At 44.5% G+C, this 287,047-nt stretch overlaps 11 protein-coding genes across 12 annotated transcripts; 6 read left to right on the top strand and 5 right to left on the bottom strand.

Moving 5' to 3' along the window:
• Positions 1-873: 873 nt before the first annotated feature.
• TMEM150A (transmembrane protein 150A) lies at positions 874-27,869 on the top strand. Its single transcript, XM_060787101.2, has 8 exons — positions 874-1,005; positions 14,341-14,587; positions 16,593-16,640; positions 16,736-16,822; positions 18,088-18,155; positions 20,124-20,251; positions 23,164-23,341; positions 25,134-27,869. The coding sequence occupies exons 2-8, from the start codon at positions 14,523-14,525 to the stop codon at positions 25,373-25,375; spliced, it is 816 nt and encodes a 271-aa protein (XP_060643084.2). The 5' UTR covers positions 874-1,005; positions 14,341-14,522; the 3' UTR covers positions 25,376-27,869.
• A 1,258-nt stretch (positions 27,870-29,127) lies between these two features.
• RNF181 (ring finger protein 181) lies at positions 29,128-42,582 on the bottom strand. The gene is made up of 5 exons (XM_060787171.2): positions 42,415-42,582; positions 39,006-39,139; positions 36,339-36,454; positions 36,159-36,233; positions 29,128-29,362 (listed from the first exon to the last, which is right to left on the bottom strand). Exons 1-5 carry the CDS (start codon positions 42,504-42,506, stop codon positions 29,303-29,305), a joined length of 477 nt encoding a protein of 158 aa, XP_060643154.1. The 5' UTR covers positions 42,507-42,582; the 3' UTR covers positions 29,128-29,302.
• Positions 42,583-45,582: 3,000 nt separating this feature from the next.
• On the bottom strand, positions 45,583-69,935 carry VAMP5 (vesicle associated membrane protein 5). The gene is made up of 3 exons (XM_060786947.2): positions 69,734-69,935; positions 54,087-54,224; positions 45,583-50,429 (listed from the first exon to the last, which is right to left on the bottom strand). Exons 1-3 carry the CDS (start codon positions 69,734-69,736, stop codon positions 50,232-50,234), a joined length of 339 nt encoding a protein of 112 aa, XP_060642930.2. The 5' UTR covers positions 69,737-69,935; the 3' UTR covers positions 45,583-50,231.
• An 18,670-nt stretch (positions 69,936-88,605) lies between these two features.
• On the bottom strand, positions 88,606-101,612 carry VAMP8 (vesicle associated membrane protein 8). Its single transcript, XM_060787445.2, has 3 exons — positions 101,363-101,612; positions 91,588-91,755; positions 88,606-89,487 (listed from the first exon to the last, which is right to left on the bottom strand). The coding sequence occupies exons 1-3, from the start codon at positions 101,363-101,365 to the stop codon at positions 89,344-89,346; spliced, it is 315 nt and encodes a 104-aa protein (XP_060643428.1). The 5' UTR covers positions 101,366-101,612; the 3' UTR covers positions 88,606-89,343.
• Positions 101,613-101,845: 233 nt separating this feature from the next.
• On the top strand, positions 101,846-131,104 carry GGCX (gamma-glutamyl carboxylase). The gene is made up of 15 exons (XM_060786968.2): positions 101,846-101,963; positions 103,091-103,306; positions 107,667-107,825; positions 109,672-109,837; positions 111,137-111,215; positions 111,980-112,086; positions 114,248-114,411; positions 116,580-116,842; positions 118,306-118,437; positions 118,732-118,883; positions 121,703-121,872; positions 122,971-123,101; positions 124,563-124,710; positions 127,890-128,085; positions 129,897-131,104. The coding sequence occupies exons 1-15, from the start codon at positions 101,936-101,938 to the stop codon at positions 130,063-130,065; spliced, it is 2,280 nt and encodes a 759-aa protein (XP_060642951.2). The 5' UTR covers positions 101,846-101,935; the 3' UTR covers positions 130,066-131,104.
• Positions 131,105-134,185: 3,081 nt separating this feature from the next.
• DKK4 (dickkopf WNT signaling pathway inhibitor 4) lies at positions 134,186-154,453 on the top strand. Its single transcript, XM_060787758.2, has 4 exons — positions 134,186-134,321; positions 137,003-137,153; positions 139,008-139,142; positions 153,923-154,453. The coding sequence occupies exons 1-4, from the start codon at positions 134,211-134,213 to the stop codon at positions 154,189-154,191; spliced, it is 666 nt and encodes a 221-aa protein (XP_060643741.2). The 5' UTR covers positions 134,186-134,210; the 3' UTR covers positions 154,192-154,453.
• A 9,785-nt stretch (positions 154,454-164,238) lies between these two features.
• Positions 164,239-189,900, bottom strand: POLB (DNA polymerase beta). Its single transcript, XM_060787027.2, has 14 exons — positions 189,743-189,900; positions 187,023-187,080; positions 180,502-180,568; positions 179,470-179,544; positions 177,622-177,680; positions 175,954-176,003; positions 175,724-175,775; positions 172,985-173,039; positions 171,707-171,779; positions 171,225-171,295; positions 169,781-169,867; positions 168,216-168,280; positions 167,548-167,687; positions 164,239-164,554 (listed from the first exon to the last, which is right to left on the bottom strand). The coding sequence occupies exons 1-14, from the start codon at positions 189,801-189,803 to the stop codon at positions 164,460-164,462; spliced, it is 1,008 nt and encodes a 335-aa protein (XP_060643010.2). The 5' UTR covers positions 189,804-189,900; the 3' UTR covers positions 164,239-164,459.
• A 56-nt stretch (positions 189,901-189,956) lies between these two features.
• UFM1 (ubiquitin fold modifier 1) lies at positions 189,957-198,268 on the top strand. The gene is made up of 6 exons (XM_060787028.2): positions 189,957-190,047; positions 190,131-190,187; positions 193,144-193,201; positions 195,057-195,096; positions 196,021-196,053; positions 197,485-198,268. Coding segments are annotated over exons 1-6 (258 nt in total). The 5' UTR covers positions 189,957-190,045; the 3' UTR covers positions 197,553-198,268.
• Positions 198,269-200,732: 2,464 nt separating this feature from the next.
• On the bottom strand, positions 200,733-239,319 carry KANSL3 (KAT8 regulatory NSL complex subunit 3). The gene is made up of 22 exons (XM_060787728.2): positions 239,179-239,319; positions 236,757-237,040; positions 234,474-234,644; positions 232,937-233,027; positions 232,414-232,599; positions 231,191-231,322; positions 228,984-229,100; positions 227,673-227,774; positions 227,481-227,552; positions 227,315-227,389; positions 226,671-226,828; positions 224,843-224,906; positions 223,791-223,994; positions 222,494-222,653; positions 216,658-216,867; positions 213,845-213,929; positions 212,480-212,637; positions 210,198-210,316; positions 206,952-207,168; positions 206,417-206,559; positions 205,556-205,712; positions 200,733-201,425 (listed from the first exon to the last, which is right to left on the bottom strand). The coding sequence occupies exons 2-22, from the start codon at positions 236,972-236,974 to the stop codon at positions 200,926-200,928; spliced, it is 3,339 nt and encodes a 1,112-aa protein (XP_060643711.2). The 5' UTR covers positions 236,975-237,040; positions 239,179-239,319; the 3' UTR covers positions 200,733-200,925.
• Positions 239,320-239,383: 64 nt separating this feature from the next.
• On the top strand, positions 239,384-256,547 carry DUSP11 (dual specificity phosphatase 11). Of its 2 annotated transcripts, XM_060787280.2 has the most exons (11): positions 239,384-239,515; positions 244,194-244,269; positions 244,540-244,671; positions 245,575-245,698; positions 245,800-245,860; positions 248,402-248,448; positions 249,724-249,799; positions 251,454-251,519; positions 251,744-251,863; positions 253,910-253,954; positions 255,968-256,547. In XM_060787280.2, exons 1-11 carry the CDS (start codon positions 239,487-239,489, stop codon positions 256,215-256,217), a joined length of 1,026 nt encoding a protein of 341 aa, XP_060643263.2. In that variant the 5' UTR covers positions 239,384-239,486; the 3' UTR covers positions 256,218-256,547. The 2 variants fall into 2 exon arrangements, with proteins under 2 accessions (XP_060643263.2, XP_067326835.1); XM_067470734.1 differs by lacking the exon at positions 253,910-253,954.
• A 2,212-nt stretch (positions 256,548-258,759) lies between these two features.
• Positions 258,760-285,983, top strand: STAMBP (STAM binding protein). Its single transcript, XM_060787452.2, has 10 exons — positions 258,760-258,976; positions 262,678-262,891; positions 271,990-272,065; positions 272,429-272,524; positions 277,591-277,945; positions 279,452-279,576; positions 280,256-280,393; positions 282,585-282,697; positions 284,169-284,268; positions 285,630-285,983. Exons 2-10 carry the CDS (start codon positions 262,689-262,691, stop codon positions 285,684-285,686), a joined length of 1,263 nt encoding a protein of 420 aa, XP_060643435.2. The 5' UTR covers positions 258,760-258,976; positions 262,678-262,688; the 3' UTR covers positions 285,687-285,983.
• The last annotated feature ends 1,064 nt before the right edge of the window (positions 285,984-287,047 follow it).

The raw sequence follows: 287,047 nt of genomic DNA, 5'->3' as shown, positions 1-287,047 counted from the left end.
CGCCTGCATCTATGGCAAGCATCCTCAGAGGTAGTGAGGTCTGTTGGAAATAGGAAAACGGGTTTATATATCTGTAGAATGACTGGGGTGGGGCAAAGAGCTCTCTGCTGAAGCTAGGTGTGAATGTTTCAGCTGACCACCTTCAATAGCATTTGAAGGCCTGGCTGAGCCTGGGAAAATGTTCTGTTGAGAGGTGTTAAGATGTGCCTGGTTGTTTCCTCTCTGCTGTTTTGTTGTTGTAATTTTAGGGTTTTTTAATACTGGTAGCCAGATTTTGTTCATCCTCAGCTGCTGCAAAAAGATCGCACAGACAAACTGCAAGCAGAGGCAGTTGCTCAGATGATCAATTGGAACTTGTACCACAAATACCATGTGCCTGCGACAAAGAACCAATGGGAGCACAAGCCAGAAAAAGTTACATAAAATGAACATGTCGAACTACTCTTGGCCTTCCAAATTCAGACAGAAGTCCTTGTCAGTTTTGCTCTCAATGTTTTCCAGGAATTCTCCATGAAGAGCCTTCTTTGGCCAGTTTTCTCTTGTCTTTTTACAACATTCCCTCTTTGTTGTTTGCTCTTTAAGTTGTTTTCTACTATTGGCTTCCATCAATGTTGGTTCTTGACTGCCTTTCCCATTATCTGCCAGGGCATGTTTCTCTTCTTCTAGCCCTCTCTCTATCTCCTAATTTCCTGGGCAGGCCAAGCCTGTCATCCAAATTTAGCTCAGGCCTGGTCCAAAGAGAGAGGCCTTGCCAAAACTGCAATTCCAGGGGAAGAAGAAGCTGTATCCGGTTGCAAGGGGCTACAGGACTACATTCCCCGTCGGCCCGTGCGCGGGCTTCCGGCGTAGGCCCCGCCTTCTTGATGCTGCTTGGTGTCGTGGCCCCGCCCCCTGGCGCCAAGGAGGAGGAAGAGCGGGCAGGGCGAGGCCGGCTTGGCCTGGCCCTTCTTCGCAGAGGACGGAAGGAAAGGGAGAAGGAAGGGAAGCAAGAAGGGAAGAGGAACGGTAAGGGCTTGGAAGGGAGGGAGGGAGGAAAGAAGGCCCGCTATGGGATCCTATTACAGGAAGGGGACCCTAAAGGCCATCCAGTTCAACCCTATTCAGCCAGGCAGCAGGACACCGCTCAAGCCCTCCAGACAGAGGGCCAGCCAGGCTCTGATTGGAAGCCTCACCTAGTCCAAACATAGGCATCATAGCCACGTTTGGATATCCATGGTATCCTGCTGGAAGGGGACCCCAAAGGCCATCCAGTTCAACCCCATTCAGCCAGGCAGCAGGACACTGCTCAAGCCCTCCAGACAGAGGGCCAGCCAGGCTCTGATTGGAAGCCTCACCTAGTCCAAACATAGGCATCATAGCCACGTTTGGATATCCATGGTATCCTGCTGGAAGGGGACCCCAAAGGCCATCCAGTTCAACCCCATTCGGCCAGGCAGCAGGACACCGCTCAAGCCCTCCAGACAGAGGGCCAGCCAGGCTCTGATTGGAAGCCTCACCTAGTCCAAACATAGGCATCATAGCCACGTTTGGATATCCATGGTATCCTGCTGGAAGGGGACCCCAAAGGCCATCCAGTTCAACCCCATTCGGCCAGGCAGCAGGACACTGCTCAAGCCCTCCAGACAGAGGGCCAGCCAGCCTCTGATTGGAAGCCTCACCTAGTCCAAACATAGGCATCATAGCCACGTTTGAATATCCATTGTATCCTGCTGGAAGGGGACCCCAAAGGCCATCCAGTTCAACCCCATTCAGCCAGGCAGCAGGACACCGCTCAAGCCCTCCAGACAGAGGGCCAGCCAGGCTCTGATTGGAAGCCTCGCCTAGTCCAAACATAGGCATCATAGCCACGTTTGGATATCCATGGTATCCTGCTGGAAGGGGACCCCAAAGGCCATCCAGTTCAACCCCATTCAGCCAGGCAGCAGGACACTGCTCAAGCCCTCCAGACAGAGGGCCAGCCAGGCTCTGATTGGAAGCCTCACCTAGTCCAAACATAGGCATCATAGCCACGTTTGGATATCCATGGTATCCTGCTGGAAGGGGACCCCAAAGGCCATCCAGTTCAACCCCATTCGGCCAGGCAGCAGGACACCGCTCAAGCCCTCCAGACAGAGGGCCAGCCAGGCTCTGATTGGAAGCCTCACCTAGTCCAAACATAGGCATCATAGCCACGTTTGGATATCCATGGTATCCTGCTGGAAGGGGACCCCAAAGGCCATCCAGTTCAACCCCATTCGGCCAGGCAGCAGGACACTGCTCAAGCCCTCCAGACAGAGGGCCAGCCAGCCTCTGATTGGAAGCCTCACCTAGTCCAAACATAGGCATCATAGCCACGTTTGAATATCCATTGTATCCTGCTGGAAGGGGACCCCAAAGGCCATCCAGTTCAACCCCATTCAGCCAGGCAGCAGGACACCGCTCAAGCCCTCCAGACAGAGGGCCAGCCAGGCTCTGATTGGAAGCCTCGCCTAGTCCAAACATAGGCATCATAGCCACGTTTGGATATCCATGGTATCCTGCTGGAAGGGGACCCCAAAGGCCATCCAGTTCAACCCTATTCAGCCAGGCAGCAGGACACTGCACAAGCCCTCCAGACAGAGGGCCAGCCAGCCTCTGATTGGAAGCCTCATAGGCATCATAGCCACGTTTGGATACCCATGATATCCTTCTGCTGGAAGGGGACCCCCAAAGGCCATCCAGTTTAGCCCCATTCAGCCAGGCAGCAGAGCACTGCTCAAGCCCTCCCGACAGAGGGCCAGCCAGCCTCTGTTGGAAAACAAAGAGGCTCCACCTGACTCCCCCCAAACAAAATATATTCCATTGGGTTGCTGTGAGTTTTTAGGGCTGTATGACCATGTTCTGGTAGCATTCTCTCCTGACGTTTTGCCTGCATCTGTGGCAGGCATCCTCAGGGCCTTTCCATACTTACATCAAGACAGGAAATTCTACAATATCTGCTTTGAACTGGATTATCTGCCATATAGCCTGGTTCAAAGCTGAAAATGTGGGATTTTATTCAGTGTTTTTAAGGCTGTAGGGCCATGTAGCATTCTCTCCTGACGTTTCGCCTGCATCTGTCGCTGGCATCCTCAGGGCCCTTCCACACTTCCATAGATAACCTAGAATATCAAGGCAGGAAATCCTACAATATCTGCTTTGAACGGGATTATCTGAGTCCACACTGCCATATATCCTGGTTCAAAGCTGAAAATGTGGACCAGCGAACACCTCCCAACAAAGGATTCCCCCAGGCAGGAAGCAGCCACGCTTTGAAGCTGCAAGGCCATTCAGTGCTCATTTCCAACAGACCTCATAACAAACCTCTTGAGAGTGCCATTAGCTGCAGATACCGGTGAAATGTCAGGAGAGAATGCTACTGGAGCATGGCCCTACAGCCTGTTTTTCAGTCTGTAGGGCCATGTTCCAGTAGCATTCTCTCCTGGCATTTCACTGGTATCTGTGGCTAATGGCATCCTCAGAGGTTTGTTATGAGGTCTGTTGGAAATGAGGCAATTGGAGTGTATCTAATAATAATAATAATAATAATAATAAAACTTTATACCTCGCCACCATCTCCCCAAGGGACTCCGAGCGGCTTACATGAGGCCAAGCCCAACAGCACATCAATAAAAATAACAAGCAATAAGCAAAATAAACAATACAATTAGTATAACTCACTTAGACAATAACACACAAGAATTTAAAAATATATACCTGTGGAATGATGCCCAGGGTGGGAGTAAGAACCCTTGTTTGTTTAAAGCAAGTGTGATTGTTGTAATTAGCAACCCTGAATAGCATTGAGTAGTCATGAAACTGCAAAGTCAATCAGTGAGGGTCTCTGCATAGAGGTAGCCTGGGCTTTGTTGCCTGGAGGCATCCTCCAGGTAACCACTGATATTTAATTCTGTTTTAATGTTATATTTTAAACTGCAGGCTGCTTTAAGACTCCTTGTGGAGAAAAAAGTGGGGTATGAATAAACATGATAATAACAATAACAACACTGGAATAACAATAGCAACAATAACATAACAATAATTTGAATGAAGGAATGAGAGGAAGTCACAGGGAGGAGGGAGCAAGCTTGTTTTCTGCTTCCCCGGAGACTAGGACACAGAATAATGGCTTCAAACTACAAGAAAGGAGATTCCATCTGAACATTAGGAAGAAGTTCCTGACTGAGAACCGTTCAGCAGTGGAACTCTCTGCCCCAGAGTGTGGTGGAGGCTCCTTCTTTGGAAGCTTTTAAACAGAGGCTGGATGGCCATCTGTCAGGAGTGATTTGAATGCAATATTCCTGCTTCTTGGTAGGTGGTTGGACTAGATGGCCCATGAGGTCTCTTCCAACTCTATGATTCTATGAACATAATAATAACAACAATAGCAACACTGAAATAACAATAACAACAATAACATAATAATATAAATGAACATAATAACAACAACAATAGCAACACTGGAATGACAACAATAACATAATATATATGAACATAATAACAACAACAGTAGCAACAATGGAACAACAATAACATAACAATAACATAATAATATAAATGAACATAATAACAACAGTAGCAGCAATGGAATAACAATAGCAACAATGACATAACAATAATATAAATGAACATAATAATAAAAACAACAATAGCAACACTGGAATAACAATAACATAGAATCATAAGAGTTGGAAAAGACCTCATGGGCCATCCAGTCCAACCCCCTGCCAAGAAGCAGGAATATTGCATTCAAAGCACCCCTGACAGATGGCCATCCAGCCTCTGTTTAAAAGCTTCCAAAGAAGGAGCCTCCACCGCACTCTGAGGCAGAGAGTTCCACTGCTGAACAGCTCTCACAGTCAGGAAGTTCTTCCTCATGTTCAGATGGAATCTCCTTTCTTGTAATTTGAAGCCATTGTTCCTTGTCCTAGTCTCCAGGGAAGCAGAAAACAAGGTTGCTCCCTCCTTCATAATAATGTAAATGAACATAATAATAATAACAACAATAGCAACACTGGAATAACAATAACAATAATAACATGATAATATAAATGAACATAACAACAACAGTAGCAACACTGGAATAACAATAACAACAATAACATAATACTTTAAATGAACATAATAACAACAACAAGAAGAACAACACTGGAATAACAATAGCAACAATGACATAATAATATAAACGAACATAATAACAACAGTAGGAACAATGTAATAACAATAGCAACACTGGAATAACAATAACAACAATAACATAATATAAATGAACATAATAACAACAACAGTAGCAACAATGGAATAACAATAGCAACAATAACATCTATATAAATAAATATGTAATGTTCGTTTGTGGGATTAACAGAACTGAAAAACCACTGGACGAATTGACACCAAATTTGGACACAAGACACCTATCAGGTCAATGTATGTCCTTCACTAAAAAAAATTGATTTTGTCATGTGGGAGTTGCATTTGCTGGGATTTATAGTTCACCTACAATCAAAGAGCATTCTGAACCCCACCAACGATGGAATTGAACTAAACTTGGCACACAGTTCTCCCATGACCAACAGAAAATACTGGAAGGGTTTGGTGGGCAGTGTCCTTTGGTTTTGGAGTTATAGTTCACCTACATCCAGAGATCACTGTGGACTCAAACAATGATGGATCTGGACCAAACTCTACAAGAATACTCAATATGCCCAAATGTGAACACTGGTGGAGTTTGGGGAAAATAGAATCTTGACATTTGGGAGTTGTAGTTGCTGGGATTTATAGTTCACCTACAATCACAGAGCATTCTGAAACCCACCAACGGTAGAATGGGGCCAAACCTCCCACACAGAACCCCCAAGTGGGCCACAGCAACGCATGGCAGGGGACGGCTAGTAATAATAATAATAGTAATAGTTTGGCAGGAAAGGATCTTGCCAAACTGTAACTCCTGGGATTTGACATCATTGAGCCATGGCAGTTAAACAGTGTCATACCGCATTCATTCAGCAGTGTGGACAAACCCAAAGTCTTGTGCATCCGCCTGAAACTGAGTTCCAAATTGCAAATTACGGACTTTTAAAAATCATAGCAGGAGGCTTGGTATTATGGAATGTTGCCTTCGAAAATTGAGCTTGAGCAGCTTTTCTTGGCTACGGTACAGCTGTAAACCGGATGGGAAATGTTTAGCAATGGGAAAAGGGGAAAACAAAAGGAATCTGTCTCACCCCATGAAAGTCTGGAAGCTTTGAGGAAGAGCTGACCTGAGATATAAATACACAGCAATGTCCTCTGGGTGTTTGTTATGCGAAATATACAGGGAAAGTATCTGCTGGAGGATGTCACATGAGTTAGGAAACAGAGAATGTGGATCTTTGTGGATCTTGGCTCTTAATTATCATAGGAGCCTGTTGAGCTCCTAAGACGTTAGAGCAGGCGTTGTTCTTTATTTACTGTCCTAATTTTAGAGTTTTTAAAAATATTGATAGCTGGATTTTGCTTATTTTCATGGTTTCCTCCTTTCTGTTGAAATTGTCCACATGCTTGTGGATTTTAGTGGCTTCTCTGTGTACTCTGACATGGTGCAACACTAAAAAAAAATAGGGAAATTCCAGACATGAAGCAATCAGGACCAGCTAATACCTCCCAACAAAGGATTCCCCAAGACAGGAAGCAGCCACGCTTTGAAGCTGCAAGGCCATTCAGTGCTAATCAAGCTGGCCAATTGCAACATTTACACCTGCTCCAAATCTATATAAATAAAAATGTAATGTTCGTTTGTGGTATTCACAGAACTCAAAAACCGCTGGGAAAATTGACATCAAATTTGGACACAAGACACCTAACAACCCAATGTATGTCCTTCACTCATAAAAACACTAAAAAAAACACAGCAGAAGGGACTTCAAAAGCCCCAAAAAGCCAAATGACAGAAAGCTAAATGACAATAGAGAAAAAAAGGGAAGAAAGAGGGAGGGAAGGGGAGAAAAAGAAAGAAAGAAAAAGAAAGGAAGGAAGGAAGGAAAAGAAAGAGGGAGCGGAAGAAAGAAGGAAAGGGAGAAGAAAGCATGGAAGCAAAGAGAAATGGAAGGAAGGAAAGAGGTAAGAGAAGGAAGGAAGGAGAGAAAGAGGGAGGGAAAGAAAAAGGGGGAAGGAAAGTTAGAGAAGGAAGGAAGGAGAGAAGGAAAGGAAAAGAAGGAAGGAAAGAGGGAGCTAAGGAAGGGGGAAGATGTAGAGAAAGGGAGGGAAGGAAAGAAGGAAAGAGAGAAAAAGGAAAGAGACAACAGAAGAGAAAGAAAAAGGGGAAGGAAAGAAAGAGATAGAAAAGGACGGGAGAAGAGAAGGAAAGACGGGAGGGAAGGAAGGAAAGAGGGAAGAAAGAAAGGGGAAGATGTAGAGAAAGAGGGAGAGAAGGAAAGAAGGAAAGATAGAAGAAAGAAAAGAGAGACAGCAGAAGAGACAGAAAAGGGGGGGAAGGAAGGAAAGAGATAGCGAAGGAAGGAAGAAGAGAAGGAAAGAGGGGAAGGAAGGAGGGAGGGAGTGAAGGATGGAAGGAAGAAGGGAAAGAAGAAGAGAAAGAGGGAAGGTTGGCCACAGCAACGCGTGGCGGGTACAGCTAGTAATAATAATAAAACTTTATTTGTACCCCGCTACCATCTCCCCAAGGGACTCGGTGCGGCTTATATGAGGCCAAGCCCACAGCACATCAATAAACAAAGGCGATAACAAATAATCAATACAAAACAGTTAAAATAAAACTCAAAAACAAAAAATACACAATAAGCAATATCAATAACAATAATGTATAGCATTTAAAAACCAACGGCCGGGCCAAATGTAATAATTAAAATTTAAAATTCTGGGCATGAACAAGGTAAGATAAGCTAGGATAGGGTTTTCAAAGAAAGATGAGGGCGCAACGACTGTCCTAAATCAATATTAAAGTGCATTTGAGGACATACAAACAGACAAGAGTCCTTCCTCCTACCCTGGACATTTCACAGATATATATTTCACTTGGGTAGTTTCCAACAGACCTCGCAGATGTGGGCAAAACATCAGGAGAGAATGATTCTGGAACATGGCCAGACAGCCTGGAAAACTCACAGCAACTTAGTGTTCTGAGCTAATAATAATAATAATAATAATAATAATAATAATAATAATACTTTTTAATATCCCGCCACCATCTCCCTAAGAGACTCGGTGCGGCTTACATGAGGCCAGGGCCAGCAACACATCAATAAAACCAATAAACAAAAACAATACAATTAATATAGATCACATATAATAATAATAATAATAATAATAATAATAATAATACTTTATTTATACCCCGCCACCATCTCCCCAAGGGACTCGGAATGGCTTACATGAGGCCAAGCCCACATCAATAAAACAAGAAAGCAATAAACAAAAACAATACAATTACTATAGATCACATATAATAATAATAATAATAATACTTTATTTATACCCCACCACCATCTCCCCAAGAGACTCGGAGCGGCTTACAAGAGGCCAAGCCCAACAACACATCAATAAAACAAGAAAGCAATAAACAAAAACAATACAATTAATATAGATCACATATAATAATAATAATAATAATAATAATAATAATAATAATAATAATTTATTTATACTCTGCCACCATCTCCCCAAGAGACTCGGAGCAGCTTACATGAGGCCAAGCCCAACAACACATCAATAAAACAAGAAAGCAATAAACAAAAACAGTACAGTTACTATAGATCACATATAGTAATAATAATAATACTTTATTTATACCCCGCCACCATCTCCCCAAGGGACTCGGAGTGGCTTACATGAGGCCAAGCCCAACAGTACATCAAAAATAACAATCAATAATAAAACAACAAGCAATAAGTAAAATAAACATTAAGGTAAAGGTAGTCCCCTGACATTAAGTCCAGTCATGTCTGACTCTGGGGTGTGGTGCTCATCTCCATTTCTAAGCCGAAGAGCCAGCGTTGTCCGTAGACACCTCCAAGGTCATGTGGCCAGCATGACTGCATGGAGCGCCCTTACCTTCCCGCCGGAGCGGTACCTATTGATCTACTCACATTTGCATGTTTTTGAACTGCTAGGTTGGCAGAAGCTAGGGCTGACAGCGGAAGCTCACGCCGCTCCCCGGGATCAAACCTGCGACCTTTCATTCAATAAGCTCAGCAGCTCAGTGCTTTAACCCACTGCGCCACCGGGGGCTCCAATAACATTACAATTAACATAACTCACAAATAGACAATAACACACAAAAAATTAAAAACCTATGGCTGGGCCAGATGTAATAGTTAAAACTTTAAAAATAAATGCTGGACATGAACAGAGGATGTATCTATTAGGAGGGTTTTAAATAAAAAGTAAAGAGCAACCCAACGGGTAATTAAAGTGCTTCTCAGAGTATTTGCAGGGGATTGTTTCCTTTATTCAGGGAAGGCACACTGGAACAGCCACGTTTTGAGGCTCCTCCTAAAGACTGCCAATGTGGGGGCTTGTCTGATATCCTTGGAGAGTGAGTTTCAGAGTCAGGGGGCCACCATGGAGAAGGCCCTCTCCCTCGTCCCTACCAATTGCGTCTGCAAGGGAGGTGGGAGCATGAGCAGGGCCTCTCCAGATGAACGAAGAGATTGTATGGGTTCGTACACAGAAATGTGATCACGCAGGTAGGCGGGTCCCAAACCGTTCAGGGCTTTGTAGGTCGGAACCTGCACCTTGAATTGGGATCGGAAAATGAACGGCAGCCAATGGAGCTCCTTAAACAGGTGGGGTAGACCGCTCTCTTGCTTTCCAAAGAGGGCAACCAATGCTTTTCTGTGCAGAAGTGGTGACCCTTTGGAGCACTTTCCTATCTGCCACTGTGCCATTACCAATCCATGCAGTAGATTAGGACACTCTCAATAGCAAGCATGGACAAACTTCCGTCCTGCAAGTGTTCTTGACTTCAACTCCTACAATTCCTAACAGCCAATAAGCCAGTAAGTCAAAATCACCTGTAGGACTGAAGGCCCCCAAAGCTCTGGTGTTTTCTCTGGCAGATTGGCTGCATTCCAGCGAAACCGGTTTTTGGAGGTGCAAAACCAGTTTCCTGGGGATGATACGCTTTGTGGTGCCTGGGAGCTATGCTCTCCTGGGAAACGCATTAGGCTCTTCTTCCGCCAGGAGCCTTCATACGGGACATGGACCAAATGGGACAATCTTTGGGGGCCTGGAGGCTGGTTTTGTTTATCGGGTGGCACCTAGCCAGTTTTTCCACTCACAAGGAAAGCTTCAGAGGGGAAGGAGGCCTTGTGATCCCGGTTGCTTGTCACCTTCGAGGGAGGCAAGAGTCCGTTGTTGGGAAGGACAACAACCTTGGAGGAGGGATATTTTGGTCATAGTAAAGTAAAGGTAAAGCTTTCTCTGATATTAATTCTAATTGTGTTGGGACTCTGGCAGGTGGTGCTCATCTCCATTTCTAAGCCGGAGAGCCAGCGTTGTCCTTAGATGCCTCCAAGGTCATGTGGCCATTGTCCTTAGACGCCTCCAAGGTCATGTGGCTGATATGACTGCATGGGGCGCTGTTACTTTCCTGCCAGAGTGGTATCTATTGATCTCACATTTGCATGTTTTTGAACTGCTAGGTTGGCAGAAGCTGGGGCTAACAGCGGGAGCTCACCTCACTACCCAGATTCGAACCACCGACCTTTCGGTCAGCAAGTTCAGCAGCTTAGCAGTTTAACCTGCTGTACCACCTACTGGCTGTTAGGAATTATGGGAGTTAAAGTCCAAAAACACCCAGAGGGCTGAAGTTTTCCCTGCCTGGTCTAATGGTTTGAGGAAGGGTCCTCTCCCTCCGCTGCCCCTTCCTGTCCTGTAAGCATTTCTGTGTACGAACCCACACAATCTCTTCAATCATCTGGAGAGGCCCTGCTCTCGCTCCCACCTCCTTCGCAGGCGCGATTGGTGGGGACGAGGGAGAAGGCCTTCTCGGTGGTGGCCCCTCGACTCTGGAATTCACTCCCTAAGGACATCAGACATGCCCCAAATGCTGGCAGTCTTTAGGAGGAGCCTGAAAATGTGGTTGTTCCAGTGTGCCTTCCCAGAATAGGAAAACTCTTAGCAATATGTCCTCAAATGCACTTTAATATTGACTTAGGATTGTCTGCGCGCCCTCATCTTTCTTTGAAAACCCTATCCTAGCTTACCTTACCGTGTTCATGCCCAGCATTTTAAATTTTAATTATTACATTTGGCCCGGCCATTGGTTTTTAAATGCTGTATGTTATTGTTATTCATATTGCTTATTGTGTATTTTTTGTTTTTGAGTTTTATTTTATTTTAACTGTTTTGCATTGATTATTTTTTATCGCCTTTGTTTATTGATGTGCTGTGGGCTTGGCCTCATGTAAGCTGCACCAAGTTCCTTGAGGAGATGGTAGCGGGGTACAAATAAAGTTTATTATTATTATTATTATTATTAGTAGTAGTAGTAGTAGTAGTAGCAGCAGCAGCATTGGGGAGCTATAGGAATTGTCCTGCTTTGCCCAAATTGGGGAGCTATAGGAATTTTCCTGCACCTTCCTAGGAAAACAAGCCAAGGGGTGGATGTTTTCCTTTCAATATTCCTTGAACCTTTGTTCATTTCCCATTGCAATCCCATCAAAGGTGAATCAAGGAGAGAAGAGGAACGGATGGTTGGAGACGCAGGAATATTTGGTCTCTATAGCAGAGCGCAGCATAGCCAGGGTTGTACATGTGTTTATGGTAGGAAACAGGAGGGAAAAGACACAGGTAAGGCTTCAGAAGAGGATAAAAACTTACTTTTATGGTTGAAGGTAATACATCTTGGATAAAAAGTCAATAGACAAAAGGAAAGTAAAAAATTATTTATACTTCCTTCTTTGCTTCCACGCTGGGCTTCTTTTTCATACAGATAAACAGCTTCTAACTTTACTCTCAGAGAGCTTCCTCTCACACTGAACTTACACAGGAGCTTCTCACAGTAGCTTTACACATGACAGACTTCACACTGAAGCTTCTCTCACCAAAGCTTCTCACAGACTAAGGCCTACCTCACACTGTAAGGCCTTCTCTCACAGATTAAAGTCTACCTCACACAGAAGCTTCTCTCACAGACTAAGGCCTACCTCACACTGTGAGGCCTTCTCACAGATTAAGGTCTACCTCACACAGAAACTTCTCTCACAGACTAAGGTCTACCTCACACTGTGAGGCCTTCTCACAGATTAAGGTCTAACTCACACAGAAACTTCTCTCACAGACTAAGGCCTACCTCACACTGTGAGGCCTTCTCACAGATTAAGGTCTACCTCACACAGAAGCTTCTCTCACAGACTAAGGTCTACCTCACACTGTGAGGCCTTCTCACAGATTAAGGTCTACCTCATACAGAAACTTCTCTCACAGACTAAGGTCTACCTCTCACTGTGAGGCCTTCTCACAGATTAAGGTCTAACTCACACAGAAACTTCTCTCACAGACTAAGGCCTACCTCACACTGTGAGGCCTTCTCACAGATTAAGGTCTACCTCACACAGAAGCTTCTCTCACAGACTAAGGCCTACCTCACACTGTGAGGCCTTCTCACAGATTAAGGTCTACCTCACACAGAAACTTCTCTCACAGACTAAGGTCTACCTCACACTGTGAGGCCTTCTCACAGATTAAGGTCTACCTCATACAGAAACTTCTCTCACAGACTAAGGTCTACCTCACACTGTGAGGCCTTCTCACAGATTAAGGTCTAACTCACACAGAAACTTCTCTCACAGACTAAGGCCTACCTCACACTGTGAGGCCTTCTCACAGATTAAGGTCTAACTCACACAGAAACTTCTCTCACAGACTAAGGTCTACCTCACACAGAAGCTTCTCTCGCAGACTAAGGCCTACCTCCCACTGTGAGGCCTTCTCGCAGATTAAGGTCTACCTCACACAGAAGCTTCTCTCAAAGGCTAAGGCCTACCTCACACTGTGAGGCCTTCTCTCACAGACTAAGGCCTACCTGACACCGTGAGCCCTTCTCTAACAGACTAAGGCCTACCTCAGAGGCGTATTTCACACACTAAGGCTTTTCTCACAGCGCCGGTGCTGCTCGCTCTGTCCTGAAGGGGGCATTTCAATTTAAAAGATTGCAATTCCCAATTCGATTGGCATTTGCAATCACCGTCAACAAAGCTCAGGGCTAAACTTTAGAATTGTGCGATTTAGATCTAGACACGGATTGCTTCGCACATGGACAACTATATTACATGTTCTGGAGTCAGCACACTAGACAATCTTTAGATCTGCACAGACAGTGGCACAACAACAAATATTGTGTACCTGCAAGCATTATGCAATTAAATATATTAGAGACCAGTAGCAACACTGGAATAACAATAACAACAATAACATGATAATATAAATTAACATAATAACAACAACAAGAACAACACTGAAATAACAATTGCAACAATGACGGGGAATGTAGTGCTGTAGCCCCTTGCAACCGGATACAGCTTGCTCTTCCCCTGGAATAGCAGTTTTGGCGAGGCCTCTCTTTGGAGCAGGCCTGGGCTAAATTTGGAGGACAGGCTTGGCCTGCCCATGAAATTAGGAGATAGAGAGAGGGCTAGAAGAAGAGAAACATTAATCATAGAATCATAGAATGAAAGAGTTGGAAGAGACCTCATGGGCCATCCAGTCCAACCCCCTGCCAAGAAGCAGGAATACTACATTCAAATCACCCCTGACAGATGGCCATCCAGCCTCTGTTTAAAAGCTTCCAAAGAAGGATCCTCCACCACACTCCAGGGCAGAGAGTTCCACTGCTGAATGGCTCTCACAGTCAGGAAGTTCTTCCTCATGTTCAGATGGAATCTCTTCTCTTGTAGTTTGAAGCCATTATTCCGTGTCCTAGTCTCCCAGGAAGCTTGCTCCCTCCTCCCTGTAGCTTCCTCTCACTTATGCATGCATATCATGTCTCCTCTCAGCCTTCTCTTTTTCAGGCTAAACATGCCCAGCTCCTCAAGCTGCTCCTCATAGGGCTTGTTCTCCAGACCCTTGATCATTTTAGTCGCCCTCCTCTGGACACATTCCAGCTTGTCAATATCTCTCTTGAATTGTGGTGCCCAAAATTGGACACAATATTCCAGGTGCGGTCCAATTCTGATTCCTCTCGCTTCCTGTTGTCTCAACCCTGTTCTTAACTGTGAGTCGGATGTTTGTAACTCGGGGACGGCCTACAAGCCAAGTGGCATAGATCTAGGAAACAGAGGCAGCAAAGGCAAGTTCTTCAGGGTTCCCTATGTCCCTAATCATTCTCTGCCTCTTCTCTTGCAGGAGCTGCCTTCGGATGGTTCCCTCGGAAGGAGGCTTTGCGTCGTAGCCGCACCCCCTTTTCTCCCCTCCCTCCCTCCCTCCTCCCCTCTCCTCCCCCTCCCTTCCCCTTCCCCTTCCTCCCCCCTCTCCCGCTCTCAGTCTCCCCTCCCCACACGGTGGACGCTGTGGACCTCCACTCACTAATGACAGCGTGGATCGTTCTCCCCATTAGCCTCTCTGCCTTCTCAATCACAGGGATATGGATCGTGTAAGAGACCCTTTGGCTTCCCAGTGGGATCTGGGAGGGAGGAAAGAAGGAAGAAAGGGAGGGGAGAAGGGAGGTGTGGGCATGGAAGTAGCAGGGGGCTGGAGCATTGATGTAGACCAGGTCTGGGCAAACTTTCTAACTTGGAGACCTGCATGCCAACACTCCCTGCTAAGTGGAGGAACGAAGGAAGGAGAGAATGGAGGAAGGGAAGGATGGAAGGAGAAAGAGGGAGAGAAGGAAGGGGGGAGGAAAGGAAAGACAAAAGGGGTGGAAGGATAATAGGGTGGAAGAATCATAGAATCAAAGAGTTGGAAGAGACCTCATGGGCCATCCAGTCCAACCCCCTGCCAAGAAGCAGGAATATTGCATTCAAATCACCCCCGACAGATGGCCATCCAGCCTCTGTTTAAAAGCTTCCAAAGAAGCTTTTTAAAAAAAGCTTCCAAAGAAGAGAAGGATGGAAGGAAGGGAAGGATAAAAAAAAGGGAAGGAAGGAAAGACAGAAGGAGAAAGAAGGAGAAAGGGAGGAAAGGAGGAAGGAAGGGAAGAATGGAAAGAGAAAGAGGAAAGGAAGGAAAGAAAAGGGTGGAAGGGAAGGATTGAAGGAAGGAAGGGGAGGAGAAAGGCAAGGCAAAAAGAAAGGATGGAAAGGAAGGAAGGAGAAAAAGGGAGAAAGGAAATGACAAAACGGAAGGAAGGAAGGAAGGATAATAGGGTGGAAGGCAAGGAAGGAGGAAGGAAAAAGAGAAAGAAGGAAGAAAGGGAAGGATGAATAAAGGAAAGACGGAAGGAAGGAAGGAGTGAGGGAGGAAAGGAGGAAGGAAGGACAAAAGGATGGAAGGAGAAAGAGGGGGTAAATAGGAAGGAAAGACAAAAGGGAGGGAAGGAAGGAAGCAGGGGAAGGAGGAAGGGAAGAAGAGAAGGAAGGAAGGATGCAAGGATGTAAGGGAATAGAGGGATGGAGAAAGAAGGAGCGGATGTAGGAAAGAGAAGGAAGGAAAGACAGGAAGGAATGAAGGAAGGAAGGAAAAGGTGGAAGGGAAGTATGGAAGAAAGGAAAGGAAGAAAAAAAAGAAAGGGAGGAAGAGAAGGATGGATGGAAGGAAGGATGAACTAAAGGAAAAAAGGAAAAAGAAAGGAGAGAAGAAGGAAAGGAAACGAGGAAGGAAGGACCATTGAAATCCACAAGCAGGTCGACCATTTCAACAGAAAGGAGGAAGCATGAACCTATACAAAATTTGGCCACCAGTATTTTAAAAAATTGCTAAAATCAGGACAGTAAATAAAGAGCAACACTCAAAAAATAGGGGAATTCCAGACAGGGATCAATCAGGACCATCTAATCACCTCCCAGCAAAGGATTCCCCCAGCTCGGCATTGAAGTTGCAAGGCCATTAAATGCTAATCAAGGTGGCCAATTACAACCTTCACCCTTGCCTCAAGCAGACAAGAGTTCTTTCTCCCATCCTGGACATTATCCCACAGATATATAAATCCTACTTGCTGAGTTTCCAACAGACTCTTCAACCTCTGAGGATGCCTGCCATAGATGTAGGCAAAATGTCAGGAGAGAATGCTTCTGGAACATGTCCATAAAACTCAGAAAACTCACAGCAACCCAGTGTTTCCGGCCATGAAAGCCTTCGACAACCCATCTCTAAATATCAGAGGGGAACATAGAGGAGGCTAGTTTTGAGGGCAGGATATAAATATTTTAAATAAATAAATAATACTGTATTGTCCCTAAATTTGGGATATCATGGTTCTGCTAATGCATGTGGACACCCTATCAATGGTTCTGCAAAGTGACATTCCTAGCAGATATTGTCCCATTTTGTGGTGTTCAAAGATATCAGGAGTAGTTGGTTTGTTTTGGGTTTGTGCAGAACACACAAGGCGGTGTGCGTCATCTTTGGAGCCACACAGAATCAGATAGCATTTGGGGATTCCTTCCTTGCTGTTTACCTAATGTGCCACTCGCTGTCTCTTTGTGTTCCATTTGCAGGTATGCCATGGCGGTGATGAACCACCACGTCTGCCCCGTTGAGAACTGGTAAGCGACTCCTTTGTGCAGAACAGAGTCCTTCTGGGCCAAGCCTGGGCATTTCTCCTGTCCCGCTCCCTACTGATATCTTGCATTCGTTGCAGGTCCTACAATGAGTCCTGTGCCGGTGACCCTGCCAAACATGGCTACCCCAAAACCTGCTGCACCCTGGAAGACGTCCCTTTGATCAGGTGAAGGACCATTGCATCTGCAATGTTAATAATAATAATAATAATAATAATAATAATAATAATAATAATTTAAACATTTACGTGATATGAGGATTTAAAGATCGAACTGCAAAGTGGCACACGCCAGGCAAGGTGGTCCCAGTGGTGATGAGCACACTGGGTGCAGTGCCTCAAGACCTTGGCCTGCACTTAAAAACAATCAGCGCTGACAAAATTACCACCTGTCAGCTGCAAAAGGCCACCCTCTGCGTGCATTATTCACCAATAAGAGTCACGTAGTTGTATTTACTTGGGAAGTATCTGACGTCAGATCCAATACCAAAGCCAGCATATTGATCTTTTTTGCTGTGTACTAATCTTTTTGTGCATCACATAATAATAATAGTAATAACAACAACAAAAGCAAGCTAGTAAGGACGGACCCAGTGGTGATCAGCACACTGGGTGCAGTGCCTCAAGACCTTGGCCTGCACTTAAAAACAATCAGTGCTGACAAAATTACCATCTGTCAGCTGCAAAAGGCCACCCTACTCGGATCTGCATGCATTATTCGCCGATAAGTGTCACTAGTTGTAGATATTTGGGAAGTATCCGACGTCGGATCCAATACAGAAGCCAGCATAGTGATCTTTTTTTTTTTTTTTGCTGTCTAATAATCTTGTTGTGTATCACATAATAATAATAGTAATAACAACAAGAACAAGCCAGTAAGAGCAGTTCCAGTGGTGATCGGCACACTGGGTGCAGTGCTTCAAGACCTTAGCCTGCACTTAAAAACAATCGGCGCTGACAAAATTACCATCTGTTAGCTGGTAATGACCATCACTCAGAAAAACACTGAAAACACAGCAGAAGAGACTTAAAAAGCCAAAACTACATGTCAAGGTCAGACGCATGCACAAAACTACATGTCAAGGTCAGACACCAGCCAATACAGGTAATTACCCTATCATTACCAGCAGACTCTATCACAACACTACATATATACACAAACACACATATATACACATATACACGAATATATATTTACATACAGACATATATACACAAACAAAACACAAATACACAGACGGCCACAGCCACACATGACACTGGACGGCTAGTCTAATAATAATAATAATTATAATAATAATAATTATTATTATTATTATTGCTGGGGTCTGGATCCACATTAGGGGGCCCCTTTTAGCTCCGCTCAAGCCTGAGTGTCAGCCATTGGACTTTGCTTGCTTGTTTACCAGGACTTCTCTCCCTTTCTCTTGCAGCAAATGTGGCACCTACCCTCCTGAAAGCTGCCTTTTCAGCCTTATTGGGAATATTGGAGCATTCATGGGTAAGTCGTGCCTCCCTGCCACCCCAAAGCATCGTCCCCTGTGACCTTCCTCCTTCCCAATCCCGTTCTGGATCCGGCTAAACCGGTTTCAAGCTTGCCCTTCCTCAGGCGTCATCCGGCTAAGACCCAAGGGAGCCATTAATTCTTCAGTGTGTTTATTTCCCTGGCCTTCAAGGGGAGGGCAGGAAACTTCATTGTGGGGAAGGGACATCCTCCCACCAATGTGCATGTCACGTCTGCCGATCAAAAGTTGAAGGAAGATTAATATGGGTTGCTGTTAGTTTTCCGGGCGTTATGGCCATGTTCCCGCAGCATTCTCTCCGGATGTTTTGCCCACATCTATGGCAGGCATCCTCAGAGTTTGTGAGGGCTGTTGGAAACACTCAAAAACAGGGGGATTCCAGACAAGAAACCATCAGGGCCAGCTAATCACCTCCCAACAAAGGATTCACCCAGGCATGAAGCAGCCAAGCCTTATTTATTCATTTATTTATTTATTTACGGCATTTATATGTCGCCCTTCTCACCCTGAAGGGGACTCAGAGCAGCTTACAAGATATATATTACATACAATATATTATTAGCATAGTACAATATCAGCATTAAACACTGCTATAGTGCACCATACCACTATATCGTAATATTATTAGTAATATTACATGTAATTGTTTTAATTACTGTTTATATGTTTTATTTTTTACCTTGTTGTTGTGCCGGCATCGAATTGTGCCTTTTTGTAAGCCGCCCTGAGTTCCCCTCGAGGGTTGAGAAGGGCGGGGTAGAAGTGCGAGAAATAATAAAATAAAATAATAATAATATAAATCTATAATTATAATATCATATTATTATTATTATTATTATTATTATATTGCATTACATTATAATATTATAAATATTATATGTATATACAATATAATTATATGTATATATATATATATATAATTATTATTATTATTATTATTGTATTGTCGAAGGCTTTCATGGCCGGAATCACTCAGTTCTTGTGGGTTTTTTCGGGCTATATGGCCATGTTCTAGAGGCATTTCTCCTGACGTTTCGCCTGCATCTATGGCAAGCATCCTCAGAGGTCGATGACCTCTGAGGATGCTTGCCATAGATGCAGGCGAAACGTCAGGAGAAATGCCTCTAGAACATGGCCATATAGCCCGAAAAAAACCCACAAGAACTGAGGGATTATTATTATTATTATTATTATTATTATTATTATTAGAATAGCACAGGAGTCAAGGTGGAACTGTCCCCTGGCCCCCTCTCTCTTCACTCTGGCCCAGAGTGACAGTTGGGTGCTGGGGAGAGGGGTCTCCAGCTGATGGCATATCCTTGAAGCTGCAAGGCTATTCAGTGCTAATCAAGGTGGCCATTTGCAACATTCACATTTGCCTCCAGCAGACAAGAGTTCTTTCTCCCTCCCTGGACATTATTCCACAGATATATAAACCCCACTTGCCTAGTTTCCAACAGACCTCACAACCTCTGGGGATGCCTGCTATAGATGTGGGTGAAATATCAGGAGAGGATGATGTGGAACATGGCCTGGAAAACTCACAGCAACCAAGAAGATCTCACTTTCTGTTCCTAGGATCATTGGGTTTTGGAAAATGTTTCTTGAGGTGGAAACAAGTATTGGAGATAAAACACCCTTTCCCTGGTAGTAATTCTTCCAGGGGTGTATTTCTCTTCCTTCCGAGGGGGAGGGAGGAATTTCTCTCACTTCCTGTGATCTCAGCCCTGTTTGTAACTATGAGATGTTTGTAAGTCAGGGGCAGCCTGTATAGAAAAACGTTGGAGGATGGGGAGAACCTGGACGATGGCTCAGAGGTAGAGCCATTCTGGACGGAATGGAAAGGCTGATAATACACCTTTCTGGAGCTGGCTGTCCTTTCTCTCCTCCTCCTCCTGACCCTCTGCCCTCCGTCTCCTCTGTGCCACTCTCCTCCTCTTCTGCAGTGGTCATGATCTGCTTCCTGCGCTATGGACAGCTGGTTGAGCAGAGCCACAGCTCCTGGGTGAACACTACAGCCCTCATCACAGGCTGCACCAACGCTGCCGGCCTGGTCATGGTGGGCAACTTCCAGGTGGGATTTATTTTTTATTTATCACTAATCATCCCCTGCCACGCATTGCTGTGGCCCAGTCTGGTGATCTGGAAAATAAAGTAATGAGAAAGTGTTGGTTTCTAATATATGTTATGTCTTTCTGCTTGTGGGTAAAAAGTGTTTCTTGCTGTTTCTTTGTCAGTGTTGATGTGGAAGAGTGTCTAGTTTGCCCACTCTGGAACATGCAACGTATAATTGTCCTTCAGGGGTCCCTTTCAAATCTATATCTGTGTGTGTGTGAATCATATCCATCTATATCTATGGCTGGATGGCTCAGGAGGGCTTTGATTATGTTTTCTTGCTCTGGTGAAGGGAGTTGGACTGGATGACCTGAAGTATTTTCTGCTGTCATGGGGGTTCTGTGTTGGAAATTTGCCCCAATTCTGTCGTTGGTGGGGCTCAGAACGCTCTTTGATTGTAGGTGAACTATAAATCCCATTAACTGCAACTCCCAAGTGTCAAGGTCTATCTTCCCCAAACTCCACCTGTGTTCATATTTGGACATATGGAATATTCGTGCCAAGTTTGGTCCAGATCCATCATTGTTTAAGTCCAAAGTGCTCTCTGGATGTAGGTGAACTACAACTCCCAAACTCAAGATCAGTGCCCACCAAACCCTTCTAGTATTTTCTGTTGGTCATGGGAGTTCTGTGTCCCAAGATTGGTTCAATTCCATCGTTGGTGGGGTTCAGAATGATCTTTGATTGTAGGTGAACTATAAATCCCATTAACTACAAATCCCAAATGACAAAATCAATTTTTTGAGTGAAGGACATACATTGGGTTGTTAGGTGTCTTGTGTCCAAATTTGGTGTCAATTAGTCAAGTGGTTTTTGAGTTCTGTTAATCCCACAAACTAACATTACATTTTTATTTATCACTAGCTGTGCCCTGCCACGCGTTGCTGTGGCCTATAGTAAAACTTATCAAAGTTGAGGTAGATATCTGGACTATTATGAAAGAGAGGTACCTACCTATTCCTTCCCCCTTTTCCTCCCCCTTTCTCTCCTTTCTTCCTTCTCTACCTCTTTCTTTCTTTCCTTCTTTCACTACTTGGTTTCATCCTTCTCTCTTTCCTTCATTCCCTCCCCCTTTCTTCCTTTGCCTTTCTTCCCTCCCTGTTTGCTTCCTTCTTTCGCTTTTTATTTCCTTTTATTTCACCACCATCATAACAATAACAATAATGCAATGCATTGCCTCTGGGACCTGACACCTCTCCCATTCCTCCAGGGTCTCATAGGAACAATAGCATAATAATAATAATAATAATAATAATAATAATAATAATAATAATAATAATAATAGAAATAACAACCTTTACCCGCCACATGTTGCTGTGGCCAATCTTCCCTCTTTCTCTCCTTCTTTCCCTCCTTCCTTCCTTCCATCCCATCTTTCCTTCTCCTCTTCCTTCTCTATTTCCTTCCTTCCCCCTTTTTCTTTCTCTTCTGGCCTCTTTCCTTCCTTCTCTCTTTCCTTCTTTCCTTCCCTCCCTCTTTCTCTACATCTTCCCCCTTCCTTCACTCCCTCTTTCCTTCCTTCATTCCCTTTTTTCTTTCCTTCTCTCCTTCCTTCCTTCCCCCTTTTTCTTTCCCTCCCTCTGTCTCTCATTTCTTCCTTCTCTACCTCTTTCCTTCCTTCCCCCTTTTTCTTTCTCTTCTACTGTCTCTCTTTTCTTTCCTTCCATCTTTCCTTTTCTTCTTCCTTCTTTCTCTAACTTTCCTTCCTTCCCCCTTTTCTTTATCTCCCTTTCTCTTTCTTCCTTCTTTCCTTCCTTCCTGTCTTTCCTGGATTTTGACAGGGTGGGAAGGGGTGCGGTGGGGTTTGGAGGTGGCGTGAAGTAAAAGGAGGTAAGATTGGGGCAGGCGAGTGATGGAGCGTGAGGTTGTGTGTGTGTGTGCGGCAGTGGGGGGAGTGATGGAGCGTGGGGTTGCGTGTGTGTGTGCGGCAGCGGGGGGGAGTGGGGTTGCGCGTGTGTGTGTGGCGGTGGGGGGAGTGATGGAGCGTGGGGTTGCGTGTGTGTGTGCAGCAGGGGGAGTGATGGAGCGTGGGGTTGTGTGTGTGCGTGCGGCGGGGGTGTGTGTGTGCGGGAAGCGGCGCAGAGGGGCTTGGAGTGGGCATGGCTTCCGCAGAGGGAACTGTGTGCGCGCGCCAGGGAACTTGCGGCTGGGCACCAATGCGCATGCTCAGTTGTTTTGCCGTTTTGTGAGTGTGTTGTTGTGTTGTTTTTCATTTTGAGTAGATATGTTTGTACCTTGTGGGTTGTGTTATGGGCATGGCAATTTTGGTTAAGTTTCGTTGGGGTTTTTTGAGTTTTGTTGTTTTGCCGTTTTGTGAGTGTGTTGTTGTGTTGTTTTTCATTTTGAGTAGATATGTTTGTACCTTGTGGGTTGTGTTATGGGCATGGCAATTTTGGTACAGTTTCGTTGGGGGGTTTTTGAGTTTTGTTTCCTCGTTGGATGCCCCTAACAAATTTATATATATAGATTGGTGGGGTTCAGAATGCTCTTTGATTGTAGGTGAACTATAAATCCCAGAAACTACAAATCCCAAATGACAAAATCAATTTTTTTGAGTGAAGGACATACATTGGGTTGTTAGGTGTCTTGTGTCCAAATTTGGTGTTAATTCGTCCAGTGGTTTTTGAGTTCTGTTAATCCCACAAACGAACATTACATTTTTATTTATATAGATGATGATGATGATTATTATTATTATTATTATTGCAAAGTATAGTTATGGAGTAGCAACAAAACTAATGTTATGGTTGGGGGTCACCACAACATGAGGAACTAGATTAAGGAGTTGCTGTATTAGGAAGGTTGGGAAACACTGGACTAGATGGTCTTTGGGGGTTCCTTCCAATGATGACTCTCTGCTTGATCTTCCAGGTGGACTATGCCAAATCTCTTCACTACATTGGGGCCGGGGTTGCCTTCCCGGCCGGGCTGCTCTTTGTCTGCCTCCAGTGCGTCCTCTCCTACCACACCGCCGCCTCCGCCCTGGACTTCTGGATGGCACACCTCCGTGTCTTCCTCACCACCGTGGCCTTAATCTCCCTTGTCCTCAGTATCCTTCTTCATACATCATCTCAAAAGGCCAATGTGATTCTAGATTGCATTGATAGTAGAATGGGAGAAACCTTGCCTGAAAGGGGTCTAAGAGTTTTAATGCAGGAAGGTGTGGGACAAGTTGGAAGGGTTCCAGAGAAGGGCTGCCAAAAGGGTCCAAGGTTTGAAAACAAACCCCTTTGAGGAACAGTTGGGTAGATTTAGCTTAAGAGAGGAGACGATTGCGAGAAGAGGCCATGAAAGCCTTGCTGAAATTTATTTTATTTATTTACAGTATTTATATTCCACCCTTCTCATCCCGCAGGGGACTTAGGGCGGATTACAATGTACACATGCATGGCAAACATTCAATGCCATAGACACACAACACATATAGACAGACAGTCAAAGGCTATTTAATATTCCAATTTTCTGGCCACTAGGGGAGCTGTCGCTTCAGTGTCCATCTGAGACACTGAGGAAGTAGTGGGTTGTTGTAGGTTTTATCGGCCATGGTCTAGAGGCATTCTCTCCTGACATTTCGCCTGCATCTATGGCAAGCATCCTCAGAGGTAGTGAGGTCTGTCGGAACTAGGTAAGTGGGTTTATATATCTGTGGAATGACCAGGGTAGGACAAAGAACTCTTCTCTGCTGGAGCTAGGTGTGAATGTATCAACTGACCACCTTGATTAGCATTTGATGGCCTGGCAGTGCCTGGGGCAATATTTTGTTGAGAGGTGATTAGATGTCAGAGAAGTCAGCCATAGCAGAGCACCTGATGAACTAACCTGGACATAGCATATTATTTGAGAACACAGAAATGCTGGACCACTCTAACAACCACCATGTCAGACTACACAGAGAAGCCATTGAAATCCACAAGCATGTGGACAATTTCAGCAGAAAGGAGGAAACCATGAAAATGAACAAAATCTGACTACCAATATTAAAAAACACTAAAATTACAACAGCAAAACAACAGAGGGGAAACAATCTGGGACATCGAATCACCTCTCAACAAAAGAAGTACTTTCCGCATGCTGGGCTTCTTTCTCATGCAGATAAACAGCTTCACTCTCACAGAGCCTCCTTTCACACCAAAGTTACACAGGAACTTCACACAGTAGCTTTTTACACACAGCAGCTTTTTACACACAGCATCCGTCATATTGGAGCTTCACACATGATGGCCTTCAACCTGGAGCTTCTCTCACTGTAGCTTCTCACACTGAGACCTTTCTCACACTGAGGCCTTTCTCACACTGAGGTGAACTAACACTGAGGCTTTCTCCCACAGAGACCACTCACAGACTGAAGGCTACTAAGCTACAGGCACGCCTCCATTCAGGGGTGGCTCAACCCATTACGCAAAGTAAGCATTTGTAGTATAGTTGACTTTGCCCAGGGGCGCTCTTGAGGCGCTCTTGGGGGAAAATAGACCTTGACATATGCAAGTTGTAGTTACTGGGATGTATAGTTCACCTACAATCAAAGAGCATTCTGAACTCCACCAATGATGGAATTGAACCAAATATGGCACACAGAACTCCCACGACGAACAGAAAATATATATCAGTGATTGGTTGGGGGGGGGGGGGGGGCAAAATACTGTTTGCTTACCATTGAAAATTACTTAGGGCCGCCTCTGCCTCCATTTAACCCTTTCAGTCATTGACTGACATTTTTGTAATTAAAAATATCTAGTTAATTTTTAATATTTCCAACAGGGTCTTCGTGCACAAGAGAAGGCTCTTGGTGTTTTTGTTAAGGGTTCTTTTCCTTGACCCGGGCCCCCTCCCCATCTTTTCAGGCGGCATCTTCTTCATCCACGAGAGCTTCGTCTTACAGCACCTGGCGGCCATCTGCGAATGGGTCTTTGTCATCGACATCCTGGTCTTCTACGGCACCTTCACCTACGAGTTTGGCTCCGTTTCCACCGAGACCCTGGTGGCTGCCCTGCAGCAGGCCCATGGCCGCGGGTGCAAATCCCCCGGCAGCAGCAGCACTTCCACGCACCTCAACTGCAACCCCGAGAGCATCGCCATGATCTGAGCAGGGAAAGGGGGGGGGGGATAAGATGGACATATGGACGGAGGGACACCCCCCATGGGGCTGCCTTTCTAGAGTTTCCCCCAATGGGGGAAGAGAGAAGCACCTTTGCCCCTCCCTCCCACCCTGTTATAATTTTGTATCAAAAGGGTTTTGCCAACAGTTGTCCGCCTTTCGAGGCCACTGGACCCTGTTGTCCATCGCTGGCTCCGAATGAGTAAACATGGTGCCACGGGATGCAGATCCGTGCTCTCCAAAGTGAGAGGGGTATGGTTTCGGCACCACAAAAGTGCAGGATCCAAGCCGTTGCCTCTTCCTCCATCACGATAATGGCAAGTCCTTCCTGAATCATGGCAGCCTTCTGCTCTGCCCCCCTTCCTTGCAGGGCCCAGTGTGTCAGTGCCAAAGGGAGACTCTCCCCTTTCCAATCCTCCCCATGGGATACAGGGTGCAGAAGGGAGGCCCGTCAAGGGGAAGGGTTGCCTCTCACTGCCAGACCCCACTTTGGCCCCTTTCTCAGAGTCAGCCAGCAGAACGTCAACAAACAAAGGGGCCTCCCAATACACACACACACACATATATACTGTATTTCTTCGATTCGGAGGCCCCACCTGCACGGCATTATAATGTGGTTTAGCTACATTGAACTGCATAATATGAATCTATACTGCCATACAATGCAGTTCAGCTGCATGATAAGAGTCGACACTGCCATACAGTGTGGTTCAATTGCATTATATGAATCTACAGTGCAGTTCACTTGCATTAATAGTCTACACTGCCACATAATGCAGTTCAAATGCATTGAGTCTACAGTGCAGTTCAGCTGCCTGATATGAGTTTACACTGCCATTCAGTGCAGTTCAAATGCATTATATGAGGCTGGACTGCCATACAATGCAGTTGAGTTGCATTATATGAGTCTGTAGTGCATTTCAAATGCATTATTTGGGACTGCACTGTCATACAATGTAGTTGAGTTGCACTATGAGTACACTGCCATACAATGTAGTTTAGCTGCATTATGAGTCTACACTGCCATACAATGCAGTTGAGTTGCATTATATGAGTGTACACTGCCATACAGTGCAGTTCAATTGGATTATATGAATCTACAATGCAGTTCACTGGCATTATATGAGGCTGCACTACAATTCAATGCAGTTCCGCTGCATTACATCTACACTGCCATACAGTGCAGTTCAGTTGCATTATATGAATTTACAATGCAGTTCACTTGCATTAGATGAGACCGCACTACCATTCAGTGCAGTTCCGCTGCATTATGTCTACACTGCCATACAGTGCAGTTCAGTGTAGTTCTATTGCATTATATGAATCTATAGTGCAGTTCAGCTCCATTATATGTCTACACTGCCATATAATGCAGTTCAGTGCAGTTAAGTTGTATTATATGAGTCTGCTGCCATATAATGCAGTTCAACGCAGTTAAGTTGTGTTATGAGTCTTCACTGCCATATAATGCAGTTCAATGCAGTTAAGTTGCATTATATGAGTCTGCACTGTCATAATGCAGTTCAACACAGTTAAGTTGCGTTATATGAGTCTGCACTGCCATCTAATGCAGTTCAACGCAGTTACGTTGCATTATATGAATCTGCACTGTCATATAATGCAGTTCAGTGCAGTTAAGTTGCATTATATGAGTCTGCGCTGCCATCTAATGCAGTTCAATGCAGTTAAGTTGCATTATATGAGTCTGCGCTGCCACATAATGCAGTTCAACACAGTTAAGTTGCATTATATGAGTCTGCACTGCCATATAATGCAGTTCAGCGCAGTTAAGTTGCATTATATGAGTACAACAGCAGTTCAAAATGTGCCATTTGCAAAGCGCAGGGAAATTGCAACTCTCAGATGAATCCCATTTTGAGATGTGGGCCTATGGGAAAGAGTACATCTTGGGATCAAGGTAATATGTTAATATATACAGGGCGTCCCAAAAAACTGTATATACACTTTAAAGGCTAATAGCTCAATTGATGAGGGTTTTTTTCCAGGAGCATTTCAAAATGAATTTCCTTTGTTCAAAGCTTAGTATGACTTCCATTAGTAATTCCAATAGGTTTAACCTGGGCTAAAAAGCAACATCAATTGACCTATCAGCTTTCAAAGGGTGTTTACATTTTTTGGGATGCCCTGTATATATTGTAACAATTGGGCCTGACTTTTAGCCAAGCAAAACCAGGGTGCTTCCAGATACAGAGATGCCCCAGAATGGACTTCCGTGGGGCTGCTGTTACGCCCCCCACCACCTCCTTGTATCTGACACATTACACCGCCACCTTCTTAATACGCCAACGTCCCACAAGCAAGGCAGGTCTCCAGTTTGGGTTGCCGAGGAGGAAGAGAGGAAGGAGCACCTCTTGTCCTCGGTCTGGATGGTTTGGGTGAGATGTTTTAGTATTTTTTAGAAACTTTTTTATATATCTCTCGCTATATATAAAATGTGTATAAAAAGAGTTGTATTGGAGAAGGAGTGCCTTGGTGTGTCTTTCTTTGCGGGAATCCATTAGTTTGGGCTGCGTTCCTTAGCTTGAAGGGATGGTGGGAGTTGTAGTCCAGCTCTAGAAGGCTGTGCTTTCCATGTCAGATTTGGTGGCTTTGGGGTTCTTCCCTGCCTTAAGATGCCTAAGGTGGAGCTTTGAGTCTCCTTGAGAGGGGGCGGGGGATACAAATCTATAATAATAAAAATGTATTGTTCGTTTGTTGGATTAACAACTCAAAAAACACTGGACGAATTGACACCAAATTTGGCAGCAAAACACATTCTAATCCAATCTATGTCTTTTAAAAAAAAACCTTTAAAAAAGGAGAAATAACTAAACTCCCTAAAAAGAAAAATGCCTTACAGAGCATGCGCAAAAGCCCCTCTCCCCATTGCACAGGAAGAATGAAGCACCAACCATTGTGAGGGAAGAGAAGCCTCGCCATGGAGTCCCTTTCCATGCAGGAAGGCAGAGTCCGTTTTCTTTTGGGGAGGGGAGGGATTGAAGAAAGGAAAGAGGGAAGGAGAAGGCCTGGCCCAATGGAGGAGTGGGGGCTTGGCAGTGCAAGCCCCGGCAGCAGCTGGAGCCACCGCAGCGGCTCCATGAGGCCCACGTGGCTACCAGGTAACTCTTTCCCCAAGACCAGAGGATTGCAAGGCAAGCCTGACAGCAGGAGTGGCTGCACCCCCCCTCCCCCCCCCCCCCCCCCCGGTTGGGAGGATGTGAACCATGGGAAGGCCAGCAACTCTCCCACTTGGGCTCCGCATCCCCCCTTTCACCACCACCACCCCAAACCCGAAAAACCCTTACTAACTGTCCCGGAGGAAGGAGAGAAGGAAGAAAAGAATTGGTGAAGAGAAGATTATGAATGGAAGGAAAGATAGAAGGAAAGGAAGGAAGGGAGGGAAAGGAGGCAGGGATGGGAGAGCAAAGGAAGGGAAGAGGCAGGGAAGGAACAAAGAAAGAAAGAAAGAAAGAAAGAAAGAAAGGGGGAAACAGGAGAGAATGCTTCTGGAACATGGCCATACAACCTGGAAAACTCAAAGCAACCCAATGATAATATCGGTTCTCAATTATTTCCATGTTAGATTTGGGGGGTTCATCCTTGCCTTAAGCTGCCTAAGGTGGAGCATTCAGTCTCCTTGAGAGAGGGAAAGCGGAATACAAATACTATAATAATAATAATAATAATAATAATAATAATAATAACAACAACAACATCTGTTCTCAATTATGGGACGTGAATGAGTTGGGGAAAGTATTTATTTGTGATGCACTGCCAGCGAATCGCGGGATGCTGGGAATGCTGTGCTTTGTGGTCATCCTGGTCCCAAGCACCATGGGAAAGGCTGGGCCGCTGGGCTAGAAAGAAACCGGATCCAGTAGCCAAAGGGAAGACGAGGAAGAGGAGAGGCCTCTGTCACGTGTACATCGCTCCATGCAGGGACTCCAGCCGGTGGGCCTGCTGCTGTCGCCGGACCTGCAAAGCACAAAGAAGGCATTGCAATAGAGTGACGTGTAAGATACTACACCGTGGCAATAACAACGAAAGGCACAGACACAGGAGGGATGATGCCTGGCTTGGAATCAGTTCACAGGAAAGTTATCTAACTGTCTTAAGATAGTAGAAAGGTTGCATATAATACATAGGAGATAAGTATCTATATCAGCCTGCCTGCAAGAACAGGAGAGGTTCAGCGTCCTGGCTGCATCTCCCCCACACTGGTGAGAAAGCAAGCCAGGAAAGGAGGCTTTAAGAACTTCTGTCTCCCAGCTACACCTTGCTATCAGCCTGCCTGCAAGAACAGGAGAGGTTCAGCGTCCTGGCTGCATCTCCCCCACACTGGTGAGAAAGCAAGCCAGGAAAGGAGGCTTTAAGAACTTCTGTCTCCCAGCTACACCTTGCTATCAGCCTGCTTGCAAGAACAGGAGAGGTTCAGCGTCCTGGCTGCATCTCCCCCACACTGGTGAGAAAGCAAGCCAGGAAAGGAGGCTGGGCCTCTCTTGAGCCGCTGGGTTGAGGTGGAGCGCGGAGCGCGTTGCAGCTGTTGCGGCCGCCATTTTTGGCATCTCGCCTTTCCATCGCCGCCGCCTCCCACAACCGGACCACCGCAGAGCCCTTGGGCCGAGCCAGGGCACGGAGAGCGCCGCGGCGGTTGCAGCCGCCTTCTTGGCGCCTCGCCTCACCATCGCTACTGCCGTCCCATCGCCACCGCTGCAGCGGCCGGGCCGCCTCGCCATTGCTGCCGCCTTCCATCGCGGCCACCACCATTTGGCTCGCCACCCTGTCACAGCTGCTGGAGTTCACCTGTGCTACCAGCTAACAGCGACTGTGTTGCCGTGTCGACTAATGTTGTGTAGAACTTTGTATTGATTTAGTATAGACCTCTTGTGCTGACCTCAATTAGTGTGTAGACCCTTGAGCTGGCCTAATACTGTGCAAACATCCTGTGCTGGCCTAATATTGTGCAGATCTCCTGTGCCGGCCAAATATTGTGTAGATCTCTATATTGTGTAGACCTCTTGTGCCGGCCTTAATATTAAGTAGACCTTGTGCTGGCTTAATACTGTGTAGACTTCTTGTGCCGGCCTTAATATTGTGCAGACCTCTTGAGCTGGCCTCCTTTGGATTGATAGTTATATATAACCATCCTTGCTGGTTAACCATTATCATCTTTCAGCACCTCATTGTTTTAAAATCTTGTATGATATTAGCACTTATACGATCAGCACTTTAACTTACTATATCATTGGACTACTATTTCATGAGTTTTAGCACCTTAGTCTTTTTAATTGTATCATCTAGCTCTGAGTGTGCTAATTATTCTGACGGTGCTAATTCACCCCCGTTTTGATTGATTATTATTGCAACCTATGTGTGACCATCTTGAATGTGCTGACCGTTCCTGATGGTTGCTAATTAATTAATCCTGATTCCATGATCAATTGGTTACTTCGTGCACTTTATTAACTGTTGTGATCTTGCACTTTATGCCATTAGCACTTTAAACTATTTCTTGTGCACTTAGCCACTATAGCACTTTAAATTCGATTGTTACAGCTAGTGCTGAATCAGGCCTCCATGACGCACTTTAATTAATATCTTGGGTCATTTAAGCCTTCGCATTTCATTGCTGCTCTACTGTGTTGTGCTAAAACATCATCTGTATTTCAACAGCATAATTCCTTGTTCCAACTGTGCTTAATAACTACGACCTATGCTATTACCTACTTCTTGGCATCTGTTAATTTGGTTGCTAATTGTATATGTAGGTAAGAAGGAATGGAATAGCACGAGGGATCTCGAATATGACCTAACGGGACTGAAGAACACGTGGAAGGCAAAGCTATGGCAAACTGAAACTGTAACATGGCATGTACACCACGATGATCCCTGGTTTATTAGTATAAGTACCAAATGCGTCATGGAGGAGGGAGAGGCTTCCGTTAACCGAGGAGCCCCCATAGAAGTCGTGGTGGGGAAGGGGAGATACGGGAAAAGGAGACCTTTAATTCGGCCTAGGGAACGGGGAACAACTTTAGTAATTCCAAACCGGTCTCCTGATACGGTAAGTAGGTGTAACCAGGATGGCGGTCCCTCGGGATTGAAAGTGGTGCTGTTGAACGCCAGATCTGTCAATGGCAAAACAACTTTCATCCAGGACTTAATCCTGGATGAACGGGCAGATCTGGCGTGCATCACAGAGACCTGGCTGGACGAAGCTGGAGGTGTAAACTTGACCCAGCTTTGTCCACCCGGGTTCTCTGTGCAGCATCAACCGAGATCCGGAGGGCGGGGAGGCGGGGTTGCAGTAGTCTATAGAGATTCCATTTCTCTGACCAGGACCCCCATCCCGCAGTCAACAAATTTTGAATGCGTCCACCTGAGGGTGGGTGACCGGGACAGTTTAGGGATTCTGTTAGTGTACCGTCCACCTCGCTGCACTACAGTCTCCCTACCTGAGCTAGCGGGGGTAGTCTCGGACCTGGCATTGGAGTCCCAACGGCTGCTTGTGCTGGGGGACTTCAATGTCCACGCCGAGGCTGCCCTAACGGGAGCGGCTCAGGACTTCATGTCTACCATGGCGACCATGGGTCTGTCCCAACAAGTATCTGGCCCCACCCACAGTGCTGGACATACATTGGACTTGGTTTTCTGTCAGGGATGGGAGGAAGGTGGCGGTGTTGAGGAGTTATCCATCTCTCCGTTGCCATGGACCGACCACCACCTGGTCAGCTTTAGACTTACTGCACCCCCTAACCTCCGCAGAGGTGGAGGACCTATTAAATTGGTCCGCCCCAGGAGGCTTATGGATCCGGAGGGATTCCTGATGGCTCTTGGGGAATTCCCCGCCACCTCGGTTGGTGATCCTGTTGATGCCCTGGTTGCTCTCTGGAATGGGGAGATGACTAGAGCAATAGACACGATCGCTCCAGAACGTCCCCTCTCAAGTAGCCGAGCTAAACCAGCCCCTTGGTTTACTGAGGAGCTGGCGGTGTTGAAGCGAAAGAAGAGGGAACTAGAGAGCGTGTGGCGTTCGGATCCGAGCGAGCCAAACCGAACACGGTTTGTGTCCTTTTTAAGGTCATATGCCGCGGCAATAAGAGCCGCTAAGAAGACCTTCTTCGCGGCCTCTATTGCGTCTGCAAAGAACCGTCCGGCTGAACTGTTCCGGGTTGTCAGAGGCCTTTTAAAACCCACCATCCAGGATGGGTGCCCTGATGACTCGGCAGCTCGCTGTGAAGCTTTTGCTCGGTTCTTCGCAGACAAAGTCGCTTTGATCTGCTCTGGACTGGATGCCACATTAACGGCAGTCTCTGAGGATGTAACACGAGCATCTGCTTGTCCGATTTTGATGGATTCATTTCAATTGGTTCAAACCGAGGATGTGGACAAGGTGCTTGGAGGAATGAGAGCTACTACATGCATCCTAGACCCCTGCCCATCCTGGCTTCTAAAGGAGGCCAGAGGGGGATTGGCCGAGTGGGCTAAGGTGGTGGTTAATGCCTCCCTTCGGGAAGGCATTTTTCCAGCCAGCTTAAAGCAAGCTGTGATAAAACCGCTGTTGAAGAAACCATCACTGGACCCCACTCAATTGGTAAACTATCGGCCTGTTTCCAATCTTCCCTTTTTGGGCAAAGTCATGGAACGTGTGGTGGCCTCACAACTCCAGGCATTCTTGGTAGACACGGATTATCTAGATCCGGCGCAGTCTGGCTTTAGGCCGGGACATGGTACCGAGACAGCCTTGGTCGCCTTAGTGGATGATCTCCGTCGGGAGCTCGACAGGGGGAGTGTGTCCCTGTTGGTGCTTCTCGACCTCTCAGCGGCCTTCGATACCGTCGACCACGGTATTCTTCTGGGACGCCTCGCAGGAATGGGCCTCGGAGGTACTGCTTTGCGGTGGCTCCGGTCATTCCTCGAGGGTCGGTCTCAGAAGGTGTTACTGGGGGACTCCTGTTCTACCCCACAACCGTTGTTTTGTGGGGTTCCTCAGGGTTCAATATTGTCCCCCATGTTGTTTAACATCTACATGAAGCCGCTGGGCGAGATCATCCGGAGTTTCGGGGTGCGGTGTCATCTGTACGCAGATGATGTCCAGCTCTGTCACTCCTTTCCACCCGCTACTAAGGAGGCTGTCGAGGTCCTGAACCGGTGCTTGGCCGCTGTGACGGTCTGGATGGGGGCGAACAAATTGAAATTAAATCCAGACAAGACAGAGGTGCTCCTGGTCAGTCGCAGGGCCGAACAGGGTATAGGGTTACAGCCTGTGTTAGACGGGGTCGCACTCCCCCTGAAGACACAGGTTCGCAGTTTGGGTGTGATCCTGGACTCATCGCTGAGCCTGGATCCCCAGGTTTCGGCGGTGACCAGGGGAGCATTTGCACAGTTAAGACTCGTGCGCCAACTGCGACCGTACCTTGGGAAGTCTGACTTGGCCACGGTAATCCACGCTCTGGTTACATCCCGCCTTGATTACTGCAACGCTCTCTACGTGGGGTTGCCTTTGAAGACGGCCCGGAAGCTTCAACTAGTCCAACGGGCGGCAGCCATGGTATTAACAGGAGCAGGGCGCAGGGAGCACACAACTCCTCTGCTGTACCAGCTCCATTGGCTACCGATCAGCTACCGAGCCCAATTCAAAGTGCTGGTTTTGACCTTTAAAGCCCTAAACGGTTCTGGCCCTACATACCTATCCGAACGTATCTCGGCCTATCAGCCCACCAGGACCCTAAGATCTTCAGGAGGAGCCCTTCTCTCCATCCCGCCTGCTTCACAGGTGCGGCTCGCGGGAACGAGAGATAGGGCCTTTTCTGTGGTGGCCCCCCGGCTTTGGAATGCCCTCCCTATTGAACTAAGATCAGCCACCTCGCTAATGGCATTTCGGAAAAATCTAAAAACTTGGATGTTCGAGCAAGTTTTTAACTAATTTCCGATGTAAGGTTATTTTGACCATGGACTTGCAACCAAGGATAACGAACTGAATTACGATTTTAACTATGAGATGTTTTCGACTTGTATTGGTGGCCCGATACTAAGTATGTTCATACTATGTATGTTTTATGTCTTGTATTTTGATATCTTATTTTATATTTTTAAGTGACTATTGTATTTTAACAAGTTGTAAACCGCAATGAGTCGCCGCACAGGCTGAGATATTAGCGGTATACAAGTGTATCAAATAAATAAATAAATAAAATAAATAAATAAAAATGTAATGTTCATTTGTGGGATTAACAGAACTCAAAAACCACTGGGGGAATTGACACCAAATTTGGACACAAGACACCTAACAACCCAATGTATGTCCTTCACTCATAAAAACACTGAAAAACAGTGAGCAGCCGGAGGAGCCAGCGAGCAGATTCCTTATGCAGGTGAAGGTGGTCTTGGGTGATTTTTTCCACGGACTCCACACTCATCTTGACATTTTGGGCTAAGTGGAGAATAGTTACACAGTGATTTTCCAAAATGACGACTTTGATTTGTTGGATGGTGTGTTCCTCAATAGCAGAGTGGGGTCGCCCTGGAATTGGAGGTGTTTGCACTGAAATCCAACCACACTGGAATGGACGGAGCCAAGTTCTTGACACCATCATCTGATGGGGAATCCTCACCAGAAACCTCTTTCATGTCATCGAACACCTCCTTTGGTGTGCGGCCTTTCAAGTCAAGGAACTTGAGGACTGCTCCGTATTCCATTGGGTCTATTCTCAAACCTCACACCACTTCAGCACCTGGATCATGAGAGCTCTTTTGTCACAGTATTTTTCCTGTTTAGTTGCTGTGGTAATTCTGAGCACCATTGAGAAGATGGGAGTCCTGTGGGTTGGGAGTACTGCACACTTGGACAGAGGTATGCAACTTGTTTTGATATAGAACTGCAGTCCCAGAAATGGTCATGTATGCAGTTTGTGGGTGCTTTTGGACTACGGAAGTCCAAGAGCACCCACCTTTCACTACACCTTTCAGGGGAGATGTAATCAAAATCCCAATGAGAAAACATGTCTAACTGCTTCGGCCCTAGATGGAAAAAGCAGACCTCTCCCAAACGGCTCATATTCTGGTTACATACCGATTGTGTTATTATAAACTTTCGCAAACACGTTTGGTGGGGACGAGAGACAGGGCCTTCTTGGCAGTGGCCCTCCGTCTGTGGAACTCCCTCCCTAAGGACATCAGGTTGGCCACCTCCCTCCTGTCCTTTAGAAGACAACTGAAGACTTGGTTTTGGGACCAGGCATTCAGCTAGAGGACAGCAGCAATTGGAAAGGAAATTTGGGACATTTGTGACATTGGATTTACCCAGCTTGATCTTGGTTTGAAATGGCACGTTAATTTATTGTTGAATGAATTTATTAATGAATTTGTATAATGTTTTTAAATGATTTTTATTGTTTTAACTGTAATTCTTGTGGTGTATGTGTTGATAGCATCATATGATGCTTATGTGAGGCCGCCCTTGAGTCCCCCTTTGTGGGAAGAAGGGCGGGGTAGAAATGCATGAAGTAAATAAATAAACAAACAAACATCAAGACCGTTCTCAGTTCTGAGTTGGAAATTGGCACCTAACCTACAGAGACTTAGATCATTACACATGTGCAGTTTCAGCGTCCTGTGGTAAATGGAAGTTGGTCAGGGGAAATTTTTAATGAATGCGCCTCGTATTTCAAATTTTGTTCCCCTCCCCCTGCTTATGTCTTTAAATATCATTTATTTGTATTTGCAAGACTGCAGGATATTTCCCATCAGTTTCCAGAGAGAAGTGGCTCACCTTGTCCTTCTTGTACTCTTCGTATTCCTGGTCGTCCGTGGGCAGCTCATGGCGGCAAAGCGGGCAGGAGTTGGTCTAATAAGAAAGGGGAAAAAGGGATGTTTAATATAGGGAACCAGCCCCACTTCCCCTTCCAAGCCCCCCTTGCAGCCCCCCCCCCCGTACGCCTGTCGCTCCCACCTTGCCAAGCCATGGGAGGAGGCATCCCGAATGGAAGAGGTGCTGGCAGGGCATCCTGCGGGCCATTTCACTCTCCTCAAATTCTAGGAGGCAGACGGGACACTTCAGGCCTTTGTCTGAGGAAGCAAAGGAAATGCAAAAGGCACAGAGTTAGATCTTTGTGACCTACAGATCCCTTGTGGAACTCTGGACCCATCACAGAATTGGAAAGGGTCCCCTTAAGGCCATCCAACCCAACCTCCTTCTGCCTTTCAGTGGGAACATCTGGAGAAGGAGAATGAAACAGACTCCAAAGCAGTCGATATTCTACTAGAGTTAGAAGGGAACCCCAGAGGCCATCCAGCCCAACCCCCCTTCTTTCTGCCATGAAGAAAGACACCACCCAAACCCTCCTGACAGATGGCCATCCAGCCTCTGCTTAAAAACCTCCAGCAAAGATACTCGAACATAGCCTGGCTGCATCCCTTATTTTCCTTGGGCAGTGGCTGGGAGCACATGAAGGGCTACAATATATATTTTTCGGCACCGAAATAAAAACACTTCTGAAGCTCTGCTGTTTTTCTGCACTGGCAAATCTCTGTTTTTCTAACAGATCAGAGGTAACAGGTTATTCAGTCTAACAACTGAAACCATTGCCTTGCATAATTACTGTATATACTCGAGTATAAGCCTAGTTTTTCAGCCCCTTTTTTAGGCTGAAAAAGTCCCCCTCAGCTTATACTCAAGTCAAGGTTATTTATTATTTTACTCTTTTATTATTATTATTATTATTATTATTTCATTTATTATTTTATTCTATTTATTATTCTATTTATCATTTCACTCTATTATTATACATTTATTATTTTACTCTTTTTTATTATTATTATTTCAATTAATATTTTATTCTATTTATTATTCTATTTGTCATTTTACTCTATTATATATATAATATTGTGTAAGTTTTCTTTTTACAAAATCCAAAACTAAGGAAAGTGAGAGAAAAACAATAATTTATAAGGTAGAAAGAGGAGAGAGAAAAGGAGAAAGGAGAGGAAGAGAGGGAAAAAAAGGGGGAAGTGGAGAAGAAGTGTGAAACCCCCAGTACCTCCCCCCAGTGTCTTGACTTCCCATAGTCTTCAAAGAGTCCGTGTAGCATTTGGTGATGAATTTGTCTTTCTATAGATACATTTCCGGCGTTTCTTCGGTGTTTGGTTTTCCTTCAAATGCTGGATATGTCTATTATCAATGTCATCTTCTTTTTTGCTTTGATAAATTCTTCGAACCCCCCCCCCCCCCAGTTCGTCTTTTTCAATGAATTATTCAAGCGTTGGGAAAAACTATCTATTTGGATGATATCCAAAGATTTTTAAATCCAATTTTCTATTGTTGGTGTGTCTTTTTGTTTCCATATTTTGGCCAGATTTATCCTGGCAGCTGTGCTTAGCAGGAAAAATATTTTATCTTGATTCGCATTGAATTTTGGGTATGAGATGCCCAGAAGATACATCTCCGGCAGTAGTGGGAAGTTAGTTTTTTTAAAAAATTGTATTGCTAGATGTATTTCCTTCCAATATTTCCTAACTTTTTTACAGGACCACCATTGGTGAAAGTAGGTTCCTATTTCTTTTTGGCACTTCCAACATTTGTTGGATATATTTTTGTTGGCTGTATTTTTGTTGAATTTTGAGTTTTTTTCTGGGGAATAATGCCATCTAAAGAACATTTTATGCCAGTTTTCTTTTAGGTCGCTGGCAACTGTATATTTTAATTTGGTGTTCCAGATTTCCTCCCATTGTTTTGTTAGGATGTTGTGCCCGAGGTCTTTTGCCCATTTAATCTGGCAATCCTTAATTTGTTCTTCAGTTGCCCAGCCTAAAAGTTGTTTGTATAGTAATGTAATTAATTTCCTTTCTTTTTGCATAATTATTTCCCAAAATCCTTGCTCCTGGCAGAAGCCTTGTTTTTCGTCTATTTTGAAGCTTTGGTGTAATTGATGGTATTGCAACCATGTGATTTTGGGATTTATTTGTTTTATTTCTTCTATTGATTTTATAGTGAATTTTTGATCATCTGAGGATTTTACTCTATTATTATACATTTATTATTTTACTGTATAATTGTTGCTACATTCATTATTTTACTATTATTATTATTATTATTATTATTATTACTACATTTATTATGTTACTCTCTTTATTATTATTGGAAGGATACGTAAGCATGTTTACATTGAAGAAGGCAAATAATCATTTAATCAGAGTTGGACAGTCTTATCTTAAATTACCATTTTTGTAAACATTCAAAAATATATAACCTACTGATCCCTCAATTAATGTAATTTAATTGGTATCTATTTTTATTTTGCAATTTACCAGTAGTCTCTGCATTTCCCACCCTCGGCTTATATTCGAGTCAATCCGTTTTCTCAGTTTTTCATGGGAAAATTAGGTGCCTTGGCTTATATTCGGGTCGGCTTATACTCAAGTATATCTGGTTGTATACCACCAGAGAAGATTCCACTCTAAAGAGTTTTTGGCTCTTCTCTGAAAGGTCACACTTTTCTAAAAGGTTATGATCTCCAAATTGTGTTTTCCAAAAAGTTATAAATGCCATTTTCCAAAAGCTGAGTCCCTTTATCTCGAGTCTAAGGCCACGGATGCAGAGACATCCCTCAGCCCAGAGTACCTGCTTGGATGGGAGTGATCCGCACCGTGGGAAGGTCGTCCACAGCCTTCTTGGCGGCTGGCGGAGGGAGCCGGTGCTCCCAGTCTCCACTGTCCAAAGAGCCCAGGTCAATCTCCAGGCCGTTGAAGAGGGACCTAGAACCAAAGAACCATAAGTAACGCATTTTGGCCATTATTATTATGATGAAGGAAGGTGGCATGCAAGCCTTCCCGGCAGAGGGCCATCCAGTTGCCAGAAAAGGGAGTCTCTCAGCCTCAATGACCAACTGAGGTCTTTCTGCCTTCACTATTTATTGTTGTTGTTGCCGATATTCCCTCTGTAGCCCTGGGTTCAAATCCCCCTTCCTTCAGCCATGGAAACCCCCTGGGCAAGAGTCAGGCTCTCTCAGCCTCAGAGAGCAACCTGGGTCTGTATGCCCTCACTGTATATTATTATTATTAATAATAATAATATTCCCTCTGTATCTCTTGGTACGAATCCCTTTCCTTCAGCCATGCAATCCCACTGGGCAAGAGTCACGCTCTCTCAGAGAGCAACCGGGGTCTGTCTGCCCTCACTCTATATTATTATTATTATTAATAATAATATTTCCTCTGTAGCCCTAGGTTCGAATCCCCCCTCCTTCAGCCATGTAAGCACATTGAACAAGTCTCACTCTCTCAGCCTCAGAGAGCAACTGAGGCCTGTCTGCCCTCACTCTATTATATTATTATTATTATTAATAATAATAATAATAATAATCCCTCTGTATCCCTGAGTTTGACTCCCCCTTCCTTCAGCCATGCAAACCCACTGGGCAATTCACACTCTCTCAGCCTCAGAGAGCAACTGGGTGTCTGCCTGCTTCACCCTATATTATCATCATCATCATCATCATCATTCCCTCTGTAGCCCTGGGTTAAAATCCCCTTCTTCAGCCATGGAAGCACATTGAACAAGTCACACTCTCTCAGCCTCAGAAAGCAACTGGGTGTCTGCCTGCTTCACTCTTTATTATTATTATTATTATTATTATTATTATTATTATTATTAATATTTCCTCTCTGTTTTCCTAACAGATCAACACTCTCTCAGCCTCAGAGTGCATCTGGGGTCTGTCTGCCCTCAATCTATATTATTATTACTACTAATAATAATAATCCCTCTCTGTTTTCTTAACAGATCAACACTCTCTCAGCCTCAGAGAGCAACTGGGGTCTGTCTGCCCTCAATCTATATTATTATTATTATTATTATTATTATTATTATTAATAATAATATTTCCTCTCTGTTTTCCTAACAGATCAACACTCTCTCAGCCTCAGAGTGCATCTGGGGTCTGTCTGCCCTCAATCTATATTATTATTACTACTACTAATAATAATCCCTCTCTGTTTTCCTAACAGATCAACACTCTCTCAGCCTCAGAGAGTAACTGGGGTCTGTCTGCCCTCAATCTATATTATTATTACTACTAATAATAATAATCCCTCTCTGTTTTCCTAACAGATCAGAGACAACAGGTTATTCAGTCTAACAACTGAAACCATTGCCTTACATAATTATTATATCTGGTTGTATAATCCCCCTTTCTGCCAACCCATTGGACAGGAGTCACACTCTCTCAGCCTCAGAGAGCAACTGAGGCCTGTCTGCCCTCACTCTATATTATTATTACTACTATTATTATTAATAATAATAATAATAATAATAATAATCCCTCTGTATCCCTGAGTTTGACTCCCCCTTCCTTCAGCCATGCAAACCCATTGGGCAATTCACACTCTCTCAGCCTCAGAGCAACTGGGGTCTGTCTGCCCTCAATCTATATTATTATTATTACTACTACTACTACTACTACTAATAATAATAATAATAATCCCTCTCTGTTTTCTTAACAGATCAACACTCTCTCAGCCTCAGAGAGCAACTGCGGTCTGTCTGCCCACAATCTATATTATTATTACTACTAATAATAATATTCCCTCTCTGTTTTCTTAACAGATCAACACTCTCTCAGCCTCAGAGAGCAACTGGGGTCTGTCTGCCCTCAATCTATATTATTATTATTATTATTATTATTATTATTAATAATAATAATATTTCCTCTCTGTTTTCCTAACAGATCAACACTCTCTCAGCCTCAGAGAGCAACTGCGGTCTGTCTGCCCACAATCTATATTATTATTACTACTAATAATAATATTCCCTCTGTCTTCCTAACAGATCAACACTCTCTCAGCCTCAGAGTGCATCTGGGGTCTGTCTGCCTGCAATCTTTATTAGTAGTAGTAGTATTAATAATAATAATAATAATAATAATATTCCCCCCGTTTTCCTAACAGATCAACAGAGCAACTGGGGTCTGTCTGCCCGCAATCTATATTATTATTACTACTAATAATAATATTCCCTTTCTGTTTTCCTAACAGATTAACACTTTCTCAGCCTCAGAGAGCAACAGGGATCTGTCTGCCCTCAATCTATATTATTAGTATTATTAATAATAATAATCCCTCTCTGTTTTCCTAACAGATCAGAGATAACAGGTTATTCAGTCTAACAACTGAAACCATTGCCTTGCATAATTATATCTGGTTGTATAATCCCCCTTTCTGCAAACCCATTGGACAGGAGTCACACTCTCTCAGCCTCAGAGAGCAACTGAGGCCTATATTATTATTACTACTACTACTACTACTACTATTATTATTATTATTAATAATAATAATAATAATAATCCCTCTGTATCCCTGAGTTTGACTCCCCCTTCCTTCAGCCATGCAAACCCATTGGGCAATTCACACTCTCTCAGCCTCAGAACAACTGGGGTCTGTCTGCCCTCAATCTATATTATTATTATTATTACTACTACTACTACTACTAATAATAACAATAATAATAATAATCCCTCTCTGTTTTCTTAACAGATCAACACTCTCTCAGCCTCAGAGAGCAACTGGGGTCTGTCTGCCCTCAATCTATATTATTATTATTATTATTATTACTACTACTACTACTACTAATAATAATAATAATCCCTCTCTGTTTTCCTAACAGATCAACATTCTCTCAGCCTCAGAGAGGCAGTGTCTGTCTACCCACAATCTATATTATTATTACTAATAATAATATTCCCTCTCTGTTTTTCCTAACAGATCAGAGATAACAGGTTATTCAGTCTAACAACTGAAACCATTGCCTTGCATAATTATTATATCTGGTTGTATAATCCCCCTTTCTGCAAACCCATTGGACAGGAGTCACACTCTCTCAGCCTCAGAGAGCAACTGGGGGTTGTCTGCCTTCACTTTATTATATTAGTAGTAGTAGTAGTAGTAGTAGTAGTAGCAATGATTATTGCAACCCCCTTCCTCCTCCTTCCAGCCCTGCAACCCCCTTGGGCAGGAGTGCCACTCTCTCAGCCCACCTGGCCAGTTCCAGCAGTGCCTGGCGGTGCATCTGCTCCGAGGGAGGCCCCGACCCGGGCTCGCAGTCGTGCTCCTCGAAGTAGGAAGCCATCCGCACAGCCCGGGTTCCAGCCCCACTTCCTCCTTGTCCTCGTGACTCAGCACCACGCTCTCAACGCGGAAGCGGCGTCCGCGGCGCTGATTGGCTCCTGCGCCAGGAAGGCCAGCCAATCCGAGCCAGGCTCATCCACAACAGGCGGGGCGGGGCTGTTTGCATCTTCAGTGCCTGCCAGCCCACCCGTTCGTGTGAACCTCCTGATACGTGTCGAAAGGGTGTTTTTTTTTTTGTTTTTTTTTTCTCGTGTCAGAGCAACCAGTCCATTATATTACATTTCTAACAGAACAAAGCAAACAAACAGACAAATACAAAACTTGTTTGATAGTTAATTAAATGTCCTTTGACCAGTATCTGGCCACTTGGAGTGCCTCTGGTGTTGCTGCAAGAAGGTCCTCCATTGTGCATGTAGCAGGGCTCAGGTTGCATTGCAGCAGATGGTCAGTGGTTTGCTCCTCTCCGCGCTCGCATGTTGTGGATTCCACTTTGTAGCCCCATTTCTTAAGGTTGGCTCTGCATCTCGTGGTGCCAGAGCGCAGTCTGTTCACCGTCTTCCAAGTCGTCCAGTCCCCTGTGTGCCCAGGGGGAGTCTCTCATTTGGTATCAGCTATTGGTTGACATTCTGGGTTTGAGCCTGCCACTTTTGGACTCTCGCTTGCTGAGGTGTTCCAGCGAGTGTCTCTGTAGATCTTAGAAAACTATTTCTAGATTTAAGTCGTTGGCGTGCTGGCTGATACCCAAACGGGATGAGCTGGAGATGTCTCTGCCTTGGTCCTTTCACTATTGGCTGCCACTTCCCGGTGGATGTCAGGTGGTGCAATACCGGCTAAGCAGTGTAATTTCTCCAGTGGTGTAGGGCGCAGACAACCCGTGATAATGCAGCATGTCTCATTAAGAGCCACATCCACTCTTTTAGTGTGGTGAGATGTGTGCCACACTGGGCATGCATACTCAGCAGCAGAGTAGCACAGCGCAAGGGCAGATGTCTTCACTGTATCTGCTTGTGATCCCCAGGTTGTGCCAGTCAGCTTTCGTATGATATTGTTTCTAGCACCCACTTTTTGCTTGATGTTCAGGCAGTGCTTCTTGTAGGTCAGAGCACGGTCCAGAGTGACTCCCAGATATTTGGGTGCGCTGCAATGCTCCAATGGGATTCCTTCCCAGGTGATCTTCAGAGCTCAGGTTGCTTGTCTGTTCTTAAGGTGAAAGGCACATGTCTGTGTTTTAGATGGGTTGGGGATCAGCTGGTTTTCCCTGTAATAGGCAGTAAGAGCATCTAGAGCTTCGGAAAGCTTCTGTTCTACCGTCTCAAAGCTCCCTGCTTGAGCGGTAATGGCACGATCATCAGCATAGATGAAACTCTCTGTCCCTTCTGGCAGTGGCTGGTCATTTGTGTAGATGTTGTGTAGAGAGGGTGTTAAAAGATTTATTAGTGTACCTCCAGATCAGACAATTTAGGCAGGGCCCTGCAATGTATTCTATTAACATTACTACTACTACCACTATTACTACTACTTTTAACAGTATTATTACTATTGTTATTATTAGCATTGTTAACATTACGGGAGCCCCCGGTGGCGCAGTGGGTTAAAGCACCGTTGAGCTTGTTGATCGAAAGGTCGCAGGTTCGATTCTGGGGAGCAGCATGAGCTTCCGCTGTCAGCCCTAGCTTCTGCCAATCTAGCAGTTCAAAAACATGCAAATGTGAGTAGATCAATAGGTACCGCTCCGGCAGGAAGGTAATGGCGCTCCATGCAGTCATGCCGGCCACATGACCTTGGAGGTGTCTACGGACAACGCCGGCTCTTCGGCTTAGAAATGGAGATGAGCACCACACCCCAGAGTCAGACATGACTGGACTTAATGTCAGGGGACTACCTTTACCTTTACCTTAACATTACTACTACTAATAGCATTACTACTGTTATTAGCATTACTACTGCTATTAACATTGCTGCTACTATTAACAGTATTATTACTATTATTAGCATTGTTAATGATGTTACTATTGTTATTATTAGCATTGTCAACATTCCTATTACTATTAACAATTATTACTGTTATTAGCATTACTACTACTAACATCGCTACTACTATTAACAGTATTACTGCTGTATTGTCGAAGGCTTTCATGGCCGTTGTTGTAGGTTTTTTCGGGCTATATGGCCATTTTCTAGAGGCATTCTCTCCTGGCGTTTCGCCTGCATGTATGGCAAGCATCCTCAGAGGTAGTGAGGTCTGTTGGAACTAGGAAAAAGGGTTTATATATCTGTGGAATGACCAGGGTGGGACAAAGGACTCTTGTCTGCTGGAGCTAGGTGTGAATGTTTCAACTGACCACTTTGATTAGCATACAATGGCCTGACTGTGCCTTATATTATTTTTTTGCTCCCAAAGATGCCAGGAGTCCTCAAACTAAGGCCAGAGGGCCGAATGTGGCCCTCCAAGGTCATTTACCCGGCCCTTGCTCAGGGTCACCCTAAGTCTGAAACGACTTGAAAAAACACAACAACAGCTTTATCTCATCAGCCAAAAGCAGGCGCACACTTCCCACTGAAATACTAAAACGTTTATATTTGTTAAAATTGTTCTTCATTTTAATTATTGTATTGTTTTTAAGTGTTTTTGCACTACAAATAAGATATGTGCAGTGTGCATAGGAATTCATTCATGCTTTTTTCAAATTATAATCTGGCCCTCCAACAGTTTGAGGGACTGTGACCTGGCCCTCTGTTTAAAAAGTTCGAGGATCCCTGCACTAGGCCTTATTTTCGGGGGATGTCTTATTTTTCCATGAAGAAGAATTGAAGGCACACTTGTACAGCAGAGGCAGTATTTCAGTTTCCAGCCACAAGGGGGAGCTCATCACAACAGTCTCGGACAGAAGGGACAGCGTACGGAACTGAACATTGGGGTTGGCGGCAGGTGACGGTCTTCCATCTCCTGCATGCAGCTCCTCTGCAACCGATGGTCAAGGTAGGGGACAATGGTGGCGGGCTAAGAAAGAATCACAGCTCCATGCTCTGGTGTTCTGTTCGGCGGGCATGCTTCCAAAGAAAAACTTTGCTAGGTCTTACTTTTGGGGGAGGGCTTATATTTAGCAATTCAGCAAAACTATATATAGGTTTTATTTTCAGGGGATGTCTTATTTTTGGGGAAAACACGATACTAACATTATGGTTAAGATTATTATTACTAACATTATTATTACTACTACTACTATTACTGACATTATTATTATCTTGCTGATTCTTCTTTAGAGGAAACACAGTGCCATTGCGAGGTATATTGTCCCTTGAAATGACCTTCTTTTGACTAAAGATTGTCACCATATTGTCTTTTCTTTGCCTTCCCAAATCGGTGCAATAAATCCAGACACAAAGCCGCCCTTTGTTACAAAAGAACTTCTCTTTCTTCCTTCCTTTCTTCTTTTCGTTCTAGAAGCCGCAATCCAAAAGGATTTTACACTCCTTTGCCGCAAAACCAAACTTTTAAGGGAGGGGTAGGCTTTAAAACAAAAGGCGCACAGAAACAGCAGACAGACATAATAAGGACAGCCTTCCTTCCAAAAATACAAGGCACTTGGAAAAACAATTATGCAAGTTAGTATTTACATAAACGGTGAAGGAGGCCGTTAATTGGAAGGAGAGCTGGAATTGCCCAGACAGAGAGGACAGTGAGGAAGAGTTTGGGCTGCGTCCAGCTCTTTCGCTGACTGCTCCGTGCCCCTTTGTCCCTTTGCTTTGTGCATCTACACTGCGAAATTAATGCAGTTTGATGCTGGTTTAACTACCACTCCAAGGATTCATCGCAATGAGCCACGGTGGTTAAGGTGGCGTCAAACTGCATTCATTTCGCCGTGCAGATGCACTTCCAGCCAGATACAGAGTCTCAAGACATAGAGGGTTGCAATATCCAAAGGAGATAATTACCTGAGATTGTCTACATAGTACTAAAAAAAGAATACAAAGTAATATTTGACCAATATAAATGCTAGGATGTCTGGCCATAATCATGGCTAGGGTGAAACAACACATCAGTGTCTTGCCTAAAGACACGGTCCTATTATGGTACATTTCACTGAGTTAAACAATGCAGGTAAATGAGAACAGGTTGAGCATCCCTTATGTGAAATCCTTGGGACCAGAAAAAACAGGATTTAGATTGTTGTTGTTGTTTTTAAATTGTCTGCATATATGTACGTAATGACATGGGACCTATGTAGGAAATCCATGCATCTTTCATAGACATTGAATTGGACATACAGTAGAGTCTTGCTTATCCGACCTTCGCTTATCCGGCCTTCTGTCTTATCCAACGCCCTCACTTTCCTCCAGAATTTCCCCTTCAATTAAAGGAGCACTCCCAAACTCTCTCAACAATAAGTAACAAAGACAAGACGAGGAGGAAGAGGGAGGAAAGGAGGAAAAGAGGCAGGTCTGGAAGCGGAAGCATCCTTCCTCCTTCCCTCTGTGATTTCCACACTCCTCTTCCGCATCCGGGCATTTCCTGCTGGGCCACTCTAGCCCCGGTGCATTGCCTTGCTTTAACTCTTTTAGTCCCTGTTGTTAGTATTTTAGGGGTCTAGTGCTGCGTTGGACGGGTAACAGGAGACTTCATATGATCCAACATTTTTGTTTATCCAATGTTCTGCTGGCCTGTTTATGTCAGATAAGCAAGACTCTTCAATACATAAGGTGACTTGGTGCACTATCTATTGTAATAATTAAATCAAATTCTGTGCACATCAAAAACAATAAATGATGTTTCTTGCAGGGCTCGAACTCTTGCATTTGCAGAAGTGACCTCAAAGTTGTTTTCCCCCATTAGAAAAAGAATTGAAAACCAAAGGACAAACAAACAAACAAAACACAACGAACAGGAAAGCAAAGTCACCCAAGTGGACAATTTTGGATATCTGAATTCCAGATAAGGGATGCTTCATCGACATGGCAGCTCACACGAGTGCTTTAAAACAACACAAAAATCAAATTAAGACACAGCTTTCACATTTCCAAAAAAAAAAAAAACCAGAAAGAGCAGGGGAACATCTCTCTCCATTGCAAACCCCACACTTTTGTGGGACATCAGTGCGAATCCTCCAGGTCTTGCTGGATGCAGGGAAAACTTGAGCAGCAAAATACGGGTTTCCATATACAGGGAAATCGCCTTCATGATAATGTCCAAAGATGTCTTTTTTAAAAAGAAGCCAATGGCACGTTGCAATGCAACCTGTCAAGAGGGAAACGTGGTAAGGTTGGGGAGAACTTCCTTTTGGGGGATCGGTAAGTGTTAATTGGAGGGCTTCATCCTCTACATTCTGCACAACAAAGCCTGGAGTTAGAAATGGGACAGACTACATGACCTTTGGCTCTACCATTCTTCCCAAATTGGACCCTAAAAGACCCTAAAATACCCTCAAAAATTAATATAAGAGCCTCATTGGATTAAGGCAGTGCTCCAAGGTATTGGTGCAAGATTATTAAAAAGGCTGATCCTGATCAATTTGAGAAAGGATACAGCAAATGCATGGAAAGACCCATTACTTGCAGGAAAAGTTGCAAAGGGAGATGGGGGGGGGGGGTTCCAAGCTATAAGGGGACCCCAATTTGGACATAAACAGAGTGCAATAGATTCAAATTACAAGCAAAGAGATTCCACCAAAACATTAGGATGAATCTCCTGGCAGTTACAGCTCTTCGACATGCTGACTTTGAGACTGGTAGAGATTCCTTCTTTTGGTTGTTTTGAAGCAGAGGCTGGATGACCATCTGTCAGGAGGGATTAAATGGGATCCTGCTTGGCAGAAAGGGCTTGAACTGGGTGATTATGGAGTCCCCTCAAATTCTAGGATTCTACAAGGATTATTCAGAAAGTAAGGTTACAAGACACAAAGCTCTCGTAGGGAATTTTTGCAGGAGAAGTTGGTATCACTGCTGTGAAGCGGGAAACCAGTGGAAGCAAATGAGCAGTGCCAGTCATCAGTAGCTCATCAACTGGCCTTGTGGTGAAAGTTAGAGATGAGCGTTCTCAGTCCGTTTCCCTCCAAGTGTGAAGTTCGTTCTGTACGAGGGATATCCGGAAAGTAAGATTACAAGCCATGAAGCTCTTGCAGGGAATTTTCGCTGGGGAAGTTGGTATCACTGCCACGTAGCAGGAAGCCAGCGGAAGTGAACGAGCAGAGCCAGTCATCAGTAGCTTATCGACTGGCATTGTGGTGAAGGTTAGAGAAGAGTGTACTCATTCCGTTTCTTTCCAAGTGTGAAGTTTGCTCTGGAATATGCTACCTAAATGCTAAGGGTGATGGTTAAATAGAAGCGTCCTCGTTCCGTTTATCTCCAAATGCGAAGCTCGTGCTGTATGAGAGATATCTGGAAAGTAAGGTTACAAGGCACGTAGCTCATGCAGGGAATTTTTGCAGGAGAAGTTGGTCTCACTGCCGTGTTGTGGTAAGCCAGTGGAAGCGAACGAGCAGTGCCAGTCGTCAGTAGCTCATTGACTGGTGTTGTGGTGAAGGTTAGAGAGGAGCACCCCCATTTCATTTCCTTCCAAGTGTGAAGTTTGTGCTGTAATATGCTAACTAAATGCTAAGGGCATGAACACCGCTGCATTTCATTGTGAAATCATTTCAGTTTATGGAGATGACATCATGTCAAGACAGCATGTGGCAAAATGGGTATGAAATGTATTATGAGACCATGAAGAAACTTTGCAGACCCATCCAAAACAAATGCCGTGGGATGCTGATGGCGGGAGTCTGTCTCCTTCATGACAATGCACATCCGCACACCGCTCATGCAACACAAGAGTTGTAAACTTTATTTGGTTGGGATGTTTTAAGCCACCCCTCTTACAGCCCCAATCTTGCACCCAGTGACTATCATCTGTTCACTAAATTGAAGGAACAGCTGGGTGAAAAACACTTTTCCGATGACAAGGAGGTGAAAATCGAAGTGATGAACTGGCTGAAAAAGGCGGACGGAAACGTCTATGACATAGGCATCCAAAACTCATCCCACGGATGACGAAATGTATTGAACTGAATAGTGATGACGTGGTAAAATCATGTAATCCCTCTGCTACAATCCATGTAAGTTTTATTAAAATATATTCATTCTTTGTATTAAAAAATCTTGTAACCTTACTTTTTGGATATCCCTTGTAATAATAATAAACATCTCCATCCTTGGAGGTTTCTAAGCAGAGGCTGGATGGACATTTGTCAGGAGGGTTTGATTGGGGTCCTGTTTGGCAGAAAGGGCTTGGGCTGGATTATTGTGGGGGACCCCTTCTATTTCTAGGATTCAGTGTGGTGAAGCTTCCTTCTCTTGGAGGTTTTTAAGCAGAGGTTGGATGGCCACCTTCCGGGGGTGCTTGGATTGTGTCTTCCCTGATTGCAAGGAAGGGGTTGGATTGGATGGCTTTTGGGGTCTCTTCCAACTCTAGGGAGCAGACTCTCTCCAAAAACAGAGGAAAGCAAGGCTGAATGTACCCTTTGGGAAAGGTGGGGATTGGCATAGAGCAGCAAAAAGATACGGTCTTGCTATAACCGAGGAAGGATGTTTTGTGGGGGACGTTTGACCAGAGCCAGAAAAGGGGGTCTCCCAATGGATGCCTTCTTCCTCAGAATGGTTTGTTTCCAACAAGCTGCAAAGTCCCCAAATAGGGCCTCAGAGGCCTAGAGCCAATGGCAATCGATAGAGAAGACCCTGGGCCGGTCCTTCAATTTCCTCCAGCCGAGGAAGAGGCGGCTGCATCTCCTGCCGCCGCTGACCCTGGGAGGAGGAAGGCAAGGACGATGGCCAGGATGATGACCAGGATTGCAGCCACCACCACTCCGGCCAGGATCAGCTTGCACTTGGTGTTCTCCCAGCGCTTCTTCTGGGCCACGGTCTTCGCTGTCTTGCTGAAGGCAGCGCTCTAAGGAGAAAGGACAGGCAAGAGCAGGGGTGAGAAAACACCCAGACATCATCAACAATAACAACAACAACAACATTCCTCCCGTGCAGAAAACTCAAACTGGCCTGCAGAATTCCATCTCTCACTCTCCATCACATGTTTTCTCTTTCTCTAGTGCATATGTGCCCTTAAAAATGAGAAGACTTATGTGTGTTGCATGTCTGCTTCAGAATGCATGGGAGGAATGCCTTCGTTCCTCAGGGGAGGTCCTCCTTTCGCCTTTACCAATCTCACAAGCTTGTCTTGTGGGCAAAAGGGAGAGAGCCTTCTCTTCTGTGGCCCCCCGACTTTGGAAGATGGCTTTGAAAGGCAGCAGATCACAGGAGCTATCTTCATAAACCTGTCAGCAGCCTATGATACTGTGAACTACCGCCTCCTCCTTAGAAAAATGTATAATATCACAAAGGACGACCACCTCATCCACCTCACAGGAAACCTGCTACAAAACAGGAGCTTTTTTGTTGAGTTCCAGGGCCAGAGAAGCAGATGGCAGAAACAGAAGAACGGCCTACCTCAAGAGAGCGTGCTTGCTCCATCCATGTTCAACATTTACACAAATGACCAGCCACTGCCAGAAGGGACAGAGAGTTTCATCTATGCTGATGATCGTGCCATCACTGCCCAAGCAGGGAGCTTTGACATGGTAGAACAGAAGCTTTCCGAAGCTCTAGGTGCTCTTACTGCCTATTACAGGGAAAACCAGCTGATCCCCAACCCATCTAAAACACAGACATGTGCCTTTCACCTTAAGAACAGACAAGCATCTCGAGCTCTGAGGATTACCTGGGAAGGAATCCCACTGGAGCATTGCAGCGCAGCCAAATACCTGGGAGTAACTCTGGACCGTTCTCTGACCTACAAGAAGCACTGCCTGAATATCAAGCAAAAAGTGTTGTGCTAGAAACAATATCATACGAAAGCTGACTGGCATAACCTGGGGATCACAGCCAGACACAATGAAGACATCTGCCCTTGCGCTGTGCTACTCTGCTACTGAGTATGCATGCCCAGTGTGGAACACATCACACCATGCTAAAACAGTGGATGTGGCTCTTAATGAGACATGCCGCATTATCACGGGGTGTCTGCGCCCTACACCACTGGAGAAATTACACTGCTTAGCCGTGTAACCCATCTGACATCCACCGGGAAGTAGCAGCCAATAGTGAAAGGACCAAGGCAGAGGCATCTCCAGCTCATCCCCTGTTTGGGTATCAGCCAGCACGTCACCGACTTAAATCAAGAAATAGTTTTCTAAGATCTACATAGACACTCGCTGGAACACCTCAGCAAGCGAGAGTCCAAAAGTGGCAGGCTCAAACCCAGAACCTCAACCAATGGCTGATACCAAATGAGAGACTCCCCCGTGGGCACACAGAAGACTGGGCGACTTGGAAGGCGCTGAACAGACTGCACTCTGGCACCACGAGATGCAGAGCCAACCTTAAGAAATGGGGCTACAAAGTGGAATCCACGGCATATGAGTGCGGAGAAGAGCAAACCACTGACCACCTGCTGCAATGCAACCTGAGCCCTGCCACATGCACAATGGAGGACCTTCTTGCAGCAACACCAGAAGCACTCCAAGTGGCCAGATACTGGTCAAAGGACATTTAATCAACCACCAAACTCACAAATTTTGTATTTTGTCTGTTTGTTTGCTTTTTTCTGTTAGAAATGTAATAGAATTGACTGGTTGCCCTGACACGACAAATAAATAAATAGCATTGAGCCCTTAGAAGGAGCTTTAGTCCTTTCAATGTAGATCAGGCATGGGCAAACTTCGGCCCTCCGGATGTTTTGGGCTTCAACTCCCACAATTCCTAACAGCCTACCGGCTGTTAGGAATTGTGGGATTTGAAGCCCAAAACATCCGGAAGGCCGAAGTTTGCCCATGCCTGGTGTAGATGGATCCCATGAAAAAAAGAGCCAAGAGGCTTCATCTTTCCCAGCCTGTTCTTTAAGCAAAGTCAAATTTTCTTGGATCTTCCCAAAGGGTTTCTTGCTTCCTGTTTGTCCCTCTGTTTACAGTGTTTTTTACAACAGCGAATTACATCACTGAGGTCACAAGATTCCCTGCAGATACAAGGGCTTGAGTTTTACAAGGATCATTGTTTATTTTTGTTTGTGGCCAGAGTTTGATAGCTGAGGGGATTTCAAGGAGAAAAGATTTCAGAAGCAATGAAAAAGAATTCCTTGGAGCGGAAAGGGATCTTCATTGTTACACTAGAAACCCATAAAAGCCCTTTGTCTGTCCTCCAAAAACTGGATTTTTCCCACTGTTGATGCCTGGACCTTAGAAAGACTGTGCCGGACGGAGGTTAAAGGGGTGGAACAATACATAATGCAGAAAGGGAAAGATGTTTCTAAGTGGAGGGTGAGAAACTGTGGTTCCATCTACAATGCCATGTAATGCAGTTTAACTAATATAATAGGGTTAAATGGCATTACATGAGACCTCGCTAACCCTATAATGCAACATCAAACTATTGTCGAAGGCTTTCATGGCTAGAATCACTGGGTTGTTGTAGGTTTCTTGGGCTGTATGGGCATGTCCTAGAAGCATTCTCTCCTGACATTTCGCCTGCATCTATGGCAGGCATCCTCAGAGGTTGTGAGAATGCTTTCCATAGATGCAGGCAAAACATCAGGAGAGAATGCTTCTAGAATATGGCCATATAGGCCAAAAAACCTGCAACAACCCAACATCAAACTGTATTATATGATTCCACATGAACCATATAACGAAGCATCAAACTGCATTATATAAGTCTACATTCACCATATAATACAGTGTTTCTCAACCTTCCTAATGCTGTGACCTTCCTAATGCTTCTAGAACATGGCCATATAGTCCAAAAAACCTACAACTCAGTGATTCCAGCCATGAAAGCCTTTGACAATACATTGCATTTATGAACTCAATCCATCCATCTATCTATCTTTCCTTCCTTCCTTCCTTCCTTCCCTCCCTCCCTCCCTCCCCCCTCCATCCATGTATCCATTAATCTATCCATCCACCCATCCACCCTTCTATCCATCCATCTATCCATCTATCCAACCATCTACCCATCCATCCATCTATCCACCCATCTACCCATCCATCCATCTATCCATCTATTTACCCATCTACCCATCCATCCATATATCCATCTATCTACCCATCCATCCATCCATCCATCCATCCATCTATCTACCCATCCACCCATCTACCCATCCATCCATCTATCCATCTATCCACCCATCTACCCATCCACCCATATATCCATCCATCCACCCATCTACCATCTATCCACCCATCTACCCATCCATCCATCTGTCAGGAGGGTTTAAGTGGTGCCTTCCTGCAAAATGCCAAAAACGGGTTGGACTGGGTGGTCACAAGGGGTCCCTTCCAACTCCAGCAATCTGCCTATCTATCAGTTTATCTATCTATTTATCTGTCTACCACCTCTTGAGTTTTTGAAGCAGAGGCTCAATGGGCACTTGCCAGGAGGGATTAGATGCTGCCTTCCTTCATAACAGCCGAATGGGGTTGGACTGGATGGTCTCAGGGGGCCCCTTCCAACTCTAGGCTTCTGTACCTCTCATGCTGTCCTCCCTCTGCCCAAATCCCACCTGGTTCCGAAGTTCGTCGGCCCGTTCATCCAGTTCGCTGAGCTTGACCTCCCGGTCCAGGACCTTGGTGTAGTTCTCCAACATGATCTCGGTCACCTCCCCGGCCTCCTTCTGGCAGGCCTCCAGCCGGTCTTCCCCCTGCAGAAAGGAAAGAAGGGGCAAAGTGAGGGTCTCTTGGGAAGGAAATGTGTCCAAAGCTAGCTCAGGGAGAGCAGTGCCTGCAGAAATGAGGGCAGGAGGAGGGCCCTTTGCAATAGACCCTCAAAGGCTGCGGACGAGGGCAGGCTCAGGCCTCTGGGCAGAGGAACAATCGGCCCTTATGCAAAGAGGACAACGCTATTCCAAGACGGAGATTACTTCTGCATGCTTGCAGACTGGAGAAAGAGCAACCGGGGTCCCGGTTGGCACCAGAGCAGCCAGGTCATGGGTGGGCGTCCTGGGTTGTTAGGTATCTTGTGTCCAAATTTGGTGTCAATTCGTCCAGTGGTTTTTGAGTTCTGTTAATCCCACAAACGAATATTACATTTATACACACACACATACTTCAATAAGGGCTCAGTGGCTGAAAAAGTTTGAGAAGTCCTGATCTAGACCAATGGACACCTCTAAGGTCACTGCTGGAAAACACTAGAGCTCCCAGGCAGTTGGGAAAGGAGCCATTGCTTGTAAGGGAAGTTCCGGAGGCGCCGGGGTCCTTCCTGGCGGGACGCTTCTGGCGTCAGGACCCATCCCAGGGATCGTCTTTCCAGGCAGGAAATGAAGGATCTGGCCCTTGACATTTGGCCATGCCGGGTTCTCAAGAGCCCTCCTCTCTGGAGCAAAACCTCAAATAGCTCCAAATTAGAATACATATGCTTTTAATTGTATGGCACCATGATCACTTTTAGCTGCCTTGAGTCCTCAAATTGGGATAAAAATCAATATAATAATAATAATCATCATCATCATCATCATCATCTATATAAATAAAAATGTAATGTTCGTTTGTGGGATTAACAGAACTCAAAAACCACTGGAGGAATTGACACCAAATTTGGACACAAGACACCTAACAACCCAATGTATGTCCTTCACTCAAAAAATGATTTTGTCATTTGGGAGTTGTAGTTGCTGAGATTTATAGTTCACCTAAAATCAAAGAGCACTCTGAACCTCACCAACGATGGAATTGAACCAAACTGCGCACACAGTTCTCCCATGACCAACAGAAAATACCGGGAGGGTTTGGTGGGCAGTGTCCTTTGGCTTTGGAGTTGTAGTTCACCTACATCCAGAGAGCACTGTGGACTCAAACAATGATGGATCTGGACCAAACTCTACACGAATACTCAATATGCCCAAATGTGAACACTGGTGGAGTTTGGTGAAAATAGAATCTTGATATTTGGGAGTTGTAGTTGCTGGGATTTATAGTTTACCTACAACCAAAGAGCATTCAGAACCCCATCATTGATAGAATTGGGCCAAACCTCCCACACAGAACCCCCATGTGAGCCACAGCAACGCGTGGACCACATTTGGCACAAATACCCGATACGCCCAAATTAGAATATTGGTGTGGTTGGGGGGGGGGGGTGATGGTAATTGATTTTGTCATTTGGAAGTTGTAGTTGCTGGGATTTATAGTTCACCTACAATCAAAGAACATTCTGAACCCCACCAATGATGGAATTGAACCAAACTGGGCACACAGTTCTTCCATGACCAACAGAAAATACTGGAATGGTTTGGTGGGCAGTGTCCTTTGGCTTTGGAGTTGTAGTTCACCTACATCCATAGAGCACTGTGGACTCAAACAATGATGGAATTGGATCAAACTCTACAAGAATACTCAATATGCCCAAATGTGAACACTGGTGGAGTTTGGGGAAAATAGAATCTTGATATTTGGGGGTTGTAGTTGCTGGGATTTATAGTTCAGCTACAACCAAAGAGCATTCAGAACCTCACCATTGATAGAATTGGGTCAAACTTCCCACACAGAACCCCATATGCCTTGAAGGGACTTTCTGCGGTTCTGGGCCACAGAGTTATTATTATTAATAATAATAATAATTAATAGTAGTAGTAGTAGTAGTAGTAGCAGCAGCAGTAGTAGTACAGTAGAGTCTCACTTATCTGGCAGAAATGGGCAGGCAGAATGTCGGATAAACAAAAATATTGGATAATACAGGTTGAGAAACACTGCTCCAAAGGGTTCTGGACTACTCAGGCAGGAAGACACATTCCAAGCCTTCCTGACAGATGGCCATCTAGCCTCTGCTCAAAAGCGAGTGTTAATAGACTTGGGAAGGGATGTGTCTGAATCAGAGGCTTCTTAGGGTACTACGCATCACCTCCTGACCAGTCTAGTTATATCCAATGGGTGCCTAAGGTAAAGGTAGTCCCCTGACATTAAGTCCAGTCATGTCTGACTCTGGGGTGTGGTGCTCATCTCCATTTCTAAGCCGAAGAGCCAGCGTTGTCCGTAGACACCTCCAAGGTCATGTGGCCGGCATGACTGCATGGAGCGCCATTACCTTCCTGCCGGAAGGTAATTGATCTACTCACATTTGCATGTTTTCGAACTGCTAGGTTGGCAGAAGCTAGGGCTGACAGCGGAAGCTCACGCCGCTCCCCGGAATCGAACCTGCGACCTTTTGATCAACAAGCTCAGCAGCTCAGTGCTTTAACCCACTGCGCCACCGAGTGCCTAAATCAATGGATTTCTTTGTCCCAGGAAGAGTGAAGAGTGGGCCTCTGATCCCCAAATCCTATTCCTCCTAGTGCAATATTTGAATTTGCTGCATGCTGCCTTCAGGGAACTTGGTGGACCAAGAGTCGCCAGGCAAAGACTTCAAGGGAAGAAATAACGTCACGGTTGGTTGCTCCCTTCAGTGTCTCAAGGACTTTCCCATCCCAAAGGCAAACCCAGCTTCACTGCTGGATGAAGAAGGCGCTCCGAGCAGGGCCTTTTCTGGGCAACTCCAGGCCAAACTAGGAAGAAAAGTAGCCCTGACTTTACTCTTCTATGGAGTTGGATAGTTTCAATTTTGTCGAAGGCTTTCATGGCCGAAATCACTGGGTTGTTGTAGGGTTTTTTTCGGGCTATATGGCCATGTTCTAGAGGCATTCTCTCCTGACGTTTCACCTGCATCTATGGCAAGCATCCTCAGAGGTAGTGAGGTCTGTTGGAACTGGGAAAGAGAGTCTATATATTTGTGGAATGACCCGGTTGGGACAAAGGACTCTTGTTTGCTGGAGCTAAGTGTGAATGTTTCAACTGACTACCTTGATTACCATTTGATGGCCTGGCAGTGCCTGGGGCAATCTTTTGTTGAGAGGTGATTAGATGTCATGCTAGAGGGGTTTCAATTTTGTCTTTGTCTATGGATTTCCATCAATATCTACAGGTAAGCTACATTGGTTTCAAGCTAACAAACACCTGTATATTTGTATTTGTATTTTATTTTAAGAGGACTAGATGTATATTGTATGTTGTGTTTGGGCTGTCTATTTTGATAAGGCCAACTGGCTAATCAATAAAATTGTTGTTGTTGTTGTCTTTGTCTTTGTAGAACGGGTCACTTTCCAACATGTCACTTCACTGAAGTTGTTCCCTTTTGCTCTTCTGCCTCTCTCTCTCCGGCTGCTTTCGCTTTCTTGTCCTGCACTTTGGGGAAAGCTGTTTATAAAGGTCAGGAACGAAACATGATATTGCAGAGATGATGGATACGAACCACTAAAATCATGGCCTGACTCCCACCGCAGGCTACTTGCTCAACTACCCATTTTCGTTTGTGGTCAGCCTTTCATTTTGGGCAACTGGTCACTTCATTTGGCAATGGCTCTAGTGGTTCCTCCGTATAAGGACCTCCCTCTAACATGTTTAGGTCCTTTTCTGTCTGGAAAACCCCAAGAAAAGTGTGTTATGTTGTGTTTGCTTCACTTCCTGGCTTCTTAAATCCTTGCATTCTTAAAATGATGCTTTGGGTCTCAATCCAGATAGAGCAGGATACAAATAAATATAAATACACATATGGTAGCCTGAGCTGTACTGGATCTTGATCAAGAAAGAAAAGTATAATAATAATAATAATAATAATAATAATAATAATAATAATAATCTATATAAATAAAAATGTAATGTTCGTTTGTGGGATTAACATAACTCAAAAACCACTAGATGAATTGCTGCCAATTTTGGCCACAAGACACCTACTAACCTAAGGAGTGACCATCACTCAAAAAATGTTTTTTTTTTCATTTGGGAGTTGTAGTTGCTGGGATTTATAGTTAACATACAATCAAAGAGCATTCTGAACTCCACCAATGATGGAATTGGGCCAAACTTAGCACACAGGACTTCCATGACCAACAGAACACACTGGAAGGGTTTGGTGGGTATTGACCTTGAGTTTGGGAGTTGTAGTTCACCTACATCCAGAGTGCACTGTGGACTCAAACAATGATAGATTTGGACTAAATTTGGCACGAATATTCCATATGCCCAGATATGAACACAGATGGAGTTTGGGGGTAATAGACCTTGACATTTGGGAGTTGTAGTTACTGGGATTTATAGTTCACCTCCAATCAAAGAGCATTCTGGATCCCGCCACGGACAGAATTGGGGCAAACTTCCCACACAGAACCTCAATGATCAACAGAAGGCCATCCAGTCCAACTCCCTTCACCAGGGCAAGAAAACGTAATCAAAGCCCTCCTGACAAAGAGCCATCCAGCCATAGATATAGGTATATATGATTCACACACACAGGTATAGTATCATAGATTTGAAAGGGACCGCTAAAGAAGGACAATAATATGTCACATGTTCAAGAGTAGGCAAACCAGACAATCTCTACATCAACACTGGTGAAGAAACAACAAGAAATACTTTAGCCACAAGCATAAAGAAATTACATATATTAGAAACCAACACTTTCTCATTACTTTATTTTCTAGATCACCAGTCTGGGTCACAGCAACGCATGGCAGGGGACGGCTAGTAATAATAACAATAATATACCCCCCTATCAGGTGTCGTCTTGTCATAGGCAGGGGTTTAACTGCTTCTATGATGTTGAAAGCTGTGCTGGTGGTGGTGTAAACTACCAGCAGGTTCAACCAAGCCAGAGTGGTCTCAACTGAGAAGTAGAACTAAGTTCATCCAATCCATTTAAACATGGTGAAACAAACTCTAAAGAAGTCTATACTGGCTCAGTCGTTGCCCAGGATAATAAGGACCACGACAAGTGCTTCTCCTAGGCACCCGTTGACAAGTGGGCTACAGGAACCAGGACCCACTGCTGAGCAACCAGAACATGGGCCTGTAGGGCAACTGGAAGCAAAACAACTACAGAAATGCCAGACATTTTCAATGCCACAGAACCGAACTGTCATGAACTACTATTATAGATCAGAACCACAAAGACATGGATACCAAAAATGGATGTACCAGCTATGGAAACTTGAATATCCAGATTCAACTGTAACTGAACAGAGGCTTGCTGACCAGAGGAGATACATCGCCAGGAAAAAGGTGCTCAGTGAAGACGAACTTGAAGAAATAAGAAGCAACTGTGGAACAGAAGAACAAACAACTGTGGAGACAGCTGCAGAGGATCTAATGACTTCTGAGCCCACTGAACATATGGAGCCAGAAGGAAACACAGGAATTTTTCAATACAATGAGTGTGAAGAGCCTGTGACCATTGCTTATACTACACCTGGCACATTGACCACAAAGCAACAGGAACTGAAAAAAAAAAATAATCCATGCTGCATTGAAGGAAGAAAGACAAAGACTGCCAACATTGAAGACAGTAACAAGAAAACATCTGGCACCTCTAATGCGCCAGCTGCGCCCGTACCTTGGGAAGTCTGATCTGGCCACGGTGGTCCACGCTCTTATTACATCCCGAATAGATTACTGCAATGTGCTCTGTGTGGGGTTGCCTTTGAAGACTGTTCGGAAACTTCAATTAGTCCAACAGGCGGTGGTTAGATTACTCACCGGAGCATCATACAGGGAGCATAGTACCCCTGTTATGTCAGTTCCACTGGCTGCCGATCCAGTTCCGAGCACAATTCAAAGTGCTGGGTTTGACCTACAAAACCCTATACGGCTCCGGCCCAGTGTACCTGACCGAACGTATCTCCTTCTACGTCCCACCTCGGAGTTTAAGATCTTCTGGGGAGGCCCTGCTCTCAGCCCCACCTTTATCACAAGTGAGACTGGTGGGGACGAAGGACAGGGCCTTCTCGGTGGTGGCCCCTCGCCTGTGGAATGCGCTCCCCGGGGAAATTAGGTCATCAACATCCCTCCTCTCTTTCAGAAGGAAGTTAAAAACCTGGATATGGGACCAGGCCTTTGGGTAAGCTGGCAGATGGATAAAAGACAATGACGACCAGAGTAGGAAAGGATAATGACAATGCTGGAAGGATTATGGATTTATGAATTGGCAAACATTGACCACAAGATGATTTTATTGCTGCTATTGTATTAATTTGATTGTTTTAACTAGTTATAACTGTTGTTATATTGTATTTTGTATATTCTATTAAGTGAACTGTTGGGCATCGAATTGTGCCTTTTGTAAGCTGCCCTGAGTCCCCCCTAGGGGGTTGAGAAAGCCGGGGTAGAAGCACTCTAAATAAATAAAATAAAATAAATAATGGATGATGTGAATGCTGCACTTGCAACTATTGAGATAGCAACAATGGAATAAACCAACCAGCCTGCATACAGTACAGCAGTGATTGTAACACAAGAACTGGGGATATAACAACTGAAACCCGCAAGAAAAATGATTGGAAAACCAAAATGGAAAATAAAGCTGGAGTTAAAAATCAAGAGCCTATGATCAGATGCAAGCAATCTAAAGAACACGAAGGAGCAAAAACTGAAGAATATCAACATAAGTAATAACCTGATTAAAAAATATTGGCTGAACACAAGAAAAATTGAAGAAGCTCTAGAAATTGTGAAACAACAAATCACGGCAACAGCCAGAAAAATTGTTATGAAGTTAGAGTCATCCAATACAAACAAAATCAACTCTTCCAATCTGATCAGAGGCAGTTCTACCAGAGTCTGAATCAGCAGGTGGCTGTGTAAAAATGAAAAACCAGGGGGGAAAAACAGCTACAAATGCATTCTGGAAAGATCTGTGTGAAATAGAAAAAGGTTACAACAAAAATCTGAGTGGATAAAAGACTTTGAAGATAAATTTTCAGAGAACAAAATGAGAACCTTGGAAATAATAGAAACGATCACTGAAAGAGGGAAGAAAGTCAAGAACTGGACATCACCTGGCAATGATCAACTGCACGGATTTTAGCTTAAACATCTGATTAGCCTGCACTCAAAAATGGCCAAACAATTCAATGAGATGCTGCAAACTGGAAACATCAGCAAATGGATAACAACTGGGAAGACATATTTGATACAGAAAGATCCAGCAAAAGGGATAATACCAGGAAACTACAGGCCAATAACATGTCTGCCTACAATGTTCAAACTGCTGACAGGAATAATAGCTGATCAAATCCAGGATTACTTGGAGGAAAATAACATCTTGCCAGTAGAACAAAAAGACAATAAAAGAAGAAGTAGGGGCACAAAAGATCAGCTTCTAATAGGCAAAATGATACTGGAGAATTGCAAAAGCATTATTATTATTATTATTATTATTATTATTAAAAGCTGCAAAACAAACCTCTATACAACTTGGATTGATTACAAAAAAGCATTTGCCTCACTGCCACATTGTTGGATTATCAAATGTCTAGATGTCATCGGGGTTTGTGAAAATATTAGAAAGTTCACCGAAAATGCAATGAAACAATGGAAAACTGAGTTGTTCATGGGCAACGAAAGCTATGGAACTGTTAACATCAAGAGAGGAATTTTCCAGGGTGACTCACTGTCACCGCTGCTGTTCATCATTGCACTAATCCCACTGTCAGTAATTCTACAGAAAACAAACCTAGGCTACCAAACAGCAAGAAATTCACAAAAAAATTCCCACTTGCTGTACATGGATGATCTAAAGCTTTACGGAAAACCAGAAATTGAAATCCAGTCACTAACCAACACAGTCAGAATCTTCAGCACTGACATCAGTATGGAGTTCGTCCTAGACAAATGTGCCACAGTAGCATTAAAGAAAGAGAAAATTACTCACAGTGAGGGCATAGAGATGCCAAATGGACAAACCATAAAAATGCAATCAGCCTGAAACCTATAAATATCTGGGCATACTACAACTGGACAATATCAGGCATCGGCATGTGAAAAATGTAGCCATCAAAGAATATATCCAAAGAGTCAGAAAGGTTTTGAAGAGCAAATCCCCATCATTAGATACACTGCTGGAATTGTGAACTGGACACAGGCAGAGCTGGATGATTTGGACAAAAAAAAACAAGAAAACTGATGATAATCCACAACTCATTACACCCGCGTAGTGATGTCGACAGACTTGACCTGCCCAGAAAATCAGGAGGCAGAGAGAGGGCTTCTGCAAGTGAAACAAACGGTAGAAGAAGAGAAACACGCACTGGCAGATTATGTGAAAGGCAGTCAAGAACCAACATTGAGGGAAGTCAATAGTAATAAATTGCTTAAAGTGCAAAAGACAAAGAGCAAATATCTTAAAAGCACAATCCAGAGCAGAAGAAAAAACTGGCAAAAGAAGGCTCTCCATGGACAGTTCCTGGGAAAAATTGAGAGTCAAATTGATACAGAAAAAACATGGCTGTGGCTCACAAATGGAACTTTGAAAAAAGAGACAAAGGAGGGCCTGATTCTGGCAGCCCAAGAACAAGCCATTACAACCAATGCCATCAAAGCCAGAATTGAAAAATCGACAACAGATCCCAAATGTAGACTCTGCAAGGAAGCAGATGAAACAATAGATCCCATCCTCAGCTGCTGCAAGAAGATCGCACAGACAGACTCCAAGCAGAGGCATAACACCGTTGCTCAGATGATTCATTGGAACTTGGGCAACAAACACCATCTGCCTGCGACAAAGAACTGTTGGGATCACAAGACTGAAAAAGTTACAGAAAATGAACACGTCACACTACTCTAGGACTTCCGAATTTGGACAGAGTTTTGGAGCACAATACTCCTGACCTCACGATCGTGTTAAAAAACAGAGTGTGGATCGTCGATGTTGCAATCCCAGCTGACAGCAGGACTGAAGAGAAACAACTGGAAAAGCTGACACGATACGAGGATTTAAAGCTCAAACTGCAAAGACTCCGGCACAAGCCAGTAAAGATGGTCCCAGTGGTGATCGGCACACTGGGTGCAGTGCCTAAAGACCTTGGCCTGCACTTAAACACAATCATTGCGGACAACATTATCATCCATTAGCTAAGGCCACCCTACTTGGATCTGCACATATTATTCGCCAATACATCACATAGTCGTAGACACTTGGGAAGTGTCTGATGTGTGATCAAATGCAACAGCCAACAGAATGAGCTTGTTTGCTGTGTACTAATCTTGTTGTGTATCTAATAATAATAATAATAATAATAATAATAATAATAATAATCTGTCAGCTGCAAACGGCCACCGTATTTGGACCTGCCTGCATTATTCACCGATGCATCACACAGTCCTAGACACTTGGGAAGTGTCCGACGTGTGCTCTAATACAAAATCCAGCATAGTGATCTTGTTTGCTGTGTACTAATCTTGTTGTGTATCTAATAATAATAATAATAATAATAATAAAAATAAAAATGTAATGTTCGTTTGACACCAAACAACCTAATGTATGTCCTTCACTCAAAAAAATGATTTTGTCATTTGGGAGTTGTAGTTGCTGGGATTTATAGTTCACCTACAATCACAGAGCATTCTGAACTCAACCAATGATGGAACTGAATCAAACTTGGCACACAGGACTCCCATGACCAACAGAAAACACTAGAAGGGTTTGGTGGGCAATGATGTTGAGTTTGGGAGTTGTAGTTCACCTACATCCAGAGAACACTGTGGACACAAACAATGATGGATCTGGACCAAACTCTACACGAATACTCAATATGCCCAAATGTGAACACTGGTGGAGTTTGGGGAAAATAGAATCTTGGCATTTGGGAGTTGCAGTTCCTGGGATTTATAGTTCACCTAGAATCACAGAACATTCTGAATCCCACCAACGATAGAATTGGCCCAAACCTCCCACACAGAACCCCCATGACCACCAAAGTGGACCGCAGCAACGCATGGCAGGGGATGGCTAGTAATAATAATAATTGTCAGCTGCAAAAGGCTACCGTATTTGGACCTGCCTGCATTATTTGCTGATACATCACACAGTCCTAGACACTTGGGAAGTGTCCGACGTGTGCTCTAATACAAAATCCAGCATAGTGATCTTGTTTGCTGTGTACTAATCTTGTGTATCAAACGATGATGATGATGATGATGATGATGATGATGATGATTCACTGAGCTGCTTGGGTCATCATTGGACACATTCCAGCTTGTCAAGAGAGATATTGATAAGCTGGAATGTGTCCAGATGAGGGCGACTACAATGATCAAGGGTCTGGAGAACAAGCCCTATGAGGAGCGGCTTAAGGAGCTGGGCATGTTTAGCCTGAAGAAGAGAATGCTGAGAGGAGATATGATAGCCATGTATAAATATGTGAGAGGAAGCCACAGGGAGGAGGGAGCAAGCTTGTTTTCTGCTTCCTTGGAGACTAGGACGTGGAAGAATGGCTTCAAACTACAGGAGAGGAGATTCCATGTGAACATGAGGAAGAACTTCCTGACTATGAGAGCCGTTCAGCAGTGGAACTCTCTGCCCCGGAGTGTGGTGGAGGCTCCTTCTTTAGAAGCTTTTAAACAAGGGCTGGATGGCCATCTGTCAGGGGTGATTTGAATGCAATATTCCTGCTTCTTGGCAGGGGGTTGGACTGGATGGCCCATGAGGTCTCTTCCAACTCTTTGATTCTATGATTCTACGATCATCAATACCACCATAATCAGGCACAGCTTCATCCTGGCAAATACACATTCTCAGCTCTCAAAATATTGTCATTTGGCAAATGAGATTGAAAAGTCAGCGCAAGTCCTATTACAGAAATATTTGTTTTTCATTTGCTGAAGCGGGAAAAGTGAAGGTGCAAAGAATTTTTGCATTCCAGGATAACCTTTTCCATATGTGCTTTCTTCAGAGAGTCTTTGTGTATGTGTATGTATGCACATACACATACACAGATCTCAGGTGGGTGGAGTCCCTTTGGCAAAGGAGTCGAGAAAGAGGCCCCTCTCACTGGGACTTGGGCACTTCTTCTGCAGAGGAAGACCACATCCTTCCTCCCAAACAGCTGCTAATTGAGTCTGAAAAGTTCATTAAATGCACCAGGTATTTGCTTGATACTTTGCAGAGCATTTTCCCTAGAGCAGCGTTACTCAACCTTCCCTTTAATACACTTCTTCATGTTGTGGGACTCCAACCAGAAAATTATTTTCATTGCTACTTCATAACTGTCATTTTGCTACTGTTATGAACATAATGTAAATGTCTGACATGCAGGATGTATTTTCACTCACTGGACCAAATTTGGCACAAATACCCAATACACCCAAATTAGAATATTGGTGTAGTTGTGGGGGTATTGGTTTTGTCATTTGGGAGTTGTAATTGCTGTGATTGATAGTTCACCTACAATTAAAGAGCATTCTGAACTCCACAAATGATGGAATTGGACCAAATTTGGCACACAGAACTCCCATGACCAACAGAAAATACTGGAAGGGTTTGGTGGGCATTGACCTTGAGTTTTGGAGTTGTAGTTCACCTACATCCAGAGAGCACTGTGGATTCAAACAATGATAGATCTGGACCAAACTTAGCAAAAATACTTAGTATGACAAAATGTGAATACTGATGGAGTTTGGGGGAAATAGACCTTGACATTTGGGAGTTGTAGCTGCTGGCATTTATAGTTCACTTACAATCAAAGAGCATTCTGAAATACACCAACAACGGAATTGAACCAAATTTGGCACACAGAACTCCCATGGACAACAGAAAATCATGGAAGGGTTTGGTGGACACTGACCTTGAGTTTGGGAGTTGTCACCCACATCCAGAGATCTCTGTAGACTCAAAACAATGATGGATCTGGACCAAACTTGGCAGAGATACACAATATGCCCAAATGTGAACACTGGTGTAGTTTGGGGAAAACAGACATTGACATTTGGGCATTATAGTTGCTGGGATTTATAGTTCACCCACAATCAAAGAGCATTCTGTAACACACCAGTGACAGAATTGGGTGAAACTTCCAACACAGAACACCTATGCCCTGAAAGGACTTGCTGGCACGAGCCTCCTCCAGCCTCACACTCTCCCTTGCCTGCACGAGCGCATCATGCTGCCATGCACCGAGCACGTCTGCTCTCCCCTCCCTGCCTGGAGTCTCAGAAACAGCCCTCTGCTTGGCTGAGTGGCCGACCAATCTTAGTTACTTACTTACTTAGGCGATCCCTCATTGTCTGAGTAGGATAGTCTTTCAAGATTGGTGTACTGGCGATGGTTCCGTAGGTGAATGTGGAGCCCTATTCTTGATCTGCATCTTCTCCCGCAGTGAGGGCATTGGTTTTCAGGTGGAAGGTGGTCCTGCTCGGGGTTGGCTTGGCACATCTTCCTCTTGGCACAGTTCTCTCTTTTGCCCTCCATTCGTGCCTCTTCAAATTCTATAGCACTGCTGGTCACAGCTGACTTCCAGCTGGAGCGCTCAAGGGCCAGGGCTTCCCGGTTCTCAGTGTCTATGCCAGAGTTTTAAAGGTTGGCTTTGAGCCCATCTATAAATTTCTTTTCCCGTCCTCCAACATTCCATTTTCCATTCTTGAGTTTGGAGTAGAGCAACTGCTTTGGGAGACGGTGGTCGGGCATCCGGACAACGTGGCCGGTCCAGCGGAGTTGATGGCAGAGGACCATCGCTTCAATGCTGGTGGTCTTTGCTTCTTCCAGGATGCTAGCATTTGTCTGCTTGTCTTTCCAAGAGATCTGCAGGATTTTCTGGAGGCAGTGCTGATGGAATCGTTCTAGGAGTTGCGTGTGATGTCTGTGGACAGTCCACATCTCGCAGGTGTATAGCAGGGTTGGGAAGACAATAGCTTTATGAACAAAGCTGTTGGGATCCAATTTTCCTATGAGTAATAACCCAAAGTCTGCAGAATAATGGGAGTTGCAGTCTTACAGGATTTTTCATCTTCTCTGCAAAGGACAACTCCCAGGATCCCATCGCACTGAGCCAGAGGAGCTGCAAGTGGGGCCAAACCGCATTCATTCCTCATGTTGTACTTTGTTCTTTCTGGATGGCACATTGGAATTATTGAGATAACAAAACGGTTGGATTGATCTGATGCAAGTTCCTATTTGAAACATGCCTGGCAATAACCCTGATCTAGTTACTAGAAAAGGAAAGTGAAAATCCCTTGGGCTGGAGAAGGCCCCTGCCTTGCCCAACCATATTTCTAGTCTTCCAGGCTGAGGAAGATGGGAGTCCGAGAATCCGAGAGTCGGAAGGGGTCCCCAAAGGTCATCCACTCTAACCCACTTCTGCCAGACAGGAAAGCATAATCAAAACCTTCCCAACAGATGCCCATAATAGTAATAGTAGTAAAAATAGAACTATAGAATCCTAGAGTTGGAAGGGACCTCAGGGGACATCTAGTCCAACTCCAATCTACAATGGAATAAAAGCACAATCAAAACCTTCCTGACAGATGGCCATCCAGCCTCTGTATAAATAATAAGAGTAATAATAATAGTACTATAGAATCAAAGAGTTGGAAGGGACACCCAGGGGACATCTAGTCCAACCCGAATCTACAATGGAATAAAAGCACAATCAAAACTTTCCTGACAGATGGCCATCCAACCTCTGAAGAAATAATAATAGTAATAATAATAGAACTATCGAATCTTAGAATTGGAAGGGACACGCAGGGAACATCTACTCCAACACCCAATCTACAATGGAACCACAATCAAAACCCTCCTGAGAGATGGCCATTCAGCCTCTGCATTAACAACAGTAATAATAATAATAATAATAATAATAATAATAATAATAATAATAATAGAACTACAGAATCTTAGAGTTGGAAGGGACCCCAGGAGATATCTAGTTTAATCCCAATCTACAAGGAAGTAAAATCCTCCCAATAGATGGCCATCCAGTCTAAATAATAATAATAATAATAATAATAATAATAATAGAATGCTAGTTTTGGGAGGGACCTGAAGGGCCACCCATCCCATCCTTCTTTCTGCCATTATGCAGGAAAAGGATGATTAAAACCCTCCCAACTGATGGCCATTCAGCCTCTGCATACTGATGATGATTATAATAAGGTTGTGTAAATAATAATAATAATAATAATAATAATAATAATAATAATAGAACTGTACAATCCTACAGTTGGAAAAGTCACCCCCTCAAGAGCCTTCCAGCAGAACCCCCTTCTGCCATTCATAATAATAATAATAATAATAATAAGCCATTATGCAGGAAAAACACAATCAAAGCTCTCCTGGCACCAGCCTGTGTCTGAAATCTATATCATAGAATGCTAGAGTTGGAAGGGACCCCAGGGGCATCCAGACCAACCCCTTTTTTTCTGCCATTATGCAGGAAAGGCACCATCAAAACCCTTCTGACAGATGGCCATCCAGTCTCCGCATAATAATAATAATAGTAGTAATAATAATAATATCCTAGAGTTGTAAAGGACCCCAAAGGCCACACATCCTAAGATGCTTCTTTCTGCCATTATGCAGGAAAAGAACCATCAAAACCCTCCGGACATGTCCATCCAGCCTGCATAATAATAATAATAATAATAATAATAATAATAATAATAATAATACCAATAATAATAATAGAAGACTAGAGTTGGAAGGGACTCCCAAAGGTCATACACCCAACACCCTTCTTTGTGCCATTATGTAGGAAAAGCACCAACAAAACCTTACTGACAGATGGCCATCCATCCTCTGCATAATACTACTACTACTGCTAATAATAATAATAGAATACTAGAATTGGAAGGGACCCCAAGGTCCACCCATCCCAACCCCATTCTTTCTGCCATTATGCAGGAAAAGCATAATCAAAACCCTCCTGACAGATGGCCATTCAGCCTCTGCATCATCATCATCATCATCATAGAAGGCTAGAGTTGGAAGAGACTCCCAAAGGTCATCCACCCAACACCCTTCTTTGTGCCATTATGCAAGAAAAGCACCAACAAAACCCTACGGACAGATGGCCATTTATCCTCTGCATACTACTACTACTACTACTACTACTACTAATAATAATAATAATAATAATAGAATACTAGAGGTGGAAGGGACCCCAAGGGCCACCCAGCCTGACTTTCTTCTTTCTGTCATGAAACACCATCAAAACCCTCCTGACAGATGGCCATTCATCCTCTGCATACTACTACTACTACTACTACTACTACTAATAATAATAATAATAGAATACTAGAGGTGGAAGGGACCCCAAGGGCCACCCAGCCTGACTCTCTTCTTTCTGTCATGAAACACCATCAAAACCCTCCCGACAGATGGCCATCCAGCCTCTGCAATCATAGCAACACTCACCATGGCTGCTCCGGAGGCGAAGAGACTGAAGGTCCTCCGTCCTCCTTCCTCCTCCTCCTCCTCCTCCTCAGTCTCCTCCTGAGTCCGCCCCCTTCGCCCTCCTTCGTTGCTTGGACCCTCCCCTTGCTTCCCTCGGGAAGGAGGGCTTTCTCCCGAGAGGCTGGATGGCCGTCTGTAGGGAGGGCTCGGACTGTGTCTTCCTCTATGGCAGGAAGGGGCCCGACTGGATGGCCTTGGGGGTTCCCTTCCCACTCTAGGTTGTAATGATTCCACGATGAAGTAACAGAATTGTTGGGAAAGGGGTCTGTTCCTGGTTTGAAGGTGTTATTTCCTGTTTCATGGTACAGTCCTTAATTTTGAAACTTTGTTTTAGTTGCACAGACTATGTTGCATTGGTTGAAACTAGAGGAAATATTCACTGGAAAACTAGAGTAAAACCAGATCATCCAGATTATTTGCTTTGAACTGGATTATATGAGTCTACATTGCCATAAAATCTATATCATCAAAGCAGTTAATCCAGATTATCTGCTTTGAACTGGATTATATGAGTCTACACTGCCGTAAAATCCAGATTAGCAAAGCAGTCAATCCAGATCATCTGCTTTGAACTGGATTATACGAGTCTACACTGCCATGAAATCCAGATTATCAAAGCAGTTAATCCATATTATCTGCATTGAACTGGATTATATGAGTCTACGCGGCCATAAAATACATATTATCAAAACAGTTAATCCAGATTATCTGCATTGAACTGGATTATATGAGTCTACACTGCCATAAAATTAAGATTATCAAAGCAGTTAATCCAGATTATCTGCATTGAACTTGATTATATGAGTCTACAGTGCCATATAATCCAGATTATCAAAGCAGTTAATCCAGATTATCTGCATTGAACTTGATTATATGAGTCTACAGTGCCATATAATCCAGATTATCAAAGCAGTTAATCCAGATTATGTGCATTGAACTTGATTATATGAGTCTACAGTGCCATATAATCCAGATTATCAAAGCAATTAATCCAGATTATCTGCATTGAACTAGATTATATGAGTCTACATTGCCATAAAATCCATATCATCAAACCACTTCATCCAGATTATCTGAATTGAACTTAATTATATGAGTCTACGCTGCCATATAATCCAGATTATCAAAGCAGTTAATCCAGAAAATCTGCATTGAACTGGATTATATGAGTCTACGCTGCAATATAATCCAGATTATCAAAGAAATTAATCCAGATTTTTTTTGTCATGTCAGGAGTGACTTGAGAAACTGCAAGTCGCTTTTGGTGTGAGAGAATTGGCCATCTGCAAGGATGTTGCCCAGGGGATGTTTTGATGTTTTATCATCCTTGTGGGAGGCTTCTCTCATGTCCCCGCATGAGGAGGTGGAGCTGACAGAGGGAGCTCATCAGCGCTCTCCCCGGATTTGAACCTGCGACCTGTCAGTCTTCAGTCCTGCCAGCACAGGGGTTTAATCCACTACACCACCGGGGGCTCCAGTTAATCCAGATTAATTGCATTGAACTGGATTATATGAGTCTACACTGTCATAAAAATCCAGATTATCAAAGCAGTTAATCCGGATTATCTGCATTGAACTGGATTATATGAGTCTACACTGCCATATAATCCAGATTATCAAAGCAGTTAATCCAGATTAACTGCATTGAACTGGATTATATGAGTCTACACTGCCATATAATCCAATTCAAAGCAGACAATCTGGATTTAATATGGCAGTGAAGAAGGGGCCTAAGAAAGGTTAGATATATGTAAACATAGCTGTGCTAGAAATAGCAGAATGGAAAAGTCACTTGTCAAAAGAGGCTATTGTTTCCTTTGCAGGGCATCCTGTTCCTCTTTCCTTTTGGCTCCCTTGCGCTTCCTCTTCCTCTTTTCCTTCCTGTTTGGGGGCCCCTTGTTTCCTTTCTTGATGCCTCCCTGCTTCCGCGACCCCTTAATACAGTGCCTCACGTTGTGGTGACCCCCAACCATAAAATTATTATTATTGTTACTTCCTAATTGTAATTGTGTCGCTGTTATGAATCATAATTTAAATATCTGAAATGCAGGATGTATTTTCATTCACTGGACCAAATTTGGCACAAATACCCAACCACAGCGCTCCATGCCGTCATGTCAGCCACATGACCTTGGAGGTGTCTATGGACAACACCGGCTCTTTGGCCTAGAAATTGACCACCAACTGCCAGAGTTGAACACGACTGGACTTAATGTCAGGGGAAAACTTTTACCTTATCTTACCCAATATGCCCAAATTTGAATACTGTTGGGGTTGGAGGGAGAATTCATTATGTCATTTGGGAGTTGTGGTTGCTGGGATTTATAGTTCACCTACAATCAAAGAGCATTTTGAACTCCACCAATGAAGGAATGGGACCAAACTTGGCACACAGAACTCCCACGACCAACGAAAAATACTGGAAGGGTTTGTTGAGCATTGACCTTGAGTTTTGGAGTTGTAGTTCATCTGCATTCAGAGAGTATTGCAGATGGATCTGGACCAGGGGCTGCTCAACCCATTACGCAAAGTAAGCATTTACAGTATAGTTGATTTTGCCCAGGGGCGCTGTTGAGGCGCTCTTGGGGGAAAACAGACCTTGACATATGCGAGTTGTAGTTACTGGGATGTATAGTTCACCTACAATCAAAGAGCATTCTGAACTCCACCAATGATGGAATTGAACCAAATATGGCATGCAGAACTCCCACAACGAACAGAAAATATATATCAGTGATTGGTTGGGGGGGGGGGGGGCAAAATACTGTTTGCTTTTAAAAAAATATTTAAAAACTCTATTTAAAAACTCTAAAATTACAACAGCAAAACAGCAGAGAGGAAACAACCAGGTACATCTTAACACCTCTCAACAAAAGATTTTCCCAGGCTCAGCCAAGCCTTCAAATGCTAATGAAGGTGGTCAGTTGAAACATTCACACCTAGCTCCAGCAGAGAAAAGCTCTTTGCCCCACCCCAGCCATTCCACAGATATATAAACCCATTGTCCTAATTCCAACAGACCTCACTACCTCTGAGGATGCTTGCCATAGATGCAGGCGAAACGTCAGGAGAAATGCCTCTAGAACATGGTCCTATAGCCCGAAAAAACCCACAAGGACCTGTTTGCTTACCGTTGGGAATTACCTAGGGCCGCCTCTGATCTGGACCAAACTTGGCACAAATACTCAATATGCCCCAATTTGAACACTGGTGGACTTTGGGGGAAATAGACCTTGACATTTGGGAGTTGCAGTTGCTGGGATTTATAGTTCATCTGCAAACAAAGCACATTCTGAACTCCACCAATGATGGAATTGGTCCAAACTTGGCACACAAAACCCCCATGACCAACAGAAAATACTAGAAGGGTTTGGTGGGCATTGACCTTGAGTTTTGGAGTTGTAGTTCACCTACCTCCATAAAGCACTATGGACTCAAACAACGATGGATATGGACCTAACTTGGTACGGATACTCAATATGCCCAAATGTGAATACTGGTGGAGTTTGAGGTGAATAGATCTTGGCATTTGGGAGCTACTGTGATGTATAGCTCCCCTGCCATCAAAGAGCTCGGAAGGGTGTGCGGGGGGCCGGGCAGAAAGGCTGCCCAAATGGCAAGGCCGTGTGGGTAGTCCTACGCCTGGCCCCCGCGCCCTTCCGAACTCGGAACGGCACGGGTGCTGGGCAGCTCTCCCTTGCCCAAATGGCAAGGGTCAGTAGCTATTTTAGCAGGGCTGGGGCCAACCAAGGCAGCTTCGCGACCCCCCAAAATGGTCTAATGACCCCCCTAGGGGTCGCAACCCCCAGGTTGAGAACCACTGGTTTAAAAGCTATGTGACGTGAAGGACCAATTTTTCTCATTGTCTTTTTATGGACTTTGCTGCTCCCAGTGAATTTAGGGCCCTCCCAGCTCAAAAAAGGAGTCGGTTGTGATTTTCCACAGCAGAAAGAAACAGGTTTGAGTTTGCAAAACAGCTCTGAGTGCATTCTATTCAACAGAAAACACAATTTTATGGCCTTTTTAAATTGCTGTTCTCACCGAGTTCAAGGTTACCAGTTGTGCGCTCAGTGAGCCTCGTTTAGATCTCACTCAAGAGCAGGAAACAACAACAACAACAACAACATTTATCACATCAGAAGCAAACCGAGGGTACAGTTGTAATATATTTAAAAACACAAAGATAAAAAACTTGGCATTGTACTAAATGTCCTTTGACCATAATAATAGTAATAATAATAATAATAATAATAATAATAATAATAATACTTTATAATATTCCCAATGGCCAAGCGATCAAGTGTCACCAGCCAGAGGCCTATAAATATCTGGGCATACTACGGCTGGACAACATCAAACATGAACATGGTCAGCAAAGAATACATTCAAAGGGTCAGAAAAATTCTCAAAAGCAAGCTCAGTGGAGGCAATACCATCAAGGCCATAAATACCTGGGCCATACCTGTCATAAGATATACTGTTGACATCATAAACTGGACACAGGCAGAACTGGACAATTTGGACAGAAAAACAAGAAAACTCATGACCATTCATAATTCACTACATCCTCGCAGTGATGTTGACCAGCTCTATCTGCCTAGAAAGTCTGGTGGCAGAGGACTTTTACAAGTAAAAGGCTTATCTGGCCAGGGTGGTCCATGCCTTGGTCACCTCAAGATTGGACTACTGTAATGCGCTCTACGTGGGGCTGCCCTTGAAAACGGCCCGGAAATTCCAACTAGTCCAACGGGTGGCAGCCAGGTTGTTAACTGGTGTTCCTTACAGAGAGAGGTCAACCCTCCTGTTTAAGGAGCTCCATTGGCTGCCATTCATCTTCCGGTCCCAATTCAAGGTGCAGGTACTTACCTACAAAGCCCTAAACGGTTTGGAACCCGCCTACCTGCGTGATCGCATCTCCATATACGAACCCACACGATCTCTCCGATCATCTGGAGAGGCCCTGCTCGCGATCCCACCTGCGTCGCAAGCGCGTTTGGTGGGGATGAGGGACAGGGCCTTCTCTGTGGTGGCCCCCCCCTCCCCAAGGATATTAGACAAGCCCTAATGTTGGCAGTCTTTAGGAAGAGCTTGAAGACGTGGCTGTTCCAGTGTGCCTTCCCTGAATAGGAAACTCCTAGCATCATGTCCCAAATGCACTTTACTAGAGATTTAAGATTGTCCGCACACCGCACCTATGACCGCACTTCACCTGTCATGTCCAGCATTTTTTAAATTTTTATCCATTACATTTGGCCCAGCCTCAGTTTTTAAATGCATTGTGGTGTTATTGTCTAATGGTTATTGCTGTTGTTTTAATGTTATTGTTTTTTTTATGAGCTTATTTATTGTTGTATTTGTTATACTGTTGTTTTATTGATGTGTTGGCCTTGGCCTCTTGTAAGCAGCACCGAGTCCTCCGGGAGATGTTAGCGGGGTATAAATAAAGATAATAATAATAATAATAATAATAATAATAATAATAATACAAGCAGTCAAAGAAGAAAAAACACGCCCTGGCAGAATATGTCAAGGAAAGCCAAGAACCTGCTTTAATTGAAGTCAATAATCAGAAACTTCTCAAAGCACAGCAGACAAAGAGTCAGTGCAAGAAAACTGCACAACAAACCAGAGCTGACTGCTGGCACAACAAAGCCTTACATGGGCAGTTCCTTGAGAAGAATGAAGGAAAAGTTGACAAGGAGAAGACCTGGTTATGGCTCCTGAATGGAACCCTGAAGAAGGAGACAGAACGCCTGATTCTTGCAGCCCTGGAAAAAAGCTATCAGAACCAATGCATTTAAGGCCAGGATTGAAAAATCAGCGGATGACCCAAAATGCAGGCTGTGCAAGGAAGCTGATGAAACTATGGATCATCTCTTCAGCTGTTGCAAGAAAATTGCACAGATGGACTACAAACAAAGACACAATTCTGTGGCCCAGATGATTCACTGGAACTTATGTCACAAGTACCACCTGCCAGCAGTAAAGAATTGGTAAAGGGATGATAAAACCCACAAAGGTCATGGAAAATGAACATGCAAAAATACTGTGGGACTTTCGAGTCCAGACTGGCAAAGTTTTGGAACACAATATGCCAGACATCACGATTGTGGAAAAGAAATAAGTCTGGATTATTGATGTTGCCATACCGGGTGACAGTCGCATTGAGGAAAAACAACAGGAAAAACTCAGCCGCTCTCAAGACCTCAAAATCGAACTGCAAAGGCTCTGGCATAAACCAGTACAGGTGGTCCCAGTGGTCATCGGCACACTGGGTGCCATGCTAAAAGATCTCAGCCGGCATTTGGAAACAATAAACATCGACAAAATCACGACCTGTCAACTGCAAAAGGCCACCTGACTTGGATCTGCGCACATCATTCGAAAATACATCACACTGTCCTAGACGCTTGGGAAGTGTTCGACTTGTGATTTTGTGACATGAAATCCAGCATATAGATCTCGTTTGCTGTGACATACTGTGCTTTTGTGTCAATAATAATAATTCAAAATCCTGCAAAGAAGAGAAAGGGAAAAAGTAGAAAAAAGTAATAATCACAGGAGCGTGGGAAGACATTTTGCGAGTTCATTTGAGTGAACCAAGAGATGTTTTCCTCCCAGTGCTTCCAAGTCCAAAAAGTGGTGTCTGGCAGAGAGCTAACCAAACTATTTATGGCCGGAGAGGTCAACCCAAAGGAATCCGGTTTCTCCAGGGCTCTCAACCCAACTCTGTGGCTGCTTTCTGCAGAGTTTGCTGGATGTTTCATAAGGTTACAAAGAGGCCAAATGGCAGGGTAATGCCCAGGCCAGCGATGCCCAAATAGCCCTCCCTTTCGGAGCCCCGAAACCTATTTGAAGCATGTTTTTACAAGCTCAAAATGGGCAACCCCCCCCCCCAACTTGGAGGACACCCACTCGCTTCCCAAGTGTCCCGGAGAGGCCTTTCCGCAAGCCAGAAACCCAACACCAGAAAGCTTGCTAATGCAATGGGAGCAAACGTGACCTCAATGAGTTTCTCAAGCGAAACTGCAATGAAACAGATGCTGGACTCTGTTTAGCAAGAAAGACAGCTTTGGAAAAGAGGTTTCGTTCTGGTTCTGGCTGGAAGGAAGGCAGCAAATACAAGTCTGTTCTGGGATTTAGGGAACATCCACATTGAAGAATGAATAGAGTTTTGAATAGACATAGATTTGAATAAGTGAAACCTGTGCAATTTGCATTTGCTTAACAACATTTGCTACTAATAATTTATGTGATTTTTGCTAATGATAACTGCTTAACAAGTTAATATTGTAAATATTGCAAATGTGTATTAACCACTGCTTTGATTTGCAAAATAACACTGTGTGTATATTGATACCCCTCTATTCCGCTTCGGTTAGACCACACCTGGAATATTGTGTCCAATTCTGGGCACCACAATTCAAGAGAGATATTGACAAGCTGGAATGTGTCCAGAGGAGGGCGACTAAAATGATCAAGGGTCTGGAGAACAAGCCCTATGAGGAGCGGCTTAAGGAGCTGGGCATGTTTAGCCTGAAAAAGAGAAGGATGAGAGGAGATATGATAACCATGTATAAATATGTAACAGGAAGCCATAGGGAGGAGGGAGCAAGCTTGTTTTCTGCTTCCTTGGAGACTAGGACACGGAACAATGGCTTTAAACTACAAGAGTCTCTTCCTGACTGTGAGAGCCGTTCAGCAGTGGCCCCAGAGTGTGGTGGAGGCTCCTTCTTTGGAAGCTTTTAAACAGAGGCTGAATGGCCATCTGTCAGTGGTGCTTTAAATGCAATATTCCTGCTTCTTGGCAGGGGGTTGGACTGGATGGCCCATGAGGTCTCTTCCAACTCTTTGATTCTATGATTCTATGAATTGCCTAATAGCCAGCTAACACCTCCCAACAAAGGATTCCCCCAGGCAGCAACCAGCCAGGCCTTGAAACTGCAAGGCCATTAAATGCTTATCAAGTTGGAAAATTGCAACATTCACACGTGCCTCAAGCATACAAGAATTCTTTCTTCTACTCTGGATATTCCAGATATAAAAACCTCACTTACTTAGTTTCCAACAGACCCCTCAGCCTCTAAGGATGCCTGCCATAGATGTGAGCGAAATGTCAGGAGAGAATGCTTCTGGAACATGGCCATACAACCTGGAAAACTCACAGCTACACAGTGATTCTGGCCATGAAAGCCTTTGACAACAGATTAATGAGTTCTTTTGCTAAGACAACTTAAGGGTGAGGTGATGAGGAGCAGAATACTGGTTGGCACAGTAAGGCAATAAATCTTCTCATAGACAATGGGAATAAACTAGGAGGCTAATTAGGTAGCACTGACACAATGCATCTGAATACATATGCTCACAGCAATAACAATCATGATATAATGGTTTAATGGCTTTGGCGCCTGAGCACAGAAGGGAAAAGTTCCAAAGGAAATGAAAGTTAAGAATGTCTATAAAAACAAAAGCTGAATCGAGGTGTGTCGTAGCACTCCAAATTTTTGTGAAAGCTCACAGTGAAGTTCATCTGATCAATACACTCACTGATAAAGATCTCCTGTCTCTGGTAACTAATTGGGACTGGGATACCAGAGATTTATTAGCGGCTGTTTGTGTTGTAGTTCAACCCATGATAGTGCCTGCTCCTAAAGTCAATGAGGAAGTGGATAATTGGATTTCTGGGCCTGAGATTTTAAGTCCTGAAATTGAGCACTCAGTGTCTCCTGCCAATAGTGAAAGCAAAGGCCACATTCCAGAGAGGGACCCAGAGAAGTCTTTCTCTAGGGAAGCTAGTTCAGAAGATGAAATGTCAGGTGGAGAGGCTAATGAGCGGATAGATAGGAGACTTAGTTTTTGCAAACTCTGAGCTGCTTCACAGACTCGGTGAAGGTCACAGCGCTTGTTAGAAAAAAAAGCCGTTATCAGATAGTCAGGGAAGACGGAATGCTTTCATGGCTTTATTACAGAGAGACCAGAGGGATTTTCCAGCAGTCTGGTCAACATTGGTGCTTGAGGATACATCTCTTGTCAAGTTAAGCCCACTAAAGGATTTTTAGTTCCATGTTTCCGTTTGCTCTTGTTCCATGCTTCCAAGTTTAAAGGATTGCTCCTGTATCTCATGCATTGGATTTATGTTACCTGGTGTATCCTGGTTCCTTTGTATTTCTGGTTTTTGATGCTACTCTTGTACCTTAAATCTTGTGGACTATTTCATACTTTTGGACTTTGACATTTTTACTATTTTTGCTGAACTACTTTTTAGTAGAGACATCACACTGGCAACGAAGATCCACATAGTTAAAGCAATGGTACTCTCCATAGTCACCTATGGATGTGAGAGCTGGACCTTAGGGAAGGCTGAGTGTAGGAAAAGAGATGCTTTTGAACTGTGGTGTTGTAAGGGAAGACGGGTTTAGGGTGCGGGGTCCTTTTTTGAAGAAGCCCACAGAGTCCAATAGGTTCAGGTAAGACACCGTTTATTCAAGCTGATCAGCATGAGGCGAACAGACAGCACTTCTGCAAGTGCTCCCACAGACTGCCGCGCCCCTCCTCGGCTTTTTGCAAACCTTTATACTCAGGTAAACAAGGGGGATTTTTTTGGTCGTGGAAAGTACCCTCTTTCCAGCCCCCTCCATTGACCTTTTGATGGAAAGTACCTTTTCGCACCTGCAGACTTTGTGCTTAACCACAAACCAATTTCCTATGTAAGCTTGCTAATATAACAACTTTTCAAAAAGCCAAAACTTTGAACTTTGAATGACCTCTATACTAACATTTCGGTTAAAGCTTTTAATTTTTAATATTGCTTAGGCTTATGCCTCCTTCAGTATTGGAGGAAAGTTCTGAGAGTGTCTGGGACCGCAAGAAGATTCAACCAGTCCATACTTCATGAAATAAAGCCCGACTGCTCATTGGAGGGAAAGATATTAGAGGCAAAGATGAAGTATTTTGGCCACATAATGAGAAGACAGGAAAGTTTAGAGAAGCCAATGATGCTGGGGAAATTAGAAGGAAAAAGGAAGAGGGGCCGGCCAAGGGCAAGATGGATGGATGGCATCCTTGAAGTGACTGGATTGACCTTGAAGGAGCTGGGGGTGGTGATGGCCGACAGGGAGCTCTGGTGTGGACTGGTCCATGAAGTCACGAAGAGTCGGAAACAACTGAACAAATGAACAACAAACAAAAAATACAGATGACGTATGGAAAGCACACAGAACTATACAAGTCCTATTGAGGCGCAGTTCATATCTGATATTTCTGAAACGTTTGCATGTTTCCCTGGAGCCTGAACCTGATTGCATTGGACCAGTTTTCCAGAGATCAAAACCCCAACAGTTTCACAAGCATACACATAACTTTATATGGTTTTAAATACGTCTGCATGCACTGGGTTATTTCTGTAGGCCTCCCCTTGTTCATGTTTCACCAATGAACCATATCCATTAATCCCATTAAAGGAACATTCTGAGAGTTTAGTTATGACGAAACTCTCTGGGTAAAGGGATTGCGGAATATCCCATTGTTTTAGGAACAGTTCCCTTCCACGTCCTCAGGGCTTTTGGGCTTGGCAGATAATTGATTTAATCTTTGGAAAGGAATCATTGCGCAAGGTGAGTCATTGCATCTTCGCAATTGCAGTTCTCTTAGTGCAGTGGGTCTCAAACTTTCTCATGCTACAACCCTTTAACACAGTTCCTCATGTTGTGGTGACTCCAACCATAACATTATTTTTGTTGCTACTTCATCACTGTCATTTTGCAACTGTTAGGAATTGTCATGTCAATATCTGATCTGCAGGATGGATTTTCATTTCGTTCACCAAATTTGGCACAGATATCTGATATGCCCAATGTTGAATACTGGTGGGGTTGGAGGGGGGGGTTCATTTTGGCATTTGGGAGTTGTAGTTGCTGGGATTTATAGTTAACCTACAATCAAAGAGCATTCTGAACACCAACAATGGAATTGAACCAAACTTGGCACACAGAACTCCTACGACAAACAAAAAATACTGGAAGGGGTTTGGTGGCATTGACCTTGAGTTTGGGAGTTGTAGTTCACCTACATCCAGAGAGGAGTGTGAACTGAAACAATGATGGATCTAGACCAAACTTGCCACAAATACTCCATATGCCCAAGTGTGAACACTGGTGGTGTTTGGGGGAAATCTACCTTGACATTTGGGAGTTGTAGTTGTTCGGATTTATAGTTCACCTACAATCAAAGAGAAATCTGAACTCCACCAATGATAGAATTGGGCTAAACACCCAACACAGAACCCCCATGAACAACAGAAAAGAGCCCTGCCAATGTCCTCCACAAACACCACACTGCCCGCCACCCAAGAGAAGGCTTTCATACAGGGATGAGTTTCTGTTTTTCCTCCACCACAGGCATCCCAGTGTTTCTTACTCTCTCCGTTGGTGTGGAATTTGCAAGACCTCGGCCACTGCCTCTCCCTTAATTCTTTCCTATTGTTTTCTATGCCACACAGCAAACGGAAGAATTGATCAGCAACTGAATATAGTAGAGAGACTTGGGGTGAATTCACCCTGATTTATAGTAGTAGGGATTGGGATGTATAGTTCACCTACAATCTGAGCACTCTGAACTCCTCCAAAAATGGACCTGGAACTAACTTGGTACACCGAACCCCCACAACTAACAAAAAATACTGGCGGTCTTTCGAGGGATTTATAGGAATTGTAGTTCACCTATATCTAGAGCACATTATGAACCCAAACAGTGATGGATCTGGACCGAACTTGGCATGCCCATGTGGGAGTTGTCGTTCACCCTGCACCCAGAGCACTCTGAACTCCACCAATGACGGATCTGGACTAAACATGGCACACAGAACCGTGGTGACCAACTGAACATATTGGAAGAGTTTGGGCTTCCACGTGGGAGCTGTAGTTCACCCTGCACCCAGAAAGCATTCCCAAATCCCCAACGGTGGATCTGGAACTCAAGTGGCACACAGAACCCTGATGGCCAACAGAACACATTGGAGAGGTTGGGGGGGGGGGGATGACCCAGCCGCATGGGAGTTGTAGTTCACCCTACACCCAGAGCACTCTGAACCTCCTGAATAACAGATAAGGAATAAACTTGGCACACAGACCCAACATGCCCAACTGTGGATACAGGCAGAGTTTGGGGGCCATTGCCTTGAGACTCTGAAAGTTGTAGTTCTCCTGCTTCCAGAGAAACTGTGACTCCTACCGACAATGGACTGGGACCAAACTTGTGTATGTGTCGGAGGTGTCCACTTACACAGCTTCCGGCCTCCAACAATAGGCTTTAATTCCAAGGGCTGAGAAGCCTCCAAAGGCACTTATGCTTTCATTCGGGGATACAGGCAGGCATCCCAGGGTTCCTTTCTCTCTCCATTGGTGTGGAATTTGCATGATCCACCCACTGCCTTTCCCTTAACCCTTTCCTATGCCACACAGCAAACAGAGAGGAATTGATCAGCAACTGAACAAACTGGAAGGGTTTGGAGGACTGACTCAACAGGATGGAAGTTGTAGTTCACTGTATCACTGTGACCTGCATCACTGTGACCCCCTTCGATAATGGACCTGTGTCCAATGGAATATACTGGAGGGATTGGGGGGGGGGGAATGACCCACCCGCATGGAAGTCGTAGTTCACCCTGCATCCAGAGCACTGTGAACCCCATCAAAAATGACCCAACATGACCAACTGTAAATACTGGTAGGGCTTGGGGGTGACTGTCCTTGGCATATAGGAGCTGTAGTTCACCCTAATCCAGAGAGTACTGAACCAAGCCGATGTCAGATCTGAACTAAACTTAGCGCACAGACCCAGCATAACCAACTGTAAATACTGGTAGAGCTTGGGGGTGACTGCCCTTGGCATATGGGAGCTGTAGTTCACCCTTATCCAGAGAGTACTAAACCCAACCAACGACAGATCTGGACTAAACTTAGCGCACAGACCCAACATGACCACTGTAAATACTAGTAGGGCTTGGGGTTGACTGCCCTTGGCATATGGGAGCTCTAGTTCACCCTTATCCAGAGAGTACTGAACCCAGCTGAAGATAGATCTGGACTAAACTTAGCGCACAGACCCAACATGACTAACTGTAAATACTGGTAGGGCTTGGGGTTGACTGCACTTGGCATATGGGACCTGTAGTTCACCCTAATCCAGAGAGTACTGAACCCAGCCGACGACAGATCTGGACTAAACTTAGCACACAGACCCAACATGACCAACTGTAAATACTGGTAGGGCTTGAGGGTGACTGCCCTTGGCATATGGGAGCTGTAGTTCACCCTAATCCAGAGAGTACTGAACCTAGCCAACGACGGATCTGGACCAAACTTGGCATACAGACGTTATATGGCCAGCTGTGCATACAGGCCTGGTTTGGGGAGGATTGACTAGTGAGAATTGTAGTTTACCTCTATCGTTATGTATTTTCTAATGGGAGCATTCTTAAACAACAAAATTAAAGTCTGTCTTTTTCCTAATAAATAATGTTACTAATTAACTAAATGATATTACCTAAATGATATTACTTAACTCCGAGCTTTTGGGGAGTGGCAGTATATAAAATTGATTAATAATAATAATAATAATAATATCAAAAACAATTAATAAGCTTGAAAGGTTCCCTTTTTGGCCACCAGGTGGCGCCCCATTTTTGCTTTGGAACTCCAGTTATTGGCTTGCAAAATCTCTTTCTCTCTGCTTCTTTCCAACGTTAACATTCCTAACATTTCTAGAGACACAAAAAAGAAATCATTCTCAATTGAAATTTGAGAGGTAAAGGGGCTCAGAGGAGGAGAGGAACTTTGAAATGGAGGCCAGGGATTTTTCTAAAGACCAAACCCACAAAGCTGATGCTGCATTATTCGCTGGAGTATCTGAAGAGTCATATTATTATTATTATTATTATTATTATTATTATTATTATTATTATTATTATTAGTATTAGTATTATCCTTTTAACCTCTGCTCTTGGGCTGCTGTTTTGATTCTCTTCCATTCGATTCAACCTTTTGGACTGATAAGGGCACAAAATTCTAGCCAAATCACATGCTAAAAGTACATAAAACTATTGCCCAGTAGACCAGAAGTAACTTCTGTCGAAATGGGAGTTGATTACAGACTCAATAACAACCACAACAAAAAAGAGTTAGGCATTACAAACTAGGAATTAATCATTTGTAACTCATTATTTGCGTCCGCTCTTACAATTTATATCTGATCTGCAGGATGGATTTGCATTTCGTTCACCAAATTTGGCACAAATACCTGTTATGCCCAAAGTTGTGGGGATTCATTTTGGCATTTGGGGATTGTAGTTGCTGGGATTTATAGTTCACCTACAACAAAGAGCATTCTGAACTCCACCAACGATGGAATTGAACCAGACTTGGCACACAGAACTCCCATGACTAACAAAAAATGATGGAAGGATTTGGTGGACATTGACCTTGAGTTTGGGAGTGGTAGTTCACCTACATCCAGAGAGGACTGTGGACTGAAACATTGGTGAATCTGGACCAAACTTGCCACAAATACTCCATATGCCCAAATGTGAACAGTGAACAGTGGTGGAGTTCGGGGGAAAAGGAGTCCCAAGAATGGATATTTTAATTTTTCTTTGTCATTCAGAGGCTTCAGAAATCATTAACTGGGTTTCTGTGGGTTTTCCAGGCTGTTTGGCCATGTTCCAGAAGCATTCTCTCCTGACATTTCGGCTACATCTATGGCAGGCATCCTCAGAGGTTGTGAGGTCTGTTGGAAACGAGGCAAGTGGGTTTTATATATCTGTGGAATAATGTCCAGGGTGTTGATGTCGAGCCCGCACGAAGCCCCTGCTTTCCGACTGATGTGACCAGCTGCAGGGAGTTCCGCAGTTCCTGGATGCCCCGTTGGTCCAATTTAGATTAAATGTGCCCCAGCAGCAGCCTCAACCAAGGACTCTCTCTAACCTTGAGCTCTCTCCTTTTGCTATTCTCCCCAGCCCAAACATTGTAACAAAACCCCTAATTCCAGTATACTCCAGATTATCTCCTAAATTACGTTTTTTGCACAGCAGTTGCTGCAGACTTTTAGTTATTGCTAGGACCACTGAGTTAAGTGTTTCTAAGCTATTTTTGTTGTGTTAATAAACCTTGTTTGGACCTTTTACTTGTGTCTGGCTCCTTTAAGGCATCTGGTTCACGACATCAGTATTATATATTACCATATTGAACTATACCATTATATTGTAATATTATTAGTAATATTACATGTAATGTCAATATATAATTATAATATTGTATTATTATTACTAGTATTATATTGTATTACATTATAATATTATAAATATTATATGTATATATAATATACTATATTATATCTATCTATCTATCTATCTATCTATCTATCTATACATGTAATAAAAGTCAAAGTTTGTATGTGGCGGTGCGACCGGGTACGTGCCAGTTTTCTGATTGGCTGCCACTGTGGTGCTATTTGCATATGGTCTCTGATTGGCCAGCTGCAACAGGAGCCCCTGGTGGAGAAAAGGGTTCATGACAGAAACGGGGACATGAGAGAAGGAAATTTGCATATGGTCTCTGATTGGCCAGCCACAATTCCAAGATTCCGAGATGACAAAGAGAGGAAAGGAAAAGGCCAGAGGGGGCGGAGTCAGAAAATAACCAATACAGACCAAACTGGGCACACAGAGCCCCCATCACCCACTCGACATCCTACTGCAGTTTGGAGGACGATGAACCATGGATGATGGGACTTGCAGTACCATCACTCACATTCTGAGACCGCTGTTAACCTTATCCAATGACTGATCAGGACCACACTTGGCACACAGACCTCTCATGACCCACCTTATGTCCTGGGGTGGTTTGGCTGGGGAGGACCATGGATTATGGGACTTGCAGTACCTTTGCTCAATTCTTGAGACCACTTCAACCCTCATGCAATTACTGATAAAGACTAAACTTGGCACACTGAGTCTCCATGACGCACTCTACATCCTGGTGCAGATTGGAGGAGGATGTACCATGGACGATGGAACTTGCAATACCTGCACTCCATTCCTAAGACCATTACAACTGCCAACAATGATGGATCAGGACCACAATTTACACAGAGAGCCCACATGACCCACTTTACATCCTGGTGCTGTTTGGAAGAATTTGACAATGGATGATGGGACTTGCAGTCACTTCACTCACTTCCTGAGCCCACTGAGACCCTTGCCAATGACTGATCAAGACCAAACTTGGCACACAGAGTCCCCATGACCCACTCTACATCCCGGTGCACTTTCAAGGAGGACAGACTATGGATGATGGGACTTCAAGTACCTCCACTCCCTTCATGAAACCACAGCAACACTTATCCAAATACCAAGAAAGACCAACTTGGCCAACTCAACATTCTGGTGAGGTTTGGGGGAGAACAGACTATGGATGATGGGACTCGCAGTACATAAACTCACTTTCTGAGACCACTGTGACCCTCATCCAATGATTGATCAAGAACAAAACTCGGCACACAGAGCCCCCACGACCCACTCTCCATTCTGGTGCAATTTGGAGGAGGATGGACCACAGATGATGGGACTCGCAGTACCTTCACCAACTTCCTGAAACCACTGCGAGCCATATAAATAACTGATAAAGACCAACCTTGATACACAATTCCTTTCTCAAATAACCCAGGCAGCGCCGGGTCCCCAAGCTAGTTATTAGTAAAGATAAGACGGGACTGTCTTCTGCTCCCCTCTGTCTTCATTCTGGCCAGAGGGGAGAGGGCATTATCCATTATTATTACATTTATGATTTTACTCTATTATTGTTATTGTTCCAACAGACTTAACAACCTCTGAGAATGCCTGCCATAGATGTGGGTGAAACATCAGGAGAGAATGCTTCTAGAACACGACTATGCAGCCCAGAAAACTCACAACAACCCAGTGATTCCGACAAATCATTAACTGTTTGAACTCACTCTTTACTATTGTCTTTAAGACTGATAAGTTCCTACCGCATCATTCAAGAGATAAGAAAAAAGATTGCTCTGGTTGCAAAACATTCTCAGATCCAAGTAACAATGGAAGGGAGAACTAATCAAAACACACAGAGGATACTATCTTGATAGGTTACTGATTCATTTTGGCAGCTCCTCTACTTTGTCAACAAAAAGCGAGACATGCAAACACAACATGCAATTCTGCTTATTGTTTGAGCCTACCATCCCATTGTGTCGCTTGCTTTGGTTACACATCTACATAAATAAAAATGTAATGTTCGTTTGTGGGATTAACAGAACTCAAAAACCACTGGGGGAATTGACACCAAATTTGGACACAAGACACCTAACAGTCCAATGTATGTCCTTCACTCAAAAAACCACTGAAAAACACAGCAGAAGGGACTTTAAAAGCCCCCAAAAGCTAAATGACGAAAAGCTACATGACAATACAGAAAAAAGGAAGAAAGAGCGAGGGGAAAGAAAGAAGGAAAGGGAGGGAAAGAAAGGAAAGGGAGAAGGAAGAACGGAAGCAAAGAGAGGAAGGAAAGAGAGAAAGAAGAAAGGAGAGAAAGAGCGAGGGAAAGAAAAAGGGGGAAGGAAGGAAAGTTAGAGAAGGAAGGAAGGAGAGAAGAAAAGAAAAAAAGGGAAAGAAGTAAGGAAAGAGGGAGCGAAGATGTAGAAAAAGAGGGAGAGAAGGAAAGAGAGAAGGAAGAAAAGAGACAGCAGAAGAGAAAGAAAAAGGGGGAAGGAAGGAAAGAGACAGAGACGGAAGGAAGAAGAGAAGGAAAGACGGGAAGGAAGGAAGGAAGGAAAGAGGGAGTGAAGGAAGGAAGGAAAGATTGAGAGAAAGAGGGAAGGTTGGCCACAGCAATGCGTGGCAGGTACAGCTAGTCTATATAAATAAAAATGTAAAGGTTCGTTTGTGGGATTAACAGAACTCAAACACCACCGGAAGAATTGACACCAAATTTGGACACAAGACACCTAACAACCCAATGTATGTCCTTCACTTCAAAAAAATTGATTTTGTCATTTGGGAGTTGTAGTTGCTGGGATTTATAGTTCACCTACAATCAAAGAACATTCTGAACTCCACCAACGATGGAATTGAACTGAACTTGGCACACAGTTCTCCCATGACCAGCAGAAAATACTGGAAGGGTTTGGTGGGCAGTGTCCTTTGGTTTTGGAGTTGTAGTTCACCTACATCCAGAGATCACTGTGGACTCAAAACAATGATGCATCTGGACCAAAATCTACACGAATACTCAATATGTCCAAATGTGAACACTGGTGGAGTTTGGGGAAAATAGAATCTTGACATTTGGGAGTTGTAGTTGCTGGGATTTATAGTTCACCTACAATCAAAGTGCATTCTGAACCCCACCAACGATGGAATTGAACCAAACTTGGCACACAGTTCTCCCATGAACAGAAAATACTGGAAGGGTTTGGTGGGCAGTGTCCTTTGGTTTTGGAGTTGTAGTTCACCTACATCCAGAGATCACTGTGGACTCAAACAATGATGGATCTGGACCAAACTCTACACGAATACTCAATATGCCCAAATGTGAACACTGGTGGAGTCTGGGGAAAATAGAATCTTGACATTTGCAGTTGTGTTTGCTGGGATTTATAGTTCACCTACAATCACAGAGCATTCTGAACCCCACCAACAATAGAAATGGGCCAAACCTCCCACACAGAACCCCCATTTCGACCACAGCAACGCATGGCAGGGGACGGCTAGTACAAAATAAAAAACACGAGACAGAGAAATGACACCCACGGAGGCCATCGTCTTCGGAAGAGATATTTCTGTATTAGAAAGTGGCTTATAAATACATTTATTACAACTAGAGGATTGTTATCTACGAAAGAGAAGTTGGATAGAAATCACGGGGGGATAGAAACCCAAATCTCTCAAGACGGTGGTAATACGAACTGGCTCCTTTGTCGGGCTTCCTGTCTCTATTTGAAGATAAAAAGGGACAAAAAAAAGTCAGGAAAGAAAGCAGAAAAACTCGTTTTTTAGGAAAGGAAGACCAGTTTGGCCCTGTTTTCACTCCACTAAAGAGAAAGGTTTCTTGTTTGTTTTCTGGACTGTATGGCCATGTTACAGAAGCATGCTCTCCTGACATTTTGCCTGCATGTATTGCAAGCATCCTCAGAGGTTGTGAGGTGACCTCAGGCCCCTTCCTTTTCCCCCTCAGCCGCTTAAGCGGCTGAGGGGGAAAAGGAAAGGGCCTGAGGTCACCTCACAACCTCTGAGGATGCCTACCATAGATGCAGGCGAAATGTCAGGAGAGAATGCTTCTGGAACATAGCCATACAGCCCGGAAAGCACACAACAACTCAGTGAATCCGGCCATGAAAGCAGCTGGAAGGAGGGAGAAGATGTCCAAAGATGTCACAGCGGCCTCTTGATTAGAAAGAAGAAAGGGAAGGAGAGGGGTGAAGTGGCCAAAGGCACGGCGGAGTGATCATCATCGGAGCGGCCGAAGGCACAACGGAGTGGTCACTGGAGGTCCGGTGGAGGCTTAGGTGGGGATGACGCCAGTGGCAAAGAGGATGATGAGGATGAGGATGATGGCCACGATGACGCAGATGATGGCGATCATCTTGACGTTCTTCCACCAGTACTTGCGGGCCACTTTCTGCGAGGTGGTTTTGAAGTGTTCGGACTGAGGAGGGGAAAAGAGAGAGAAATGGGGGTCAACGAAGGAGAGGGGATCCCATCATCACTACCACCTCCTCCTCCTCGCAAAGAGCAAATCCCCATCTGTTTCTCTCACCCAGAACATCCAACACAAACAGAAACTAATCCAAGCACTCCTGACAGATGGCCATCTGAAGCAGAAGACTCTCTCAGGCTTGCAGCCAAAAAGGAGATTCCACCTGAACATTAGGAAGAACTTCCTGATTGTGAGAGCTGTTCAGCAGTGGAACTCTCTGCCCTGGAGTGTGGTGGAAGCTCCTTCTTTAAACAGAGGCTGGATGGCCATCTGTAGGGGCTGCTTTGAATGCAATTTTCCTGTTTCTTAGCAGGGGGTTGGACTGGATAATAATAAAGTGAGTTGCATAATTAATGTAATAATAATAGAGTAAAATAATGGAAATGTAATAATAGTAATAATAGAGTAAAATAATAAATGTAACAATAACGATAATAAATATTGTAAAATAATACATGTCATAACATTAATAAAGTAAAATAATAAAGTAATAATAATAGAGTAAAATAATAAAGTAATAATAATAGAGTAAAATGATAAATGTAATAATAATAGAGTAAAATAATAAATGTAATAATAACAATAATAAATATTGTAAAATAATACATGTCATAACATTAATAAAGTAAAAAAATAAAGTAATAATAATAGAGTAAAATGATAAATGAAATAATAATAATAATAATAATAATAAATAGAGTAAAATAATAAATGCAATAATAACGATAATAAATACTGTAAAATAATACATGTAATAATAACATCAAGAAAGTAAAATAATAAAGTAATAATAATAGAGTAAAATGATAAATGTAATAATAATAGAGTAAAATAATAAATGTAACATTAACAATAATAAATATTGTAAAATAATACATGTCATAACATTAATAAAGTAAAATAATAAAGTAATAATAATAGAGTAAAATGATAAATGTAATAATAATAATAGAGTAAAATAATACATGTAATAAAAATAATAATAATAACAGAGTAAAATAATAAAAAACCTTGACTCGAGTATAAGCTAAGAGGAACATTTTCAGCCTATAAAAAGGGATGAAAAACTTGGCTTATACTCAAGTTTATACTGATTGTGAGAGCTGTTCAGCAGTGGAACTCTCTGCCCCGGAGTGTGGTGGAAGCTCCTTCTTTTAAGCAGAGGCTGGATGGCCATCTGTTGGGGGTGCTTTGAATGCAATTTTCCTGTTTCTTAGCAGGGGGTTGGACTGGATGGCCCATGAGGTCTCTTCCAACTCTATGATTCTATGATTCTCCTCAATGGGACATTCTCAATGGGCTTCCAATGATTGGCCATTGCCAGAAGGGACAGAGAGTAGCATCTATGCAGACAATCATGCCATCACCGCTCAAGTAGAGAGCTTTGAAATAAAAGCTTTTTGAAGGTGCTCTTACTGCCTATTACCAATCCCCTTTTTGTGATTAAAATAATAATAAATAAAATAATACACAACCAGAGTAACATAATAAATAACCTTGACTCGAGTATAAGTCTGAAAAGGGCTAAAAAACTCAGCTTATACTCAAATATATACTGACTGTGAGAGTCGTTCAGCAGTGGAACTCTCTGCCCCAGAGTGTAGTGGAAGCTCCTTCTTTGGAAGCTTTTGAACAGAGGCTAGGTGGCCATCTGTCAGGGATGCTTTGAATGCAATTTTCCTGGCTCTTTGCAGGGGGTTGGACTGGATGGTCCATGAGGTCTCTTCCAACTCTATTATTCAATACGGTAAATAACATTTTAAAGATTCATATAGTACTCATGACAATGACACGCTCCAGCTTGTCCATCTCTTTCTTGGAGCTGGACGTCCACGTTTGGGGACATTTAGATGTGAATTTCTGGACTGCAGATGGACTAGATGGTCCTTAGGGCCTCAATACTTATTTTGAACTAAGCAGCATGGACAAATCTGCACATTGACAGTAGTTGGGGGAAATGAGAGCTGAGCCAGATCTGGAGGGGAGGGATAAGGCTCAGGCTCTTGTCCACAACCGGAGAGCCCCTCCCTCGCCCTTTTGGGGCCCCACCGTGGCTTCCAGGTCCTCCGTCTTGTTGCGCAGGTGGTCCAGGTTCTCCCCTCTGGCCAACATCCGCTCCACGTTCTGCGTCATGATGTTCTTGACTCCTTCCACCTCGCTCTGGAGGTTCTTCACCCGGTCGTTGCCCATGGATTGGCCGCCTCCAGTGCCTCCCTCCTGAGGACAAAGAAATAGTATTTAGGGACTGAAAAAATAACACTATGCAACGTCATTTTTGTTCCTGCATGATAAATTATTATTATTATTACTAGCTGTCCCCTGCCACACGTTGCTGTGGCCCAATCTGTGTATAAGCCAGTACCCGCCGCATACCAGTATTGCCATCTGTTGAGGAGTTACGAAGGTTGGAGGCATTACTTTTCATTCAACCCTCATATAAACGGTAGATACTCATTGCTTACTTATTTGTCACAAAAAAAGGAAATGGGAAGGAGGAAACCCAAAATGGAACTGTAGAGGACAGTCTACTGAACAAGCTAGTACCTGCCACATACCAGTACTGCCATCTGTTGATGAGTTACGAAGGTGGAGGCATTACTTTTCATTCAACCCTTGTATATACGATAGATACTCATTGGTTACTTATTTGTCACAAAAAAGGAAATGGGAAGGAGGAAACCCAAAATGGAACTGTAGAGGAGAGTCTACTGAACAAGTCAGTACCTGGTACATAACAGTATTGCCATCTGTTGAGGAGTTACGAAGGTGGAGGCATTACTTTTCATTCAACCCTCATATATATGGCAGATACTTATTGGTTCTGTAGCTTTAAAACTGGACCTCGAATCCACTTTAAACCGACCACTCTTTGAAAGCGCCTGCATTACTTTAAGGGCACTAATAGGAAGTGTTTGTGAACAGTGCGGCCTTGGCAGCAGGAGAAAAAGTCCAAATGTCATTTACGGGGTTAAGGAAGGAACAAAGGGCCAGATTGCGTCAGCGAAAGTTATTATCTTTGTGAAGGCTGGGATATTAATGTGGCACAAAGGGCAAGTGGGTTTGCGAAGGCGGAAGTACAGCAGAGCAGGCTGTTGTTGTTGTTGCCTGCCTTCAAGTCCTTTCCAACTTCTGATTTCCGTGGGTTTGTTTGGAAGGGTTTGCTCTTTCTTTACGTTGAGGCTGAGAGAGTGTGACCAGGGTGGGATCCGAACCCAGTGCTCTAACCCAGGCATGGGCAAACTTTGGCCCTCCAGGTGTTTTGGACTGCAACTCCCACAATTCCTAACAGCCGCTAGGAAGGGTCCAAAGCTGCCCCCAAATATTTGGGGCGCAAAGTGTCTCATCAAATGATTATCGTGTCAGGAGCAACCAGACAGTTGTATTAAGTTTTAAACAAAATAAACAAACAATAGACAAAACACAAAGTTTGCAAGCTTGGTATTCTATTAAATGTCCTTTCACCAGTATCTGGCCACTTGGAGTGCCTCTGGTGTTGCCGCAAGAAGGTCCTCCATTGTGCATGTGGCAGGGGTCAGGTTGCATTGCAGCAGGTGGTCAGTGGTTTGCTCTTCTCCGCACTCGCATGTTATGGATTCCACTTTGTGGCCCCATTTCTGAAGGTTGGCTCTGCATCTCGTGGTGCCAGAGCGCAGTCTGTTCAGCGCCTTCCAAGCTGCCCAGTTTTCTGTGTGCCCAGGGGGGAGTCTCTCATTTCTGGGTTTGAGCCTGCCACTTTTGGACTCTCGCTTGCTGGGGTGTTCCAGCGAGTGTCTCTGTAGATCTTAGAAAACTATTTCTTGATTTAAGTCATTGACGTGCTAGCTGATACCCAAACAGGGGATGAGCTGGAGATGTCACTGCCTTGGTCCTTTCACTATTGGCTGCTACTTCCTAGCGGATGTCAAGTGGTGCGATACCAGCTAAACAGTGTAATTTCTCCAGTGGTGTGGGGCGCAGACACCCTGTGATAATGCAGCATGTCTCATTGAGAGCCACATCCACTGTTTTAGCATGGTGAGATGTGTTCCACACTGCGCATGGATAATCAGCAGCAGAGTAGCATAGCGCAAGGGCAGATGTCTTCACTGTGTCTGGTTGTGATCCCAAGGTTGTGCCAGTCAGCTTTCGTATGATATTGTTTCTAGCGCCCACTTTTTGCTTGATGTTCAGGCAGTGCTTCTTGTAGGTCAGAGCATGGTCCAGAGTGACTCCCAGGTATTTGGGTGTGCTGCAATGCTCCAGTGGGATCCCTTCCCAGGTGATCCTCAGAGCTCAGGATGCTTGTCTGTTCTTAAGGTGAAAAGCACATGTCTGTGTTTTAGATGGATTAGGGATCAGCTGGTTTTCCCTGTAATAAGCGGTAAGGGCACCTAGAGCTTCGGAGAGCTTCTGTTCAACCATTTCAAACCTCCCTGCTTGAGCAGTGATGGCACGATCATCAGCATAGATGAAACTCTGTATCCCTTCTGGCAGTGGCTGGTCATTTATGTCAATGTTGAACATGGATGGAGCAAGCACGCTCCACTGAGGCAGGCCGTTCTTCTGTTTCCGCCATCTGCTTCTCTGTCCCTGGAACTCAACAAAAAAGCTCCTGTTTTGTAGCAGGTTTCCTATGAGGCGGGTGAGATGGTAGTCCTTTGTGATATTATACATATATCATAAGCTGCTGACGGTCTATGAAGACAACTCCTGTGATCTGCTGCCTTTCAAAGCCATATTCTATGTCAGGGGTCTCAAACAAAGGTTTGAGGACCTCCAAGGTCATTTACCCTCGCTCAGGGTCAACCTAAGTCTGAAACAACTTGAAAGCACACAACAACAACAATCCTATCTCATCAGCCAAAAGCAGGCCCATACTTCCCACTGAAATACTAATAAGTTTATATTTGTCAAATTTTTCTTCATTTTAATTGTTGTATTGCATTTAAGTGTTTTTGCACTTCAAATAAGATATGTGCAGTGTGCATAGGAATTCATTCGTTTTTCCCCCAAATTATAATCCGGCCCTCCAACAGTTTGAGGGACTGTGACCTGGCCCTCTGTTTACAAAGTTTGTGGACCCCTGTTCTATGTGCTTCAAATGATACTTAAGGAGGAACATGTCGTCACGAATGTTCCTGGCAATGGGGCAACCCTGGAGAGGCCACTCTTGCCCAAGAGTTCCACACTGGTGACGGGTAGAATCAAGTGCCCAAAACGGGATCGAACGGAATCCGAGCGCTGAAAGTAACTGCCAACTTCCTCTTTTTCTTTCTGCAGAATGAGGAAACAAAGGGAAGGCTGGGAGAGACTAAAAGGAAGCAAGTCTGGGGGGCGTTTGGGGGATCGCAGCACCAATGAGGAATGAATGGGGCACAGAAAGTGGGGCAAAGATCCCGGGCGGAAGGAGTGACGTTTGCCCCTTGCGATGCCCAATATGTCAGGCATCTGTCCAAACCGGCAGAGCAGCTTTCTGCCTCTCTCGCTCTCTTTCTTTCTTTTGGCAGCAGAGGCTTTGGCCAGGTCTTTTGGGGAAGGGATGGGCACGCAGAGGCCCAGGTGAGAGGACAAACTTTGGCTGCAGGTTTTTAGGAACAGCCAGGGAATGGAGAGAGAGGGGCATACTTCCCTTTCTCGCTTTGGAATGCTGCCAGACCTCCTTGACCCAAATGGGACAGCATTGGAAGGGAGGAAGGGAGGGTGATAATAATAATAATAATAATAATAATAATAATAATAATAATACTCTATTTATACCTCTCCACCATTTCCCCAAGGGGACTCGGGATGGCTTACATGAAAAGGAAAAGAAAGTAAGAGAGAGAAAAAGGAAGGGAAGAAAAGAAAAGAAGGAAGAATGGAAGGGAAATGGGGGGAAAAAGGGAAGACTAGGAAAGTAGGAAGGAAGAATGGAAGGGAAGGTAGGGGGAAGGTAGGAAGGAAGAAGAGCAAGGGCAAGGTAGGAAGGAAAAGGTAAAAAGGGAAAAGGGAAGGGAAGAGAAGGGGGAGGGAAGGAGAGGAAATAACAAGTGATGGATGGAAGGAAAAGGGAATAGAGGGAAAGGAAGGAAAAGAGGCAAGGAAGAAAAAGGAAAGGAGAGAAAAGGGGAGGGAAGGGAAGGAAGTGGGAAGAAAGAGAAGGGAAAGCAAAGGAAGGGAGGGAGGAAAGAAGGAAAGAATGAAGAACAGGAAGAGAAAGATAAGAAAGGAAAGGAAAGAAAAGGAGAGGAAAGAAAAGGGAAGGAAGGAAGGAAGGGATGGAAAGAGGGAAGGAAGGAATGAAGAAAAGGAAGGAAAAGCCAAGGAAGGAAAGAAAAGAAAGAAGGAAGGGAATTTATTTGGAAGTTTTCTATACTGGCCTTCTCAACCTCGACGAGGGACTCAGGTCGGTTTACAGCATATATAAAGTACAATCATATAAAAGAACAACAAGTGCAAATCATTACATATTAAAATAGTACAATACAGTACAATAAAAACAACAGAAGGAAGGTAGGAAGGAAGTGAAGGGAAGGAAAGGTAAAGGAAGGAAGGGAGAATGAAAGGGAAAGAGGGAAGGGAAGGCATGAAGAAAATGAAGGGAAGGAAGGAAGGAAAGGGTGAAGGAAGGAAAGAAAGAAAGAAAGAAAGAAAAAGAGAAGGAAGGGAAGAGAGAAGGAAGAAAAGGGAAGAAAAGGAAAAAGGAAGGAAGGTAGAATGAAAGGAAAAGAGAAGGAAGGAAGAAAAGGAAGGGAAGGGTGGGAGAAGGAAAAGAAAAGAAAAGGGGAAGGGAGAAAGGAAGGGAAGAGCGAGGGAAAGGAAGAAAACAAAAGGGAAGGAGGAAGGGAAAGGTGAGGGAAGGAGCAGAAAGAAAAAGGGAAGGGAGGAAGTAAGGAAGAGTGAGGAAAGGAGAGGGAAAAAAGAAAAAGAGAAGGAAGAAAAGGAAATAAGAAGGAGGGAAAGAAAAGGAAGGGAGAAGGACAGAAAAGAAAAGAAAAAGGGATGGAAGGAAGGAAGGAAGGAAGGAAGGAAGGAAGGAAGGAAGGAAGGAAGAAAAGAAGGGGAAGCAATGGAGGGCAAGGAAAGAAAAGAAGGAAGGATGGAAGGAAAGAAAGAAAAGGAAGGGAAAGCAAAGGAAAGCAAGGAAAAGAAGGAAAGAGGGAAGGGAAGTGAAATCTGGCTGTCTTAAGAAAGAAATTACAATCCACTTCCTTTAGCCAATCCTCTACATACAGTTAAAACCACAAATTCCACGTAATTTGACCATTGCATCACAAATGCAGTTTGACCCCACGTTAACTGCCGTGGCTGAATGCAAGGGAAGGTTTGTAGTTTTGCCTGGTCTTGAGACTTCTACTTTGGGGGAGTCACACTCTCTCAGCCAGAGACTGATGAATATACCATAAGTCCAGAAATATTGGAGGCAAACAACAACAACAACAACATCTATTGCAATAGAACAAAAGTGCACCTGGATGCACCTACAGTGTAGAAATAACACAGTTTGACACCACTTTAGCTACCACGGCTCCGTGCTATTGAAGACTGGGAGTTGTAGTTTGCAGCCTTTAGCAGAGAAGGCGAAAGACCTTGGAAAACTACACCTCCCACTATGGTATAGCAGTGGCAGTAACTGCATCCATTTCAGGTAGCTGCATATCCCTGAAAAGTTGTACGAACCTGCTGCCCAAAAGGCAGAAAGGCCTCTAGTGGAGGGGAGTTCCACAAGTCACGCTGCATTGGTACAGTAAAGGGACCGTCTGGCCTGTCTCTCCACCCGATTTATGAGGATCAGCTGAGAGTAGAAGCATAAAGAGCAAGGCCGAGCCGAGCGTGATGGACTTTGGTGGGGATTTGCAAAAGGAAAGGGCAAAGGGCGCTTCCTCCAGATTAAGAGGGTGTTTGCCTTTTTCTTTCCTGGGCTAAGGAGAACCAACAAATCAGCCCTGGAAGATGAGCCGCTCTATCAAAAGCAGGTCTTTTGTAGAGAGAATGGCTCTGAATGGCTCATGCCGGAGCATCAATTTGCATATGGATACCGATTGGGTGGAAGAGAGAGAGTGGGAGGAGCTGTTGGAATAATAAAGCAAGAAGAGAACGGCCCACCCCGGAGCATCAATTTGCATATGGATACTGATTGGGTGGAAGAGGGAGAGTGGGAGGAGCTGTTGGAATAATAAAGCAAGAAGAGAATGGCCCACCCCGGAGCATCAATTTGCATATGGATACCGATTGGGGGAAGAGGGAGAGTGGGAGGAGCTGTTGGAATAATGACACAAGAACCTCAGTAGAGGCACTGGGTCCACTCCGAGTTTTAGACCAAACTTTAAACTCTAGAGCAGTGTTTCTCAACCTTCCTAATGCCGCGACCCCTGAATACAGTTCCTCATGTTGAGGTAACCCCCAATCATAATATTTTTGTTGCTAATTTGCCCTAGCTTCTGCCAACCTAGCAGTTCGAAAACATGCAAATGTGAGAAGATCAATAGGTACCGCTCCGGCGGGAAGGTAACGGCACTCCATGCAGTCATGCCGGCCACATGATCTTGGAGGTGTCTATGGACAACGCCGGCTCTTCGGCTTAGAAATGGAGATGAGCACCACACCCCAGAGTCAGACATGACTGGATTTAATGTTAGGGGACAACCTTTACCTTTTAATTTGCTAATGTTCTGAATTGTAATGTAAATATCTGACATTTTCATCCACCGGACCAAATTTGGCACAAATACCCAATACACCCAAATTTGAATACTGTTAGGGTTTGCGGAAGGAATTGATTTTGTCATTTGGGAGTTGTAATTGCTGGGATTTATAGTTTGCCTACAATCAGAGAGCATTCTGAACTACACCAGCGATGGAACTGTACCCAACTTGGTACACAGAACTCCCATGACTAACAGAAAATACTGGAAAGGTTTGGTGGGCATTGACCTTGAGTTTTGGAGTTGTAGTTCACCTACATCCAGACAGCACTGTGGGCTCAAACAATGATGGATCTGGACCAAACTTGGCCACGGTGGCCCACGCTCTCGTTACATCCCGAATAGACTACTGCAACGCACTCTACTTGGGGCTGCCTTTGAAGACTGCCCAGAAACTTCAACTAGTCCAATGGTCGGCAGCCAGGTTGCTCACCAGAGCGGCATACAGGGAGCACACAACTCCTCTGTTACGTCAACTCCATTCTACATCCTGATGCAGTTCTAAGGGGGATGGACCATGGATGATGGGACTTACAGTACCTTTACTCACTTACTGAAACCACTGCGACCCTCATCCAATGACTGATCAAGACCAAATTGACACAAAGAGCCCTCATGACCCTCTCTACATTCTGATGCTCTTTGGAAGAGGGTAGACCATGGATGATGGGACTTGCAGTACCTTTATTCACTTACTGAAACCACTGTGACCCTCATACAATGACGAATGAAGACCAAACTTGGCACACAGAGCCCCCATGACCCACTCTACATCCTGCTGCAGTTTGGAGGAGGATGGACCATGGATGATGGGACTTCAAGTACCTTCACTCACTTCCTGAAAACAATGCCGCCGTCATCCAATGGCCAAGACCAAACTTGGCATACAGAACTGCCATTACCCACTTTCTCTAATAACCCGGGCAGCGCCGGGTCCCCAAGCTACGATACTATTTTAGCTCTTCCCATGGGAATCCCGCATTTTGGGGGAGGAAGCACAGTCATCCGTCCACGTTAGCTGGGGTTTGGGAAGCAGGACCCCCATGAAAATGGAAAACCCCAAAGGATGAAATTGCTGCACTACAAATCCTCAGTTTTCAACAGAAAGCACTCAAGGACTCTCCCATTATCCAAAGCCACCCCAAAGATTTTTGTGTTGTTGAAGGCTTTCACGGCCAGAATCGCTCCTGGCGTTTCACCCACATCTATGGCAGGCATCCTCAGAGTGTGTGAGGATTCTCCCAGGGAGGAAGCAGCCGAGCCTTGAAGCTGCAAGGCTATTCAATGCTAATCAAAGTGGACAACTGCAACATTCACACTTGCCCCTAACAGACAAGAGTTCTTTCTCCCACTCTGGACATCACTCCACAAGTATACAAACCCCCATTTTCCTAGTTTCCAACAGACCTCACAACCTCTGAGGATGCCTGCCACAGATGCAGGCAAAATGTCAGGAGAGAATGCTTCTAGAACATGGCCAGACAGCCCAGAAAACACACAGCAACCCATCCCAAAGTTGTAGTTCCCATAGCATTGAGCCACAGTATTCATCCTACAGCGGGGATGCCAAACCTTTCTTCCCTGGGGCCCCTTTTACACTGCCATATAAAAATCCAGATTATCTGCTTTGATGATCTGGATTATATGGCAGTTTAGAAGGCTGAAGGGGTTTCTGGGAAGAAAAAGTCTCCAGGGAATTCCATCCTTGGAAAGGGACAGGTCCCAGGGATGCTTTGAAGGACCCGGGAAGGAAAGGAGGGAGGAGAGAGAGAGAGAAAAGAAAGAAGGAAGGAAAAAAAATAAGGAAGGGAGGAGAGGAAAGAAAGAAAAAAAGAAAGGAAGGAAAGGAAGAAACAAAAACAAGGAAGGGAGGAGAGGAAAGAAAGAAAGGGAGAAAGGAGGGAAGGAAGTGGAGCAAAGAAACAAAAACAAGGAAGGGAGGGAGGAGAGGAAAGTAAAGAAGGAAGGAAGGAAGGAGAGGAAAGAAAGAAAGAAAGAAAGAGGGGAAGGAGGGAGGGAAGGAAGGAGAGGAAAGAAAGAAAGGAAGTAAGTGGAGGAAAGAAACAAAAACAAGGAAGGGAGGGAGGAGAGGAGAGGAAAGTAAAGAAGGAAGGAAGAGGAAAGGAAGGAAGGAAGGAAGTGGAGGAAAGAAACAAAAACAAGGAAGGGAGGGAGGAGAGGAAAGTAAAGAAGGAAGGAAGGAGAGGGAAGAAAGAAAGGAGGAAAGAAACAAAAACAAGGAAGGGAGGGAGAAGAGGAAAGTAAAAAAGGAAGGAGGGAAGGAAGGAGAGGAAAGGAAGGAAGTGGAGGAAAGAAACAAAAACAAGGGAGGGAGGGAGGAGAGGAAAGTAAAAAAGGAAGGAAGGAAGGAGAGGAAAGAAAGAAAGAAAGGAAGTGGAGGAAAGAAACAAAAAAAACAAGGAAGGGAGGGAGGAGAGGAAAGTAAAGAAGGAAGGAAGGAGAAGAAAGAAAGAAAGGGAGGAAGGAGGGAAGGAAGGAGAGGAAAGAAACAAAAACAAGAAAGGGAGGAGAGAAAAGAAAAGGAATGAAGCTGAGAAAAGAAAAGAAGGAAGGAAGGAAAAAAAGGAAAGAAGAAAAGAGGAAAGAAAAGAAGGAAGGAAAGGAAAGGAGGAAAGAAACAAAAACAAGGGAGGAAAGAAACAAAAACAAGGGAGGGAGGAAAGAAAAGAAAGAAGGAAAGAGGAAGGAAAAGAATGAGGAAAGAAAAAGAAGGAAGAAAGGATGGGAGGAGAGGAAAGAAACGAAGGACATAAGGAAAGGAAAGAAAAGAAGGAAATAAAGGAAAGATACAAAAAGAAGGAAGGACGGGAAGAGACGGGAGAAATAAAGAAAGAAAGAAAAGAAAGAGAAAGGGGGAAAGAAAAAAAGAGAGGAGGGAAGAAGAGAATGTAAAAAAGAAAGAGGAAAACATACCAGGAAGCAAGCTAGGAAAGGAAGGCGGGGTCCTCCTTGGGGCCTGAGTGCCCTCCCCCCAGCCCCCCTCCCTTTTTCCCGGCCTCCCTTCTTCCCCTTCCCCTTCCTCCTCCTGGACTTCCCTCTGGACGTGGCAAAGGGGAGGGGCTGCTCTAGAGTACAGACAGAGAGAGAGAAAGACCCCCCCCAGACCCCATTCTGCCTGCCAAACTGCTGCTCGTGCTGACCATGGTGGCTCCGGGGTCTCCTCTTCCCGAAGCGCCTTCCTCTGCCTCTTCTTCCTTCCTTCCTCTCTTCCTTTCTTTCTCTCTTTCTTGTTTCCTCTTCCTCCTCCGCTGGGCAGCCCCTCCCCTAAATGCCTTCCTCCTCCTCCTCCTTTTCGCAGGTGGACGGCCCCGCCCCCAGGAAGGCCCCGCCCTCGACTGGCCTCCTCTGTAGGAACAAGGAAGGTTGTGTTTATACCAGAGTAGGCGTGGCCTGCGCTTACGATGGGCGTGGTTTGTGTTTCGGGGCGTGGCCTGGGATCTAGCCTCTTCAGGGAAAGAACGAGGGTTGTGCGTGCTTATACCCGAGGAGGCGTGGCCTGCGCTTATGGTGGGCGTGGCTTATGATTCGGGGCGTGGTCTGAGATCTAGCCTTCTCTTCAGGGAGAAAGGGAGGGTTCTGCCTATACCGGAGGGGCGTGGCTTGCTCTTCGGGGGCGGGGCTTATGCTTCAGGGCGTGGCCTGAGCTCCGGAAGAGAGGGGCTGCCTGCGTGGAGCTTCCACTCTGGGATTTGGGGAGATCCAGAGCTGTCGAAATGGGGCCAGGGAGGGCCCACGCCGCAGGTAGGGTCCAATGAGAGGTGTACAGGCTGATAATGAGATGCAAATAGGATGCAAATGAGATGCAGGCCTTTCTGGGCGAGGAGGCACAACCGAGGCCCCTCCTCCTTTGAAAGGCCTTTTTCAGGGAGCAGAAGTCTGTAGTAAAACTATTTTATTTATGAGTTTTCCGGACTTTCTGGCCATTTCCCAGAAGCATTCTCTCCTGACGTTTCGCCCACATCCATGGCAGGCATCCTCAGAGGTCGAGGGGTCTGTTGGAAACTTAAATGAGGTTTATATATCTGTGGAATGATGTCCAGGGTGGGAGAAAGAACTCTTGCCTGTTGGAGGCAAGTGTGAATGTTGCAAATGGCCACCTGGATTAGCATAATGATTCCCCAAGCAGCAACCAGCCAGACTTCGAAGCCGCAAAGCTATTCAGTGCTGATTATCAATATTTAAGGATTCCCTGGGCCCCCAGGTGGCGCAGCAGGTTAAACTACTGAGCTACTGAACTCAGGTTGGCAATTTGAATCCAGGGAGCAGGGTGCATACTCAAGAAATAATTCCCCCCAAGCAGCAACCAGCCAGACTTTGAAGCTGCAAAGCTATTCAGGGCTGATTATCAGTATTTAAGCATTCCCTGGGCCCCCTGGTGGCACTGCAGGTCAAACTACTGAGCTGCTGAACTCAGGTCAGCAATTTGAATCCAGGGAGCCGGGTGCATAATCAACAAATGATTCCCCCAAGCAGCAACCAGCCAGACTTTGAAACTGCAAAGTTATTCAGTGCTGATGATCAATATTTAAGGATTCCCTGGGCCCCCGGTGGTGCAGTAGGTCAAACTGCTGAGCTGCTGAACTCAGGTCGGCGGTTTGAACCCAGGGAGCAGGGTTTTATTTGCTGCCAGTGTAAAGAGAAAGATGTTGTAAGTGACTGCGGACTTGGAATCAGACAAAAGGTTGGTCTTTTCTGCAAGTGCAAAACCACATATATACACAAACACACACACATACACACACAAAACACAGACTGGGCCACAGCAACACGTGGTAGGGGATGGCTAGTAAATAAATATAGTAATAACAACAACTTGGGGATGGCCTGTTTCTCGATTGAACCAGTGCTCTCTGTCCTTTTCTCCGCAGGTGCCCAGCTCTGTGATCCTCCACCTGAGTCTCAAGAGGGTCCAATGGAGGAGAAGCAGCCCCCCAAGGCCCCTCTGGCGTCCAGCAAGGGCTGCAACCGCATGAAGCGCCTGCTGGGTTTTGAAGCCGCTGACCTCTCATCCTGGAGCCGCCTGGTCTGTCTCCTCAACCGGCCCACCGACCCAGCCGCCCTGGGGGTCTTCCGCTTCCTTTTCGGTAAGTAGCAGCCCCCTGGTGGAAAATGGCATTTATAACCCACCTTTGGGAGATCATAACCTTTTAGAAAAGCACGACCTTTCGGAGAAGAGCCAAAAACCTTCTAGAGCAGACTCTTCTCTTGTGGTATACAATCAGATGTAAGGCAATGGTTTTAGTTGTTAGACTGAATAACCTCTTAGCTCTGATCTGATAGGAAAACAGAGATTTTGCCAGTGCATAAAAAACAGCAGAGATTTAGAAGTGTTTTCCACTAATACTAATAATAGATACATAGACACTCCTTGTGGAGAGAAAAATACACAAAATAATAGCAATAATCTATACTCATAATAGATACATAGCCACTTTGAGTCTCCTTATGGAGGGAGAAAATGGAGTATAAATAAACATCAGCATAATAATAATAATAATAATAATAATAATAATAAATTCTTTACTAATAATAGATACATAGCCACTTTGAGTCTCCTTATGGAGGGAGAAAATAGAGTATAAATAAACATCAGCATAATAATAATAATAATAATAATAATAATAATAAATTCTTTACTAATAATAGATACATAGCCACTTTGAGTCCCCTTGTGGAGGGAGAAAATGGGATATAAATAAACATCAGCATAATAATAATAATAATAATAATAATAATAATAAATTCTTTACTAATAATAGATACATAGCCACTTTGAGTCCCCTTGTGGAGGGAGAAAATGAGGTATAAATAAACATCAGCATAATAATAATAATAATAATATAGTCTATACTAATAATAGATGCATAGCCACTTTGAGTCTCCTTGTGGAGGGAGAAAATGGCATATAAATAAACATCAGTATAATAATAATAATAATAATATATTCTAATATTAATAATAGATACATAGCTGCTCTGAGTCTCCTGGAGAGAAAAAGCAGGGCATGCATAAACAACAACAACAATAATAATAACAATACATTCTAGCCTCTCTCTCCTTGTGGAGAGAAAAAGTGGGGTATTAATAATAATAATAATAATATACTAACAATAGATACATAGCCACTTTAAGTCTCCTTGTAGAGGGAGAAAATGTATAAATAAACACCAGCATAATAATAACAATAATATAGTCTATAATAATAATAGAGGCATAGCCACTTTGAGTCTCCTTGTGGAGGGAGAAAATGGCATATAAATAAACATCAGCATAATAATAACAATAATATATTCTAACACTAATAATAGATACATAGCTGCTCTGAGTCTCCTGGAGAAAAAAAGCAGGGCATAAATAAACAACAACAATAATAATAACAATGCGTTCTAGCCTCTCTCTCCTTGTGGAGAGAAAAAGTGGGGTATAAATGATGATGATAATAATAATAATAATAATAATAAATGATTAGTTCTAATACTAATAATAGATAAATAGCCGCTTTGGGTCTTCTTGTGGAGAGAAAAAGCAGGGGATAAATAATCATAAAAATAAAACGTTCTTATTCTAACAATAGATATATAGCCTCTCTGAGTCTCCTTGTGGAGAGAAAAAGCAGGGCATTGATAATAATACATTCTAATACTAATAATAGATATATAGCTCCGAGTCTCCTTGTAGAGGGAAAAAATGGAGTATACATAAACATCAGCATAATAACAATAATACATTCAGATACTAATAATAGATACATAGTCTCCTTGTAGAGAGAAAAAGTGGGGTATAATAATAATAATAATAATAATAATAATAATAATAATATGCTCTAATACTAATAGATACATATTTGTTTTGAGTCTTTTTGTGGAGGGAAAAAGCAGGGTATAAATAATAATAATAATAATAATAATAATAATAATAATAATATATTCTAATACTAATAATAGATTAGAGGGAGAAACCGTGGAGGCCGTGACAGACTTTGTATTTCTAGGTGCAAAGATTACTGCAGATGCAGACTGTAGCCAGGAAATCAGAAGACGCTTACTTCTTGGGAGGAGAGCAATGTCCAATCTCGATAAAATAGTAAAGAGTAGAGACATCAGACTGGCAGCAAAGATCCGCCTAGTCAAAGCCATGGTATTCCCTGTAGTAACCTACGGATGTGAGAGCTGGACCTTAGGGAAGGCTGAGCGAAGGAAGATAGATGCTTTTGAGCTCTGGTGTTGGAGGAAAGTTCTGAGAGTGCCTTGGACTGCGAGAAGATCCAACCAGTCCATCCTCCAGGAAATAAAGCCCGACTGCTCACTGGAGGGAAAGATACTAGAGACAAAGTTGAAATACTTTGGCCACATCATGAGGAGACAGGAAAGCCTAGAGAAGACAATTATGCTGGGGAAAGTGGAAGGCAAAAGGAAGAGGGGCCGACCAAGGGCAAGATGGATGGATGGCATCCTTGAAGTGACTGGACTGACCTTGAGGGAGCTGGGGGTGGTAACGGCCGACAGGGAGCTCTGGCGTGGGCTGGTCCATGAGGTCACGAAGAGTCGGAGACGACTGAACGAATGAACAACAAAATAATAGATACATAGCTGCTTTGAGTCTCCTTGTGGAGGGAAAAAGCAGAGTATGAATAATAATAATAATAATAATAATAATAATAATAATAATAATAATAATGGCCAGGGATTATGGGACTTACTGTCCCTGAGATCTGGAGGACCAAAGGCTATTTTGTTCTTCCTTGCAGGCAAGGCTGACCATGCGCCATCCTGTCCAGGGCTTTGGGGGTGTGCCCTTTTGGCTTTATTCTTGGCAAGCCCTGGATGGAGATGGCTGTTGTTTCCTTCCTGTTTGCCTATCCCTCCCAAATCCGGCTGCAGGATGCTCTCCCCGCACATAATTGATGGGCAGCGTTTCGGGAGGGATGGAAAGGATGGAAAGGAAACTGCACAGGGTGCCAAGTGGTTGCAACTTAATCCAGGAAAAGGATGCAGAGAGCGGGGTTTTGGCATAATTGCTGGTGTCTCTTCCTCCTCTGCTTAATTGCTTGGTCTCGGGCAGCAAAGAAGGCCTCAGCATTGCCAGCAGCCAGAAAGAAGGATTTTTGGTGCCACGTTTTTGAGGCCAATGCCCCCACCCTCTGCCTCTTATCAATCGAAAAGGCAGACTTTGGACTCAGTAGGGGTCAAGGCTGTTTCGTAATGAGCAGCACTGGGGCCTCTGGCCGTTCTCTAGAGCTGGACTGATTGGCCAAGATAAATTGCTAGTGGACTCAAAAACTGACCGCTCTTTGCAAAGGGTCTGGAGCATGGGCTGGGTTTGCGGGTAGCTTCCCAATGGTAACTTTTGCACTCCAGGACAGGAATAATCCTCTGACTTTAAAACACCACATGTTGAGTAGGAAAACAATCCTTTTTTATTGAAGATAAGTAAAAGCAGCAAAGTAAAAAAGCACTTTAAAGGAATAGGTAAATCCAATTAGGTAAGAAGATAAGCAGGAACAAATTAGTCCAAGGTATGGTTCAGCAAAGTTCAAAAACGAAGTCCAGACTTCTCTAATAAAATCTAGATAGATCTAGGGAAGTAATGCTACCCCTTCTATTCTGCCTTGGTTAGACCACACCTGGAATATTGTGTCCAATTCTGGCCACCACAACTGAAGAGAGATATTGACAAACTGGAATGTGTCCAGAGGAGGGCGACTAAAATGATCAAGGATCTGGTATACAACCAGATCTAATTATGCAAGGCAATAGTGTCAGTTGTTAGGCTGAATAACCTGTTTTCTCTTATTTGTTATGAAAACAGCAGAGCTTTAGAAGTGTTTTTACTGCCCAAAAATATATACTCTCCCATAAAATAGCATGTTTTATATCACGCACTCAAGAGACAAAAATGAAGTAGGCCTTGATAAAAAAAATAACATATTTGGTTTACTCACAACCTTCATGTGTTCAGCATACGCAGTTGCAAAACTTATCAGTCCAATTTCAGATATGTTTGAGATAATTCTCTGTGCCATCCAGCCAGGGCATCTCTCTTATAACAAAAAGCTATCAACAGGTCACATAGTCAAAACGAGAGAGAGAAATGACAGGGTCTGTAGCCCCTCCTACAACTTCTCAGAAATTATAGAGTAAAGGAAGCTGCATACCAGAACATCCATACAGGAAACAGTAATAATAATAATAATAATAATAATAATAATAATAATAATATAATAATAATAATAATCTTATGGTAATTAGGGATTCAACCAAAACATACAGACACTATATCACTGACTCCTTGATACAAAAGCCTTCTGTAAGAATGTTTCCCATACACAAGGGCAGGACCAAGGTGGTTAAAGTGGGATGGAAGTACTGCAACGGTGCCGTGTGGAAGTGGAGAGCAATTCAAGCCTTGGGTACATTGACTGCCCCAACCTTGTGCCTCTTGCAGGGCTGCTGATGGCCCTGGACATCCCCCAGGAACGGGGCCTGAGCTACCTGGACCACAAATACCTGGACGGGCTTCCGGTCTGCCGCTTCCCCCTCTTCAACTTCCTGGAGCCACTTCCTCTGGATTGGATGTACCTGGTTTACACAGTCATGCTGCTGGGTAAGAATCCAGGAGGGAGGGAGGGAGAAGAGTTGGGCGCAGGTTGTTAGGGAATTCTCCCAAAAGAGCGGAGCATCCAAAAATACAAACAGGATACTCGATTAAGCAGTCAGCTCATGGCAAGCAGAAACATTTTAAAGTGCATCTATAGATAGATAGATAGATAGATAGATAGATAGATAGGCAGATAGACAGATGATAGGAGAGATACATATAGTGTCATAGATTTGGAAGGAACCCCCAAAGGCCATCTGGTCCAGCCCCCTTATTTCTACCAGGCAGGGAGGCACCATCTAATCCCTCCTGACAGAGGGCCATCCTGCCATAGATATGATCAAGGTACAGGCAATCCTCAAGTGAAGGACCAGAAAGTTTCTATAGGTTTGTTATTGTTAGAGATGTCTCCCAAAATAGAAGAGCATCCAAAAATACAAACAGGATACTTGATTGAGCAGTTAGCTCATGGCAAGCAGGAACCTTTTAAAGTGCAACTTACACACACACACACACACACACACACATATATGAGATACATATAGTGTCATAGATTTGGAAGGGACCTCCAAAGGCCATCCTGTCCAGCCCCCTTCTTTCTGCCAGGCAGGAAGGCACCATCTAATCCCTCCCAACAGAGGGCCATCCTGCCATAGATATGATCGAGGTACAGGCAATCTCCAAGTGAAGGACCAGAAAGGTTCTGTAGATTTGTTCTTGTTAGAGATTTCTCCCAAAATAGCAGAGCATCCACAAATACAAACAGGATACTTGATTGATCAGTCAGCTCACGGCAATCAGAAACATGAACAGGGACCTTTTAAAGTGCATCTATAGATAGATAGATAGATAGATAGATAGATAGATAGATGATAGGAGAGATACATATAGTGTCATAGATTTGGAAGGAACCCCCAAAGGCCATCCGGTCCAGCCCCCTTCTTTCTACCAGGCGGGGAGGCACCATCTAATCCCTCCCGAGAGAGGGCCATCCTGCCATAGATATGATCGAGGTACAGGCAATCCCCAAGTGAAGGACCAGAAAGGTTCTATAGGTTTGTTATTGTTAGAGATGTCTCCCAAAATAGCAGAGCATCCAAAAATACCAACAGGATACTTGATTGAGCAATTATTATTATTATTATTAGATACATTCCAACTGACATACAGGAGTCAGTGTCTAGATCCAGGGAAGTCATGCTCCCCCTCTATTCCACCTTGGTTAGACCACATCTGGAATACTGTGTCCAATTCTGAGTACCACAATTGAAGGGAGATGTTGACAAGCAGGAATGTGTCCAGAGAAGGGTGACTAAAATGATCAAGGGTCTGGAGAACAAGCCCTATGAGGAGCGGCTTAAAGAGCTGGGCACGTTTAGCCTGAAGAAGAGAAGGTTGAGAGGAGACATGATGAGGGCCAGGTATAAATATGTGAGAGGACGTCATAGGGAGGAGGGAGCAAGCTTGTTTTCTGTTGCCCTGGAGACTAGGATGCAATGGAACAGTGGCTTCAAACTACAAGAAAGGAACTCTCCACCTGAACATTAGGAAGAACTCTGTGACTGTGAGAGCTGTTTAGCAATGGAACTCTCTGCTCCAGAGTGTGGTGGAGGGTCCTTCTTTGGAGGTTTTTAAACAGAGGCTGGATGGCCATCTGCTTTTTGGCAGGGGGTTGGACTGGATGTCCCACAAGGTCTTTTCCAACTCAAGGATTCTCTGATTCTAGGTGGGAAGGGATTCCCTTGCCTTATTCTAAAGCTAGCTAACTGTTCCTCTTTGAGGACTGCCGGCTTGGGCAGTGTGGGGTTGAATTCCAACACCTGAAAAGGCCACTGTGATCCCCTCTTTGCAGGAGCCCTGGGCATCATGCTGGGCTGCTTCTACCGGATCAGCTGCCTCCTCTTCCTGCTGCCTTATTGGTACGTCTTCCTCCTGGACAAGACCACCTGGAACAACCACTCCTACCTCTACGGCCTCCTCGGCTTCCAGTTCCTCTTCATCAATGCCAACCGCTACTGGTAAGGAGGGCCTCTCCACTCCCTAAAGGCCAAAGATTGCACGATGTCATACACACACACACATATATATATGCATATATACACACGCAAAACACATATACACAGACTGGGCCACAGCAACACATGGCAGGGGACAGCTAGTAATAATATAAAATAATATATTGTTTCTTGTCTGGAATTCCCCTGTTTTTGAGTTTTGTAGGAAACCATGAAAAGGGCTTTTCTAAAATCATAACAGTATATAAAGAACAGCAACTCCCAACAAAGGATTCCCCCAGGCAGTAAGAAGCCAGACCTTGAAAACTGCAAGGCTGCTCAATAATAAAAATAGTAGTAGTAGTAGTAGTAGTAGTATATAGCTGTCCCTGATTGTTTCTTGTCTGGAATTCCCCTGTTTTGGAGGAAACCATGGAAAGGGCTTCTCTAAAATCATAACAGTATATGAAGAACAGCAACTCCCAACAAAGGATTCCCCAGGCAGTAAGAAGCCAGACCTTGAAAACTGCAAGGCTGCTCAATAATAATAATAGTAGTAGTAGTATATAGCTGTCCCTGATTGTTTCTTCTCTGGAATTCCCGTTTTGGAGGAAACCATGGAAAGAGCTTCTCTAATATCATAACAGTATATGAAGAACAGCACCTCCCAGCAAAGGATTCCCCCAGGCAGTAAGAAGCCAGACCTTGAAAACTGCAAGGCTACTCAATAACAACAACAACAACAACAATAATATAGTTATCCCTGATTGTTTCTTCTATATAAATAAAAACGTAATGTTCGTTTGTGGGATTAACATAGCTCAAAAACCACTGGACGAATTGACAACAAATTTGGACACCAGGCACCTATCAGGCCAGCGAGTGACCATCACTCATAAAAACACAGAAAAACATAGCAGAAGAGACTTAAAAAGCCAAAAAAAATATATTACAACACATGCACAAGACCACATCATCATCATCATCATCATCATCATCATTATTATTATTATTATTATTGAGTAGCCTTGCAGTTTTCAAGGTCTGGCTTCTTACTTTGCTGGGAGGTGCTGTTCTTTATTGACCCAAACACACATATATACACACATACACATATATACACACAAAACACACATACACAGACTGGGCCACAGCAACGTGTGGCAGAAGACGGCTAGTGTTATGTAAAATCTTTAGTTTGCAAACAGACGTGGGTTTCATCCCTCTGAATTTGCAAGACCTTTCACTGTGTCTTCTGCTTTTAAGACCCTTTGCAGTATCTCTTGCTGGGCTCCGTCTGCTAATGTGTGCCTTGCTTTGCAGGTCTATTGACGGTCTCAGGAACCCACGGAAGAGGAACGCGCATGTGCCGCTGTGGAACTACACTCTGCTGCGCACACAAGTAGGCAGCAGATGCAGGGCTTCTCCCCCTTCCATGGAAATGGCTCTGATTCCATTCCCTTCCATCAATGGAGGCATGATCCCAAAACCCTGATAGTTCCCTGCCCATTGGTCCCTGCATGTGGCCACCTAAATCCAGAAAGGGCAACAAGAGCAGTGAGATGTCTCCCTAGAGTAGCGTTTCTCAACCTGGGGGTCGGGACCCCTGGGAGGGTTGCTCAATTGTACTGAACCATGATAAAATAATAAAATGTATTTTTTAAAAAGACCATCAGAAAACATGTATTTGGCAGAGACAGCTGAAGATCGCTCCCCCTGTCCTTCTCTTCCTTTTTGTAAACAGGGGGTGAATCCTCCCACCACAAGCCCTCCTCCGTTGTGATTGGCTGGCCTCTCAGCCAAGGGGAGAGAAGGACAGACGGAGAGATCTTCAGCCTTCTTTTCTTCAGCCAAAGGTGTTCCTAAGACCATCTGAAATATATGTTTTCTGATGGTTTTGGGTGACCCCTCTGAAACCTTCTCGCAACCCCCCCAGGGGTTGAGACCCCCAGGTTGAGAAACACTGCTCTAGGAGCAGAGCATCATGGGCTTGGAGGGGCCTCTAAAGACCATCCAATCCAGGACATCTCATCCTTCCTTTCTTCAAGCAAAACATGCCCGGCGCCCTATGTTGTTCTTTATAGGGATTCATAGTTTCCAGACCTTTGTCCAGTTTTGGTACCTTCTGGAATCCCCACGAACTTTCTCGTGCTTGCTTCCATCCAGGTCTTCATTGTCTACTTCATTGCCGGCATTAAGAAGCTGGACGCAGACTGGGTGGAGGGCTACTCCATGGGTTCCCTGGCCAGGCATTGGCTCTTCAGCCCCTTCAGGTGAGCAAAGTGGGAAAGATCCTCAAGAAAAGGGGGAAAGGACATGCAAGAGTGAGGGCACCCAGCCTTTGTCTCCCTGCTCCATGAGAACCTGAGGGGTACTGTGCCAGTGTTGAGCACGACTCATATCTTTGGTTGGATAACATGCATTTATCCAAAAACACTTGCAATGTTTCTGTGAAGAAAGGTGCGCTTTCTGTGCCAACCTATTTGCAGAGAAGTCACCACTTGGAGGCGGGATTATTTTTTCTGTGTTGTCGGAGGCTTTCATGGCCGGAATCACTGGGTCGCTGAGTTTTTTGGGCTGCTTGGCCATTTTCTGGAAGCGTTCTCTCCTGACATTTTGCCCACATCTGTGGCAGGCATCCTCAGAGGTTGTGAGGTCTGTTGGAAATTATTAACTGTGTTGTCGAAGGCTTTCATGGCCGGAATCGCTGGGTCGCTGTGAATTTTCTGGGCTATCTGGCCATTTTCTAGAAGCATTCTCTCCTGGCGTTTCGCCTGCATCTATGGCAGTCATCCTCAGAGATTGTGAGGTCAGACAGCCTCTGAGGATGCCTTCCATAGATGTGGGCAAAACATCAGGAGAGAATGCTTCTGAAAAATGGCCATATAGCCTGGAAAACTCACAGCAACCCATTATTTGTTTATTTACAGTATTTATATTCGGCCCTTCTCATCCCAAAGGGGATTCACGATGGATCACGGCAAACATTCAATGCCTTTTTTAGACAGACAGACAGATAGTTATTTTGGCCCGTTTCAACTTTGGCACCTGGAGGTTATGCTCGATTCCAGCCACAGGAGGGTGCTATTGCTTCATCCACTATAACGTGAAGTCCTTCTGATCATATTGTTCTCTGATTGTTGGCATTTTTATAGTGCAGTAAAATACCTCCCTGCCTTAATTTCTCTACTCATAGCTCAGCTGTTTTCGAACTGCTTAGGTGGGCAGTAAGCTAGACTTAACAGTCGGGTGCTCAATCTGACTTCGGCTTTGAACTTGCTACCTTCCAGTCGGCAGTGATCTATTGTTCCTGGTGATTAACCAGCTGTGCTGCAGCCCGGTGTGGTGAAGTGTAAATTGTAATCTACAGTTATGTATAGTTATAGAAAGGTGTTTGAAAGGGTAAGCATTTAAAGTTGCATAACTGGGGGGATGGTAGCCAGCTCAGCTCACTTTGAGCTGGGTTGCTATGGAAAAGGGGCGGAGCCAACTGCCACTTGGCAGGGCAGCCATTTTAAAACAGTCAGTCTGTAGTCTGTGAACTACAGGAGTGGCTGGTTCTGTTGTGTGTAGAGAACCAGTGAGGTAGTCTGTAGTCAAAGAACTACAGGGAAAGGCTGATTCCATTGTAGTGAGAATCAGGAAGGTTTTGGCTTTTAGCCGGTGTAGTTTAGATAAGTTGAGTGACTTATTTATATTAATAGTTAACATATGTGGAAAAAGAGGGAAAGCCCTAATAAGAATCTTTATTATAACAGAAATATCACATAGAAAGAATAAGCATGTACCTGAAATAATCTGTTAAAGAAAGAAACACATTTTGAAAGAAAATAAGTTTGAGACCTGTTTAGTAGAAGAGATAGTCCTCCTAAGAGTTGTTTATGAAATGTTATAAATGTAACCTCTGAAGATATGTGCCTCTAAGAGTTAAGAAACATTGAAACCATCAAGCTTCTTCTATGCCTCAATAAACTTGTTACAGTTTCTTCTAAAGCCAAGTCTCTGTTACAAATCCTTTTCAAGTTAAGTTACGCTACACATTGAAGAAAGACCAATTCAATGTCACAAGCTATTAGTTGTCTTATTAATTTAGTAAGCCCTTACAAAGTGGCGACTCCTTTACAAATCCTTCACAAATTGGTGGGTTCGTTACAAATTGGTGGCATCTTTACACCCGGCCTATTATTTTTTGTGTTTTTAAAAAACCTACATGCTGTATTTTGAGCAAGAAAGGATGCATTTTGCACAAAAGAGGATACCTCGATAAAACGTTGCATTTTGTACAGGAAGAAAAATATTAACCTCGTAGTGTATTTTCTGCACAGAAAAATTACACCTGTGCTGGACTGATTATTTTCCCTGAACGAGCCACGAAACCCTCGTCTTCTCTCTTCCTTCTCGGTTTATCATTCCTCTTCCCTTTGCCTGCCTCAGGTTGGTGCTTTCAGAGGAGATGACCAACCTGCTGGTGGTCCACGGCGGGGGCCTCGTTCTGGACCTGACAGCCGGCTTCCTACTATTCCTGGACGCCACACGGCCCTTTGCCCTCTTCTTTGTCAGCTACTTCCACTGCATGAACTCCCAGCTCTTCAGCATCGGTAGGTTCCCCTCTCCCCTCTCCCCCAAAAGGAGAAGGCCAGGGATCTCTCCAAGACCCCTGGTCACTGGCCAAGGATCCCTGGCTGGAAAGAAAGGGGAAAGAGCCGGGAAGAAGGAGGGCTGGATAGTTTGGGCTTGCAGTTTTGCACACATTGCCTTTTTTATTATTATGTTCAATAATAAAGAACCAATGAAATTAAGGCAGAGGATGTTATTGTTGCATCAGAATGTAGAAAAAAGGATAGACTTGCTGCAAAAGACACAGAACATCATTTCTTAAGGTGGCAGCAGCTGCTGCTTCCTCTTCCTTCTCTGCTTCTTTTTTCCTCTTCCTCCTCTTCTTCTTCTTCCTCCTCCTTGGCAGTCTGAGCACCTGACCTTCAGCCTAGCTCAGTTGTTCTCAACCTGGGGGTCGGGACCCCGAGGGGTGTCACGAGGGGGTGTCGGAGGGGTCGCCAAAGACCATCAGAAAGCACAGTATTTTCTGTTGGTCATGAGGGTTCTGTGTGGGAAGTCTGGCCCAATTCTATCGTTTGTTGGGGTTCAGAATATTCTTTGATTATAGTTGAACTATACATCCCAACAACTACAACTCCCAAATGTCAAGGTCTATTTCTCCCAAACTCTACTAATGTTTGGGCATATTGAGTATTTGTGCCAAGTTTGGTCCAGATACATCATAGTTTGAGTCCACCAGTGCTTTCAGGATGTAGGTGAACTACAACTCCAAAACTCAAGGTCATTGCCCACCAAACCCTTCCAGTATTTTCTCTTGGTCATGGGAGTTGTGTGTGCCACGTTTGGTTCTATTTCATCGTTGGTGGAGTCCAGAATGCTCTTTGATTGTAGGTGAACTATAAATCCCAGCAACTACAACTCCCAAAAGACAAAATTATTCCTCCCCCAACCCCACCAGTATTCAAATTTGGGCATATCGGGTATTTGTGCCAAATTTGGTCCAGTGAATGAGAATACATCCTGCATATCAAACATTCATAACAGTTGCAAAATTACAGTTATGAAGTGGCAATGGAAATAATTTTATGGTTGGGGGTCATCACAATATAAGGAACTGTATTAAGGGGTCGCAGCATTAGGAAGGTTGAGAACCACTGGCCTAGCTTAAGTAAAGGTAAAGATTTTCCCCTGACATTAAGTCCAGTCATGTCTGACTCTGGTGCTCAACTCTATTTCTAAGCCAAAGAGCCGGCATTGTCCATAGACACCTCCAAAGTGATGTGGCCAGCATGACTGCATGGAGCACTCTTACCTTCCCTATTCATCTACTCGCATTTACATGTTTTCAAACTGCTAGGTTGGCAGAAGCTGGGGCTAACAGCGGGAGCTCACCCAGCTCCCTGGATACAAACCGTTAACCTTTTGATCAGCAAGTTCAGCAGCTCAGCGGTTTAACCTGCTGCACCACAAGGGGGCCCTGTGTAAATAAATAATTATTTTATTTATTGTCAAAGGCTTTCATGGCCGGAATCACTGGGTTGTTGTAGGTTTTTCCAGGCTATATGGCCATGTTCTAGAGACATTTTTTCTCCTGACGTTTCACCTGCATCTATGGCAAGCATCCTCAGAGGTAGTGAGGTCTGTTGGAAGTAGGAAAATGAGTTTATATATCTGTGGAATGACCAGGGTGAGGCAAAGGACTCTTGTCTGCTGAGAGTAAACAATCAGGCACCTTTCAACAAAAGATTCCCCCAGGCACTTCCAAGCCATTAAATGCTAATCAAGGTGGTCAGTTGAAACATTCACACCAAGCTCCAGCAGACAAGAGTCCTTTGTCTCACCCTGCTGAGAGTAAACAATCAGGCACCTCTCAACAAAAGATTACCCCAGGCACTTCCAAGCCATTAAATGCTAATCAAGGTGGTAAGTTGAAACATTCACACCTATCTCCAGCAGACAAGAGTCCTTTGTCTCACCCTGGTCATTCCACAGATATATAAACCCATTTTCCTACTTCCAACAGACCTCACTACCTCTGAGGATGCTTGCCATAGATGCAGGCGAAACGTCAGGAGAAAATGCCTCTAGAACATGGCCATATAGCCCGGAAAAACCTACAACAACCCATTTTATTTATTTATTTTGCTCATAAATAAATAAAATATTGATCGCATCCAGCCAAAGCCGAAGGCAATTTGTTTCCTCGCAGGCATGTTTTCCTACACGATGCTGGCCACCAGCCCGCTCTTCTGCCACCCGGACTGGCCTCGCCGCCTGGCAGCCCGCCTCCCCTCCGCCCTGCATGTCCTGCTGCCTCTTTCCCGGCCTCCGCAACCCAGTCCTGAGTGCGTCTACACAAAGGGCAAAGGCCCGCGGAGGAGGCCTGGGCTGCGGCAGAAGCTGGGCGCCGCCTTCACCCTCCTCTACATCTTGGAGCAGCTCTTCCTGCCCTATTCGCACTTCATCACCCAGGTGAGAGGCGGGGCCCCTTCCTTTTTTGCTCCCAAACCCCGGGAGGAAGTAGTAGGTCCTGTTAAGATACTATCCTCCCCTTGATGCAACTTAGAATCGCATTGGCTCAAAAACAGGAGCGTAGTGTCCAGGTGGAGGAAAGTCAGGCCCCTTCTGTACAGGTTATCAAAGCAGATCATCCACATTATCTGCTTTGAACCAGATTATATGAGTCTGCACTGTCGTATAATCCAGTTCAGAGCAGATCACCAGGATTTTGTATGACAGTGTAGAAGGGGCCTTAATGTCCCACTCTGTTCTGCTCTGGTCAGACTGCCCATTGTTATCGTTATTGTGATTGTGTTTATTAGAATGTTATTTTATGACTGCATTTTTTTAAAATGTACTTTTGATGATGTTGTTGTTATTTGTTGTTTATGTTTTGATTTTATTGCTGTAATATGTTGGCCCCATGTAAGCCGCTCTGAGTCCCCACAGGGGAGATGGTGGCAGGGTATAAATAAAGCTATTATTATTATTATTATTATTATTATTATTATTATTATTATCTCCTCCCTTGGAGGCTTTTAAGCAAAGGCTTTGATGGTGTTTTCCTGCCTAGCAGAAGGAGGTTGGACTGGATGGCCTTTGGGGGTCTCTTCCAATGATATAATCCTATGGATGTGTTGGTGGCATCCAGAGAAAAAAGGTAGCAAAGTGACCAATGGAAGGGTGAAGGCTGGCTCTGAGAAAGAGAGGCTGGATGGCCATCTGTAGGGAGTGCTTTGATGGTGCTTTTCTGCCCAGCAGAAGGGGGTTGGACTGGATGGCCTTTGGGGATCTCTCCCAACTCTAGGATTCGATTATTCTAGAAAGAGGGGCTGGATGGCCATCTGTCGGGAGGGCTTTGAAGGTGTCTTCCTGCCCAGCAGAAGGGGGTTGGACTGGATGGCCTTTGGGGATCTCTCCCAACTCTAGGATTTGATTATTCTAGAAAGAGGGGCTGGATGGCCATCTGTCGGGAGGGCTTTGAAGGTGTCTTCCTGCCTAGCAGAAGGGGGTTGGACTGGATGGCCTTTGGGGATCTCTCCCAACTCTAGGATTCTATTATTCTAGCAAGAGAGGCTGGGTACTACACTTGATCTTAGCCAAAAGGCAGAGAAGCCAAAAGGCCAAGAGGCTGGGTGACTATTTATAATGAGTGATTTGATGGTGTTTTTCCTGCCTAGCAAAAGCGGGTTGGACTGGATGGCCTTTGGGGATCTCTCTCAACTCTAGGATTCTATTATTTTAGAAGAAAGAGGCTAGGTAGCCATCTCTTGGGAGGGCTTTGAAGGTGTCTTCCTGCCTAACAGAAGGGGGTTCGGACTAGATGGCCTTTGAGGGTTCCTCCCAACTCTAGGATCCTATGATTTTAAGCCTGAAGGGCTGAAGGAAGTCCAGCTCTGGGTCCCATCATCATCCCCTATTGGTTCCCAATGCAGGGCTACAACAACTGGACGAACGGCCTGTATGGCTACTCCTGGGACATGATGGTGCACTCGCGCTCCCATCAACATGTGAAGATCACGTACCGTGATGGACGCACCGGGGAGCTGGGATACCTCAACCCTGGGGTCAGTCAGTCAGTCCCTCTCTCTTTTGTATCTTGTCTGTGTCTATTCGGGGGTATTTGTGCCGTTTCGGTGCTCCCTTTCCAAAAAATCAAAATCCCCAACTTCTGCAAGCCTTACATACAGCTGCAAGTGCAGTATGGAGAGCCTGGTTTGCATGATCTCAAGCTCCCAAATGCAACCTGTTTTGCTTGCAAAAGTTTTGTGGTTTTGGTTGCAGAGGGCTCCCTGCAGCAACAGTTGTGGAGCACCTCTCTCTTTGCATTCATTTCCTTGCTTTCCTGCATTTCGGAGCAGGTTTTCACTCAGAGCCGACGCTGGAAGGACCATGCGGATATGCTGAAGCAGTACGCCACTTGCCTCAGTGGCTTGCTGCAGAACTATAACATTTCCGAACCGGAGATCTACTTCGACATCTGGGTCTCCATCAACGATCGCTTCCAGCAAAGGTGAGGCTCCTGTAGTGAAATTGCTACTCTATGTTAAAGTTTTGGTGTATAGCTCTATGTTTACATATGGCAGATAGGGAAGAATAGGCACAGGCAAGGTAGCAACAGCAGAGATAGGATTCATTTGCATATGTGAAGCCGATTGGTCATATGCAGATTAGTTAGGCCCAGGATTTGTAAAGGCTGCTAGGCCAAAATGACAGTTGGGGAGAACAGAGCTGAACATTCCAAAGGGGCGGAGCCAAGGTTCTGAAAGAGGCAGTTAGAGTGAGGGAGTTTGAAATATGACAGTTAGGAATCTGTGTGTGAAGAGGAGAGTTGGTTTTTGAGTGCCTGATAGAAATAAGCAGTTATGAAGATGTGTTAAAGACTTCTGATATAGAGAAGCAGTTAGTTAAATAGAGCTCGAGTTTTAAGGAACATAAAGAAGGCTAGTGTTGCCTTAGTTCAGAATATAATTCAGCCAAGAGTGTGTAAAGCAAGTAACATGTTTGTGAATGTGAAACATAAATAGTTTATTCAGAAAAGTTAACCAAGTAAATGATACTGACTGTAAGCCTCAAGATTGCAACAAAACACAAATGTAACCACAAGCGTTGGAGCCAGAAGTTATAAATAAACTGTGTTACTTTGTTATACACAAGAGTGTTTCATTGCCTATGATATAAAGTACAAAGGTTTAACAGCACACACAGAAAGTCCCAGCCAATATAAAAGAAGAAACTGAATCAATATAAGGCAGCAAAGAGGTTTTTAAAGAGGAAATAGTCTCTCTCCCTCACCTCAGCTCCCTTAGCTTGGAAACTGCAATGCTCCAGAGGAAAGAAGGGTTCCAGAGCCTTGCTGGACATGGTTCAGTAACCTCTCAAGCACTGTATAGGTTATGCCACTGTTGGGACCCTCCAGAACTTCATGCCCTGCAAAAGTTGGGTGCCCTTGCCAAATTATTGCATTCTATAACAAACTTCGGGGGGAAAAATCTGTTCCTTCTTTGAAAGTATTATTTCCTGTTTAATTGTATGGTCTTTCCTTTGGAAGTAGTTGTTCTACTCCCTAAACTTGCAGCCCAACTCCTTTCTGGCATAAAAGAAGACACCATCCAAACCTTCCCGACAGATGGCCATCCAGCCTCTCATCCAGCTACAATCTCCTTGTGGAGAAAAAAATGGGCTATCAATAAACATTAATAATAATATCATTAATAATTAATAATGATGATGATATCACCATAGAATCCTAGAATCCTGGTTTTAAGGAACCCCAAGGGTCCTCCAATCCAACTTCATTCAGCCATCATAGAAGACATCCAAACCCTCTCTACAGATTTCCATCCAGCTTCTCATCCAGCTTCAGTCTCCTTGTGGAGATAAAAAACAGGGTGTCAATAAATAATAATTACGATAATAGCACCATAGAATCCCAGAATCTAAGTGGTAAGGAACCCCGAGGCGTCATCCAGTCCAACTGCATTTGGCCGTAAAAGACGACACCATCCAAACCTTTCTGACAGATGGCCACCCAGCCTTAGTCTCCTTGTGGAGAGAAAAAAATGGGGTGTCAATAAACAATAATTATAATAATATCACCATAGAATCCTAGAATTCAAGTTATAAGGAACCCTGAGGGGTCATCCAGTCCAGCTCCATTCAGCCATAATAGAAGACATCCAGACCCTCCCAACAGATGGCCATCCAGCTTCAGTCTCCTTGTGGAGAGAGAAAAAACAGGGTGTCAATAAACAATAATTATAATAATATCATCATAGAATCTTAGAATCAAAGTTGTAAGGAACCCCAAGGGGTCATCCAGTCCAACTCCATTCAGCCATAAAAGGAGACACCATCCAAACCCTCCCGACAGATGGCCATTCAGCATCAGTCTCCTTGTGGAGAGAAAAAACGGGGTCTCAATTAACATATTATTATTATTATTATTATTATTATTATTATTAATATTATTATTACCCTTGGACTTTCTTACAACTAGGATTCTATATCCTAGTTGTAAGGAAGCCCAAGAGTCATCCAGTCCAACTCCATTTGGCCATAAAAGAAGACACCATCCAAACCCTCCTGACAGATGGCCACCCAGCCTCTCATAGAATCCTATTTGAAAGGGACCCCTAGGGACCACCCATTCTTCCATAAAGGAAGACATAACCAAAACCCTCTCAGCAGATGACCGTCCAGCCTCTGCTTCAAAACCACCAGAGGCGGGGGCTCCACTCTGGAGGCTTTGGAGCACATTCTGCTGCTGAATAACTCTAACTGCCATGAAGTCCCTCCTAAAATTGAGGTGGAATCCCTTTTCTTGCCACTTGAACCCATGGCTCCACTGTGTTGAATTCTGCCTCCAAAACCCCTTGGAAGCATGGTGTGAGCTTTTGCAATCTGACCCAGCTTCTGCCAACCTAGCAGTTCGAAAACCTGCAAATCCGAGTAGATCAATAGGTGCCGCTCTGGCGGGAAAGTAACGGCACTCCATGCAGTCATGCAGACCATATGACCTTGGAGGTGTCTACAGACAATGCTGGCTCTTTGGCTAAGAAATGGAGATGAGCATCACACCCCAGAGTCGGACATGACTGGACTTAATGTCAGGGGAAAAGCTTTAGCTTTGTCTATGTGTGTGTGTGTGGTATGTATATATATCTTGTAAGCTGCTCTGAGTCCCCCTCGGGGTGAGAAGGGCAGCATATAAATATCGTAAACAAACAAACAAGGAAACAAAGCATGGGCCACCAGAGCGACTTGTGTCTGGAGGGCTCCCTCTCTCTCACTCTACTCTCTGCCCTTGGTCCTTGTTTCTCTCCGTCTCAGGCTCTTTGACCCCGGGACGGACATTGTCCGGGCGGAGTGGTCCCCCTTCCAGAAGACCCCTTGGCTGAAGCCCCTTCTGGTGGACCTCTCTCCCTGGAGGACCAAGCTGCAGGAGATTGAGGACTCACTGGACAACCAGACTGAGGTGGTCTTCATTGCCGACTTCCCAGGTAGCCCCCTGGTGCTGCAACCAGTGCCCCTTTGTTGTGATGTGCCTCATTCCCTCTCAAACACAGATAGCACTATGAGGGGCGTGAAATATTTCTCCTGACCCACTTCTATTCATCACAGGATGCTGAAACTGCACGTGAGTAATGATATAAGTCTCTATAGGTTAGGTGCCAATTTACAACTCCGAACTGAGAACGGTCTTGATGTGACAGGTGCTGAAGTGGTGTGAGGTTTGAGAATGGACCCAGTGGAATACAGAGCAGTCCTCAAGTTCCTTTCCTTGAAAGGCCGCGCACCAAAGGAGACGTTCAATGAGATGAAAGAGGTCTATGGTGAGGATTTCTCATCATATGATGGAGTCATGAACTGGCATCGTCCATTAAATGTGGACGGACTTTGGTGCAAACAGCTCCAATTCTGGGGCAACCCCACTCTGCTATTGATAAACGCACCATCCAGCAAGTGGGGGTCATCATTTTGGAAAATTGTCATGTCACCATTCTCCACCTAGCCCAAAATGACAAGATGAGTGTGGGGTCTGTGGAAGAAATCACACAAGACTATCTTTACCTGCATAAGGGACCTGCTCGCTGGGTCCTCTGGCTGCTCACACCTTTCTAGAAGCAGGAACGATGTCTCCTCTCAGCCTTCTGCAGGCTAAACATGTCCAGCTCTTTCAGCCACACCTCATAAGGCTTGTTCTCCATAACATTATCTAGCAATAACATTATCTAGCAAGACGTTGCTTCCAGCAACAAGACTGCAGGCTCAAAAATCTTTTATGCTAAGGCCAGCCAGTAGGCTGTTAGGAATTGTGGGAGTTGAAGTGCAAAACACCTGGAGGGCTGAAGCTTGCCCATGCCTGTACTACACTCAGGCTGTTGGAAGCCATTGGTGTGCAGCTCCAACCATTCATCCTCATGGTCAAAGCTCAACAAGACATCCTTGGAGCAGAGGATCACATTTTGGAGCAATTGGATAGAAGATTGGGTAGTCTCTGTAGACCCATAGGCCTTGGGGAGGGGGTGGTTTCTTTGGGGACAGCTGGCCTTCAAGGAGGTGCTGACGGTCCCCCAATTGTGTCTCCTGAATAATAGGCTTGCATTTGGAGAACTTTGTGAGCGAGGACCTGGGCAATGCCAGCCTCCAGCTGTTGAAAGGAGAAGTCGTGGTGGAGATGGTGAAGGAAGGGCAGAACCACACCTTGCGGGAAGGAGACCGGATCCAGGTGCAAAACACAGGAACGGGGGAGCGGGAGGGAGATGCTCCTAATGCTTCATCCCAAAAAGGGGGCATAGAGGAAGTAAGGGACCCCAGGAGGCATCTCATCCAACAGAGTCCTAGTCCTTGTCTGTTCTACTGCTTTGGCCGGACCTCCTCACCTGGAACAACAACAATAACAACAATCCTGTGTCCATATCCAAGTCAATCTAAATTTAAAAGGAGGTCCTTTGACCTCAACAATAACATTCATACACACACAGACACACAAGCTTTGGAGAGCATAGGGAAGGGTTAACAACGCGGTGGTGTTTGCTTTGCCATCTCTGTCTCTCTTCAGAAGATTTCATCCCACTTTCTGTCCCTGTGGTAACTGAATTTTGGGAAATTTGGCTTGTTATGGGAACAAGGATTGGAGAGAATGTTTCATTGGGAAACACTTTTCTCCATGAGAATTACTCTTCCAGGAGTGGATTTCCCTTCCTTCCAAGGGGGAGATTCCTCTCACTTCCAGTTGTCTCAGCCTTGTTCTTAACTAGGAGAGGTTCGTAAGTTGGATGTTTGTAACTCGGGGACGGCCTGTAGAAGCACAGCTTTGGGGTATGAAGGTTGTATGACTTAGTGCAGTGTTTCTCAACCTTCCTAATGCCATGACCCCTTAATACATTTCCTCATGTTGTGGTGACCCCCAACCATAACATTTTTTCCTACTTCATAACTGTAATTTTGCTCTTGTTATTAATTGTAATGCAATTATCTGATAAGCAGGATGTATTTCCATTCACTGGACCAAATTTGGAACGAATACCCGATATGCCCAAATTTGAATAGTGGTGGGGTTGGAGGGGGGTGATTGATTTGGTCATTTGGGAGTTGTAGTTGCTGGGATTTAGAGTTCACCTTCAATCAAAGAGCATTCTAAACTCCAGCAATGATGGAATTGAACCAAACTTGGCACACAAAACTACCATGGCCAACATGGGCATTGACCTTGAATTTGGAGTTGTAGTTCACCTACATCCAGAGAGCACTGTGGACTCGAACAATGATGGATCTGGACCAAACTTGACATGTATACTCAATATGTTCAAATGTGAACACTGGTGGAGTTTGGGGAAAATAGACCTTGACATTTGTGAGTTGTAGTTGCTGGGATTTATAGTTCACCTACACTCAAAGACCATTCTGAACCCCACCAACAATTAAATTGGACCAAAATTCCCACACAGAGCCCCCATGACCAACAGAAAATACTATGTTTTCTGATGGTCTTTGGCGACCCCTCTGACACTCCCTGGCAACCCCCGCAGGGGTCCCGACCCCCAGGTTGAGAACCACTGACTTAGTGGGATTCACCGTTAAGACACCCCTAAAGGCTTCTCCCAATGGCGTTGGTTGCACTGCCCAGTTGCTTGCATCCCTCTTTGGGTCTCCCTTCTCACTCCCTTTGCCTTTCCTTCGGCCTCAGCTGCCTCCGGGGGAATACCACAAGGTCTTCACCGTCTCCTCGGAGCCCTCCTGCTACATGTACATCTACGTCAACACCACCGAAGCTGCCTTGGAGCAGAACCTCACCCGCCTGCAAGAGCTGAAGGAGAAAGTGGAGAACGGGACTGGTGAGTCTTTGCGGGTCTAGGATCCTCCTTTCCTCATTGCCCCAAAATGCATCAAAGAGAACCCTACTCAGATGGCAGGCTGTTAGGAATTGTGGGAGTTGAAGTCCAAAACACCTGGAGGGCCAACGTTTGCCCGTGCCTGCTCTAAAGAGTGCTGGGTTTCCCAGAATTGGAAGGATGGAGGGCTCTCTGTTGTCAGAAATATTAAAAATTAACTAGGTGTTTTGAATTACAAAAATGTGAGTCAAGCACTGAAAGGGTTAAATGGATGCAGTGACTGAACAAAAGCTACAGTTCAATATAATCATGTGTGCATGTAGGTTAGTATGCCTCAGTGCTAGTTGCCTTCAGTATGAAGGCTGAGTCTTTGCATCCATTTAACCCTTTCAGTGCTTGACTCACATTTTTGTAATTCAAAATACCTAGTTAAGTCTGAGAGAGGCCTCAGTGTGAGGTAAACAGTGTTAGTAGGCCTCAGTGTGAGGTAGGCCTCAGTGTGTGAGAGGCCTAATGTGAGAAAGCTTTGGTGAGAGAAGCTCCAGGCTGAAGACCTCGTGTGTGAAGCTCCAGTGTGAAGGCTGCTGTGTGTAAAAGGCTGCTGTGTGAAGCCCCTGTATAAGTTTAGTGTGAGAAGAGGCTCTGTGAGAGCATGAGAAAGAAGCCCAGTATGGAAGTAGAGAAGGAAGTATAAAGAATGTTATTAGTGTTATGGAATCATAGAATCCTAGAGTTGGAAGAGACCTTGTGGGCCATCCAGTCCAAACCCCTGCCAAGAAGAAGGAATATTGCATTCAAAGCACCAATCCAACCCCCTGCCAAGAAGCAGGAATATTGCATTCAAAGCACCCCTTACAGATAGCCATCCAGCCTCTGTTTAAAAGCTTCCAAAGAAGAAGCCTCCATCACAGCTCCTGGATGCGCCGCTACAAGTTATGGAAAACTTGTTCTTGTAAATAGTGCAACCATATTATTTTGCTATAAAGAAAGGCCTCCTAAGAAAGAGATAACATTGGCCTGTGTGTTTTTGTTCTTTTTATCACTTTTGGCTACTATCTTCACATGCAGATAAATAACTTTGCTCTCACAAAACCCCCTCTCACACCGAAGTTACACAGGAACTTCACACAGTAGTTTTTTCTACACACAGCAGCCTTCATACTATAGCTTTACACATTAAGGCCTTCAACCTGCAGCTTCTCTCACCGAATTTTCTCACATCAGGCCTACTCATCCTGAGGCCTACTAACACTAACACTAAGGTCTACCTCATACTGAGGCCTTTCTCCCACTGAGGCCTTATCACACTGAGGGCTCCCTCAGAGTGACGCCTCTCACACTGAGGCGTCAACTAAAATTGAGCCCTTCTCATACTGAGGCCTACTAACACACTGAGGCCCTTCTTCTAAAGAGACCTGTCTCAGACTGAGGGCTACTAAGCTACAGGCATGTGAAACTCCAGTGTGAAGCTCCTGTGTAAGTTTAGTGTGAGAAAAGGTTCTGTGAGAGCGAAGCTTTTTATCTCCATGAAAAAGAAGCCCAGTGTGGAAGCAGAGAACGAAGTATAAAGAACTTTATTAGTGTTATAGAAAACTTGTTCTTGTAAACAGTGCAATCATAGTCTCCTAAGGAAGAGATAACATTGATCTGTGCATTTTTGTTCTTTTTGTCACTTTTGGCTACTATCTTGACATGCAGATAAATATCTTTCACACCGAAGTTACACAGGAGCTTCACACAGTAGTTTTTTATGCACAGCATCCTTCACATTGCGGCTTCTCTCACTGAAGCTTCTCACACCCGGCCTATTCATACTGAAGCATACTAACACTGAGGTGTACCTCACATTGAGGCCTTTCTCCTACTGAGGGCTCTCTCAGACTGACGCCTCTCACACTGAGGTGAACTAAAGTTGAGCCTTTCTCATACTGAGGCCTACTAACACACTGAGGCCCTTCTTCTACAGAGACCTCTCTCAGACTGAGGGCTACTAAGCTACAGGCACACCTGTTTTTATTGAACTGCAGCTTTGGCTGAGTCATTGCATCCATTTACCCCTCTCAGTGCTTGACTCGCATTTTTGTAATTAAAAATACCTAGTTAATTTTTAATATTTCTGACTGCTTTACACTGATTTAAGCCTTTTAAGCTGTTCTGATTGGGGGATTTGCATCATAGGCTTGTTTGAATTATACACTGAAAATTTGAATCAATAAGGGCAGGAAACAGATATGGAGGCAAACACAATAGATAGAGAACCAAGGTCTGATCTGGCCACAGTGGTCCACGCTCTTGTTACATCCCAGATAGATTACTGCAACGCACTCTACATGGGGTTGCCTTTGAAGACTGTTCGGAAACTTCAGTTAGTCCAGCGGGTGGCGGCTAAATTACTCACTGAAGCATCATACAGGGAGCATACCACTCCTCTGTTATGTCAGCTCCACTGGCTGCCGATCCAGTTCCGAGCACAATTCAAAGTGCTGGTTTTTACCTACAAAACCCTATACGGTTCCGGCCCAGCGTATCTGTCCAAACGCATCTCCTTCTATGTCCCGCCTTGGAATTTAAGATCTTCTGGGGTGGCCCTGCTCTCGGCCCCACCTCTATCACAAGTGAGGTTGGTGGGGACGAGGGACAGGGCCTTCTCGGTGGTGGCCCCTCACCTCTGGAATTCACTCCCTGGGAAAATTAGGTCATCGACATCCCTCCTCTCTTTTAGAAGGAAATTAAAATCATGGATTTGGGACCAGGCTTTTGGGTAATCTGGCAGATGGACAAAGGACAAGCAACGACTAGAATCGATGGATCTGACAATGTGGAATTGAATTTACGGACTCTGAGCTGCCAAACGTTGAGCACTAGATTGGTTTTATGGATTGTGGTGTATAACGAATTGTTTAAACTGTTTTAATTACTGTTTATATATGTTTTATTTTTTTCTTATTGTTGTGCTGGCATCGAATTGTGCCTTTTGTAAGCCGCCCTGAGTCCCCCCTCAGGGGTTGAGAAGGGTGGGGTAGAAGTGCGAGAAATAAAAATAAATAAATTAGGTGCCCGTATTGGGGCCCTTGTCTTCCTTCTCTGGAGAGTGGCTACCTTTGCACCTTCTATTTTGTGGGTCAGCTGCCTTTGTTTCCATGCTCCGCTTATTTTGCCCCTCTCCCTTGTGTCCCCCTTAGAGACAGAGCCTCTCCCTCCGGAGCTGCAGCCCATCCTTAGCGGATCCTTGACAGACGGGACCCCCGCTGACCCCGTAGTTGAGGCCTTCCTCCGGCGGCAGCAGCGCATCCAGGAGCTGCAGAAGCGTCGCAGCGCAGGCCTCGGGGAGCGCTTCCTCCGCTTCTCCGCCAAGAAGTACTTCGTCTTCCGCCGAAGGTGAGCCTTGGAAACTACACCTCTTCTGTCAATGCAAGCTGAAATATTCTATTGACTCATGTCTGTTCTGTTGCTCGCTGGGCCTGTAAAGAATTTCCTTTAGAACAGGACGTGCAACCTTTGCCCAGCGGGAAGCCAGGGGGCCCAAGGAGAAGTTCTCAGAGGTTTTCCATCATAAATGACTTGTGAAGTGTAACAAAGTCTTTTATTGAGGAACAATCAAACAGAAACTTCTCTTGTCTTCAAAAGGTTAAACAAATGCTTCCAGGCTTTAGGCAACTGGTGACTTCCTAATCTTGCCCACAAAGGACAGGCAACCGTCTTCAATAACTTCTTCTTTACTTGAAAGGAAAATCCCCTTTTTAACTTCTCCCAGGCTGACTGTAAACTTAAACCTAACTGATGTAGGCACCACAACTGCATCTCAAAGCACCGAGTGGACCTACCAGCAAGGCCTGTAGTCTTCAGCTGGAGTTCTCTGGCTACCAGTATTTAAAAAAAAATCTCTAAATTTACAACAACACAGCAACAGAGAGGAAACAAACAAGGACATCTAATCACCTCTCAACAAAAGTTTGCCCCAGGCACAGTCAGGCCACTGTATGCTAATCAAGGTGGTCAGTTGAAACATTCACACCTAGCTCCAGCAGACAAGAGTCCTTTGTCTAACCCTTGTTGTTAGGAAAAACTATCCTAAAATAGCAGATCCAAAAACACTTTTACCCTCCTTTTCTTTCCTTCCTTCATCTCTCCCTCACTTCTCCCCATCCTTCTTCCCTCTTTCCCTCTCCATTTCCTTCTCTTTCTTGTCTCATTCCCTACTTCCCCTTCTTCTTTCTTTCTTCTCCTTTTTTCTTTCTCCTCCACTTCCCTTCCAATTCCTTCCTTTCCTCCCTCCCTTTCTTTCCTTCTTCCTTATCTTCTTCCCTTCATTCTCTTCTTTCTCTTTACTTTCCCTTCCTTTTCTTTCCTTCTCTCCCCTTCTTTTCTTTTTCTCTCTCTCCTCCACTTTCCCTTCTTCGTTTTCTTCCCTTTCTCCCTTCAATTCCTGTCTCTCACCCTCCCTTTCCTGTCTCTCACCTTCCCTTCTCCCCTTCCTTCTGCCTTTTCTCCTTCCTTCCCTCCCTTTCTTTTCTTTCTTTCTTTCTTTCTTTCTTTCTTTCTTTCTTTCTTTCCTTCTTGTTTTCTTCCCTACTTCCCCCTTTCTTTTTCTTTCTTTCTTTTTTACTTTCTCCCCCCCCTTCCACCCCCCTTCCACTTCCTTCCCTCCCTTATCTCCATCCCTCCCTTCTCTTCTTTCTCTTTACCTTCCCTTCCTTTTCTTTCCTTCTTTCCCCTTCTTTTCTTTTCTCCGTCCTCCACTTTCTCTTCTTCCCTCTCTTTCCTTTCTCCCTCCCCTTTCTGTCTGTCGCCCTCCCTTCTCCCCTTCCTTCTGCCTTTTCTCCTTTCCTCCCTTTCTTTTCACTTTCCTTTCTTTCTTGTTTTCTTCCCTACTTCCCCCTTGCTTTTTCTTTCTTTCTTTTTTACTCTCTCCTCCCCTTCCACTTCCTTCCTCCCCTTATTTATCCCTCCCTTCTCTTCTTTCTCTTTACCCTCCCTTCCTTTTCTTTCCTTCTTTCCCACTTTCTTTCTTTTTTCGCTTTCTCTCTCTTCCACTTTCCCTTCTTCCCCTTCCTTTTCTCTCTTCCCTTCCTCGCACTCCCTTCTCCCTTTCTTTTCTTCCTTTTTCCTTCCCTTCTGTTTCCTCCTTCCTGCCTTCCTTCTCTTCCTTTTCCTTCTCCTCCCTGATTGTCGTTCCTTTCCCTCCGCAGCCTCCTGATGACCGCCATCTCTCTCCGCAACTTGGCCTGGGGCCGCCCTTCTCTGGAGCAGCTGGCCAAAGAGGTGGCTTATGCTAACATGCAATTTGGGGAGGAGGACTCAACGTCTAGCAAAGTGGAGGAGACCCCCTCCAAAGGGCCTGACCGCTCAGACCTCTGACCAGTGATGGGCCTCGGACATTGCTGCTTGCTATTTCCACAAAGGACCAAAGGAGACGCGTCCAAGACTCCTGTGGCAGCTGGATGATGCTGTGGCCATCTTGGCCAGACCCTGGGGGGAACAGGAACAGAACCTATTTTGTGAACTCTGTGCCTTTGGGGAGATGGCGTCTAAAGGGAAGGGGATGCCTTTGCGGCGAGTGGGTGGGAGGGATGGTCAGGGCTCAGACTAAAGCTGACATTTTATTCTTAGTGAGAGGTAAGAGTTTTTGGAGTTTTATGGGTCCATAGCCAGTGGGTGGGCTGTGATCTATAGCCTTTCTTTCTGATGAGAGTTTCTCTTTGAATTGATTGGTCTCCTGCAGGGATGCTTTCCTGGCCGAAAGTGAAGAAATGGGGTCTTCATCTGCAAAAGGTTTGGACGGTGGGACAGAACAGTCGGGCTTTAGCACAACTGGTTTGAGTCACCGATTTGAGTCGCCTGAGGGCTGAGAAAAGTGGTATAGAAATAAAATAAATAAATAAAATAACTGGTTAATCACCAGCAGCAATAGATCTTTCCCAACTGAAAGGCTGGGAGTTCAAGTCCAGTTCGGGGTGAGCACCCGGCCTTCAGCCTAGCTTACTGTCCAGTTCAAAAATAGCTGCGGCCGTGAGTAGAGAAATTAGGAACAGCTTAAGTGGTGAGGTATTTTGCAGCACCATTAAAAAGCCAACGATCAAAGAACAGGAGGAAAGTCTGTGGTCAAAAAGGCTCGTCGTCTTAGATGGAACAATAGCACACCCTGTGGCTGGAATCAAGCATAACCCCCAGGACGCCGAAGTTGGAAAAATACTGAGAGATATACCTCTATCTGTCTGTCTGTCCTGTATGTCTAACGGTATTGAATGTTTGCCATGTATGTGTCATGATGCCGGGGTTCTGCCAGGAAGCAGGCAGTGGTGAACCAAAGCAAACACCCAGCTTGTGTCAAATTAAAGCAGCACTTACTGTCTAACTGTTTTCATAGTCCAAATATAAAATATAAAGATAGCACTCAGTCCTGTATGTCTAACGGCACTGAATGTTTGCCACGTATGTGTCATGATGCCAGGGCTCTGCCAGAAAGCAGGCAGAGGTGAACCAAAAACAAACACCCAGCTTGTGTCAAATTAAAGCAGCACTTACTGTCTGACTGTTTTCATAGTCCATATATAAAGATAGCACTCAGCCACAGATTATAAAACAAAGACTGGTAGCAAACGCCGATGCAGGTTCGGGAGAACACCGTAGTCAAACGGTCCTGTCCAGTAGTCAAACACCGAGAGTTCAATGAGTAAAGTCCAAGGATCAAGAGTCTATACCGTAGTTAATAGTCAGTCCAGAGATTCAGAGTTCCATTGTTCCAAGAGACATGGCAGTATGGGTTGTGTGGTCTGCCTTGAGTCCTCTTTGGGGTGAGAAGGGTGGAAAATAAATGCTGTAAATCTATACACATAATAAAAGTGAAAAATGTGTATGTGGCAGAGGTGTCCACTTACACAGACAGCCTCTGGCCTCCACAAACAGGCTATAGATCCAAGTGTTGAGAAGCCTCCAAAGGCACTCCCTCCACTGACATTGCAAATTATAGCGAACACCACGAACATGTATGTAGCCCAACCCCTGCCAATGTCCTCCCCAAACCCTACGGCCCACCACCCAAAGAATGCTTTCATTTGGGGATAATTTCATCCTATATTTCCTCCACCACAGGCAGGCATGCCAGGGTTCCTTTCTCTCTCCACTGGTGTGGGATTTGTATCACCCCGCCCACTGCCTCCCCCTTAACCCCTTTTCTGCTCTTTTCTGCTCTGCATAACAAACAGAGCAGAACTCAGCAGCAATTTAAACATTGACAGAAGGCTAAAGATATTAATTTAAGTAGGAAGCAGGCAAACAAGTAGCCACATTCACTGTTTTATCATGGTGAGATGTGTTCCACACTGGGTGTGTGTGAAGCACAGCAATAAAGGGGTCCAGAAAGGGACAGAGACCTCGGTGCCAGACTTTCAGGGCATTTCCAAGGAGAGAGCAACTTGGATGGAGCATGGCAGCCCTTTCAGTGTGTTGACCCTTCCACAAGACCTCTTTCCCAACTTCAAAAGACAGTAGAGAGCGCCTGAATCTCCTTGGCCGAGAGCGAGGACAGGCCTGAAGCTGGACGCTGAGTGAAGGGCAGCCAGAAGAAAGGAATGGCCCCTGAGCCTGGCTTTGGGAGGCAGCCTTTCAAGAGGATAAACCCCGGGATTGAACCTGCCGCCTCTGAAATGCGCAAATGTGCCTCACCCCAAAGGCATGTTGCTCACAAACGCCAGCAAATGTGCATCCATCTCGTGCCAAAACGGCTTTCTCATTGGCCGTTGCAGAGGCCAGCATTCTCCATCCTCCGCAACAACCCCCAAATATTAAAAACTAGCTTGGGTCCCCAGCGTTGCTCGGATTATTCAAAACATTTGTCTATTTTACAAAATGCCTAAGGTTGTGGAGGAACTACAACCCACATCATGCCAGGTTAACCCCCTGAAACTCCATCAATACTTAAAATTTGTCATGTTGGGCAAAAGTGCTCTAGCTGTATCATTGGTGGAGTTTAGTGTGGTCTCCAGCTGCAGGATGAATTACAACTCCCATCATTCTGAGTCAGTGCTGTCAAATCCCTCCAATATGTTCAGTAGGTCATAGAATCATAGAATCAAAGAGTTGGAAGAGACCTCATGGGCCATCCAGTCCAACCCCCTGCCAAGAAGCAGGAACACTGCACTCAAATCACCCCTGACAGATGGCCATCCAGCCCCTGTTTAAAAGCTTCCAAAGAAGAAGCCTCCACCACACTCCGGGGCAGAGAGTTCCACTGCTGAACGACTCTCACAGTCAGGAAGTTCTTCCTCATGTTCAGATGGAATCTCCTCTCTTGTAGTTTGAAGCCATTGTTCTGCGTCCTAGTCTCCAAGGAAGCAGAAAACAAGCTTGCTCCCTCCTCCCGTGGCTTCCTCTCACATGTTTATACATGGCTATCATATCTCCTCTCAGCCTTCTCTTCTTCAGGCTAAACATGCCCAGCTCCTTAAGCCGTTCCTCATAGGGCTTGTTCTCCAGACCCTTGATCATTTTAGTCGCCCTCCTCTGGACACATTCCATCTTGTCAATATCTCTCTTGAATTGTGGTGCCCAGACTTAGACACAATATTTCAGGTGAGATCTAACCAAGGCGGAATAGAGCACGGGGAGCATGACTTCCCTCGATCTAGACACTATGCTCCTATTGATGCAGGCCAAAATCCCATTGGCTTTTTTTGCTGCCACATCACATTGTTGGCTCATGTTTAACTTGTTGTCCACGAGGACCCCAAGATCTTTTTCACATGTACTGCTCTCGAGCCAGGCATTGTCCCCCATTCTGTATCTTTGCATTTCGTTTTTTCGGCCTAAGTAGAGTCTCACTCAGGATCACTTGCTGGGATTGCGTCCCTAATGCCGGACTCTTGGATCCGGCATTCACAGCACAGCCATCTTGATACCTGCATATTAATTTGTGGCTTGAAACCCTTTCCTTCAAGCCCCGCATAGCATTAAGGCCAGGAAGGCAGGAGAAAGCTTCCTCCAAACCTTCAAAGCCAAGTAGGTCTGAGTCAGAGGAAGGTGCCTTCTTCTCGCCTGCTTGTCTTCCTTCCTTCCTTTGAGGTAGGTCTGTGTACATGGCTCTGGCAGGTGGGCTCCGAGGCAGCTGCTTTGAGCTGTCAGCAAACCCCTTCATCCAGCCTTTGCTCTCCTCCTCCTCTTCCTCCAAAAGGCCTCTGGTCAACGGCTTTGGTGGCCTGCCAGCTGAGAAAGCGGATCCCCAACAAAGCCCCGCTTGCCAGAGGAGGGATTAAGAGCAGGAAGCGCAGGTGAGGCAGGTGACATGTGTTGCCCTCTGAGCCGCCGCCTTTGAAGCCCTCTAATCAGGGATGGCTTTGAGGCTTGGTTTTGAAGTGGGGATCAAAGGCCTGGAGGGGTCTGCAAAAGGGGAGCGGGCACGCATTGCTATAAATAACGCCCCAAGGGCAGGGCAGGCACCTTGGGCGGATGCAAGCCCGGCCTCTCCAGCAACAAAGCCATCAGAAGCCACCACCCAAAGACTGAAGATGGAAGCCCTCTTCTTGCTGGGGTTCGCCTGCCTTTGCTGCCCAGTGGCCACATTGGTGCTGGACTTCAACACCATCCGGGGTTCGGCTGAATTGTCCGCCGCCAGAAAGGTGAGTGCTGCGGCTTTACTGAGAATATGAGAAGGTTGGCCAAAGGAGCTGGATAGGCTTTGCTTGGAGAAGAGACGGTTGAGAGAAGAGGACACCAGAACTGCACAGGGCTTGACTTCCAAACCTTTGCTCCTTTTGGCCACTCTTCTCTGGACATGCTCAAGTGCGGCCTTATCTTTAAGCAGAGAGATGCAGTGGGCCCAGGCGGTAGGTTTACGGCATCCAGAGACTGCAGCAGATTTCCAACTATTGCATCTCTTCTACTGTAGGTTTTTTGGGGGTTTTTTGTCGTGTCAGGAGCATCCTGTTGTGAGAGAATTGGCTGTCTGCAAGGACGTTGCCCAGGGGATGCCCAGATGATTTTGATGTTTTATCATCCTTGTGGGAGGCTTCTCTCATGTCCCCGCATGAGGAGCTGGAGCTGATAGAGGGATTTGAACCTGTGACCTGTCGGTCTTCAGTCCTACTGGCACAGGGCTTTAACCCACTGCGCCACCGGGGGCTCTAGGTAAAGGTTTCCCCTTGACATTAAGTCCAGTCGTGCCCGATCTTGGGGGTGTTGTTCTCATCTCCATTTGTAAGCCGAAGAGCCCGTGTTGTCCGGAGACACCTCCAAGGTCATATTGCCAGCATGGCTGCATGGAGCGCCGTTACTTTCCCGCCGAAGTGGTACCTATTGATCCACTCACATTTGCATGTTTTCAAACTGCTAGGTTGACAGAAGCTGGGGCTAACAGCATGAGCTCACCCGGCTCCCCGGATTCAAACCTGCAACCTTTCAGTCAATGAGTAAGATACAGTTCACCCAAACTTCAGTATCGCCAACAACATCTAAGATACGGTTTGGGACCCATCTACCTTTGTGACCGCATTTCTGTATACGAACCCACACAATCTCTTCGTTCATCTGGTGAGGCCCTGCTCACGATCCCACCTGCTTCACAGGCGCGATTGGTGGGGACGAGGGACAGGGCCTTCTCAGTGGTGGCCCCACGACTCTGGAACTCCCTCCCCAAGGACATCAGGCAGGCCCCAACATCGGCAGTCTTTAGGAGGAGCTTGAAAACGTGGATGTTCCGGTGTGCCTTCCCAGAATAAGGAATCCTAAGCAAAATGTATGTCCTTAATGCACTTTATGAGAGATTTAGAACTGTCTGCACGTCCACCTATCCTATAACATTCCTCCTATCCCCTTTGAATTTCCCAGTATTTAACTTTTAAAAAAATTTCACATATGGCCCTGCCCATGTTTTTAAAATGTGTTGTGTTATTATTGTATTGTTTTGCTTTTTATGAGTTATTTATTGTTTTGTTGTTGTTGTTTTCATGATGTTATTGGGCTTGGCCTCTTGTAAGCCGCACCGAGTCCTGCGGGAGATGGTAGCGGGGTATAAGAACAATAAATAAATAAATAAATAAATAATAATAATAATAGATACCCCTGCGATTCTAAGATGCATTCCATTTTTTGAGATGTTTATATAAGGGGGAAAGTACGTCTTAGAGTTGAAGAAATGCAGTACTTTGGGTTGCTGTGAGTTTTTCGGGCTGCATGGTCCTGTTCCAGCTGTATTCGCTCCTGACATTTTGCCTGCATCTGTGGTCAGCATCTTCAGAGGTCTGTTATTTATTTATTGTATCAGAAGCAAACCAAGGGTACAGTTATAATGCATTTTTGGGAATTGGGAAACAAGTCCTTCAGGAATTCCTGGCCGCTCTAAATGAGTTCAAGTCCCCAGGACCAGATCAACTACACCCAAGAGTATTGAAAGAACTAGCGGAAGTCATTTCGGAACCACTGGCAATCATCTTTGAGAGTTCTTGGAGAACGGGAGAAGTTCCAGCAGATTGGAGGAGGGCCAATGTGGTCCCAATCTTCAAGAAGGGAAAAAAGGATGACCCAAACAATTACCGTCCGGTCAGCCTCACGTCGATACCAGGCTAGATTCTGGAAAAGATTGTTAAGGAAGTGGTCTGCAAACACTTAGAAACAAATGCGGTCATCGCTAAAGTCAACATGGATTTATCAAAAACAAGTCATGCCAGACTAATCAAGTGAGAGTCCAAAAGTGGCAGGCTCAAAGCCAGAACCTCAATTCATGGCTGATACCAAATGAGGAACTCCCCCCTGGGCACACAGAGGACTGGGCGATTTGGAAGGCACTGAACAGACTGCGCTCTGGCACCACGAGATGCAGAGCCAACCTCAAGAAATGGAGCTACAGGGTGGAATCCACGGCATGCAAGTGTGGAGAAGAGCAAACCACTGACCACCTGCTGCAATGCAACCTGAGCCCAGCCACATGCACAATGGAGGACCTTCTTGCAGCAACACCAGAAGCACTCCAAGTGGCCAGCTATTGGTCAAAGGACATTTAATCAACTACCAAACTAACAAATTTTGTATTTTGTCTGTTTGTTTGCTTTGTTCTGTTAGAAATGTAATATAATTAACTGGTTGCCCTGACACGACAAATAAATAAATAGGGGTGATTTGAATGCAATTTTCCTGCTTCTTGGCAGAATGGGGTTGGACTGGATGGCCCATGAGGTCTCTTCCAACTCTATGATTCTATGATTCTAAGAGAAGCTCCTGGTTTGAAACCATTGGGCTCCTTCCACAGATCTGCTTTTGGCCCCAGGGGCCACTAACCTTCTCGGGGCCCTTTCTCCCTCTGCAGAGCAGCCAATGCCTAGCCGACAAGGACTGTCCATCCGGGAAATTCTGCCACAGGCCCAGAGAGGAGCCTCCGACATGTGTTGCATGTCGAGGGCCGCGAAGAAGGTGCCAGAGGAGCTCCATGTGCTGCCCAGGGATGCTCTGCATCAACGGTAAGACAGGGCATTTCTGGGTGCGTCGGGATGGCAGAACGACACACAGTTTGGCACCACTTGAGTGAACTGGGAGTTGCAGTTTGGGGAGGCGCCAGCGCTCCTTGGTTGAGAAAGACATTGTGAAATGATAACTCCTGGGATTCTGTAGCATTTAGCCATGTCAGCTAAAGCAGTCTCAAACTGCATTCATTCCGCAGTCCAGATGCACCAAAGGACGGCCCCTGCTTTGAAAACAAAACCTCATTGCTTAACATGAACAGAACCCAGGAGGGTTCCCTTGTAGCTCAACCAGAGAGCAGAAATGCCCACAAAGTAACCTTTTCAAATGGGTATGTCAATATGTAATGTCCCGTAGCCTAGATCAGGGGTCCTCAAACTTTGTAAACGGAGGGCCAGGTCACAACTCCTCAAACTGTTGGAGGGCCAGATTATAATTTGAAGAGAAAAAAAATCAATTCCTATGCACGCTGCACATATCTTGTTTGTAGTGCAAAAACACTTTGAAACCATTCAATAATTAAAATGAATAACAATTTTAACATTTTTAAGCTTACTAGTATTTCAATGGGAAGCATGGCTGAGGGGCCACCACTGAGAAGGCCCTGTCTCTTGTCCCTGCCAAATGTACTTGTGACAAAGGAGGGACCGAGAGCAGGGCCTCCCCAGATTATCTTAATCCTCAATGGTTCATAAGGGGAGATACATTCGGACAGGTAAGTTGGGCCAGAACCGTTTAGGGCTTTATAGGCCAAAGCCAGCACTTTGAATTGGGCCCGGTAGCAAACTGGCAGCCAGTGGAGCTGGTACAACAAGGGAGTTGTATGCTCCCTGAGCGCCGCTCCTGTTAACAACCTGGATGCTGTTCACTGGACTAGTTAAAGCTTCCGGACCGTCTTCAAAGGCAACCCCACATAGAGAGTGTTGCAGTAGTCTATACAGGATGTAACCAGAGCGTGGACTCCTGTGGCCAAGTCAGACTTCCCAAGGTACGAGCGCATTTATTTATTTATTTATCGTGTCAGGAGCAACCAAACAGTTGTACTGCATTTTTAACAAACAAACAAAGCAAAACACAAAGTTTGCAAGCTTGGTAGTTGATTAAATATCCTTTGACCAATAGCTGGCCACTTGGAGTGCCTCTGGTGTTGCTATAAGAAGGTCCTCCATTGTGCATGTGGCAGGGCTCAGGTTGCATTGCAGCAGGTGGTCTGTGGTTTGCTCTTCTCCACACTCGCATGTTGTGGATTCCACTTTGTAGCCCCAGAGCGCAGTCTGTTCAGCGCCTTCCAAGTCGCCCAGTCTTCTGTGTGCCCAGGGGGGAGTCTCTCATTTGGTATCAGCCATTGATTGAGGTTCTGGGTTTGAGCCTGCCACTTTTGGACTCTTGCTTGCTGAGGTGTTCCAGCGAGTCTCTCTGTAGATCTTAGAAAACTATTTCTTGATTTAAGTTGTTGACGTGCTGGCTGATACCCAAACAGGGGGTGGGCTGGAGATGTCACTGCCTTGGTCCTTTCACTATTGGCTGCTACTTTCCGGTGGATGTCAGGTGGTGCAATACCAGCTAAACTGGCACACAAGTTTTAACTGTGCAAATGCTCCCCTGGTCACCGCTGAAACCTGAGGTTCCAGGCTCAGCGATGAGTCCAGAATCACACTCAAGCTGCTATATGTAAACATGCAGGCATAATTAACCCATTTCTGTCGAGACTGATGGATCAATGAAGCATTAAGGTATCAACAGAGAGAAGAGGTTTTGAAGAACTCATTGAAGCAAATCATTAGATATGTTCCTTCATTAGATACGTTCTTGTAGTAGCTTCAGGGAGATGTTGCTAATCATTTCTCTGCCAGATGTTTGCACTGTGAGTGACCGGATGGTGCCGGGTGGAGGGCAGAAGAAGTTGAAGGAGCCACGGAGGCCAAACCCGCTTCCAACAGCAGGCCCTGCCTTGAAGGAAGGGGACACCCAAAGCCCACCTGGAGAAGGTAAGTTGGTGGGGGGCTTGGGGGGGGGCTTTGGGATCACAGGTCAATGGGGCAGCAAGCGTTGGTTCTAGGCTTCAGTCTGAACCTTAGAAAACCTCTCCAGGTATTGATTCCTCTCTGGGGCCCAGCACCTGCCTGCTTTTATCGGTTTGACAGCAGTGCATGGAAAAAGGGATCTAGGAGTCATATTGGACAAACTATACAGGAGTCAACAGTCTGATGTGGCAGCTAAAAAGGCCAGTGTGATTCTAGGTTGCCTGAAGACTTCTAGTGTCTAGATCAGGTATGGGCAAACCCAGGCCAGGGGGCTGGGTTTCTCAAGCCCTCCTCTCTCTCATCATCCTATCCTTCTTTCCTTCTCTCTTCTATCTCTCCTTTGTCTCCCTCTCCCTACCTTCCACCCTTTTGTCCTTCCTTCCCCTTTCTCTTCCTTTCTCTTTCCTTTCTTTCCTTCCTTGCCTCCCATTTCTCCTTTCCTTCCACACTTTCGTCTATACTTCCCTTTTGTCTTTCCTTCCTTCTCCCCTTCCTTCCTTACCTCCCTCTTTCTCCCTCCCTCCTTCCCTCCCACACTTTCATTCCTCCTTTCTTCTTTTGTCTTTCCTTCCTTCTCCCCTTCCTTCCTTCCTTCCCTCTTTCTCCCTCCCTCTTTCCCTTCCAGGTGTGGTCTAACCAAAGCCGAATAGAGGGGTAGCATGGCTTCCCTGGATCTAGACTCCTAAGAAGGGAGTAGGACCGGATTGATCTCAGGTCCATTCCATCTCTATGCTTCTATGATATGTATTTTTGACAATCTATATGGCCATATGTTGGGAGGGATTGGATGGTGTCCTTCTGCCTGGGATTAGAGGGTTGGAAAGCATGGACCTTGGGGTCAATTCCATCTCTATGCTTCTATGATATGTATTTTTGACAATCTGTATGGCCATCTGTTAGGAGGGATTGGATGGTGTCCTTCCGCCTGGGAGGAGAGGGTTGGAACAGATGGACCTTGGGGTCAATTCCATCTCTATGCTTCTATGATATGTATTTTTGACAATCTGTATGGCCATCTGTTGGGAGGGATTGGATGGTGTCCTTCCGCCTGGGAGGAGAGGGTTGGAACAGATGGACCTTGGGGTCAATTCCATCTCTATGCTTCTATGATATGTATTTTTGACAATCTGTATGGCCATCTGTTGGGAGGGATTGGATGGTGTCCTTCCGCCTGGGAGGAGAGGGTTGGAACAGATGGACCTTGGGGTCAATTCCATCTCTATGCTTCTATGATATGTATTTTTGACAATCTGTATGGCCATCTGTTGGGAGGGATTGGATGGTGTCCTTCTGCTTGGGAGGAGAGGGTTGGAACGGATGGACACATCTTTACGCATTCATTTTTTTAAGAAGGAGACAAAACATGGAAAAATAAAACAGACCAGCATTGCATTTAAAAATAATTCAAACTAACACACATATTAACACTTCTGAAGACTACATAAAATATGTAACACTATGTTTTTCAAAGACACTTTTTTGTCTTTTAAAATAAATCTTTAGCCTCTTTTAAGTTAAAGCAGAAAAATAAAACAGACCAGTATTGCATTTAAAAATAATTCAAACTAGCACACATATTAACATTTCAAGAATTCAAATAAACACACGTTAACAGTTCTGAAGACTATATAAAACATTTAACACTATGCTTTTCAAAGACTCTTTTTCGTCTTTTAAAATAAATCTTTAGCCTCTTTATAAGTTAAAGCAGAAAATATAATTAACATGGGTCAACTTATCGCCCCTTAAATAAGCTTCGGGCAATGAATTTTTTCCATTGCCAATCTTAATAATATGCTTTTTACAAACTTGGCAATGGTATCTCTCTCCTCCGTCTTTCTTTCTTTCTTTCTTTCTTTCTTTCTTTCTTTCTTTTCTGTCTTGTTCTCAACAGTGGCACTGTGACATGAAGTTCAACTCTCTCTTCTGCCTTACATGATATTAGATAAAAGAAAGGACCTAAAGCATCACTGATTACACTCCCACAAAATTTCTTAGATTTAAAGGAAGAACTGGATCTAGAGGATGCTTGGAGATGTAGAAATTTGGTTAAAAGAGACTACACTGCTATACAACCCCGAAGAAATTAGGTCAATCTTCCCACGCTGTCCCATTGCTCTATCACCTCGTCCTGGGTCTTCTTTCTTCTGTCGTCCGTTGTCTCCTGCTGTCTCCTCCTTCCTCTGGATTTCCCACAGTCTGCTTCTTCTCCGCCTCTTATACAATCTTTGTTCTGTTACTGTTCACCTTCTGTCCCCAGATTTCCCGTCTCCTTTCTTTTTAAGACATGACTCCCCCAAATTTCCCTCTACTTCAGCACTCTTTCTCAAAGGCGGAATGCCGCTGACAATCGTTCCCGCCCTTCCACCCTCTTAGTTAACTGCATCTCGTCCCTTCCATTCCCTTCTCTTCATCGGGGCTCCTCCTTGTTTGATTTCTTCTTTTGGAAGCTTCCTTGTATGTTTGGGCACTTTAGGTTTCCCCAGATCCTATACTCTGTTTATAGGCATCACAGGCTGCAGCGTGACAAGGAGACTGGTCAGGCAACCTTTGCCTGGGTTTTGCCAGTTCCTCCAGTCGGGATGAGCACCGTTTTTTCTTGGTGGTGACTTTTGGAGTGGACGGTTCTGGGGTAGTTATAGCAAGAAGTCTAGTTTTTAATAAGTACTCCTCCCTTAATCTGTCCCGCCTCATCTGTGCTCTGATGTCTTCAGTTTGGATAATCTCAAGAAGCTCCCTTTTCCTGTGTTCCATTGCTTTCAGGTCCTCCTCCGTCACAATTGGCGGGAAATGCCATTTAGAGCGTTCAGTCTCGATAATCTTAAGAAGCTCCCTTTTCCTTTGTTCCGTGGCTTTCAGGTCCTCCTCCGTCACAATTGGCGGGAAATGCCATTTAGAGCGTTCAGTCTCGATAATCTTAAGAAGCTCCCTTTTTCCTTTGTTCCGTGGCTTTCAGGTCCTCCTCCGTCACAATTGGCGGGAAATGCCATTTAGAGCGTTCAGTCTCGATAATCTTAAGAAGCTCCCTTTTTCCTTTGTTCCGTGGCTTTCAGGTCCTCCTCCGTCACAATTGGCGGGAAATGCCATTTAGAGCGTTCAGTCTCGATAATCTTAAGAAGCTCCCTTTTTCCTTTGTTCCGTGGCTTTCAGGTCCTCCTCCGTCACAATTGGCGGGAAATGCCATTTAGAGCGTTCAGTCTCGATAATCTTAAGAAGCTCCCTTTTTCCTTTGTTCCGTGGCTTTCAGGTCCTCCTCCGTCACAATTGGCGGGAAATGCCATTTAGAGCGTTCAGTCTCGATAATCTTAAGAAGCTCCCTTTTCCTTTGTTCCGTGGCTTTCAGGTCCTCCTCCGTCACAATTGGCGGGAAATGCCATTTAGAGCGTTCAGTCTCGATAATCTTAAGAAGCTCACTTTTCCTTTGTTCTGTGGCTTTCAGGTCCTCCTCCGTCACAATTGGCGGGAAATGCCATTTAGAGCGTTCAGTCTCGATAATCTTAAGAAGCTCCCTTTTCCTTTGTTCCGTGGCTTTCAGGTCCTCCTCCGTCACAATTGGCGGGAAATGCCATTTAGAGCGTTCAGTCTCGATAATCTTAAGAAGCTCCCTTTTTCCTTTGTTCCGTGGCTTTCAGGTCCTCCTCCGTCACAATTGGCGGGAAATGCCATTTAGAGCGTTCAGTCTCGATAATCTTAAGAAGCTCCCTTTTTCCTTTGTTCCGTGGCTTTCAGGTCCTCCTCCGTCACAATTGGCGGGAAATGCCATTTAGAGCGTTCAGTCTCGATAATCTTAAGAAGCTCCCTTTTTCCTTTGTTCCGTGGCTTTCAGGTCCTCCTCCGTCACAATTGGCGGGAAATGCCATTTAGAGCGTTCAGTCTCGATAATCTTAAGAAGCTCCCTTTTTCCTTTGTTCCGTGGCTTTCAGGTCCTCCTCCGTCACAATTGGCGGGAAATGCCATTTAGAGCGTTCAGTCTCGATAATCTTAAGAAGCTCCCTTTTCCTTTGTTCCGTGGCTTTCAGGTCCTCCTCCGTCACAATTGGCGGGAAATGCCATTTAGAGCGTTCAGTCTCGATAATCTTAAGAAGCTCCCTTTTCCTTTGTTCCGTGGCTTTCAGGTCCTCCTCCGTCACAATTGGCGGGAAATGCCATTTAGAGCGTTCAGTCTCGATAATCTTAAGAAGCTCCCTTTTTCCTTTGTTCCGTGGCTTTCAGGTCCTCCTCCGTCACAATTGGCGGGAAATGCCATTTAAAGCGTTCAGTCTCAATAATCTTAAGAAGCTCCCTTTTTCCTTTGTTCCGTGGCTTTCAGGTCCTCCTCCGTCACAATTGGCGGGAAATGCCATTTAGAGCGTTCAGTCTCGATAATCTTAAGAAGCTCCCTTTTCCTTTGTTCCGTGGCTTTCAGGTCCTCCTCCGTCACAATTGGCGGGAAATGCCATTTAGAGCGTTCAGTCTCGATAATCTTAAGAAGCTCCCTTTTCCTTTGTTCCGTGGCTTTCAGGTCCTCCTCCGTCACAATTGGCGGGAAATGCCATTTAGAGCGTTCAGTCTCGATAATCTTAAGAAGCTCCCTTTTTCCTTTGTTCCGTGGCTTTCAGGTCCTCCTCCGTCACAATTGGCGGGAAATGCCATTTAGAGCGTTCAGTCTCGATAATCTTAAGAAGCTCCCTTTTCCTTTGTTCCGTGGCTTTCAGGTCCTCCTCCGTCACAATTGGCGGGAAATGCCATTTAGAGTGTTCAATGTCGATAATCTTAAGAAGCTCCCTTTTCCTTTGTTCCGTGGCTTTCAGGTCCTCCTCCGTCACAATTGGCGGGAAATGCCATTTAGAGTGTTCAGTCTCGATAATCTTAAGAAGCTCCCTTTTCCTTTGTTCCGTGGCTTTCAGGTCCTCCTCCGTCACAATTGGCGGGAAATGCCATTTAGAGTGTTCAGTCTCGATAATCTTAAGAAGCTCCCTTTTCTTTTGTTCCGTGGCTTTCAGGTCCTCCTCCGTCACAATTGGCGGGAAATGCCATTTAGAGTGTTCAGTCTCGATAATCTTAAGAAGCTCCCTTTTCCTTTGTTCCGTGGCTTTCAGGTCCTCCTCCGTCACAATTGGCGGGAAATGCCATTTAGAGCGTTCAGTCTCGATAATCTTAAGAAGCTCCCTTTTCCTTTGTTCCGTGGCTTTCAGGTCCTCCTCCGTCACAATTGGCGGGAAATGCCATTTAGAGCGTTCAGTCTCGATAATCTTAAGAAGCTCCCTTTTTCCTTTGTTCCGTGGCTTTCAGGTCCTCCTCCGTCACAATTGGCGGGAAATGCCATTTAGAGCGTTCAGTCTCGATAATCTTAAGAAGCTCCCTTTTTCCTTTGTTCCGTGGCTTTCAGGTCCTCCTCCGTCACAATTGGCGGGAAATGCCATTTAGAGCGTTCAGTCTCGATAATCTTAAGAAGCTCCCTTTTTCCTTTGTTCCGTGGCTTTCAGGTCCTCCTCCGTCACAATTGGCGGGAGATGCCATTTAGAGCGTTCAGTCTTGATAATCTTAAGAAGCTCCCTTTTTCCTTTGTTCCGTGGCTTTCAGGTCCTCCTCCGTCACAATTGGCGGGAAATGCCATTTAGAGCGTTCAGTCTCGATAATCTTAAGAAGCTCCCTTTTCCTTTGTTCCGTGGCTTTCAGGTCCTCCTCCGTCACAATTGGCGGGAAATGCCATTTAGAGCGTTCAGTCTCGATAATCTTAAGAAGCTCCCTTTTCCTTTGTTCTGTGGCTTTCAGGTCCTCCTCCGTCACAATTGGCGGGAAATGCCATTTAGAGCGTTCAGTCTCGATAATCTTAAGAAGCTCCCTTTTTCCTTTGTTCCGTGGCTTTCAGGTCCTCCTCCGTCACAATTGGCGGGAAATGCCATTTAGAGCGTTCAGTCTCGATAATCTTAAGAAGCTCCCTTTTTCCTTTGTTCCGTGGCTTTCAGGTCCTCCTCCGTCACAATTGGCGGGAAATGCCATTTAGAGCGTTCAGTCTCGATAATCTTAAGAAGCTCCCTTTTTCCTTTGTTCCGTGGCTTTCAGGTCCTCCTCCGTCACAATTGGCGGGAAATGCCATTTAGAGCGTTCAGTCTCGATAATCTTAAGAAGCTCCCTTTTCCTTTGTTCCGTGGCTTTCAGGTCCTCCTCCGTCACAATTGGCGGGAAATGCCATTTAGAGCGTTCAGTCTCGATAATCTTAAGAAGCTCCCTTTTCCTTTGTTCCGTGGCTTTCAGGTCCTCCTCCGTCACAATTGGCGGGAAATGCCATTTAGAGCGTTCAGTCTCGATAATCTTAAGAAGCTCCCTTTTTCCTTTGTTCCGTGGCTTTCAGGTCCTGCTCCGTCACAATTGGCGGGAAATGCCATTTAGAGCGTTCAGTCTCGATAATCTTAAGAAGCTCCCTTTTCCTTTGTTCCGTGGCTTTCAGGTCCTCCTCCGTCACAATTGGCGGGAAATGCCATTTAGAGTGTTCAGTCTCGATAATCTTAAGAAGCTCCCTTTTTCCTTTGTTCCGTGGCTTTCAGGTCCTCCTCCGTCACAATTGGCGGGAAATGCCATTTAGAGTGTTCAGTCTCGGTAATCTTAAGAAGCTCCCTTTTTCCTTTGTTCCGTGGCTTTCAGGTCCTCCTCCGTCACAATTGGCGGGAAATGCCATTTAGAGTGTTCAGTCTCGATAATCTTGAGAAGCTCCCTTTTTCCTTTCTTCCGTGGCTTTCAGGTCCTCCTCCGTCACAATTGGCGGGAAATGCCATTTAGAGTGTTCAGTCTCGATAATCTTAAGAAGCTCCCTTTTCCTTTGTTCCGTGGCTTTCAGGTCCTCCTCCGTCACAATTGGCGGGAAATGCCATTTAGAGTGTTCAATGTCGATAATCTTAAGAAGCTCCCTTTTCCTTTGTTCCGTGGCTTTCAGGTCCTCCTCCGTCACAATTGGCGGGAAATGCCATTTAGAGCGTTCAGTCTCGATAATCTTAAGAAGCTCCCTTTTTCCTTTGTTCCATGGCTTTCAGGTCCTCCTCCGTCACAATTGGCGGGAAATGCCATTTAGAGTGTTCAGTCTCGATAATCTTAAGAAGCTCCCTTTTTCCTTTGTTCCGTGTCTTTCAGGTCCTCCTCCGTCACAATTGGCGGGAAATGCCATTTAGAGCGTTCAGTCTCGATAATCTTAAGAAGCTCCCTTTTCCTTTGTTCCGTGGCTTTCAGGTCCTCCTCCGTCACAATTGGCGGGAAATGCCATTTAGAGCGTTCAGTCTCGATAATCTTAAGAAGCTCCCTTTTTCCTTTGTTCCGTGGCTTTCAGGTCCTCCTCCGTCACAATTGGCGGGAAATGCCATTTAGAGCGTTCAGTCTCGATAATCTTAAGAAGCTCCCTTTTCCTTTGTTCCGTGGCTTTCAGGTCCTCCTCCGTCACAATTGGCGGGAAATGCCATTTAGAGTGTTCAATGTCGATAATCTTAAGAAGCTCCCTTTTCCTTTGTTCCGTGGCTTTCAGGTCCTCCTCCGTCACAATTGGCGGGAAATGCCATTTAGAGTGTTCAGTCTCGATAATCTTAAGAAGCTCCCTTTTCCTTTGTTCCGTGGCTTTCAGGTCCTCCTCCGTCACAATTGGCGGGAAATGCCATTTAGAGTGTTCAGTCTCGATAATCTTAAGAAGCTCCCTTTTCTTTTGTTCCGTGGCTTTCAGGTCCTCCTCCGTCACAATTGGCGGGAAATGCCATTTAGAGTGTTCAGTCTCGATAATCTTAAGAAGCTCCCTTTTCCTTTGTTCCGTGGCTTTCAGGTCCTCCTCCGTCACAATTGGCGGGAAATGCCATTTAGAGCGTTCAGTCTCGATAATCTTAAGAAGCTCCCTTTTCCTTTGTTCCGTGGCTTTCAGGTCCTCCTCCGTCACAATTGGCGGGAAATGCCATTTAGAGCGTTCAGTCTCGATAATCTTAAGAAGCTCCCTTTTTCCTTTGTTCCGTGGCTTTCAGGTCCTCCTCCGTCACAATTGGCGGGAAATGCCATTTAGAGCGTTCAGTCTCGATAATCTTAAGAAGCTCCCTTTTTCCTTTGTTCCGTGGCTTTCAGGTCCTCCTCCGTCACAATTGGCGGGAAATGCCATTTAGAGCGTTCAGTCTCGATAATCTTAAGAAGCTCCCTTTTTCCTTTGTTCCGTGGCTTTCAGGTCCTCCTCCGTCACAATTGGCGGGAGATGCCATTTAGAGCGTTCAGTCTTGATAATCTTAAGAAGCTCCCTTTTTCCTTTGTTCCGTGGCTTTCAGGTCCTCCTCCGTCACAATTGGCGGGAAATGCCATTTAGAGCGTTCAGTCTCGATAATCTTAAGAAGCTCCCTTTTCCTTTGTTCCGTGGCTTTCAGGTCCTCCTCCGTCACAATTGGCGGGAAATGCCATTTAGAGCGTTCAGTCTCGATAATCTTAAGAAGCTCCCTTTTCCTTTGTTCTGTGGCTTTCAGGTCCTCCTCCGTCACAATTGGCGGGAAATGCCATTTAGAGCGTTCAGTCTCGATAATCTTAAGAAGCTCCCTTTTTCCTTTGTTCCGTGGCTTTCAGGTCCTCCTCCGTCACAATTGGCGGGAAATGCCATTTAGAGCGTTCAGTCTCGATAATCTTAAGAAGCTCCCTTTTTCCTTTGTTCCGTGGCTTTCAGGTCCTCCTCCGTCACAATTGGCGGGAAATGCCATTTAGAGCGTTCAGTCTCGATAATCTTAAGAAGCTCCCTTTTTCCTTTGTTCCGTGGCTTTCAGGTCCTCCTCCGTCACAATTGGCGGGAAATGCCATTTAGAGCGTTCAGTCTCGATAATCTTAAGAAGCTCCCTTTTCCTTTGTTCCGTGGCTTTCAGGTCCTCCTCCGTCACAATTGGCGGGAAATGCCATTTAGAGCGTTCAGTCTCGATAATCTTAAGAAGCTCCCTTTTCCTTTGTTCCGTGGCTTTCAGGTCCTCCTCCGTCACAATTGGCGGGAAATGCCATTTAGAGCGTTCAGTCTCGATAATCTTAAGAAGCTCCCTTTTTCCTTTGTTCCGTGGCTTTCAGGTCCTGCTCCGTCACAATTGGCGGGAAATGCCATTTAGAGCGTTCAGTCTCGATAATCTTAAGAAGCTCCCTTTTCCTTTGTTCCGTGGCTTTCAGGTCCTCCTCCGTCACAATTGGCGGGAAATGCCATTTAGAGTGTTCAGTCTCGATAATCTTAAGAAGCTCCCTTTTTCCTTTGTTCCGTGGCTTTCAGGTCCTCCTCCGTCACAATTGGCGGGAAATGCCATTTAGAGTGTTCAGTCTCGGTAATCTTAAGAAGCTCCCTTTTTCCTTTGTTCCGTGGCTTTCAGGTCCTCCTCCGTCACAATTGGCGGGAAATGCCATTTAGAGTGTTCAGTCTCGATAATCTTGAGAAGCTCCCTTTTTCCTTTCTTCCGTGGCTTTCAGGTCCTCCTCCGTCACAATTGGCGGGAAATGCCATTTAGAGTGTTCAGTCTCGATAATCTTAAGAAGCTCCCTTTTCCTTTGTTCCGTGGCTTTCAGGTCCTCCTCCGTCACAATTGGCGGGAAATGCCATTTAGAGTGTTCAATGTCGATAATCTTAAGAAGCTCCCTTTTCCTTTGTTCCGTGGCTTTCAGGTCCTCCTCCGTCACAATTGGCGGGAAATGCCATTTAGAGCGTTCAGTCTCGATAATCTTAAGAAGCTCCCTTTTTCCTTTGTTCCATGGCTTTCAGGTCCTCCTCCGTCACAATTGGCGGGAAATGCCATTTAGAGTGTTCAGTCTCGATAATCTTAAGAAGCTCCCTTTTTCCTTTGTTCCGTGTCTTTCAGGTCCTCCTCCGTCACAATTGGCGGGAAATGCCATTTAGAGCGTTCAGTCTCGATAATCTTAAGAAGCTCCCTTTTCCTTTGTTCCATGGCTTTCAGGTCCTCCTCCGTCACAATTGGCGGGAAATGCCATTTAGAGTGTTCAGTCTCGATAATCTTAAGAAGCTCCCTTTTCCTTTGTTCCGTGGCTTTCAGGTCCTCCTCCGTCACAATTGGCGGGAAATGCCATTTAGAGCGTTCAGTCTCGATAATCTTAAGAAGCTCCCTTTTCCTTTGTTCCGTGGCTTTCAGGTCCTCCTCCGTCACAATTGGCGGGAAATGCCATTTAGAGCGTTCAGTCTCGATAATCTTAAGAAGCTCCCTTTTCCTTTGTTCCGTGGCTTTCAGGTCCTCCTCCGTCACAATTGGCGGGAAATGCCATTTAGAGCGTTCTGTCTCGATAATCTTAAGAAGCTCCCTTTTCCTTTGTTCCGTGGCTTTCAGGTCCTCCTCCGTCACAATTGGCGGGAAATGCCATTTAGAGCGTTCTGTCTCGATAATCTTAAGAAGCTCCCTTTTCCTTTGTTCCGTGGCTTTCAGGTCCTCCTCCGTCACAATTGGCGGGAAATGCCATTTAGAGCGTTCAGTCTCGATAATCTTAAGAAGCTCCCTTTTTCCTTTGTTCCGTGGCTTTCAGGTCCTCCTCCGTCACAATTGGCGGGAAATGCCATTTAGAGCGTTCAGTCTCGATAATCTTAAGAAGCTCCCTTTTCCTTTGTTCCGTGGCTTTCAGGTCCTCCTCCGTCACAATTGGCGGGAAATGCCATTTAGAGCGTTCAGTCTCGATAATCTTAAGAAGCTCCCTTTTCCTTTGTTCCGTGGCTTTCAGGTCCTCCTCCGTCACAATTGGCGGGAAATGCCATTTAGAGCGTTCAGTCTCGATAATCTTAAGAAGCTCCCTTTTTCCTTTGTTCCGTGGCTTTCAGGTCCTCCTCCGTCACAATTGGCGGGAAATGCCATTTAGAGCGTTCAGTCTCGATAATCTTAAGAAGCTCCCTTTTCCTTTGTTCCGTGGCTTTCAGGTCCTCCTCCGTCACAATTGGCGGGAAATGCCATTTAGAGTGTTCAGTCTCGATAATCTTAAGAAGCTCCCTTTTTCCTTTGTTCCGTGGCTTTCAGGTCCTCCTCCGTCACAATTGGCGGGAAATGCCATTTAGAGTGTTCAGTCTCGATAATCTTAAGAAGCTCCCTTTTTCCTTTGTTCCGTGTCTTTCAGGTCCTCCTCCGTCACAATTGGCGGGAAATGCCATTTAGAGCGTTCAGTCTCGATAATCTTAAGAAGCTCCCTTTTCCTTTGTTCCGTGGCTTTCAGGTCCTCCTCCGTCACAATTGGCGGGAAATGCCATTTAGAGCGTTCAGTCTCGATAATCTTAAGAAGCTCCCTTTTCCTTTGTTCCGTGGCTTTCAGGTCCTCCTCCGTCACAATTGGCGGGAAATGCCATTTAGAGCGTTCAGTCTCGATAATCTTAAGAAGCTCCCTTTTCCTTTGTTCCGTGGCTTTCAGGTCCTCCTCCGTCACAATTGGCGGGAAATGCCATTTAGAGCGTTCAGTCTCGATAATCTTAAGAAGCTCCCTTTTCCTTTGTTCCGTGGCTTTCAGGTCCTCCTCCGTCACAATTGGCGGGAAATGCCATTTAGAGCGTTCAGTCTCGATAATCTTAAGAAGCTCCCTTTTCCTTTGTTCCGTGGCTTTCAGGTCCTCCTCCGTCACAATTGGCGGGAAATGCCATTTAGAGCGTTCAGTCTCGATAATCTTAAGAAGCTCCCTTTTCCTTTGTTCCGTGGCTTTCAGGTCCTCCTCCGTCACAATTGGCGGGAAATGCCATTTAGAGCGTTCAGTCTCGATAATCTTAAGAAGCTCCCTTTTCCTTTGTTCCGTGGCTTTCAGGTCCTCCTCCGTCACAATTGGCGGGAAATGCCATTTAGAGCGTTCAGTCTCGATAATCTTAAGAAGCTCCCTTTTCCTTTGTTCCGAGGCTTTCAGGTCCTCCTCCGTCACAATTGGCGGGAAATGCCATTTAGAGCGTTCAGTCTCGATAATCTTAAGAAGCTCCCTTTTCCTTTGTTCCGTGGCTTTCAGGTCCTCCTCCGTCACAATTGGCGGGAAATGCCATTTAGAGCGTTCAGTCTCGATAATCTTAAGAAGCTCCCTTTTCCTTTGTTCCGTGGCTTTCAGGTCCTCCTCCGTCACAATTGGCGGGAAATGCCATTTAGAGCGTTCAGTCTCGATAATCTTAAGAAGCTCCCTTTTCCTTTGTTCCGTGGCTTTCAGGTCCTCCTCCGTCACAATTGGCGGGAAATGCCATTTAGAGCGTTCAGTCTCGATAATCTTAAGAAGCTCCCTTTTCCTTTGTTCCGTGGCTTTCAGGTCCTCCTCCGTCACAATTGGCGGGAAATGCCATTTAGAGCGTTCAGTCTCGATAATCTTAAGAAGCTCCCTTTTCCTTTGTTCCATGGCTTTCAGGTCCTCCTCCGTCACAATTGGCGGGAAATGCCATTTAGAGTGTTCAGTCTCGATACTCTTAAGAAGCTCACTTTTCCTTTGTTCCGTGGCTTTCAGGTCCTCCTCCGTCACAATTGGCGGGAAATGCCATTTAGAGCGTTCAGTCTCGATAATCTTAAGAAGCTCCCTTTTCCTTTGTTCCATGGCTTTCAGGTCCTCCTCCGTCACAATTGGCGGGAAATGCCATTTAGAGCGTTCAGTCTCGATAATCTTAAGAAGCTCCCTTTTCCTTTGTTCCATGGCTTTCAGGTCCTCCTCCGTCACAATTGGCGGGAAATGCCATTTAGAGCGTTCAGTCTCGATAATCTTAAGAAGCTCCCTTTTCCTTTGTTCCGTGGCTTTCAGGTCCTCCTCCGTCACAATTGGCGGGAAATGCCATTTAGAGCGTTCAGTCTCGATAATCTTAAGAAGCTCCCTTTTCCTTTGTTCCGTGGCTTTCAGGTCCTCCTCCGTCACAATTGGCGGGAAATGCCATTTAGAGCGTTCAGTCTCGATAATCTTAAGAAGCTCCCTTTTCCTTTGTTCCGTGGCTTTCAGGTCCTCCTCCGTCACAATTGGCGGGAAATGCCATTTAGAGCGTTCAGTCTCGATAATCTTAAGAAGCTCCCTTTTCCTTTGTTCCGTGGCTTTCAGGTCCTCCTCCGTCACAATTGGCGGGAAATGCCATTTAGAGCGTTCGGTTTCAATATCATAAAGAAGTTCCATTTTCTTCCTCTCTACCATGTCGATGTCTTCCTTAGTAATAATTGGAGGAAAATGCCATTGAGATTGTTCAGTCTCGATAATCTTAAGAAGCTCCCTTTTCCTTTGTTCAGTGGCTTTCAGGTCCTCCTCCGTCACAATTGGCGGGAAATGCCATTTAGAGCGTTCGGTCTCGATAATCTTAAGAAGCTCCCTTTTCCTTTGTTCCGTGGCTTTCAGGTCCTCCTCCGTCACAATTGGCGGGAAATGCCATTTAGAGCGTTCAGTCTCGATAATCTTAAGAAGCTCCCTTTTCCTTTGTTCCGTGGCTTTCAGGTCCTCCTCCGTCACAATTGGCGGGAAATGCCATTTAGAGCGTTCGGTTTCAATATCATAAAGAAGTTCCATTTTCTTCCTCTCTACCATGTCGATGTCTTCCTTAGTAATAATTGGAGGAAAATGCCATTGAGATTGTTCAGTCTCGATAATCTTAAGAAGCTCCCTTTTCCTTTGTTCAGTGGCTTTCAGGTCCTCCTCCGTCACAATTGGCAGGAAATGCCATTTAGAGCGCAAAAGAGCAACAAAGGATTCCTCATCATTTCTTTCTTCAGAAGGAAGTCAAACTATTTGATGAAAATCAGGATTTTATATTAGTCAATCCTGGAATCCCCATGTTGAAATAGCCTTTCCTTCTAAAAACCTTTTGAAGGGTTCCCAGCCATTCCTAAATTCTGAAGGGTCTTTTGACTGGAGATATCCCGTCAGAATGTCCATCTCTGCCACTTCTGCCACTTTCACAATCCATTCCTCCATTTCCAGTGTTTCCTCCAATTTCCAGGTTCGTGCCTAAACAATTCTTGCAGCAGTTACCATCAAGGTGAAGAGTTTGTCGTGTGACTTCAGCAGTGATCTGTCTGTTATTCCCAGTAGGAATGTTTCTGGTTGCATAGGTATTTTTAGCTTTAATATTTTTTCAATAATTTTATGGATCTTAATCCAAAAGCTTTTTGCCTTCTTGCAAGACCACCACATATGGAAAAATGATCCTGTTGCTTGTTTACATTTCCAGCAAGTGTTTTTTAATTGTGGCTGCATTTTGGCCAATTTAGCAGGTGTCATATAGGACTGATAAAACATTTTATAGAAATTTTCCAGAAGAGAATAGCTTCTGAAAATTTTAATTTTTACATTCCAGAGATATTCCCATTTATCCAAGCTGATCGAATGGCCAATATTTTTGGCCCATTTTACCATACATATGATATGTATTTTTGACAATCTATATGGTCATATGTTGGGAGGGATCGGACAGTGTCCTTCCGCATGGGAGGAGAGGGTTGGAAAGCTTGGACCTTGGGGTCAATTCCATCTCTATGCTTCTATATATATTTTTGACAATCTGTATGGCCATCTGTTGGGAGGGATCGGACGGTGTCCTTCTGCCTGGGAGGAGAGGGTTGGAATGGATGGACCTTGGGGTCAGTTCCATCTCTATGCTTCTATGATATGTATTTTTGACAATCTGGATAGCCATCTGTTGGGGGGGATTGAATAATGTCTTCATCCCTGGGAGAAGAGGGTTGGACAGATGGATCTCGGGGTCCCTTACTACTCTCAGTCTCTATAGCCCATGCTTGCTGTTGCCCCAGCCATGCCTTCTGCTATAGAGACTCTCTTTTGCATCCTTTCTTGTTTCCTTTTTTCCCTCCCTGCAGCTCCGGAGGGCAAGAGCTGCCTCCGCTCCTCGGACTGTGCCAGGGGCCAGTGCTGTGCCCGCCATTTCTGGACCAAGGTCTGCAAGCCGGTGCTCAGTGAGGGCCAGGTCTGCTCCAAACGAGGACAGAAAGAAGGCACTCAGGGCCCCGAAATCTTCCAGCGCTGCAGCTGTGGTCCGGGACTGTCTTGCCAGCTGCTGCTCGGAGGGGCACCCAAGCCGTCTCGGCTGCGTGTTTGCCAGAGGAGAGCCGACAAGCCCCGGTCTTAGTGGTGAAGCCGCTTAATGGCTGAGACGGTGACGATTCATGGAGTTACACCGAGGAAAACAGCCCCGCTTTGCCACAACTTTGCCCGTCCAGACAAAGGAAGGTTGCTAAGCTGTTCACTGCAAACAGCAGGACATGTGCCAATCTGGTTCTAGCAAATGGGGCACATTTAGACAGAGGCCCTGCCAAAACCCTGCTACCAGTTTTTTACCCTTAAGTATAAGGTAAAGGTTTCTCCTGACATTAAGTCCAGTCATGTCTGGCTCTGTGGGTTGGTGCTCATCTCCATGTCTAAGCTGATGAGCCGGCGTTGTCCATAGATGCCTCCAAGTCCTATAAAACCCTATATGCCTCTGGCCCAGCATCCGAACGTATCGTCCCGCCTAGGAATTTAAGGTTTTCTGGAGAGGCCCTGCTCTTGGTTCTGCACTTGTCATAAATGGGGCAGGGCCTTCTCGGTGGTGGCCTCCCCGCCTGTGGAATTCACTTCCCGGGGAAATTACATCATCGTCATCCCTCCTCTCTTTTAGAAGGAAATTAAAAACATGGATATGGGACCAGGCCTTTGGGTAATCTGGCAGACTGACAAGGACAATGACGACAAGAGCTTTGGAAATGGACTATGATAAGCTGAACGGACTCAGCAATTACAAAACTCGGCAAAAGGATGGCCACCAGGCTGGCTTTTCCCCCCTATTAGATGTTATTGTATTAACTTAATGTTTTAATTATGTATAACTAGCTTGGGGACCCAGCGCTGCCCGGGTTATTTGAGAAAGGAATTGTGTATTAAGGTTGGTCTTTATCAGTTATTTGTATGGCTCGCAGTGGTCTCAGGAAGTGGGTGCCGCAGTGTTCTGGGTGCCGCAGTGTTCTGTGGAAACCGAAGGGTTGAAAAGTACTACACATCCCATCATCCATTGTCTGTCGTCCCCAAACCTCACCAGGAACTAAAGGGGGTCATGGAGGTTATGTGTGCCAAGTTTGGTCTTGATCAGTCATCAGATGAGGGTCGCAGCGGTCTTGGGAAGTGAGTGGTGGTACTTGAAGTCCCATTATCTATGGTCCTCCCTCCTCCAAACTGCAGCAGGAAGTAGATTGGGTCATGGGGGCTCTGTGTGTCAAGTATGGTCTTTATTTGTCTTTGTTGGGGGCCACAGTGGTCTGTGGGAGCCGAACTGGTTGAAAGTACTACAAATCCATCATCCTTTTGTCCGTCCTCCCCCATACCTCACCAGGACGTACAAGGGATCATGGGGGTTATGTGTGCCAAGTTTGGTCCAGGTCCATTGCTCGTGCAAGTCTCTGTGTCCTGTGAAAGTGAGAGCCAATCAGAAAGCTGCCACATACTCCTCCTGCCGCATACATACATACATATATACATACATACATACAAACGTTGACTTTTATTATATATATAGATAAAGATTACTGCTGTTGTGTATTTTACTGTGTTGAATTGTAGGCATCAAATATGTGCCGGCTGGAAGCCGCCCTGAGTCCCCCCCCCCCCCAGGGGGTTGAGAAGGGCAGGGCAAAAATACCCGAAATACATAAATAAATAAATAAATAAATAAATAAATAAGGTCATGTGGCTAGCATGACTACCTGGAGCGCCGTTACCTTCCTGCTGGTAATTTGCCTGTTTTGGAACTTCTAGGTTGGCAGAAGCTGAGGCCAACAGCGGGAGCTCACCCCGCTCCTCGGATTTGAATTTGCCAACCTTTTGGTTAGCAAGTTCAGCAGCTCCGTGGTTTAACCCACCCAGTTTGTCCCTAAGTATACCTGGCTAGAATAAGTCCTGTTGAAATAGGGAGACTTTAACACTGTTCTATTTATTCCTTAGCTTGTCTCTTTCTTGATTTGCTACATTTGGAAGTTATTCCCATAATTGCTAGAAATGTGGGATTTATTATTTAAAAAGAAGGAGGGTAGGTGAGGTGGATAGGGAATTTCCTTTGGATTCTCTGAAAATCCCCATCTGGTGCTTCTAGTCTCTGCACCTGTGGGACTTGTGCACTTGGAGTGGCCAGATGGCCATCTGGCAGAAGGGCTTTGATTGTATTTTCCTGCATGGACAGGAGGGGACTGGATCCTTATAAGTTGCTTACCTGTAACTGTAGTTTCCTGAGTAGTCACCTGTGAATTCATATATGTGGTATTCGCGCTTGCGCAATACAGCTTTTCGGAACCTTCTAGAAGTAAAAGTAACAATTCAAACCCCGGCTAGGCCCGCCCACCCTCTCCCCGAGTATAAGTAGCCCGTGGGCGGGGCTAGCCAGCAGTTCTCTTCCGCCGCAAAGCAGCCAGAAGGCGTGGCATGAACTCGAGGGGAGGATGGGCGGGTATGTATGAATTCACAGGTGACTACTCAGGAAACTACAGTTACAGGTAAGCAACTTATAATTTCCTGTCGTAGTCACTGTGAATCATACATGTGGTAGACTAGCGAGCTATCAGAAAACGGATGGTGGGGTTCATGCTACCGCCGAAAAAAGAACTGCTCGTCCAAGTCGAGCATCCCTTGCCGAATGCACATCCAACTTATAATGTCCAACAAAGGAGAGGGGAGAAGTCCAGATGGCTGCCCTGCAAATCTCATCCAAGGGAATGCCCCTCCAATGAGCCGCCGAGGTGGAGACTGCCCTAGTGGAGTGTCCCCTAACGGGCGGAGGCAAGTCCTTGCCCGCCACCTTATAACAGAGTTGTATTGTGGAAACAATCCAAGAGGATAGTCTCTGAGAGGAGACAGGCAAGCCTAGCACATCAGGACGATATTTGACAAACAGTCTAGGGGATTTTCTGAGCGATGCCGTCCTGTCCACGTAAAAGGCGAGAGCCCGCCGAACATCCAAAAGATGTAGATTTTTCTCCAAGGAAGTTGTTGGGCCCTGGAAAAACGCCGGCAGGATCAACTCTTGGGACATGTGAAATCTAGTGGCGACCTTTGGTAGGAACGCTACGTCGGTGCGTAAAACCACCTTATCTCTGTGGAACCTAAGATAAGGGGAGTCGGCTCTCAGGGCACATAGTTCGCTGGCCCTCCGTGCCGACGTGACAGCCACCAGGAATGCAGTTTTCCATGAAAGGTAAGGAAGGTCAACCGAGACTAATGGCTCAAAGGGGGGTTTCATCAGTGCATTCAGTACCAGTTCCAGATTCCAACCTGGAATCACTGGGGCTGCTGAAGGTCTGGTGTTCAGCACTCCTCTAAGGAAAGTTTTTACCCATGGGTCTGAGAAACAAGAGGGAAGCCCGTGTTTCCTGCGGAACCAAGAAATGGCTGCTAAATAGCACTTCAATGAGGAATGTGACAAGCCCGCCTGTAGGAGGGACACCAGAAAATCCAGGATCAGGGGAATTGACACCGTGGTAGGATCAGTCCCTCGAGATTTGGCATAAGAACTAAACCTGGACCATTTATACAGGTATGAACGTTTAGTAGATGATCTATGTGCCGCTTCAATGATGGTAAGTACAGAAGACGGCAAGTTGTGAAGTGAAACTAATCCGGCGGCAGAATCCGCCAGGCGGTGAGTCTGAGCCTGTGCACCTCCGGGTATAATACTTGACTGTGCTGGGAGGTCAGTAGGTCTGTTCTGGCCGGTAGGCGGACAAACCTCCCTTGGGCCAACTGTTGAAGGGGGGCGAACCACGGTTGCCTGGGCCACCAGGGGGTTATTAGGATACAATGCGCCTTGTCCTCTAGGAGCTTGGCCACGACCCTCAACAGCATCGGGAACGGTGGAAACGCATACGTCCTCCGGCCCGTCCACGTGAGGAGGAACGCGTCCCCAAGACACCCGTCTTCCGGGGAAGCGTGCGCCCTCGCGCAGTATGTGGGGCATTTGGTGTTGAACCGCGTCGCAAACAGGTCTAATTCTGGAGTCCCCCATGCCCGGAAGAGTCTGTGGGTTTCCGTCTCGTTCAGAGACCATTCGTGGTGAGTCAGCGGATTGCGACTGAGGGAATCCGCCAGCAGGTTCAACTCTCCCGGCACGTGAGTTGCAACCAGGTGGATGTTCCTGTCTATGCACCAGTTCCAGATTTTGATGGACAGCGCTAGAAGGGCTCGAGAGTGTGTTCCCCCTTGTTTGTTGAGGTAATACATCACCGTGGTGTTGTCGGTGAGGAGATGTATTACCTGGCCGGTGAGTACCCTCTCGAAAGACTGTAGGGCTCTTTCTACGGCCATGAGCTCTAGAATGTTTATATGAAGAGCTCCTTCGTGGGTTGTCCACATGCCGTGAGCCACTAGCCCTTCGGTGTGCGCGCCCCACCCTGTGAGAGAGGCGTCTGTGGTGACTTCTCTTGTGGCGCGCGGGGCATGAAAGGACATTCCCGAGCATGCCCACGAGGCGTCCATCCAACAGTGGAGTGAAGAGCGGACCCACTGCGGGAGGTAGAGGCGCATGGTGGGGCTGTCCAGTAGCGGGTTGAACCTGGACAGGAACCAGGATTGGAGTGGCCGCATACGCAACCTGGAATACAGGATGACAGATGTCGTTGAGGCCATGTGTCCCAGCAGTACTTGGAGGTGTTTGGCCGAGACGTGAGGAGCTCTGAGTGTCTGGAGCACCAGGTCGCGGAGGTTGGCAAAACGATCTGCCGGAAGGGAGGTCCTCTCGGAGACGGAATCCAGTAGAGCACCGATGAAGCGGACGCGCTGGGATGGCACGAGCACCGACTTCTCCCGATTGACGACCAGGCCCAAGGACTGGAGGAGAGACAAAACCATGGAGATACTTGTTTGCAACTGATGGCGGGACCTCGCGGCTATCAACCAATCGTCAATATAGGGGTAGACCGTGACGCCTCTGGTCCTAAGGTGGGCGGCGACTACGGCCATACACTTAGTGAAGACGCGGGGAGCGGACGAAAGTCCGAAGGGTAATACATTAAAACAATAGGTTTGACCAGAAACCTTGAAAGCCAGGAACCTGCGGTGGTTAGGGGCAATGGAAATATGGAAATACGCGTCCCTAAGGTCAACCGTGGCGAACCAGGCACCCCTAGATAGGAAGGGAGTAATTGAGGCCAGAGTCACCATTCGAAACCTCTTGGGTTTAATGTGTTTATTGAGTAACCGCAAATCTAAGATGGGACGCAGCCCACCACCGCGTTTCTCAATCAAAAAGTAACGTGAGTAAAAACAGAACGAACTCGCCTCAGGGTCTACCAGAGAGATGGCCCCTTTCTGTAACAGCATCTGAATTTCATCTAGCAACTGTGGGGAAGCGGGAGTGACCCTCACATGGCCCACCCTAGGGAGGTCATCGAACTCTATGGAGTATCCCTCAAACACAATCGCCAGAACCCAGGCGTCTGAAGTAATGGTGGCCCACTCTGAACCAAAGGGAGCAAGCCTGTCTAGAAAAAAGGGTGTTGGACCTGACTGTGGTAACTGTTCAGGTACGGCAAGACAGTGGGGGAAGGGGTTCGAAACCTGGGAGTTAACTACGGGAATGGGAGCGTCATCTAAACTTGCGCCGGCGTCAAAGGCGCTTCCTGGAGGATCCAGGAGCTTTAGATTTCCCTTGAAAGGGTTGTGACTTGGGTTTTTGAAAATAGGGAGGGCGTCTAGTACCCTGAAACCTAGAGCCCCCTCCCGTCCTGTTTCTGAAAGGACCAGGGAAGGAGTTCCCAAAGGGCTTCCTATAGGTGGAGGGAGATTGCCATCTACTCTTGGGCTGGGGGTACGGTTGCCAGGTGTAACCGAACTTAGATGCGGACTGTCTGACGTCCTGTTTTTGCTTCATACGGTCGTCAGTATTGGAGTTGAACAGCCCTTCCTCGTGGAAGGGGAGGTCTTCCGCCAAGGCTTTTCCCTCCTCCGAGAGATTAGCTGCACGCAGCCATGCGTGGCGTCTTATAGACGTCGCAGTGGCGAATAGGTTGCCCGCTGCCTCCGCCATGTGTTTCGCGAAGTCCTTTTGGATTTTGGACAACGCTAAGGCCTCGCCTTGCAGCGCCTTCGGGAGGCGCTGATCGTCCTGTGGGAGGGATTCGATGTGGGGCAGCATTCTGTTCCAGAGGAACGTTTGATATGCACTTAAGTATGTCGCGTAGTGCGACATACGCGTGAATAGGCTGGCAGAGAAGTAGGCCTTCTTCCCTAGAGTGTCTAATTTTCTACCTTCCCTATCCGGTGGGGTAGTGACAGAGTTTTTGGGTCGTTTGGTCTTGACGACCTCAGCTACCACGGTGTTTGGTTTCGGGGGGGCTGTAACCCACTTCGCGTTGGACAATTCGATCTTATACATGGAGTCCAAGCGCCTAGGGACTGCGGGCACCGAAGACGGTGGCATGTCCACGATCTTTGCTAATTTTAAGAGGTACGGTAACATTGGGAGGGCCGAAGAGGGGGAAGCATTTTGCTCCTCTGAAGGGAACATCGGGTCCTCTACGTGTTCCGGCGGTTTAGGAGCCGGGATATCCAATGCTCTCACCATGCGCTCTATGAGCGCGGTGAATTTATTGAAATCAGGGGGCAGGGTAGAGGAATCATCCCCTGGCAGCTGTTGTTGGGCATCCAGGGGTTCAGCTTCGGAGCCCGTGTCTCCTAATTCACCATCTTCTTGGTTCGGGTCCCCTAGGGATCTTATTGGGGTGGCCGCTAGGAGTGGGCCTGGCTGGGTGTGGTCCATCCCATCATTCAGATATAGGGTCTGATCGATATTGGGGGGGGCCCCAGACGGTCTGCACAAAGATAAATCAACACTATCAGCAGGCCTACACAGAGAACGGTTGGTACCATCATTGTTTACAACAACCCCTGCAGCCAATCCCTCAGTCGGTCTGCACAAATTATAGTCAGCATGGTCCAAGTTCGTAACAGGCATGACCGAAGAGGTCCGGCTCGGACCAGTAGTTGTACCTGGCGGGTAAGGAATGTTCGCTGGTGTAGCTGCTCCGGTCCCCAAAGGGACGAGTGAAGAGGCTTGTGTCGAAGTGGTCTGCGCCAGACTTTGCTGCGGGACGCCCGGGTGCCGGTCCTGTGGCGCGGGTGGTGCAGATACCGCCTGCAATGGCAGCGGTACCGAGGCTGGGATGAAGACCAGTTGGCCCGATGGCCCCATCTGCCAGAAGCCGGGTGGTTGTCTGGGCCTGGACCTATAGTGCCTCCTGGACCTGGAGTGCGAGGCACGGGAGCGCCGACGGCGTCTGGAGCAGGTTGAGGAGGAAGACGAGGAGGAGGAGGACGAAGAAGAGGAGGAGCACCGGGAGGAGCGTACGGAGCGGGACCCACGCCTTGAGGAGGAGCGGTATCGGTGGCGTCGCGAACCTCCGCTCCTCCGAGATGGAGACCGAGAGCGTCTTGGGCGCCTCAGCGGCCGGCTGGGCGCCTGGGGAGAGCCGGTACCTCCCATGCAATCCTGTAAGGGAGGCGTTTGTGCCGCTGGTGTAGGAGGCGCCTCGCTCGACGCTCCTCCCACAGCCGTGGGAGGAGTCTGGATGGTTGGTCCCATGACGGTGGGCGGGGAGGATTGCTGCACGGCCGGTCTCGGGGAGTCTCTCTCCCTAGGCAAGGCATCCTCGGTAAGTAGAGGGGCATTAAAGATCCCTCCAAAGGCCTGACTGCCCGAAGCGACGGCCTCCGAGGCGATAGCCAGCGTCGCGGGCTCTCTAAGGAGGGTAGGTTCTTCAAGCGACGCTTCGCTCAACCCATCCTGGAGGCTGGCCCCAGGCCTCAGGCGTTCAGGAGGTGATAGGGTTGGCATTACTGGGGTTGAGGAGGAGGCGATGCTCGGGCCTCTCTGCGGCGGCTGCAGGGATCGCAAAGGGGCTTCCTCAGTCGTCGGGAGGCTTGCCGCCAGAGGGCGCCCCCGGTCTCCCTGAGATGTTGGAGGGAGGGAGGGGGGGGCGGAGGCAGCCGATGCCGAGGAAGGAATTCCCGCCCTTTTGGATGTTGCTTTTTTGGCGGTTACCTTCTGGCGGCCATCTTTTTGTCCGCTTTCTTTGGACGATTTGGCCTTCTTTTTAGAGGGACCCGATGGTAAGTCTAAAAATGATGTTGCGGATCCCGCAGAGGGGGTCCTCTGGGTGGGGGCCGCTGGCGGCATAAGCGCCCTTTCATAAAGAGCAGCCTTGAGACGAGTCTCACGGTTTTTTCTCGTCTGTGGGGTGAAGGCCAAACAGATAGAGCATGACTGGGTCAGATGGCCCTCTCCTAGACAAGTTAGGCAGAGGGAGTGCCCATCCATATCTGGATAAGTGTTGGGGCACCTTGAGCATTTTTTAAATGAGGTGGTGGCCATGACGAGCACGTCAAGTGCAGGATAGTCAACAGTCCGGGTCAAACACGAGATTCCAACGGAGTCCGGGGGTTAGGCAGTACCTTAGTCCAATAACAGTCCAGTTCAAAGCCAAAGGATCAAGTTTAAGGTCAAGGAAAACAGGAACGAGCTCGCAATTAGAGAGGTTCTCAAGCTGTCTTTGCTGAATAGCGCGGAAAAGAGAACTGCTGGCTAGCCCCGCCCACGGGCTACTTATACTCGGGGAGAGGGTGGGCGGGCCTAGCCGGGGTTTGAATTGTTACTTTTACTTCTAGAAGGTTCCGAAAAGCTGTATTGCGCAAGCGCGAATACCACATGTATGATTCACAGTGACTACGACAGGAAATTGGGGATTCCTTTCCAACTCTAGGATTCTATGATAGATAGATAGATAGATAGATAGATAGATAGATAGATAGATGGGTGGGTGGCTTTCAATAATGGATGTAATGTTTTTAACTGTTTTACGGTGCATTGTCCCCCATTCTGTATCTTTGCATTCCGTTTTTTTGTGCCTAAGTGGAGTATCTTGCATTTGTCCCTGTTAAACTTCATTTTGTTAGTTTTGGCTAATCATCTCTCTAATCTGTCAATATCGTTTTGAATCCTGCTCCTGTCCTCTGGAGTATTGGCTATCCCTCCCAATTTGGTGTAGTCTGCAAACTTGATGATCCTGCCTTCTAACCCTTCATCTAAGTCATTAATAAAGATGTTGAACAGGACCGGGCCCAGGACGGAACCCTGCTGATGGCACTCCGCTCATCACTTCTTTCCAAGATGAAGACGAAGCATTGGGGAGAATCACCCTCTGGGTTCGTCCATTTAACCAATTACAGCCTCTAAGAACACTATAGTAACACAGAGTGTATTACTGAGCAACCTCTCACAAATACCACAGCCTGTGTACTCTTAATTTGGTGGCAGTGAAAATCTACTAAAGAATCCCTTTAAGCCTTTCAGTTCCAGTGGGTCATAGTTCCTAGCTTCGGACCGTGCTCTGACCTACAAGAAGTACTGCCTGAACATCAAGCAAAAAGTGGGTGCTAGAAACAATATCATACGAAAGCTGACTGGCACAACCTGGGGATCACAACCGGATACAGTGAAGACATCTGCCCTTGCGCTGTGCTACTCCGCTGCTGAGTATGCATGCCCAGTGTGGAACACATCTCACCACACTAAAACAGTGGATGTGGCTCTGAATCAGACATGCCGCATTATCACGGGATGTCTGCGCCCTACACCACTGGAGAAATTACACTGTCTAGCCGGTATTGCACCACCTGACATCCGCCGGGAAGTGGCAGCCAATAGTGAAAGGACCAAGGCAGAGACATCTCCAGCTCATCCCCTGTTTGGGTATCAGCCAGCATGTCAACGACTTAAATCCACACATAGTTTTCGAAGATCTACAGAGACACTCGCTGGAACACCTCAGCAAGCGAGAGTCCAAAAGTGGCAGGCTCAAACCCAGAACCTCAACCAATGGCTGATACCAAATGAGAGACTCCCCCCTGGGCACACAGAAGACTGGGCGACTTGGAAGGCGCTGAACAGATTTTGGTTGAGCAGTCCTGCTGATCGTTATAATTGATTGGCAAGTGGTTCGATTTGTTATAATTTGGTTGAGCAGCGGTGCTGCTTGTTATAACATACATATGTGATTGGATTGGATGGCCATTGGGTGTCCCTTCCAACTCTAGGAAGTCTGTATTTGTACCTCTCTCCCCATATAAACAAGGAGGTCAAGGAAACAGAAGACACCTGCAAAAGTTCTGGGGTCCCTGTTTGCCACCAATTTATTTCAGATGATTCTATTAAAACAAGGTTAAGCCTCATCCAAAGTTGAAGGGCTCCAATGCACACACACAGACATGCTACGGCACACACACCCCACTCTTTGCACCCCTTGCCCCCACCCCCATCCCCAAATAGCACCAATGTTACAGTTCTGGCTGGGAAGCCCATGCTTTGCTGGAGAGGAAGAGGAGGGGCTATTCGCTCCGGTCTTTGGGCTCCCGGTATTTCCACTGGATGTAGTCAAAGATGTCTTTCTCACTGTCCACTGGGAGGGGCTCCCCAGCAACACCTGGAAAGAAAGAAAGGCAAGTAATATTGGGGGGGGGGGGTCTTCCCAGAAGAGAGGCAAAACCCCCTCTGAGACTGGTGAGAGACTCTGAGACTCTCTGCACTCCTTGGCTAATTTTGACATACCGTATATGCTCAAGTATAAGCCAACCCAAATATAAACCAACTACCTAATTTTAACACAAAAAATTGGGAAAACGTAGTGACTCGGGTATAAACCAAGGCTGGGAATGCAGCAGCTAATGGCAAGTTTCAAATTATTTCTTTTTTGTCGTGTCAGCAGAGACTTGAGAAACTGCAAGTCGCTTCTGGTGTGAGAGAATTGGCCGTCTGCAAGGACGTTGCCCAGGGGACGCCCGGATGATTTGATGTTTTTATCATCCTTGTGGGAGGCTTATCTCATGTCCCGCATGAGGAGCTGGAGCTGATAGAGGGAGCCCATCCACCTCTCCCCAGATTTGAACCTGCGACCTGTTGGTCTTTAGTCCTGCCGGCACAGGGGTTTAACCCACTGCGCCACCGGGGGCTCCTAGTTTCAAAGTAAAAATAGATTCCAATAAAATTACATTAATTGAGGAATCAGTAGGTTAAATGTGGGGTTCAGTGTGCTCTCTGACTGCAGGGTAAACTACATCTCCCACCATGGTAAGCCAGTCCCTGCAAAGACCTCCAGTAGGTTGAGTTACTTATGGGGGTTCTGTGTGCCAAGTTTGGTTCAGGTGCATCATCGGTGGAGGTCATAGTTTCCCTGGTTGTGGGTGAACTACAACTCCCAGGAAGGAAGGTCAGTTTCCCCCAAACCCCCTCCAGTCATCAAATTTCAGCATATCAGGTATATGTTCCAAGTTTGGTCCAGATTCATCGGTGTTTGGGTTCACAGTTCTCTCTGCATATAGGTGAACTACAACTCTCCCAAATCAAGGTGAACTTTCCCTAAAGACCTCCAGTATTTTTTTCTGGTCATGGGGGCTCTGTGTGCCAAGTGTGGCCCAATTCCATCATGGGAGTTGTGTGTGTCCCATGACCAACACAACATTGGTCCCATGACCAATGGGAGTTGTGTGTGTTAGTTCCAGGTCCATGGTCTATCGTTGGTGGAGTTCAATTCTTAAATTGCAGGTAAACTATACATCCCAGTACCTATAATTCCTATAAATCATGGTGAATTCTCCCCAAACCTCTCTAGTATGTTCAGTTGCTGATCAACTGCTCTGTTTGCTGTGTGTCATAGAAAGGAATATGAAAGGGTTAAGGGAGAGGCAGTGGGTGGGTTCATGCAAATTCCACACCAATGGAGAGGGTCAGAAACACTGGGATGCCTGTGGTGGAGGAAACACAGAAAATCTAGGATGAAATGGTCCCCGTATGAAAGCGTTCACTTGGGTGGTGGGCAGTGTTGTGTTTGTGGAGGACATTGGAAGGGCTCTTGGACATGTTCATGGCGCTCACCACAACCTCTAATGTCTTTGGTGTCTCTTGAGAAGTGGGAGCTATAGCTATTTGTGGAAGTGGGAGCTTGTCTGTGTAAGTGGGCACCCCAGCCACATACACATACATATTTTTACTTTTATTATATGTATAGATAAATCTGCTTTTTGTATTTTTTCTGTTCTTTTAATATTGTATTTCTTCCATTCTAAGACACCCCCCCTTATAAGCATCTCTAAAAATGGGCTGTATCTTACAATTGCAGGTGTATCTCATGTATTTTTGATGGTATTGAAATTTGAGTGCGTCCTACAATTATTGCTGTCTTACAATTAAAGAAATGTGGTATATCAATGATGGATCTGGACCAAACTCTACACAAATACTCAATACGCCCAAATGTGAACGCTGGTGGAGTTTGGGGAAAATAGAATCTTGACATTTGGGAGTTGTAGTTGCTGAATTTATAGTTCACCTACAATCAGAGTATTCTGAACCCTACCACTGATAGAATTGGGCCAAACCTCCCACATAGAACCCCCATGACCACCAGAGTGGGCCACAGCAACGCGTGGCAGGGGACGGCTAGTGAATATATAGATAGATATGATATATAGGTACATAGGTATTGCAAAGGCTTGCAGAGGGAAATGCCTATATATCTGTAGGAGAGATTAACAAATATTTTAGGGGAAAATGCTTTGATAAGATGAATGGAGCAGCTGGCTGAGTGTCAGCTGCATTAAGATCACTCTGACCAAAAGGTCATGAGTTCGAAGCCAGCCCGGGTTGGAGTGGGTTTCCAACCAATTGTGTAGCCTGTTGTTGACCTTTGCAACCCAAAAGACAGTTGCATCTGTCAAGTAGGAAAATTAGGTACCACCTTAAAGTGTGGGGAGGCTAAATTAACTAATTTATGAGGCCATAAAAAAGACTCCAGCAAAGCACTCCAGCAAAAAAGCATGCAGGGAATGCGGAAGTGCTTCATCAATGTCGCAGATGGACAATGAAAGCGACAGCTCCCCCTGGCGGCCAGAAAAAGTTAAATAGCCTCTGCGTATGTCTGTATATGTTGTATGTTAAAATTGGCACTGAATGTTTGCCATATATGTGTACACTGTAATCCGCCCTGAGTCCCCTGCGGGGTGAGAAGGGCGGAATATAAATGCTGTAAATAAAAATAATAAATATGGCTATTGCTGACTTGCAAGGGCTTCTCTCCCCCTCCTTTCCCTTTTCAAAACATTCCAGCCTGGGAGGAGAAGCAGAGCAGAAGCAGAAAAGAAAACACACTGTTTAGGGAGGGGAAGAGGAGAGAGAAATAGATCGTATATTGCAAGAAATGGCCTCCAGGCTCCGCTGCCCGTCCCTGTCTCCATTATAAGCTGAGAGAGGCTTTTTTAGCCCATTAAAAGGTCTGAAAAACTTGAGTATATATGGAATGTCCCCCTCCCCATTAAAGCTCCAGAGAGACCCACCGGTCACACCCATAAAAAGGTCTGAAAAACTTATCTTTGAGTATATATGGGATGTCCCCCTCCCCATTAAAGCCCCAGAGAGACCCACCGGTGACGCCCAAGGGTCGGAGGGTGTATTCATTGAGCGTGAAGCCTTTCTCCAGCGCATGGGTGCGCATGTTCTTGTTGAAGATGTCACTCCCGGTGAAATAGAGAACGCCGCAGTAATACTGGTCTTTGGGGATCAACCTGGAGCACAGAACAAGGCAGGGATTAAATATTTCCAATAGGTTAATAAAAATACATTTTTCTTTGGTTGTTGTTTTTCCATTTTTCCTTACTGCTGCAGCAAGGTGTGGCATACCGATTTGGAATTAACACACTATACAAGTCAAAAGGAGGTTGTTTTGGGAAGAAGGTGATGTGTGGAGAATGTAAGGCATTGTTTTGCCCCATTAAGTCCCCTCCCCACCCTTTTTTGGTGGCCACAGAGACCACCGCACCAAGGTCTGAACTATGCAATGAGTTCCGGCACACATGGGAGAAATGTGGTTGCCAAGCTCAGAAACCACACCACAAATAACAGGCAGAGGAGTCTAGTGGTTGAAGGCTGGTGTTCCTAAAAGGTTAAGGAGGCTCTATACCTTTCTCTGGCCATTCTAGATACTTCCCTGACCCTGCCTGGAGCTCCCGGAGCTCCCACAAGTGACTGGGATCCATTCCATCCGCCTCCTATCAGCCTTGCGTTCCCCCTCCATTTTGGTTCTGGAGACTCACCTGATATCAATTCTCCTGTACGGATAGTCCGTTCCTTCCTCTTTGCTTGGAAGTTGGCACACTCCCTATGGAGCCGGAAGGGGATAAAACCAGTAGAAGAAAAGTATGACAAGCAGCCAGAGCCATAGTAGCAGCACTGCCCAATGCAGAGAGCTAGAAAGTCCTCAGAATACAAACAAGGTGCATTTTGTAGGTTTGTTCTGGAGTTAAATTTGTATATAAGTCAGAACAGATACATTTTAAAAGTGTCACTTCAGCCAAATAAATCTATATATCTATGTACTGTATATATTTGGGTTTTTCAGCCCTATTTTTAGGCTGCAAAAGCCCCCCTCAGCTTATACTCCAATCAAAGTTAGTTATCATTTTACTCTGGTATTATTATTATTATTACATTTATTATTTTATTGTATTTATTATCATTATTATTACACTTACATTATTTTACTTCATTATTATTACATTTAATATTTTACTCTATTTATTATTTGTATTACATTTACATTATTTTACTCTATTATTATATTTATTATTTTACACTAGTATTATTGCATGTATTATTTTACTATATTATTACTGTTATTATTACATTTACATTCTTTTACTCTATTATTACATTTATTTACTCTATTATTATTACTGTTATTACTACATTTACATAATTTTACTCTGTTATTACTTTCATTACATTTATTATTTTTCTTTATTATTATTGGAAGGATACATAAGCACATTTACACTCAAGGAGGTTAGAATAATGGTTGAATCAGAGTTGGACAGTCTTATCTTAAACTACAGTTTTGTGTAAATATTCAAAAACATTTAACCCACTGAAGCCTCAATTAATGTAATGTTATTGGTATCTATTTTTATTTTAAAATTTACCAGTAGTTGCTGCATTTCCCACCCTCGGCTTAGACTGGAGTCAATACGTTTTCCCCCATTTTTGGGGTAAAATTAGGTGCCGTGGCTTTTCTTTGGGTCGGCTTAAATTAGAGTATATACCTATATAACAGTCCAATATTTATGTTTATATTTTCCAAGATGGCTCCCACATTCAGAGAGCCCAGCGATGCCCATATATACCCAGAATGATGAAGTTTGAGGACTGGAGGGGTTGAATAATAATAATAATAATAACAATAATACTTGATATATATTCCACTTTATCTCCCCAAAGGGACTCAGGGCGGATTCGAAACATAAAAGGCAAACATTCAAGGCCTGAATACAACAACAATACATCCATGCTAACAAAATTTATGCAACCCAACATGTAAATAAGAATTATAACTTAACAAACTACACTTAAGGGGCAATGACAGAGGATGATGGGAAATATAGTTCACCCATCTGTGAAGTGCACTGTCAACTGTGTGCATGGATCTGGACCAAACTTGGCACACAGACCCAGCATGACCAACTTTAAGTACTGGTGGGGTTTGGAGCGGTTGGACTATATGGCTCTTGAGTTCCCTTCCAACTCCATGATTCCCCACATATTTGGTTTCTTTTCCATCCCAAATGTTCAAGACTGACAGAATTAATACACACTCTTCACTCACCATGAATTTGGTGTCTCCCTTGGACAGTGTGTCTGTGACAAAGTGGGCCTTTTCCAATTGGTCGACCACTTGATGCAAAAGCTTGGGCTGAGAAGGAATAACACTTGTCACATGCCAGTGGCTGGACTCAGCAATCCAAGGCCAAAAGCAGAGTGACAATAATAATAATAATAATAATAATAATAATAATAATAATCTATATGAATAAAAATGTAATGTTTGTTTGTGGTATTCACAGAACTCAAAAACCACTGGGGGAATTGACAACAAATTTGGACACCAAGTCCAGTATTCAAAGAAAGGACAAAAACCCACGCTCTGTGAGTTCAGAAAGGCTGTCCAGGAAGGCACAATCAAAACACTCCCAAAAGATGGCCATCCATTTTTACTTTATAACAACCCTGGGCTATATCTACAATAATAATATCTATATATCTATCATAATAATATCCATCAATCTATAATAATATATATGTCTATGATATCTGTATGTCTTTAACAATAATATCTACGTTTCTATCATAATATCTATACGTCTGTAATAATGTCTATATGCCTATAATAATATCTATAGGTCTATAATAATATCCATATGTCTATAATTATAATATCTGTCTATCAAAAATACCTGTACATTTATAACAATAATACCTATATACCTATAATATCTATGTCTATAATAATAATAATATCTATATACAGTATAATAATATGTATACATCTATAATAATAATAATAGCTATATAATATAAAAATAACAATAAAAATAATAACATCTACATGCCTATAATAATATCTATAGGTCTGTAATAATATCCATACATCTGTTGCCTTTTTTTGCTCGAAAGATATTGAGCCCTATGCTCCTTCTATTTTTTATCAGTTTTATACTAATTTATGCAATGCTTTTGATATGAAATTCATAAATAAATAACATCTCTAATACTAATACCTATATAGCTTTAATAATATTTGTATCTATAATAATATCTATATACCTATAATAATATTTATATGTCTATAATGACAACAATACCTATATAAAATCTTTGAACTGGGTTATATGGGAGTGTGGACTCAGGTAACCCAGGGCGCTTCCACACATCAGCCTCGAGGAGACTGAAATGGGCCTATATTAGGTTGACATTTTGCCACTTCAGTTGTGTATTGCTAGCTTAGAAACTAGCTCTTCCTCTTTTCTTTCCCATTTCTCCACAATGGGCTACAGTAACGCATGGCCGGGTATAGCTAGTAATAATAATAATAATGCATTTTATTTGTTACCCACCTCTCCTAACGGCTTGAGGCAGGGTACAACAAAGTCAAAATATATCAACGTAAACTGTATTCAATAAAATACATAGATCAAAACATATAATTGTAAAAAACATACACCAAATGCAGAGTACAAAGAATGCTGCACCTGGAAGATAGACCCACCAACCTGTTTGGAGGATTCCGAAGTGAAGTCTGGATGGGTCAGAAGGATGTCCATGTCCCCACTGGATTCTGCTCCTGCAAAGTGACATAGAGACTTCAGAGGCTGCCTTCATGAGCTAAAAAAGGTCAGCCAAGAGTGACTTGAATTCCAAAGAAAACAGCTCTGTGGGATCAATTGCACTAAACATGTGGCTAGCCCTTTATGTTTACTTAGGCATCTCGTTCTGCCATGATTGTAATGGTTCGGTTAACAGCCCACATTATGCAAGTAGGATTTGAATGGCTGAGTGAATGCCTGCCTATCCAAAACTAGTACTTACGCTACAATTCCTCAAGGGTGGGCTCTTTCTCACCCCTCCGACATCCTACTACAATCGCCCAGGCAGAAACAGAACCCACATTTCTGCTGAAAGAGCCTGCGCCCACTGCAAAGCAAAAACCCACTCAGCCAACAGACAGACTGCTAAACCAACGGGGAAGACTCACCTCGGCGGAAACTGCCGCACACGGTGGCAATATACCTGGGGTCCACTTCCTTGACCTTGCTAAGCACAATCTCCTGTTGTGGAGGAAACAGAGCAAGCATCTGACTTCTCTTTTTCATAGGTTCCAGCACCTCTTTCCCCAGGAAAGAAGAAGTAATAATAATAATAATAATAATAATAATAATTTATTTCTTTACGGCATTTATATGCCGCCCTTCTCATCCCAAAGAGGACTCAGAGCGGCTTACAATATATATTTTCATACAATATATTATATTATTAGCATAGTACAATATCAGTATTATATATTACTATATTGCACTACACCATTATATTGTAATATTATTAGTAATATTACATGTAATGTAAATATATAAATTATAGTATTGTATTATCATTACTAGTATTATATTGTATTATAATATAATAATAATGTAACATATATATATATATATATATATATATATATATATATATATTAATATAATGTAATAATAATACTTTATTTATAACCCACCACCATCTCCCCAAGGGAACTCGGGGCGGCTTACATGAGGCCAAGCCCAGCAATACAACAATGCAAATATACACATAAGAAAACGACAACAACAATAATAATAAAAAGAAAAACAGTATAAATAAACACATCAGACAAAATAAAATCACAGTATTTGAACACAAAAAGTTGATCACAGTGGGCTGGGCTGGTTGCAGGAATTCAAAGTTTAAAAACACTGGGGGAGCAATATAATGCATCTAGACAGGGGATCCGAGGGACGAAGGAGGGTTTAATTGCACTAACAGGTAAGATAAAGTGCTTCCAAGGGTATTTTTATGAAGGGTTTGATCAGGTCAGGGCTTATTGTTCATTCATTCATTCAGGCTCTTCCTGAAGACTGCCAGGGTGGGGACTTGCCTAATTTCTCTGGGGAGCGAGTTCCAGAGCCAGGGGGCCACCACAGAGAAGGCCCTCTCCCTTGTACCCACAAGTCGCACTTGCGAAGGGAACGGGAGTGAGAGAAGGGCCTCTCCGAAAGATCGAAGGGATCGTGTAGGTTCGTAAAAGGAAATGCGGTTGCGCAGGTAGGCGGGTCCCAAACCGTTCAGGGCTTTGTGGGTAAAACCCTGCACCTTGAATTGGGACCGGAAAATAAACTGCAGCCAATGGAGCTCCTTAAACAGGGAGGTAGACTGCTCCCTGTAATTTGCACCAGTTAATAGTCTGGCTGCCACTTGTTGGACCAGTTGAAATTTCCGGGCTATTGACACCTTTGCTCACCTGCATCTCCAGCATTTCATTCCTAGGGATTCTCTTCTCAAAATCCTCAAAATACCTGTTGATGACAATAGAGCCAGAATAAGGAGGCAGCTGTGGATGAGGGCCTCAGACTCTTGCTTTGAAGAAAGGTCTTTGTTGGGAGTTGTCTGTGGAGTTTTAGTGATCTGGCTTCTCATTCTCATACACACTTTCTATACGATAATTCTGGAAGTCTGAAATCTCCTTCCTATCTTTCTCGGTGGCCAAAGATCAGGAAGATCTTTCCCTTGTCTTGGGCTATAAGAATATAGCATTTTCTACCAGGGTAGGTCCAAGCAGCATCTGCTTGTATTGCTGCAAGTTGAGAAAACATTCAAACAGGTGGGAAATTTTAGAAAAAAATGGCAATCATAACCTTTTTGAAAAGGAAAAGTGACGTCATATCCTTTTTGGCAAATGTAAATCTCCATGAACACCTGGAGACCACCTTTTGAAAACCACTACTCAAGAAATGGCATTATCTTCTTAGAAGTCACCCCTTTGAACAAGTGATGTTCACAAGCAATCATGTAATGGCACACAGGTAACCATGTCTTTGAACTGCCAGGGACAAAGGCATGCCACTGCACAAAAATATATTTGGCTAGCAGAGTTTTTAAGATGCTTCTTTGACGTTGAAATTGCAATTGCCCCAAACATATACTCTCCCGTGAAACCTCTTAGTTTAAAATACGCATGCAGAGATAAAATACAAAGTCTTATTTGAAAAGTAAAATATCTTTCTTTACTCGCAAACATCTTGAATTAATTCACCATACAGGCACGTTTCTTATTAAAGTTCAGTTATAGATAAGATGAGGTTTCTCTGTGTTGAGAACATAAGGCATCATTCTTAATCAACAGTCCATATTCCAAAGTCCTTAAGTATACATCTTATGAAAGTCCAAACTGTATAACTGGACTCACTGCTTCTCAAAGCAAACATATAGTAAACTGTTCCTGCATAAATCCAAAAGCATACTGATTCCATTGAAGTACAAAAACATACTATTTCCATTGAACTCCAAAAACATAAGTCTGAGGTGCTGACATTAAGTCCTGTCATGTCTGACTCTGAGGGGTGGTGCTCATCTCCATTTCTAAGCCAAAGAGCTGGCGTTGTCCGTAGACACCTCCAAGGTCATGTGGCCAACATGACTGCATGGAGCGCTATTACATTCCCACCAGAGTGGTACCTATTGATGTACTCATATTTGCATGTTTTCGAATTGCTAGGTTTGCAGAAGCTGGGGCTAACAGTAGGAGCTCACCCTACTCCCCAGATTTGACCCACCAACCTTTCAGTCAACAAGTTCAGCAGCTCAGCGGTTTAACTCACTGTGCCACCAGGGGCTCCAAAAACATACTGATAACAAAATGGAGTCTTGAGTCTGAACATGCTCAGTACAATCACATGTCTGTAGCCCCTCCCACATCAAAGAGGTCAGTCAAACAGATGGGGCTGTGGCACAGCTGGTTAGTATCCAGCTGTGTTAAATCACTATTGACCAAGAGGTCATGAGTTCGGAGCCAGTTCGACCATTAATAGTCTAGCTTGCTCTTGACCTATGCAGCCCAAGAGACTGTTGCATTTGTCAGGTAGGAAATTTAGGTACTGCTTTATGCGGGGAGGCTAATTTAATTTACGATGCCATAAAACCTTCCTGCAGCAAATGGAAGAATGAGGAAGTACTCTATCAAAAGACTCGGTGTCACAAGTGGATGGTGAAGTAGCAGCTCCCCCTGTGGCCAAAATCAAGCATACCCTAATGAAGTCGGAAAAGCTGGAATGTTAAATTGCCTACCTGACAAATGCAACAGTCTCTTGGGCTGCACAGGTCAAGAGCAAGCTAGACTATTAATGGTCGAACTGGCTCCGAACTCATGACCTCTTGGTCAATAGTGATTTAACGCAGCTGGATACTAACCAGCTGTGCCACAGCCCCATCCGTTTGACTGACCTCTTTGATGTGGGAGGGGCTACAGACATGTGATTGTACTGAGCATGTTCAGACTCAAGACTCCATTTTGTTATCAGTATGTTTTTGGAGCCCCTGGTGGCACAGTGAGTTAAACCGCTGAGCTGCTGAACTTGTCTGTCTATAGATGTTGCATGTCTAAATGGCATTGAATATTTGCCATGTATATGTGCATTGTAATCTGCCTTGATTCCCCTGCGGGGTGAGAAGGGCGGAATATAAATACTGTAAATAAATAAAGTAAATAAATAAATAAACAAACTGGCAAATCAACATATATATATATTACAGGTTAGCAAATATATATACAGTAACAAACTAATAGTGAAGGCTTGGAAGGTTGTTATTTCCAACAGGAAATGCCTTTTATTCATTCTGGCAGCTTAAGGCATTTAAATTCCATGGCATTTCAGATAGCAACAAATCAGATGCTTATGGCTGCACCACAAGCTGGTTAACCAAGCCAGCTCAAAAAAGGTCTGGCTCAAGTGGTGCCCTTGAATGTTTTCTCAAAAGTTTTTTTTTACCTCTAGGCCAGGCCTGGGCAAACTTCGTCCTTCCAGGAGTTTTGGACTTCAACTCCCACAATCCCTAACAGCCTACCGGCTGTTAGGGATTGTGGGAGTTGAAGTCCAAAACACCTGGAGGGTCAAAGTTTGCCCAGGCCTGCTCTAGGTAAATACAAGCCCAGTTACAGATACCCAAACCCAAATCTCGGAGAAATAAAATAGGCCTGTCTTACTTCAAACCGATCTGTTGGTGATGGTTCAGTTTGTGCGCATTCTTCTTCAGATCTAGGAAGAGGAGAAGCAGGCCGTAAGTGAAGGGCAGAAGGTGGATGGACAGCAAGAAAAAAACTTGGATTTATAGGCATCCCTAACTTGGGACAGATGTGGATTTGTTCGAGGGTAAGGAGTTCAGCAGCTGCCTTCCCACTCACTCAACCACTGATAATGGAGAAAGTGGACTCACCTTCCAATGTTTTTATTCCTTCATCCACAAATTTTCTGGCAGCAGCAGGACTGAATGGAAAAAAAGACACATAAATCTCATCAGCAAGCAAGGTGTCACATTTTAACGTAAACCAAAGAGTGAATGCCACCATACCAATAATGCCACCATGCCAATCATCTATCTATTGGACAGATGGCAAGTTATATAACCCCAGCAGACTGAAAGCCAAAAGCAAGGTCACAACAACATCCGTTATAGAACTCCAATATGCTGATGAAAACATAGTCTGTGCTCACTTAGAAGATGACCTACAAGCTACCCTAAACACTTTTGCAGAAGCATACGAGAAGCTCAGCCTCTCACTGAACATCAAGAAAATCTAAGTGCTCTTCCAGCAGACACCTGTCAATCCCTCTGCAATGCCAGAAATACAGCTTAATGGAGTAATGTTAGAAAATGTTGACCATTTCCACTACCTTGGAAGTCACCTCTCCACAAACGTCAACATTGACACTGAAATACAACACCGCCTGAGCTCTGCGAGTGCAGCATTTTTTCAAATGAAGCAGAGAGAGTTTGAGGATCGCGACATCCGTATGGAGACCAAGGTGCTTGTTTATGAAGCCATTGTCCTCCCAACCATGTTCTATGCCTGTAAAAAGCAGACTTTCTACAGACGTCACACTCAACTCATGGAATTCCATCAGCGTTGCCGCAGAAAAATCTTGCAAATCTCTTGGGAAGACAGGCAGATAAATGCCATTGTGCTGGAAGAAGAAGCAAAGTCCACCAGCATTGAAGCAATGCTCCTACGCCATCAACTCAACTGGGCTGGCCACGTCGTCTGAATGACCGATCACCGTCTCCCAAAGCAGTTACTATACTCCCAACTCAAGAATGAAAAATGGAAAGTTGGTGGGCAGGAAAAGAGATTTAAAGATGGGCTTAAAGCTAGCTGTGGCACAGACACCAAGAAGGAACTGGGAAGCCCTGGCCCTTGAGTGCTCTAGTTAGAGGTTAGCTGTGACCAGCAGAGCTGCGGAATTTGAAGAGGGAGAAAGGGAGAAACGTGCCAAAAGGAAAGCGCGCCAAGCCGATCCTGACTGGGAAACCGATGTCCTCACTGCGGAAGAACATGCGGCTCAAGAATAGGGCTCCATAGCCACCTATATATCCACTGCCAAGACACTATACTTGGAGGATCATCATCCTCATAGAATCATAGAGTTGGAAGAGACCTGTGGGCCAGCCAGTCCAACCCCCTGCCAAGAAGCAGGAAAATTGCATTCAAACCACCCCTGACAGATGGCCATCCAGCCTCTGTTTAAAAGCTTCCAAAGTAGGAGCCTCCACCACACTCCGGGGCAGAGAGTTCCACTGCTGAACAGCTCTCATAGTCAGGAAGTTCTTCCTCATGTTCAGATGGAATCTCCTTTCTTGTAGTTTCCTCGGGCTATGAGAGATCACCTAAGTAACCAATAAGGCTTTTCAGCTGAGTAAGAAGCAAAACAACCAAATCCTGTGAAGGGAGAGGGAAGTCCAGAACGGAGGTACAGGTAGGATGGGAAGGCTGTGTCAGCCATTGTGTGTATTAGATGCATTGTCTGCACAGAGGAGAGACAGGAAAATCACTGGTGCCAGCAACTGCAGAACCAAGAGGAGCCTCCCCCAGACTCCCGTATTTACCCAATGCCGCTAACTCTGGTCAGAAAATTGATTGAAGAGCTCGTGTCATCCTGTCGGATCTAGAGGGGACGGAAAGGGCACAGAGTGACTCTTCTGCAAGCTGCAGGAGGAAACTCACACAGGACAGAGGTGACCTCCTTTATTTTGGGATGGGAAAAGAGGTCAGACGGAGTCTCAGGCTCCCAGGAGTTAGTCCAGCGCTGGCCGTCCCAATGGGCAAAACAAGGTGACCATCCCAGGATTCCAGTCTGAGCAGTAACTCCCATCAAGCCTTCTGAAGCCCCCTCTGTTTTTTTCCTCCATCATCACTACCTACCACCTGCAGCAGGACTATCTAGGACAGTGTTTCTTAACCTTTCTAATGTCACAACCCTTAAATACAGTTCCTTGTATTGTGGTGACCCCAACCATAAAAATATTTTCGTTGCTACTTCATAACTGTAATTTTGCTACTGTTATGAAGCGTCAATGTAAATATCTGATAGGCAGATTTTTTTTCCTCTCTTCTTCCCTCTCACCTTTCCCCCTCTTTCATTTCCACTATCCTATCTACTTATATTGTTCCCCCACTTTACATGTTCAACAATGTTCTCATTATAATTGTACGGAAAATTCTAGTTTTTCCTATCACACTCTACCTTAAGAACACTTATTCTAAATAAAAATATTTCCAAAAAAAATTTGATAGGCAGGATGTATTTTCACTCACAGACCAAATTTTGCACAAATACCCGATACATCCAAATCTGAATACTGATGGGGTTTGGGGGAAGGGATTGATTTTGCCATTTGGAAGTTGTAGTAGCTGGAATTTATAGTCCACTTACAATCAAAGAGTATTCTGAACTCCACCAATGATGGAATTGAACCAAACTTGGCACACAGAACTCCCATGACGAACAGAAAATACTGGAAGTGTTTGGTGGGCATGGACCTTGAGTTTTAGAATTGTATTTCACCTACATCCAGAGAGCATGGTCGAATCAAACAATGAGGGATCTGGACCAAACTTGGCACAAATACTCAAAATGCCAAATGTGAACACTGGTGGAGTTTGGGGAAAATAGAGCTTGACATTTGGGGGTCGTAGTTGTGGGGATTTATAGTTCACCTACAATCAAAGAGCATTCTGAACCCCACCAACAACAGAATTGGGCCAAACGTCCCACACAGAACCCCCCTTTCTTGTGTGAGCTTTCCTCCAGACTTGCACGCTCCCTTTCACCCACATATGTGCACCATACTGCCATGCGCCAAGCACACCTGCTCTCCCCTCCTCACTTGGGAGTCTCAGGAACAGCCCTTTCCTTGGCTGAGAGGCCAGCCAATCACAACGGAGGAGGGCTCTTGGTAGGAGGATTTGCCCTCTGTTTCCAGAAAGGAAGAAAAGGACAGGTGGAGAGATCTTCAGCCTTCTCTGCCAAAGGGTTGCCTAAGACCATCAAATATATGTTTTCGGAAGGTCTTTGGCAACCCCTCTGACACACCCTTGTGACCCCACCAGGGCTCCCGATCCTCAGGTTGAGAAACATTGCTCTAGGAGTGGCACAGACTTCCAAGAATGCCAGGGAAAAAAATAAAACCAAGACTAAAACAGAAAGTATATGTTTGGTTTTGGAAAATAGACTTGGGTGGAGGGGAGCTGTGTGTGAGTGATACGAAATGATTGTAAGAGGAAACTGTCTAGGAAGCAGAAAAGGGGCAACCTGTGAGTCTACAGAAGCCAAGTGCTGTAAGAGCAATTGGGCAGGGAGGGAACTCTTGCCAGCATGGACCACAACAAGCAAGTTCCTAACTGGCAAGAGGGCAAGAGAACCCTAGCTCCCCCCACCCAATCCAAATCCGTACCTTTTCCAGTTTTCGTAGTTTCCCAGTAGACAAAAACTCGTCGATCTTTTCAGCAATTTTAGCTCCTACGCCATCCTGAAACATGGATGAGTGTATATGGTGAAATACATTACATGACCCTTGACATTAAGAGTTGCAAAAAGGCACAAAATGGGTGGCAGAGGAAACCCCAAAGAACTCCACTTTTCCACATCAATGTGCTCTCAATGTCTTCTACAGTTGTAAGACATTTTGGTATTTGTTGTTTCTTACATTCTGTGATATTTTAAACACATTTCACGTTTATTGCTCTGTTCCCCTCCCCCCAAAAAATCCCCTAAAAATAAGACACAGTAGAGCTTTTGCTGAATTGCGAAATATAAGGCCTCCCCGAAAGTAAGACCTAGCAAAGTTTTTGTTTAGAAGCATGCCTGCCGAACAGACCACCAGAGCATGCCTTGAATAAATCCTCCTTTGTGTTCATAAATATCGGGATCGGTAAATGTACCATAGATCACTGTGCATGAAACAATAGTAATAACAAGAAATTCTTGATAGGATTCACAGTTTGTCTGGTTATGCTGGTTTGTGGTGACAACTACTGTACAGTATATAATAGATGTTCATTTTTTTGTTCAACAATAAGTGTGAATTCTTCTTCATGGTAAAATAAGACATCCCCTGAAAATAAGACCTAGCACATCTTTAGGAGGAAAAATTAATATAAGAGACTGTCTTATTTTCGGGGGAAACAGGGTATAAGACAATATCAAACCTCTAAGCAAATGCAATAGCATTTCTAACTAGAATAATAAAGTTGGAAGAGACCACATGGGCCATACATTCCAATCCCCTGCCATACAGGAAAAGCACAATCAAAATATTCCTACATTTTTTTCTTTTCGATCACTCTATAAATCAAGAAAAAGTGTACATTCTCTTTTGCTGGTTAGGTCACAGTAAAAGTATTCAACCAAACCACAGACAAGCACAGAAATTCATTTTTTTTCTTTAAGAAGGAACATCCCAACCTGGCCAAGTTACAGGACTTACTAGTTTCTTGGCTTCGGCTCCACTTTTGATCTTGCTTGGGTACTTGGAAATTACGGAGGCTGCTTTTCTGTACGAGAAAACAAATCTTTATTTTGGTTAGCCAAAGGGAAAAGGCCAGAGGCCAGAGCCCTCCATTTTGCAGCCAACTTTTATTCACATTTTTATTAAGAATTATGTTAATAAATATCATTTGGTTTAGAAAAGAAGTGCTCAGGCATATTCAGAATATCACTGGTTAACAATTTAAAAGGTCCAGTAGGCAAATGTTCCTAAACTTTTGTGCTGGGCCTCCATTTTTCAAACATACCGTATATACTCAAGTATAAGCCAAGTTTCTCTGCCCCTTTTTAGGGTGAAAAAACCCCTCTCAACTTATATTTGAGTCAAGATTATTAATTACTTTACTCTGTTGTTATTACAATTATTAAATTTATTATTTTACTCTATTACTACATTTATTTTACTATTATTACATTTCCATTCTATTATTACATTTATTATTATTATTACATTTCCATTATTTTATTCTATTATTACCTTTATTATTTTACTTTATTTATTATTGTTATTATTACATTTCCATTATTTTACTCTATTATTACATTTATTATATTACTCTATTACTAGTGTTTTATTTATTTATTTGGTACACTTGTATACCGCTAATATCTCAGCCTGTGCGGCGACTCATTGCGGTTTACAACATATTTAAAAATACAATATTCACTTTAAAAATATAAAATAGAATATAAAAATACATACATATACATACATAGTATTGGGCCACCAATACAGACCGGAACATCTCATAGTTAAAGTCGTAATCCAATTCGTTATCCTTGATTGCTAGTCCATGATCAAAACATCATCACATTGGAATTAGTTGAAAACTTGCTCGAACATCCAAGTTTTCAGTTGTTTCCGAAATGCCATTAGCGAGGTGGCTGATCTTATTTCAGTAGGGAGGGCATTCCAAAGCCGGGGGGCCACCACAGAAAAGGCCCTATCTCTCGTTCCCGCAAGCCGCACTTGTGAAGCAGGTGGGATGGAGAGAAGGGCTTCTCCTGAAGATCTTAGGGTCCTGGTGGGCTGATAGGCCGAGATACGTTCGGATAGGTATGTAGGGCCAGAACCGTTTAGGGCTTTAAAGGTCAAAACCAGCACTTTGAATTGGGCTCGGTAGCCAGTGGAGCTGGTACAGCAGAGGAGTTGTATGCTCCCTGCGCCCTGCTCCTGTTAATACCATGGCTGCCGCCCGCTGGACTAATTGGAGCTTCCGGGCCGTCTTCAAAGGCAACCCCACGTAGAGAGCGTTGCAGTAGTCAAGGCGGGATGTAACCAGAGCGTGGATTACCGTGGCCAAGTCAGACTTCCCAAGGTACGGTCGCAGTTGGCGCACGAGTCTTAACTGTGCGAATGCTCCCCTGGTCACCGCCGAAACCTGGGGATCCAGGCTCAGCGATGAGTCCAAGATCACACCCAAACTGCGAACCTGTGTCTTCAGGGGGAGTGCGACCCCGTCTAACACAGGCTGTAGCCCTATACCCTGTTCGGCCCTGCGACTGACCAGGAGTACCTCTGTCTTGTCTGGATTCAATTTCAATTTGTTCACCCCCATCCAGACCGTCACAGTGGCCAAGCACCGGTTCAGGACCTCGACAGCCTCCTTAGTAGCAGGTGGGAAGGAGTGACAGAGTTGGACATCATCTGCGTACAGATGACACCGCACCCCGAAACTCCGGATGATCTCACCCAGCGGCTTCATGTAGATGTTAAACAACATGGGGGACAGTATTGAACCCTGAGGAACCCCACAAAACAAAGGTTGTGGGGTAGAACAGGAGTCCCCCAGTAACACCTTCTGAGACCGGCCCTCGAGGAATCACCGGAGCCACTGCAAAACAGTACCTCCGAGACCCATTCCCGCGAGGCATCCCAGAAGGATACCGTGGTCGACGGTATCGAAGGCCGCTGAGAGGTCGAGTAGCACCAACAGGGACACACTCCCCCTGTCAAGCTCCCGACGGAGATCATCCACTAAGGCGACCAAGGCTGTCTCGGTACCATGCCCCGGCCTAAAGCCAGACTGTGCCGGATCCAGATAATCCGTGTCTACCAAGAATGCCTGGAGTTGTGAGGCCACCACACGTTCCATGACTTTGCCCAAAAAGGGGAGATTGGAAACAGGCCGATAGTTGACGAATTGAGTGGGGTCCAGTGATGGTTTCTTCAACAGCGGTTTTATCACAGCTTGCTTTAAGCTGGCTGGAAATATGCCTTCCCGAAGGGAGGCATTAACCACCACCTTTACCCACTCGGCCAATCCCCCTCTGGCCTCCTTTAGAAGCCAGGATGGGCAGGGGTCTAGGATGCATGTGGTAGATCTCATTCCTCCAAGCACCTTGTCCACATCCTCAGTTTGAACCAATTGAAATGAATCCATCAAAATTGGACAAGCAGATGCTCGTGTTACATCCTCTGAGACTGCCGTTAATATGGTGTCCAGTCCAGAGCGGATCAAAGCGACTTTGTCTGCAAAGAACTGAGCAAAGGCTTCACAGCGAGCTGCCGAGTCATCAGGGCACCCATCCTGAATGGTGGGTTTTAACAGGCCTCTGACAACTCGAAACAGTTCAGCCGGACGGTTCTTTGCAGACGCAATAGTGGCCGCAAAGAAGGTTTTCTTTGCGGCTCTTATTGCCGCGGCATATGACCTTAAAAAGGACACAAACCGTGTTCGATTTGGCTCGCTCGGATCTGAACGCCACACGCCCTCTAGTTCCCTCTTCTTTCGCTTCAACACTGCCAGCTCCTCAGTAAACCAAGGGGCTGGTTTAGTTCGGCTACTTGAGAGGGGACGTTCTGGAGCGATCGTGTCTATTGCTCTAGTCATCTCCCCATTCCAGAGAGCGACCAGGGCATCAACAGGATCACCAACCGAGGTGGCGGGGAATTCCCCAAGAGCCATCAGGAATCCATCCGGATCCATAAGCCTCCTGGGGCAGACCAATTTAATAGGTCCTCCACCTCTGCGGAGGTTAGGGAGTGCAGTAAGTCTAAAGCTGACCAGGTGGTGGTCGGTCCATGGCAACGGAGAGATGGATAACTCCTCAACACCGCCGCCTTCCTCCCATCCCTGACAGAAAACCAAGTCCAATGTATGTCCAGCACTGTGGGTGGGGCCAGATACTTGTTGGGACAGCCCCATGGTCGCCATGGTAGACATGAAGTCCTGAGCCGCTCCCGTTAGGGCAGCCTCGGCGTGGACATTGAAGTCCCCCAGCACAAGCAGCCGTTGGGACTCCAGTGCCAGGTCCGAGACTACCCCCGCTAGCTCAGGTAGGGAGACTGTAGTGCAGCGAAGTGGACGGTACACTAACAGAATCCCTAATCTGTCCCGGTCACCCACCCTCAGGTGGACGCATTCAAAATTTGTTGACTGCGGGATGGGGGTCCTGGTCAGAAGAATGGAATCTCTGTAGACCACTGCAACCCCGCCTCCCCACCCTCCGGATCTCGGTTGGTGCTGCACAGAGAACCCGGGTGGACAAAGCTGGGTCAAATTTACCCCTCCCGCTTCGTCCAGCCAGGTTTCTGTGATGCACGCCAGATCTGCCCGTTCATCCAGGATTAAATCTTGGATGAAAGTTGTTTTGCCATTGACAGATCTGGCGTTCAACAGCACCACTTTCAATCCCGAGGGACCGCCAACCTGGTTACACCAACTTACCGTATCAGGAGACCGATTTGGGATTACTAATGTTGTTCCACGTTCCCTAGGCCGAATAGAAGGTCTCCCTTTCCCGTATCTTCCCATCCCCACCAAGACTTCTATGGGGGCTCCTCGGTTAACGGAAGCCTCTCCCTCCTCCATGACGCATTCAACATCTATAATAACAACCCAAGGATCATTGTAGGCTGTTTGACATATTACAGCTCCAGTTTGCCAAGGCTTTGCCTTCCAGTCATTTCCCGTTCTTATTAAGTTATATTCGGGTCCCCCTGAGCTATTCCATTCCCTCTGACCCACATATGCAATTAGTAACCAGGTTAACAAATGCCAGGGAGTGGATAATAACATGAGTAACAGCTGTTAAATACAATCAGGGGGTTGGTTAAGGCTCTTAGGGTACAGATGGATTTTTATGTCAACACACACAAAGGAATAACAATAAAAGTGCGGTGGCTTAACAATTAACCCTAAAGTGCTTAATGGAGTGCGTCATGGAGGTATACAACGCTAGATGTATCGAATCAGTTAAAGTGCTAAAGTTGGTTAAAGTGCCACAGAGTAATAATATAAGTGCTAATAGAATAGAGTGCTAAGATCACGCAGTTAATAAAGTGCTAAGATCACACTATTAATAAAGTGCTCTACGCAACCACAGTGAAATTAGTCAGCGCAGTTGAGAAGATAGTCACATAATCGGATTAGTTAGCACCATCAGAGAAGGTCAGCACAATTAAGATAATCAGCACAGTTTAAAACAGTGGTCAATACAATCGAAGATGGTCAGCACACTCGTAAAATGGATTGCAAGTCAAAAAGGATCGGCACAGACAGACAAATTAGCAATGATCGAAAGATGGTCCACGCAATCAAAAGGTCAAACACAGACGGAATTAAAAGCGATGGTCAACACAATCTATCTAAAATTCTATCTAAAATTGGAAAACAGCGAGATGCCAGAATGCTGGGGCCAAAAGATGGTCAACACAACTTTCCGGAAATTGATGGTTAACAAATGAGATGATGGAGGTCTCATGCGATGGCGGCAGATTTCAAAAAGGTGGTGGCAAGATAGTTGTTGCCAGCAGCTAGTTCTGGTTCTATTATCTGATTGTCCTACAGGAGTAAAAACACTTCCAGGCCTGCTAAAGAGCATATGCTTGGGCGTTGGAAGGGCTGGCCAGGTCCTGGACGAGCAATCCAAGCCTCAAGATGGCGACCGCGCGTTGGAGGGCGATGAGGCCAGCGCGTTGGAAAGCTGGCCGAAAGCCAGCCCTCAAGATGGCGCGTTGGAAAGCTGGCTGAGAGCCAGAACGTTGGAAACCTGGTCGAAGCCAAGTCAGCGCCCGTCGAAGCAGCCGACGGCCGGGACAATGGAGGCCGGCACGATGGAGGCCCGGAAACCCAAGGGGCCAGTCAGCCAGAACAGTAACGCTCCCTCTCGGCTCCGGGCAATCCTCTTCCCCGCAGCCGCAGGGAGCAACAGCGGCGGCACAACAGCCCGGCAAGCCGCCGATGAAAGGCCGTGAAGGCCGAAAACGAAGGGACGCGAAGGTCGAAAACGAAAGGCCGCAAAGGCCGCAAAGCAAAGCTACGGAGCCACCCACCGCAGTCAGCAGCCAGGCACCGGAGTCAGCAGCCAGGCACCGCAGTCAGCAGCCAGGCAAAGCTACGGAGCCACCCACCGCAGTCAGCAGCCAGGCACCGACCGGCGGCACGGCGCGTCCTCGGTCCGGCGCGTCCTCGACCCCGGGCCCGACGTGGCGGAACGTGTCCCCGAGCGGGCACAAAGGATGGCACCCGTCCTCCACCCGAGCGGCCTCAAACCCGTCCGAAACGCCGGAGCAGGTCAGCAGGGGACAAACATGCAGTCCAGGGGAGTGAGGAGCAGGGAGGGAGCAAGTTTGTAAGCCCACGAGCTGCAATGGTGGCTAGCCGCTCTACCTCCTTCTTCTTTCCAGTTCTGCCTCTGTCGGCGTTCCTTCAGCGCTCCTTCAGTTGCTTCCCCAAGGCCACCTTCGTGACCCTGGTTTGACAGCTATAGGAGCGGTTTTTTTTTTATGGCCCAGGCGGCAAGGTTTGGTTGGTTAAACTTCTTTCCTCTGCCGGAGCTAAGGTTCGCTGCTCCTACCATGCCGCCATCTTAGTGTTATTATTACATTTCCATTATTTTACTCTTATTATTATTGTCACATTTATTATTTTACTGTCTTTACTGGAAGGATATGTAAGAACATTCACACTGAAGAAGGTTAGAATAATGGTTTAAATCAGAGTTGGAGAGTCTTATCTTAAATTACAATTTTATGTAAATATTCAAAAACATTTATCCTATTGAGCCCTCAATTAAAGTAATTTTATTGGTATCTATTTTTATTTTGAAATTTACCAGTAGTTGCTGTATTTCCCACTCTCAGCTTATATTTGAGTCAATACGTTTTTCCAGTTTTTTGTGCTAAAATTAGGAACCTCTGTTTATATTCGGGTTGACTTATACTTTAGTATATATGGTAATGAAGAACCTGCCTCTCCATGGATAAGAGGTGAAATCAAGTTCCTCCTGTATGCCGTTTCCTTCTTGCAAGACTACACCAAAGGAGATGGAGAGACAGAGACTGGTATCAGATTAAAGGAGGCTGCCCTTGACACAATGCAACAGTATCAGACAGGTAGTCAAATTGTAAAAGAAAAGGGACAAATATGATGTTCTTTTCTTCTAACATTTTTTTTGGCAGCAATATTCCCATCAAAACCTAAAATACTTCCTTCCCTCCCGTCATGGAGACCTCACCTGTAAGCATTGTATTTGTGGATGGCTCTGTTCACATTTCTCTCATAGTTGGCCAGTTCTGAAAAGAGGATTTGTTGCAAAAAATGTAAGTGGCAGTAAAGAATACAACAACAGGTACCTTCATCTAAGCCATTAATAAAGATGTTGAGCAGAACTGGGCCCAGGACAGGACCCTCTTCCTGGCACTCCACTAGTCCCGTCTTTCCAGGATGAAGAGGAGGAACCATTTAATTATTTATTTATTTATTTATTTATAACGGCTTTTATATTCCTCCCTTCTCACCCCGCAGGGGACTCAGGGCGGATTACAGTGTACACATATATGGCAAACATTCAATGCCAATTTTTTGACATACAAACATATACAGACATATACAGAGGCTATTTAACTTTTTCTGGCCACCAGGGAAGCTGTCGCTTTCATCGTCCATCTGCGATGCTGATGAAGCACTTCCGCATTCCCCGCATGCTTCCCCGCTGGAATGCTTTGCTGGAGTCTTCTTTATGGCTCATAAATCAGTTAATTTAGCCTCCCCACACTTTAAGGTGATACCTTATTTTCCTACTTGACAGATGCAACTGTCTTTTGGGTTGCAAAGCTCGACAACAGGCTACACACAATTGGTTGGAAACCCATTCCAACCCGGGCTGGCTTCGAACTCATGACCTTTTGGTCAGAGTGATCTTAATGCAGCTGACACTCAGCCAGCTGCGCCACAATCCCGGTGCCATTGGGGAGAAGCGCCCTTTGGGTTCGGTCGCTTAACCTATGGCAGATCGACCTCATTGTCCAGCCCACATAGAGTCATAGAGTTGGAAAAGATCTCATGGGCCATCCAGTCCAACCCCCTGCCAAAAAGCAGGAATATTGCATTCAAAGTACCCCTGACAGATGGCCATCCAGCCTCTGTTTAAAAGCTTCCAAAGAAGAAGTCTCCACCACACTCCAGGGCAGAGAGTTCCACTGCTAAACAGCTCTCACAGTCAGGAATTTCTTCCTCATGTTCAGATGAAATCTCCTCTCTTGTAGTTTGAAGCCATTGTTCCGCATCCTAGTCTACAGGGAAGCAGAAAACAAGCTTGCTCCCTCCTCCCTGTGGCTTCCTCTCACATATTTATACATGGCTATCATGTCTCCTCTCAGCCTTCTCTTCTTCAGGCTAAACATGCCCAGCTCCTTAAGCTGCTCCTCATAGGGCTTGTTCTCCAGACCCTTGATTATTTTAGAGTGTCAATATCTCTCTTCAGTTGTGGTGGCCAGAATTGGACACAATATTCCAGGTGTGGTCTAACCAAGGCAGAAAAGAGCATGGGGAGCATTACTTCCCTGGATCTAGACACTAAAATAATAGAATCCTAGAGTTGGAAGAGACCTCATGGGCAACCCAGTCCAACCCCCTACCAAGAAGCAGGAATATTGCATTCAAAGCACCCCTGACAGATGGCCATCCAGCCTCTGTTTAAAAGCCCCCACTAGTCCAATGTGGGTTAGGCAAAATTGCGGTGAGGTGGATCAGTAATTGGTTAAATGGACAAACCCAGAGGGTGATTCTCCCCAATGCTTCCTCTTCATCCTGGAAATAAGTGACGAGCAGAGTGCCATCAGCAGGGTTCCGTCCTGGGCCCGGTCCTGTTCAGCATCTTTATTAATGACTTAGATCAAGGATTAGAAGGCAGGTTCATCAAGTTTGCAAACAACATCAAATTGGGAGGGATAGCCAATAGTCCAGAGGACAGGAGCAGGATTCAATACGATCTTGACAGATTAGACACAGATTAGAAAACTAACAAAATGAAGTTCAACAGTGACAAATGAAAGATACTCCACTTAGGCATAAAAAATGAAATGCAAAGATACAAAATGGGGGACAATGCCTGGCTTGAGAGCAGTACGTGTGAAAAAGATCTTGGAGTCTTCGTGGACAACAAGTTAAATATGAGCCAACAATGTGATGTGGCGGCAAAAAAAGCCAATGGGATTTTGGCCTGCATCAATAGGAGTCTAGTGTCTAGATCTAGGGAAGTCATGCTCCCCATGCTCTAATCCGCTTTGGTTAGACCACACCTGGAATATTGTGTCCAATTCTGGGCACCACAATTCAAGAGAGATATTGACAAGCTGGAATGTGTCCAGAGGAGGGTGACTCAAATGATCAAGGGTCTGGAGAACAAGCCTTATGAGGAGCGGCTTAAGGAGCTGGGCAAGTTTAACCTGAAGAAGAGAAGGATGAGAGGAGATATGATAGCCATTTATAAATATGTGAGAGGAAGCCACAGGGAGGAGGGAGCAAGCTTGTTTTCTGCTTCACTGGAGACTAGGACATGGAACAATGGCTTCAAACTACAAAAAAAGGAGATTCCACCTGAGCATGAGGAAGAACTTCCTGACTGTGAGAGCCGTTCAGCAGTGGAACTCTCTGCCCCGGAGTGTGGTGGAGGCTCCTTCTTTGGAAGCTTTTAAAGAGAGGCAGGATGGCCATCTGTCAGGGGTGATTTGAATGCAATATTCCTGCTTCTTGGCAGGGGGTTGGACTGGATGGCCCATGAGGTCTCTTCCAACCCTACGATTCTATTATTCTATTCCAGGTAGAAGAACAACATCTGATCCCTCCCGACAGATGGCTTCCAGCTCTTCCAACTCTTTGATTCTATGAAAGGAGGAGCCTCCACCACACTCCTATTGATGCACGGGGCTGGTCTTCGTCCTGAGGCCCACCTACCGGTGAGGAAGTCGGTGATACCGTCGTTGGGGTTTTCCTGAGGGGCTTTCCTCTTGCTCATGGCGACGGGAAGCCCTCCAGCGCTCTGATGATGCCCACTTCCGGGCTTGGCCACGACCACTTCCGGGCTTGGCCCCGCCCCACTTCCGGTGCAGCTTCTCAATCTCTCTTTGGCTAGAGAGCCCCGCCCCTCCCTGCGTTAGGTCACGTGGGAAGGCCTGACAGGAGAAAAAACACACCCCCGGAAGTGACGAAGCACGCGGAGCCGGGAAGTGGGCCCTGCAGCAGCCGGAGGCGATCAAAATGTGAGTCCGCGGGCAGCTTTTCTCTCCGTTTGGCGGCTCTTTCTCGGCCACGCTGACGCCTTTCCTCTCCGCCTTTCCCACAGGTCCAAAGTCACGTTCAAAGTCACGCTCACCTCCGACCCGCGGCTGCCTTACAAAGTGTGAGTCCCTGAGACCTGAGGGAAGGGAGACGCCTGGGGAGGGCACTGCGCATGCGCGGGAGGTGCATTGGACACGTCGCTTTCCAGAGGGAGGGGCGGGAGAGAGAGAGATAGAAGGCTGTGAGTTGTCACTTCCGGCAACCTGTAGAATCAGTCTACAACAGTGGTTCTCAACCTGGGGTCCCCAGATGTTTTTGGCCTTCAACTCCCAGAAATCCTAACAGCTGCTACACTGGCTGGGATTTCTGGGAGTTGTAGGTCAAAAACATCTGGGGACCCCAGGTTGAGAATCACTGGTCTATAATGTTAAAGTTTTTATTATTATTACTAGCTTTACCCCCCCCCCTCCGCCACGCCTTGCTGTGGCCAACCATCCCCTCTCTTTTCTTTCTTTCCTCCTTTCTTTCTATCCTTCTTTCCCTCCCTTTTTTTCTTTCATTCTCTCCTTCCTTCCTTCCTCCTCTTCCTCTTCTATTCCTTCCAATTTCTTTATAATAATAAAAAAACTTTATTATTATTATTATTATTATTATTATTATAAAGCCGTTCAGCAGTGGAACTCTCTGCCCCGGAGAGTGGTGGAGGCTCCTTCTTTGGGAGCTTTTAAACAGAGGCTGGATGGCCATCTGTCAGGGGTGATTTGAATGCAATGTTCCTGCTTCTTGGCAGGGGGTTGGACTGGATGGCCCATGAGGTCTCTTCCAACTCTTCGATTCTATGATTCTATGAAATGCGAAAGAGAAATGGGATCATACCACCACATGTGGTGGGATTGTAAGATCATTAAGAAATACTGGATAACAATCCACAGGCCCTGTAAAAATATTATCAAAATAAAATACGAATTGAAACCCGAATACTACCTGTTGAATATAATGGATTTTGAAATTGGGAAAAACGAAGAAATTCTTTTTTATCTCACAGCCGCAGCGAGAATTACGATCGCCCCAAAATGGAAAGACAAAGACCCCCCAATAATAGAGAATTGGCTCTCCAAGATTGGAGAATTTATGAATATGGATAGACTGTCACAGCTAATTAAAAATCAGAAAAAGGAAAATCAAACCAATTGGAACCAACTCAAAAAGTACTTGCAGGAAAAAATGAAGATTAATATTAATACGATAATCAAAATATTCGGATAGCGACGACATAAAGAAAACATTTTCTCTAGGATTCTATGATTCTAGTGTCTAGATCCAGGGAAGTCATGCTAACCGTCTATTCTGCCTTGGTTAGACCACACCTGGAATATTGTGTCCAATTCTGGGCACCACAATTCAAGAGAGATATTGACAAGCTGGAATGTGTCCAGAGGAGGGCGACTAAAATGATCAAGGGTCTGGAGAACAAGCCCTATGAGGAGCGGCTTAAGGAGCTGGGCATGTTTAGCCTTAAGAAGAGGAGGCTGAGAGGAGACATGGGGGCCATGTATAAATATGGGAGAGGAAGCCACAGGGAGGAGGAAGCAAGCTTGTTTTCTGCTTCCCTGGAGACGAGGATGCAGAACAATGGCTTCAAACTACAAAAAAGGAGATTCCAACTGAACATTAGGAAGAAGTTCCTGGCTGAGATCTGTTCAGCAGTGGAACTCTCTGCCCTGGAGTGTGGTGGAGGCTCCTTCTTTGGAAGCTTTTAAACAGAGGCTGGATGGCCATCTGTCGGGGGTGATTCTATTATTTATACCCCGCCACCATCTCCCCAAGGGACTTGGAGCAGCTTACATGAGGCCAAGCCCAACGACACATCAATAAAAACAAAAGCAACAAACAAAACAATAAACACAATACAATTAATATAAATCACATATAAACAATAACCAATAAACTGTAGCACACAAGGATTTAAGAACCTATGGCCGGCAGACAAGAGTCCTTTGTCCCACCCTGGTCATTCCACAGATAGATAAACCCCTTTTTCCTAGTTCCAACAGACCTCACTACCTCTGAGGATGCTTGCCATAGATGCAGGCGAAATGTCAGGAGAGAATGCCTCTAGACCATGGCCATACAGCCCGAAAAAACCTACAACAACCCACCAATAGTTCGTTTATTTATTTATTTACAGTATTCCAACCTTTTCACCCCACAAGGGACTCAGGGTGGATTACAAGGCACATTTACATGGCAAACATTCAATGCCTTTAGACATGCAACATATATAGACAGACATAGACAATTTAACATTCCAGCTTTCTGGCTTCATGAGGGTATGCTTGATTCCGACCACAGGGGGAGCTGCCGCTTCACCATTCGCTTGTAACACCGAGTCCTTGATGGAGTACTTCCTCATTCTTATGCACACTGCTGGAAGGTTTTATGGTGTGGTAAATTAGTTAAGTTAGCCTCCCCGCATAAAGTGGTACCTAAATTTTCTACTTGACAGATGCAACTGTATTTGGGCTGCATAAGTCAACAGCAAACTAGACTATTAATGGTTGGGAGCTCACTCTGACCCGGGCTGGCTTCGAAGTCATGACCTCTTGTTCAGTAGTGATTTAATGCAGCTGGCTACTTGGTCAGTAGTGATTTAATGCAGTTTGGCATTCCAGACTTTCAACTGATGTCTCCTTTTGTATCTCTAAAAAGGGTGATGGCCTGTTTATTGCTGGGCCTGTTTTTTGTTTGTGTTTTATTTTCCTGTCAGGCTGTTTTTCTCATGCCAGATTCTAACACTAAAGACTAAGGCTATTTATTTGCCCAAACTATTCCTCATACCATTGCTATTTATTAATCAAATTAAATAGGTGCCCATTGCCCCCTTCACTGTGGGATTAATGCAGTTTAACACCACTTGAGCTGCCAAATCTCAATGCTGTGGGATGCAGGAAGCTGTAGTTTGGTGAGGCACAGGCACTCTTAGGCAGAGAAGGCTCAAGGCCCTGTGAAACAGCTACTCCATGATCCCATGATTTGTGTTCTGGTCTCACAGTTGTGTTATTTCCGGTTTCCTGTAGACTGAGCGTGCCTGAAGTCACACCGTTCACGGCTGTCTTGAAATTTGCTGCAGAAGAAGTAAGTTGCTCTCTTATTTTCCCAAACAATGTCATGGTTGCCATTTTCTTGTGCTTTTTTACTTGATTTGTTTCAAGAGATTCCCAAAGCAGGGAATAAAAGCAGCAGTTACGTAGGAGCATCAGGACACCTTTATGCCCTTGCTAGAGCAGAATTGCACTGTTAGTCTTTGGCATAAAGCATGTCCAAGTATGGTCCCATGCAATGGCTCTTTGCATCAACTTTGTGTTGCTATGGATACTTCTCATGAGTATCTTTAACTCCTGTGAGTCTTGGAGTATTTTTTGTGAGAAGACTAAACCCATAGCAACTCAGCCTGTAGCCTTTACCCCTCAGAGTGAGAGAGGCCTCAGTATGAGAAGGCCTTTGTAGGAGTAGGCCTCAGTGTGAGTGGGCCTGGTGTGAGAAGCTTCAGTGAGAGGAAGCCCTAGGTTGAAAGCCATTGTGGGTGAAGCTCCAGTGTGAAGGCTGCTGTGCGTGAAGCTACTGTTGAAGCTCTCGTGTAAGTTTGGCGTGGGAGGAAGCTCTGTGAGAGTGAAACTAGAAGCTGTTTATCTGCATGAGAAAGAAGCCCAGGGTGGAAGCAAAGAAGGAAGTATAAAGAACTTTATTTGTGTTTATTTGGAAAACTTGTTATTTTAAATAGTGCATTCCTATATTTTACTACAAACAAAAGCCTCCTGTGGAAGAGATTTTATTTATTTATTTACGACATTTATATGCCGCCCTTCTTACCCCGAAGGGGACTCAGAGCAGCTTACAAGTAAAAAGTAAATACGATATATTATTATTATCTATGGAGGTTGAGAAGATCGGGATATAAAAGTTTTAGATAAATATAGTATATTGTACTGTAACATTATACTGTAGTATTATTAGTAATATTACATTTAATACATTACAATATTATCAATATATGTATATACAATATATTATATTATAAGCACAGTGCAGGAGACAAGATGGAACTGCCTAGGAAGGCCCCTCTCTTCATTCTGATCTCAGAGCAGCAGTTGGTTTCTTGGGGGGGGGGGGGGCTCCCAACTGATGACACTGGAGACAAGTTGGAACTGCTTCCATGGCTCGTCCCTTCATTCTGATCTCAGAGCTGCAGTTGGTTTTTTTTGGGGGGGGGGGGGGTCCCCAACTGGTGACACAGGAGGCAAGTTGGAACTGTCTTCATGGCCCCTCTCTTCATTCTGATCTCAAAGCAGCAGTTGGTTCTTGGGGGGGGGGGGGGCTCTCAACTGATGACACTGGAGGCAATTTGGAACTGCCTTCATGGCCCCTCTCTTCATTCTGATCTCAGAGCAGCGGTTGTTGCTGGAGGGTGAGGGCTCCCAACTGATAACACTGGAGACAAGTTGGAACTGTCTTCATGGCCCGTCTCTTCATTCTGATCTCAGAGCAGCAGTTGGTTCTTGGGGGAGAGGGGGCTCCCAACTGATGACACTGGAGACAAGTTGGAACTGGCTTCATGGCCCCTCTCTTCATTGGTCTGCGTGTTTTTGTTCTTTATCTCACTTTGAGCTACTGATTCACACTGCTGTACATTTATGAGGAGGGTCTTTTGTTATTAAGCTTACTCGTCCAACATACCTGAGTTCTAAGCCCATATATGATTTTACCTACAATTTCATAAATCACTGAAATTCCCACATACCAGAGTTCCGATTCACACACATCAGGGCAATTGATCTTTATGGCTGGTTCATGTTCCCTTCCAGCAACCTGGCTTCCCTTTTGGGCATGTGGTATATGTCGGCACCAGCGGTGGGGAGGGTCATAGTTGCACGATATGAGTGATTATGGTATCCCGATTTCCTTTAATACGTTGTGCTTCTGTTCTGTTTAGTTCAAAGTCCCGGCAGCAACAAGTGCCATCATAACAAACGGTGAGTGTTTTAACGCCGGGACACAGGGATAGTGGTCGGTATTGCCAGATAGTGTCTGAGTGAAGCTTCACCAAAAGAGCTCAGATGTCCAGTGGGAGTACTCCAAGTGGCTGGAAGGAAAAAGTGGGTACAGGCTATAGGCACACCTGCTTATATTGAACTGCAGCTTTAGTAGTAGTAGTAGTAGTAGTAGTAATGATAATAATAATAATAATAATAATAATAATAATAATAATAAACTTTATTTACTACTACTACTACATGTATTATTTTACTCTATCATTCAATGTATAGTTTAACTTTATTATTATCATTATTACATGTATTATTTTACTCTATTATTACTGTTATTATTACATTTATTATTTTAGACTATTATTATTGAAAGGACACAGAAGCACATTTACATTGAAGAAGGTTAGAATAATGGTTTAATCAGAGTTGGGTAGTCTTATCTTAAATTACAGTTTTATGTAAATATTCAAAAACATTTAAGCTACTGATGCCTCAATTAATGCAATTTTATTGGTAATCTATTTTTATTTTGAAATTTACCAGTAGCGGATGCATTTCCCACCCTCGGCTTATACTCGAGTCTATATGTCTTTCCGGTTTTTTATGGTAAAATTAGGTGCCTCGGCTTATATTCGGGTCGGCTTATACTTGAGTATATACGGTAATTGTGTTTTTTAGTTTAATATAAGGCTGCTGGGATTTCAGAGCAGCTTTCTTTACTTTCTGCCAGGAGTAAAGAGCAGTGAGTGCCTTTGACTCAAACGATTAAGCAACCCTTCTTGCCTTTGCCAGTTAGAGCTGAGCGAGGATCGCTGTGTCCTAGTGTGTTGGTCTGTCTTGTTTGCATAGGATCAATGCAATGATGGATTTTTCATGCATGCTTGTTTTAACTCTCTGTTTCCCCTCTAGATGGAATAGGAATAAATCCTGCACAGACAGCTGGTGAGTTGTACTTTTCTGTCATTTCTCTCTCTGCATTTCATTGACTATAATGGAGATTAAGTCCCAGGGAAAGGCAGCATGGCCCACATCTTCCTGCAGAATCTGCCTCTGAAAAGTGCATGAAGTTTCTGGCCTCTACTATATTGCCATTATAACTTTTATTAAGAAGGCTTAGACAGGGAGCTGAGCTCAAGTGCCTAAATACAGTGATGGTTTTGCACATTTTCTATAGAGGCCCTCAAGTGGTTTCCAAACAGCCATTTATTATTTGTGTTGTCAAAAGCTTTAGTGGCCGAAATCAGTGGGTTTGCTGTGAGTTTTCCGGGCTGGCTAGTCATGTTCCAGAAGCATTTCCTCCTGATGTTTCACTCACATCTGTGTCAGGCATCCTCAGAGATTGCGAGGTCACCTGTGAATTTGCACATATGGTATTTTCTGCGTCTGAGTAGACAGCTTCGGAATCTTCTAGACATATTATTAAACATTTTTGGTGGTAGCCCCGCCCACTCTCCCCTTGAGAGTATAGCCAGCAGGAGGGGCTACTGCTCCAGTTCTTCCACCGTGCACGGTAGCCAGGACAGAGGCATGACAAAATCGGGGAGGATGGGTGGGGATGTGTGAATTCACAGGTGACCACTCAGAGAAATACGGTTACAGGTAAGCAACCCATATTTCTCCATCATGGTCAACTGTAAATCGCACATTTGGTATACTATTGAGCTACTGACCTTGGTTGGTGGGTATCGCATCACCGCAGAGAAGAGGACTGTCCTTACAAACTCATTGTCTCTCCTGGAGGAAACATCCAGCTTGTAGTGGGAACAAAGGTAAGTGGAGTAGACCAGGTGGCAGCACGGCACACAATGTCTAACGGTATGCTCCTTAGGAAGGCCATGGATGTAGACACCGATCTGGTGGAAAGGCCCTTCAGCTGGTGAGGAGGATCTTTTCCAGCCCGTTGATATGCCAAACGGATTGTCAACACAATCCATGAGGATAAAGGTTGAGAGGTAACCGGAAGGCCACTGGCATCCTTCCGATACTTAACAAACAACCTGGAGATTTTCTAACTCCTGCAGTCCACTAAGTGTGAGTCAGAAGCGAACATTCAAGAGCTGCTGTAGTGGATGAAAAGAACTGGAGCAGTATCCCCGCCCTCTGGCTATATATACTCTTTAGGAGAGTGGGAGGGGCTACCACCAAAAATGTTTAATAATTTGTCTAGAAGATTCCGAAGCTGTCTGCTCAGGCACAGAAAATACCATATGTGCAATTCACAGTTGACCACGATGGAGAAACCACAGGAGAGAATGCTTCTGGAACATGGCCGGATAGCCCAGAAAACTCACAGCAACCCATTTATTATTTACCTAAAAAGCTATTTCACATGTTGCTTCTCAAGTTACTAGCTTTCATTTCCCCCCACATTAGGAAATGTTTTCCTGAAGCACGGTTCCGAATTGCGGCTTATTCCCAGAGATCGGGTTGGAGAGTGGTGACAGGCTTGAGATCCCCTCTCAACTGGGCCATAAACAGCAGACAAAGGGGCCACCAAGTGTCTCCAGTTACAACCCAGCTTCCCTTGCCATCAATCAGAGCAGTCTGCATTTTTTTGCGAAACCATGGTGCCAACAGCAAGCTCTTATCATGAAAATGATCACCTTGGAGAGACTCTGTTTCCTTCTTAAGAACTTCTCAATGGAGTCCTGTGCTACATTCCGGAAATACTTATTCATTTGAAGGTTCTGGTTGCTAATCAGGTAGGAGGGAGTCAGTTGTATCTGTGCTTATTATTGGGCCAGAATTATATTATTGTATATTTTCCAGCTGGCATGAATTTTGTCAAGGAATGTGTTTTATCAGTGGGGTAAATTATTATTTTTGTTCTATATGGCCCAGCCAATTGATACAAAAATTTTAAGGATACACAGATGAGGAAATCGGTAGTGATTACAGAAATGGCATTTCCGGGAATGAGAGCTGTTTTGTGGCATGTTAATCTCAACTCTCTGTCAAGTTTCCGTGGCCTCAGTCTCAAAGCTTTTGTTTGGGAGATTTCTTCTTTTCCTCAAAATATACCAAGTTGCAAGTACAGTCTAGTAAAAGATGGCAACCAAGGATTCAATCTAAATACATGCGGTTTTTGTCTGTTGTAACCATCACTGTATAATTTATCTGTTTTCTTAAACAGAATAAAATGTTCATTCCCGCCAAAGCCTCTGAGGACGGTTTGTTTGTCCCCGTGCAATCCATGAAAGCTCACCCTAAAACAAGTTTTAAAGGGGCATTCTCTGTTCCCTCCACTATTTCCTTGCTTCATATAGTGATATACCATACATACTCGAGTATATGTCGTGCTTTTCAGCCCCTTTTTAGGCTGAAAAAGCCCCCCATGGCTTATACTCAAGCCAAGGTTATTTACTATTTTACTCTGTTATTATTATGTTAGAGATAATAATAGAGCACAATATGCTCTATTATTACATTTATATTGTTTTACTCTATTATTTTTATTACATTTATTATTTCACTCTATTATTATTGGAAGGATACATAAGCACATTTACACTGAAGAAGGTCACAATAATGGTTTTATCGGAGTTGGACACACTTATCCTAAACTACAGTTTTCTGTAAATATTCAAAAACATTTAATCTCCTAATGCCTCAATTAATGCCATTTTATTGGTATCTATTTTGATTTTGAGATTTACCAGTAACTGCTGCATTTCCCACCCTCGGCTTATACTCGAGTCAATTCATTTTCCCACTTTTTTGTGGAAAATTAGGTGCCTTGGCTTATACTCAAGTACATGCGGTATTTTTGTCCAAGTCAGCACAACAGGAGAGAGAAACACATTATTTTCTGTTGGTTATGGAGGTTCTGTGTGGGACGTTTGGCCCAATTCTATCATTGGTGGAGTTCAGGATGCTATTTGATTATTGGTGAACTATAAATCCCAGCAACTCCCAAATGTCAAGGTCTATTTTTCCCAAACTCCACCAGTTTTCACATGTGGGTATATTGAGGATTCGTGCCAAGTTTGGTCCAGATCCATCATTGTTTGAGTCCACAGTGCTCTCTGGATGCAGTTGGACTACAACTCCCAAACTCAAGGTCAATGCCCACCAAATCCTTCCATTATTTCTGTTAGTCATGGGAGTTCTTTGTGCCAAGTTTGGTTCAGTTTCATAGTTGGTGGAGTTCAGAATGCTCTTTGATTGTAGGTGAACTATAAATCCCAGCAACTACAACTCCCAAATGACAAAACCAATTCCCCACCAACCTCATCAGTATTCAAATTTGGGCGTGTCAGGTATTTGTGGCCAATTTGTCTAGTAAATGAAAATACATCCTGCGTATCGGATATCTTGGGCTGGAGTGTTACCAGTATGCTGATGACACTCAGCTTGTGCTGAAGATGGAAGGCCGATTGTTTCCATCAGTGCCTCGAGGCTGTTACTGGATGGCTGCGTGCCAGCAGGTTGAGGGTGAATCCAGCAAAGATGGAGATCCTATGGCTGGGTCAACCGGGCAGTGGGGATATCCAGCTGCCTACCCTGGATGGCGAGGCGCTACGCCCGTCATCATTGGTAAAGAGTCTGGGAGTCGTTTTGGACCCTCTGCTGACGATGGAAGCCCAGGTCTCCGCCGTTAGCAGAACCGCCTTTTTTCATCTGTAGCAGGCTAGACGACTGGCCCCCTATCTGTCCAGGGACGATCTAGCTACGGTGATCCAGGCTACGATCATCTCAAGATTGGACTACTGTAACGCCCTCTACATTGGCCTTTTTCTGTCGGTGATCCGGAAGCTCAAGTTGGTACAAAATGCAGCTGCTCGGCTTCTTGCAGGAATTCCGAAGAGATGCCACATAACGCCAATCTTACTGCAGCTGCATTGGTTACCAATTGAGCACCGGATCACTTTCAAAGTGATGGTACTCACCTTTGAGGCCTTGCATGGTCTGGGGCCAATGTTCCTGAGGGACCGCCTCACCCCCTACCAACCCCAGAGATCCCTCCGTTCTGAGGACCAAGATCTATTGGAAATTCCCAGTGTCAAGACCTTGCTTCTAACAGCAACCAGACGCAGAGTCTTCACAGCAGTGGCACCATCACTCTGGAATACTCTGCCACCTGAAGTCCGTGCCTTGCGGGACCTATCAGGTTTCCGCAGGGCATGGAAGACATAACTGTTTCGACAGGCCTTTGATCTCTGACATTGTTGTTTTAAATTGTTTTTAAATTGTGTTAGATTTTAGCCTGTTCTTGTAAGCTGCTCCGAGCCCCAGGGGAGTGGCGGCCTATAAGTTTGAATTATAAATAAATAAATATTTACATGACGATTCATAACAGTAGCAAAATTACAGTTATGAAGTAGCAACAAAAATACTTTTATGGATGGGTGGTCACCACAACATGAGGAGCTGTGTTAAGGGGTTATGGCATTGGGGAAGTTGAGAAACACTGCTCTAGTGTCACACTGGATTGATTTTAGAAGTCAACCATTTGGACCAATTGATGCCTGTGATGTTGTGACAGCACTTCTCTCCCTTGCATTAGGAGCCAAACCTTTCATTTTCTGCCTGTCAGAGGTCTTGTACATTGCACCCAAATGTCTGCAGGTTCCTCTTCCTTTCTCTCTTTTTTTGTGGCAATGATGAAAAGAGACCTTGCGTACACAAACAAAAGATAAGTTTATTAAATGGGGACAAACAAAACAAGTTGATGCATCCATCATAAGGGGGGGGGGGGAAGCAGGAGTGAGGACATCATTCTTTGCCCTGGAGCCTGGCCTCGCTTCCACAAAGGAAATGACTTGGACGCCTTCATATTGGGGGAGCGGGTTAGGATGTGTAGTGCTGCCGCTGCTATGGTTTGTGGCCGAGGGCCGGCCCAGCAGTGGCAATTATGGAGGAACTGCCCAGGCCGCTGCCCAGCGTGATGAGGGTGGCTCCGGCGGCAGGGAGCAAGTGTCTACTGGGGAGGCCCTCCCGGGTGTGCAGGATGGTGCTGGTCCCGTCGTCCACCACGGAGGGCACCCTGCCCAGGGCTTCTGTCGGCCCCAGCACATGGGAGTGGTGACCTTTGGCTGGTGCAGCTTTTTCCCCCCTGCCCCCCTTCATGGCTGCCAGCGCAGAGGTCAGGAACACCGTCTTGGAGGTGGTCTGCAGGACGGGGCCCAAGTTGCCGGACGCACTGGCTACTGTCGAAGGGGCAAAAGTCACGGACGGGGAAGAAGAGGAGGGGGTCTGAAGAGCTGCAGATTTCAGGGGGCTGGAAGCCGCTTCGGCCATGACTGACTTGGTCAGCGCAGACAGCTTGGCATCCGACATCACATAGAGGGTCTTCATGGGGCTCGAGGTGGTCACTAAAGGAGGAGGAAGACAAGGGAAGAGGTCTCAAATGGGGCTGAGGTGGTCTCTGCCCCCCCCCCCCCTCATTCTGTGGCCTTCATGCAGTGCATCAACGTGCTTCCAAAAGAAATGCACAGTTTCAACTATATATACAGGGAGTTCCTCAAGTTACAAACATCTAACTTCTAATTAAGAACGGGATTGAAATTGCAAAATAGAGGACTGGGAAGGAATAAGGAACTATAAATTAAAATACATACAAGGATTATCTGGAAATAAAGGCTACAAGATTTTTTTAAAATACAAAAAAAAAAGAAGAATACAGTAGAGCAGAGGTCCTCTAAGGTCATTTACCTGGCCCTCGCTGAGGGTCAACCTAAGTCTGAAATGACTTGAAAGCACACAACAACAACAATCCTATCTCATCAGCCAAAAGTAGTCCCACACTTCCCATTGAAATACTAATAAGTTTATATATGTTAAAATTGTTCTTCATTTTAATTATCGTATTGTTTTTCAGTGTTTTTGCACTACAAATAAGATATGTGCAGTGTGCATAGGAAGTCGTTCATGTTTCTTTCAAATTATAATCCGGCCCTCCAACAGTTTGAGGGACTGTGAGCTGGCCCTCTGTTTAAAAAGTGTGAGGACCCCAGCAGTAGAGTTTCAGTTATCTGTCATAAATGGGCCAGCAGAATGTCAGATACACAAACATGTTGGACTCTTTGCCACTCTTCTCGCTCGCTTACCCACTCCCCCTCACTTGCTACTCACCGGGCCGAGTTTTGGTTCTGCTGCCAGGATCCAGCCAGTTAGTGAGCAAGCACGGGAGGGCAAATGAGTGAGCGAGCGAGGGTGGCAAGGGCAGTGGTGGTGGGAGAAACAGGAGCCTGGCCACCTCTTCCAGACTCCTGCTTCTGCCGTTGCTTCTGCCTTTGCAGCTTTCCCTCCCTTGCTCATCTGTCTTCTTTTGCTATTGACCGGGCCAAGTCCTGGATTCTGCCACCGGGATGTGGCCTGGTGAGTAGCGAGTGAGGGTGGGTGAGTGAGTGAGGGAGGGCTGCAAAGGCAGAAGCAGGAGCAGGAGCAGGAGCCTGGAAGAGATGGCCAGGCTCCTGCTTTTGCCACTGCTGCTACCCTTGCCACCTTCGCTCGCTCACTCACGCGCCCTCCCATTTCAATTGAAGGCAATTTTGGAACTAGAAGAAGAAAATCAAGTGAAATGGAAAGAGAAAATGAAGTAAACAAAGGTCAAAGTGAATATGGAATCTTCACACAAAAACTAAAAGAGGTGATAGGGAAAACAATAGGTCCAAGGAAAATAGCTTTAAAAATATGGGAGAAATGGAAGAAAAAATGGATGCCATTTTTCTCAAAGGAAGCCCCAATAGGGAGTTTGAGGAACAAAGAGGATAAGAGCGTTATAAAGAAACTGAAACAGTTGGGATATTATAAAATAAAGGATTTATATAATGAAAAAGATGTATTAATGGAATGGAGTCAGCTAGAAAATTTAGGGGAAGAAAGATTTAGGCTAATATTAATATTAAGAGGCATTTGGGAACAAATAAAAAAGGAAGAAAGTAATATGGGCGAAAATATAATAGACAGAATATTGAAAGAAAGATCTAGTGAATAGCAAAAAGGGTTAGGTAAAATATATGGAAGAATGTTAGAAGACAGGGAATTTATTTATAAAAGGATGGAAAATAGATGGGAAAAGGAAGGAGTAAAAGGGAAAGAAAAAATAGATAGAATAAGGAATGGAATAAATAAAATAAAGATAGAAAAATATAGGGATCTGGAGCAGAAAGTAATAACAAAATGGTATATGACCCGGATTCAATTGGCTCATATGATCCAGGGTCTAAATCCGAAATGTTGGCACTGTGGGAGTAGAGAAGCCTGGTACTCGCATCTATGGTGGGAATGTAAGGAGACACAAAAGTCCCACGGGTTTTTGATCTTGATGAAAATTGTATTATATACAAAAAAATTTTAAAAAATTAAATATGGAGATTCTTTTAAAAGGGATTTGTGGGGATAGTAAAATAAAAACACATGAACAAAAGTTAGTTATGATGATGTTTAGAGCAGCACATGCTGTGATTGCCTGGGGGTGGAAAGAAAAAAAGAAATGGACCCTGGGAAAATGGTATGAATATGTGTGGGAATAAGTCCAATTGGAAATTATGGACATTATAAGAAATGAAAAACTATGGACAGAAAAGCAGAAGGAAATCAAAGAAATATGGTCACCCTTTAAAAATTGGATACAAGAAGCTAAACCAGAAGACGATCATTGGGAAAAAAACTAGATAGAATACAACGATGGCTCGAATAAAGGAAGAAGGACCAACTTGTCAACGGGGGGAGGGTTCAGGGGTGGAAAGAAAAAATGTATTGAAACTAAAGCAATGTAAAGATAAATGTATTACAAATAGTTGTTAACAATACAATAAAGATTTTTCATCATTCCAGTGAGCGAACGATGGAGGAAAGGGCGAGGGAGCGAGGGCAGGGAGGGTGGCAAAGGCATTGGATAATATAGAGTGTTTGTTGGATAACCACAAGTCGGATAACCGGAGCTCATGTAAGTATATTAATAAAACTTACATGGAATGTAGCATAGGTATTTACATTATTTTTCCACATAATCACCATTCAGTACAATACATTTTGTCATCCATGGGACGGGTTTTTGATGCCTATGTCAGAAGTTTCTCTCTGCCTTTTTGAGCTAGTTCGTCACTTCAATTTTCACCTCGTTATCGTCGGAAAAGTGTTTTCCACTCAAGTGTTCCTTCAATTGAGTGAACAAGTGATAGTCACTGGGTGTGAGATCGGGGCTGTGAGAGGGATGGCTTCAAACATCCCAACCCAATGAAGTCCACAACTCTTGTGCTGCATGGATTTGGATGGCTCTGCGAACTTTCTTCGTGGTCTCATAATATATTCCATACCCATTTTGTCACATGCTGCTTTGACATTACGTCCTCTCCATAAACTGAAACGATTTTGTGATGAACTGCAGCGGTGTTCATGCCCTTAGCATTTAGGTAGCATATTACAGTGCCAGCTTTGTCCTTGGAGGGAAACGGAATAAGGACGCTCATCTCTAACCTTCACCACAACGCCAGTTGATGAGCTACTGATGACTGGCACTGCTCGTTCATTTCCACTGGCTTCCCACTACATGGCAGTGATACCAACTTTCCCTGTTAAAATTCTCTGTGAAAGCGACGTGCCTTGTAACCTTACTTTCACCCTTCCCTTTCACCCGATTATATATATCTGGCATTAAATTAAAAAATGTACACATTCTGACTCATACAAATTCAACTTAAGAACAAACCTACAGAACCTCTCTTGTTTGTAACTTGAGGACTGCCTGTACACTCTTAATAATAATAATAATAATAATAATAATAATAATAATACTTTTATACCCCGCTACCATCTCCCCAAGGGACTCGGTGCGGCTTATATGAGGCCAAGCCCACAATACATCAATAATAAAGCAATAACAAAACAATGCAATACAATACAATTAAAATAAATCACATAAACAAAAACAAAAAAAAAACCAGTAACATGCAAGCATTTAAAAACCAATGGCCGGGCCAAATGTAATAATTTAAAATTTAAAAATAACGCCGGGCACGAACAAGGTAGGATATAACTGGTATAGGGTTTTCAAAAAGAGACGAGGGAACGCAGTCAGTCCTAAATCAGTGGTAAAGTGCATTTTGAGGGCATATTACTGAGGGCTTTCCTTATTCTGGGAGGGCACACTGGAACAACCACGTTTTCAGGCTCCTCCTAAAGACTGTCAGAGTTGGGGCATGTCTGATGCCCTTGGGAAGTGAGTTCCAGAGTCGGGGGGCCAACACCAAGAAGACCCTCAGGATGACCTTTTTTGCCATCTTGAAGCTGGAGCAGTCTGACCTCTAGCAATCAAAGGAATACACAACTCCCAACAGCCTTCTCAACAGCATAGCCAATAGTAGGGAATGCTGGGAATTGCAGTGAAACAAGACTCTGGAGGGCCACATGATTCCCATATGTCTGTTTTAGCAACTCACATTCACCTAAAGGAATTTCCTGTTGGGGGAGGAAGCTGTGCTAGAAAAGTGCTTCTCACCTGTGGCTTGCAAAGTGGCCTGGGAGACAGTGTCTGCAGAAGGGGCCTCCGGAGCAGAAGGGGCCTTGCCAAGGTCCATCTGGGACAAAAGTTTTCCAGGAGCAGCAGCAGAGCCAGATGCGTGGCTGTTCAAGTTCCCAGGTAAACTATCAGCAACCTGAAACCAGTGGGAAAGGAGGTGGATACTATAATTTCCGACCAGAATATTCTCAAAAAGCATGGCAATAATATGACCGACGGTCAAAAAAGGAGAGGTACAGAACTTCTGAAAGTGGCCTGAGGACAATGATTTTGTTAGGGAAAGTACCCTAAAATATACAGCAAAGCATCCAAAACCAAACAGGATACAAAAGTTAAGGACAGGAGAAGAGATTTAAAGGGGGGCTCAAAGCCAAACTTAAAAAGTCTGGCATAGACATTGAGAACTAGGAAGGCCTGGCCCTTGAGCGCTCCAGTTGGAGGTCAGCTGTGACCAGCAGTGCTGTAGAGTTTGAAGCAGCACGAATGGAGGGTGAAAGAGAGAAACATGCTAAGAGGAAGGCGTGTCAAGCCAACCCCGACTGGGACCACCTTCCATCTGGAAACCAATGCCCTCACTGTGGGAGAAGATGCAGATCAAGAATAGGGCTCCACAGTCACCTGCAGACCCACCGCCAGGACACTACACTTGGAGGACCATCATCCTCGGACTATGAGGGATCACCTAAATAAGTAAGTAAGTGACCCTAGTGGCATTCAAACAGTGCCAAAGGCCCAGAAGGGTGCCGGAGGCTTGGCAGAAACGGGCACAAACGAGCAGAAAGCCTCCATTCCCTGCCCATTCCCCTGGTGCTCACCTGAGAGCCCAGCATCCAGCATTACCTGTGCAGCGGGCAGCAGGAGCGGCTGTGGGGACGGCTCTTCCGACAGAGTCTGTGCCGCTCCGATGGCCGCCTGGCTGAGGGTGGAGAGGCGACTGGCCTGGCCCCGAAGGGTCACTGTGATGGTAGTGGGGGCTTTGAGGCCTGATAGAGAAGAGGGAGGGGGAAAGAAAGGATTGCTGCTCAGCCCGATTGAGGCAATTGCACTGAAGGAGCAGCGGCCATAAGATGGATACTGGTTCTGGGTTGTTGTAGGTTTTTTCGGGCCATATAGTCATGTTCTAGAGACATTTTCTCCTGACGTTTCGCCTGCATCTATGGCAAGTATCCTCACTACTTCTGAGGATGCTTGCCATAGATGCAGATGAAAAGTCAGGAGAAAATGCCTCTAGAACATGGCCATATAGCCCGAAAAACCTACAACAACCCAGTGATTCCAGCCACGTAAGCCTTCAACAATACATTGATACTGGTTCTGTTTGCAAACTGCCCTTCTGATGCCGCCCCCACCCCAAAAACTTTGTCCACTTCCTGACCTGAGCCCTGGCCTGAGATGTGAGCCAATCCGGGGAGGCTGCTTGCCAGTTTGGCCAGCCCTCCATTGGCCAGGAGCTGGTGGATGGTGGTGGGCTTCCCGCCGGCTGAGGCCCCGAGGGAAGTGGCCACAGGGATGGTGCGGACAATGGTGCCGGCAGTGCTGGTGGCCATGGAGCCCAGGCCCTGGAGCGGAGCGGAGGCCTTCAGGCCAGGGGTCTGCAGAGGAGGAGAAGGAAGAGATCATGGCAAGACAGGTTCAACCCCTCCCTTGGCAGGAGGACACTCACTCTCTCCATAGGAGATTCCACCTGAACATTAATTAGGAAGAACTTGTTGGGTGAGTGGGCTTACTAACAAAAGACCATCCTCATAAATTTACAGCTGAGTAAGTTATCAGCAGCATAACACAAATAAAGTTCTTTATACTTCCTTCTTTGCTTCCATGCTGGGCTTCTTTCTCATGAAGATAAACAGCTTTGCTCTCATAGAGCTTCCTCTCACACCGAAGTTACACAGAAGCTTCACACAGTAGGTTTTTACACACAGCAACCTTCACACTGGATATGATGGCACACCAGGAAGATTAAGGGGAAACTAAATGTGTCTGGCTATTTTCCCAGTGACTATCGGTATGCCCTAAATTACTTTAATACCTCAAAATAAAACACTAGAGACAAGACTAAAAATTACTAATGAAGTTTACTAAATAAACAGGGTGAAACAAAACAATGTATACAGAGGTGTAGTCTGATTAGTGAAATATAAACTCTGAGGTAACAACTATAATTTCTATGAGGTAAATATAACTACTAACTATGGCATATTCTATAATCTATAAACTCTAACGCGTGTATGGCTATTAACTATGGCATATATAACTATAAACTATGGCATGTATTGTCTATGAACTCTGGGGCATGTATAATAGAATCATAGAATCATAGAATCAAAGAATTGGAAGAGACCTCATGGGCCATCCAGTCCAACCCCCTGCCAAGAAGCAGGAATATTGCATTCAAATCACCCCTGACAGATGGTCATCCAGCCTCTGTTTAAAAGCTTCCAAAGAAGGAGCCTCCACCACACTCCGGGGCAGAGAGTTCCACTGCTGAACGGCTCTCACAGTCAGGAAGTTCTTCCTCATGTTCAGGTGGAATCTCCTTTCTTATAGTTTGAAGCCATTGTTCCACGTCCTAGTCTCCAGGGAAGCAGAAAACAAGCTTGCTCCCTCCTCCCTGTGATTTCCTCTCACATATTTATACATGGCTATCATATCTCCTCTCAGCCTTCTCTTCTTCAGGCTAAACATGCCCAGCTCCTTAAGCCGCTCCTCATAGGGCTTGTTCTCCAGACCCTTGATCATTTTAGTCGCCCTCCTCTGGACACATTCCAGCTTGTCAATATCTCTCTTGAATTGTGGTGAATTGTGGAGTTTAAATAATCTTTAAGGCATGTATAAATCTATAATCTATGGGGCATGTATGGCTATAACTATTCTATGAGGCAAATATAACTATTCTTTATTACATATACTATAAACTCTAAGGCAAATATAACTATAATTATATAAACTCTAAGGCAAATATGTCTGTTAACTATTGCATGTATATCTGTGATCTCTGGGGCATGTATGTGCTAAGGATGGCCTGTTCGGACTGCAAGCCAGACCAGACACTTTCTGGCAACCAACTGTAAGCTATAACCAAAAAGAATGGGATAAAAGGTTCTTTCAACAGCCCATTCTGGCTCTGAATCAGAATGGGCTGCACCAACCGAGCTCGGCCTCTAGGGGGAACCTAAGCTTCTCCCCTAAACTAAGCAAAATGGAACAGTCCGCAGGAATGAAAGCAAACAGGGAAATAACTACTAGGCCGAGACTTCACACTGGAGCTTCCTCATGAAGCTTCTCACACCAGGCCTACTAACACTAAGGCCTTTCTCACCCGGAGGACTCTCTCACACTGAGGCCTTCTCATACTGAGGGCTTTTTTCTTCTGAGACAAACTAACATTGAGGCCTTCTCATAATGAGTCCTACTAACACACTGAGGCCCTTCTTCCACAGATGCCTCTCACAGACTGAGGGCTACTAAGCTATAGGCACACCTACTTAAACGGAATTGCAGCTTTTCCTGAGTCATTGTATCCATTTAAGCCTTTCAGTGCTTGAATCACATTTTTGTAATTAAAAATACCTAGCTAATTTTTAATATTTCTGACAGAACTTCCTGACACCATCATACCTGTTCAACCAACAGACTCTCTGCCTTGGAGTCAGATGGGGGCTACTTCTCTGAAGGCTTTGAAACAGACAGGATGACCATCTCCCAGGAGGGCTTTGGCTGTGCTTACTAGGGAAGTAATGCTACTCCTCTATTCTGCTCTGGTTAGACCACACCTGGAATATTGGGTCCAATTCTGGGCACCACAATTCAAGAAAGATATTGACAAGCTGGAATGTGTCCAGAGGAGGGCGACTAAAATGATCAAGGGTCTGGAGAACAAGCCCTATGAGGAGCGGCTTAAGGAGCTGGGCATGTTTAGCCTGAAGAAGAGAAGGCTGAGAGGAGATATGATAGCCTTGTATAAATATGTGAGAGGAAGCCACAGGGAGGAGGGAGCAAGCTTGTTTTCCGCTTCCTTGGAGACTAGGACGCGGAACAATGGCTTCAAACTAAAAAAAAGGAGATTCCATCTGAACATGAGGAAGAACTTCCTGACTGTGAGAGCCGTTCAACAGTGGAACTCTCTGCCCCGGAGTGTGGTGGAGGCTCCTTCTTTGGAAGCTTTTAAACAGGGGCTGGATGGCCATCTGTCAGGGGGGATTTGAATGCAATATTCCTGCTTCTTGGCAGAATGGGGTTGGACTGGATGGCCCATGAGGTCTCTTCCAACTCTATGATTCTATGATTCCTGCCTGGTGTTGGACTGGATGGCCCATGTGGTCTCTTTGATCTATACGATTCTATGGACTAGTTAATGTTCTCCAAAAGGACATCAGATAAAAAACCCATTGGATGTCATGGATTCTTATCTCTCTAAGTAAACATCTATCCAGTCATTGTTTTATGGCTCAGAGAAATGGAGCTCAGCTCACTGGACATTTGCAGTCAGACATAGCCAACCCTTAGATGAGGGGGGAAGAGAGGCAAGCAGGAAGAAGGGGGAAAACACAAAGCTTAGTAGTGCCTGTGCCTTTCCCTATCTGTTGGACCCCATCCACAGACCTTGCTGCCAGGCCCCTACCTGTCCCAGAGGGCCTGCCGCTGAGGCAACGCTGGCGACGGCTGCAGAGGTCGGCTTGGTGCGGATATCCTGGAGGCTGAAGCTCAAGCCCTGGAGGAGGCTGCTGGCAGAGGCTGCCCCTAAAGAGAGAATAATAATAATAATAATAATAATAATAATAATAATAATACTTTATTTATATACCGCTCCATCTCCCCGAGGGGACTCAGAGAGATTCCCAGGTAACATCGCAAAACATACAATGTAAAAAACAACATAACCAAAAGATTGACACGATGACAAAAAAAATCTATATAAATAAAAATGTAATGTTCGTTTGTGGGATTAACAGAACTCAAAAACCACTGGGGGAATTGACACCAAATTTGGACACAAGACACCTAACAACCCAATGTATGTCCTTCACTCAAGAAAACACTGAAAAACACTGCAGAAGGGACTTTAAAAGCCCCCAAAAGCTACATGACAATACAGAAAAAAGGAAGAAAGAGGGAGGGAAGGGAAGGAAAAGAAAGAAAGAAAGAAGCAAAGAAAGAAGAAAAGGGAGAAGGAAGCATGGGAGCAAAGAGAGAAGGAAGGAAAGAGGTAGAGAAGGAAGAAAGGAGAAAGAGGGAGGGAAAGACAAAGGGGGAAGGAAGGAAAGTTAGAGAAGGAAAGAAAAAAGGGAAAGAAGGAAGGAAAGAAAGAGGGAGCAAAGGAAGGGGGAAGATGTAGAGAAAGAGGGAGAGAAGGAAAGAAGGAAAGAGAGAAGGAAGAAAAGAGCAGAAGAGAAAGAAAAAGGGGGAAGGAAGGAAAGAGATAGAGAAGGAAGGAAGAAGAGAAAGAAACACGGGAAGGAAGGAAGGAAGGAAAGAGGGAGTAGAAGCATAAAAATTGTCACCATAACACACATATATTAAAAGTAATCCTGCCTGTTCAAGGCAATTTAAAAATTTAAAAGGCCGGGCCAAGATTTGTGCAAGCCCAAAAATTCTAGGGGGGCCGGGAATTAAGTGCAATGTTATGGCAGGCAACAATAATATTGGGTATGGGTCTGTGTCTGTTCATTCCGGGGCCGATTAGAGGAAAGAATCTGGGTAATTGGTAGGAAGAATAAGGCCGTATTCTACAATGTGTAGGGCTGAGTTAGAACTGGTCATTTTCAAAGGCTTGTTGAAACCACCAGGTCTTCAAGCTCTTACGAAAGGAGGGGAGGGATGGGGCCTGTCTTATTTCCCTTGGAAGGGCATTCCATAGATGGGGGCCACCACTGAGAAGGCTTTCTCTCTCATCCCCACCAACCATGCTTGAGACAGTAGTGGGACCAAGAGGAGGGCCTCCCTGGAAGATCTTAGAGTTTGCACTGGTTCATAGAAGGAGATGCGATCACGGAGATAGGCAGGGCCCAAACCGTTCAGGGCTTTATAGGTCATGACCTGCACCTTGAATTTGGAGAAGAGAATCTGGGCGGAGAGCTAGCCTTGCAGTGATATTTGGGATCTATAGCAGAGTGCACTGTAGCATTGCTAGGAGTATACACGAGAGAAAACACACAGGATAATGCTCTGATAAGGTACAAAAAAGGGAAACCTTATCTTGAGTATGCAGGTAGATAGACAAAAGACATTCCCTAACTTTCCTAGTGCCTAAAACTCCTATAAATCATGGTGAATTCTCCCCAAACCTCTTTAGTATGCTCAGTTGCTGATCAATTCCTCTGTTTGCTGTGTGCCATAGAAAAGAATAGGAAAGAGTTAAGGGAGAGGCAGTGGGCGGGGTCATGTAAATTCCATGCCAATGGAGAGAGTCAGAAACACTGGGATGTCTGTGGTGGAGGGAAATACATAAAATCTAGGATGAAATTGTCCCCGCATGAAAGCTTTCACTTGAGTGGTGGGCAGTATGGTGTTTGTGGAGGACATTGGGGGGGCTCTTCAACATGTTCATGGCGCTCACTATAACCTGCAATGTCACTGAAGGAAGGGCCTTTGATGTCTTCAAAGTTGTGGGAGCTATAGTTGTTTGTGGAGGAAGGAGCTTGTCTGTGTAAGGGGACACCCCAGCCACATATACCCATACAGATTTACACTTTTATTAAGCGTATAGATCAATACCCCACTTTATCTCCCCCCGAGGGAGATAAACATCTTTTCCTGATGCTTGGCAATGCTTCTCTCTTTCCAATTCCTTCACTCCTTGTCACTCTCTTCTCACTCTTTCCACACTCTTCTGTAATCCATTCTTAAAACTTCTGGTAAAATTCACTTTTCAAATCTCAGCCTTTTTTAGTATGGAGCCCTTACCTTGGAGGGTGTTGTTGCTGCTTTGGGCTGGGAGACCATGAGTAGCGCCAGCCACCAGCCTGCTCTGCAGGGCATGGAAGGCACTGGGGGCTGCGCTGCTGGGGAGGGTGGCTGTAGGGCCTGGGCCGAGGGAGAGGCTCTCCGCCGAAGAGGTCGCTCTGCGGGTTCAGAAGCAAAAAAGCATAATGTAAGACCCAGGAGCCAGAGTGAAGAGGGGGAAGCTAGGAAGACACAGTTCCACCATGTTTCCCGTGCTATCAGTTGGGAGCCCACCACCCCCAGCAACAATATAGTAATCTATATATATATATAAATGCTCTGTGCATAATGAGTACCTTAAAAACAAAAGAACCAATGAACGAAATCACACCAAATTTGGCAACAAAACATCTCACAACACAAGGAGTGGCCATCACTAAAAATTATGATTTTGTCATTTGGCAGTTGGAGTAGCTGGGATTTATAGTTCACCTATCATCAAAGAGCATTCTGAACTCCACCAGTGATGGAATTGAACTAAACTTGGCACACAGGACTCCCCTGTCCAACAGAAAATACTGAAAGGGTTTGGTGGGCATTGACCTTGAGTTTTGGAGTTGTAGTTCACCTACATCCAGGATGCACCATTGACTCAAACGATGATGGATCTGGACCAAACTTGGCATGAATCCTCAATATGCCCAAATGGAGTTTAGGGAAAATAGACCTTGACATTAGCAAGTTGTAGTTGCTGGGATTTATAGTTCACCTACAATCAAAGACCATTCTGAATCCCACCAATGATAGAATTGGGCTAAACTTCCCACACAGAACCCCCATGACCAACAGAAAATACTCAAGGCCATCCAGTCCAACTCCCTTCAGCAGGGCAAGAAAACGTAATCAAAGTCCTCCTGACAAAGAGCCATCCAGCCATAGATATAAATAGATAGATAGATAGATATGATTCACACACAAACAGATATAATATCATAGATTTGAAAGGGACCCTTAAAGAAGAACAATGATATCTTGCATGTTCCAGGGTGGGCAAACCAGATACTCTCCACATCAACACTGAAAAAAAACAGCAACAAGTACTGTTTATCCATAAGCATAAAAAATTACATATATTAGAAACCAACACTTTCTCATTATTTTCCAGATCAACAGACTGGGCCACAGCAACATGTGGCAGGGGACAGCTAGTAAATAAATAAGAATAAATAAACTGTAGCCCATCACTCTTGAAGTGCAACTCGTAGCTTGAGCAGAACCAGTGTCTGGCACTGAACAGAGCCTTCTGGAAGCCTGGAACGACAGCGAATGAGGGACAAGATCCTAGCTTTGGTCTGGAACATGGCATTCGAAATGTGGGCAACTCACTTGGAAGCAGCCAGGAGTCCCGTTGCCTCTTTCGCTCCAGCCACAGTTGGCCCCAGAGTCACAGCGAGGGGCTTCCCTGCAGCCACTGCAAAACAAAAGAGGCCGTGAGAGGCATCGCAATTCCCTAGACAAGGCTAAAAGGCCGCTATTTCCAAAAATATGGCAGAAAGACTAAGTAGCACCCTTCCACCTAAGCTGACTCAAATGCCATAGCAATGCAATGGATTCCTTTGAAGGGGTTGGAGAGGAAAATAAAAGGGCAATTTTCTCGATTGGGTCAGGGGTCTGTCTCCAAAGCAGGGGGAAGCCAGGCTCCAAGGAACCATCCGACTCCGCTTTGCTCCTTTCACTTATGCTACTATTTCTGCCTTGTCTTTTCGGTCTACCTCTCTAGGCCTCACTCTCTCTTTTGTTCAGAACAGGACGCATCTCAATCTGTCTTATCCTCCTAAAGGCTTTAGAAAATACACAGGAACGGAAGCGAGTTAAAAAAATAATGTTTTTATTGGAGGTTTTTTTTGTTTGTTCTGTTTTCATTTCTTTTGGATACAAATGGAAATCTGTCTTGCATATTCCTCCTGTCCAGGTAAGGTAAGAGGGAACTCTTGGTTTGGTTCAAGTTTACTTCTGTATTTCATATATTTCTGTGAAGAGAAATAAAATTTGGGTGATTAAGATGTACAAATAAAAATACAGAGACTTTCAAAGCTGGTAAATTTATGCTTGCAATAGAAGATGGATTAGTCTGAATGTGGAGTCTGCTGTTGAAATAGCCAAAGGGGGGTGGGGGGAGGAGGATACGTGAAAAGTATAAGATTTGGCAGCTTTGGAAGTCTCTGGGACTCAGTGTGCTCAATGGGGTCCTGTTTCACACAAAGGACTATTGGTGGAAGGGTACAATCAGGAGCCTATCCCAAAGCCTTGGCTAGCTTCATACCTAGGAAAGGATTAGAGATGGCGGTTCCTGCCAGTTGAAGAACTGATGGAAGCGTTGGGTGTCTCTCTATGACTCCTTAATATAGTTCCTCATTTTGTGGTGACCCCCAACCATAACATTATTTTTTATGCTACTTCAGAACTGTAATTTTGCTATTGTTATGAGTTGTAATGTCAATATTTGGTATGCAGGATGTATTTTCATTAACTGGACCAAATTTGGCACAAATACCCAATATGCCCAAATTTGAATACTGGTGGGGATGGCGGGGGTGTATGATTTTGTCACTTGAGAGTTGTAGCTGCTGGGATTTATAGTTCACCTACAATCAAAGATAATTCTGAACTTCTCCAAAAATGGAATTGAACCAAACTTGGCACACTGAACTCCCATGACCAACAGAAACTACTGGAAGGGTTTGGTGGGCATTGACCTTGAACCCTATACAGCTCCGGCCCAGCTTACTTATCCGAACATATCTCTCTCTATGTTCCACGTCGTAATTTAAGATCGGGGGGGGGGGGGGGGGGGCTGCTCTCGGTTCCACCAGCATCTCCAACGCGTCTGGTGGGGACGAGGGACAGGGCCTTCTCGGAGGTGAATTATGGAATTCGCTCCCCAGCGAGGTTAGATCGGCATCCTCCCTCCTTACTTTTAGGAAAACACTAAAGACATGGTTTTGGAGCCAGGCCTTTGGCTAGTGGGCACAGCAGCACTTTACGCACTGAACTCGGACAATAGGACTGTTTGAAAATTGGAAATGGCTTTATGACCTGTGATTATGTGATTTGTTCTATGTGATTATGTAATTTTAATTAATATCACTGTTTAATTGTTATGTAATGGATTTTATATTGCTGTTTGATATTGTCGTTTTGATACTGCTGGCATTGAATTGTTGCCTGTGTTAGCTGCCCTGAGTCCCCCCTCGGGGGTGAGAAGGGCAGGGTAGAAATGGTGGACTGTAGACTCAAACAATTATAAATCTGGACTAAACTTGGCACGAATCCTCAATATGCCTTAATGTGTACTCTAGTGGAGTTTGGGGAAAATAGACCTTGATATTTCGGAGTTGTAGCTGCTGGGATGTATAGTTCACCTACAATCAAAGAGCATTCTGAACCCCACCAATGATAGAATTGGGCCAAGCTTCCCACACAGAACCCCCATAACTAACTGAAAATATTGTGTTTTGTGATGGTCTTTGGTGACGTCTCTCAGCAATCCCCCCCACAGGGTCCCGACCCCCTCATGCCTTGAAGGTTCTCACTGGCGTGAGTTCCCCTCCAACATCATACGCTCTCCCTCACTCACACATGCACACCACGCTGCCATGCACCGAACATGCCTGCTCTCCCCTTCCCACTCAGTCTCAGAAACATCCCTGCCCTTGGCTGAGAGGCTGGCCAATCACAGAAGGGGGGCTTTTGGTGGGAGGATTCGCCATCTGTTTCCAAAAAGGAAGAGAAGGACAGGCAGAGAGATCTTCAGCCTTCTCTGCCAAAGGGGTTCCTAAGACCACCAGAAATATGTTTTCTAGTGGTCTTTGGCGACCCCTCTGAAACTCCCTCGCGACCCCCCCCCCCCCAGGGGTCCCTACTCCTAGGCTGACAAATGCTGCTCTATGAGGAGATGCCTTCTGGCTGCATCACGGCCCTGCTCAGTCCCAACAACGATGCAAGAAGCCAGTGAAGGCACTCTTGGAAGCAACATTTCCGGTTCCTTTCATGGTGGGCATTTGTCCAGTCACAGTACTATTCCCTAATCAAGCCTTTTCCAGAAAAGTATGAAGTGCATGGTAACAACTTGATGCAATGAGTTGTTCAAGAACTGGAAAGAGTTCCTTCTGAGGTGCTCCCATTCCCCCCAGACTCACTTTCCAGTGCTCCATCTGGCGGGGCCCCATTGCTCCCTGCGCTGGCACTTTCTCCATGGGAGACGATGGTCACCTTGATCTTGGCTCGCTTGGGGGGCTTGCCCCCATGAGGAGGGCTGGGCGGAGGGGGCCTTTTCAGCGCAGGCGGCAGCTCCTCTTTCTCCCCGGTATCTGGCGATGGCTGAAGAAGCGATTGCTGCTGTGATGACTCTGAACCAAAAGACAAAAGGCAATACTCTGAAACAGAGGGCACTCTTTGCAGAGTCAGGGCAAACTTAGGCTCTTCTGCCCCTTCCTTCATGCCACAATTGTGCAAACAATGGCCCTTTGTTTCGAGCGAGTGGGCTCTTCCTCATAAATGTATAGCAGAATAAATTATTAGCAGCAGCCTGACCCAGCACCAAAGTGATAAGAAGAACAAAAACACACAGACCAACGTTGCCTCTTTCATAGGAGGCATTTCTTTGTAGTAAAATAATATAGTTGCATTATTTATAATAACACCGAAATACAACACCGCCTGAGCTCTGCGAGTGCAGCATTTTTCCGAATGAAGCAAAGAGTGTTTGAGGACCGGGACATCCGTAGGGATACCAAGGTGCTTGTCTATAAATCTCTTGGGAAGACAAGCGGACAAATGTTAGCATGCTGGAAGAGGCAAAGACCACCAGCATTGAAGCGATGGTCCTCCGCCATCAACTCCGCTGGACCGGCCACGTTGTCCGGATGCCCGACCACCGTCTCCCAAAGCAGTTGCTCTACTCCGAACTCAAGAACGGAAAACGGAATGTTGGAGGGCAGGAAAAGAGATTTAAAGATGGGCTCAAAGGGAAACTTAAAATCTCTGGCATAGACACTGAGAACTGGGAAGCCCTGGCCCTTGAGCGATCCAGTTGGAGGTCAGCTGTGACCAGCAGTGCTGCAGAATTTGAAGAAGCACGAATGGAGGATGAAAGAGAGAAACATGCCAGGAGAAAGGCGCGTCAAGCAAACCCCGACCGAGACTGCCTTCCACCTGGAAACCAATGCCCTTACTGTGGGAGAAGATGCAGGTCAAGAATAGGGCTCCACAGCCACCTACGGATCCACAAGAATACTGATCATGGAAAACTATCCTACTCGTCCAACGAGGGATAGTCTAAGTAAGTAATAACACGGTGTTGTACTCCAGGGCAAAATCACCTCTGGCTTTAAACACTAAACCAGCTGGGTAAATTCAGCAAGCAGTTTATTTAAGAATATACATAGCCAAAGCAGTGAAAAGAAATCCACAGTAAAAGTTCAAATTCCAATTAAGTTCACCAGTTACAAAGGAAAACAGGAACAAGAAGTCAAAGGAAATCAATAACACTAGGCTCTTTAATGCATGAACAACACAAGAAGCATATCCCATAGGCTAAACACGAGCTTGGTAAACCTTGGTACATGAAACTTGGCATTATCCCGACATTGCCTCAACCGAAGCAATTGTCTCCCCCAAATCATTATAAACCCTTCTCTGACTCCAAAACTGCAAGGAATGCATTCTTTCTTGGTTTCAGTTTGTTATCTATTTTCTGTTGAATCCGAGCTGAGCATCTTAATTGCTGCCTGAACTGTCTCTGCTTACTAAAACTGTCTTCCTGTTCAAGGTCTCACTCTCATCATTAATTCCTGCACCTGGTAAATTAAAATCAGCTTCATTCTCAGACAGCTGATCAGGGAACCATGGCAAAAGGCCTTTCCCAAGCCTGGGACCTTAGAATGCTCTTGCAGCATCTCAGGCCTCTTATTGCACTCCAGATCAGGAAGAAGCCCTCTGACTTTAAAACACACCACACAAAGAGTGAAGAAACAAATCTTCTTTTATTGAAGCTTAGTAAATAGCCAGAAGAAATAAATGCTTGTAAGAAAATAAGAAGGTTCCAAAAAGCAATAACACAAAGCAATGTCCACACAAATAATAAAAGCAATCCAAGACAGCATTAATCCAGACAGGAATCAAACAGGATGCAAAGACAACCCAAAAGGCTAAAAGACTCCACAGGAACAAGACCCCTTGAACAGAATTTCCACAGCACATGAGCTTGGTTTCCAAAAGATGCCTGATCTAACAGGTTTCCCCTTGAGGCAAACCTTATATCCCAAAACTCAGGAATTGGTTTCGCTTTCCTCCACATTTCCCCCTTATCAAACAAAGCCTTTTGGAGGGATGTAAACACTGAGTTTGCGGTCAATCCTGGCTAATCTCCAGCTGCCTATTCTTCGGCTCCCTATCTGGCTGCTCATTAAAATTCCCAGGTGTCAAATTGTTTTCTAAACCCAAATCTTGAGACCTCACAGAGATAGGGAGTGAACTATCATTGCTAGTCCCAGCAGGAATATTCTCATGAGAAACTGCCCTTTGCACTGGGGCCTCTCTATCATTGTCTGCCTGAAAATCATTGACCAAACCATCTCAATCTTGTACCTCAGCCACGGCACCATCATTTCCCTCATTATTTCCCACACCAGGATCCTGAAACACAAACACAGGCTGATTCCCAACACCTCTCTTCTAAACTCCATTCAGGCCCAAGTGATCCGTCATCCCCAAATCCAACAAACCCTGGCTCAGGAACTGGATCAACAACCCTATTGCCTTCATGAACGTCAACATGATCATCAGACACAATCACAGGCTGAACAGCTGATATACAACACGAGGTTTCTATAACACAAAGTTCAACATTTACACTGGAGCTCCACACAAAATAGCTTTTTACACACAGCTGCCTTTATACTGGAGCTTTCTCATACTAGGCTTCTCTCACACAGAGGTTTTTCTCACATTCTTCAGGATGACACTAACTTTGGCCAATTAACTCTAACAGGCTTTGGCCTACTAACTCTTTCAGTGCTTGACTCACACTTTTGTAATCAAAAATACCCAGTTAATATTTAATATTTCTGACACTTTGTGCCCATCCTCTCTATCCCTTCAGAGCCACTTTGGCTGGTGAATGGTTGGCATGAAAGACATATGAAAGGCCCTCCCTTTCTTAATAGGAAACTAGTGGAAGATAGGAACAATCAGAGGGAGAGAGACATATAGAAGGAGAATGTCAAGGCAAAAGACAGATTCCGCAAACTATTCATAAGGACTACAGGTTGCATTTAAAAAACAAACAAACTGTATTTACTTGTGATGAATTTTAAATAAAGTCATTCATACTAACAACAAAAATCCTAACTTAAAAATACAACAACCTCGGAATTAAACACAACCCATTTCAGCCTGACTGCTGTGCATAATAACCACTGTATTTCTCCCTTCCAAGACCAGAGTACACTACCTAGATTGTATTCATAAGGACTACAGACTGCATTAACAACCCTATCTACTTGCCATTAATGTACAATGAAGTCATTCATACTAACAACACAAATTCTAACTACCCTTGGCATTGAGTCTAATCCCTTTCAGCCTGCAATGCTCTTCCAACCCAAGTGTCTTATGATCTTCCTGCCAAAACACTGAGGATCAGCCATAAAGGGGAATGTGTTAGAAGTTCCTAAACTGCCTCAATGGAGAGGCCACTTCCTCCTCTTTCTCAAAGCCCTTAGTGTAGTGTTTATTTGATTATTTTGTATAATGTTTTAAAATGATTTTACTGTCTTAATTGTAATTCTTATGGTGTATATGTTGATAGCATCATCTGATCCTTAAGTGAGGCCACCCTGAGTCCCCTTGGGGGAAGAAAGGCAGGGTAGAAATGTATGTAATAAATAAACAATAGTGTTTCTCAACCTTCCTAATACCGCGACCGCATAACACAGTTCCATGATTTTCGTTGCTACTTCATAACTGTATTTTTGCAGGAGGTATTTTGATTCAGTGGACCAAATTTGGTACAAATACCTGATACACCCACATTTGAATACTGATGGGGTTGGGAGGGGTTGATTTTGTCAACCCCGTCCAGCACAGGCTGTAACCCTATACCCTGTTCGGCCTTATGACTGACGAGGAGTACCTCTGTCTTGTCTGGATTTAGTTTCAATCTGTTGTCCCTCATCCAGTCCGTAACAGCGGCCAAGCACCGGTTCAGGACTTGGACAGCCTCCTTAGTAGCAGGTGGAAAGGAGTGACAGAGTTGGACATCATCTGCGTACAGATGACACCGTACCCCGAAACTCCGGATGATCTCTCCCAACGGCTTCATGTATATGTTAAACAACATAGGGGACAGTACTGAACCCTGCGGGACTCCACAGTACAATGGCCGAGGAGTCGAGCAGGAGTCCCCTAGTGACACCTTCTGGGAGCGGCTCTCGAGGAAGGACCGGAGCCACTGCAAAGCAGTACCCCCAAGACCCATTCCCGCGAGGCGTCCCAGAAGGATACCGTGGTCGACGGTATCGAAGGCCGAAGAGAGGTCCAGCAGAACCAACAGGGACACACTCCCCCTGTCCAGTTCCCGGCGAAGATCATGCACTAAGGCGACCAAGGCTGTCTCAGTACCATGTCCCGGCCTAAAGCCAGACTGCGCCGGATCTAGATAGTCCGTGTCTACCAGGAACTCCTGGAGTTGCGAGGCCACCACACGTTCCAGGACTTTGCCCAAGTAGGGGAGATTGGAAACTGGCCGAAAGTTGACGAATTGAGTGGGGTCTAGTGATGGTTTTTTCAATAGCGGTTTAATAACAGCTTGTTTTAAGCTGGCTGGAATATTGCCTTCCTGAAGGGAGGCATTAACCACCACCTTAACCCACTCTGTCAAACCCCCTATGGCTTCTTTCACCAGCCAGGAAGGGCAGGGGTCTACGATGCATGTGGCAGGCCTCGCGTCTCCAAGAACCTTGATAACCTCGTCGAGTTGAACAGATCGAAATGAATCCAACAAAACTGGACAAGCAGATGCTTGAGTTACATCCTCAGAGACTGCCATTAATGTAGTGTCAAAGCCCGAACGGATCAAAGCGACTTTGTCCGCAAAGTACTGAGCAAAGTCTTCACAGCGCGCTGCCGAGTCGTCAGGGGACCCACTCGAGGTGGGGTTCAACAACCCTCTGACTACTTGAAACAGCTCTGCCGGGCGGTTCCTTGCGGACGCAATATTGGCCAAATAGAAAGCATTTTGCGCGGCCTCTATTGCCGTGCCATACGCCCTTAGATAAAGGCGTAGGCATGTTCGATTTGGCTCGCTAGTCTCTTTCCGCCACACACTCTCTAGCCACCTCTTTGTTCGCTTCAACTCCACCAACTCCTCGTTGAACCAAGGAGATGGTTTAGCTCGGCGACTTGAGAGGGGGCGCTCCGGAGCAATCATGTCTATTGCCCTAGTCAACTCACTATTCCAGTATCTAGACAGAATTTAATATATCTAGATGATGTTATATATTGAGACGTATTGATTATTCTCCTCTCTGTACACTAGCGTGCATAGAGGTGTTTTAGCAGCTTTTGGGAGGAAGTTTTGGGAGGTGGGGAGCGATCACAGAGAAGGCCCCCTCTTTCGTCCCCACCAGCCGTACTTGACTGTGCTTGACCGTGGACTGGGACCAAGAGTAGGCCCTCCTCCGCAGATCACAGTTCTTGAGCCGGTTTGTAAACAGATACGGTTCTGCAAGTAGTCTGGACCTGGATCATTTAGGACCCAAGTTCCTTCTACCTGGAGTGTCAGATGTGTGGAGAGGATGCCCAGCTTTGAGACAAGCACGATAACGACACAACTATGGTGCCAGGAAGGTCCTGGCAGCCCCCTCCAACAGTGGCCCCTTTACCCAGATGGGGTGTTCTTCTCTGTCTTTAGGCATGCCTGGGGTGCAAGGGGTTTCATTGGTCCAGGAAAGAGGGTCCCGAGGAGTGGGTTACCTTGGGTCTGCTTGTGCGGGAGCGCTGCTTCCATCCGCTGCACAGGCCTCTTCAGCAGCTGGGCAGCACCAAGCTGGCTGGACTTCTGAACGCAGGATGACACAGCAGCCATTTTGGCCTTGGGGCTGGACGTTGGGCTGCTGGACACACTGGAAAAGTCCTAGCCAAAGAATGGAGAAACGCCATGCCATCAGAGACACATTTCAAATGAAAATGCTTAGTAACTTTTCAGACTCACCAAAGACCATCAGAAAACCTACTGTATATACTCGAGTATAAGCCTAGTTTTTCAGTCCTTTTTTTTAGGCTGAAAAAGTCTCCCCCGGCTTATACTCGAGTCAGTGTTATTTATTATTTTACTTTGTTGTTGTTGTTTTTATTATTATTATTATCACATTTATTGTTTTATTATTGTTATTATTAAATTTATTATTTTACTCTATTATTGTTATTATTACATTTATTATTTTACTCTAGTATTATTATTTTGCTCTATTTATTATTATTGGAGGACATGTAAGCATATTTACATTGAAGAAGGTTAGAATGGTTTAATCAGAGTTGGACAGTCTTATCTTGAATTACAGTTTTATGTAAATATTCAAAAACATTTAAGCTACTAATGCCTAAATTAATATAATTTTATTGGTATCTATTTTTATTTTGAAATTTGCCAGTCACTGCTGCATTTATTATTTAAAATAATAAATGTAATAATAATAATAACAACAACAAAGTAAAATAATAAATAATATTGACTCGAGTATAAGGCGGGGGAGACCTTTTCAGCCTAAAAAAAGGACTGAAAAACTAGGTTTATACTAGAGTATATAAAGTATTTTCCCCAAACTCCACCAGTGCTCACATTTGGGCACAACCAGAGAAAATATGACCTCCACCGATGATGGACCTGGACCAAACTTGGCAAACAGAATCCCCATGACACAATAATTCTACTGGATGTGTTTGAAGGAACTGACTCACCACAGTAGGAGTTGTAGTTTACCCTGCAGCCAGAAAGCACACTGAACCCCACCGAAGATCCATCTGGAGCAAACTTATCCAGCTTAACCAACTTTAAGTACTGATGGAGCTTTTGGGGTTTAACCTGGCATGATGTGAGTTGTAGTTCACGCACAACCTTATGCATTTTGTACAATTCACTTTTTCAAATAACCCAGGCATTGCTGGGTATCCAAGCTAGTAAAATCATATGATTCTATGGCCCATCCAATGGCCGGTCCCACTGCAGCTCTTGCCCAAGCTCAGCCTCCTTCATTTGGGGCCCTCTTCTCACCTCGGAGCCTGAGGGCGAAGCGGGGACTTTGGTGGCTGGGGAAGCGGGTCGGCTGCTCCTCTCGGCCATGTCGAAAGACAAGTCCCTTCGAGCTGCATCCCGCATGGTCTTCTTCTTCTTCTCTGCATCAAGGTCGCGGGGATCGGAGCCTGAATGGCCATCTGCCCGGGTCAGCACTCCAGTCAAGAAGTCAGCAATTTCATCCTTTGGAGGCAAGGAAGCAGAGCCCAGACATTGAACAGCAGTTGCCCCTCAAAAACATCTTGCTTATTCATTGGGTTGGAGGGTGACACAGGAATACTTTACATCAATCAATAGAAATAAATAAGTACGCAGTTCCACTAGAGATCAATAATAATAATAATAATAAACTTTATTTATACCCCGCCACCATCTCCCCAATGGGGACTCAGAGCGGCTTACATGAGGCCAAGCCCAATCAGAAAATTACAATGAAATAAAACTGAAAACGCAAACAATAAACAACAAACAACATAATTACATAAAACATATGAAAACATAGCAGTATAAAATTACAATAGGCACAATCACAATGACAATGGGTGGGCTACATGTAATGATTAAAAGAGAGACTGATTAAAACTAATTAAAACTCAGGCGAGCTAAGAGAGAGACGGATTATTTGCGGAGGAGGACTCATTGTAGTGGAGGCTGTGGAATCAGGCTTTCCCACAAAGGGGACGGGGACGGGACATATACTCCAATGACAAACCATTGAGGCTAAGCAATAGTGTGAGAATGTAAACCTATTCATCAAAAGCGCAGCGGAAGAGCCAGGTTTTAAGGTCCTTTTTAAAGGTTTCTAAGGTAGGGGCTTCCCTAATTTCTCCAGGTAGTGAGTTCCAGAGTCGGGGGCAAGAGAGTAGGACATCAGAAGAGCACTTCCAACAGCAGTCACTTGGGGTAAAATGCTCAAAACCATGATTTCAGAAGCCCAAAATAAGCAGCATGAGATCAAAAGAAGTGGGACAGTTCCATGATGCCTAATTTCTGTGGGGCATCATCGGGGAAGACAGAAAGTTACCATTTACCTGTATGCACCTGTCCACCATGCTCTGGGTCAGGCCTTCTGCCTTCTTTTTGGCTTTGCTTATCCTGTTTTGAAAAAGAAAGGTCATCAAGACACCATCCTAGAACTAACCTGCTGTAGGGGGAGCTTTGTGTATTTAATTCAGTTTTTCAAAGCTTAAATTGAACGCCAAAGAGAATGGATATTTACAGTCCTGATGTTACAGATCAGGACAAAAAAAAATCATTCTTGTTTCATGATATTGTTGTTGCTATTTTATATGCCCCACCTTTTTCCTGTTCAGAATTCCAAGGGGCTTGTAAGACATTAAAAAAATATTGTTAAACATGAGTACTGTATATAAAAGATAACCTGAGTTTTTCAGAACTTTTTATGGGTTGAAAAAGCCTCCTTCGGCTTATAACGGAGTCAAGGCTGGGCAGCAGAGCCTGGAGGCCATTGCTTGCAATGTATGATCTATTTTTCTCTCACCTTCCCCTCCCTAAACAGTGTGTTTTCTTTTCTGCTTGATCTGCTTCTCCTCCCAGGCTGGAATGTTTTGAAAAGGGAAAGGAGGGGGAGAGAAGCCCTTGCAAGTCAGTAAGATCCATTCATCTTATCGAAGCATTTCCCTCTGAAATATTTGTTAATCCTTCCTACAGATATATAGGCATTTCCCTTTGCAAGCCTTTGCAATCCCTATGTACCTATATATCTGTATCTATCTATATACATTAATTTCCCCTTATATGTTTGCATGTCTTTGCAAATCCTATATGCATATAGATATCTAGAGAATTCCATGTACCTGTATATCTGTATCTATATGCATACATTCTTTTTATATATGAATTTTCCCCTCACATGTTTGCAAGTCTCTGCAAATCCTATATAAATATCAATAAATATATAGAGGTACCTATATATCTGTATATCTATGTGTGCATGTATATGTGCATATATAAAAATAATTTTATATATGAATTTTCCCCTCATATGTTTGACAGTCTCTGCAAATCCTATATAGATATAATTATCTGTAGCGAGATCTCTAGATAGATAGATATGAATGTAGATATATAGGGCTTGCAAATATTACAGGGGAAAATGCACACACAGATATATATAGACATGTCTAGGATGATATGAATATAAATAAATAGGGCTTGCAAATATTGTAGAGGAAATGCATACATACACACACACATATAGAGGGAAATGTCTAGATAAATATAAACTAAGATATATAGGGCTTGCAAATATTGCAGGAGGGAAATGCAAACGTTTCAGTGAGAAATGCATATGTGAAATTAGTATATATAATTGTAGATCTATATCTTCCTCTGCATTGTTTATACAGGCATTGAATGTTTGCCTGTTACTATATTGGAAGCTGATCTGAGTCGCACGGAGAGATAGGGCAGGGTACAAATTAAGTTGTTATTATTATTATTACTATTATTATTATGTTATTGTTGATACCATATTGTTTTTGTTGACCCACCTTTTCCACTTACAGAGTTAATTTTTTGCTTTTCTTTGAAATACGGCAAATATTCAAAAACATTGAACCTACGGATGCCTCAATTAATGTCATTTTATTGGTATCTATTTTTATTTTGAAATTGATCAGTAGCTGCTGTATTTCCCTCCCTCGGCTTATACTTGAGTCAATATGCTTTCCCAGTTTTCTGTGGTAAACTTAGGTGCCCTGGTTTATATTCAGGTTGGCTTATTCTCAAGTATATATGGTAAACGATATGCAAATAAGTAAAACTGGTTAAAAACAATCTGTGGCCAGATGTAACGTCTCCCAAAGGAATACAATCTCTGTGGATTCTGCTTGATACCTGAGGTTATCATCGGCTCCTCCAACCACCACCAAGCTGTTTTCAGCCCGAAGCTTCTCCCGGAAATCCTCCATGGCTTCGCTGTTGCACTGGAGGGAGTTCTGGCCAATCACAAAAAGAACCGGAGTCTTCATGTCCAGAAGAGGGTCGTCAACATCCTGCCACAGGAAACAACCAATCAGGTCCTTTCAAAGCTTAGGAAACACCCAGGATTCACTGAGGCCAGTGGATGGCAACACAGGGACTTCCTGAATGTAAATACACACAGCCTATAAAGCACACAGAGTAGAAATTTCATTCTGTGAAGACAATAAATAGATCCAGTTTTAAAAACAAGGAAAAGCAGGAGAATGTAACCAATATACCCCTACCCTCTGGATTTGGTTAATGGTCTATTATTTATTTATTTATCGTATCAGAAGCAAGTTGAGGGTACAGTTAAAATGCATTTAAAAACACAAAGTTTTTTTAAAAAAGAATTTGGAGAGAAATACATTTTGAAGGAAATAAGTTTAAAACCTGTCTAGCGGAAAGAACAGTCCTCTTAAGAGTTGTTTTATGAAAGATTATAAATGTAACCACTAAAGGAATGTACCTCTAGAAGTTAAGAAACATTGAAACCATTAAGCATCTTCTGTTCTTACCCCTCTTGGTCCATCCACTGTTAAGAGAGGGAACCCGAGACACACAACAGCAGTGACGTCCTCCATCACCGAAACCTAGGGGTGGAACCAAAACAGGCTGCAAAAGCCACCAATTCAAAAGTGACCACTAAAAAGCTTCAGGCCCAAGAGAGTGGATTGGACGTACGTGACAGGCCACCAGGGCTCCTGTATTCCAGCCAATGAGGATAATGGGCTTGTGGGAGAAATGGTTGTGGATCTGAAAAAAAAAGACAACGAGGAGGAATGAGGACAGCAGAAGACCACCAGACATGTGCAGACATAGATTGGGGTTTGTAGGCCAAAAGAAATCTCAATAAGAGTCAAACATAGCGTGTACCTCTAGGACTTTGCCTCTCAAGGCACCAATCATGTGCTCCAGGCACTGCAAGACTCCAACTCCGCTGCCGTTGTTCACTAAATGGGTGGTAACGGGGATCACCTGCAGAGCAAACAGGAAAAACGATCTGCACTTCCATGCATGACAATGATTCCATCATAAATCCCCCAATTGGTCAATCCCACAATTTAATCAAGAAACCCTCAGGCTTTCTCAATCAACCGAAATCCCGGAAGGGATGACATACTGCATTTGTTTCTATCAATTGTGTGTTGTAAATTAAGTTATAATGTTATGGATGGTTTGATAACAGTCCAACATTTTACACGTTTCAAAAGTATATTTAGCCAAATTTTACAAGAACCATAACTACCAATGTTGGAAATGCAAAAGAGAAATGGGATCATACCACCACATGTGGTGGAATTGTAAGATCATTAAGAAATACTGGATAACAATCCACAGGCCCTGTCAAAATATTATCAAAATAAAATACGAATTGAAACCCAAATACTAACTGTTGAATATAACGGATTTTGAAATCGGGAAAAACGAAGAAAATGTTCTTTTTTATCTCACACCCGCAGCGAGAATTACGATTGCCCAAAAATGGAAAGACAAAGACCCCCCAATAATAGAGAACTGGATCTCCAAGATTGGAGAATTTATGAATATGGATAGACTGTCACAGATAATTAAAAATCAGAAAAAGGAAAATCAAACCGATTGGAACCAACTCAAAAAGTACTTGCAGGAAAAAATGAAGATTAATATTAATATATAAATAAGATAATCAAAATATTCGGATAGCGACGACATAAAGAAAACATTTTTTATTTTGGTTTTCAAACTGAAGCTCACATCTCTGTGGAATGGACTGGAAGCTCCGCACCATAAACTATTTCCTTCACTTTTTTTTCTTTTTCTCTTTCTTTCTTCTTTACCATTTTTCTACTTTCCTATTACCAGTATTGTTCCCCCTCTTTACGTGTCTGATGCAAAAAAAAAAAAAAAAAAAAGGGGGGGGGGAATGGTTGGTGGGAAATGGGTGGTAATTTTTTCTCCCCTTTTTTGTTTTTTTTTTTTATTTCCTATTTTCGTACTTTTCTATCCCTCTCTTTCGATGTAACTTTATAATATTCTAATAAAAATCATTTAAAAACCAAAAAAACCAAAAGTATTCTTTGGAACTTTAGAACTGCCTTGGGTCCCAGTGTGTGGGAGGGAAAGCAGGACAGAAATAAGTGTAATAAATGGAACAATGAGAAAAATCCACACACAAAAGGAGCAGAACAGCGCAATGACACCAACCTTTCCCAAGCAAGAGAGCTGCGACTGCCAAAACCGATGCCGACGTGAAGTGGGGAACATGGAGTTGGATGGTCCGGAGGCTGCCAGGAGGATAAGCGGGGAGCCAGGCAGCTTGCCCTTGAAAAACAAAACCAAGTGAGATGAAAAGCCATAAAGAGAACGGAAAACCCCTTCAATGTAGGCAGGTGTGCCTGTAGCTTAGTTCCCTCTGTGAGAGGTCTCTGTGGGAGAAGGGCCTCAGTGTGTTAAGTAGGCCTCAGTATAAAAAGGCCTCATACTGAGGCCTACCTGAGGTTAGTTTGCTTCAGAATGTGAGACACATCATTCTGAGAGAGCCCTCAGTGGGAGAAACGCCTCAATGTGTGAGAAGCTTTGGTGAGAGAAGTCCCAGGTTGAAGGCTATTGTGTGTGAAGGCTGCTGTGCGAACAAAGCTACTGTGTGAAGCTCCTGTGTAACTTCAGTGTGAGAGGAGGCTCTACGAGAGCGAAGCTGTTTATCTGCATGAGAAAGGAGCACAACGTGGAAGGAAAGAAGGAAGCGTGAAGAAATTTATTTGTGTTATTAAAACCTTGTTCTTGTAAATAGTGCAACCATATAATTTTACAAAACAGGAGCTTCTTTGTTGAGTTCCAGGGCCAGAGAAGCAGATGGCAGAAATGTAAGAATGGTCTGCCTCAGGGGAACGTGCTTGCTCCATCCATGTTCAACATTTACACAAATGACCAGCCACTGCCAGAAGGGACAGAGAGTTTCAACTATGCTGATGATCGTGCCATTACTGCTCAAGCAGGGAGCTTTGAGATGGTAGAACAGAAGCTCTCCGAAGCTCTAGGTGCTCTTACTGCCTATTACAGGGAAAACCAACTGATCCCTAATCCATCTGAAACACAGACATGTGCTTTTCACCTTAAGAACAGACAAGCATCCCGAGCTCTGAGGATCACCTGGGAAGGAATCCCACTGGAGCATTGCAGCACACCCAAATACCTGGGAGTCACTCTGGACCATGCTCTGACCTACAAGAAGTACTGCCTGAATATCAAGCAAAAAGTGGGTGCTAGAAACAATATCATACGAAAGATGACTGGCACAACCTGGCAATCACAACCAGACACAGTGAAGACATCTTCCCTTGCACTATGCTACTCTGCTGCTGAGTATGCATGCCCAGTGTGGAACACATCTCACCACGCTAAAACAGTGGATGTGGCTCTTAATGAGACATGCCGCATTATCATGGGGTGTCTGCGCCCTACACCACTGGAGAAACGACACTGTCTAGCCGGTATTGTACCACCTGACATCCGCTGGGAAGTAGCAGCCAATAGTGAAAGGACCAAGGCAGTGACATCTCCAGCTCATACCTTGTTTGGGTATCAGACAGCACGTCAACGACTTAAATCAAGAAATAGTTTTGTAAGATTTACAGAGACACTCGCTGGAACACCTCAGCAAGCAAGAGTCCAAAAATGGCAGGCTCAAACCCAGCACCTCAATCAATGGCTGATACCAAATAAGAGACTCCCCCCTGGGCACACAGAAAACTGGGCGACTTGGAAGGCGCTGAACAGACTGAGCTCTGGCACCACGAGATGCAGAGCCAACCTTCAGAAATGGGGCTACAAAGTGGAATCCTCGACATGCGAGTGTGAAGAAGGGCAAACCACTGGACCACCTGCTGCAACGCAACCTGAGCCCTGCCACATGCACAAGGGAGGACCTTCTTGCAGCAACACCAGAGGCACTCCAAGTGGCCAGATACTGGTCAAAGGACATTTAATCAACTATCAAGCATGCAAACTTTGTGTTTTGTCTGTTTGTTTTGTTAAAAATGTAATACAAATGTCTGGTTGCTCCTGACACGATAAAAAATAAATAAAATAAAATAAATAAATAAATATAATTTTACTACAAAGAAAACCTCCTAAGGAAGAGAACATTGGTCTGTGTGTTTTTGTTCTTTTTATCACCTTGGGCTACTGGTACTGGGTCACACTGCTAATAAGTTACTCTGATGTGCATTTATCAGGAGGATTTTTCGTTATAAGCCCACTCGCCCAACAGATCCACCCCTTCAACCACTGGGGTCTAGGAACAGCCCTTCAAGGGAGCAAGTATTTAAATCCAATCATCAGAGATCCAACATAGGACTGGCCATTTGTATCCCTAATATCCTTTGGTATTTTGAGCCCCACAACGTGCTTACTGGTTTGTTATGCGAAAGGACGCCCACAGCAGGATCCCAGGGCCTCTTGAGCAAGAGAGACAAGGCCTCAGCCCCAGCAGCCCCTGTCTTTGCAGTGGAAGACAACAACATCCGGTCGATCAGGGTGGGAATCTGAAAAAGACAAAAAAGCTGTTGAGGGAACCCCACTCCATGCCTCTCATACCTCCCTTGTCTGTTGGACAAGAGCACTATCTACAGAAGGCATGGGAAAACTTCTGCCCTATAGGTGTTTTGCACTTTAACTTCCACAATTCCAGGCCTCAGGCTGTTTCTTTTTTCCCTTCAGACACTTAAGCTTACGAATATTTCCAATAATAATAAAGAGAGTAAAATAATAAATGTAATAAAAATAATAGAGTAAAATAATGGAAATGTAGCAACAGTAATATTAGAGTAAAATAATAAATGTAATAAAAATAGAGTAAAATAACATAAATGTAATAATAAAAATAGAGTGAAATAATAAATGTAACAAAATTATTAATAGAGTAAAATAATGCAAATATAATAACAATAGAGTAAAATAATAAATATAATAAAAATAATAATAACAGAATAAAATAATGTAAATGTAATAATAACAGTAATAGAGTAAAATAGTAAATGTAATAATGACAATAATAAATAGAGCAAAATAATGTAAATGTACAAATAACAATAATAATAATAGAGTAAAAAATGGAAATGTAGTAACAGTAATAATAGAGTAAAATAATAAATGTAATACTAATAGAATAAAATAATAAATTTGATAAAAATAATAGAGTAAAATAACATAAATGTAATAAAAATATTAATAACAGAGTAAAATAATAAATAACTCTAATAATTTTACTCTAATAATAGAATAAAATAATGGAATGTAGTAACAGTAATAATAGAGTAAAATAATAAATGTAATACTAATAGAATAAAACAATAAATTTGATAAAACTAATAGAGTAAAATAATATAAATGTAATAATAAAAATAGAGTAAAATAATAAATGTAATAAAAATATTAATAATAGAGTAAATTAACATAAATGTTATAATAAAAATAGAATAAAATAATAAATAACTTTGAATCCAGTATAAGCTGAGCGGGGCTTTTTCATCCTAAAGGAAGAGCTGAAAAACTCAGATTATACTCAAGTATATATGGTATATAGGCACATGAACATACACACATGCACACACTATAAACACTTCATGCTCATCACCTTCCCCTTCAGAGTCTGCAGGGCATCCAGGTATGCAGCCAGCATGGGCAAACTGAGGGTCTCCACCAGAGTCGAATGCAGCCACTGGATGAGTTTGCTGTCCCAACTGATGCTGGCCAAAGCCTGACGGACTCGTCGGGCGCATTTGTCCACTGCGATCCTTCTGAGGACTGGCTCATTGCAAGCCTTAGCAGAACAGAAAACAGAAAGACTGAAAGGGATGCCGACAAAACAAAGTCCAAACTGAAGGGACACAGCTTGGTGTTAAAAACCTCACATCTCGGTCAGACAGGTTGAGGGAGAACTTTTCCTGACATGAAAAGGGAAAACATAGATATGCTGGTGCACTTGAGCCGAGTGCAATTCATCCTGAATTTTTTAAAAAAAACAAACAAACAGTGTTTAAGTATCCTTATTGAGAATGTTTTGCTGGCCCTAGTGAAGATCCCTCTTCATTGCATGCTGTAAACATGCCCTACATCCATCAGATGGGCCGATACAGAGAGAATGAAAGAGCCCTTACCCCTTCGTTAGCTAGCCGGGCCAGTCTGTCCGACTGCAAAGCCTTGAGGATTTTATTGAAGAGCTTGTTCTGAGCCACCGTCCAGCCAGACCTGCAAGGGAAACCAAAAAGTCAGGTTTAGTAATCTACACACATAATGAAAGTGAAAATATGCCTGTGTGTGTCTGGCTGGGGTGTCCACTTACACAGACAAACAACTATAATTCTCACCACTCAGAAGACACCAATGGTCCTCCCTTCAATGACACTGTAGGTTATAGTGAGCACCATGAACATGTCCAAGAGCCCTGCCAATGTCCTCTACAAACACCACACTGCCCACCACCCAAGTGAAGGCTTTCATTTCATCCTAGAGTTTGTTTTTCCTCCACCACAGGCATCCCAATGTTTCTTACTCTTGCCATTGGTGTGTAATTTGCATGACCCCGCTCACTGCCTCTCCCTTAACCCTTTAGGAGGAGGATGGACCATGGATGATGGGACTTTCAGTACCTTCATTCACGTTCTGAGATCACTGTGACCCGCATGAGTGAGGGTCCTATGCCACACAGACACCCCCCCCCCTCCATGACCAACAGAACATAGGGGAGGGGGTTTGGTAGAACTGACCCACTTGCGTGGGAGTTGTAGTTCACCCTTCATCCAGAGAGCATTCTGAACCCCACCAATGACAGATCTGGATCAAACTTAGCATACAGACCCCATGACCAACATTTATTTATTTATTTATTTATTTTCTATATTTATATACCACCCCTCTCAGCCCAGAGGCAACTTGGAGCGGTTCACAAATTGGCAACAATTTGATGCCTCAACAACTATAACAAGTAAAAACAATCAAGAAATTCTGTTAAAAACAACAGCATATGATATAAAAAATATAAAAACCGTCCAAAAACTTAAAACATTATCGTGAACGTCTCCATGTCAAATCATTATTCCATTGCATTATCAAGTAGTTCCATAATTCCATTTAGCTATGCCGTATTTGGGAAAGTCTGCTCAAAAAGCCAGGTTTTCACCTTTTTTCGAAAAGTCAGGAGGGAGGGAGCTGATTTTATAGCTCTAGGCAGGGCGTTCCACAGTCGAGGGGCCACTGCTGAGAAGGCCGTGTCTCTCGTCCCTGCCAGAAACATCTGCAAAGAAGGCGGGAGCGAGAGCAGGGCCTCCTCAGAGCATAACGTAATGGAGGGATTTGGGGAACTGATACACACATGTGGGAGTTGTAGTTTACCTTGCATCCAGAAAGCACTGAACCCAGCAGATAACAATTCTGGATCAAACGTGGCACACAGACCCAATATGGCCAACTGTGCATACAGGCAGGGTTTGGATGTGGTTACCCTGGGAATCTAGAAGTTGTAGTTCACCCTTATCCAGAGAGCACTGAACTCAGCCAACAATAACCCAGCCGACAACCCAGGTTTGGCCCAAACTAGGGTTTGGATAAGTCAGAGTTGAAAAGCATGGCATCAATGGGGAACCAATGTTTCCTTCCTCCCTTCTACCACTCACCACTTCTCCTCCCATTCGTTACCTGTTCATATGTTCCTCCCAGTCATCTGGGGGAGGCGGGGTGTCCGTATCAGTGCGAGCAAAGATCACGTGTCTTTCACATTCGTTCATCACCGTCCGGGCCTTCTGGTTGTCATACAGTGGAACTGGCGTAGGGGTCACCGTTTCCACATCAATAGGGACATCGGCCTCACTGGAAACAGACATTGCCATTTCAGGGAAAAGAACCACTGGTTCCAGCTGGTTAATGTCCTCTTAACAAGAAAACCTCTGGGACATAATGTCTGTATACAACACACCATGGACTAAACCAATGGTTCTCAACCTTCCTAATACCGTGACCCCTTCACACAGTTCCTCATGTTGTGGTGACCCCCCAACCATAAAAAGTATTTTCGTTGCTACATCATAACTCTCATTTTGTTACTGTTATGAATCGTAATCTATATAAATAAAAATGTAATGTTCGTTTGTGGGATTACTAGAACTCAAAAACCACTGGGGGAATTGACACCAAATTTGGACACAAGACACCTAACAACCCAATGTATGTCCTTCACTAAAAAAAATGATTTTGTCATTTGGGAGTTGTAGTTGCTGGGATTTATAGTTCACCTACAATCAAAGAGCATTCTGAACCCCATCAACGATGGAATTGAATCAAACTTGGCACACAGTTCTCCCATGACCAACAGAAAATACTGGAAGGCGGGCAGTGTCCTTTGGTTTTGGAGTTGTAGTTCACCTACATCCAGAGAGCACTGTGGACTCAAACAATGATGGATCTGGACCAAACCCTACACGAATATTCAATATGCCCAAATGTGAACAATGGTGGAGTTTGGGGGAAATAGAATTTTGACATTTGGGAGTTGTAGTTGCTGGGATTTATAGTTCACCTACAATCACAGAGAATTCTGAATCCCACCAATGATAGAAATGGGCCAAACTTCCCACACAGAACCCCCATGTGGGCCACAGCAATGCGTGGCAGGGGACGGCTAGTGTAAATATCTGATATGCAGGATGTATTTTCATTCACTGGACCAAGTTTGGCACAAATATTAAATCCTCCCAAATTTGAATACTAGTGGGGTTGGAGAGGGATGGATTTTGTCATTTGGGAGTTGTAGTTGCTGGCATTTATAGTTAATCTGTGATCAAAGAACAATCTGAATTCCACCAACAATGGAATTGAACCAAACTTGGCACACAGAACTCCTATGGCCAACAAAAAAACTGGAAGGGTTTGGTGAGCATTGACCTTGAGTTTTGGAGTTGTAGTTCACCTACATCCAGAGAGCACTGTAGGCACAAACAATGATGGATCTGGACCAAACTTGGCACAAATAGCCGATATGTCCAAATTTGAATACTGGAGAAAATAATGGAGCCCCCGGTGGCGCAGTGAGTTAAACCCCTGTGCCGGCAGGACTGAAGACCGACAGGTCGCAGGTTCGAATCCAGGGAGAGGCAGATGAGCTCCCTCTATCAGCTCTAGCTCCCAATTGCGGGGACATGAGAGAATCCTACCACAAGGATGATAAAAAAAAAACCCATCAAATCATCCGGGCATCCCCTGGGCAATGTCCTTGCAGACGGCCAATTCTCTCACACCAGAAGTGACTTGCAGATTCTCAAGTTGCTCCTGACACGACCAAAAAAAGGGGGGGGGAATAGACCTTGGCATTTGGGAGTTGTAGTTGCTGGGATCTATAGTTCACCTACAATCAAAGAGCATTCTGAACTCCTCCAAGGATAGAATTGGGCCAAACTTCCCATACAGAACCTCCATGACCAACAGAAAATACTGTGTTTTCTGATGGTGTTTGGCGATTCCTCTGACACCCCCTTGTGACTCCCCAGGGGGCTTTAGACTAAACTAAGCAGATATAGAACGGAATAAGGAAGTGAGGATCAATCATATTTGTGATTTCTCTGTGGAATTTAAAATTGGACAGTAAAGGGGGGGGGGGAATCAAATAATTTGAAATGTAGAGCTAGAAGAGACCACAGACCACTAAAAAAGACAAACATATGGGTCCGAGAACAAACCAAGCCTGGATTCTCGGTATTTTGGTCATAGAATGAGACAATGCTACTTCTTAGGAAAGACAATAACACTTGGAAAAGTGGAAGCAAGAAAAAAAAAGAGAAAATACAATACAGATGGACTGATTCAATCTAAGCAGCAACAGTTTCCCAGAATTTGTAAGATTGGGATTGGGGATCCTGTAGGTTTCTAAGTCAAGAGATCTTCCTAAGTCAACATGCACAGACAGCGAGACAGACGAGTGACACTTACATGGTGCCGCTGTCTTGGTGCCTCTTAGGTGTCACAAAGAGCAGGCGGGTAGGGCGGGCATTGCTGGCATCTGGGTGGGCACTCCAGGGCTTGGCATAGCTGTGATCCAGGAAGACCAGGTCCAGCTCTCTCTCGTGGACCGACAGCTGGAAAAGCAGGGAGGTCCCCATTCTCCGTGCAGAGGTCTGGAAATCGCGTTCGTTGCCTCGGTATGACATGTCTCCACGTCTTTGGCTGCTAACGCCGTTGGGGCAAAGGACTCCTCTTGCCCCTCATCCTGGTCCCTGGCAGGAAAGGAAGAGAGAAGCACCAAGAAATTGGCTTCTTCACACATCTGTTTATTTCTGAGGGGCTGCTGATACAGATTGGAGCCTGGGTCTGTAAATTTAGGATCTGCTATGAGTTTGGGCCTGCAGAAGCACCTCCCAAGATTTCCAGGAGTTCATATTGTGCATTCCTATGCATATAAAAGGTAAAGGTTTTCCCCTGACATTATGTCCAGTCATGTCCAACTCTGGGGTGTGGTGCTCATCTCCATTTCTAAGCCAAAGAGCCAGCATTGTCCGTAGACACCTCAAAGGCCATGTGGCTGGCATGACTGCATGGAGCGCCGTTTTATATATATATAACTATGTATATTTACTATGTATATAGTAAATCCTATACTATGGGACTACCTGGGTCCATAAGGTGACTCAATCCAAATGTTTGAGAAGTGGACAGCAGTATCCTTGGGTTGCTGTGAGTTTTTCAGGCTGTATGACCAGCTTCCGGAAGCATTTTCTCCTGAAGTTCCGCCCACATCAATGGCAGGCATCCTCAGAGGTTGTGAGGTATATTGGAAACTAAGCAATATATGTGGAAGGCCCATGGTGGGAGAAAGAACTCTTGTCTGTTGGAGGCCAGTGTGAATGCTGCAATTACTCACCTGGCTGATTCCTGCCTGGGGAAATCCTTTGTTGGGAGGGGTAAACTGGCCCTGATTATTCCATATTTTCTGAGTGTTGCTCTTTATTTACTGTTCTGATTTTAGAGGGTTTTTTTTAGTACAGTAGAGTCTTGCTTATCCAACACAAATGGGCTAGCAGAATGTTGGATAAGCAAAAATGTTGGATAATAAGGGCAGATTAATGAAAAGCCTATTAAATGTCAAATTACCTTATGATTTTACAAATTAAGCACCAAAACATAATGTTTGACGACAAATCAACAAAAAAAGCAGTTCAACACAGTAACGTTATGTATTAATTACTGTATTTACAAATATAGTACCAAAACATCGCAATGTATGCGGAAACAGAAGAATGGCCTGTCTCAGGGGAGCGTGCTTGCTCCATCCACGTTCAACATCTACACAAATGACCAGCCACTGCCAGACGGGACAGAGAGTTTCATCTATGCAGATGATCGTGCCATTACTGCTCAAGCAGGAGCTTTGAGATGGTTGAACAGAAGCTCTCCGAAGCTCTAGGTGCTCTTACTGCCTATTACAGGAAAAACCAGCTGATCCCTAATCCATCTAAAACACAGACATGTGCCTTTCATCTCAAGAACAGAGAAGCATCCCGAGCTCTGAGGATTACCTGGGAAGGAATCCCACTGGAGCATTGCAGCGCACCCAAATACCTGGGAGTCACTCTGGATCGTGCTCTTACCTACAAGAAGCACTGCCTGAACATCAAGCAAAAAGTGGGTGCCAGAAACAATATCATATGAAAGCTGACTGGCACAACCTGGGGATCACAACCAGATACAGTGAAGACATCTGCCCTTGCGCTGTGCTACTCTGCTGCTGAGTATGCATGCCCAGTGTGGAACACATCTCACCACACTAAAACAGTGGATGTGGCTCTTAATGAGACATGCCGCATTATCACGGGGTGCCTGCGCCCTACACCACTGGAGAAATTACACTGCTTAGCCGGTATTGCACCACCTGGCATCCGCCGGGAAGTAGCAGCCAATAGTGAAATGCTATTCTCTCCTGACGTTTTGCCTGCATCTATGGCAAGCATCCTCAGAGGTTGTGAGGTCTGTTGGAGCAAAGAAAATTGGGTTTTTATATATATGTGGAATGTCCAGGGTGGGACAAAGAACTCTTGTCTGTTGGAGGTAGGTGTGAATGTTTCAACTGACCACCTTGATTAGGATTTGATGGACTGGCAGTGCCTGGGACAATCTTTTGTTGAGGGGTGATTAGATGTCCCTGATTGTTTCCTCTTTGTTGTTTTGCTGTTGCAATTTTAGAGTTTTTTAAATACTGGTAGCCAGATTTTGTTCAATTTCATGGTTTCCTCCTTTCTGTTGAAGACCCTCTGAAGGTGCCATTTGCCACAGATGCAGGCGAAACGTCAGGAGAGCATGATATTGGAACAGGGCCGCTGTTGAGTATGTGCAGAGTTGCCCAAAGGCCTTTACTCACCTTTAAGAGCGGCCTCGATCCCGACGGGGCTTGAACGGAGAGACGTTGAGGGAAGAGGAAAACAAGCAGGCGAGACTCTCACTTTAGCCCCGGCCGCCAGCCAGGCAGGCCTCAGCCTCTTCTGCGCATGCGCGCTTCTTTTTTTTCCCCCTTCGACGCTGATTGGACGCCGAGCCTCCCCTGTCCCGACGCGGTGACGTCACCCCAGCACGTCGGCGCAAAAAAACGGAAGCGGATGTTTAACCGACTTTGGTAGGAAGGGACTCGAGGGAAGCGCCTCGTTGGAAGCAGAGGCCTGAGGAAAGGAAATGGGAAAGAAGAACAAGCTACCGGATAGGTAAGAACGTGAGACCGGATTACACAGAGCCTTCCTGGCCCAACCTGAAAGAAGGGAGAGCCTAGGCCAGGCATGGGCCAACTTGGGCCCTCCAGGTGTTTTGGACTTCAACTCCCACAATTCCTAACAGCCGTTAGGCTGTTAGGAATTGTGGGAGTTGAAGTCCAAAACACCTGGAGGGCCCAAGTTGGCTCATGCCTGGCATCGAAGGTAAAACTGAAAAGAAAAATGGGTTCCTCTAAAACTGTGGAGACCAAAATCCACTGATTGTGGTAATGTGAAAGTATTTAAATTAATGTATTGTCGAAGGCTTTCATGGCTGGAATCACTAGGTTCTTGTGGTTTTTTTCGGGCTATAGAGCCATGTTCTAGAGGCATTTCTCCTGACGTTTCGCCTGCATCTATGGCAAGCATCCTCAGAGGTAGTGAGGTCTGTTGGAATTAGGACAATGGGTTTATATATCTGGGCTCTCCAGGCCAATGGAGACTCCACCTCAGACATCAGAAGAGCTGCAAGACCAAGAACAAGCCACAAGAGTAAAGATGAAGATCCACCCAGAGGAAAAGTGTTCCTGCCATACATCAAGGGAACCACTGATTGCATAGGGAAGCTGATGAGGAAACACAACATACAAACAATCTACAAACCCACCAAGAAAATCCAACAAATGCTACGTTCAGCAAAGGACAAGAGGGATCCTCTCACCTCTGCAGGAGTCTACCGTATACCATGCAGCTGTGGACAAGTTTACATAGGGACCACCAAACGCAGCATTGCCCAAACACGAATCAAGGAACTTGAAAGGCACTGCAGACTACTTCAACCAGCAGAGCACCTGATGAACCAGCCTGGACACAGCATATTATTTGAGAACACAGAAATGCTGGGCCACACCAACAACCACCATGTCAGACTACACAGAGAAGCCATTGAAATCCACAAGCATGTGGGCAATTTCAACAGAAAGGAAGAGACCATGAAAATGGACAAAATCTGGCTACCAGTATTAAAAAATTCTAAAATTACAACAGCAAAACAACAGAGAGGAAAAAACCAGGCACAGATTAACACCTCCCAGCAAGAGATTTTCCCAGGCTCAGGCAGGCCTTCAAATGCTAATGAAGGTGATCAGTTGAAACAGTCACACCTAGCTCCAGCAGGGAAGAGCTCTTTGCCCCACCCCAGCCATTCCACAGATATATAAACCCATTGTCCTAATTCCAACAGACCTCACTACCTCTGAGGATGCTTGCCATAGATGCAGGCGAAACGTCAGGAGAAATGCCTCTAGAACATGGCCCTATAGCCTGAAAAACCTTCAAGAACCTAATAATAATAATAATAATAATAATGTAATAAAACTTTATTTATACCCCGCCACCATCCCCCCAAGAGACTCGGAGCGACTTACATGAGGCCAAACCCAACAACACATCACAACAGAAAAGCAATAACAACAATACAAAGCAATTCAATATAATATCTATATAAATAAAAATGTAATCTTCGTTTGTGGGATAAACAGAACTCAAAAGCCACTGGACGAATTGACACCAAATTTGGACACAAGACATCTAACAACCCAATGTATGTCCTTCACTCAAAAAAATTGATTTATCATTTTATTATTTATTTACTTTACTTATAGACCGCTGTTCTCAGCCCGGGGTCGACTCACAGCGGTGTACAACAAACAAGAACAGCAAGATTCAAAACTACAGAATAAAAACAATTCACAACCTAACACTATACACAGTTAACACCATTACTATGATAACCATTCAGCGTCGTGTCATCATCCAAAACATAATCCAAATTTGTCTTCCGTTGTTCCATTCCTATATTCATTACCAATCACTGCACTAATTATTCGAACACCTGCTTGAACAGTCAGGTCTTCAATTTCTTGCGGAATATCATTAGAGATGGTGCTAGTCTAATGTCCGTGGGAAGGGTGTTCCACAGCCGAGGGACCACCATTTATCATTTGGGAGTTGTAGTTGCTGGGATTTATAGTTCACCTACAATCAAAGAACATTCTGAACCCCACCAACGATGGAATTGAACCAAACTTGGCACACAGATCTCCATATATGAACCCACACATTCCCTTCGATCATCTGGAGAGGCCCTGCTCATGATCCCACCTGCGTTGCAAGCGAGTTTGGTGAGGACGAGGGACAGGGCCTTCTCTGTGGTAGCCCCCCGACTCTGGAACACTCTCCCCAAGGACATCAGACAAGCCCCAACATTGGCAATTTTTAGGAAGAGCCTGAAGACCTGGCTGTTCCAGTGTGCCTTTCCAGATTAGGAAACTCCTGGCATCATGTCCCAAATGCACTTTGTTAGAGACTAGGATTGTCTGCACATTGAACCTACCTCCAACAAACCTCTACATACCTCCTGTCAAGTTCAGCACTTTTAAATTTTGTCCATTACATTTGGCCCGGCCTTTTAGATTTTAAATGCATCATGTGTCGTTGTTTTTAGTGTTTTATTGTCTTAGCTTGATGTTTTATTATTTGCTTATGAGTTTTATGTTATATTTGTATGTTGTTGTTGCGGCCTTGGCCTTTGTAAGCCGCATCGAGTCCTTCGGGAGATTTTGCGGGGTATAAATAAAGTTAATAATAATAATAATAATAATGACCAACAGAAAACACTAGAAGGGTTTGGTGGGCAGTGTCCTTTGGTTTTGGAGTTGTAGTCCACCTACATCCAGAGATCACTGTGGACTCAAACTGTCGAGACACAGACGCCTTAAAGGGGCCACACAAAGTATTAGTTCCAAAGTACAGTTTAATGCAACAAAAACACAGAAGCTCAGAGACGCTTAACTTCAGTGCCTCTGGCTAAAACTCAAAAAATTAGCCAACCTTGGTTTAAAAAGCAAACAGAAACATAATTCGGATTAACCAGAGAAAAGAACTGGATTAAATGCAGTACTTAGTGGCAAACAAACAACACCGCACTCAAACAGTTAACAGCAAAGATAAACCGCCGAAAGAGTAACCAAAGCCAGACAAAGTCCAAGAGTCGTCATAGGTGAAATCCAAAGAAGTGTCGTTTCCAAGTCCGTCAAGCAGTGTCATCGTCAAACCAATCTGAGATCCAGGAAGGGAGAAAACCACACTCACGAGAAGTCAGTCCAAGTCGAACACACACAGGAACTCCAGGCTGCAGAACTCGGACCCAAAGCCCAACACAAAAACAGGCAGCGACAAAATCCACACAATACACAAATGTAACCGACACTTTGACTTCTGCAAAGATTCCCCAATTCAGAGCCTACTTTTATCTTACACATTCTCAAAGGCTAGTTTAAACATCCAAGACTTCAAATCCCTATAAAAGGAAGACAGTGTGGGTACCTGCTTGTGTCTTTCAGACTCTTCATCATACATTAGATTGCTTTTGTACCCAATAATCTGAAATGACTTCAGTGTGGTGAGTTAATTAAGCTGTGCCCCATAAATGAACCCAATAGTACACATAGGAAGACAGCAGCTAGATAATGCATGTACAATTAATATACCAAATTGCAAGTGCCAGAGCAAGCTTTAACTAATGTAACATTTCTGAAGTTTGGCCAAGTAATCTATACTGCTCCAGACATCAGAGTTCGATTCTGTGCTCAGGTGCTCATTCCTGCACTTTCAAGAATGTGCAAAAAATAAAGGCATAGAAAGGAATGCAGAGCAGCAATAAATGTTAATCCTAAAAACATTTAAAGTCAACGTGGACCCAATCTCCACATAAGTATAAGCCGAAGTGGGAAATGCAGCAACTACTGGTAAATTCTGGTAACATCCCTAATAGATTACTGCAACACGCTCTACGTGGGGCTGCCTTTGAAGACGGTTCTGAAACTTCAGTTAGTTCAACGGGCAGCAGTCAGATTACTAACTGGGCCACATACAGGGAGCATCCCCCCCCCCCCCCCGGTTATGCCAGCTCCACTGGCTGCCAGTCCATCTCCGAGCCCAATTCAAAGTGCTGGTTTTGACCTATAAAGCTCTATACGGCCCGAATGCATCTGCCCCTACGTCCCATCTTGCAATTTAAGATCATCCGGGGAGACCCTGCTCTTGTTCCCGTCAACAGCGCAAATGCGGCTGGCAGGCACGAGGAGCATGGCCTTCTCGGCTGTAGCCCCCCGCCTATGGAACACACTCCCAAAGGAGGTAAAATCTGCTCCCTCTCTCCTGACCTTTAGAAAAAAATTAAAATCATGGTTCTGGGACCAGGCTTTCGGACAATACATGTATGCAGCTTTTAGTGGGACAAGGACTGGAACGGTGACTCGACTGATGGGATTGTTTTATGGTTTTAATAACTGTTTTGATATTTGATGATGTACTGTTTTTAATATGATTTATGTTTAAAGTGTGGTTTTACTGTTGTAGTTGTAAGGCATTGAATTTTTGCCATTATCTATGTGTAAACGGCTTTGAGTCCCTCTCAGGGTGAGAAAAGCGGTATATAAATGCTGTAAATAATAATAAAAAAATAACAATGCTGAATATGTCTGATGGGATTTGTAGTTGAATGAAAATACTTTCCTCCAAATGAGCCTGTCTGCTTCTTGCAGTCTTTCTCTTGGTCCATCTGATTGCTCCTGTCCTTTCCTATCTGTTTTTGTACAGTAGTAGAAAATTGCAATGTTTCTTTTTCTAGATGGACGAATTATTTACCTCTTGGAAGAAGACTACCCAAGACGCGCTTCATTGCCTTTAAAGTTCCTCTTCACGAGGTAAGTTGCAACGTAGGTAGAAGTTTAATTTCCATTCTGGTTCTTGTAATGAAATAGTGATGAGTGGGTAAAACTATGGGCTGACAATGTAACTTGTATAGTTGCCTTGAAGGTATACAATAATAACCTCTCTGCGAACAAAGCATGGGATAAAGTCAAGGAATACCTGACTATGCAAATATGGACTCTGCTTCTGATGGGTCAAAAGACGTCCCAGAGATTGATGGCGGCTCAGAAGATATGGCTGAATTGTCTGACTTTTTTTTCCAGAGGTTTGGATTTAAGCTCGCCCCACAAGAGCGCTTTACTCCAGAAGACCTCATCAATCAAATCAGGGAGCAGAAGGAAGATCTGGGTTTGATCATTGATTTGACGTACACCACCCGCTATTACCAGCCAAAGGTCAGTTCTATTTATGAGCTGTACCTTCAGCTTTAGGATAGACGAAGGGTTCTCAACTTTCCTTAATACAGTGACCCCCAACATAACATTATTTTTGATGCTACTTCATCACTGTCATTTTGCTACTGTTAGGAATTGTAATGTAAATATCTGATATACAGAATGTATTTTCATTCACTGGACCAAATTTGGTACAAATACCCAATACGCCTCATTTTGAATACTGGTGGGGTCGAGGAGATTGATTTTGTCATTTGGGAGTTGTAGTTGCTGGGATTTATAGTTCACCAACAATCAGAGAAAATTCTGAACCCCACCAATGATGGAATTGAACCAAACTTGGCACACAGTTCTCCCATGACCAACAGAAAATACTGGAAGGGTTTGGTGGGCATTGACCTTGAGTTTTGGATTTGTAGTTCTCCTACATCCAGAGAGCACTGTGGACTCAAACAATGATGGATCTAGACCAAGCTTGGCAGGAATACTCAGTATGACCAAATGTGAACACTGATGGAGTTTGGGGAAAATAGACTTGACATTTGGGAGTTATAGTTGCTGGGATTTATAGTTCATCCACAATCAAAGATCCCTTTGAATCCCACCAATGATTGAATTGGGCCAAACCTCCCACTCAGAACATCCATGACCAACAGAAAATACTGTGTTTTCTGATGATCTTTGGTGACCCCTTTGACACCCCCTCGCAATCCTTCCAGGGGTCCTGACCCCCAGTTTGAGAAACACTGGAATAGATGTGTTTCAGAGAGCCCCTTTGCAATTGCTTCCACTGCTGCAAGTAACTTCAAATCTTTTCTCTGCCTTGAAATGTAAATATTGTTCCAGGTAGCTGGCCTGTTCTGAGGTATATTACAGCCACTCTTCTTTCCTTAATTCTTGCAGGAGCTGCCAGACACACTGCAGTATTGTAAGATTTTGACCGTTGGCCACGAAGTACCTAGTAATGAAACAATTTATCAGTTCAAGAGTGTTGTAAAGAAGTTTCTGGCAGAAAACCAGCACAACGGTGAGCATGACATTGGTTTTTCGGCATTGTGTTGGTGATTATTGACAATTAGCAAATAGTATGCTTATGCCTGTTCAACTTGTATTTTCTGTTATTCCTAGACAAGCTCATTGGCGTTCACTGTACGCATGGCTTGAACCGAACGGGTTACCTGGTTTGCAGGTAGGCTGCTCTTTGGGAAAGGAATGCTAGTCACTAGTCTGCTCAGATCGGATTAAAGGGATAAAATAACATAAATATACTCGTATATACTCGAGAATAAGCCAGCCCAAATATAAACCGAGGCACCTAATTGTACCACAAAAAATAGGAAAAACAGATTGACTTGAGTACAAGCTGAGGGTGGGAAATACAGCAGCTACAGGAAAATTTCAAAATAAAAATAGATACCAATAAAATTACATTAATTGAGGCATCAGAAAGTTAAATGTTTTTGAATATTGTCATAAAACTATAAGACTGTCCAACTCTGATTAAACCATTATTCTAACTTTCTTCAATGTAAATGTGCTTTCGTATCCTTCCAATAATAATAGAGTAAAATAATAAATGTAATAAAAATAATAATAGATTAAAATAATGGAAAAGTAATTATAGAGTAAAATAAATGTAATAATAATTGGGTAAAATAATAAATGTAATAACAATAATAGAGAAAATAATAAATGTAATAATACTAATAGAGTAAGATAATAAATGTAATAAAAATAATAATAGCATAAAATAATGCAAATGTAATAATAACAACAATTAGAGTACAGTAATAAATGTAATAATGATAATAATAATAACAGATTAAAATGATAATTTACTTTGACTCAAGCATAAGCCGAGGGGGACTTTTTCAGCCTAAATAGGGCTGAAAAATGCTGTTTATACTCAAGTATATATGGTATATATATTTTTAAATAATATTTTATTAATGAATAGGAAAGGGGGAAGAAAAGAATAGGGGTGGGGGTACACAATCAGAGAAGAAGAAAAACGAACGAAGACAGGACTGGAAGAAATAATAGTAGGCTGTGAGGTTGGAGTAAAGATGTCATAATATCTCTCCCCCCCCCCCCTTTTTTCCCCCAATTCACTTTCTGAGGATATTATATAATTTTAGGTAGTATAAAAGTAACACACTTGATTTTTCTTCTTCTTTGAGTATATTGAGTTTATTTATTTTGTTAAAAATGAAACCAAATGTACAAAATAAACTCAGTATCAATCAATGATTTATTACGGTCTTTGACCAGCACAGAATAAACTCAGTATATTTACTCCCCTGGATGAAAGTCTGTGCCTCTATTTAAAATGGGTTTTCTATAAGAACCTATGTAGCCGCTGATTGAATTTCAGAGATGTGAGTGAGGCCGTTTTTTCTGTAGTTAATATGCTTAAAAGGAGGAGGAAATTAAAAAACATAACATGGTCATGCTGAATGCGGGCAGGGAGAAGTCAGGGATCCTGAAAATTGATCCTAAGCTGCAGGTTGAAACCATTTCTACCAGTAAAATTCAGTGTTACTGGACAGTATCCTCTGTCCAGTTGTCTTATTGGTCTACAATGTGGAGATATGTTCTTAGAGTTAGTGGTTATTAGCTTGGGTCCCTGGCGTTGCCCAGGTAATTTAGTTGTACAAAATGCATAAGTTGTCGGTGAACTACAACTCCCATCATGCCAGGTTAACCCCAAAAAGCTCATCAGTACTTAAAGTTTGTTACGTTGGGTAAGTTTGCTCTAGATGCATCATCTGTAGGGTTCAGTGTGCTCTCTGGCTGTAGAGTAAACTACAACTCCCACTATGGTGAGTCAGTCCCCTCAAACCCTCCAGTAGGACCAAGTTTGGTCCAGGCTCACATTTTCTCTTGTTGTGGGTGAACTACAACTTCCAGAAAGGAATGCCAGCCCCCCCACCCCCCCCCCCCCAAAAAAAAAAAAAAACAACAACCCTCCAGTAATCAAATTTCAGCATGTCAGGTATGTGTGCCAAATTTGGTCCAGATCCATCAGTGTTTGGATTCACAATGCTCTTTGGATGTCGGTGAATTACAACTTCTCCAAATCAAAGTGAATTTTCCCCAAAGACCTGGAGTATTTTTTGCTGGTCAAGTTTGGTCCAATTCCATCTTTGTGCTCTTAGATTGCAGGTGAACTAAACATCCCAGTACCTACAACTCCTATAAATTATGGTGAATTCTCCCCAAACCTCTCTAGTATGTTGAGTTGCTGATCAATTTCTCTATTTGCTGTGTGGCATAGAAAATAATAGGAAAGGGTTAAGGTAGAGTCAGTGAGTGGAGTCATGCAAATTCCACAGTAATGGAGAGAGTAAGAAACACTGGGATGTCTGTGGTGGAGGAATCTAGGATGTAATTGTCCCTGTATGAAAGCCTTCATTTGGGTGGTGGGCAGTGTGGTTTTTGTGAAGAACATTGGCAGGGCTCTTGGACATGTTTACGGCACTCTCTATAACCTGTAGTGTCCTTGGAGGGAGGGCCTTTGGTATCTCCTGAGCACTGGGAGCTATAGCCATTTGTGAAAGTGGGAGCTTTTTGTAAGTTGACACCCAGGCCACACACATACATACATATATTTACTTTTATTATGTGTATAGATATGGAACTTCCCAGTCCCATTTTGTCTTTAATTTTATGTTTTCAAATATATAACCTGGTATTACCTCTTTGTTCTTTTACCTGTTGTCGTATTTAGGTACCTAATTGATGTTGATGGAATGCATCCAAACAAGGCAATAGAATGTAAGCATTGCACCTTTCTGCATTTTATTCCTCTTTACAAAATAACAAACCTTTCCTATTAACTTCATGATGGAAACATTGTCATTCTGATTCTCTCTCATGGTTCTACAGTTGAGAGAGTGCTAGAAAGACAAGAGTCAAATGCTGGTTCAAATTAGGACTCAGGGTGCTTCCAGACAGCACCAAATCACAGGTTTTAGTGAGGGGCCAAAAATCTCGGGACTTCAAAAGAGGTACAGGCATATTGGCCTTGGGATTTCTGCCACCGTCGTCCACACTTGATGCTTTGTGATGTCCACCAGAAACTTTGGCAGTTTTTTTTATAACCCTCAAGATGCAGATATGCAAATTACTGCAAAAGTTCCATTTTTTTGTCCTTCCCTCCCTCTTTCTCTCCCTTCTCTCCTTCCTACCCTCCCTCCTTCTTTCTCTCCTTTCCTTCCTTCCTTCCTTCCTTCCTTCCTTCCCTCGCTCTTTCTTTCTTTCCTTCCTTCTCTTTTCTTCTTTCCTTCTCTCCTTCCTTCCTTCTCTACCTCTTTCCTTCCTCCCCCTTTTTCTTTTCCTTCCTTTTTTCTCTTTCTTCCCTTCCTTTGCTTTTTCCTTCCATCCTTCATTCTCTCTTTCTTTCCTTCCCTCCCTTTCTCTCCTTTTTCCCTCCTTCCTTTGCTCCCCCTTTCCTTCCCTTTTTCTTTCCTTCTCTCCTTCCTTCCTTCTCTACCTCTTTCCCTCCTCCCCCCTTTTCCTTTCCCTTTCTCTCCTTTCTTTCCTCCTATCGTCCTTTCTTCCTTCCTTCGCTCTTTGCTTCCATGCTTCTCTCTTTCTCTTTCTCCTTTTCCTTCCTTTTCTGTATTGTCATTTAGCTTTTGGGGTTTTTTGACTCCCTTCCGCTGTTTTTTGTGGGGTTTATGAGTGATGGTCACTCGTTGGCCTAATACATGTCTTGTGTCCAAATTTGGTGTCAATTTGTCCAGTGGTTTTTGAGTTCTGTTAATCCCACAAACAAACATTACATTTTTATTTATATAGATTATTATTGCAATATTAAGCCAGAATATAAATAAAGTATTATTATTGTAATTTTAGCGTAGAATATAAATAAAATATTTTTATTATTGCCATTTTAGGGCAGCATATAAACAAATTATTATTATTATTATTATTATTACTGAAGTGTTTAAAATTATTATTATCCTGGCCCATTCCACACTGCAATGTTGGGCTTATTTTGGGTTGACTGTGCACAGAATTCCCCTCTAAGGCTTGTATCCCTCTTAGTGTTCAATAGCTGCCGAGGGCATTCTATAGAGAGGAAGAACTACATTGAAGACCTTAGGAGTGGGTATCGGAAAAGGTATGTACTCCCCTCTTTCCTACAGTTGGGTCTTGCCAGGTCTGTTTGTTGTCTTTCCTGTGCATTAAGGAGGGAGGTGGAGGGAAATCAATGTTTGGCACCAGAGATTTCAGCAGGAGAAAGAGCTATACCTGAGTTCATTTAACCTGGTCACACTCCTTCATAAACTCATACAGCTTGAAACTCCCATCATTTCCTTAACTAGTTGTAGCTGCATTGCTAACTGTTCAATATGTCTGGAATGAACACTTTGTCCAAGTGCGGAGCTTCGTGTATCTAGAACGCTACAGATTTATTTATTTACTTCACTTATATCAGGTATTTGTGCCTAATTTGGTCCAGTAAATGAAAATACATTCTGCATATCGGATATTTACATTACAATTCATGACAGTAGCAAAATGACAGTTATAAAGTAGCAATAAAAATAATGTTATGGTTTGGGGTCACCACATTATGAGGAACTGTATTAAAGGGTCGCGGCATTAGGAAGGTTGAGAAACACTGGATTAGATCATAAAAATGTAACAACATTTAGACAATTAAAACGTGGAGTTAAAAACATATTAATATACACGTTAAAATCACATAATTTAAAAATCATGGTCCAAAGCTGTTCCAAAAGTCAAATATCTATTGTACACTAGCCATCTCCTGCCACACATTGCTATGGCCCACATGGGGGTTCTGTGTGGGAGGTTTGGCCCAATTCTATCGTTGGTGTGGTTCAGAATGCTCTGTGATTGTAGGTGAACTGTAAATCCCAGCAACTACAACTCCCCGATGTCAAGATTCTATTTTCCCCAAACTCCACCACTGTTCACATTTGGGCATATTGAGTATTCTTGTAGAGTTTGGTCCAGATCCACTATTGTTTGAATCCACAGTGATCTCTAGATGTAGGTGAACTACAACTCCAAAATGAAAGGACACTGCCCACCAAACCCTTCCAGTATTTTCTGTTGGTCATGGGAGAACTGTGTGCCAAGTTTGGTTCAATTCCATCGTTGGTGGGGTTCAGAATGCTTTTTGATTGTAGGTGAACTATAAATCCCAGCAACTACAACTCCCAAAGGACAAAATCAATTTTTTTGAGTGAAAGACATACATTGGGTTGTTAGGTGTCTTGTGTCCAAATTTGGTGTCAATTCGTCCAGTGGTTTTTGAAGTCTGTTAATCCCACAAACGAACATTACATTTTTATTTATATAGATAATCCCTGATCATTCCTTATAGTGCTTACTGCCAAAAGACTTGGCCCATAGACACGTTTTTACTTTTTATCTGAAGGCCAAGAGGGAGGGCAGAGATCTAATTTCATTGGGGAGGGAGTTCCGTAGTTGAGGAGCCACCACTGAGAAGGCTCTGTCTCTCATCCCCACCATTCGAACCTGTGAGGAAGATGGGACTGAGAGCAGGGCCTCCCCAGATAATTTTAACCTCTGAGGTGGTTCATAGAGGGAAATATATAAGATTGGAAGGAAATGTCTGCGTATATATTAATATGTTATTATTTGTATCATTGATTTGTATTGTTTTAAAATGTTGTGAGCCACTTTGAGCCCTATGTAGGGAGAAAAGTGGGATACAAATAAATATGTTGTTATTATTACTATTACTATTATTATTATTATTATTATTATTATTATATTAGAAGAGCACTGGAACGGGCCCAAAATTCTGCGGCTGAAGCTGCTCAAGTACCACAGATTCCCATAAGGTAAGGAGAAGGGGAGGAACAGGATGGAGTGTCTTGGAAGAAGCCTGTCTTCTTGAACTCACCATAGAGGGTCATGTTTTGTATTAATACCATTCATCAAGTATCCAAGTCCATCAGAACAAGTTTAGTTGTTTCCATGTGGCTACTTGTTCTTGTATGTTCTTGGAGAAGTAACCTGACCCTTAAATGCTAGAACTTTAATTCTCGATGTTTTATCTCCGAAGGAACCCACCTCCCATGGCAGCTCCTAAGTACAGATGGATTAAGGGGTGCTCTGGTCCTGTCCCACATCCAGATTATGAAGTTATCGACTGTGGCCCCCAAAGATCTCGACAGTTCCCATTGTAAGCACAAAGGTTTCATTTGCTTTCCCCTCTACTAGGCGTAGAGCATTCACGGTGGTGGCTCCTTACCTGTGGAGTGCCTTGCCAGCGGAAACATGAGCTCTCCGAGACTTACTATCTTTTCGTAGAGCTTGTAAAACTTATTTATTTAGGCTGGCATTTGAATCTTGCTGACTGAAATTTTTCTTTGATTTTAAATGTAATGTATCACTTTAAACTGGCTGTCCTCCTTTCTTCACAACCGTGGAAAGCGAGTGGAGAGGGGAGGCCTGGTTTCTGAGAGGTCCCCTCTATCTTGGTGGGGTTCCTCAGGGGGCCATTCTCTCCCCTTTGTTGTTTAACATCTATATGCGACCACTTGCTCAGCTGGTTCGAGGTTTTGGGCTTGAGTGCTATCAGTATGCCGATGACATTCAGCTGGTGCTGAAGATGGAAGGCCGACCGGACTCCGTATCCGATTATTTCCATCAGTGCCTCGAGGCTGTTACTGGATGGCTGCGTGCCAGCAGGTTGAGGGTGAATCCAGCAAAGACGGAGATCCTATGGCTGGGTCAACCGGGCAGTGGGGATATCCAGCTGCCTACCCTGGATGGCGAGGCGCTACACCCGTCATCATTGGTAAAGAGTCTGGGAGTCCTTTTGGACTCTCTGCTGACGATGGAGGCCCAGGTCCCCTCCGTTAGCAGAACCGCTTTTTTTCATCAGCGGCAGGCTAGACGGCTGGCCCCCTACCTGTCCAGGGACGACCTAGCTACGGTGATCCAGGCTACGGTCATCTCAAAACTGGAATACTGTAACACCCTCTACATTGGCCTCCCTCTGTCGGTGATCCGGAAGCTCAAGTTGGTACAAAATGCAGCTGCTCGGCTTCTTGCGGGAATCCTGATGAGATGCCACATAACACCAATCTTACTACAGCTGCATTGGTTACCAATTGAGCACCGGATCACTTTCAAAGTGATGGTACTCACCTTTAAGGCCTTGCTTGGTCTGGGGCTGATGTACCTGAGGGACCGTCTCACCCCCTACCAACCCCAGAGATCCCTCCGTTCTGAGGACCAAGATCTATTGGAAATTCCCAGTGTCAAGACCTTGCGTCTAACAGCAACCAGACGCAGAGCCCTTACAGCAGTGGCACCATCACTCTGGAATACTCTGCCACCTGAAGTCTGTGCCTTGCGGGACTTACCAGCTTTCCGCAGGGCATGTAAGACATATCTGTTTCGATGGGCCTTTGATCTCTGATATTGCTGTTTTTAAATTGTGTTCGATTTTAGCCTGTTCTTGTAAGCCGCTCCGAGCCCCAGGGGAGTGGCAGCATATAAGTTTGAATAACAAATAAATAAATAAATAAATAAATAAACAAACAGATATAAACACATGAATACACAAATATATATATACACACACACATATATATACCTCTCTCTCTCTCTCTCTCTCTCTCTCTCTCTATATATATATATATATATATATGCGCAAACACATATATACAAATATATACACACACATATATACACACACAAAAGACATATACACAGACTGGGCCACAGCAACCACATGGCAGGAGATGGCTAGTATACATACACACACACCACACACACAAACAAATACATAGTGAAGGCTTGGAAGGTTGCTATTTCCAACAGTTCCCTCCTCTCTTTTTAGGGTGGAGCCTGCTGTTTAGGAAGCTTTTCCCATTTTGGGTTTTAAAAGTACCATCAGACCTGCGCTTGGCGTCTCCTCTTGTTTCCTGCCCCTGCTCTGCCACTCCTCAGCCATTCTCCCTGGATGGGGAACATGGAGTGATGTGGCAGATTGATTTCAAGTCCCTCTGTCCCACAAGCCAAACAGATTCTTGTGAAACACTCCTTGGCCCCGCCTGCACCTTGGATCTGGCCCCAAAAAGCTCCATGGGATGGCTAAAACAATGTCCCATAGAGAATCAAGTACGGCTTGTGGGGATGCTGAGAAAGACTTTCCTCAAAAATGGTGGCTCAGGCAGTGGTATCGTTCTTAGGACCTCTTGCCTTCTTTGTCTTGCAGGCGCTTTGATCCAAGGAGAGAAAGGGAAGGACAGATCCCACCCAGGTAAATAGCAAGAGGGTCCAGAAACCTCTGCACCCACTGTGTGTTTACTTAGAGGAGCTTCTAGAGCTCTGTAACAACAGAAGAAAGACACGGATTTCACCTGCAGATAAATTGTGACTGTTGAGCAGGATATAAATGCATCCATACATCTGTTAATAATAACAACAGTAATAACACATTCCTTACTAAAACAGAGGGATCAGAAATAAGACCCTGACAATACATAAAGTATAATAGACATGGTTAAAATGCAGGTTAATGAAGTGGATTAATGAGGTAGATATAGATCTGTAATTATATATACTAATTTCACATATGCATTTCTCCCTGAAACATTTGCAGATCATCTATATATATATGCACATTGTCCTCCTGCAATATTTGCAAGCCCTATATATCTATATTCAAATCTATACATGTCTCTATATTTTTGTGTGCATTTCCTCCATAATATTTGCAAGCCCTATAGATCTATATTCAGATATTTCTATCTAGACATCTCTCTATATGTAGATAATTATATCTATAGAGGTTTTGCAAAGACTTGCAAACATGTGAAAGAAAAATCTTATATAAAATTATATATATATACATACACACAGATATATAGGTACCTCTATTTATCGATATCTATATATAGGATTTGCAGAGACTTGCAGACATGTGAGGGGAAATTCATATATAATATGATGTATGTATGTGTGTGTGTGTGTATATATATATATATATACACACACACACACACACAGCTTTTATATTCCGCCCTTCTCACCCCACAGGGGACTCAGGGGACTTTGTCTTGCAGTGTACACGTATATGGCAAACATTCAATGCCAATTTTAACATACAACATATACAGACATACACAGAGGCTATTTAACTTTTTCTGGCCGCCAGGGGAGTTGTCGCTTTCATTGTCCATCCGCGACACTGATGAAGTACTTCCGTATTCCCCGCATGCTTTCTGCTGGAGTGCTTTTTATGGCCTCATAAATTAGTTAATTTAGCCTCCCCACACTTTAAGGTGGTATCTAATTTTCCTACTTGACAGATACAACTGTCTTTCGGGTTGCAAAGGTCGACAACAGGCTACACAATTGGTTGGAAACCCACTCCAACCCGGGCTGGCTTCGAACTCATGACCTTTTGGTCAGAGTGATCTTAATGCAGCTGACACTCAGCCAGCTGCGCCACAATCCCGGTGCCTATATATCTGTATATAGATACAGATATAAAGGTACATAGAAATCTCTATCTATCTATCTATCTATCTATAGGATTTTCAAGATCTGCAAACATATGAGGGTAAAATTCATATATAAAATTCATATAGATAGATAGATAGACAGACAGACAGATAGAGATATATAGGTACATAGGGATTGCAACCTTGAAGGAGCTGGGGGTGGTGACGGCCGACAGGGAGCTCTGGCATGGGCAGTCCATGAGGTCACGAAGAGTCTGAAACTACTGGATGAGTAAACAACAAGGGATTGCAAAGGCTTACAGGGGGAAATGCCTATATATCTGTAGGAGAGATTAAATATTTCAAGAGAAATGGTTTTTTATAAGATTAATGGATATATAGGGTTTGCAAAGACTTCAGGAGAAACATTAATCGTATTAAGGGGTCGCTGCATTAGGAAGGTTGAGAAACACTGTAGTACAGGAAAGGAGATTCCACCTGAACATGAGGAAGAACTTCCTGACTGAGAGAGAGCTGTTCAGCAGTGGAACTCTCTGCCCTGGAGTGTAGTGGAGGCTCCTTCTTTGGAGGCTTTTAAACAGAGGCTGGATGGCCATCTGATGGAAATTGAGGTACGCATTAGATTCAATGGCACTTTAGACTTCTTGGCAGGGGGTTGGACTGGATGGCCCATGAGATCTCCTCCAACTCTATGATTCTATGTTAATTGGCGGACAGGGCCAAGTTGTTACAGAGGTTGACGTAGGTTTGTGCGTGCTTGTTGGGATGCCGCTTGATTGAAACCCTTTGCCTTGCCTTTCTTCCAGGCCTCCCCATCCTGGCCAGAGCCTTGTCCCACACTATCAAGGCCCACCTGTGTTCCGCCCCCCATTCCCCCCAACAACAAGCTTCATCCCACAGAGTCTCAGGCCCAGCCCTGGGCTGTTCTATGCAGCTTACCAGCCACCACTGCCACAAGGACCGCCGAGCCCTGATTTTTCAGTGCAGAACCCTCACGGTCAACAGAAGCGAAGGAGAAGTTGGAAAAACAGAAGACCCCCGCAGGACTGCTACTGAGGGAGGTGGAGAAGGAAGGACAACCAAATCTAGAAAGAACAGGAAGAACGTGCCATCTTGTTCCACAGAGGAGGATCTGCTGGCAATGTTTACACCATTCCCTGGCTGCCAGACTTCCTGGGATAATTCAGAAAGAAGTCCTGTCTTTTTAGTGCCTAATTGCAAACAGGACGTAGCCATTTCTATGAGAGGAATTCGCTGGTGACATCAAGTTCTCACTGACAATTATCCCGAAATGGACACGGAAATCGTGTGCTGGATGCACACGCGTCCAATCGCACAGAAAGATTGCCTTTGAAATCTGTGTTCAATAAAAATTGCTTTCCCCTGCTTCTATCTATACGGTGTGTTAATAGGTGCCCAAATGGCAAGGCTTAACTGATGGTCTCTCTTGTGTGGATATTGTGCTTCACAAAGTTGTTGGATTCTGTTGTTTCGTAAATATATTCCACACAAAATTTATGCTGACTTTGCAGCTTGGATGCTTCTGTATCTTATATAGGAAGCTCCTGTATGTAGGAATTAGCCATCCCCTGCCATGCGTTGCTGTGGCCCAGTCTGTGTATATGTTTTGTGTGTGTATGTGTGTGTATATATTTGTGTGTTTATATGTGTACATGCATATTATGTATATCTGTGTATATATGTGTGTTTGCTTATATATGTGTGTGTGTGGGTGTATATATGCATTTGTATATGTGTGTATATATTTGTGTATATATGTGTGTTTGCATATATATGTTTTGTGTGTGTATATATGTGTATATATTTGTGTATTTGTGTGTTTATATGTGTACATGCATATTATGTATATGTGTGTATATATGTGTGTGCTTATATATATGTGGGTGTATATATGCGTGTGTATATGTGTGTATATGTGTGTTTGCATATATGTGTGTGTGTATATATGTGTATGTGTTTGTGTATTTTTGTGTATATGTGTACATGCATATTGTGTATATGTGTGTGCTTGTCTATATGCATATTTGTGTGTATATATGTACGTATGTGGATATATATGTATACATATACATGTATTTATGTGTGTGTATGTGTGTATTTGTGCATATATATACGTGTGTGTGTATTAATGTGTGCATGTACATATATATATGAGTGTATGTGGGTTTTTAAGTCTGTTCCGCTCGGGTTTTGTGTGTGTGTGTGTGTGTGTGTGTGTTTATGGCTGATGGACACTCGTTGTGTCCAAATTTTGTGTCAATTCGTCCAGTGGTTTTTTAGTTATGTTAATCCTACAAACGAACATTACATTTTTATTTATATAGATTGTGTGGCTTTCCAGATGTTTGTGGACTGCACCTCCCATTGCTCCTCATCACTGCCTAGAGTTGCAGTCCACTAACATCTGGGAGGTTGTAGTTTACCTTTAGTATCAGACCAGAAATACAAAACCTATACAAACAAAATCAAACCTATTTTCAGCTTGTCCAAGGGATCTCTGGCTTCCTCTCCTTGGTTCAGGTATTTTAAATAGTCATCGCATCTGCCAAATTTGGTCCAGTGTATGAAAATACATCCTGCATCTCAGATATTTACATTACAATTCATAATAGTAGCAATAGTAGCAAATTTCATCTAAAACACAGACATGTGCTTTATTTCCTGGAGGATGGACTGGTTGGATCTTCTCGCAGTCCAAGGCACTCTCAGAACTTTCCTCCAACACCACAGTTCTAAAGCATCTCTCTTCCTTTGCTCAGCCTTCCCTAAGGTCCAGCTCTCACATCCATAAGTTACTACAGGGAATACCATGGCTTTGACTAGGCTATATGATATGCGATATGATAGATAGCCATGTATAAATATGTGAGAGGAAGCCACAGGGAGGAGGGAGCAAGCTTGTTTTCTGCTTCCTTGGAGACTAGGACGCGGAACAATGGCTTCAAACTACAAGAGAGGAGATCCCATCTGAACATGAGGAAGAACTTCCTGACTGTGAGAGCCGTTCAGCAGTGGAACTCTCTGCCCCAGAGTGTGGCGGAGGCTCCTTCTTTGGAAGCTTTTAAACAGAGGCTGGATGGCCATCTGTCAGGGGTGATTTGAATGCAATATTCCTGCTTCTTGGCAGGGGTTTGGATTGGATGGCCCAGGAGGTCTCTTCCAACTCTTTGATTCTATGATTCCTCAAGCCGTGCGCATCGCATGATGTGTTTTGCATACAAGTTGAATAGGTCGGGTGAGAGTATACAACTCTGCTGTACTCCTTTCCCAATCTTGAACCAGTCTGTTGTTCCAGAGTCAGTTCTGACTTGCTACTTGGTCCTTATACAGGTTCCTCAGGAGAGAGATAAGGTGATTTGGTATGCCCAGACCATCAAGAACTTGCCACAATTTATTAGGATCCACACAGTCAAAGGCTTTAGAATAGTAAATTGGTGTAAGTAATCATAAATCACAGCAATGGTAATAGCTGGGGATCTGCTGGGGCCGCTTTTCCCCAACTCTAGGCCCCGCCCAAGGTTTCCAGGCACGTCACTTCCGCTCTCTGCTTGTCTTAATGCGCCTCACTCTGTAGCCGCGGCCTGGGCCAGAGGGGCCGGAAGTGGCCGTGCTCTTCTCCTCTTCCACCCGGAAGTGGGTCTGGCTGGGCCATTCTCGGCTGCTGAGGCGTTGCAGGAGGTCAGGCTGAGGCTGAAAGGAGGAAAGAAGAGAGGAAAGGGAAAGGGGGAAGTTTGGCCTCCTCCTCGAGCGCCACTTGGGCATTGCTTTCGGGTGGAGGGGACCCAAAGCTCAAGGTAAGCAGGCCCCAAAGGCCTCCCTCTCCTCCCCTACCGCCTTTCATTTCTCTTGGAATTCCCTGCAGCGTTTCTCAAACTGGGGGGTCGGTACCCCTGGGGGGGTCAAGAAAGACCACCAGGAAATAGTACTTTCAGTTGGTCATGGGGGTGTGTGCCAAGCTTGGCCCAATTCTATCCTTGGTGGAGTTCAGAAAACTCTTTGATTGTAGGTGAACTATAAATCCCAGCAACTACAATTCCCAAATGGCAAAATCAAGCCCCACCCCCCAACCCCATTGGTATTCAAACCCTTGCAGTATTTTCTGTTGGTCATAGGAGTTCTCTGTGCCAAATTTGGTTCAATTCCATCGTCGGTGGAGTTCTGAATGCTCTTTGATTCATAGAATCAAAGAGTTGGAAGAGACCTCATGGGCCATCCAGTCCAACCCCCTGCCAAGAATATTGCATTCAAAGCACCCCTGACAGATGCAATATTCCTGCTTCTTGGCAGGGGGTTGGACTGGATGGCCCATGAGGTCTCTTCCAACTCTTTGATTCTATGATTCTATGGCCATCCAGCCTCTGTTTCAAAGCTTCCAAAGAAGGAGCCTCCACCACACTCTGGGGCAGAGAGTTCCACTGCTAAACGGCTCTCACAGTCAGGAAGTTCTTCCTCGTATTCAGATGGAATCTCCTCTCTTGTAGTTTGAAGCCATTGTTTTGCGTCCTAGTCTCCGGGGAAGCAAAAAAACAAAGGTTCTTGTGGGGTTTTTTGGGCTATAGGGCCATGTTCTAGAGGCATTTCTCCTGACGTTTCGCCTGCATCTGTGGCAAGCATCCTCAGAGGTAATGAGGTGAGGATGCTTGCCATAGATGCAGGCAAAATGTCAGGAGAAATGCCTCTAGAACATGGTCCTATAGCCCGAAAAAACCCACAAGAACCTAGTGATTCCAGCCATGAAAGCCTTCGACAATACATCAAAAAAAACAAACTTGCTCCCTCCTCCCTGTGGCTTCCTCTCACATATTTATACGTGGCTATCATATCTCCTCTCAGCCTTCTCTTCTTCAGGCTAAACATGCCCAGTTCCTTAAGCCGCTCCTCATAGGGCTTGTTCTCCAGACCCTTGATCATTTTGGTCGCCCTCCTCTGGACACATTCCAGCTTGGCAATATTTCTCTTGAAAACTCCCAAATGCCAAAATCAAACCCCAACCCCACCAGTATACAAATTTGGGCATATCAGGTATTTGTGCCAAATTTGGTCTAGTAAATGAAAACACCTCTTGCATATGGCTTCAAACTACAAGAAAGGAGATTCCATCTGAATATCAAGAAGAACTTCCTGACTGTGAGAGGCGTTCAGCAGTGGAACTCCCTACCCCAGAGTGTGGTGGAGGCTCCTTCTATGGAAGCTTTTAAACAGAGACTGGATGGTCATCTGTCGGAGGTGCTTTGAATGCAATTTTCCTACTTCTTGACAGAGGGTTGGACTGGATGAGCCATGAGGTCTCTTCCAACTCTAGGATTCTTGGTCACCTTAGTGCAGGCATTGGCAAACTTGGGCCCTCCTAGTGTTTTGGACTTCAACATTACGATTCACAACAGGAGCAAAACGACAGTCCTGAAGTAGCAATGAAAATAATGTTATGATTGGGGGTCACCACAACAGGAGGAACTGTATTAAGGGGTTGCAGCATTAGGAAGGTTGAGAAACACTCTACTAAAGGAATTTCCCCAAAGTGGCCAAGAAAGTGGTACCTTTCCCATAGAGTTGGAAGATGCTCCCCCACCCAGTCTAACACCCTTATTTCTGCCAGACATGCACAATGGATGACCTATTTGCTGCAATACCGGAGGCACTCCAAGTGGCCAGATACTGGTCAAAGGACATTTAATCAACTAACAAACTTGCAAACTTTGTGTTTTGTCTGTCTGTCTGTTTGTTTTGTTAAAAATGTAATACAATCTGTCTGGTTGCTCCTGACACGATAAATAAATTTCTGCCAGACATGAAGACACAACCAAAACCTTCCCAACAGACAGCCATCCAGCCTCTCTCTGTTTCCAAACCTCCAGAGAATTATTATTATGGATTTGTTGCAGTCTGTTTTCAGACCTTGGTCACCTTAGTGCAGGCATGGGCAAACTTGGGCCCTCCTAGTGTTTTGGACTTCAACTCTCACAATTCCTAACAGCCTGTGTGTCCCTGTTGGTTCTGCTGGACGTCTCAGGGGCCTTTGATAATGTAGATCACAGTATTTTTCTTGGTCACCTCTGAACGATGGGTCTTGGAGGTACTGTTTTGCAGTGGTTGTTGGGGGACTTCTGCTCGGCCCTGCAGCCTTTGTTTTGTGGGATCCTGCAGGGCTCAGTATTGTCCCCTATGTAGTTCAACACATACATGAAGCTGCTGGGAGGATCATCCAGAGTTTTGGAATTTGATGCCATCTGTACGCTGATGACATTGTAAGCCCATTGTCATTGTGATTGTGCCTATTGTAATTTTATATTGCTATGCATTCACATGTTTTATGTAAGTAGGTTTGTTGTTTATTGTTTGCGTTTTTGGTTTTACTTTATTGTAAATTGTTGTTTGGCCTTAGCCTCATGTAAGCCACTCTGAGTCCCCATTGGGGAGATGGTGGAGATTATTATTATTATTATTATGACATCCAACTCGCCCAGTACTTTTCGGCAGATGCTAAGGAGGGCGAACAAATGGAAGTTGAATCAACACAGAGGTCTTCCTGGTCAGTCGCAAGGGCTAACAGGGTATATAGGGTTACAGTATATTCTGGATTGGATTACACTTTCTTTGAAGGCGCAGCTTTGCAGCTTGGGAGTCCTCCTGACTCATTGCTGAGCCTGGAATCTCAGGTTTCAGCAATGTCCAGGGGAGCATTCACAACATTAAAATTTGTGTGTCACTTGCGCCTTTACCTTGGGAAATCAGACCTGGCCACAGTGGTCCATGCTCTTGTTAGATCCAGGATAGACTACTGCAACACACTCTTTGCAAATGGGAACAAGAGACAAGGCCTTTTAAGTGGTGGCCCCTTGGCTGTGGAACTCCCTCCCCAGTGATATCAGACTAGCCCCTCCCCACCTTCAGAAAGATGATGAAAATGTGGCCTTGGGATCAAACATTTGGCAAATAACACAGTGCAATTGATGGTCTTGGATTTATGTGTAATGATTACCGGAATGGCCTGACTTTGATTGAGGATAACGTGACTTTATAGTTGTAATTGCAATGTTTTGTATGTTTTAATGATTTTGATTTTGTTTAAATCTTAATTTAAACGTTTATTGTATATTGTATTGTATATTGTTTTTAAGGCATTGAATTATTGCCTATGTTGTAAGCCACCTTCAGTCCCCCTCAGGGTCGAGAAAGGCGGGATATAAATATAGTAAATAAGTAAATATGTGGGGTTGTCTTTTAAGGCTGTTTGGAAGCTGATTGCTGCCTGGAGGGATCCTTTGTTGGGACGTGTTGGCTGGCCCTGGTTGTTTCCTGTCTGGAATTTCCCTGGTTTTTTTTTTTTTTGTGTTGTCCTAATTTTACAGTTATTTGTTGTCCTAATTTTAGAGTTTTTAAAATACTGGTTGTGTTAATTTTCATGGTTTCCTCCTTTCTGTTGAAATTTTCCACATGCTTGTGGATTTCAGTGCCTTCTCTGTGTAGACTGACGTGGTGGTTGTTCTCTCTGCAGAGGGCTTCCTTATGCCGGACCATGCGGATACCAGCCTGCCCCCTGAGGACAGGGTCCGGGGCCTCGTCCAAATGGGGAGCAACGTGGAGGTGAACGAGGATGTCCCTCCGCGGAGATACTACCGCTCTGGTGTGGAGCTCATCCGGATGGCAAATATCTATTCGGAGGAAGGCAACATCGAACGTGCCTTTATATTGTACAACAAATACATCACGTAAGGAACTTGCACTGTTCACTCATTGTAGAAAAGTCTATAATTTGTCAGGCAAGTATTTTATATCACAGACCAGTTGGGTTACCAAGAGCTATTACTGGGTATGGCTCATTTGAGCTATGAGTTAAATATAAGGTTTATTCTGTCTTCCCTCAGTATTGGTTTTTGAGTAAAGCTGAGGGAGATGGGTGTTGTCTCATCCGGGTAGAGCAGGGGGACCCCAGGGGTTTTCCTAACCTGTCAAAGCATCTCTGCTTTAACCTTTGTGGATAATTCTGCAAACCTTATTTGAAAGAGGTGGTAGGAATTCTAAGCTTGGCATCTGTTGGACTGGGAACCGAGTCACCTGACACTGTAGAATTAACATAGTTTTACACCACTTGAATTGCTATGGCTCTGTGCCAGTGTTTCTCAACCTGGGGGTTGGGACCCCTGAGGGGGTTGCCAGGGGGTTGTCAGAGGGGTCACCAAAGACCATCAGAAAACACAGTATTTTCTGTTGGTCATGGGGATTCTGGGTGTGAAGTTTGGCCCAATTTTATCATTGGTGGGGTTTTTAGGTGTCTTGTGTCCAAATTTGGTGTCAATTCACTCAGTGTTTTTTGAGTTCTGTTAATCCCACAAACGAACATTTTATGTGTGTGTGTGTGTGTGTGAAGATATACAGGGCTTGCAAATATTGCAGGGGAAATGCACCCACACACACACACATATAGAGAGAGAGATGTCTAGATAGATATAAACATACATATATAGGGCTTGTAAATAGTGCAGGAGGGAAATGTGCAGGATTTGCAAATGTTTCAGGGGGAAGTGCCTATGTGAATTTAGTATATATAATTATAGATCTATATCTTGCTCCGCAAGATCTTGGAAGCCAGCCTGGTCCCCATGGGAAGATAGGGTTGGATACAAATGAAGTTTGATTATTATTATTATTATTATTATTATTATGTTGTTGTTGTTGTTGACAATTTATTGTTTTTTTTTACCCTTCTTTTCCACTTGCAGAGCTAGTTTACTGTTTTTATTTGAAATATGATAAATATTCAAATACATTGAACCTCCTGATGCCTCAATTAATGGCATTTTATTGGTGTCTATTTTTATTTTGAAATTTACCTGTAGCTTCTCCATTTCCCACCCTCGGCTTATATTCGAGTCAATATGTTTTTGTGGTAAAATTAGGTGCCTCAGCTTATATGTGGGTCGGCTTATATTCGAGTATATACGGGTAGCCCAAAACTACAGTTTTCCTTGGCTTTATTATTATCATGTCCACTAGTGAGCCTGTTGTCTTGAGAAGGAGCTGTGTCATTGACAGGCTGTAGCATTTGTTCCCAAAGGTTGGGGATGGATATATAGCTTAATACTGAATCTTTAGAATGACGTTTATTGATTTTTTCCTCCCTGGTATTCATTAGTTATTGAGCATCTGTGTGTATATCTCCATGAAAAGTTCTTCAGAAATCTCAGTCCTAGTACTGTTTTACTATATGACTCTTGGGTCCCCGGCATTGCCTGGGTTATTATCAGTGTTTTAATAATACAAAATTAATAAGGTTGTGGGTGAACTACAACTCACATCATGCCAAATTGACCCCGAAAAACTCAATCAGCACTTAAAGTTTGCTATGTTGGGCAATTTTTCTCTAGATGCATCATTGGTGGGGTTCATTGTGCTCTTTGGCTGTAGCGTAAACGACAACTCCCACTGTGATGAGTCTGTCCCCTCAAACCCCTTCAGTAAGTTGAGTTAGTGATGAGGGTTCTGTGTGCTAAGTGTGGTCCACGTCCATCATCAGTGGAGGTCACTGTTTCCCTGGTTGTGGGTGTACTACAACTCCCAGAAAGGAAGGCCGGTTTCCCCCAAACCCCTCCAGTCGTCAAATTTCGGCATATCAAGTATGTGTGCCAAGTTTGGTCCAGATCCATTGGTGTTTGGATTCACAGTGGTTCACAGTGGTCTCTGGATGTAGGTGAACTACAACTCCTATAAATCACTCCAGAAACCTCCAGTATGTTTTGTTGGTCATGTGTGCCAAGTTAGTTCCAGGTCGATTGTTGTTGAAGTTCAGAATGCAGTTCATAGATTGCAGGTGAACTCTAAATTCCAGTCCCTACAACTCCTATAAATCATGGTGAATTCTCCACAAACCTCTCAATTCCTGTTTGTTGTGTTCCATAGAAAGGAATAGGAAGGATTAAAGGGGTCATGCATATAGGAAGGGTGGGCGGGGTCATACAAATTCCATACCAATGGGAGAGTAAGAAATAATGGGAGGTCTATGGTGGAGGAAACACAGAAAATCTAGGATGAAATTTTCCCTGTATGAAAGCCTTCACTTGGGTGGTGGGCAGGATGACATTTGTGGAGGACATTGGCAGGGCTCTTGGACATGTTCATGATGCTTACTATAACCTGCAATGTCATTGGAGGGAGGGACATTGGTGTCTCCTGCGCAATGGAAGCTATAGCTGTTTGTGGAGGCAGGAGCTTGTCAGTGCAAGTGGACATCCCAGCCACATACACACACACATATTTTCACGTTTATTATGTGTATAGATAGATATAGATAGATATAGGCGGAAAAGGCCTAATGAGTCAAATCGAACACAGCTAATGCCCATCTAAAGGCATACTCTGTGGCAATAGAGGATACAAAGATATCTTTCTATGTAGCCAATATTGCGTCTTCAAAGAACCATCCGGCGGAGCTGTTCCGAGTAGTCAGAGGTCTGTTAAATCCCGTCACCCAAGATGGGATCCCTGACAACTCAACAGCCCACTGTGAAGCATTTGCTCGATTCTTCGCAGACGAAGTCGCTTTGATCTGCACTGGCTTTGACCCCATATTAGTGGCAGTCTCTGAGGATGTAATTCGAGCGCCTGCTGTCCGGTTTTAATGGATTCGGTTAAATCTGTACAGCTTGAGGATGTGGGCAAGATTCTTGGAAAGGTGAGAGTGACCACATGCATCCTAAACTCCTGCTCATCCTGGCTGATAAAGGAAGCCAGAGGGGATTTGGCAGGCTGGGTGAAGGTGGTGGCCAGTGCCTCCTTATATGAGGGCAAATTTCCAGCGAGCCTAAAAGAGGCTGTTATAAAACCTCTGTTGAAAAAACCATCACTGGACCCCACCCAATTGAACAACTTTTGGCCAGGAAAGTTGTTCAATTGGGTCCTCTTCTTGGGCAAAGTCTTGGAATGTGTGGTGGCCTCACAGCTCCAGGGATTCCTTGGTAGACACGGATTATCTAGATCCGGCACAGTCTGGCTTTAGGCTGCGACATGGTACTGAAACAGCCTTGGTCACCTTAGTAAATGATCTTTGCCAGGAACTAGACAGGGGGAGTGTGTCCCTGTTGGTTCTCCATGCAGTCATGCCAGTGGAGATGTCTACGGAAAATGCTGGCTCTTCGGCTTAGAAAGGGAGATGAGCACCAACCCACAGAGTCAGACACAATTGGATTTAATGTCAGGGGAAAACCTTTACCTATGTCTATAGATAGAAATGAGTAATATTCTGTCCCAGCTTTTCACTCAAACTTCACTTTTTACATTTGCGCTGCTGCTAAACTCTCCTTCCTTCCTTCCTTCCTTCCTTCCTTCCTTCCTTCCTTCCTTCCTTCCTTCCTTCCGTGTCCTTACATTCAGTACATTTTTTTCTGATTAGCATCTCCTCCGGCCTCCTCCCGGCCCTTCCTCGGCTTTTATGGGCATCACTGGAGGCCGAAGGGGCCAAAGGACCTGCTCAGTGTAAAACGGGTGGAAGTCTTCCAGCTCTCGCCTCTCTTGGCAGCTGCCCCGTCTGCCTTTAACTAAACAAATGCTCTCACTGCCATTCTGCTGCCGTCTTGGTCACAGTGGCAGACCTGCGGGGAGAATAAGAGCGCAAGTGCATTTCTGTTCTGGGAGTCTCCCAGCTGCAGGAGGAATGGTAGAATCCTAGGGTCCGAAGAGACCCCTAAAGGCAATCTAATCCAGCTGCCTTCTGCCAGACAGGAAGGCACCATCCAAGCCCTCCCAACAGATTGACATCCAACTTGTCCTACAATCAAAGAGTTGGAAGGGACCCTCAAACACTATCCAGTTCAAATCCATTTTGCTATAAAGCAGTGTTTCTCAACCTGGGGACCTCTGGGGCGGGGGTTGCGAGGGGGTGTTAGAGGGGTCACCAAACACCATACAAAAATACAGTATTATCTGTTGGTCATAGGGTTTCTTTGTGGAAAGTTTGGCCCAATTCTATTGTTGGTTGGATTCAGAATGCTCTTTGATTGTAGATGAACTATAAATCCCAGCAAGAACTTCCCAATGTCCAGGTCTATTTTCCCCAAACTCCACCAGTGTTCACATTTAGGCATATTGAGTATTCGTGCCAAGTTTGGTCCAGATCCATCATTGTTTGAGTCCACAGTGATGTAGGTGAACTATAACTTCAGAACTCAAGGTTAGTGCCCACCAAACCCTTCTCTTTATCATAGGAGTTCTGTGTGCCAAGTTTGATTCAATTCCATCGTTGGTGGAGTTCAGAATGCTCTTTGATTGTAGGTGAACTATAAATCCCAGCAAGAACTCCCCAATGTCCATGTCTATTTTCTCCAAACTCCACCAGTGTTCACATTTAGGCATATTGAATATTCGTACCAAGTTTGGTCCAGATCCATCATTGTTTGAGTCCACAGTGGTTTCTAGTTTTAGGTGAACTACAACTTCAGAACTCAAGGCCAGTGCCCATCAAACCCTTCCAGAATCTTCTCTTGGTCATGGGAGTTCTGTGTGCCAAGTTTGGTTCAATTCCATTGTTGGTGGAGTTCAGAATTCTCTTTGATTGTAGGTGAACTATAAATCCCAACGATTGCAACTCCCAAATAACAAATTCAACACCCCCCCCCCCCCAACCCCACCATTCAAATTTGGGTGTATGGGGTATTTGTGCCAAATTTGGTCCAGTGGATGAAAATACATCCTGCATATCAGATATTTACATTACAATTCATAACAGTAGCAAAATGACACTTGTGAAGTAGCAATGATAATAATGTTATGTATTGTCGAAGGCTTTCATGGCCGGAATCACTGGGTTGTTGTAGGTTTTCCGGGCTATATGGCCATGTTCTAGAGGCATTTTCTCCTGACGTTTCGCCTGCATCTACAGCAAGCATCCTCAGAGGTAGTGAGGTCTGTTGGAAGTAGGAAAATGGGTTTATATATGTGTGGAAAGACCAGGGTGGGACAAAGGACTTTTGTCTGCTGGAACTAGGTGTGAATATTTCAACTGACCACCTTGATTAGCATTTAATGGTTTGGAAGTGCCTGGGGGAATCTTTCTTTGAGAGGTGATTTGATGTGCCTGATTGTTTACTCTCTGTTGTTTTGCTGTTGTAATTTTTGAGTTTTTTAATACTGGTAGCCAGATTTTGTTCATTTTCATGGTTTCTTCCTTTCTGTTGAAATTGTCCACATGCTTGAGGATTTCAATGGCTTCTCTGTGTAGCCTGACACAGAGAAGCCATTGAAATCCACAAGCATTTCGTGGTGCCAGAGCGCAGCCTGTCCAGCGCGTTCCAAGTCGCCCACTCTTCTGTGTGCCTAGGAGGGAGTTTCTCATCTGGTCTCAGCCACTGATTGAGTTGCTAGGTTTTAGCCTGCCACTTTTGGATTCTCGCTTGCTGAGGTGTTCCTACGAGTAGCTCTGTAGATCTTAGGAAGCTGTTTCTTGCTTTAAGGCATTGGCATGTTAGCTGATATCCAAACAGAGGATGGGCCAGAGATGTCAATGCCTTGGTCCTTTTATTACAGGCTGCTACTTCCCAATTGATATCAAGTGGTCCGATACCAGCTCAACAGTATCATTTTTCCGGCGGTGTAGGTCATAGACATCCTGTGACAATGTGGCATGTCTCATTAAGAGCCACATCCACTGTTTTAATGTGGTGTGATGGATCCACACTGGGCATGCGTACTCAGCAGCAGAGTAGCAAAGTGCAAGGGCAGATGTCTTCACTGTGTCTGGTTGTGATCCCCAGGTTGTTCCAGTCAGATTTCGTATAATATTATTTCTAGCACCCACTTTTTTCTTGATATTCAAGCAGTGTTTCTTATAAGTCAGAGCATGGTCCAGAGAGACTCCCAGGTGTTTGGGTGTGCTGCAGAGCTCCAGTGGGATTCCTTCCCAGGTAATCCTCAGAGCTTGAGATGCATGCCTGTTCTGAAGGTGGAAAGCACATGTCTGCATTTTGGATGGATTAGGAATCAGCTGGTTTTCCGCGTCATAGGCAGTAAGAGCACCTAAAGCTTCACAGAGCTTCTGTTCAACCATTTCAAGGCTCCCTGCTTGAGCAGTGATGGCACAATCATCAGCATAGATGAAACTCTCTATCCCTTCTGGCAGTGGTTGGTCATTTGTGTAAATGTTGAACATGGATGGAGCAAGCACGCTCCCCTGAGGCAGGCCGTTCATCTGTTTTCGCCATCTGCTTCTCTGGCCCTGGAACTCAACAAAAAGCTCCTGTTTTGCAGAAGATTTCCAATGAAGTGGGTGAGGTGGTAGTCTTTGTATGATGTTTTAATTTTTTCTCAGGAGACGGCGATGATTTACAGCAGGGGTCCTCAAACTTTTTAAACAGAGGGCCAGGTCACAATCCCTCAAACTGTTGGAGGGCCGGATTATAATTTGAAAAACAACATGAATGAATTCCTGTGCACACTGCACATATCTTAGTTGTAGTGCAAAAAAACAAACAAACTTTAAAACAATACAATAATTAAAATGAAGAACAATTTTAACAAATATAAACTTAGTATTTCAGCGGGAATTGTGCTTTTGGCTGATGAGATAGGATAGCTGTTGTTGTGTGCTTTCAAGTCGTTTCAGACTTAGGTTGACCCTGTGCAAGGGCTGGGTAAATACCCTTTGAGGGCCGTATCCGGCCCCCAGGCCTTAGTTTGAGGACCCCTGATTTACAGTATCATATGCTACTGACAGGCCTATGAAGACAGCTCCTGTAATCTGCTGCCTTTGAAAACTATCTTCTATGTTCTGAGTAAGGTTCAGCGCTTGTGATGTGCAGCTTTTGCCTTTCATGAAACCAGCTTGCCGTGGAATCATACATGGGGCTATTTTTTCCGGTGCTTTGTAGGAACCAGTTTTCAGGAAAGCTACTGTGTTGATCTTATTTGCACATAATAATTTGTTTTTGTGGATTGTGCTTGAACCCGTCAATTAAGAGCATAAACAAGAATGCCAGGACTGTGATCGTAATTTTCCCCAAAGGAGGCTGAGGGCAGTTGTGGCTTGCAAAGTATCAGGTTTCCTTTGGGGAAGTAGGTTGAGATTTGCCAGCAAGGCAGTGGAAGTCACCCAGGGGTTTCGTGACTTCAAGAATGTGTTTGTCTGGCCCTGGGCGGGGAATGGAGCCAAGTCGAAAATGATAGTGCTGCAGTCTTGGGGTGGAATGGCCTTTCCAATGCACTGCTTTAGGACAAGGCTGTTTGCTTGTTTCAATTTTGCCAGGATTTTGCCCCAGAGATGCACTTGTCCCAGTGTGGGTTTTTTTGCTGTAGTAGTTGTTGATTTATACTACCATATATACTCGAGTCTAAGTCGACCAGAATAAAAATTGAGCCACCTAATTTTACCACAAAAAAACCCTTGCGCCCCCGGGTCCCCAAACCTCAGGTTGAGAAATGTTTCTCTATAAGATACCTATATAAATAAAAATGTAATGTTCGTTTGTGAGATTAACATAACTCAAAAATCGCTGGATGAATTGCCCCCCAATTTGGCCACAAGACATCTACTAACCCAAGGAGTGACCATCACTAAAAAAAATTGATTTTGTCATTTGGGAGTTGGAGTTGCTGGGATTTATAGTTCACCTACAATCAAAGAGCACTCTGAACCTCACAATTTACAGAATTGGGGCAAACTTCCCACACAACTCTCTTCACCAGGGCAAGAAAACATAATCAAAGCCCTCCTAGCAAAGAGCCATCCACCCATAGATATAGATAGATATATGTGATTCACACAGAGAGAGAGATAGTATCATAGATTTGAAAGGGATCACTAAAGGATTGTGGTGCAGCAGGCTGAGTGTCAGCTGCATTAAGATCACTCTGACCAAAAGGTCATGAGTTTGAAGCCATCCCGGGTTGGAGTGGGTTTCCAACCAATTATGTGTAGCCTGTTGTCGACCTTTGCAACCCGAAAGACAGTTGCATCTGTCAAGTAGGAAAACAAGGTACCACCTAAAGTGTGGGGTGGCTAAATTAACTGATTTATGAGGCCATAAAGAAGACTCCAGCAAAGCATTCCAGCGGGGAAGCATGCGGGGAATGCGGAAGTACTTCATCAGCATCGGACGATGAAAGCGACAGCTCCCTTGGCGGCTAGAAAAAGTTAAATAGCCTCTGTGTAAGTCAGTATATGTTGCATGTCAAAATTGGCATTGAATGTTTGCCATATATGTGTACACTGTAATCCGCCCTGAGTCCCCTGTAGGGTGAGAAGGGCGGAATATAAAAGCTGTAAATAAATAAATAAATAAATAAATAAATAAATAAATAAAGAAGGACAATTATATGTTGCATTTTCCAGAGTAGGCAAACCAGACAATCTCCACATCAACTCTAACAAAGAAACAGCAAGAAATACTGTTTACCCACAAGCATAAACAAATTACATATATTAGAAACCAACACTTTCTCGTTACTTTATTTTCCAGATCACCAGACTGGGCCACAGCAAAGCGTGGCAGGGGACGGCTAGTTGTAAATAATATTCTTCATTTCTGCCTGGATTTTTCTGTACCGGGGGGGGGGGGGGGGGATAAATCAAATATCCTTATAGAAATGCCATTGTAAAAAGTCATGCCTAGCAATTTCCACCTTAATAATCATTTGGTTTAAACCTAGCTTAAACAAGCCTGAAAGTGAGAATCTGCTTTCAGGCTGCAGCCATCTTGCAGGCCACATCTTGACCATAGACATCCTTGGATCCTGCAGAACCACTGGACCCTGAAGCACAATTCTCGTTCACCATCCAATTCTTTGGTTGTCAAATCTCCCTTGTTGTGCTCTCTGTTCTCAGGCTTTTCATTGAAAAACTCCCAAAACATCGTGAATACAAAACCGCTGTCATTCCAGAAAAGAGAGAAACCGTGAAAGTAAGTGGCAATCCTGGAAGGGGGGGTGTGTGTTTCTGGCCATCAGCTGTTTCCCTCCCCAAATGCTCTTGTGAGTATGTGTTGAAGGCACTTTAAGGTACAGATAATGGGAACGAGGCTCATATAGACTCTGTGCTAGGAGGCGATGCCCTTTCCCTCCTGTTTCTGTCCAGGCTCCTTTGCTCTATTGTTCTTCATGAGCCCATTGAAGGGGTGGGATATTGTGTGTGGAAATAGTCACAGCAAATTGTGTATTCTGGTCCTCCGACAATGTTTCTAAATGCTACATAGCGTCACTATTTATCCTGGCTTGTGCTTCTATTCCAAAGCAACTTATTCAGCGCCGTCTTTTTCTCAACTTAGAAACTGAAAGAAGTTGCCTTCCCAAGAGCAGAAGAGCTGAAGAAGGACCTCATAGAGAAGTACAGCAAAGAATATGAAGAATATGTCATACGTAAGGTACGTGGCCAGCAGAGCTTGAGCTCCACGTTAAAGCCGTATATCTCTGAATGTGGCCCTGCTGTGAGGAGCACACGTTTCTGTCAGAAATATTAAAAATTAACTAGGTATGTTTAATTACAAAAATGTGAGTCAAGCACTGAAAGGGTTAAATGTATGCAATGATTCAGCAAAAGCTGCAGTTCTATATAAGCAGGTATGTCTGTAGTCTCAGACTATGAGAGGCCTCTATAATATTTATTTATTTATTTATTTATTTATTTATTTATTTATTTACAGCTTTTATATTCTGCCTTTCTCACCACGCAGGGGACTCAGGGTAGATTACAGTGTACACATATATGGCAAACATTCAATGCCAATTTTGACATGCAAACATATACAGACATACACAGAGGCTATTTAACTTTTTCTGGCCGCCAGGGGAGCTGTCGCTTTCATCGTCCATCTGCAACGCTGTTGAAGCACTTCCGCATTCCCCGCATGCTTCCCCGCTGGAATGCTTTGCTGGAGTCTTCCTTATGGCCTCATAAATCAGTTAATTTAGCCTCCCCACACTTTAAGGTGGTACCTAATTTTCCTACTTGACAGATGCAACTGTCTTTCGGGTTGCAAAAGTCGACAACAGGCTACACACAATTGGTTGGAAACCTACTCCAACCCGGGCTGGCTTCGAACTCATGACCTTTTGGTCAGTGTGATCTTAATGCAGCTGACACTCAGCCAGCTGCGCCACAATCCCGGTGCTTGCACCACAGTCCCGGTGATTGCGCCACAATCAATAATAATATTAAAACTTTATTTATACCCCGCTACCATCTCCGAAGGGACTTGGTGTGGCTTACATGAGGCCGAGCCCACAATACATCAATAATAAAAGCAATAACAACAAATAATACAAAACAATAAAATAAAACTCATAACAAAAATAAGCAATAAACAATAACAGAACACAACATCTTTTAAAACCTATGGCTGGGCCAAATGTAATAAGTAAAATTTAAAGATAATGCTGAGCATGAACAGATTAACAGGCCTCTGTGTGGAAGGGCCTCAGTGTGTTAGTAGGCCTCGTTATGAGAAGGCCTCAGTTGTCGTACACCAGAGCAGGGACACCTTTGACCTTAAACACCACACCAGCTTGGTAAAATCAGCAAGCAATTTATTGTAGAATATGTGTAGGCAAAGCAATAAAAATATCAAAAGGTCCAAAAACCCAAGATAATCCATAAGCTTCAAAGGTAAATAAGATCAATGAGTACATAGAAATCTGTGAAACAAGGCACTTGAAACCATGAAACAAAACAGCAGGAAAATCCCATAGGCAAAACTTAAGCTTGGCAAAAACTTGGTACATGAAACTCAGAGCGCTTGAAGGAAGACCATGATATAATAACAGCATTGACTCAACTGAGGCAATTGCTTCCATGAATCATCATAAACATTTTCCAAAATCCAAAACTGAAAGGAAAGCACTCTTCTTGACTTTCTCAACAGATAATGATTTGTTATCTTTTTGGCTGTAACCAAACTGATTGCCTCAACCTCTGAAAGCTCTGCCTCTGTTTACTTAAACTTTGCTTTCTGTCCAAGGTTTCACTATCCTCTCCCTCATTAACTCCTGCACCTGGCAAATCAATCTCAGCATCAATTGCTCTGAGAAAAGCGTTGTGATGCCTCTCTCTGGAATGTGGTCTTGTGAATCTTCCTGAGACAGTTCAGGCTTCTCCTCTGATCTTAGCTCAGGTCCAAGCAACCCCACATCCCCAATTCCAGCAGACCCCAGCCCATCAATCGAAGTATCACCCCATTCCCATCATGAACATCAAACACAATCACAGGCTGAACAGACTGATATACAACATCAGTGTAAGTTTGCCTCAGTGGGAGAAAGGCCTCAATGTGAGGTAGGCCTCGGTGTGAGTAGGCCCAGTGTGTGTATAAAGCTACTATGTGAAGTTCCTATGTAGCTTGGGTTTGAGAGGAAGCTCTGTGAGAGTGAATCTGTTTATCTGCATGAGAAAGAAGCCCAGCATGGAAGCAAAGAAGGAAGTGTTATGGAAAGCTTGTTCTTGTAAATAGTGCGACCATATTATTTTCCTATAAAGAAAAGCCCCCAAATGGAAGGGATAACATTGGTCTGTGTGCTTTTGTTCTTTTGTCACTGAGCTACTGGTGCTGGGTCACGCTGCTGCTAATAAGTTACTCTGCTGTACATTTATATGGAGGGTCTTTTGTTAATAAGCCCACTCGCCCACACAGTTTCCTCTCTGGGGAAATGGATGTTTGCTCTGAGCCTGGACTGCCCCTTTCTTCCTTGGCCTCTGGATAAACATATTTTGCTAGAGCCCCAGTCAGCACCAAGGTTTTCCTCCTTTGTCCCCAGTCCAACAGATGTGCTTCTCTTTCAGGAATGGAGCTTGTTCCCTCTTGCTTTCAGAGAAGGTAAATATTAGGTAGGAGGGAAGGAGTTGAGCCAGAAAATAAGCAGGCGAAGGTGAGATGTCGAAGGGATATTGAGGGATGCATTGAAAGACCAGATGCTTCCTTCCCCTTTGCATTTTTTTCCAGAGGGGTATGCAAAGCAATGCCTCCCCCTCCCAATGCATCATGGGCCCCTGAGTCATTATGCACACAGCTGAGGCTGCAGATAGCATCCAGACTTTGGCCCCAGGTTGCAGCCGCAGGGGGAAGAGTCGGAGCCTGGTTGCAGTAAACTTTGTACCGTAATTGTTCTTGAGTCTGTCTTGAGCAGTGGAATTCCGCATGGCAGAGAAAATAGTCTCAGGAAAGCTCCACTTTTCCTCTCTGCTCTCTGTTTTCATCTCTGCAGTTTCACATATCCACCCAAATCCTGAGAGCATAACTACTACGAATATAGGGGTTTACTGTATGCAGGAATTTTGTCAAGGAAAACCTACCATAAGCTTTCATGGCCTCCAGTCCACTTCATCCCAGGCGTTTTCTCAGTGAGGTTGAAAGATGGATTCCTGTACATCGGTTTTGGCTAAAACAAACTAACAACAACAACAATACTTTATTTATACTCCGTCTCCCCCAAGGGGACTCGGTGCGGCTTACATGAGGCCATGCCCATCAGTACAATACACAATAATATAACATAATAAAACATAATAAAACCAAAAAGTAAAATACATAAAATGCAAAACAATGTATTTTAAAAGTAATGTATTTTAAAAACGAAAAACAAGTAAGTCTTTCTAATATAATTCAACTTACAAAAGTTTGGTTAACCCTTCCTTCCTTCCTTCTGTAGGCAATCCCTCATTGTCCAAGGGTGATGGTCCTCCAAGTGTAGTGTCTTAGCGGTGGCTCCGTAGGTGGTTATGGAGCCCTATTCTTGACCCGCATGTTCTTCCACAGTTAGGACATCGGTTTCCAGGTGGAAGGCGGTTCCAGTCAGGGTTGGCTTGATGCACATTCCTCATGGCACATTTCTCCCTTTTGCAATCTATTCATGCCACTTTGAATTCCACAGCACTGCTGGTCACAACTGACATCCAGTTAGAGCGTTCAAGGGCCAGGGCTTCCCAGTTCTTTGGTGTCTATGCCACAGTTTTTCAGGTTGGCTTTAAGCCCATCTTTCAATCTCTTTTCCTGTCCACCAACATTATGTTTCCCAATCTTGAGTTGGGAGTATAGTAACTGCTTTGGGAGTTGGTTATCTGGCATTCGGACACTGTGGCCAATCCAACAGTGTTGATGGCATTGGAGCATCGTTTCAATGGTGATGGTCTTTGCTTCTTCCAGCTCACTGACATTGCCCTGTCTGTTTTCCAAAGAGATTTGCAGGATTTTTCGGAGGCAACGCTGATGGATTTGTTCCAGTTGAGTGCGACGTCTGTAGACGGTCCACGTTTCGCAGGCGTATAACAGGGTTGGGAGGACAACAGTTTTATAAACAAGCCCCTTGGTCTCCCTACAGATGTCCCGATCCTCAAACACTCTCTGCTTTATTCAGAAAAATGCTGCACTCGCAGAGCTCAAGCGATGTTGTATTTCAGTGTCAATGTTGATTATTATGGAGAGGGGGCTGCCAAGGGAGTAGAAATGCTTAACATTCTCTAATTAGATGATTGTGTATTAGTGATTTGTTGGTTTTTTGTCGTCTTGGCTTTATTGTAAATTGTCTTTTATATGTTGTACACCGCCGTGAGTCGCCCTAGGGCTGAGAACGGCGGTTAACAAATGCAGCAAATAAATAAAAATATAAATAAATAATGTTACACCATTAAGCTGTATTTCTGGCATTGCGGAGGGATTGGCCAGAGTGAAGACAGAGGGGAGCAGAAGACACTTCCATCTTGTCTTTACTAATAATATAATACTGATTGATTTTTTTCTTTGATTTGAAATGTAATGTATCACATATGTATGTTGTAAACCGCTCCGAGCCTTCGGGGAGTGGTGGTATATAAAATGGATTTATATATATAGTATATACATATAATATTTATAATATTATAATGTAATACAATATAATACTAGTAATAATACAATATTATAATTATATATTTACATTACATGTAATATTACTAATAATATTACAATATAATGGTATAGTACAATATAGTAATATACAATACTGATATTGTACTATGCTAATAATATAATATATTGTATGAAAATTTATATTGTAAGCTGCTCTGAGTCCCCTTCGGGGTGAGAAGGGCGGCATATAAATGCCGCAAATAAATAATTAATAAATAATAAATTGGCTGGTGATTGCTGGAAGAGCACTTTGGTTTTCTCGATGTCTCAGTGAAAGGCCGAGCTTCTCATATGCTTCTACAAAGGTGTTTAGAGTGTCTTGGAGGTTTTCTTCTGAATGCGCATAGACTATGTTATCATCAGCATATCAGAGTTGTATAACATGTTGTTGTGACCTTGGTTTTGGCTTTGATTCTGCTTGCCATCTGTCCGATAGATGATTTCCACTCGGGTGGGAAGCTTCCCATCAACAAGGCGCACTACCATAGTGATGAAGGTGGAGAATAAGGTTGGGGCAATAACATTTTTGTCATGCCTCCTTCCCTTTGTTACAGAAGAAGCAAGAGGAGGAGTTTGCCCGGAGCCTGGCTCTTCAGCAGCAGCTGGAGGAAGAGAGGCAGAGGGTGGCCCTGATGAAGCAGCAGCAGGCCGAGCAGGAGCAGTTCCAGGCCTTTGAGGAGATGATCCGGCGCCAGGAGCTGGAGAAGGAGCGGCTGAGGGTCCTGCAGCAGTTTGGGGGGCTGGGGCCAGAGGCCTCCGCGCAGGATGGCCCCTTGGTCCCCGGGGCTCTCAGGCCACCCACGGACCCCCAGGTCCAGCCTCCCAGCAGCGGAGGAGGGGTCACTCTACCCAAGCCGCCTGCGGTGGACCGCTCCTTGAAGCCCGGAACTCAGAGCAGCCTGCACAGCGGTCAGTATGCCTTGCAAATGAAGCCTGGATGTAGATGATTTGATAGTAAATCTTGGCACCGGTTTGGTGCTCCATGATACAAACCATGGAGTACCAATGGGGAACATTAAGGGCTTTCTTTTGCGCACTTTCGTGAAGGTTTGTTGTCTAAGTGCCACAGTTTAAAGCTGGCTTCAGAGTGCATTTTAATGGCCTATGTAGATGGGGCCAAACACAACAACCCAATCAAATCTATAAAAACAAAACCCACCAGCTTTTCATTCAGTGTAATAAAATAATCCAGAATTAATATGCTGTTGAAGGCTTTCATGGCCAGAATCACTTAGTTGCTGTGAGTTCCAGGCTGTATGGCCATGTTCCAGAAGCATTCTCATCTGAAATTTCACCCACGTTTGTGGCAGGCATCCTCAGAGGTTGTGAGGTCTGTTGGAAACTACGCAAGTGAGGTTTATATATCTGTGAAGTGATGTACAGGGTGTGAGAAAGAACTCTTGCTTGAGAGGAATAATAATAATAATATTTTTTTGTCGTGTCAGGAGTGACTTGAGAAACTGCAAGTTGCTTCTGGTGTGAGAGAATTGGCCATCTGCAAGGACGTTGCCCAGGGAATGCCTGGATGATTTGATGTTTTTATCATCCTTGTGGGAGGCTTCTCTCATGTCCCTGCATGAGGAGCTGGAGCTGATAGAGGGAGCTCATTCGCCTCTCCCTGGATTTGAACCTGCAACCTGTTGGTCTTCAGTCCTGCCGGCACAGGAGTTTAACCCACCGTGCCACCGGGGGCTCCATAATAATAATAATAATAATCATCATCATCATCTTTATTTAATACCCAGCCACCATCTCCCCAATGGGAACTTGGGGCGGCTAACATGAGACCAAGCCCAACAGCATATTACAATAAAATAAAACTAAAACACAATAACAACACAGTAAAATACATACAGTATATGAGTACAAAAAAAAAAGATAAAGCAAACTCATACACAAGAAAATAACAATGAAAGGGCCACATGTGTAAGATAAAAAACTAAACTACTAAAAATACTAAAATCAGGATGAGACAGGGATGGAACAGATTGTTTGTGAGGGAGAAACTCATTGTATTGTTTATTTTGTTTATTGCTTGTTGTTTTATTGATGTGTTGTTGGACTTGGCCTCATGTAAGCCACTCCGAGTCCCTTGGGGAGATGGTGGCGAGGTATAAATAAAGTATTATTATTATTATTATTATTATTATTATTATCATTATCATTATTATCCTTAGGACTCATGTGGAGCACAGGCTGAAAGCAAGATTGCTCCTTTCAATCGGGCTTCTTTTGTAGACCTGCTTCTGTGCAAATGGCATCAACCATGGCACTCTGCGGCTGGCAACGGAATGGATGCTCCGTTCTGGAATTGGATCAAGATCCTCCCACACTGAGAACTCACAGGCCATGGAGGAGGCTGGCCAGTGTCAGGGCCTTGGCCAATCCAACCCCTTTGTTTCTCTTCCTCTCCAGATGCAGCCATAGAAGGCCTTCGCCAGGTCATCGTCCCCAGGGAGCTCTGCCATAGATTCCTCCAGCTGGCTGACGCCAACACCGCGAGAGGCATAGAGACCTGCGGGATCCTTTGCGGAAAGCTGGTAGGGAGATGGCAGGGATCATCAGCATCCTAATATCAGGAAGTGTCCTGTAGCCAGTGCTTCATATGATCTTATGATTGTGAGGTCAGGAGTATTATGCTCCAAAACTCTCTCTGTCTGAATCCAGAAGTCCCAGAGTAGCTTGACGTGTTCATTCTCTGGCACTTTTTCTGGCTTGTGATCCCACCAGTTCTTTGTCGCAGGCAGATGGTATTTGTGGTACAAGTTCCAATGAATCATCTGAGCAACAGTGTTATGCCTCTGCTTGTAGTCTGTCTGCGCGATCTTCTTGCAGCAGCTGAGGATGTGATCTATTGTTTCATCTGCTTCCTTGCAGAGTCAACATTTGGGATCTGTTGTCGACTTTTCAATTCTGGCTTTCATGGCGTTTATTATTATTATTATTATTATTATTATTATTTATTTTCTTACCTGCCTCTCCTTGTGGCTCGAAGCAGGTTTCAACATAGTTGAAACATATATCAGCAATTGTGAACAGTCTATGAAATGCACCTATTAAAGTGTATTTCTATTAAATACATATTGAAATACACAGAAGAAAGAGGTGAACAGGAGGTGAATTTAAAATTCATGATTAAAATGGGCTGGCAACACCTGTCCATTCCCTCTGTCTCTGATGGCAATGGTACATTCCCTACTTGCTTTCCCCTTGCTCCAGATGCAGAACGAGTTCACCATCAACCACGTCATCGTCCCCAAGCAGACTGGGGGCCCCGACTATTGCAACACAGAGAACGAAGAGGAGCTCTTCCTCATCCAGGATCAATACAGCTTGATCACCTTGGGATGGATCCATGTAAGTGTCGTTTGGGGCCTTTCAGGGACCAGGGTCTTCTTGCAGAGCTTGGATATCTTTGGGATCAAGGAAGGAGAATGAGAAGCCATCTGGGGCACAGTCTTGGACCATCCCTATGGCTTCTCTGTCACACATGGATCCCATCACTCTTTTGCAGGACTGACATCCATAGCACTCATATTACCATATATACTCGAGTATAAGCCGATCTGAATATAAGCCAAGGCACCTAATTTTACCACAAAAAACTGGGAAAACATATTGACTTGAGTATAAGCTGAGGGCGGGAAATGCAGCAGCTACTGGTAAATTTGAAAATAAAAATAGATACCAATTACATTAATTGAGGCTTCAATGGGTTATTTTTTTTTGAAGATTTACATAAAACTCTAATTTAAGATAAGACTTTTTAACTCTGATTAAACCATTATTCTAACATTCTTCGATGTATGCGTGCTTATGTATCCTTCCAATAATAATAAAGAGAGTAAAATAAGAAATGTAATAATAACAATAATAATAACAATAAAGTAAAATAATGGAAATGTAATAATAACAGTAATAATAGAGTAAAATAATAAGTGTAATAATAACAGATTAAAATAATGAATGTAATAATATCAGTAATAGAGTACAATAATAAATGTAATAACAATAATAATAGAGTAAAATAAATGTGATAATAACAATTTATTTATTTATTTTATTTCTCGCATTTCTATCCCATCCTTCTCAGCCCCTGAACGGGGACTCAGGACGGCTTACAGTGGGCCCCATTCCGAAGCCATTACATAACAAATTACAAAATTAAAACCACAATTAAACATAAAAGCATAATTAACAATACATAACCCATCATTTAAACAGTCTCATCAGCCATATCATCGTTCCATGTAATGCTAATATTCATAGAGTAAAAATAAACATAAAAATAAGTAAAATAATAAATGTAATAATAATAGATAGACTAAAATAATAAACATAATAATAACAATAATAAATAGAGAAAAAATAATAGATGTAACAATAATAATAGAGTAAAATAATAAGTGTAATAGTAATAATGGAATAAAATAAGAAATGTAATAGCAATAATCACAGAGAAAAATAATAAATGTAGTGATAACAATAATAAATAGAGAAAAATAAATGTAGTAATAATAATAATAAATAGATAAAAATAATAACTGTAATAATAATAATAATAATAATAGAGTAAAATAATAAATGGAATGATAATAATAATAACAACAGAGTAAAATAATAAATAACTGACTCGAGTATAAACCAAGGGAGGCTTTTTCAGCCTCCATTATTACTATTACACTACATTGGCAGTCTTTCAAAAGAACTTGAAGACCTGGCTGTTCCGATGTGCCTTCCCAGATTAGGAATCTCCAATACCAAGTCCCAGAAGCACTTTAGTAGAACTAAGATTGCTGCACACCGCACACTGCACTTACCTTATAATCCTACATACCTCCTGCCACATCAGCACTTTTAATCTTGGACCCATCACTCTGGCCCGGCCCAGTTTTATAGTGTCTTGATGTATTGTTTATTTATTGTTGTTAATATTGCTTTAACTGTTTTTAATTTGCTTTAGGTGTATTGTTGTGTTTTGAGGCCTTGGCCTATGTAAGCCGCATCGAGTCCTTCGGGAAATGCTAGCGGGGTACAAATAAAGTTTAATAATAATAATAATAATAATAATAATAAAAAGGGCTGAAAAACTCGGCTTATACTCGAGTATATATGGTATTTAGCTGCCATTTAATTCTTCGTGGTGGTACGGGTGGAGCGCTTGCTCTGTGTTGCAGCATCTAGATTCTAGAACTTCCTGTAGCATTTAGGTGTTTTGATCCTCCCATTAGGAATTCTGCATCCAGATGACATTTTCCTTCAGTTCCCAAATATCTAGCAGGACTGTGGAAGTTGTTCATTCCCAAACCACTTCTATTTGTTGTCTTTGCCTACTCTTTGTCTATTTCCGTGCTCCTTTGGGGGAATCCTGCCATTTCTTGAATGCTGAGGATTTGGGGATTGGAGGAAAATCTCCTGGGGCAATTACATTCCTTGGGGGTCATGCCTTGACCCACTCTTTCCCTTTCCAGAAAGAGTGGGGCTCAGAGACCTGATTTGCGAGTGTTCAGCGTTCCCTTATTTCCCCTTTGGCTTCCTCTTCCTCTAGACTCACCCGACCCAAACGGCCTTCCTCTCCAGTGTGGACCTGCACACGCACTGCTCCTACCAGATGATGCTGCCGGAGTCCATCGCTATTGTCTGCTCACCAAAATACCAAGAGTGAGTGTTGCGGATATCTCCGCTTGCAATAAATACATGCATGGGTTTGTTTTTCTTCCTTCATTCTGTGCAATATTCTATGGCGCCTCGGGATCAGAAAGTATTGGAGGGAATAGAAACAGGTCTGGAATCAAGAGAGAGCAATAACCATGGTAGATCTTATATACTTGTCATCGGTCAGGTTCAATATAATCTATATATATATATATATATAAATATGCTCTGTGCATAATGAGTACCTTAAAAGCAAAAGAACCAATAAATGAAATCACACCAAATTTGGCAACAAAACGTCTCACAACACAAGGAGTGACCATCACTCAAAAAATATGATTTTGTCATTTGGGAGCTGTAATTGCTGGGATTTATAGTTCACCTACAATCAAAGAGCATTCTGAACCCCACCAACGATGGAATTGAACCAAACTTGACAGACTGAGCTGCCACAACCAACAGAAAATACTGGAAGGGTTTGGTGGGCAGTGTCCTTTGGTTTTGGAGTTGTAGTTCACCTACATCTAATATTTATTTTTATTTATTTACTTTATTTATATACCGCTTTTCTCAGTCCTCAGGCGACATCTAGAGAGCACAGTTGACTCAAACAATGATGGATCTGGACCAAACTCTACACGAATACTCAATATGCCCAAATGTGAACACTGGTGGAGTTTGGGGGAAATAGAATCTTGACATTTGGGAGGAGGGCGGAATTTGGAGAGCACATCATATACACGGCAAACATTCAATGCCAGGACACAAATTCACATACAATACATAAACATTAAAAAAAACCCCTCAAAATATTAAAATATTTGACACGTAGTCATCAACGTCAAATCTAATTGGCCTAGTCATCTTTCCTATTGCCGCTTTATTGCCCTGTCCCGAAAGCTTGGTCCCACAGCCAAGTTTTTACCATCCTAAAGGACAGGAGGGAGGGGGCCAACCTGATCTCACCAGGAAGGGAGTTCCATAGCTGGGGAGCAATCACCAAGAAGACCCTGTCTCTCGTCCCCACCAATCGTGCCCGTGACAATGGCGGGATGGAAAGCAGGGCCTCCCCAGAGGATCTTAATCTCCGCTATGGTTCATAGTGAGAGATGCGCTCGGATAGGTAATTTGGGCTGGGGCCGTTTAGGGCTTTATAGGCCAAAGCCAGCACTTTGAATTGTGCCTGGTAGCAAACTGGCAGCCAGAGGAGCTGGCGTAACATGGGAGTTGTATGGCTCCCTGTATGCTGCCCCAGTTATTAACCTGGCTGCCTCTCGTTGGACTATTTGAAGCTTCTGAGCAGTCTTCAAAGGCAACCCCACATAGTGTGTTGCAGTAGTCTATTCTAGATGTAACGACAGCAATTAACACCGTGGCCAAGTCTGATTTGCACTGGAGTTCTACCCTGCACTGGAATAATAACAACCGCAAAACTTTGTCCAGCTGAACTGATTTCCTTTGGGGTTTCTTCTCCCAGGACGGGGTTCTTTAAACTGACGGAGCACGGCATGGAGGAGATTTCTTCTTGTCGGCAGAAGGGTTTCCACCCACACAGCAAAGACCCTCCCCTCTTCACTGTAAGTATCTCCGGAGAAGAGGCCCAGAGCGTGTTCATGGTTCCCTCCTACAAGTGTTGGCTCTCCTCCATTGTGAGGGTCCTGCAGGGCCTGCTTGAACTGACGCCTGTCCTGATCCTTGCTGATGAGAGCCTTCACTTCCTTCCTTTCTTCACCCCTTCCTCTAGAGAAGGGCTTGTACCTGGGGCTGAAGAACACAGCTTGGCCCTCTCCCCGGTTACATTTTGGCCTCAAAAAAGACTCTTAAGGGTTTTGGGACATGCTTTGTGTTATGAACAATTTTTCAATAACTTTAAAACAGGGGTCCTCAAACTTTTCGAACAGAGGGCCACGTCACAGTCCCTCAAACTGTTGGAGGGCCGGATTATAATTTGAAAAACAACATGAATGAATTCCTATGCACACTGCACATATCTTATTTGTAGTGCAAAAAAACACTTTAAAACAATACAATAATTAAAATGAATAACAGTTTTAACAAATATAAACTTATTAGTATTTCAATGGGAAGTGTAGACCTGCTTTTGGCTGATGAGATAGGTCGCCCTTCTTTGATTACAGACAATTTGATTTGATCGCACACTCAAATCTTTGGTTTTTGTAGTCCTCTGTTAGGGGTTTTGGGACCCAATGGGAGCAGTTTTCTAAACTTTAGGTGTTCAGAAACAATGTTGTAAAGCACTGATCTCGACACATCAGGAGATTCGTTTGAGAGACCTGTTGTTGTGAAGCGCCTGTTCTCACAAATCCTCGCTTCAACTGAAGCCACCAAATCGTCTGTAATCAAAGAAGGGCGACCGGAGCGGTCCTCATCATGGACGTTGTCACGGCCATCTTTGAATTGTCGTACCCACTTACGCACTTTGCTTTCACTCATAACAGTATCACCGTACACTTCACAAATCTGTCGATGAATTTCTGCAGCAGGCAGGTTCCGTGCTGACAAAAACCATATCACTGAGCGAACCTCACATGCGGAGGGTGAGTTGGTAGTCTTAAACATTTTTAAAGCACAGAACAGAACCGTACAGGTTCGCTACAGAGCGGAAACTGAACACAGTTGTTCCCGAGGCATGCCGGTACACGACGCACGCGCTCGTTGCGCTATGCGCGTGAACTACTAGTGTGTACAACAAAACGGACCTTACTAAAAAAATACCCTCGTATTTACATATCATATATTATCAGCATAGTACAATATCAGTATTAATTGTGACACATTGGCTCCATTGTGGGGCTTTTTGTCTCCGAAGGCACCTCTGTCCAGCTCTGAATGACCACTTGCAGAGCCATGGCTATGGGTAAGTGGCCTGAATGGGCAGGCAACATCATCCATCTCCTCCCCTTTCTTCTTCTTCCAGACTTGCACCCATGTGAGCATCCTGGAGCGAGATGTGGTGGTTCTGGACCTTCGGTAAATGGACCACTGTTTCAGCCGGTGACTGTCCTCCTCGGAGCTTCCCAGCAATGATGCCTCCTCGGTGCAGAGATCCTCCAGACTTTGGCCTCCTCCTTGGTGGTCTAGCCCTGTGGCTACGTTTGGGGCTCTCCATGAGTCTGGGTGGCCAGGTGGGGAATCCTGGAACTCTAATGTGTGCTGGATGCGAGTCTTCCGCTTCCGGTTGCTCCCTGAGCTTGTTCCAGCTTCACTCCAGGGCAATGTGCGGCAAAACACTCAACCGATTAAAGACGTTTCACACATTTGTCTCCAGAAAGTGGCCCCTCAGTCCTTCTCCCTCTTTGGGAAATCTCCAGTATGGATCTGGAACCATAATGATCAGCTTTAATGCCAACAGGTCCATTCTTTTGTGAGCAGGAAGAGGGCATTGTTTGTGTTGGGTCTGGAGCAGCGTTTCTCAATGTGGGGGTCAGGACCTCTGGGGAGTTGTGAAGGGGTTTCAGAGGGGTCACCAAAGGCCACCAGAAAACATATATTTCTGATGGTCTTAGGAGCCCCTTTGACAGAGAAGGCGGAAGATCTGTCCGCTGGTCCTTCTCTTCCTTTTTGGAAACAGACTGCGAATCTTCCCACCAAAAGCCCTCCTCCTCTGTGATTGGCTGGCCTCTCAGCCAAGGGGAGGGCTGTTTCTGAGACTCCAAGCAGGGAGGGGAGAGCAGGTGTGCTCAGCACATGGCCGCTTGGTGCGCATGTGCAGGCGAGGGAGAGCATGTGAGGCGGAAGGACGGCTCTCACCAGCGAGTCCCTTCAAAGCAAGAGAGAGGTGTCTGTGTGGGAAGTTTGGCCTAATTCTATCATTGTTGGGGTTGAGATCTATCATTGTTTGAGTCTACAGTGCTCTCTGGATGTAGGTGAACTATAAATCCCAGCAACTGCAACTCCCAAATGACAAAATCAATCCCCCCAACCCCACCAATTATTATTAATCCTGGAGTCTGACAATGAGCTCTCTTGCCTCCCCAAATTACAAATCTCATAATTCTATAGATTTAGATAATGTGTCTTACACATCACAAAAATGGGAGACGCCTGACTTGAGAGCGGTACACGTGAAAAAGATCTTGGAGTCCTCGTAGATAACAACAACAATAAACTTTATTTATACCCCGCCACTATCTCAAGCTAAACATGAGCCAATACTGTCATGCGGCGGCAAAAAAAACAAAGGCCAATGAGATTTTGGCCTGCATCAGTAAGAGCCTAGTGCCTAGATCCATGTTTATTATTGTATGTTTAAATTGATATGTTAATTGTTTAAATTCATATGTTATGATTATTATTATACTAGCCGTCCCCTGCCACGCATTGCTGTGGCCCACA

The sequence above is a fragment of the Anolis sagrei genome, chromosome 7 (genome assembly GCF_037176765.1).
Source record: "Anolis sagrei isolate rAnoSag1 chromosome 7, rAnoSag1.mat, whole genome shotgun sequence".
Lineage (NCBI taxonomy): Eukaryota > Metazoa > Chordata > Lepidosauria > Squamata > Dactyloidae > Anolis > Anolis sagrei.
The sequence above is the reverse complement of the archived record's forward strand: the minus strand, read 5'-3'. Positions and strand labels throughout refer to the sequence as shown.

Excerpts from the sequence above, each read along its gene's own strand:
- TMEM150A (XM_060787101.2), top strand. The coding sequence starts at position 14,523 with ATGACAGCGTGGATCGTTCTCCCCATTAGCCTCTCTGCCTTCTCAATC. Across the intron at positions 18,156-20,123 it reads GAATATTGGAGCATTCATGG|TGGTCATGATCTGCTTCCTG; the intron begins GTAAGTCGTGCC and ends CCTCTTCTGCAG. Across the intron at positions 20,252-23,163 it reads TCATGGTGGGCAACTTCCAG|GTGGACTATGCCAAATCTCT; the intron begins GTGGGATTTATT and ends TTGATCTTCCAG.
- RNF181 (XM_060787171.2), bottom strand. The coding sequence starts at position 42,506 with ATGGCTTCCTACTTCGAGGAGCACGACTGCGAGCCCGGGTCGGGGCCT. Across the intron at positions 36,234-36,338 it reads TCCTCCCATGGCTTGGCAAG|ACCAACTCCTGCCCGCTTTG; the intron begins GTGGGAGCGACA and ends CTTTCTTATTAG. Across the intron at positions 29,363-36,158 it reads AAGAGTACAAGAAGGACAAG|GTCCGGCGACAGCAGCAGGC; the intron begins GTGAGCCACTTC and ends TGTGCTTTGCAG.
- VAMP5 (XM_060786947.2), bottom strand. Across the intron at positions 50,430-54,086 it reads CCGACGAACTTCGGAACCAG|AGCGCTGCCTTCAGCAAGAC; the intron begins GTGGGATTTGGG and ends CTTTCTCCTTAG.
- VAMP8 (XM_060787445.2), bottom strand. Across the intron at positions 89,488-91,587 it reads CGGAGGACCTGGAAGCCACG|TCCGAACACTTCAAAACCAC; the intron begins GTGGGGCCCCAA and ends TCCCCTCCTCAG.
- GGCX (XM_060786968.2), top strand. The coding sequence starts at position 101,936 with ATGGGGCCAGGGAGGGCCCACGCCGCAG. Across the intron at positions 101,964-103,090 it reads AGGGAGGGCCCACGCCGCAG|GTGCCCAGCTCTGTGATCCT; the intron begins GTAGGGTCCAAT and ends TTTTCTCCGCAG. Across the intron at positions 112,087-114,247 it reads TGGCTCTTCAGCCCCTTCAG|GTTGGTGCTTTCAGAGGAGA; the intron begins GTGAGCAAAGTG and ends TGCCTGCCTCAG.
- DKK4 (XM_060787758.2), top strand. The coding sequence starts at position 134,211 with ATGGAAGCCCTCTTCTTGCTGGGGTTCGCCTGCCTTTGCTGCCCAGTG. Across the intron at positions 137,154-139,007 it reads AGGGATGCTCTGCATCAACG|ATGTTTGCACTGTGAGTGAC; the intron begins GTAAGACAGGGC and ends TTTCTCTGCCAG. Across the intron at positions 139,143-153,922 it reads CCAAAGCCCACCTGGAGAAG|CTCCGGAGGGCAAGAGCTGC; the intron begins GTAAGTTGGTGG and ends CCCTCCCTGCAG.
- POLB (XM_060787027.2), bottom strand. The coding sequence starts at position 189,803 with ATGAGCAAGAGGAAAGCCCCTCAGGAAAACCCCAACGACGGTATCACC. Across the intron at positions 187,081-189,742 it reads TATCACCGACTTCCTCACCG|AACTGGCCAACTATGAGAGA; the intron begins GTAGGTGGGCCT and ends TCCTCTTTTCAG. Across the intron at positions 179,545-180,501 it reads GAGCCGAAGCCAAGAAACTA|GATGGCGTAGGAGCTAAAAT; the intron begins GTAAGTCCTGTA and ends TCCATGTTTCAG.
- UFM1 (XM_060787028.2), top strand. Across the intron at positions 190,188-193,143 it reads CCGCGGCTGCCTTACAAAGT|ACTGAGCGTGCCTGAAGTCA; the intron begins GTGAGTCCCTGA and ends GGTTTCCTGTAG. Across the intron at positions 196,054-197,484 it reads AAATCCTGCACAGACAGCTG|GAAATGTTTTCCTGAAGCAC; the intron begins GTGAGTTGTACT and ends CCCCCACATTAG.
- KANSL3 (XM_060787728.2), bottom strand. The coding sequence starts at position 236,974 with ATGTCATACCGAGGCAACGAACGCGATTTCCAGACCTCTGCACGGAGA. Across the intron at positions 227,553-227,672 it reads TGAGAGGCAAAGTCCTAGAG|ATCCACAACCATTTCTCCCA; the intron begins GTACACGCTATG and ends TTTTTTTTTCAG. Across the intron at positions 223,995-224,842 it reads TGGTGGACAGGTGCATACAG|GATGAAATTGCTGACTTCTT; the intron begins GTAAATGGTAAC and ends TTGCCTCCAAAG.
- DUSP11 (XM_060787280.2), top strand. The coding sequence starts at position 239,487 with ATGGGAAAGAAGAACAAGCTACCGGATAG. Across the intron at positions 245,699-245,799 it reads GGCAGAAAACCAGCACAACG|ACAAGCTCATTGGCGTTCAC; the intron begins GTGAGCATGACA and ends TGTTATTCCTAG. Across the intron at positions 245,861-248,401 it reads ACGGGTTACCTGGTTTGCAG|GTACCTAATTGATGTTGATG; the intron begins GTAGGCTGCTCT and ends TGTCGTATTTAG.
- STAMBP (XM_060787452.2), top strand. The coding sequence starts at position 262,689 with ATGCCGGACCATGCGGATACCAGCCTGCCCCCTGAGGACAGGGTCCGG. Across the intron at positions 262,892-271,989 it reads TTGTACAACAAATACATCAC|GCTTTTCATTGAAAAACTCC; the intron begins GTAAGGAACTTG and ends CTCTGTTCTCAG. Across the intron at positions 279,577-280,255 it reads GGATCCTTTGCGGAAAGCTG|ATGCAGAACGAGTTCACCAT; the intron begins GTAGGGAGATGG and ends CCCTTGCTCCAG.